We start from the raw sequence: 248554 nt of genomic DNA on the forward strand, positions 1-248554 counted from the left end.
GCCCCTGCACAGAAAGTCTGGGCTCTGTTCCCCACAGGACGGTGGCAGGGGGCCTCAGGGACCCAGGGCAGAGGCTGAAGGAGGGACACCCCCCCATCAGTGCGCTGTCCTCCGCCCTTGGACTGTGCCGGGCCCTGCCCAGAGGCCCCCCTGGACCTGGGTGCTCCTCACCCCAGTCCCGGGGTCGGCGGTGAGAGATGTCTCGCCCAGAGCCATGTGACCGAAGCCCAGGAGAGGCGGCAGAAGCAGCCGGGGGGGGGGGGGGGGGGGTGCGCAGAGCCGGCAGGGCCTACGTGCAGGGAAACTGAGACCAGGGGAGAGCCATGGTGGGTGGGGCCGGGGCAGAGAAGCCCTTCGGATGAGCAGGGGAGCAGGCAGCAGGGGGTGGGGGTTGCCGCGCCGGGTCTGAGCCGCTCTAGAAAGCACTTTAGGAAGATGCCTCATGTAGGCGGGGCTGCTACAGTTACAACTGGCAGTCCTGTTAGCAGTGCGCAACCTGCACCATCACACAGGGCGACCCTGCCAGGTTCGGCGGGGAGAGCAGCACCTGGCCAGCACACCTGGCCCCGGTGTGGAGGGATGGCTCCCCTCCTCCACTGAGCCCACCTGTGGGGACCCTGCCCAGCAGCCCACCCCCCCCCCGCAGGGTTTGGTTATCTCCGGGGGGGAGATAACCAAACCCGCAGGGAGGGGGCCCAGGGTTTGGTTATCTCCGGTCTCCTCTGTTCCTTCTCCATCTGCAAGTGGAGGAAGGAAGGCCCCTGTCAGCGGCCCCACCCGCGATGGACAGGTCTGGAAACAGGAAGCCAGGGGCACCAGGCCGCCTGTCTCTCCGCCCAGGAGGAGCAGGAAGGGGCAGTGAGGCTGGGCCTCTGGTCGGAAAGTCCTGGGGGCTCCTGACTCGCATTCACCCACCCACACCTGCTGCTTCTCCCCAGCTCTGATCTCACCTGTCCTGGAGAAGCCTCCTGGACATGCCCGGGCAGAACCCGATGCACCCGGGGTCCCTCTCCCATGGGCCCCACCTGAAAGCCTGTTCCCAGGAGACAAACGCGTGGGTCCCGAATGTGGGGGGCCAGTGCCGGAGAAGGCAGGGAAGCCACAGGCTGCCCCCCTCACCCGAGGCTGGGGGTGCCCGCCCGAGGCATCTAGATGGCGAAGTTCTTGGGCAGATGTCTGATTCGCAGGTGGTGAGACTGAGGTGTAGGGGTGGGGCTGCTTCAGACCCAGATCCCTTCCTTCACACCCTACCCCCCGGTGGGACCCAGCCTTTGTGGGGCCCGGGGGGCCTCAGGGCAGGGCGTCCGTGCCACCAGTGCCTTTTCCTGGGAGGCAGGTTAGGGCAGTGCGCACTGAGTCTCCCCCGAGAGCGCACGGGTCTCCCTGAGGTCTTGTCCACACCGGCTGCCCTTCCCAGGGAGACGAGCCTGGGACGTCGGGGGGGCATGTTGGGGCCTGGATTCGATTTGGGGGTTTCTGCCACAGCACACATTCCAGGGTAGCGGGAGCAGCAGCGGGGTGGGTGGAGGCGGGGGCCCTGCGGGCCCTCGGCGTGGGAAGAGGGGCTTTCTGGGATCCTCCCCTGGGAGTCGGGCAGGCCCTGCTCCGCTCTCTCGAAGCCCAGGCCAGGCCCCCGGGGCTCCGGGCGGGCGTGTGACAGGTGTCGCCTTCCCCCTCCGCGGGGCACAAGTCCCACGCTGGCCTTGGCACGGACGAGACCCTGCCTCGGGCACCGGCTCGAGCCAGCGGTCCGGGCAGAGCCGCTCGGCGGGAGCGCCCGTGGGGGCGGTGCCGTGGGAGTGCCATGTCCCCAGTCCCCCGCAGCTCCCTCCCAGATGGAGCACCGGCCAGGCCTGCGGACGGTGTGGCCAGCGCAGCGACGGCCCGTGCCAGGGTCCCGGAGGAGGGCTCCCCAGGCAGGCGGCCAGATGCCACGCTCCGGGCTGGGCCCTGCTCTCTGCCCCACAAGCCCTCGCTCTGCTGCCGCCCTGGCTTCCCAGCGCCCTCAGCCCTTCTCGCGGCCCGGCCTCGCCTCTGCGTTCCCAGCCTATCTCTGCTCTGGACGGCTATCTCCGGCCGGGCGCGGCTGCCCTAGATAGCGGGCATCGGGCGGGCCGGGAACGCCTGGGGCACCCCGCCCCAGTGCCCTAAGCTGGGCCGAGTGAGGTCACACAGCGGCCCCTGGTGACCGGCTGGGCTGGGGGCTCTGGGCTCTGTGTCCAGCACCCCGTCAGGGAGCCTGGATAACTAGGTCTCAAACAGCCCCTCCCAACCCCAGGCCCAACCTAGCCTGGGCCCAGGGGGGGCCTCGGGTGCTAGTCCGCAGCCCCTGCACCCCCTCTCCAGGGCTGTCCTCTGGAGGGGCCGTCACTCCTGGGGACACAGGGGGTATCCAGGCAGCAAGGGCAACGTGACCGAGGCAGGCCTCTCTCAGAGGGAGGACGGTGGCCGCACGTGTGGGTGGGGGATGGCCTGGCCCCCGGGAGCCCGGCGCGGGGGGCGCTGAAGCTGGGGCGGGCACAGGCCTCCGCGGCCAGCAGAGCCAAAGACGCTGGGATCCCGTTGGCCGGCCCAGGCCACAGCCGGGTGGGGGGGTGACCCGTGGCCGTGGCTGGCCTCCCGGGTGACCCCTGGGTCTGCTCGTTGCGTGAGGCACCACAGGCAGCCGGTTTTCCGGCCCCCATTCATTTCACAAGCTCCCGAGATCGCAGACACGAAGGACCGGATTGCACCGGGCCCCACTTCCCCTTTGCTCCGCCGTCGCCGTGGGCCTTACGGGAAGTGAGCAGAGACCGGCTCTCCCGGCCGGGGCCTCGTCGGGGTGCAGACCTCTGACGGCCCGGCGTCACGAGCCCTTGGCGAGTCCCCGAAGCTGTCTCCCGGGCTCCGCGAGACAGGCCAGGGGTGGTGCCTGGCTCCAGCCAGCCTTGGCCCGCCCAGGGCTCGGCCTCTAGGTTGCCGGCGGTCACTGGGATACGATGACTCCGGGGTCCGTTTTGCAAATGGCGTAACAGAGGCGCACAGTGGGGAAGAGCCTCTTCTGCCATCTTGTCCAGGGGCACATCTGCTCCTTTCCATAAAAATCGCATGCAGCAAATAAGACAGGCCTCTTTTCTCATCTCACAGGGGAAGAAACTAGGGTCCACAAAGAGACGTCCAGCCTCCAGGGGCCCCGAAATTCTTCCTCCTCCTCCAGGAAGTCCTCTTGGACCACACCACCTAGAAGGGGTCTCGGCCTCCCTAGAAGGGGAGCCCTGCCCTACCTGCTGCTACCCCTCAGCTCACAGCCACGCTGGGCCTCGCCCCACCCAGCAGTAGCCCCTCGGGGGCAGTTTGGGGACAGCAGGCTCTTCCTCGCCTTCCTCCGCTGGACTTGGTGCACATCGGGCCCTCCCTATATACTTGCCGACCCCTCGGTTTCTTCACCCGCAGAAGGGGTGAGGGTGCTCACGTTGTTGGGTCAGCGTGCAGGGGGAGGGCTCTGGCCTGGGAGCTCCCCGAGGGGAGGGTCACCCGGCGAGGACCTGCTGCTGAAGCAGGACAGACGGTACTGTGTGGGGGCTTCCTGCTGGCAGCCCAAGGTGCCTCATTGCAGAACAGCCAGGCTGTGCCTGCTCAGGGTAGACGGACGGGCAGACGCGGAGGCGGGAAGAGGGGAGACAGAGGTCCCGCTGCTGGCACGGCCGCCCCCCGCCCCTGCCCCCCGGCCGCCCGGGATGGTTCCCAGGGAGCCAGGCCGCCCTGGACGCGGCCGCCTTTCTTCCTCCCATTTTACAGCGGGTCCTACGCATCTTGCCCGACAATAAACTTGAGTTCACAGCATCTTTTCCTTTGAAAGAATGAATCCCCGTTCCGACCAGACCCTCTCCCACGCCTCTCCCGCAGTAATTAGCCAGGCAGACAACACCCCACTCTCGCCCTCACCCTCCCCACCCCCGCCCGGGAGTTCCCATCCCGGGCCCCTGGCAGGGGGGCCGGGGCAGCCACAGAAGTGTGTTGCCCCGGGCCGGGCAGGCCTGGGCCCCCGTGTCCTTTCTCCCGTTTCGGCTGGCGGCTGGCGGGGAGTTTATTGCCCTGCAACGCGGTGCTCTACCCAGCCCTTCCTGGCTGGCTCTGCACCTGTCTCCAGCCCTCGCGGGTTCGCTCCCGCTCGGCCCCATCCAGGGAGCAGCCGAGCACCGGGGCCAGGCTCAGACGCCGGCTCTTTTGGGGAGGCCCCTGATAACCCCTAATCCGGCAGATGCTCCTGATAGGGGAGCCTCCTCTTGTCCACAATCCCCTTTATGAACAGCCGCCCCCAGCTCACAGGTGAGGCTCTCAGGACCAGAGAGGCAGACTCGCGGAAGGTCACCCGGCCGCACGGGGCCTCCTCTCCCGAGGTCCCTTTGTCACTCACGGTCTCCGCGAGGCACCGAGACTCACACCAAAGTCCCACGGCTCCAACCAGCCCCCACCCCCCCACCGCGAAGCTCGCCCACAGCCAGCGCCGGGGCCTGGGGCTCGTCCCTGAGCCCCGCAGCTCGTCCACACGGCAGCCCCAGCACAGACCCACCCGGAGCCGGTTCCCCGTGGGCTGACTCCGCAAGTGGGGCTGCCTCTCCCAGCGACCCCGGCCCCGAACCCTGGGCTCGTCGAGTCCTCGAGCCAGCCCTCCCGCCTCCTTCCTCGGGGGCTCAGGAACCAGTGTCCTGGCACCTTCGGCTCCTAAACCCTCCCAGAGGAGACCGGCTCTGGACCCGCTCCGGTCCCCACGCCTGCCTGAGATACTGGCCGTTCCTTCTGCACCAGCAGCTCGCCTGGTGAGGGCCCCGTTCCAGAAGAGCCCGCAGACCCACAGGCACGGGCAGACGCGTCCGCTCTCCGCCTGGGTGCCGTCCTGGGCTCAGAGCCCCACGCCCCTTCACTCTGGCCTCCCTCCTCAGGGACCGTGTCTCCTGGGCCTGCCTGGGTCCGGTGGGGGGGGGGGGGGGGTTGCGCGGGGACACGGCCAGATCCAAACCCTGTCACTCTCCCCGCTCCTCCGCACCCTCGCGGTGGCCCAGAGCTCTCGCCCTCACCCCCCGACGGCCCTGAGGGTCTCCCCATGCCGCCCTCTCTGGCCACCGCTTAAATCCAACCACGGTGACAAATCCCCGTCGGGACAGGGCAGGATGGAGTCCAGGCTACTGCAGGCAGGAGGGGGCCCGAGCCCCCCGCTCCTAATCCCACACCCTGGCCACCGCCCAACAGCCAGGAGTTGGGTCCAGAGCCCCCCCCACTCGTCGCCCTGCGGGGAGCAGTGTTTGCACAGCTGGAAGCACAGAAGCTGGCCTGCGACCTGGCCCCGCTTCAGTCTTAATTGGTCTTTCTGGAGGCAGACGCGGGAGGAGGGCCTGAGCGGAGGAAATCGGCTCCATCGGGAAGGATAACTCAGCTGGGGAGGAAGGGAGGGGGCTCTGGAATTTGCCGTCGGCTGGGGGTCGGGGAGGACTCACTTCCCTGGCCTTCAGGAACCTGGTGGGGGGAGAGCCAAGGCCAGGCATGTGATGGAGAAATTCTTGCCCCGGAGGGTGGGGTTGGGGGGGTGCTGAGCGGATGCAGGGGTTGCCAGGCGCCCCACACCCCAGGCTGGGGCTCTGGAAAGCGGGGTGGGGGGGTGTGCTCCCGGGACACCGGGAGGATGTGCAGACCCCCGCCCTGCGGCCAGGTTCAGGACACGGGGGTGCCCGGGCTGGTGAGGCAAGCAGGGGTCAGCCTTGTGGAGGGACCCCTCGGACCGATGGGCCTCAGTCTCCCCGGGCACGCCGAGGCTGCCCGGAGCCAAAGGACACGTTCCCGGGGGCGGGAGAGACTGGGCAAGGGTCCCGAGGTAGGGCCGGAGGAGGGTGCTCAGGGGAAGCTTGGTCGCAGGGCAGGAGTGGAGGGGCCTCGAGTGCCGGGAAAGCGGGGCCCTGGGCTGCTCTGGTCGCCGGAGCTGAAGAAGGCCTGGGCTCCGCCATGGTGGTCCCCGAATTTCAGCCTGGGAAGCAGTCTAGCTCAGCCACTGGGCCTCTCTTCTGGGCTTTGTCTGCTCTGACCTCAGTGCTCCCCACCAGCTGGTCCCCTTGGGAAGGCCCTTCCTCCCACATCCCCCCAGGGGTCCCCGGGGCCCTCTCCTGCCCCCAGGGCCTGCCGCTCCCGCAGATCAACCCGCTGCTGCCTGGTGAGCCCGCCTACGAGGAGCTCCCGGGTGCAGGAGGCTCTCGGTCAACTCTGAGGTCAAGTGTGAACGGCCTCTCACTCTACGGTCCAAACCGAGGCCTAGTTGTCAGCTGGCTGGACAGGAGGCGGCCACTTCCTGGGCTGGCTGGTGACTCACAGTCCCGTTTCTGGGAAAACTCCCCCCGCCCCCCAACCAGATCCGGATGGCGTGGAGCTCGGCCGAGCCGGGGCTAGCTGTGGGAAGTGTGGTTATAATTAGGGGCCGGGGTCCGGGGGAGCAGAAGGGGGGCCCAGGGGTGTGACGAGATGCCCGCCAGGAGGCCTCCTGCCCTCCTGGGCCGCTGGGCTGTGCTCTCTGAGCCTCCAGGCTCCAAAGGGACCTTTGGAGTCAAGCTCTTAAGCTCAGAGTTTGACTGGAGCCCTGGAAGAAGCTGGTCTCAAGGCCTCAGGCTGAGGCCGCGCTGCCCTGGACCTCCCCAGCTCCGCACACTGGCCCTTCCTACTGAGCCAGGGTCCCAGGCCGTCCCCAGGAGGACCACATGAGGTTCCGCCCGAGCCCCTCCCGGGCCCTTCTAGCGATAAAAACACTCCCACCCGGGGGCTCGGGCCCTGCACGCAGCCTCGCTGACACCCGGGATAGCCCATGGGACCGGCAGCCCTGGGATCCCACGGCTCAGCGGGGCTGAGAAGCAGCAGGGCCAGGCTCCGGCCAGATCTGAGTGTCCAGAGGAAGCAGGCCACTCCCAGATGGGGCGGGGATGCGGGGTCCCTCCCCGCCGAGGCTTCCAGGCCACAGTCCAAATGCCGTTTGCTCAGCAGGTCCCTGGAAAAACATCCTTCTGGGAAGGCTCTGAGAAGGGCAGGAGGGGAGGAGGCCTCTGGCCAGGTCGGGAGCAGGGCCCGGGCCTCCCGCAGCAAACCGGAGCCCGGCCCTGGGCCGACCCCCTCCCCGGCCCATTTGGCCTCCCACGGCCCCCCCCCCCCAGCCCACCGTAGGGACCATGGTGGCGACGAAGAGGACAGACGCCCGCCCCCGTGGGAGGTCCCCGGGACCCTCGCGCGTCTTTGCTGTTGTTGCAACAGCGTTATCGAGATGGAGTTCACGTGGCATACGAGTTCCCCACTTAAAGGGCTCGAGTCAGCGATTGCCGGTGCGTTCGCAAACACCGGCAGGCATCCCCGCAATCAATTTTGGAGCATTTTCTTCAGCTCAAGGAGAACTCCGAGTCCTCTGGCCCCCGCCCTAAGGAACCCCCGAGCTACTTTCCGCCTCTGCGGATCCAACCGTTCTGACAATTCGTGCAGATGCGATCACATGCGCGCGCCGTGCTCTTTGGGAGCGGCTTCCTTCGCTCCGCGCGACGCCCTCCGGGGCCATCCCTTCCCTGGATGAGTAAGACCCCACCACGCGGGCCGAGCGTGTCCGTTTATCCCGCACAGTGGTCCCACCTTTGGGCTGCTGTGACTGGGGCCCCGTGCACGTGTGTCCTCACTTCTCCCGGGCACACGCCAGCCGAGGAGAGGCCGGGCTGGATGCGCCCCGGACCCCCACACTGTGACGGTGCCTTAGCCCCTCTGGTCAGCCCTGGGCGCCAGGAAGGCCAGGGGTCTGTTCCACTGGAGCATAAGGTACCCTGGCCGGCCCTGCTATTATGGGGCAGCTGACAGTCACTGCCCTTGACTGCAACCTGCTGCCTGCCCCCTCCGCTCCCACGATGCTGTGGCCGCCACCCCACACTCAGAGCTCCATGGGGACGGAGTGCTCGGTCCCCCGGATGCCCCAGCTCCTCACAGGGGCCTGAGAAGGCAGAGACCCAGGAGAGATGTGCTGGATGAGGGGCCAAGACACCCAGCTCCCCGGGCCAGGCCACAGTGTGGGCACACAACTCTCAGCGTGGTTGGTGGAAAGCAGCCCCACAAAGAAAGCCCCCTCGAGAGGGGAGAAGGATCCGAGAAAGGACAGGCAGTGGGCATTGGGGGCCACCACTTGCAGAGGAGGGTGACCCGGACGGCAGGTGGCTGGGACAAGCCTGCAGGGTGGGGCCCTGGCGTTCTGGGCATTTCCCTGGAATGCCCTCAAGGGGCAGCTGCAGGGAGAGGCCGGGGCCGGTGCTGGGGAGTCACCAGCCCCCTGGCCCCTCTGCCTGCCTGCTGGTGGCCCCGCCTGGGAGGCCTTGGGTCCCCTCGATGGGGCTGGGAATGGGCTCCATCGGAGGCCGGGAGACCCTGCCCATCCCCAGGACCCCCCCCTCAGAGCAGGGGCGCCTGATTCTTGGTCACCAGCCGCTGTGCACACTGCCCTCTGCAGCCGGGGACGGGGGGGGGGGGGGCGAGGAAGGGCTCCGTGGGGGGCTGGGAGCCGGGGGAGGGGCGGCCGGAGCGGGAGGGAGGCCCCGACCACACGAACCATTTGCCGATTCTGCCCAGCTGTGCGGGGCCTCACCAGGAGAGCCTCGGCCCATTTGGCAGCATCCTCTCACCGAGACCCCGTGGCTTCTGTTTGCTCAGGGGGAGGGGCCGGTGCCACAGAGAGAAGAGAAGAGAATAGGAACATCCAGAGACAGACACAGAGACAGGGGTAAAAGGCACAGAAGAGGAAAAGGAAAGAGACACCGGAGGAGGGACCCGCCAGGCCTTACCTGTTCCTCTACCTCCCGCCCCAGCCTCGGGGCACAGGGGCAGGTGGATCAGGAGAGGGCCAGGCCGCGCTGCAGGCAGCCAGGCTGAGACAAAGGTCCCTTTGGAGTCAAGCTCTTAGGCTCAGAGTTTGACTGGAGCCCTGGAAGAAGCTGGTCTCAAGGCCTCAGGGCACAGTGTGGGGGGAACGGCGAGGCCGGGCCCACTTTCAAGGCCTGAAGGGTCTGGGAGCCCTTTCTTCCTTCCTTCCTTCCTCCTGGAGGAGGATGCCTCACGGGAAGGGTTTGTTTGTCTCAACTGAGCCAACACTGAACATACACCTTGTCGGGCAGCCCCACACACAGAGGCCAGGCCAGCGGGCAGCTCTAAGGTGAGCAGAAAGACGCTGGGAGCAGCAGCCTAGAAGCCGCCGGTGGGGGCGGGGGGATGGCTCCGGGTTGGGGGAGGCCTCCCGGCCAGCGCGCTTGGGACCAAGCCTACAGCACAAGCAGGATTGAGCCTGCACGGTCCGTGCAGCATAAAGAGGAAATCACCTCCTTCATTCTGGACACTAGACCTCTATTAACGCCACCTAGCAGGCCTTCACACCCTGGCGTTCTCCCCACACCCATGCCTGGCATTCTCTTCTTGGCATCCCAGGCCTATGGGCTGGGCCCTGTGTGAACCTTCCAGCTGCACGGTCCACGGGGGACTGTCCAGCTGCCCCCAGGGCAGGGACGTCACCATCTCGGCCCTGCCCACGGAGCCTCCCCAGGTGCGTGTTGGCTCCCTCTATAATTAGCTGCCAGTTCCCCCTGCTTTGATCCCCGGCCTGGGAACCCGGGCTCTCCCTCCCCCCCACACTCCATCAGGAGCAGCTGCCCACATGGGCATCCTCTGGGCACCCCGCCCGGAGCCTGTGACCCGGCCTGCCCCTGTCGCTCGGCCCCTGCCTCCCACTTCCAGGCCGGCTCCGGCCTCGGGCAGCAGGGCCCCCTCCACCGGCCCGAGGCGGCCATGTGGTCTTGGAGGTGCCTGTTCTGTGTGTCTGTGGCCACGGGTCCTGGGGGCAGCCCGGGCTCGTAAGCAAACTCAGAACAGACCTAGACTCAGAAGGGCCACAAGCAGGTAGGGGGCTCGCCGCACCGGGGGCACGGGCTCCAGAGAACAGAGTTTCCGGGGCCTGCGCCTCAGGTGGGGCTGCTCGGGGAGGGGTGCTCAGGGCCGGAGAGAGGCTGGAGCCAGAGACACAGAAGGAGCAGGTGAGGGGACCAGGCTCCCACCCCTGTGTCCCTGGGCCGGAATAGCCCCGCCCCGCCCAGGGCCAGAGGAGCCGGGCTGGGGTCCTGAGGTGAGCGCCCGCCCCACTGGCACCGCTCCGCAGCCCGGTAAGCTGGGGCCTGGGTCAGAGCCCCCAGGCCCCGGAGGCCTGTTCCTGGAAGGGTGAGGGCTCCAGAGACGGGCAGCCAGGGACCGATGCTCCCAGGTGGAGGGGAGGTTCGTGGACACCCAGAAACTTTCCCTCCCTGACTAGGGGCCAATGGCCTTTGAAGTGGGAAGGTCTGCAGAGGCGGGATGAGAAGGTCCAGGGCTATAATTAGAGAGGTTTCACTCTCTCACACACACACGGAGCAAACCCAGCTGCGGACGCCCAGGGCACGGCTGGCCCGGCCCCCCAGAGAGGACCCCGGGCAGGGTCTCTGGGCTCTGCGCCTCCCTGGCTCCCACCCCTGAGGGGGCGGATGGCTGGATCTGCACCCCCAGGGCCGCCCACCCATTTCATGACCGCGTAGCGGGGTCCGGGGGGCCCTTCCCTCACTGCTGTTCGGTGGTCTCGGGGATCCTTGGGGTAACCTCAGGGCCTGGGAGTGCTCCCTTTGTCCCTCAGCAGCACCCTGCCACCCGGCGTCCAGCTCTTGTTTCTGGAGAATGAAGGGTGGGGTGGGGACCCCTGGAGCTTTAGGCCGAATCGTGGCCGAACCCTGGTGAGCTTCCTTCCCCAGGGAACGGGGCACCCACAGGAGGCCAGGGTCCCAGGGCTGTGCCGGTAACCTCCATCCTGGCCCGGGCCCAGCTGCCCCCCACACTGGGCTGCAGCTGGAGGGGGCTGGGCTCAGGCGAGGGTGAGCAGATGTGGGGACCGGATGGGGCTCCCACCCTCACCCCTGCAGGCCAGAACATCCCTGCCCGGACAGATCGGAAGACAGGGCCTGGAGCCCAGCCTCCCATCCAAGGGCTGGCGTGGGGCCAGGACGTACCGACAGCCCCGTCCCCCCTCCTCTGGCGGGCAGGGCCTGTGCCAGGGAAGGAGGCCAACGGCCGAGCCAACAAGGGGATCCTGGGTCGACGAGGAGAACGGGCTGGAAGGTTGGGCTGCGGGCCCGAGCTCCAGCCACTCCTGATTTACCCTTTCTGCCTAAAGCCGGGGTCCTTGCCTGTGCTGAGCCCCCTGCCCCAATACTCCTTACCTCTGCTACCTCTTACCCACCCCTCAGGTCTCAGCCAGGATGGGGGCTTCCGCGGGGCCTTCCTGGACCCCCACCCGAGTGCACGTTGTGCACTCCTCCATCCCTGTACACCCCATCATCGCATTGACCACACTAAGCATAAATCCTAGTGACTGCCCTCCTCTCCCACTGGTCTGTGCAGTCCGGAGGCGAGTATCCACCCATCTGCCCATCCATCCATCCATCCATCCATCTGCCCATCCATCCATCCATCCATCCGTCCATCCATCCGTCCGTCCATCCATCCATCCATCCATCCGTCCATTTCCCTATCCATCCATCCATCCATCCATCCATCCATCCATCCGTCCATCCATCCATCCGTCCATTTCCCCATCCACCCATCCATCCATCCATCCATCCATTTCCCCATCCATCCATCCATTTCCCCATCCATCCATCCATCCATCTGTCCATCCATCCGTCCGTCCATCCATCCATCCATCCATCCGTCCATTTCCCCATCCATCCATCCATCCATCCATTTCCCCATCCATCCATCCATCCATCCATCCATCCATTTCCCCATCCATCCACCCATCTGCCCATCCATCCATCCATCCACCTGTCCATCCGTCCGTCCATCCATCCATCCATCCATCCATCCATCCATCCGTCCATTTCTCCATCCACCCATCCAACCATCCATCCATCCATCCGTCCATCCATTTCCCCATCCATCCATCCATCCATCCATCCATCCATCCATCCATTTCCCCATCCATCCGTCCATTTCCCCATCCATCCATCCATCCATCCATCCATCCATCCATCCATTTCCCCATCCATCCATCCATTTCCCCATCCATCCATCCATCCATCCATCCATCCATCTGCCCATCCATCCATCCATACGCCCATCCATCCATCCATCCATCCATCCATCCATTCATCCGTCCATTTCCCCATCCATCCATCCATCCATCCATCCATCCATCCGTCTGTCCATTTCCCCATCCATCCATCCATCCATCCATCCGTCCGTCCATCCATCTGCCCATCCATCCACCCATCCATCTGTCCATCCATTTCCCCATCCATCCATCCATCCATCCGTCCGTCCATTTCCCCATCCATCCATCCATCATCTGTCCATCCACATCCACCATCCATCCACTTCTCAATTTGCTCAGCACAGGTTCTTGCAGCATCCACACCGGACCGGGCTCTGCTCTGAGGGAGGTGACACCGAGGAGAAAATAGAGGCAGTCCTATGGAGGAGACGCTCTCAGGGGCGTCCTGCAGCCCTTCCTGGAGGGGCCACCTGAGCCGGGTCTCTGCAGGGAATGCTGAAGCCGGGACTGGGGAAGGACTGGGGTGAATTCCCGCCTATTCCTGTAGTGTTCCGGAGTGCGGGGCCTGGCTCCTTGTTTCAGGGACAACGGTGCCTGCCAGCACAGTGTGAGGTCACCTACAATACATCACTTCAGGGAATGACCTGTTATGGGGGTGGGAGGGGAGGTGTGTGCCCGCCCAGCAGTCCCTTGTGGGCACACGCACATATCATTTCTCGCATCTTCCGTTGCCCGGACCCAAGCCCAGCACCCAGAACCGGACATCCAGAGCCCTGGGGAGTGGTCTACCCATGCCGCTGGCGACAGGACGAGGCCCTTCTGACCAGCGTGAAGCCAGGAGGAGGGCCTGGACCGGGGCTCCTGCCCGCTCCAGGCAGCCCTAACTCCCCCACCCCTTGCCATGAGGGGCAAGTCCCAGGCGTGTCCCCTTCCTCTGACAGCAAGTTCCTTCCTGGCCTCCCCAGGCCCGTCCCCGCAGCACTGCCAGGAATGCGGGCCCTCCCCCGTCGGAGCGAGGGCACAGTGGATTGTCCCAGGGACCCCTGGAGCGTTCCCTGCCCACGGCCCCTCCAGCTTCAGCCGCCCAGGGGCAGGAGTGGGGGTGGGCCGCTGGCCGGGACAGGGCCCCGAAAGGGGAAGTCACTCTGGCAGCCAGAACTGCCCCCGGACCCCTCCTTACCTCCGAAGGCAGTCGGCTATTGATCTGCTCAATCTTGCAGGATGGAGCACGGGGAGCTGGTGGATAACACCACGGCCCCCAGGCCCAGGCCCAGCGAGGAGGACCAGGGGAGCAGAGGAGGAGGGCGAGGGACAGAGGGGTGTCGAGTGGGGGCCCTGCACCACCTGCCCTCCCTGGGAAGGAGGTGAATGGAAGACTTTGGGGTGCGTGCGTCGACAGAAGGAGAGACGTTTTTCAGATGGGGGGGCGGGGGCAGGGGGAGGACGGGTTTGCGGGCGGGGCGTCCCCACGCCTTGCAAGGGCCCAGGAGCGCAGCGAGTTTGGGGGTTAAGGACCTCAGGGCGGGGCCGGCCGGGCTGAGGGAGACTGAGGCCCGCTGTGGGCGGGTAGCTGGGAGAGCCGTGTCCTCTGAGGTGGGAGCGGGGCTCTGACCCTCCGCCTGGTCACGGAAGCGCCTGGTCAGCCACTCAGACCGCCAGCCCCGTGGCTTTGCCGGAGCCCTGCCTGGGCCAGTCCTGACTTCTAAGAGCAGACGTGCATCACCCCCTCCGACCCCGGCTCCCCCACACGCCCTGACTCCACGATGCCGGTCACGCCGGGCTCTGGGCAGACACTCACCCCTCCAGAAACGTCCTCAGCCCGCCCGAGGCGGGCCGGGCCGGCTCCGGCCTCTCTGGCACCCACTCGGCCAAGGGACCAGTCCACACGGCGTCTGGTTGGCTCCTTTACGGTGTCTTCCCACCCAGAGGGGGCACGTCCCCGGGTCGGAGGCTTCGGCTCTCTGCGGCTTTCATCCCCAGGAGGGTCAGCGGGTGCATACAGTGGAGCTTAAGAAGTGAATGTTAAGTGAACAGACGGAGAGCTCAAACGTGGAGACAGTCCACAGGATCACAGCTGTGGACAGTCAGAGCTCAGATGGCCTGGGGCAGGTCCCAGCACCGCCACTTAGCCCGGGGGTGGGGGGCAGGTTGGGGGACCGCCCGCGGCCCGGTGCTTGCTGGCTGCCCTGGGTCACGCTTGTGAGGGACGGGGCACCTCGAGATCCTGAGGAAATGGTGGTGTGGCCCTGCAGGCCCTGGGCCGACCAGCCTGCTGAGGCGCCCCCTGCCCCCGCCCCCAGCACCCCCGGGGCCTCAGGGCCGGATGCTCCGGGCCCGTTACCCTACACCGTTGACACGCAGGCGCCTCTCTGAGCCCGTCTGGGACAGCAGAAGCACGTCTCACCGCTCAGCCTAGGTTCTGACTTGCTAGAGACCCTCAGAGCCCAGGCCCCACAAATGGGCGGAAGGACCACTGATGGCTGTGCCCATCAGTGGATGAGCCGTCACTGCTGACTTCCTGAAGGAGGAGGCATTGCCCTGGCCCTTTGGGGGCTGAGGGTACCGGCCGAGATGATGGAGGAGGTGCCTGGAGGTGTGGAAGAGGGAAGCGTGGGGCCTGTCGGGTGCCGTGCGGGACCCTGGGGCCCTGTCCAGAGGGGCTACAGGTGAGGCTGGGGTAGGGGGATTCTCTCCGCAGGGGCACTTGGCTCTTGTGAGCAGAGGGGAGCCCTGTAAGGTTCCTGAGCACGGGAGGGCCTGCAGTTGGAGGCTGATAAGGCTCCCTTCCTCCCTTCCCAGGACCCGCCCAGCGGCTGATCTGGGGGCTTGGGGGAGCCCTAAGTGGTGGGATCGGGGCCCGCAGGGAAAGGATTTCCTGTCCGGGAGCCACGGTGTCGAGGACCCCAGCCAGCCACCAGCACTGATACGCGCTCCGTCAGGAAATCCTGGCCCCGGGGCAGCCCCCAGCTCAGGGAGGCCAGAGCCCGAAGGGATGATCCCGTGGGGGACAGCCCGTGGTCCTTCGAGCAGCTACCGTGGCCCATGCGCCCTACCATGGGCCCAGGCCCCCAGCCCCCCCCCCCCCGAACTGGGGGCACAGCGCCCCCATCCCCCCGGCCCCCAGACCCTGCCAGCTCCTTGGAGTGGTGACAGGGGCAGTTCCAACCCCGACTTTCCTGGCTGCTCCCACGGCCACTGGGGGTGGGCCGCAGACGCCTCAGGAGCTGATGCGCATTAGGGACCCCCTCCCCGGGAGAGTGCACAACAGCACAGAACTTCACGCCCCATCTTCAGAGGGTCAGGGGATTACAGACCAGCTAGGGAGGCGTCCGCGGGCCTCAGGCTAGGCCCTCTCCAGGATAAGGGGCGTCCCTCCCATCTGACAGGTGGGGAAACAGAGGCCCAGAAGGGACGAAGACGTGAAGCGAGTCCCGGGGTTGCTGGCAGCTGGAGAGAGGGGCGGGAGCCCCCCACCGCTCTCCGGGCTCCCACGGGGGTGCTCAGAGGCCGGGACTGCCGCACCACCCTGCCTGGAGATGCGGGGCCAGAGGACAGCCTCCAGCCCGCTGGCCCGGCCACAGCCCCAGGAAGCACAGCCGGCCCGGCCCGGCCCAGGCCCCACCAGGATCCCCAGCACGGATGAGAGCCTGGCCTCAGGACTCGAACCCCAGCTGCGACCCCCAGCTGGCTGTGGGGACTGGCGTCACCTGTGGTCTCCCTTGGCTTCGGTTTCCCCAACTCACAGTAGCCGACCCCAAGTACCTGACAGAGCCCTGGGCCCCGGGGCTTTTACTGGGGACAGGAGAAGTCACGTCTCAAGAACAAACACTGGGAGATGGTATGCCTGGCCGCAAGCCCCGCTCTGCCCCTCGCCGGGTAGGTGCCCTCGGGCAGCCGGCTGGACCCCCCACCCCGGGCCTCAGCACCCCCGGCTACACCAGGGGGATAAAATGCGGGCTTTTCCGGGGTTGGGGAGCTGCTGTGCACAAAGTGGGCAGCGCTCCATAAATGGGGTGACCAGCGGTGCCCAGATCCCCGTCCTCACTGCGCCCTCCCAGGCCTGTGACCCAGCTGGAGTGACGGGACACTCGGCGGGTGCAGGCACTCAGAACCGCCCCTGATGGGGTGTGCGTAGAAACAAACGGAGCAGCTCAACCCAAAGCCGCGGGACGCTGGGGAGGGGGTGGAGGCAAGCCGGGAAGCTGGGGCAGGGGTCCTCCGGTCCCAGTGTCTCCGGACACCTGGGTCTATGCCACCAGGACTCTCCCCAGGACAGATTGAGGAGCGGGCATGGGGCGCGGCTTCCGCCGAGAATGGGACCCACCTGGAGGCCCCTGGGACCACCGGCCCCGCAGATGCTCCCCCCCTCCCGGCCTGCCCCCCTCGCGGCCCGCGGGCTCTGGGGACGCCCCTCCCCCGCCCCTCCAGCTCCAAAAATCGGCGCCCGGAGACACGGGAGACGCAGGAGGCCTGTCCTCTGCCACCATCTGCCAGTCCTCAGAGCGAGTGGACGGCCGGCCAGACGACCTTGCAGCACGCTGAGCCCGCGACTGACTCCCAGGCAGAATCCACCCGAGTCCAGGGGCTCCGGGAGCACTGCTGGGGGTCCCGATGCACCTTTCAAATGCGCCACCCGGAAGCCGCCCTGGGGCCCCCTCATCCAAGGGGACTTCTGGGCCCCGACCCCGCTCGGCCTCGGTCTCTGAGCCACACCAGGCTGCCCGCTCCCGGGGAGAGGCTCTGTCCGCACTCCCCCAGGCTGGATCCCGGAGGGACGGCAGGTGCCCCGCAGCTCCCACCCTGGCCGTGAGTCGGGGAGACCTGGCCAGAGCGGGCCTGTCCCCGCCCCCTCCCCCCGGTCGGTCCTCAGCCTGGAGGCTGCCCTGAGGGTCCCGGGAGCCCCTGGATGCAAAGTAGTGGCGATTCACACCTCCCGGAAGCTGGGGTCAGGCTGCACTGGGGTCTCCTGTCAGCGGAGAGAGCCGTCCGAGGTGCTCAGAGCCCGGACTGGGAGCGGACGGAGTGGCCCAGCGGCACGGGTCGCGACAGGCGGATGCCAGGGCAGGAGGAAGGGGGGTGGGTGGAGGGGAGAGGTGCCAGGCAGGCGTCTCCGCACCAGAGCGTGGGACACATCCTCCCTGGTGTGGATGTGCACACACACACTCGCTAGCACTCCCCTCGCACCCACTCCCCCAGTGCACACGTGCATGCACACACTCGCTTGCACACACACTCCCCTGGGGCACACGCTGCTGCCGGGTGCAGGCAGACACAAACACACACGGTCCCCTTCCACCCTGTCTCCATCTCCCCCCCTCTCCCCCTGCCGCTCCAGCCGCTCCTGGGTTTTGAGGGGTCTCTCACCCTGGGGTCTGGAGGCCGCCCAGGGAAACTGAAGCCCAGTGGGGCCGCCTGAGCGGGCTGGGACACGGGGTACGGAGGGAGGGCGGGGCACCAAGGTGCCAGGAGGCACTGCCCTGCCCCGATGGCCCTGAAATGCGGCTGTGGGCCCCGGCCGCTACCACTGAGGCCGCAGGGCCCGGGACAAAGGGCCCTCTGTGCTGCCATTACACGCGCCTCACTGCCAGGGTTAAGGTGGCTGAACGAGCCCCTCGGAGGTGACCCCCGCCCCACCCCTCTGAATGCCAAGGCCCAGGGAGGGGACAGTGGCCATTACCTTGCCCACCCCCAGCGGAGGCTGGCAGGGAGGGGGGTGGGTGCTGGGCCCCGAACCTCTGCCCCTCCACCCCTCTCCCTCCCTCCCAGGACCACCCTTGGCTCCCACCTTCGCTGCCCCTTCCCGGGGTCCCGGGGTGCCTCCCAGGCGCCGGGCCCCACCATCTGCAGAAACGCCACAGGATGTGCCGAGATCAGGTCTCAGGGCTGGAGGCCGGGGACGCCGGGAGGCCAGTGTCCCAGCAGTCCCATTCTAGGGCCAGGGGCGGCTGGGTCGCCTCCCCTGTGGGGTCTTCCCCGCGAGACCCCAGCAATCGGCTTGCGCGAGGAAGGGGGGGCAAGGGGTGAGGTGGGAGAGTAGCTGAAGGAAGGCGGAGCTGAGAGGAGGGCTGGAAGGGTGGGGCCTGGCTTTGTGCGCTTCCCACCCCCCCCGCCCCCCCCCCCCCCCCCCCCCCCCCCCCGTCACAGGGGCCTCTGGGCTGGGGTGGGGGAGGGGGGAAGACAAGGAAACACCCAGGGAGCGGCACCGAGACCCCCTCTGGTCTGTCCTGCACCCCCCCTCCCCGCTCTCGTCTTGAGGCAGGAGGGCCGGCCTCCCGTGGGGGCCTGCCTGTCCCCGGGACTGACCCCTCACGACCAGATGGGACGGGCTGCTTCTCAGGGTTCGGCGCAGAGCAGGGGAGCTGCCCTGAGGTCACGGTTCCGAAGGAGCCACACCAGGCTCAGCCCCAGGCTCCTATCCGTCAGGGCTTGTTCTGCGGTCCCCACGCACATGGGGAGCCCCTGGCTTGGGGAGAGGGCACCTGCTGCTTACTCCGTCCGATTTGCTCACGGGGCCAGGGCCCCAGGCCACTCTGCCCGGTGGGGCGATGACCCTGCCAGCCCAGGCACCTGTCCACTGCCGGGATTCATCTGTGCCTGGCCGGAGCCTGTCTCTGCTGAGCATTCGGGGTGATGACGGGGACCGGAGAACCCTGCGGGCCCCATAGGCCCGTCCTGGGCCCTAAAGGGCAGGAGGGACTCAGCCTGCACAACCGGGCCCTGCTGACCGAGAGCCCCGCCCGCCTATCGTCATGAGCCTGAAGGTGAGCATTTGGGGCCAGCTCCTCACCCGGACGGTCCCGTGTCCACCCTGAGGCCAGCAGCAGGAACCTGCTCTCACCAGGCACTCCCTCAGCCCGCCTTACTCTGGGCCTCAGTTTCCCCATCTGTAAATGGGCCAGCGGTGGCATCCCAGGATTCAGATGCCCTCCCTGGCCAAACTGGCCCGGGACCCTGCTCTGGAAGTTGCTGGGCCTGGAGGAGAGGACTGTGGGGTGGGGGGAGGGCAAGAGGTGACGGACGACCCGAGAAAGTCCAGGTGGGCAGCCCCAGGCCCAGGGGTAGGTTCACGCTCTCGCAAGAGCCCCACCCCTCCCCTCACGACCCACCCCTACAGTCCTGGAGCACTGATGACCCCCAGGTCCCCACCACCTGGGCCCCCACCTCTTCCCCTCCGAGGGCCTGAGGGCAGCGTGTGCTACCTGCCAGGGGTCGGCAGGGTGCGAGCCAGCCCCCCTCCATGAGCCCCTCCACCGAGTTCAGTGCTGCCCTAGCCCACAAAGACCCCCCCCCAAAGGCCCGCATCCCAGACAGGGGAGCCTCAGCAGAGAGCGGCCAGGGAGCCCTGCACCGGCCTGGCCCCGGTTCCCACTGGTGCTGGAGAGGCTGGCTCGGGGCTGCCCCCTCCCCTGTGAGTGCCCCCTGCCCCCACTGGGCCCGGTCTCTAGAAGCAGCTTTGGGGCTGAGGGTGGTCCAGGCCTGTCCAGACTGGTCCCCACTCCTGGAAACACATTTCCCCAGCGGCCCCGCGGACCTGCCTCACGTGGCAGAGCCCAGCCCCTGGCACCCCTTTCCTGGGAGCGATGGGGGGTGGGTGCTGGGACGGGGCGGGGCCCCCAGCCCCCAGTCTTGGATGCAGTAAAGACTGAAACTGGGAGTTTCAGGTATGAGGCTGGGCGGGGGCCAGGCGGGCAGGTGAGCACAGCAGACCGGTTTCCTGATCCCCTGGAGGGCTCAGCACCTGACGCCGGCCTGGGTGGCCCGAGCCCCTCTCTTTCTGGTATCATCCCTTTTTCCCAAGGCAGGGAGGGCCCCCTCCACCCAGGGACGCCTGACAGAACCAGCCTGGGGGGCATGGGAAGCTGACGGGCTGCCTCAGTTTCCTCATCTGTAACTTGGGGCAATGGCGTCGCGTCGGCAGGGCTGACGACGGTCTCCCTCCTCTGCCCCCAGCTGCGCTGCCTTCCCGGGGTCTCCGAGTCACCCACCGGGATCTGGGCCTGGAGGGGGTCTGTCTCCCCCCCCCCCCCCCAGTCCCCCAGCCTCATGGAAACCAGCCAGCCCGGGCTCGGACGCCTGCTTAATCTTTCGCTGAAAAGATAATTTCTTTCTCTGCCATTGTCGGGCGCTGGGGCGGGTTGGGGGGACAAAGGGGCTTTTGTGGAGACCGCTCTGGTGCGACCCTGCGAGGCCCGGCATTTTCCCTCCAAATGTAAGACCCTGTAACGGGAAGTTTTTCTCATAACCCCGCCTTTTCTCGAGTACAGATCACTTTTGTTCCAGAGGGCCAGCACATGGCGGCAGGGAGGGCCTTGCTCTGTCAATGTCCTGTGCGCCCTGGAAGGAGGGAGGGGCAGGGGGTGGGCGGGAGGGACACTCCGTGAGTGCACGCGGGTGTGGGGAGGGGTTTAAATAAACACAGTCCTCCGCTCCCGCCGCCCTTGGGGTTGGGAACGTCTCTCCTCGCCTGGCAGAAGGGACAGAGGGCACCGAGCTGGGGTGCAGCCGCCATGCCCCGTCAGCCCTCCGCTCCTGCCGCAGGCCCGTTGGCCGCGGCGCTCTGGGGGTGCAAACTCCAGGGGAAATCCCACGCGCACACGAAATAAAAAAAAAATCACCATGGTTTTTTCACTCTCCCTGCCAGAGAGCCTCTGTGTTTTCTCTACGTGTTTGTAACTCTAGCCTTGCTTCACAAAACTGCAGTACTCCCATTCATGCTGTCCTTCCCTCCTTCCTTCCTTCAATCATCCATTCATTCATTCCACAGCAGTTACCATCCAGCTCAGGGCGCCCTACCTTGCAGAGGGTGAGGTCACGGGGCAGACCCCCAGTGACATCTAAGAGCGTCTAACAACACAGCAGAGCGCTCGCTGGACCGTTCGATGTGCTCTGCGCCCCGCGGTGTAGGAGTCGTACCGGCTCCCGTGGACGGACCTGTGCTCAGTGCAGCCTAATGTTAAAGCCACCGCTTGTGTACGAGGCACAGCCCGTGGGCCAAGTGCTGTTGCTAATCCCGCCCTGCAGATGAAGAGACAGAGGGTCAAAGAGACCCCCTGCTCTGCCCACCGGTGAGAGCACTCGGTCCGCTGGCCTGAGCAGCCGATACGGTCTCCCGGCTCCCCGAGCGGGGGGACCTCTCTGTCCCTGGACAGAGTCAGCCCCGTCTGTGGCACCAGTCCCTCGGGAGCTCATCGGGGCCGCGGCCGTGGGACCAGGCAGGCACTTTCTCCAACATCGTTTCGTGTTCTCAGGATCCCCACGCCTGTGAGGGCCCAGGGGACAGAGGATGAAACCCCAGCTCCGGCCGGGCCTCGCCGGGTGAGGCAGCTCCCTCGCTGGCGGCCCCCTGGGCACCTTGCCCCCCCCCCCGGAGGAGACACCCCGGTAAATGGTCTCCACGGCGGCCTCCAGCTTCATCCACGTCGCAGCAGGTGCCGGGATCTCCCTCCTTTGAAGTCTGAGTGATGGTCCACGGTGTGGACGGACCACGCGTGACTTAACCCATTCATAAAGTGACAGGCACTCGGGTCGCCCCCCCCGATTTACTGTTGTGAGCACGGGGTGAGCAAGTCTGCGTGCGCATCCCCGCTTCCCGTTCTGGGTGCGTGCGAGGCGGGGCCTCGCGGGGGCTGTGACGGGCATCCCCTAGTGACTGGTGACGTTCAACAGCTTTTCGTGGGCTTTCGGGCCGTTCGCACGTCTTCTTGCTCGGGCCCTTTGCCCACGTTTGCATCAGTGTTTGGGTTTTGTCGCTGAACGTAGGAGCTCTGCACGAGGTCCGGATGTGGACTCCTTGGCACTCGCGTGGTTTCCGAGCGTCTTCGCCCAGCTGCGTCCTTTCCCCGCGCCCCCGGTGCGCACAGGTTTGCGTTTTGACGCAGTTCCGTTTGTCTGTCTCCTCGCGGCCTGTGCCCCCAGCTTCTTCATCCCCGGGGGAGCTTGGCGTGGCCGGGCCCTTCACCGGACAAACGGCCGTGAGCGAGGCAGCCGGCCACGCAGGCACGGGCGGCAGGCTCGCGGTCCAGCGGGAGGGGCACACGAGGGAGCCCGAGGATGAGTCATGGGCACCGGGAACCGGAGGGAAGGGCTTCCTAGAGAAGGTGTCGAGCTTCTATGCTGAGGCCTCAAGGGCGAGGGACAGTGACCAGGGCCTTTGCTGGGGCTCTCCCAGCGGCACACGTGAGGCCAAGGCCGCGGTGAAAGCAGCGTCTGGGCAGGTGCAGGGGCGCTGAGACGGGAAGAGGCAGCCGCTGGAGGCTCCTGGGCAAACCCGGGGAGCGGGGAGGGGTGGTGAGGCCACACACAGGTCCTCTGGGGTGTGTCCATTCCCGTGGGCCCACCCACCTGCCCCTCCCCAGGCCCCTCAGTACAGATGGGGAAACTGAGGCAGGCCGCTGGGGGGGGGGCAGCCCTGGTCACGGTCGTTTCATGCCCCGTGGGCAGCACTGTGTGAGTCCCCCGAGGCCCAAAGGACCACAAACGGGGCTGCGAGCAACAGAAAGGTCTCTCCCAGCCCTGGGGCCTCAACTCTGAAAGCCGGTGTGGGATGGCCGCTCTCGGCCTCGCCCGGCCTCCGTCCTCATGTGGCCTCCCCTCTGTGCCTCTGTGTCTCCTCTTCTGAGGACACCTGGCCCTGGACGCAGAGACACCCCCCCCCGCCCCCACCCCGATCTAGGATGATTTCACCCTGAGATCCTTGCCTGATTACACTCGCAAAGACCCTATTTCCAAATGCAGTCACTTTCTGAGGTTCCAGGTGGATGTGAACTGGGGGGGACCCCGCTCAGTCCGCGGCAGGCGGCTCACCCCACGGCCTGAACCTGCACACAGCTCTCCCTTGCTCTGGTCCCTGCTTGAGACTGACAGTCCCCTGGGTCCCCAACAACAGGGCCAGGGCGCCCGGGCAGGGTCTCTTAAACCCACAGAGGCCAACAGAGCACCACGCTGCTTTCTCACAGCTACGCGGCTTCAACCCCGACCCCCGGGGCCCCGGCTGGCTCGGCGGGCAGAGGCTGCGACTGACTCTTGACCTCAGGGTTGTGAGTTCGAGTCCCGTGTCGGATGTAGAGAGGACTTGGAAATAAAATCTTTAAAAAAACACACACAAGGAGCGCCTGAGTGTCTCAGCGTGTTGAGAGTCTGACTCTTGATTTCAGCTCAGGTCACGATCTCACGGTTCATGGGTTTGAGCCCCGTGTCAGGCTCTGTGGTGACAGCGTGGAGCCCACTTGGGATTCTGTCTCCCGCTCGCTGCCCCTCCCCCGCTCACTCTTTTTCTCTCAAAATAGGTAAATAAACTTAACAAATATATACATAAAAAAAAGCACAAAAGACAAACCTCCCCCCCCCCCCCCACCGACTCCTGACCGCGGAGGAGTCCTGTGGCTCCCTTAGGCTCCTGGGCCGACCCACGTCTCTGCCATGGCACCCGGGACCACCGGCCCCTGCCAACAACCCCTGACGGAGAGGCCCTTGAACCTTCCCGCAGGGCTTCTCAGCTTATCGCCTGCCACCTCCAGTCGTCCCACCAGATTCACCTGACGTCCTCACCACAGCGAGCTCTGGAATGTTCCATGCCATGTCCTGATGGAGCAGGCGCCTCAGGCCCCCAGTAGTCACGGCAGGGAGCCCTCGTAGCCCGGAGCACCCAGGAAGCGTGGGGGACCTGCCATGTGCCTGTAGAACCTACAGGATCCTTCGAGGGGGCCCGTGCTCCCTTTCGAGTGGTCGTCTCTGGGCCTGGCCCTGAGCAGCCTGGGCCCAGAGCCCAGCAAGAAACGTGCGTGTCCAGGGCCGGGGTCGGCATGTTGCCCTTGCCGTGCTTGGCCACGTGGCTGGCTGGCCTCACCCGCAGGCTAACCAGCATGAGGACTCGGGTCCTCCCCTGGGGCAGGCGCCCTGGCAGGCGTTCCGGCTCTGCTGCCCCTTAGGCCACCGGCCTCGGCCCTCTGATAGTTTCCGTCAGAGGGGCTGGGGTACCGGGAGGCCAGGTTCCCGCCCGCGTCCCCTTCTGTCCCCTCGGCTCCCAGGGAACAGCAGCCACGGTGCGTCTCAGCCGAGCCAGACCTGTTCCTCTGCACCTTCCCGACCTCGTTAGCCAGGGGCCGAGGGGGGACGGCTGCTGGGGAAGCAGAGATGGGCAGACACGGACGGAGGGTCCTCTGGCCTCTTCCGAAGCTCCTCTTGTGACCCGCCCGCCTTGCCTGGCCTCTGCCCCTGGGCCCATGTGAGCTGGGTCCCAGAAGCAGCTCCAGGGTTAAATCCTGAACCACAAGACAGCACCCGTATGTGAAGAGACTCTCCCGATCCAGACTTCCTGGCACAGCCCCTGCCCTCACCCGGCCTCCTCCAGATCCCCAGGTAGATGGGAGCTAGCGGCGGGCCCTGCGGCGTCTCCGTGCCCGGGCCCTTCTCTCCCACTGCGGCCAGTGTAGGGACTGGCGCGGAGATGGGGGAGGCGGGTCCTGTGGGGCACCTGCCCAGACAGCCTCTGCTCAGTGCCCGGGCCAGGGGAAGGGGCCGCTTCTGGGAGTGCCCTCTCCTCAGACACCCCCACTCCAGGTCACACGGTCCCCTCTTTCTGGGTCAGAGCCCTGACTCTTCCCCCAGGGACTTGCTCTGCCTCCCTCCCCTGTAGTGCCTGATTCCCACTCTGATCCTGGAGCCCCGAGCCACCCAGCCCCAGCGCTGGCCGCAGTAGAAAGCGGGGGGCCGGCATGACCCTCATTGCCCGTGGGTGGAGGGGAGGTCAGGCTGAAACCAGACCTGACCCAGCTGTGCCGCGATCCCGCCGTGCCTCCCGGGTGCTGGAGAGACAGATCGCCCCCAAGGCGGGGGCGGGTCTGTCACCCTCCTCTTGACCCTGGCAGTGAGGCCCTTCAGCCATCTGGCAGGACAGCAGCCAGGTTCCAGAACCCGTTCTGAGCACCCCCTCCCGGGGCCAGCGTGGGCCCTCTCAGAGGCCGACCCAAGGCCAGGATGCACACAGCAGGAAGCGCGGACACAGAGGGGACACCGGGACAGGAGGGACAGCCTTAAGGTGGCGGGGCCTCCGTGCACAGGGAGGGGGATCGGAGGGACAGTGCAAAGCACTCACCCCAGGGCTCCCGGGACAGGCCGTGTGTTTCCATCTCCGGCCCCACGACACTGTCACTCCTGGACACTGACGGCCTGTGTGAGGACCAAGTGGGTCAGGATGCAGACACCAGCCACAGAAGTAAGGGGACACAGGTGGAGCCACAGAGTTAGGGCAGGAGAGGAAGGGAGAGGTGGGCACAGTGAAGGGCTGGGATGGGGACCAATCGTGAGTCAGCAGGCAAGAGAAGGCAATCTAGGAGGGCTTCCTGGAGGCTGCCAACCCAGGCCTCACTGGAGGCCCCTTCTACAGGGCGCCTGGAACCCACTAGATGGATACATTGTTGCCTCACTCAGCAGCACAACCCCAGGGAGAGGCGCTGTCACAGTCCCCACTTTCCGGAAGAGGAAACGGAGCCCAGGGTGGCCAGGGCGTACCCAGAGCGCCCGTCTACAGTCTCCCCTTCCTCTCCTCCAGCCCCCCAGGCGGCAGCTTGTCCAGGTCCCCAGGAGGCTCCCTCTCCGGGGGGACTGGCCGCAGGGCCCAGCTCCCGGACCATCCCCCCCCCCCACCAGCTACAAGCTCCCCCAGGGGCCACATCTACTGCCCCGAAGCCACCTGTGTCTCCCTTCCGCCTTCCCACCCCCTCACTGGCTCATCTCAGCAGGTAGAGCCCCAGAAACCGGGGCCCTGCTGACCCCTCGCCTGCCATGACACCTATGATGCCTGCGTCTAACCAGCCACGAGGGTGAGCTCCTAAAAATAACCATAACCCACAGTATCTTCTGCTTAAAGCCCTCCGGATATCCCACACCAACAGGACCAGGGTCCCAGTGCCTCCTTGTGGCCCGGTGGGTCCTGCATGAGAGGCTCTGCCGGCCACCATGATGACCGTCCTGCACCGGCCCCCCTGCTCCCCCACAGCCTTGTTCCCTTTCTTTCTGTTTCTCGGAGGCACCAAGCACCCTCCTGCCCCGGGACCTTTGCACAAGCTGTTGACTCTGACACAGCTCCGCCCCTGCTCTTCTGGTCACTTAAGTCTCAAGGGGCCTTTCCTGGCCACCCCAGGGTGGCCACGTGTGCCGCTCCCAAAGCCTGGGTCTCAGGTGTGTGTGATGAACCCCTCAGAGCAGAGCCTGCCCGCACTCCGTCCTCTTCGAACGAGTGTGTGAGTGAGGATAGGAACTACCTTCACCCCAGGCCGAGAGGCTCTGGCTGGCCCCTCTGCGGGTGGGTGTGCCTTCTGTCCTTCCAGGGATCCTGAGGGACCCCTGCCCAGCTGCAGGTTCTGAGGGGGCCAGACGGCTGGGAGGATGCCGAGGGGCTGCTCGGGGGAGCCCCTCGCCCACCCCAGGGGCTGTTTCTTGCCCTGACCCTCTGGGGTTCAAAGGGACCTTGGGGGGCAGACCAGACCAGCAAGAGAGGAAATCCTTGTATTTGTGTTTATTTCCTGATGGTTCATTGTGAAGCAGCTGGGGGGGGTGGGGGGCTCCTGTTAACTCTTTCTCCCCTGAATTTAATTGTCCCCCTTCCGGCCAGTCTCCTCGGGCTCCCGGCGCCTGGGGAACCGCTTTCCTGAAGCCGACTCCCAGTGGGGGGAGGGACTTAAAAGCACAACAAATCAAAGCCACGGCTATAGATAAGCCCAAGTGTGGAGTCTGAACCCGGAAACGTGCCCCAAGCTGGCTCCTAACAGGGGAGGGGGGCAGACCAGGAGCCAGGGGCTGGGCTGGGACCCTGGGACCCGGAGGGGGGAACCCCTCCCGGTAGCTGGGAGGAGCCACACTAAGCCCGTGGGTGGCTCTGGGGATCCGGGGCCGGGGGAGTGCGTCCGAGCAAGTTTTTCCCATGACCTCACCCGGAAGGGCCGAGCACGGGAGGTGAGCCACCCCCTGGAGCCGCTGTCGGGCCGGGGGTGGGGGGCTGCCAGTGCCCCCGCGTCTTCTTCCAAGGCTCCTGGAGCAGACAGATCCGTGCAGGCGGTCCTGAGCCCCCCACTGCCCTCGTACCCACCTGCCCGCAGCACGCCAGACCACCCGGCGCGGCCTGTGTGGCCCACGGCACGGCTCCCCTGCAGCTGCTCTAGAAATGCGGGCCGGGGCTAAGCAGACACAGGGGCCCCGCCCGGGGGACACGGGCGGCCCCACGGAGGGTCCCACTGGGCCGGGCAGAGGCCGGCAGAGTCATCCCCGTTGGCAAAAAAGGAAACTGAGGCTGGAGGAGGTGGAATGACAGCCACAGGTGGGGGGACAGATCTGGGTCAGGCTTGTGACCGCCAGTGACTGCCTCTCGCCAAGTGCCCTCTGGAGATTGGGGACCTAGGCGGCCGGGGTGGGGGGCGCCCGACACAGCCAGAGAGGTAGCCTCCCTCTCGGGTTGCCCCCACCCTCCCCTGGAGGGACTGGACTCCGCCCCCGAGTCTGTTCTCACAGCCCCGACTCCCACACTGTTCCCGCAGAGGCGACCCCCACCCCCACCTCCTGGAAACACCAACCAGATGTTGGGACTGCGGCCTGTTGGGGGGGGGGGGGCAGGAGGAAGTGGCTGGGCGGGGGGGATGTCGGCCCGGAGCGCAGGCAGGCCTGGCAGGGCTCAGAGCTGCCCCGGGGCCTTCAGAGAGAGAGACAGACCAGAGCCCATGCTGCCCCCCCCCCCCCGTTGTTCAGATGGGGGGGTACTGAGGACCTGGGAGGCCCCAGGGCAGACCCCACCCGGGCTGGGGGAGCACAGGCCTCCTTGGGGTCCCAGCCTTGCTGCGCCTCTGCCCCCTGGAGCCCGCCTGTCCCACAGGGGGGCACCCTGGCGGTCACCGCGGGGTGTGGGTGCTGTGGGCGCGGGCCCCACCCGACCCGTGGGTCATCACGGAGGCACGGAGCGCCTGCCTCTGCCCGGGGACACCGCGGCCTCGCGTCACCACCTGCCCCAGAGCGCCGTGTCCTCCAGACCCAGGCCCCGGAGCCTGACGACAAGCCCGTTCCTTCCCCGCACGTGCAAGCATACGTGTGCAAACACACACGTGCACACACCCACCCACACACGCGTGCACCCGCAGCACACACGTGCCTCAGGACACGCACACTCACACCGGCACATATGCGTGTGGGTCACACACACGTAAACAAGCTGCACACTCACCTCCCCACAAGCCTGTCGCAGGATCTGTACCGGGTGCTGGTCAGGGAGCGGGAGGGACCCAAGAGGCGACCGCGAGGCTGCGTGATGCCCAGGGCGGAGGTGGGGAGACAGGGCACCTGCCCAGAGCTCCCGTGCCCCCCAACCTGCTCCCTGCACAGAAGGGCCAGGGCCAGCTCCCCAGGGACGTCTAGAGACACCTCCTCCCCAGGGTGGGCCCCCGCCTGGGCAGGGTCCTTGAGAACAGGACCCTCAGGTCCCACGCACAAAGTGCATATGTCACCGGATAAATAGTCGCCGGGTATTTCCTGCCTGACCCCGGCCTAAGCGCGTGAGTGTCTACGACCCTGTGCCTGGGAGACCGTGGGAGAGCGCTGTGTGCGCGCGAGCAGGCCCAGCCGGGACCCCGCAGGAGCGCGGGCATGGCCGGCGGCCCACCTCCCCCTTCCCGGCTTGTGGGGCGGGCTGGGGGCCTCCCGCAAGGCTGTGCCCCTTGCTGGTGGGGCTCGGGCCCCTGCCGGCACCTGGGCTCTGGCTGCACGGGGTCTGCTCCTACTCAGCTCCGCCGGCCTCGCCCCCACCGGCCCACCGCCCGGCTGCCTCCCAGCCTGTGTCAGGAGGGGACCTCCCGGGGCCCCACAGGCCTGGCGCGTGGTGCACGCTGGGCAGATACTCGAGGTGCCCTCCCTGTCCGTCTCCCGTCCCGCGGACGCACGCTCCCGGGCCCCCAGAATTGGTAGACTGGCCCGACGCGCCCGGGCCCGAATCTGTAACCACTCAGATGGGGGGGCGGCGTCTGTCGCCCCGTCCAGCGTCCCTGCTTCGCCGCTCCCTGGAGGGGCCGTGGGGGCAGGGCGGAGACGGTGTGACGGGAAGTGAGTCAGGTGCCCAGTGACCAGGCCCGGACGGCCACTCACTAGCTGTGTGACCTTCAGCAAGTTGTTCACTGTCCACGGGCCTGTGAGTAGGGAGACCGTGGCTCCCTGCTGCTCCTGCTGTGCTGGCCTGTGACCCCGTGACCGTGACCCGAGGCATGCAGGGTGGGCCCAAGCGAGCCTCCCGCCCCGTGGGAAGCCCCGGGGGGGTGGAAGGAAGGCCGGCTCCAGCCAGCCCGGGGGAAGGGTGAATGCAGGGACGCCCCGGGAGCTGCTCATTGTGGCCAGGCCCACGGGAAAGAGGGAGGAAGTTGGGGGGTGGGGAGCCCTGCAGACCCCAAGCAGAGAGAGAGAGAGAGACAGGCCGCCGCAGGTGGGGCGGGGGCCCAGCCTCCCGGCCCACCCCCCGGAGACGGGTCAGCGCCCAACAGGCCAGCTAGATAGTGGCAGCCACTGAGGGGAGGCAGAGAAGGGGACATGGCCTTGTGCCTCGGGAGACTGGCGGCTGGGAACCCTGACACACCTGGGTTGGGGTGTGGGAGGCCCCAGGAGGCTCCCTCTAACCTCGTGCCTAGGGGACATCTGACGATTCTCTGTGCGTTTCCTGGGGCCGCCTCAACAAAGCTCCACAAGCGTTGGGGCTTAAAACAATAGAAATGTATTCTCTCCCGTTCTGGGGGCCAGAGTCCGGAGTCCCGGAGTGGGCAGGCCGCGCCCCCTCTGAAGCCTCCCAGGGAGGGTCCAGCTGCCGGTGGTCGCCGGCGATCCCCGGTTTCCTGGGCTCGTGGCCGCGTCCCTGCTCCCCGCCCCCGTGGCCTGCCTCCAGAGAGCCTGTGTCTCTCCTCCTCTGAGGAAGCCCCTCACCGCATTTAGGGCCCACCCTAGTCCAGGAGGAGCTCATCTCGAGGTCTTTACCTTAATTACCTCTGAAAAGACCCTTGTTCCAAATCAGGTTACATCCTGAGGTCTCAGGTGGGCATATTTTGAAGGCCACAACTCCACCGACCACAAATACCACGGACCCTCAGTCCAGCACAAAACATGTCAAGTGCGGCCCCTCGCGGGGCACCTCATCGGGCCCCCAGCAACCCTCAGGGCAGAGTTAGCTGGGGAGGGTGTGGAGAAAGGAAAGGACCCCTGGAGGACGGAAAGGCAGAGACAAAGGCCAGGAGGCAGGGCGGGGGGCGCCGAAGCGGCAGCTGGGCCCTCCCCACCCCGCCCCTCCGGTGACTGTCAGCTGCGTGAGGCTCCTGGCCGCACGTCTGCATCTGTCCCCCTGTCCCCGCAGGTGGTGGCCCTCCTCGCTGAGGAGGTGGGAGGCCCTGGGCCCTGCGGCCCAGGGGCGGGGACGGCGGTGGCCGTGGGCAGGGCCAGGGCACGGAAAGGAGACACCCCCCGTGGGCCCGAGGGCCTGGGAAGCCTGTGGCAGGTGCGTCCCCAGCCCCCGCAGCCCAGTCAGGGCCGGGCTAAGGTTTCCCGAGCTGGTGCCGGGGCTGGGCCGGGGCCTCCCCAGTGCGGGCCGGCCCGCGGCCCGGCTCCCAGGGCGCCGCAGAAATGTCCTTTTGTTGGCTGAACAAAGCAGCTTTGAGCCGGGCCCTTATCTTGGGCTGTGGTGAGATGGGACACCACCGATCGGGGCAGGAGCCAGCGGGCCGGCTTGGACGGGAGCCCCCCAGGCCAGGGGCGGCAGGGAAGGGCCGCGGAAAGGGGGCGAGGACAGGCTGAGCTGCTGGGGTCTCCCACCGTGAGGGGTCTGTGTGGGCTCATGGAGGGCACGGCGGGACCATCGGATAAGGCCCAGGCAGACACAGGTGGGCACAGTGAGCACAGAAACACACAGGCTGGGCCAGGATGGGGATGACGGGGGCCCAATGGGCCCAGAGCTGCTCGCCCCTGATTCATGCCTAGATCCCTCTGCAGACAAAGCCCCTGACCCTGGACACCCTGAGAACAGGGCCAGGAAAAGTGACCTTCCGGAGTCCCCGGTGCCCAGCCTGCGGCCAGCCCAGCAGTGTCCCCGGGAGCTCAGAGGCTGAGCCAGGGGGCAAGGCGAGGTGCCAGCCAGACTGTGAGCTGGAGGGGACAGGAGGTCAGGACCCCTCATTGCGTCCCACGTCTGTGACCGGCTCGGGAGCGGCCGCCCCCGATCTGTGTGGCGAGCTCGAGGGCCCCAGGGAGCCGCAGACTCCCTCCCCTGCTACGTCAGGACCCACCTCTGGCCTCCTCGGTGGACGGGTCACCAGGAGGAACCCCGGTGGCGAGGGGTGGAGGTTGGCCGGAAGCATAGTGACTCGACCCCATTGCCCCAACACGGGGGAGACAGGTCAGGCGGACTGTGTCCGCACAGGCCTGCAGGGCGCTGGACCTGAGCACGCCGTCCGACTCCTCCCCCAGGAAGCCCTCACTGCCTGCCTCTCTCTCTCTCCCTGGTCTCTGTGTCTGGTGCACAGTGAGGGAAACATCTACCGGCTGAGTGAGGGAGGCCGCTGGCCCAGGGAGCGGGGGCTCCAGCAGGAAGCTGTCTCTGTGGGCCCAGACACTGCCCAGCCCCTCCTGAAGGTGGAGACAGGGGAGCCTGGGCCCAAGCTCATCCCCTCCGAAGACGGGTCTGAGGCTGGAGTGGGGGTGCCCTGCCGGGTGAGGGCCACTCCGGGCAGACACCCTCCCTGCCCCCCAGACTCCTCGGTCACGGAAAGCCACCCTGGGGGCTCAGTGGGGCTGGGAACGGGCAAGACCAACGGCCCAGGGTCGGGGCAGGGGCCCCGCCGGCCACGCTCAGCGGCTGTGACTAGGTCTAGTTGGAGACGAGCCCCAGAAGGACCGCTTTGTGCCATACGGAGCACCCCCCAGCCAAGCCCCCGGCGCTGGCCCTCCGCTGGCCTCCCCCAGTGTAGAACCTCCCTGGGGCCCCGAAGAGGGGGTTGGCCTCACGTAGCAAATGGTCCCCTTTCGCCTGTGATTAGGGTCCTTATGTTTTCCTTTCCTCCGCCTCCCCCTGACTTTCCCACAAGCACTTTTGGGCATAAAAACACCTTCACGGGCATGACAGTTGCTGGACGCCTGCCCTGAGCTCCCAGCCCGGAGGGGCCTCGCGCACAGGCTCTGGCCAACACGGGCCCCTGGACTGGAGACGTTTCTCCCCCAAATTCCCAGGCTGGCTTTGTTCCCACGCGGCCCGTGCCCGGCACCCGAGTATGAAGATGACCCCGGCATCTCTGGGGCCGGGTGGGAAACAGCCTCGCTGGGTCGTGTGCTTCGGTGACGGCTGACTTCGACCAGGGGATGCTCGCCGGGTCACGCAGAATCTTGATTTTATTTAGCATGGAAACAGTCTCGCGTGGACGCAGCCCCCGCGTCCTGGGAAATGACGGTCCCCGTGGGGCACTGGGTGTGGTGGCCCGCGTGGCGGTGGGTTCTGTGCGCACTCTGGCTTTCCAGAGAATGTCCTAGCGGAACCACGGAAGGACGGAGGCAGGCGGCCCCAGAGGCAGGGCTGGCAGAGGGCCCCGAGCCCGGCGGGGTGGCCGGGGAAAGCGACCGTGGCGGAAAGGCGACGTCCGGGCGTGCAGCACCTGGGAGGCCGCCAGCCTCCACCTGCTGTCCCGAGACCCCTCACAGAGGCCCCTGTGGGCATCCCCTCGGTTTGCGGGATCCTTTCTTGGGGTGCCCCCCGAACAGTGCGGCTGTTCTGGAAGACTGGGTGTCGTCGAAGGCCTTGAAGCCCCACGGGCCCTTTGCTGCCGAGTGCCCGCGCCCCCAGCCCCACCGGCCCGAGTTGTCGGCCTCCAGCCTGGGGTTTGCTCATCCTGTGTCTCTGTTTTCATCTCCACCCTTCATGAGTTCATCCCTCTGCAAATACGTTCGAGGACAGAGCCTGCTGATCTCGTCACCTGCGCTCTGGGTGACTCGGCCACAAGGGAGAGAAGGGCGCGTGGAAAGTGTCGTGATGGGGGCTAGACCCACAGACAGAAGATCAGCACTTCCAATGGGGGGGGCGAGCAGTCCCGAGGAAGCCGGGGGCATAATGGGAATGTGGGACGAGCTGCAGGCAAAGGCGGTGAGGGGACCGGCCAGCCAGGAAGGGACGTAGGGAAGGGTGTTCTCGTCAGAGGGAACAGCCAGTGCGAAGTGGTAAGGCAGGTTTGGAGCGAAGTGAGGGAGGGGGCTCTGGCCGCTCCACAGAGCACAGTGAGGGCAGGGAGGGGGCCCAGTTAGAGGCCCCCAAATAATCCAGTGGGTGGGGACAGAAAGGGTGCTTTGTGGCTTCATTCTGAAGTCTGAGTTGGTGGGATCTGCCAGCGGTTGAAGAAGGGGGCGGTTGAAGCCAGTGCAGGGGACGGAGGGGGTGCCCCAGACCAAGAGGGATGCTCACCGGGCACAGGGGAGGTGCCCGCTTGGTGCCGGGCGCTCGGACAGGGGCCTCCGTGGGGAGAGGTCCTGGCCAAGACGCGCATGTGGGGTTTAGAGCCCGAGGTCAGTGGTCGTAGCAAAGGAGGCAGGGAAGACACGAGAGGCAGCCGGGGGCGGGGGCCGGGAGGACGGAGACCAGAGGCCACGCTGCCACGGGGGCACCTTGGACAGCACGAGTGTGTTCTCCACCAGCTCTGAGACCACAAGGCAGACCAAGGAGGGCAGGGGCTCACTCCGCCCGGGGGTGGGGGCTCTGGGGTGGGGGGAGTGTCTGGGGCCCCCGGGCGTCCCTGGCTGGGGCCGCCTCGCTCCAGCCTCTGCCCCGTCTCCGTCTCCAAGCGGCTTCTCCTCGGTGTCTGCGTCTCTCCCTTCCTATAAGGACACTTGTCACTGGATTTAGGGCCATGCTGGTCCCGGGGGCTCTCATTTCAAGGTCCCCACCTTGATTACATCTGTAGAGTCCCTTTTCCACATAAAGTCACGTTCGTGGGCCCCAGGCATCAGGAGGTGGATGCGTCTTCCCGAATCCTTGGGACCCCCCCCCCCCAGTACAGCCTTGTCACCCGAGGGGAGGAGGGCAGAGAGGGGACGATTGCCATGTCTCTCAGAGAGGATGGGTAGAGCGCCAAGGAACAGCCCCTGGGCCCAAGACGGGGACCCAAGTCTGGGCTCCTTCCCTGCCCCCCCGCACTTGCCCCGTCCTGCCTGGAGGCGGTGTCCCCCTTCCCCACGTGCTGAGCATGGCCTTGGGTCCAGATGTGCAGGCCCGAGGTAGGAGAGGCCCTGGGGCTGAGGACAGGCTGGACTCTGGTTCCCCATCCTGTGGGGAACAGGCCCAGGCCTCAGGGTCCCCACGGGATCGACTGAGCCCCTTCCCACACCAGCCCAGTGTGGGCACCAGGGTGGGCAGGCTGGTCCGGGACCCGCCCCCACGGGACTGCTTCGTCCTGTAGGACAGCATGGCCATCCTGGGGGCTCTCCCTCACTTGGGGATCTCCCCAGACAAGACCGCATTGTCACCACTGGTCCCACTCCAGAAAGGAGGACACAGAGCCAGGACCTCCGGGGGCCAGGCCAGGACCAGAGTGTGGCCTGCCTTGGAGCACAGGACCTTTCAACAGACCCAATGCACCCACCAGCCCCTCCACTGTGCTCACAGAATAACCCATAGAAAGAACCCCGGGCGGGAGAGGGAGCAGGGAATTGAACAGAGGGGCTGTCTTCTCCTGGCCGCCTCGGGTTCCTGGAGCAAGGAGGCATCTCTCTCTGGCGGGTCGCGGGGACGGGGTGGCGGGGGGGTGGGGGGTGCTCCCAGGCATGGCCCCAGTGGCCCTGGCAGGCCAAGAGGGAATCGGCTTACAAAGCACCCCCGCCACTCTCTTTGAAGCTGTCTGGTGAGGCTGGCAGGAGGCAGGAGGCCACAGTCAGTGGCCTCCCCACTCCAGGGACGGTGGCAGAGAGATGCTGGGGTTGGGGAGGGCCGGGGGTATCCCCCGGGCTCATACGGTGCCCCCGAGGGCCAGACCCCGGGTGCTCTGGGGCTGGGTCACCTCTGACCCCCTGTAGCCTCCCAGCTCCAGCCCTGGGACCCTCACATCGCCCCAGACCCCTCTTGCTCACCTGCCGGGGGGCCTCGGTCACACCCCTGGAATGTACGGGCTCTTCTCTGAGAGCCCAGGCTTCCTGCGACCTCCCCCCACCCCGTGAGCTCCTTGTGGTTCCGGCACCCGCAGACCGTCCCGGAGCCACGCCAGCCGGAGCTCTGGGACCCACATCAACCAATCAAGTCCTCAAAACCCAGATGAGTCCCGGTCTTGGCACTGTGCCTCCCCCTCCTGTGGGCGGCTCCGCCCTCCACCCGGAGCCCAGAGACTGGTTCCCACGCTCTGCTAGTTCTGCCCTCGGGCCTGGGCTCGCTTGGCCCCAGGCTGCACTCTCCCTCGCGGTGTCCCTAATCCCTGCCCACACCTCCGAGAAGAGCACTTTTGCGAAACCTCCTCAAATCACCTGCTCGCACAACCTGCGTGCCTCCTGGCCTCCGGACCGTCGGCTCTCCCCTCCGAGCAGCTCGCACACGCACCCCCGCTGGAGGTCCGAAAGGTGCTGGACAAAACGCAGCAACATCCTTGATTGTAAAAAAAATCACACCAGGGGCGCCTGGGGGGCTCTGTCGGTTAAGCGTCCGACTCTCGATTTCGGCCCAGGTCATGCTCTCGCGGTTCGTGGGTTCGAGCCCCGCATCGGGCTCTGTGCGGACAGCTCAGAGCCTGGAGCCTGCTTCCGATTCTGGGTCTCCCTCTCTCTGTGTTCCTCCCCTGCTCATGCGCTCTCTCTCTCTCTCTCTCTCTCTCTCTCTCAAAAATAAATAAAGTTAAAAATAATCATAATAAAATCTGACTGGACAAATACTCCCTTCACCTGAAACAGACTCGAATACACAGGAGAGTTTGGCGTGGGACCCGGACGGGATTGCAAATCAGTGAGAAAAGATGGGCCGCTCAAGAACCCACCGACGCCCGGGGAGGCAGACAGCCATCTGGAAAGAACGAAGCTGGGTCTGTATTCTCACAAAATAAATTCCAAACGGGCCAGGTTTCAAGGTAAACAGCAAAACCACAAAGCCTGGGAAAAAAAAAACAACGTGGAAGAAATTTCTTGATAAACCTGAGGTGAGACCTTCTTAAACGTGCCACAAAGTACCAAGACCACATCCACAAAAATTTTTCTTAAGGTCAAATACATAAAATAAAATTTCTGCATAACGAAAACCCCCTGAAGTGGTCAAGGTCTGCCGTTTAGCAACACGGAGAAGCTATGCATCCATGGAGGCAGAGGGCTCATTTCCTTCATATGTAAAAAGCTCCAAAAAATCAATAAAGTTAACTCAAGGAGGGAAGAAATGAAAACGCAAAGGGCATGAAGGGAGGGTCCGCATGAGAGGGGAAAGCTCACGGACGTGTGGAAAGACGCTCAGACTCACTGTCGGTGACAGACACGCTCCCAAAGCCTCGACGATCGCGGCGATCGCTGGTTCGCCTGTGTGACCGGCCACGGCTTTGTTACGCACGGTTGCGGGCCGTGAGGACCCAGGCTCGGCCCCATCTGTCAGAGCTACCAATACGACGTCTGACCCCGTGGCCCCGCTTCCGGAGAGGCATCCTGCCCACTGGTGGTCCTGGGCTGGCCAGAAAAAAACCCAAAGTGTCCATCAGCGGACCGTACAAACCACACAGCGGAACATTCCGCGGGCAAAGGAAGGCATCCACGTTTCAAGACGGGGCCATTTGTGCGGCCGGCCCGGTGGGGCACAGAGCGGGCGGGGAGGCGTGTGCTCCACAGACACACGGGGCCCGGCCTCCTGGCTGCCTCCGGTTCAGGAGCTGTGAGCCCCGGACATGCTGGAGAGAAGCTCTCCTCGGCACCGTCCGGGACCCACCGCGATCTGAACTACAGGAAGGCATTTCCGTTGGACACCCAAGGGCAGAGGGAAACAGGCAGCAGCGGGGAGGGGGGTGAAGGCGGGCTGGGGTCTTCTCAAAGCCGGGCCACCTGCTCCAGGTCTGCGGATGCTGAGGGAGGAGGCGGGGGGCGGTGGGGTAGGAAGACGCTGGCCCCCGAGCTCGGCCCCGACCACGTAGGCCCGCAGGACTACGACACCGGGGTCACGCGTAGTGTAGAGGGCCAGACTCCAAGGAGGGGCACCTCCCGGGCCGGGGAGGGGAGGCCCAAGGAGCTGGCTGCCCTGTCCAGCAAAGGAAGTTCCCTTGGTGGCTGGTGACTCAGCCCAGAGATGGGGGCGGGGCGAGGAGACAGCCAGCCCCTCCCTCGGGCCCCCTTTCCGGGGGATCCTGGCCGGGTTCTTCAGTATCTCATTTGCATGTCCGTTCATCCTCTCCCAGCCTTCCCAGCCACCCCCAGACTGGGGCCTGGTCCCCCTGCCAGTCCCCCCTCCACACACACACACCCTGCCCCTCCCCAGAGGGAAGGACAATGGTGGTGGGGAGGAGGCGGGGAGGGGTCTGGCTGGCCCGGGGCCAGGCTGGCGGGAACCATTGTGTGGGAGGCCCTGAGTGTTTGCATTGGAAGTGCCGCTGCTGAATGGGGCACAAGCATCCCAAGAATGCTGCCTGAGCCCATTGAGGGCCGAGCTCTCCGACACTGGGCCAGGCCGGGGCATCCTTGCCAAGCGTCTGAGTCTTCCTGTCACTCACACCTGTCAGGGCAGAAAGCGGAGAGGGATGAGACGGAGGGTTTGGGCGCCAGACAGGAGTGACCAAGGGCTACCGGGCACAGTGGTGTAGGTTGCGCACTGCACGACACCAGGGTGTGCCATTCACCTGGGTAGCCACACCTACCAGTGACCCTGCAGCCTCCCAGCGGTCCCTGAAGTAAAACGGGACAGGAGATCCTTCCCTGAGAGGGTGTCTCTCAGCTCGAGGAGGGAAGGGGCTCAGAGGAGATGGGAAAGGAGACGGGGCAGAAGGAGGAGAAGTGAAGGAAACTTGGTAGCCTGCTGACTGACAGGCTGGGGGCCGCGGGGGGTCCCACACACGGTGGTGAGTCCATCCCGCAGACCAAGGGGTGGCTGCTGGTTGCCCAGAACTTGCACCTGCTTCCTGTCTGTGGATTGGGGGTGGGTACCTGCCCCCCGGGGCATGGGAGGTGAGGGGGCTGGTAAACGTGGCAGTCAGTGCCCCAGAGAGTGCAGCCAGTCTGGTTGGCATTGTCCTCGGGGATACAGGTCCTGGGCTACACTGTTAGGAGCGGGGAGCAGCTGGCAGAGGGAACTGGAAGGGCAAAGGCCAAGAGGCACGACGGGCGTGGGGTGCGATGGCAAGAAAGGGGAGCGCCTCCAGGGCACCGCTGACTGGGGGAGGCTGGCACACAGCGTGGGGAGACCAGGGAAGACACCGGCAGACTTGAGGGGAAAGGGGGCCGGGGGGGCGGCCAGGAGCGGGGCGGGTCTGTCCACCTCCTCTGCCCTGGGGATGTCGCACTATCCTGGAAGCAGATTTTCCATGGAGGCTGTGAAGGGGCTGGGGGCTGCAGGGTCCCGCCCAGCCTTGTCCTGGGTGCACGGCCCCCGCAAGGGGACGTGCCGGCCGGGACAGGGGCTGGGATCAGGCCCGGATCCCTGGGAGGCCTGAGCTGGGGGAGGGCGACTCCTCCTTCCTTTCCGCATGAGCCAGTGGCTGGGCCCCCGGCTGGCTCCCCTGGGGACCACGCGGAGAGGGATGGACATTCTCTGCCGCTCACGGAGACTCTCCCCCGCTCTGAGGGGACAGAGGGGACGTAGCCCTCCCTGTCACACACTTGCTGTGCGATCTTGGGCCAGTGGCTCCCTGCTCCCTGCCTCAGTTTCTCACCTGTGAAGTTGCGATGCCAGCCGTCCTGGCCTCTGCCGGGCCTCAGGCAGGACTCCGGGACTCTGGCTCCATCGAGTTGTCCGAGACGGTTCCCATCGGCGTCGGGACAGGCTCCCTGGCGGAGGTGGCGCCGGGAGTGGAAACGTGGCCACAGGCAAGTGGGCCGGGGCCCCCGGTGGTGCCGGGAAGGCCGCGCGTTCACGGGGAGGAGGGGGACATCGAGGCACAGAGAGCACACGGAGTGAGGGAGGGAGAGAGGGGCAGGGGCCTCAGGAGCCCCAGGGGAGGAGTGAGGGGGGGCTCAGTCCTGGCAGGGGAAGCAGAGGGCAGAGGGCAGGAGGACACGGTGGGGCAGGAAGAGATCACGGGGGCCCTGACCACCAGGCCTGCCCAGTAGTCGTCGAAGCAACAGTCTGGCAGTCTGGGGTCATCCGGGGCACGCAGCCTGGGCTGCGGCTGGGGCTGGGGGGCCTGGCCCCAGTGACGTCTTCAGCAACAGCCTCTCCCTGACCACAGCCCCGACGTGACCCTGACCAGTGGAGCCCGTGCGCCCGCTAACCCACAGGAAGCCGAGCATCGCTGGGCAGGAAGCCCTCTCTCCCCTCCTTCCCTCACCCAGGCCAGGCCCGCCCCAGCAGGGCAGCCCCTCGAAGCCCAGGAGCCAGCAGGGTGCGGCCTGGGCACTGAGCAGGTGGAGGCCAGGGCCCCCCATGCTCTAGGGTTCCCCTGCCTCTCAGGGGTCCGTCTCCCATCCGTGAAGCGATGCCCCCCCCCACCGAAGGGCGGCACTGAGCTTGAGGGGCGCCTGGGGACAGTATCTGGGATGCGACAGGAGCCGCCGCGTCTGGGGGCGACGACTGGGTGGGTGTCCAGCCGCCCCGGGGCGGACAGCCTCCAGCAGGTGTCCAGGACCCCCAGGGCTCAGGACAGACGGAGGCAGAGGCGTCTGAACCACAGGCGCCCTCCGGTGCTGAGGTGGGCCCCACCTTAGGCAGTGCTACCGGGAGCCTGTCCCCAGTTTCGGGCGAGGCCCAAGTGCCAGTTGGGGCCAACCGGAAGCAGGTCTCAGCCCCGGCGTGGGACCCGGCCCAGCTCCTGGGCTGCTGCTGGGCACTGGGTCAGAACAGGGCAAAGGGAGGCCGGGCCCGGGGTGAGGGGTCAGAGGGGCGGGAGGGGTGGGGTCGGGCCCAGATTCAAGCGTCAGCCGCCCCGGATGTGGGTGGGAGGGCTGCCCATCTGGACACAGCCACCGGCGTGGCCCCAACCAAGGCCTGCTCCCCCACCTGTCCCCCCAGGCCTGGTCCAGACTTTGCCCGACTCCAGGGATGCCCTTGGAGAACAGAGACCCTTGGCCTTTTGAGCTGGGCCTCACCTTTCCCCACACCCAGGGCCTGTGTTTCAGAAAAGGGAACTGAGTCAGGGTGTCCGCTTTGCGGTGAGAGACCTGGGTTTGGACCAGGCTGCCCCCTCCCAGAGCCGAGCTCACTCACCTCCAGGGAAGGGGAGCCCCGCCGTTCCCTCCTCGTTTCTTAAGCTGAGGTGAAACTCACATAACGGAGAAGTGGCCGCTTGATTTATGTATTTACATGTTTATGTTTAAGATTTTATTTTTAAGTAATGTCTGCACCCTACACAGGGCTCGAACTCACGACCCTGAGATCAGGAGTCGCACGCGCTTCCGACTAGGCCAGGCAGGTGCCCCAAAAGTGGCCGCTCTCAAGTGAACAATTCCGTGGCGCCTGGTACGTTCTCTCCGTGGTGCAGCCGCCCCCACGACCTGGTTCCGGAACGCCCCCCTCGGCCTGCACCCGTGAACGGGGCTCCCTGTCCCCCAGCCCCTGGCCGCCACCCACGTCCTCGCTCGCCACGCGGACTTACCTCCCGGGACATCTCTTACCCATGGGGTCCGGCTGCACGCGCCCCTCGCGTCTGGGCTTTTCCACGGAGCGCACCGCGCTCACGGTTCTCGGCGCCTCTGCGGCCTTCATTCGTTCCTTCTCGATGCGTCCGTTCGTGCCTCGGGCAGAGCTCAGCCCATCCCCGCGGGGTCAGCCGGGGCACCGGTCAGGCTCCACCCGCACACGGCCCTGTGAGGGGGGCAGCACTGGCCCCATTCCCAGGCGAGAACGCTGAGGCCCAGGGAGGTCAGAGTGGGCTTCCCCGTTGAAGTGAGGCATCGCTGGGGAGGGGCCGAGGGAGCCTGGCCCAGCGCGGACCAGCGGCGGGGAGAAGACGCCCGCGCCCCCCGGCCTGATGATCCCGGGTGTCCCGTGAGGATGCTGACAAGGCCACGGTGCCCTTTCTCCTTGGTCACCCCGGAACGGTCTCCGGCACAAAGAACAGAGAGTGCCTGCGGGACCCTCATGTGGCCCAGCACTGGCCAGGAGGCAGGGAGACTGGGAGGCCCGGCTTCCAGAGAGAACTGAGGCCGCCGAGGGGTTTGGGCAGAATGTCCAGGACCCGGGCCGTGCAAGGGAGAAGCTGGCACGTCCCCCTCGGGAGGCGAGCGGAGAAGCGGCCCTCGGGAGCCAGGCTCCTCCGGGCCAGGGGAGGCCCAGGTCTCCCTGCGGGGCTGGAGAGTCCCCACCCGAGACCGGTCCCTGGGGAAGGCAAGGTCCAGCCACGGCCGCTCTGGGAACGCGGTCAGGAGGGGGGAGCGGCTCCCTGTGGGGACACCAGAGCCTGCTGAGGCTGCCAGAGGGGCTGCTCCCACAGGCCGGGTTCCCGCACCGCCCCCCCATCCCCAGACCCTGTGCTCCTCGGAGGCTCTGGGCCTCGGAGCCGCCCCCACGAGGAGGCCTGTGTCTTACCCCAAGGTCAGCACGTGGTTTTGTCGGGCGCCTGACCACCCAGGCTGGAGCTCCCTCCCCTCCGCGAGCCCGAAGGTAGTACCCAAGGCCACTGACAGTGGGGGCCTGGGATTCGAGTTTCTCCCAGGGGTAGACGCTCCGGGCTCAGTCCCTGCCCGCTCCCTCCCGCTCAGCCCAGCTGTTCTTGAAGAAGCCCTCCCTGGTTCCCCGGGGTGGAGAAGCGATTCCTCCTGGCTGGTCACCGTGCTTGAGCCCCAGGACCTTTCTCGGGGCAGGGACGCCACACCCTGCCCCCATCTTCGTTAAGGCCCCCAGAGGCTCTGGCAGTGGGCGAGGGGGACACGGGTGGCAGGGGCCACAGCGCAGACCCCACAGCTGGTCTTACCGAGGAGAAACTCAGAAACCACTCGCGGTACAGCAGGTGGGAGCCTCGGCCCTGGCAGCGTGGCCCTGGCTGTGAGAAGAGGCCTCTTCCCGCCGGACTCCCTCCCTGAGCCCCTGCTACAGCTGCTGACCCAGGGACCGAGCCTGGAGCCCCAAGCCCCGGGGGCCTGGGTGGACGGCCTCTGAGTCTGGGGTGAGGTTGAGCCCATAAATCACATGATTTGGTAAGACGGTCCCCTCCATGGACCACAGACCGGAGCAGAACCACTGTTTTCCCACCGTTCAGCTCCCACGAGCGCGCACGGTGCGTCCGTGGCTTTGGCCGCTCTGCCCGGCTGCCAGCCGAAACCCTCAGCTGCGGCCCCGCCGTGTTCTGCCCCGTCCACCGCTCATCACAGAAGAAGCATTTCTGACATGGCTGGAACTTTCCACAGACGTGACTTTGAACAGCTGCGCGTTGTTCAGCTCACCAGACGCGCGGCGGCTTTCCTCGCCGGCCTCCCCGTGCACTTGGGTCGTTCCCAGCTTCTCCCAGTTATAAATAATGCAGCCGGAGGGGCCTGGGAGGCAGGTTTTCTGGGTTTCACATTATTCCTTCAGGATAAACTCCCAGAAGGAGAATCACTGGCTCAAAACTATGAACATTTTATACTTGTCACTACACACGGATGTCAGAACAGATCCAGATTCCATCCGGGACGGGGACGACCCTCTGCCAAGCCATCTTCTGCTCACGGGGCCGCCGCCCCCGCCCCACATCCCAGAGGCCCAGGAGAGGTGCGCCCTGGCCGTGCGGGCCTACATTGATGGGCCCCGACTCCACGTGGCTCACCCGATTTCCAAGAATTCTCACAGTATGGGGTGCCAGGGCCCGGTTTCCACTTTGGGGTGATGACTGAGAGGTCCCCAGAATCCGCTGGGGCCTGGGGCGTGCTGAGAAGGCCCTGGGGTTTCTGCACAGGGTCCACAGAAGGAGACGCTCTTGTTAGAGAGAAGCAGTCTGGGGTCAAGGCCAGGCCACCAGACCCAGAAGCAGATACGTGCCACTGGCCCCCCGGGGTCACCTTGGACCAGTCCCTTCCCCACTGGGCCTCAGTTGCCCACGCACAGCTCCAACCGGCCAGCCGGGGCAGGCCGAGCCACACGATTAGGGGTCGGGGAGAGGGGCTCTCGTCCACAGAGGGCCCCACGCCACGGCCAGGCCACAGGGGGCCCCGAGAGCTGGCCGGCGACCTTGGGCTTCATCTGGGGTGTCAAGTGGGAGCCAGTCCCGGCCCGTGCTGTGGGCTCGCAAAAGCCACACACGCCAGGTTCCCGATGTCAGGACCCTGAGCCTGAGAGCTGGCTCAGCAGCGTGGGGGTGGACAGGGACATTAAGAAGCCATCATTTCCCGTTTTAAACATTTTGTGAGACCCTTTGACCCAGCCCTTTCCTTTCTCCCTGGGCCTCCAGCGCCCCGTGGATTTTCCTGTTTACTGCACCCCAGAGGCTGGCCTTGACCTGGCTGTGCTGGAGCTAGTTCCCGAAAGAATTGTCAGATGCCATTTTCGGCCTCAGGCCCCCAGGTCCCAAGCAGCGGGGCCGGCTGGGGCAGGGCCCACACCCCAGGTCCAGGCCACACCGTCCCCTCCTTGGAGGCCCCTGCCGGCTTCTGCAGCCCGCCAACCCCGCTTGGCTGTCCCTCCCGCAGGAAGCCTTCGAACCACAGCAGAGGAGGGGCCCTACCGGGGGCTCAGAGCCCCCGCCTCCTCCTCCTGTGGTCAAGGGCCCCCGGCTGAGCCACAACAGGCTGCCTACCTGTGCGGCTGTGGCTCCTGGAGGCCTAAACCCAGCGCCCAGAGCAAGGTGCAAGGCGTGCCCCAGGGCGTGTTCAGTAAACGCCCTCCAGGTCTGAACGTAAACCAAGGGTCTCAGAGTCTGGGATCCAATCCTGATAAACACATTTTCGAGGGTCAGTTTCGTTTGGGAGGAGGGTGATGACCCCCACCTTCCAAACCCCAGGAAAAGCCCTGACTGGGAGACAGTGTTGCTGAGGGGCCACTTGGTGTCTCAGTGATCAGGGTGCTCCAGGGAAGGGCTCCATGCGACAGCGTGAAGAAACTGTAAAGTGTCTTCCTTCCTTTGTGAATTACCGTATGCTCAATGCAGCTTCAGGCTGAAGCTTCCCAAGGTGGCCTGTGGTCCCGGCAGGGCAGACAGTCAGGCTGAAAGAGCCTAAAGTCCTCGTGGCATCCGGTGCTCTCAGCCCAGGCCTCCTTCTTCGATCCCTGGCCAACCCCAGGGTACGAGTGGGGCAGGAGGGAGTATTCCTATTTTCCAGAGGAGAAACGTAAAGGCTCAGAGAGGTGAGGTGACTCATCCATGGTCACAGAGTCGGCGAGAGCCAGAATGAAGCCTCAAACCCAGGGCCTCTCCTGCCAGGGAGGGAGGGGACAGTCCTAGGGGGACATTTCCCGTTCTGGGAGATCTGGCCTTCCTGGGGGTGGGGCAGGATGCTGGGGACAGGGGCCCGAGGAACCCCCTGTGGAGGGCTGGTGGCTGAAGACCCCAGTGCCAGGCGAGGCTGGGACCTAAGAGTGGGGAACCCCTCCCAGGTGAGGCCCCCAGACGACGTCCCACCCCCTCGGTCCAGCGAGGGCAGGGCTCCTTTTAGGCAGGGGTCCCACCCCCGGGCAGGGTCTGAGCCAGCTTCCACTGCCACCTGCCCCAGCTCTCTGTGGGGGTGTCACTGGCCCACTTTCCAGACCCCTCCGTGGAGGGGCCACGGAGACCCGGCCCGACCGAGGAGCAGCAGGGGGGCGTGGAGTCAGGGGACAGCGCGAGGGCCGGGCTGGTCTGTCCGGCTCCGGGCCAGCTCCCAGGCAGGGCACGGGGCTGGGCGGCGTCCGGGGGGGCCTCGGACACGCTGCAGCCTGGCTGCAAGGTGGGAACTTTCTTCTGAGAGTAAACAAAACCTGTGGCTTGGCTGGGGGCCTGCGGGGGCCTCCAATTCCTGCCGTGAGGCTCTGAGGTCCCCCAAGCCCCTCGTGCGGAAACACCTGCGCGGCCCTGGGACAGAGGCAGCGGGCACGGTTCAGCGTGTGGGAGAACACGGGGGCCGGGTCGCTTCCCAAGCGGAGCCGACACCCGCCCCTCGACCAGCGGCCTGGCCAAACAGCCCCCGCCGGGCCCGGGTTGAGGAAGTGTGCGCGGGGGCGGGTGGAGCGTCCGAGTCTGGAGGGAGGGTGCCCGCCGCGGGGCCTGGGTGGGGAGGGGGCCGGTGGCGCGGCCGCCAGCTGGGCCGAGTGACCCAGCCGGGCCTGGGTGGGGAGGAAGGGGCCGGGTGCGGCGTCTGCCGTGACAGGCTTTGGCCGGGGGTCTGCACCAAGCCTGAGGTTGCTGGCCCCGGGGGCTTTCTCAGGCTCGAGTGGCAGCGGCACAGAATCCGGTGAGGGCAGCGAGCGGGCCACGGCGAGGAGTTGTTGGCTGCTGTCTGACCCGTTCGCGGGCCAGCTCGGGAAGCCCTGAGCGGTCCCTCACACGCCAGCCGGGCGGGCGGGCGGCAACTCGCCCCGGCCGGCGGGCTTCTGGAGAGGTCTGAGGAGGGAGACGGGCTCCCTGTGCCGTGCTGAATGCTGTCCTCTCCTTCGTGGGCTCCGTTTCCCAGTGGGCTTGCAGGTGGGAGAGCTTGCCCAGCCTCTAGCAGGGTCACCGTGAATAAAGGGAGAAGATGAATATTTCATTGCTTTGTAAACAGTATATTCCTGCAAAGATAAGTGCGGTTATGAAGAACAGCGACAGGTGTGGCTGGATCCAGGGGATCCAGTGATGCCATCCGGACTTTGTCTCTGTCTCTGTCTCTGGGCTCCTCGGGCTCCACTCCCCACAGTCTGGCAAGGACACTTGTGTCCCCCCAGCTCAGCCACGCTTGTGGTAATGGACTGTCCTGGCCAGCCTGGGCCACATGCCGACCCTTGGATCCGGAAGTCCAAACACGGGGGCAGGTGACCGGGCCGGTGGTGGGTCTGCAAACCGCAGCTGTCCACGGAAGGTGCTGACCACGAGCCAGACCCAGACTCACTGAAATCCGCTCGGCTCATTCTATCCCCTCCGAGGTCCCGGGAGTGAGCCCATTCTACAGATGAGGGGCCTGAGGCTCAGAGCGGGAAAGTCACCCACCTAAGCCCCCCGGCTTGCTTGATGCGGCCAAGAGGAGGCGTGGATCAGGGGTCCTGACCCCAAAGCCCGAGAGACAACCCTGAGTTCTCCCTCGGGCTTTAGGGATGATTCTGGAAACTGCCAGCTTGGAAGTCCCCCTCACCCCCGCCCAGGGCTTGCTTGCCTGCTGCCCTCCTGTTTGGGGTCGCCATTTGGGGTGAAGCTTCTCGACCTGGGGCATTCGTGGGGTCCTGGCAAGAGCTCAACTCCGTGGGACAAAATTCTGGCTACTCTGGAGACGGGTCTCACCTGGGGGCAAACGGCATTTGTACTCAGAAACAAATTCTGTGTAAATGTGGAGCACACAGACTCAGTTCTGTGGGAACAACTGACTAGCGGGGTAGTTGGGCACAGCTGCTGCGGGCGTCCCTCGAGGGGCAGCCCAGGGCCCCTGGGACGAGGCCCTCCGGAGGCTTCCCTCTCCGCTCCCGGGTGCCAGGCTGCACAGGAGACGCGGGAACAGAGGGCAGGAGCACGTGAGTGTCAGCATTCCCCCACACTGTCGCCCTGACAGGTAAGCGTCCGACTTCGGCTCGGGTCACGATCTCACGGTTCGTGGGTTCGAGCCCCGCGTCGGGCCCTGTGCCGACGGCTCAGAGCCTGGAGCCTGCTTCGGATTCTGCGTCTCCCTCTCTCTCTGCCCCTCCCCTGCTCATGCTCTGTCTCCGTCTCAAAAATAAATAAACGTTAAAAAAAAAAAAAAAAAGATGACCACAATTTCTCCCCACAACGGTGGGGCCAGCAGTCGGATGGCGTGTTTAGGGAAGGCTCATGGAGAGGGGCACTGTGGGGGGGGAGGGCAGGGCTCCTCAGATGCATCTCTACCCCTAACGCAGGCCCGGGGGGGGGGGTCCGAGACTGTCCCCCTGGGGCTCCGACAGCACACAGAAGCGCCTGTTTCATTGAGAACGTGGCCTCCGCTGGGGGTCGTAGGCAACGGAACTTTCTTTATGCTTGTTCGTTTCGTTTGCGTTTTTACAATGGGGGTGAGGGGGATGCCATTTTCTGTTGTGTAAAAACACGTAACGGGGACATACAAATATGTTTATTTCTCCTCATTTGGTGTTGAGGTGAGAAAAAATGTAGCTTCCCACAGAAAGACCAAAGAGTAAAAGCCGGGGAGGCCCGGGCCCTCCAACCCGCGGACAGTGTGGCTGTCCCGGTGTCTCTGCCCGCTGGGTCCCTGGCCTCGGGGGGTCGGGGCCCTCCTGCATTTCCTGAGCAGAGGGTCGGTCCCACTGGGAGGGGTCCTGCATGGGAAGCCACCTCCCAGGCTCCGAGCTCCACGGGGCCTCCTGCTGGGGGAGGGGGGCCCAAGGTGGTGCCGGCCGGGACTGGATGGACCCCCCCACATTGCCCGGCACCTTCCTTCTTCAGGGTCTCGCTCAGGACGGGGCCGCACGGGCCACAGGGGCAAGAGTGTGAGCATCTGTCCAGCAGGAAGCTGGTCTGAGTTTCAGGCCGCCCCTCAGGCTCCTGGGGTCCCCACTGGGTGTCCTTGGGAGCGCCCACAACACAGGAGTCCCGCAGGCCTCGGCCCAGAACCCGCCCCAGATTTGCCCCTCCCCTCCCCTCCCCCACTGTGGCCCTGAGCACAGGCCCGTTTGGACCCCTCGCAGGGACAGGATCTGGGCCACTCCACAGGGACCACCTCCCCCGCCGTCCTCAGTCTCCTTTGTTTTGTTTTGTTTCGTTTTAAATGCTTGTTTATTTTGAGAGAGAGGGAGAAAGGGAACATGAGCAGGCGAGGGGCAGACAGAGAGGGAGACACAGAATCCAAATCAGGCTCCAGGCTCCGAGCCGTCGGCACGGGGCCCGACGCGGGGCTCGAACCCACGAACCGCGAGATCGTGACCTGAAGTCGGACGCATGACCGACTGAGCCCCCCCCCCCCGCCAGGCGCCCCTCTCCTTTGGAACCCCGATTCCACGGCTTTGCATTAGAAGATGAGCCCACTAAGGAAAGGCCAAGACGAGGGTGTGGGGGCTCCGCATACGGTGATGTCCACGTCCCCGCTTGCTGGGCTGGGAGACCCGGCGGCCACAGAGCTAGCTGAGCCCCCCTCGCCTGGCTCTCCCGTGGCTCCTCAAATCCGAGCGGGGGGCCAGCGCAGACACCAACCCCGAGCGGACGGCGGGCACGGCCCAGGCTGGGCTTTCAAGGAGCCGGCTCACCGACATTCCAGAAAACCAACACTTTCCTCCTTCTGCGGAACTGGGAGGCCCGGCTCCTTCGGGGGCCGCTCGGCTGGGCCTCGGACGAGGCACGTCTCCCCGAGGAGAGAGGAACGGTGGGCAGGCCGGGCACCTGTGCCCTCCTGACTTCTACCTGAGTCCCACAGATCGTGAACCCACCCTCGCCGACCGCCGCTCACCTGTTCCTCCGGGCCGCTCTGTCCCCTCCCGGGGAGGGTTGGCCCGGGCTTGGGTGGAGAAGACAGGACAGGGGCGCCAGCTCAGAGGCACAGCTGGCCCCCACGGTTCTTCTGGAAAGCCTGGAGCCCCCGCCCCAGGCAGGGGGTTGGCCCAGTCGGGGCCTGAGTTTGGGGACAAAGCCGGTTCGAGTCCAACAGAGCGTTCGCCCTGGCGGGGGCCGGGCCGCCATCTCTCAGCCCTCCCCGTGGCCCGAAGCGGGGTGATAGGACACTGCGGACCGCGGACACGGAACACAGAGTCCTGCAGCCCCCAGAGAGCCCGGGACCGGAGAGAGGCTCCCCCTGCTCCCTGTGACGACGAGGTGAGTCCCACTTTAAAATGTCCCAGACGTCAGGGATCTGGTTATGCTGCTTCATCTGAAGAGGGACTGGCTTGTCCACGTGGCCACAGCGGTCTTGTAGGCAGGGGACTGAGAACCTCTGCCCTCCCCACCCTCCCGGGACGCCCCCGTGGCCCTCGCCCCCCTTGTGCCCTCGCAGCCTCGGGCCCAGGCCGAGACTCACACACCGTCACCGCTTGTGTTGGTCCTCTGGGGCCACAGTAACAAGTGCCACGAACTTGGAATCTTCAGACATCAGAACTTTATTCTCTCCATTCTGGGGCCAAAAGTCTGAAATTGAGGGGCTCTCTCCGGAGGCTGTGGGGTCCCTCCCACAACGGGCAGGCCGTCCTCTGTGTTCCTGTGCTTTGCCTCCCCGTCAGTGCTCACGTGGTCTCCCTCGTGTCCCGTGTCCAAATGTCCCTCTTCTCAGGACACAAGTCACTGGACGAGGGCCTGGTCTGCTGCAGTCTGACCTCGTCTTGATTGTGTCTGTAGGGACCCTACTTCCAAGTAAGGGCTCAGTCACGGGTTCCGGGGAGAACCCGCCCCACATCTCCTTGGGGACGCATTCCAAGTCCTAACGGTCCAGGAGCCGCAAACGACAAACCAGGACTCGCTTCCCGGCGGGCAGAGCCACGGAGACATGGCACGGGGACACCGCTGAACTCACCCGGATTTTCGTCAAAGGACCCACCGCGAGCCTGCTGCTGCCACGCCCCACAGGCTGAGACACGCGTGAGCCCTGGCAGTCACCGGTCCCTCTTGGCATCCGCGGTGGGTCCCCGTAGAAGCGGAGGGGTAGGGCGAGGGCAGTACAGGAGGGAGGGTAGGGGGCTGCTCTGCCAGAACGTTCTTCCCCACTTACCTCCATAGCCGGCCCCTGGCTTCCTTGGGTCTCTGCTCCCGGGTCACCTCAGAGAAGCCTCGTGCACTGACCCCCCCCCCCCCGCCAGAACGCCCCCCTCCTGCCCCCCAGCCCCGCACACTCGGCCTGTCGTCGTCCTCTCTTCCTCCCCCTGGAGCATGTGCACTGCCCCCCGCCCACTGAGAGCCACCCGGAAGGGATGCTCTGGGTCACGGCCCAGCACAGCGGGAAGGCACCCCACAAATACACTCTGAGGCCATGAAATGCCCTCTCCCCGGCCCAGCCAGGAAACAGCCCGACAGGCTCCCCAACGCCCCTGGCTCAAATCCTTCCGGCAGCTTCCCCGTGGCTGCCCCTCTGCCCGGGCTGCGGTCAGCGGGGTGGGGGCCAGGGGGAGACGCTGGTGCTCAGGGGGCCTCTCAGCGCAGGACCGGGCGTGTGCCCGCTGACCTGCGGGAGGGGCCCAGGTCCATAGACAGACAGATGGACAGATGGACTGTGGGCAGCGCGTCAGTTTCCCCGCGCGGCGGCAGCCTGGGTCAGGGCCGTGGAGGGACACGCGCTCCCAGAGCTCCCGGGCGGCGGGGGCAACTCGGCGTCTCCTTCCCTTGTCCTTCTCCTGAGCGAACTCCAAGGCTTGCCGTGCTAAGTGAGGAGCCGAGGTCAGTACGACCTCACTTGGACCCCCGCCCCCCCCCCCCGACTCTGGGCGAGGAGGTCGGGCAGCCCCCATGCGTGAGGGCCTCCAGGGAGGGAGGGGGCAAGTGAGGGCGCGTCCCTTGCACGGCAGCGGCCCACCTCCCCTGCTACGGAGGGACTTCCCAGCTTGCCTACAGTTGCCTACAGTTGGCACAAAGGGACCCACCACCGTATTGGCACACCCATCCTGCACCAGCAGGGCCCCGGGCCCCTGTCACCCCCACCCGCCTCCAGCCCTGTCCTCCGGGAACCGGCTTTCCCTCCACGCACGGGAACCGATCAGCGACAGAACCACCGAGTCCCTCCCCACCCGGCCTCACGGGGCAGCCGCGGTGCTCAGCCTACACACGGCCCCCACCCCGAGCGGAGCACCGGCCCGAAGGCAAGTTCCCAGTGCCGGGGCTCTGGCCAGGAACCGGCGTCCCAGGCAAGGCAGGGCAGTGGCCCTAGGCTCCCATGTCCGAGTCCTGGCGGCTGTGAGGTCCCCGGGAGCACACAGCCTGGTCCCATCGCGCTTTCACACCCCTGCAAGTATTGTCTCGTTCCTGGGCCCCAGCGAGACTCCCGCTGATTTACGTTGTGCAGAGACCCTCAAGCTGCAGAGGCAGCTTCGGAGACAGGCTCCGGGGGGCGCTGGGGAGCCCTGGCCTTCAGCTGGCCAACGCGCTCCGGGCCACACGAAAGGCTTGACTTTCCCTGCTGATTTTTGAAAATTACTGCACTGAATGTTTACCAGTGAGATGCTGATTGTGATAAGGAGGCTGGAGAAGCCGAGGGAAAGGGGGCGGGGAGAGGAGAGGGAGGTCACAAAACCCCCTTTCTGGGCACAGAGCTCCAATCCCAGGCACGGCCCACTGGCATTTGCCACCAAAGTGCCTGTTTTTATTTAAACGGCCCAGAGCAAGTCTCTGACTAAACCAACATTCCCACGCCAACACTCAGCAGCGCCTCTGGTTTTTGGCGATTTTTTTTCCTGAGCTGTCAAGGCAGAAATATAGAAGAATCCTGGTCTTACTTAAGGATGGTTGGGGGTTTTCCCCTTCCCCTTGGAGACGTGGAAATAACTCACAGATGTACTGTACCTGCTGATGTCTGGGCTCAGTGTTACTTCAGGAACACGACTCCCAGGGCACCCTGTAACCCAAACCCCGATTTCCAGCCCCGTTTTCTTTTTAACAGGGGGCCGTGGGGGAAGTGTGGGGGAGGACGGAAGTTCTAAACATGTTTAAATGTGTCGGGAGCAAATGGGAGGGAGCCCAGCAGCCCTGAGAAACTGGCTGAGGCCCACGGCGGAGCCCCACCTGGGCCGGGCGGGTCTTCGGGGCTCCTCTTGAGGGTTTCCTGCTGGGCCGGGGGGTGGGGGGGACCCTCTCTCTTCCCTGTAAAAATAAAAATGGACTTACTTTGAAAGGGATATTTCCAGCTATTTTTAACCCCAGAAAGGAAGAAAGGGAAGGAGGAGGAGACGGAGGGAGGGAGGGAGGGACGGAGGGAGAGGGGGAGGGAGGAAGCGCCCCCCCCCCCCCCACTCTGGAGGCAGGGGAGAGGGAGGAGGGACTCTGCAAGGCCGGCTTTTCCTTGAGTGACTCAGGCCCGTGCAGGCTCCGTTTCTACCAGAGCCTGAGGGGTGGGGCCAAGCAGTTTCGTCTCCCGGGGCCCTTTCTTTTTGGAGAAAGTTCTGGGCTGCAGCCAAGAGGGCCAGGCAGGGTGGAAGGTGCCCAGAGCAGATCTTCCTTGCAGCCCCCCTGCCCCACAGGTCCTGCAGGGTCCCGGGACGCATGGGCTGAGGGCTGGTGCGGGCAGACCTGGGTGCCAGGCTGGGAGCCACGACCACCCTCAGAGCATCGGTGCCTGGTCTGTGAGATGGGCGTGGTGACGGCCTCCCCGTTGGGACCCAGTCCCCTAGCCAGCCCCTGCCTGGTGTCACCTGTGAGCTCCAAAGCCTTCTCAGAACCCACGTCCACAGTGTCCCTCCTGCACGAAGCTCCCAGATTTTCTCAGCATCTCAACGGGGCCCTAGAGTCCCCACAGGGCCTTTCCTCCTTGAGGCCTCAGCCGCCCTGGGGCACCCAGAGGTGAGCCACTGGGTGACCCAACACCAGGCCCGGCTCGGCCCTTTCCAGCTCTGTGGCCAGCTGAGGGAATCCGGGGACCTGGAGAAGTCCGAGTGGGGCTCCTCCTTCGCGGGGCTTGGGACGCCATGCAGTTAGGGCTTATGCCCTGAGCAGTGCAAGGGCTCCCGGAGGGAGGCAGGGTCTCTGTGTGGGTCTGTACTGTTCTGGCCACCCTGAAGCCCACTTCTCACATGACAAGCTCTGTGGCCCTCGGAGGCCACGCCAGTCAGTCTGCACTGGCTCACCTGCTCCGGGAGGCAGGCTACCTGTTGGGGGACTTGCCCGGGCAACACGGGCTCCCCAGGCTCTGGGCCTGCCTCTGGGATGCTGGCCCTCCTTCCCGGGCCTTGTAGGGAGGAGGGAGCTGGCTCTGGCCCTGCACTGACAAGAGGCCTTGGGGTCCCAAGTAGTGACCACTGTGTGTGACAGGCGGACAAGACTGCCAGCAGGGCCCTGTGCAGAGGCCCCCGCAGAATGAGCCCTCTGTTAGTCACAGGTCAGCCTGAATCTGTGGGGGGCCAGGACCGCAGGGCCAGGGCCGGGACCGCAGACCCCCTGGAACAACAGGTGAGCGGTGCGGGGACCATCCCGGGGGCTCTGGGATGGCTTCCTGGAGGAGGCAAAGCTAAGGAGGGAGGAGTCATGCCCGCGGAAGACAAGACGTGCAGACTGGCCCAGGGCAGATGCCCGGCACCTGCAGGCGGCCCCGGCCAGCCCGCTCCTCATGCGGACGGCGGGGCGCACACCGGAGCCTGGTGACAGGAGCCCCCTTGTGAGGCGCAAGGGCAACGAGGGACGCGAACTCAAGGCTCTAGCCTCCGCCCTCCCTCCTCAGAACAAGGGGGAGCCCTTGAACGGCTCTGCCTGAACCCGTCCCGGGGCACGCGCAGCAGGAAACAAGTGGAGCCCCACACGCGTGCCCCTGCCTGGCCGAGCGTCCAGCTCAGGGGACTGGGGACCTGGCCCTGGCCTGTCCACCTGCAGCAACGCCACAAAGCCACCAGATCCACATCCTGGAAAACACTCAGACCTCTGGGAAGTGTTCCTGGCTGGTCTCGAGCAGAAAAATGTAGAAAGGACTTGGTAAAGGGGAAACTGAGGCCCAGGAGGCAGTGCTGGTCCCTTGGTGGGCCAGCGGTCAGAGTCCAGCGCTGGGCCTGCGCCTGGCGGTGGCTCTTAATGGGTGGGGTAAGAGTCTGGACACTTCTCAGGCCCCCGGGCTCTCTTTGCAAGCGGGTCAGATATGTTTTACAATCCACTTCAGAAGGTAGTGAGTGAGGCCCTTCCCCTGTGTTCTGGAATCTTCCCACAGCTGCTCTGGAAGGCACCCCCCTCCCAGCTCAGGCCGGCGCACTTGTCAAAGGCCGCACCCTCGGCCCAACTCCTGAGCCCTTGCTCCCCCCGCCAACACCCTCCCCTCTGCTTTGGGGCCACTGCAATCCACACCGGGCACACCTGGGCCGGCACCCTAAGTCCGACCTGCGGCCCCCGACCTTGGGAACCCGCGTATGAGGCCGGGGGGGGGGGGGGAGGGTGGGCACACGCGGCCCCCGGCAGCCCTCCCCTGTGACCCCCGCAGCCCGTCTGCTGCTGCGGACCGAGGCCCAGACCTGGCCTGCCCGGAGCTGGTCTCGGCCTAGCTCCTCAGAACTGAGGGGCGGACCCTTACCTTCTCCCAACCCCCCCCCCCGCCCCCCGCCGCACCTCGGAACCCTGGGGAACTTTCACCACACTGACCACCGCCAAGCAGACCGAGCCGCTGCCGACTCCCCTTATCCAAGAGGGGGCTGGGACGGGCTTTCCTTTTGGGGACAGGAATGGGCCAAAGGGCGGCTCAGCCTCCGCCGCCCACCCTGATGACGGCACCGCGGTATCTCTGGAGGCAACAGAGAGGGGGGACCGACCCGGGTCAGTCTGCCTAAGGTGCGGAGGGTGACGGCCTCCTTCAGGGAGACCCCGCTGGCCCAGGGGAGATGCCGGGTCCCCGAGGTGGCGGCCAGACGCTTTCAGCAACCGCTCTGGAAGCCAGGCCTGCAGCCCCACCCCTACTGGTTGCCGGCCGCCCAGCCAGCCTGGGGCCTCCTCACCAGCGGCCTCGTCTCAGCCCCCACCTTGAGCCAGGCGCCCCCCCCCCCCCATCCAGCTCCGCGCCACCCCAGCCCCCGCCCTCCGGCCAGGTCCCTGCCGTGGCCATTCACATGCCCTTCCCGGCCACTCTGGCTTTCCTGGGGTCTCCTTGGCCCCTGTCGCCCATGGGGTACCCAAGGTGGCAGGTGGCGCAGGGGCTGGAAGCCTGGGAAACCCATCTGCCCCGTCTACCATGGGCTAATGAGAGCACCCGGCTCCTGCGTGAGGCCCAGAGTAGAGCTGGCACAGCTGGGCAGACCCAGGTGAGACTCCCCTCCTCCCGTGCTCCCTCCTCTCCCTCCTCCAGTGTCCCCTCCTCCCCTCCTCCAGTGCTCCCTCCTTCTTCCTCCCCTTCCTCTAGAGCTGTTCCCAAGCCAGGGCTGAACTTGCAGCCTGGAGCCACAGGCAGAAAGCAGGCCCCAGCGTGGGGCATATAGGCAGTGGCTCCCAGAGGAGCACCCACTGGCCTGAGGCCTCTAGTCCTCCCCCAAGAGTAGAAGGGGATATGGGGGGCAGAGCCCCGAGTCTGTGAGCTGAGGAGGGGGGGACAGGGAGGGACTCTGCGGCCACCCTCTTCCTTGTACGGACAATCTGCTTCTCCAAGCTGCTGGGCAGCTGTTATATAAACATCTCTGCTGCCTCAGGCGCCTCAGCTCCCGGGCACTGGCCCCGAGAGAAGTTACCCCTACCCCAGGTTCCGGGAAGCAGGAAGCGAAGCACAGCCGGCTTCTGGAAGGAGGCAGGAGAGGGAGGCCCCCCGGCAGCTGCCTCGGCCCGGACTGGCCGTCCGTCCAGCGCTCACAGCATCCCAGCTGCCGCCCAGTGCCCGACAACAGGTGTGCCAAGAAGAGTGGGCAGGAGTCAGGAATGCACTCTGCCGACCCCGTAGGCCCTCCCTGCACTGGTGGCTGCCAGCCTCCAGGGTTTCTGCCGCCTTGCTGGATCTCCTCGCCCACTGTCCTTCACTCAGTGGGGTCCTTCTCAGCCTTTACAGCTCCCCTCTGGCATCACCTACTCCAGAGGGCTGCCAGGATGCCCGGCTCACCATCCTGGGTGGGGATGGGGGGAGGGCAGTCTGTCCCCAGCGCCAAGCCACGAACTTCGGTTTCATGAAGGGACTATGGCAGGCATTCTGAACGCCCAGCGCTTACCCGGGCTTGGCACAGGATGCCCAAATCTGGCACTGCGGCGGAGAAATAAATCATGCGGAAGGAGCACGTGGGAGGCGCCCGGGACGCTTGCAGTGGGTCTGCTGGACTCCCGTGCGCTTTTGCGGGCCGTCTTAGGCGGGAGGCGACAGGAGAAAGGGCTGGATAGTGATCAAGGAGCGTCTAGAGGCGGCTCCCTCCTGGGGGAGCGGGTGCGCAACCCGTCTGGCCAGGCATTAGCCCCGGGTTGGTCCGTTGGGGCACCCGGAGCCCCCACCGCTTTCCGAAAAGCAGCAGCAGCCGCGGCGCCACCATCCCTCGAGGTCAAGTGCCCCGACCGGCAGAGCCAGGGTGTCCGGCCTGTCTCCTGGAGGCTTACAACTGCGACCTCAGGGCTCCTGGGACTGGAGCCCCTGGGTCAGGGGCTTCCGTACGGCCGCCAAGGGCACGACTTCTTCCTGAGCTCTCGTCCCGCGCTCGGGGACCCCCAAACTGCCTCGGGCGCTCCTCCCCACCTCCCCGAGCCCAGCTCCCCACGGCGCAAGGTCCCCCTAAGGCTCCTCTCCCCCAACTCCGCCCGCGCCTCCGCCGCTATTGAGATGCAAATCTTTGCGAATTGTCGCCCGGCTAAGCGACTGTCAGAGCCGGATCCTTCCGCGGCCCTGACCCAAACTTTTTGCCGCTGAAAACTTTCGAACAAGAAGTAGTCCCTAGGGCCGGCCCCCGACGCCTCTTCTCCCCGCCGGGGCCCCGAACCCCGGGGGACCCAGGCTCCGGATGCGCGCCCCGCCGGAGGAGACGCGGGGCCGGCGCGGTGCGCGCAGGGGCGCGGCCAGCGAGGGCGAGGGGTGCGGAGGGATCGGCGGGGCGGGCCCGAGGGGCGGGGCCGGCGGGCGGGGGCGGAGCGCGCGGCCGCCTGCGCCTCACTAGTGCCTCGGCCGCGGGAGGGAGCGCAGGGGCGCGGGGCGCGGGCGCGGGCGCGAGCGCAGCGGAGGAACGAGCCGGGGCGCCGAGCCGGGCCCGGAGGCCGTGGGGGCCCAGCGCCGCCCGCCCACCCGCCACGAAGCGGAGAGCCGCCGCGGGCCGCCGCCGCCCGTGGGACCGTCCGGCGCGCGCGTGTGCGCCAGATCCCCGCCGTCCCGGCGCAGGAGGCCGCCACCGGGCGCAGCGGGCAGCCGGCGGGCAGGCATGCCGCCGCTCCTGGCGCCCCTGCTCTGCCTGGCGCTGCTGCCCGCGCTCGCCGCACGAGGTAGGCGCCCGTCCGCGAGCCCGAAACTTTCCGCTCCCTTCGGAAACTTTGGCGGCGCCCTGCGCGCGCGCCCCGGGCGGCTGGGAACGGGCGGCCGGGGCGGTGGGGGGCGGGGGGGGGGGAGAGAACCGGGCGATCCGGGGCGCGGGGAGGACAGACCCTCCCCCGCGCCGCCTGCCCAGTCGGGCTGGACTCGCGCCGCCCGCGCCTGGACCCGGGTTTGAAGCCGGGCGTGGGGGCGCTAGGGGCCCCCGGAGGCCCAGCCCCGGGCTCGTCCTTCATCAGCCACGCGTGGGGCTTGCCGCCGGGGCAGGCGGGCGAGCTGCCTACTTTTCGATTTGAATCGAGTCGGTTTTGGTTTCCTGTTGCTCTGGGGGCCATTTCTCTCTCTCCTCGCCTCTGGCCCGCGCCGGGGGCGGATGTTGGGGCGCGGAGTGTGGGGTCCCGGACGTCGCGTTGCCTTTACGGAGCTCTGCGGGGCGCGGTGGGCAGTGGGGCGCCGGGCGGACCGGCCTTCTCCCCATTTAGGAGAGTTCGCGAAGGGCCAGGCGGGAGGCGCGGACCGAGGGGTCTCCTTCCCACGCCTGATCGCTGCCCCCATGCGGGCTCATAGACAGTTTGGCGTGGGCGGGGGGGGGGGGGGCGGTGTGCGGAACACCCCGCCGCGACTGACTGGTGGGACTTTGACTTTTCGGAGTTCAAGTTTGGAAATCTTGCGAGAGTGGAGAGGGACCCGGAGAAGGAGCGCTTACCCCTCTCTCCACTTCGCATGGAGGAATCTAGTGGTGATTCCTTTCTATCTTCTCCTAAAAGCTGGAGGGGAGAATTAGATCCCCACTTCCAGAAGGTGGGGTTCCAAGTCACACCCCCTCCGCGCCCCCAGGAGGGGCTTCCTTTACACAGCGCTGGTAACATGGGGAGGGGGCCACCTTATTAATGCCTTCTTGGGAATGGGGCCAAATTCCTTCCAAATGGGGCTCCTTCACCCCCCTCCCCTGGATGTAGCTGAGGATGCCTGCCCGAGGGCGCAGGTATTGGGTGTCCTGGAGGCGGGGCCAGGTCCCTGAGGTGCAGCCCCGGTGCCCCAGGAGGCGGCCCTGGTGACAATGGGCTGCTCTGATTCCGTAGCTGGCGCTTTGTTGGCGGGCGGGGCGTTGGGCTTTGCAGCTGTCGCTTTTTCCCACGAGCTGGGGGGGGTGGGGGGTGGGGAGTGTGCCCCCCCAGCACCGCCCCCTCACAGAACATGTTTGAACAGCCAGACAATCTTGGTGGCTGGATAGGGGCCGTGGCCCCGTTGGGCTCCCCATTGAAGATAGGTGGGGGGGGGTGCAGAGTTTGGGAGAGCCGCCCAGGGTCACCTCAGCTTTCCTCTACTGTTGTCCAGATGTCATTTCAGGCCACCCTTACCCACTTTGAGCGTGACCTGTCCACCTGCCGGCCAGCCAACCTGTTGTCCCTCCCCCCATTTGTGACTGCCAGAACTCTGGGCAGAACGTCGAAGCCCCTTGGGGTTCACGTTTGGGAGGGTTCGCGAGGTCTCCTGTCCCCAGCAACCCCATGACAAGGCAGAGCCTTCTGGGTGAGGGGTGGCTGTGTCCCTTGGGGGGATGGGTCCTTCCCTGGGCTCAGGGCCCCAGTGCCACCTGGGCTGACCTCTTGTCTTACCCCCCCCCCACCAGGACTGCGATGTTCCCAGCCCAGCGAGAGCTGCATGAATGGCGGGAACTGTGAAGTATCCCCCAACGGCACCGAAGCCTGTGTGTGAGTACGCGCCCCTGAGCCCCTGTAGGGACCTGGTGCTTTTGTCGGGAGCAGAGCCCCTGCCTTCTGCAGCGGGGGCCCGCGGGGACAGAACACTGGGCCATTGTCTTCTGGAGATGGCCCAGAAGGCTGGGCGCGGTCACGTGTTACTTTTATTGGACAAAGTCTGGCAATTACTTAATCACCAGCAATTATGCTGCGTGTGGAGCTGGTCTGGCCGCTGGAGGTTCGAGCACGCCTTTGTGGGCCACCTTGGGCTCCTGGGGTGCTAGTCGGGAATTCCCGGTACCCTGCTTCTTGCTAAAATCCCTAAGAAACAATGACCCGCCGGGGAGGCTGTGGACCTTCTGGAGCGGCCCAGCCCCCGCGCCACCCTGCCCACGGGGAGTGCCTCCTCCAGGCAGGTGAGTGCAGTGCCTCAGGCAGAAGTGGCTATTTTAATGCCAAACCCACCCCCCCTGGGCCTTCGGTCTCGCCCAGCTCACCTTCTCTGACCTCAGGTGAGGTTGGGGGACCCATCTCCCAGGTTGGGGGGTGGCTTGTCTTCTGTCACGGCATCTACAGCTCCGACTCCCGAACCCTCCATCCAGTCCATCGCCCACCCAGCGTTGGGTCCTTGGCTGGGAAACCAGCGTGTCGTGTGTGTGTGTGTGTGTGTGTGTGTGTGTGTGTGTGTGTGTGTGTGTGTGGTACAGCCCGCAACCCACCCTGATGGGGCAGGGGGCGTGTTAGAGTCCGCGCCCTCCCTGTGCGCTCTGGCCCTGGGAAGTTTTTCTCTCGTGGTTGATGCCCTTCAGCTTGACTTTGTCCCTGGTGGGAAATATGAGGAGGTGCTTGGTGGCTGGAGAAAGGACCCCCCCCCCCCACATGGAGGGGGGGCTAGAGGGAGAAGTGGCTCCCCAGCCGTCCTCCGTCCCGGTCCTCGGCGTGCCGCATTCCCACTGCTCAGGGCCCCTTCCCTTGACAACCCTTGGCCCGTGGGCTAGCAGCCCCCCCTTCACTGCCCCCACCCTCCCCGAACTGAAACCAATTAAGCAGGTCTGTGAGCAGTTTCATAGACAAAGAGGATTGTGTCTTTGTCAGATGCTAATGAATGCACACTACTTTTTTTTTTTTTTTTTTTTTTTGCTTTTTTGGGGCCTTTTTCTTCTCCTGCAGAAGCCTCACCGACGCCTGATGCCCTAAATCTTGCTTCCTTCCATTCAGAGACCGACAGCTGGGATTCAGGGGAAGCGCAGCGGCTATTGTCGGGAGGAGGATTAATGCTGTGTGATTAATTATGCGTGGCTTCCCAGAATGCACGACTCCCTTCCCGCCTGCCCCACGCCCGCTCTGGCCCTGTGCTCACCCATGGGGCCTGGGGGGTCTCCGGACCTGTGCGGAGGGCTTTGGGAAGGCAGGAGGGGTCTCTTTGTGCCACCGGGGAGCAGGGACAGACTGGCCCAGGGGACCCTGGAGTCTCTCTGGGCTGGAGCCTGGGCCACAAGGGGGCTACTGCAGCCCCCTGCTTGCGTTGGGGTGAGACGCTTCTAGGGGACAGGGCGACAGTGTGCGTGCTCCCCACCCCTCCGACCAAGCCAGGCCACTGATCAGGGCTTGGGCGCCGGCCTTGTCTCCTCCCTGGGGCCTGGGGCCCCCTCCTTGGCGGGAAGCCTGCCTCAGTCTGGCCTGGCACTCGGCCGAGCTTGGCCCACAGAGACCCCATTGTGCACACCCCACAGATCCACTTGGAAGACGGAACGGAAGTGCCATTCTCAGAGGCCCCACCTCTGGGTGGCACTGTGCTGGAGCCTGGGGGACCAGAGCGGGGACGGGGCGACAGCCGGGTCCAGCTGCGGAGGGGCACAGGTCTGGACCCATGGTGCGGTTTGGGGACGTTGTGGCCGCTCCCGTGAGGGGCCCTGGCTCCCTCTGCCCCTGGGGCCTGTGCCTCTGGCTGGGCTCTTCTGTTCCCGTGAAGCCCCAGAGGGTCTGCTATATGGGTGGCCTGGCCCTTGCAGCTGAGCGGGGAAGACACCTTCCTTCCTCAAAGGTGTTGGGGTACGGGCTTCTGGTGCCAGCCTGGGTGGAAACTCCGACTCTGTAGCATTCACCCCGGCCTCTCGGAAGGTTCTTTGACTTTCCGAGCTGGTCTGCTGGCTCCCCTAGGGATAGGGTGTGGGAAACGGTCGTGTCACAGTGCCCGGCGCATTAGTACCTGGTGAATCATCTGTTTCCACCCCAAAAGAGAAGGAACCTTCCCCAGAAGCCGCTAGTCAGGTGGCTGCAGGGCTCAGCATCGGAAAAAGAGGTTTCTGTCGGCGTGAAAGCCCTCCCAGGGCGTCACCAAGTAGCAGAGGTGTAGCGGGCCCGTGGCTGCGGAGGAAAGACCCGCCGCCTGTCCCTGTGGGCAGAGCGCCATCCCTGCAGGGCTGCTGTGCGGGGTGGCCCTGCAGGCAGGCCCGGGGGGGCGGTGGGGGGGTGGTCATCGAAAGGCTTCTGGGGCCTGCCTGGTCCTGGACTGGGAGCGGAGGCTCCAGGGTTGCTGGGACAGTCTCCCTGCCCGCGGGAAGGTCTGTTCCACTGGGCGCCTTCCAGGTGATCGCAGAAGCGGAGTGAGCCATCGCGCTCAGAGGGCAAGTCCAGCTGGCTGGCCGGTGGCGGGCTTTAGCTTTGGACCGTCCGGTATTTGAGGCCTGGCTGCGCCACCTGCTAGCTCTGTGACCCCAGGTCGTCGGGCCGCCGGAACTCAGGTTCCCCGTCGGTAGTGTGGGGCTGACACGATCGATCTCTCCGCGGCACGAGGATTGCGTAAGAGTGGCAGGCTTTAGAGACAGGCTGAGCGTCCGTTTCTTCCCTGCCTTCTCCTTTTGAGCTGACAGAGCTGGTTTCGGGATCCTCCTTCTCGAATGTTTAGTTGGCTAATGAGTGAATTCGGAGAAGCCAAAAGGTGCTGCCTGGTGGGCCCAGGCCGGGTGCTGCGTGGGGAGGGGCTCCTGAGGGTTTTATCACCTGCGGGGACTCTGATCAGCAGTCCTGTCTGCTTTTTCCCCAAAGACACCTTTGAGCACCTGCCGTGTGCTGGGTTTTCTGCTCATGGCAGGCTCAGGTCAGACACAGCCCCTGCCCCCACGGAGGTGACTTTCTAGTGTGGGGACAGGAGAGGTGACAACAGTGCACGTGACCTGTCAGGCGGAGGGGAGCTCAGAGTGGCTTGAGCCTGGCCTGACGTGGCTCCCAGCAAGCCCGCGGCACCATGTGGGGTCAGGCCTGGGGTGGGGGTGGGGTTGGGGGGTAAGTGAGCGCAAAGACCTCGGCGACTGCCGGGATCGAAGAGTGCGGAGTGGCGCCTGGCCCGGCCTCTCTCTTTCGCTCCGAAGCGAGTGTTCTAACCACTGCCCTGTCTTGCCTGCACCGCCCGAGGCCTCCGTGGCCAGTCTCCGAGGAAGCGGGGCCGGACGACAACTTCCCTTTAGAAGAGGAGGTTCAGAGGCTCCGGCGGGAAGTGCCTTGGCCCTCCGCTTCCGGGGGACCTAACGTTTCGCGTCTCCTGCCACCCAGTTTGGATGTTTCCATTGAGTCACCTGGGAGTCTTGGGCGAGGCTGGGGGACGAACAGGTGAATTCTCAGGTCTGCTCCAGGGCTTCCTCTGTTTATGCGGCTTCAGCTTTGGGGCCAGGTAGGAAAACACATGTCAGACACCCACTGTGAACCAGAACGTTCTCCCCTGCCGGGAGACGCGGCAGGGAACGTGCCTTCTTTACAGGAAGGTGCCTCTTTGGACGGGGCCCTGCCTCTGAACGGCGGCTAACGTTTTTTCCACTGAAAAGAAATACGTATTTTTTTTAAAGAGAAAGGAAACTATGCCCTTAGCAGGAAGAGGGTGGGGCGGGCCGAACCCTTGGCTGGCAGAGGAGAAGCCCTTCATCAGGCCGTCGGGGGGCACGGTCCGGGTGCTGGGACTCCCCAGACGATGGCAGCGGGAGAGGGCCCGTGGGACACCTCTGCTCCACCCCGCTAAGTGCCAGAGTGCAGCGTGAGGCCCCCCGCAGGCCGGACCCCAGCACCGACTCCCCTCCTCATTCTCTGTGCCTTCGATGGGGCTGGGCGGCGGGGCCCCCTGGGCAGTGCCTGGCTGAGGGGTTGCACCCTCCCGGGGTGGGGAGGGCACCTTTCCTGTTTCGTGTCTTGTCTATAAATAGTGAAAGGATGTGGCTTTGTCGAGTTGATTGAGCAGCTAGATTGCTTTCCTCAATAACGTAACACTAACAACTCCACGCACAGACAGCTGCTGTTATCCGGCCTCATAAAACCCCTGGCAGACGGTTTACTCCACTGGCTCACACCCCCTCCAGGTGGTGGCCAGCTCTGCTCCGCTCGGCTGCTTTTTCTTTTCATCGCCAGTTTACAGGTGGGAAAAACTGAGGCTGAAGGGAAGAGGCGGGGCAGGAGGGGGGGCGGATCTGAAGCTGGCTTACGTCAGCTCTCACCTTCGTGTGCAGGCTCGTCCAGAGTCCCAGAGGCTTTTACGAGCAGCTGGCTTCGGGGCATCGTGACCGTGGGTCAGGATGTGTTTGATGATCCTGAAGTTTCCCAGTGCCGCCGGGACCTGACCGTCTCTGGTTGGGTACGCGGACCCGGGCCTCGGTTTCCCCCTCTGTACGTGAGGGAGCTGGGTTTGGGGGCTCCTGGAGTTCTCCTGCAGGTGCGGCCCAGCAGGACCCCGGCACAGGCCTGTAAACGCCTGGGTGGTGGCCACAGGTGGTGGGGGCGGGGGTGCCCGGGAGTCAGGCCTCCTGCCTGGCAGGTTCCACAGGTCTGGGGCCAGGGCCAGGGCTAGGCTCCGGTGTTCTCACCACCTGGCCCACCCGCCAGGAGGGGGCGGGTCCCTGCAGAGGGGGCCGCGGTTGACAGGTGTTCTGGAGGAAGGCCCTTCTCTGAAGCAGCCTGGGCGGGCTTCTCCTGGAGACCTCGCCCCGCCCCACCCTGCTCCTGGGACGCGGGTTGACAAATAGATTTGGGGGGCAGTGGATACCCGTATGGGGGTTTCGCTGGCCGATCACACGCACCATAAATTCTGTTATTTTAGCCACTTGAAGTGTACGATTCGGGAGCATTTAATACGTTCACGAGGTTCAACTCCCACCGTTATCTGCTTCCAAAGCTTTGCCGCCGCCCCCTCCCCCCCCCCCCCCGCTGGTCCTACTCTCATGGCCTGTCTGGGGCCTGCACCTGTCCTCTCCCGCACTTGGGGCCTGCGTCCACCTTGCTGCCCCTGGCGCGAGTAAAAACGCTCCTCCCGCCGCATCCCTACAGTGCCTGCGTGCTCCCCCTCCGGGCCCGGCCCATGAAGTAGTCATCCCGTTTTCCCAGCCCCGCCCCCCCCACCGGCCCTGGCAAGCCCCGGTCTGCTCTCCGTTTCTGGATTGGCCTGTCCTGGACGTTTCACACGAGTAGAGCTCCCCCCGCCCCAAGCGGGGCTTGGCATGTCCCCGGGGGAGTCGCCCGGGAAAGCCTGGCACGCCTGCGGCCCCGGCCTGCTCAGGCTCCAGGTTCCCTCGCAGCCTGTGCTCTTGCCAGCCCCCACTCGGTGGCGGCCTGAGGAGCCCGGGGGGGGGGGGGGGGCCGCAGAGCTGAAGCCCTGCAGGGGTGCGGTGGGAGGAGGGTTTTGACTGAGCACTTACTGCGTGCCAGGGGCAGGCAAGGTGGACGCAGGCCCTAAGTGCAGGAGAGGAGAAGGGACGTTTGAGAACCAGACTGTGGGACAGGCAGCAGCCAGCGAGAGAAGAGTAGCTGTGCCATCGTCACCTACCGTGTGCGGGGCCGGGTGCTCTGGGGACAGCCCAGCTGGGTGCACCAGGCCTGCTGCAGCCTCGGGGTGAGTCCTCTGGGGGGGGGGGGCGGCAGGCACGGGGGCCGGGCCAGGTCCCAGGCGGCACAGCCCCAGCAGAGGGTGTATGGTGGGAGCGGGCGGGCCCCCGGCCCCACCATCTGCCTGCTTGGGGGTCTTCCCGTGGGGTGAGAGCGCATCTTTCCCTGGGTTCTCAGTGTCAGCCCAGACTTCTGTCCCTTGGTGTGTGTGTGGTGGGGGGGGCACTGTGCATCTCCGAGACCCCGGGGAACTCTCGGACAGAAACACCCCGTATTTCACCATCAGGCGGTCCCTTCTGACCCCGCACCCACCTTAGGTGGCCCCCAAACAACTTTCCCCACTTTCCCCTAAGCTCAGGGGCAGGGATCAGCAGGGATCAGGATGTCTGTCATTAACACCTTAGAGTGAATTAGGCTAAGCATTGTCCTCTCTCTGATGCAAAGCTGCTGCTTTGAGCGGGTTGTGGACACCTCTGAGAGGCCTGGCCTCTCCCACCAGGCGGCCTGCCCCTTCTGCTGCCCTTTGTTGGGCTGGGGGCTTTCTCTGGAGGTCAGCCCTGGGGCTTCCCTCGCCCGAGCAGGAGGGCTGTCTGGGGCTCCCAGCTTCCTGGAAGGAGTCCTGCTTTCCAGTAGGCCTTGGTCAGGGGGGAGGCGTGCACTGGGGAGCCTGGCCTCCGACGGCCACCCCTGCGGTTCCCAAACCCGAGCGTCCCTCAGGTACAGCTGCCAGCCCCTGCCGGGTCTCGGTCTGGCCGCCCAGTGCAGCGCTGGGGTGTCTCGGGATCAGGCCAGGCCCAGATGCTGCTTTTGTGGTCTCTTGACCCAGACGGCTCACCCCGCCAAGGAGGGGTCCCTCAGCCACAGGACACTTGCAGCTCATCTGGCCCCACTCCACAGGCTGCTCAGAGATGGGTGGGTGGCGGGCGGGAGCCGGTCTGATCAGTGGGAAGTCAGGCCGAATGCTAGGCGGTGGTCTCTGAGATTTTCACCAGAGACGTGGCCCCGTTACCACCTGTGCTGTGCGGTCTGGGGCTGGGACTCATCCTGGCCACGCTCTGAGCGGGTGAGAGGATTTGTCCCCAGCTGTCCCAGCTGACCCCTCAGTGGGCTGGCTGGCAGTCGCGTGCTCTCAGCGTTCCAGTTGGTTCGGTTGAGCTGGGAAAGCGGTCCCCTAGGCACTGTCCCTTCGTCACTGTCCCCTCATCGCTCTGTCCCCTCGTCACTCTGTTGATGCTGGTGATTTGCTGAGCAAACCGCTCCCCCCACGGGGGAGCCGAGGCCGGATGGTCATGTCCATCCCACTGTGAGGGGTGGGGTCTGAGAGGTGGCCACAGGACATCCGAGACGCCTGCCCACCCACCCTGAGAGTTCTGGGACCCACACGGGTCACTGGGTTGGGCTGGGAAGAAGCTGTTGCTGTCCCTGGGGACCCTTCCGGGCCAGCCTCCTGCCGTCTTCACCCCACGGTGGCGGCCCGGCCTGGGTCACAGTTTGAGCCACAGGCATCTGCCCAGGGGGCCACCACTGTTGACCCTGTGCTGATGGGCCCGGGTTACGAGCCTCCTCCAGGCCCCTGGGGAGGAGTTTGCCCCCACTTACGCCTAGCTGGGCAGGCAGACCCAGGCCACAGCAGGCCTCCCACCAGCCCGGCCAGGCCGGGGGGCACCAGAGGATAGGGTGGGCGGGGAGAGCGGTAGCTGGAGGCCTCTGGAAGGGTCAGCCATGCCTTCACAGCAGGGCCTTGTCGCCGGGCTGGGGACCTGCCTCCCACCATTTCCTCCGCGTTGGTTTGTTGATGAGCGGAAACTATACAGTTACTGGAAATGAGACGTTTGGGGAAGAAGCCAAAGTTTTGAGTGTGTGTATTTTTCCCAGCAGCTTTTTAGTAAGAGAGATGCTGAGTTCAGGCTGGGGGGTGGGGAGGGTCCTGCCCCTCGGGGCCCCGGTCTCCCCACCCTCCCGAGAGGGCCTGGGTGAGGTCACTGCAGCGTGGCCCTTCCGGGTCAACCTGAGGGACTCCTCCACCTGTCGGCCTGGCTGGTCCTGGCTGGTCCTGGCTCCCCCGGGGCAGCCCACGGGGCGGGGCTTCCCCCCCTCTCCTCCCTCCAGTGGTCAGAATGAGGGCGGCCTCGGCCCTGTCTGGTTGAGCGCCAGATCGGGGAGCCAGGCGTGGCCGTGAGCCTCAGCATCCGTGTGTGGCTGGGGCTCAGAGTGTGGTGGCACCCTGCCCGGTGGTCCGGGGCCCCGGGTCCGGGCTCGGCCGGCCCCTGCGCTATGCTCACTCGGGCCTGGGCCAGCGATGGGGGTGGGCGCAGAGCCGGAAGTGGAGGCCCGAGCAGGTGGGCGGCTCCAGGTTCTGGAAGACCTGGCTTCCAGCCTACAGGGAGATGCCATCTACACTGGTAGCCGTGTACTGGGCTTTCTCCCATCGTAGCGCAGGGCTCCCACAGGGCTGGGGTAGTGGCCCCACCACCAGCACCGGCTTCCTTCTACCTACCATGTGGGTTCTGTGACCTTGGCCTGCCCACCCCCCTCTCTGAGGTCCTTTCCTTCAGGAGCTTGAGCCGGGCGGAGCATCCCACAGAGTTGCTGGCCGGTGAAGGTGCCGTCCTTGGGGTGTCCCCTTTGTGTTCGTGTGACTGACTGGCCCCGTGTGCCACCCTCCCCCTTGTCCCGACAGAACGCATTGGTTGAGGTTTACTCTGTCCTGGAGCCCTTGCCTCATGCTGCAAGGTCTCGTCCAGAAAGCTGTCCCAGAGACCAGCCCTGCTTCAGCATTTGGGCAAGGTCATGCTGGGACAGAAGGTCAAGTCCAGCCCAAGAACTTCCCAGTATCCCTGCAGGGGAAGAAACCCCTCCAGAGGGCCCTGGACCCATGCCAACGGTCCCAGGACACCCGGGTGTCCCCAGAGGGTGACAGTGCAGGCCCCACCCTCACCCCACCTCCACCCCGGGCCTGGTGCAACTGTCTGGATTCTGTCTCTGGTATTCGCCGTGCCCCAGGGCACCTTGGAGGCGGTGCTGGGCCCAGGGTGATAGCCAGGTGTGCAAGCGTGGGGGGTGTGTGGGGCCTGGTGGCCCGTGGGGCCGGCCGTGCTCGGTGGGTGTGAGTGAGGAGAGGAGGCCAGATAGAACGGGGCTGGTGACTGGTGCGGGATGGCAGTGACCTTTGGGACCACTGCTGAGCGAATGCCTGTGCCTCGGCTTAGCCAGAGGCAGCCCACGGCTGGCCCTGACAGGGTCCGGGGCTGTCCCAGGGTCCTCGGCGGAGTGCAGCAGGGGCAGGCTGGGTGTGACCTCCGTCCCTGTCGTCTCAGTGCCTCCACTGCTTTCCAGGTAGGAAAACCACAGGGGTGCTCCGGGCGAGGGTGGTGGTAGGTGCCCAGCACAGGTGTGACCAGCCCTCCTGCTGGACAGGGACCCGGAGAAGTCCCACCTGCCAGCTGGCTGGGAGGAGGCTTCCTGAGTCCCAGAGCTCTCCCCCATGCCCCACCCCCAGCCGGGGTTTTGGGTTTCGGCTGAGCTTGTGGGATGTAAGAATGCATTGTGTGCCCCAGCCCTCCAGGTGTGGGAGGGTCAGGTGGTCAGGTGAGGAGCCCAGGCCTCCCGGGCAGGGCATCTGGGGTCCAGGGGCACACACCCTCCCTCCTCCATGCTCGGAGCTCCTGCTGGACCCTTAGCTGCCTCTAGGGGGGCGGCCCTGCTCTGCCTGCCTGGGTGGCTGGCTCCTGGCCACCGCCAGTGACAGCAGAAGTTAGGAGTTGCACTCACATCCAGGTGGTGCTGTGGGCATAATGCGCCCGAGCCCTGGTTTTCTCATCTGTGAAATGGGCCCAGCGTGTAGCTTCAGGGCCGTTGCGGGAACCCCATGAGCTGAAGCTGGCGGTCTAATTACGGGTCGTCTTTCATATCCTGGGGTCCATGTGAGGGGGTCTTTGGTGTCCTTGCAAGGCGCGGGGCACAGAACTGAGGTGCCCCTTGCGTGCTTGCCCTGGTCAGCCGCTGGGGTTGGGCGTACAGCCTTCTCCGCTCCCCACGTCCCCTGAGATGGCATCTGCTTCTGGGAGCAGAGGCGGGAAGTTGCCAGAATCATTTCTGGCTTTGGTGTGGAGCTTGGTCTGCAGTTGCTGACTTCATTAATCGAGTTTTGGATTAAGCCCTCCCTGTGGCCTCGTGAGCCTGTCGATTCCTTCATTGCATCCGAGCGACTGGGGTGCGGGTGTGGGTGCCGCCCTGCTGGGGAGCAGAGGCCCCGAGGCTGTGGGGGAGGGGCCCGCAGGCGTTCTGGGGACACAGTCGAGGGAGGACACACGTCCCAACCTTGTCTCTAGTTTGCAGCTCTGTCTTCTGGGAGACTGGGGGGGGGGGGGGTGCAGCAGGTTTTTCTGACGTGCCTCACAGCCCTGGCGCTCTCGTGACCCTGGGGGACCCCGTGTTTGCTGTCCCTGCAAGCGCGCGACCCCACACCATGGCTGGGCCTGGGTGCCTGCTGCCGGGCCAGCTCAGGAAGCCGCCCCTGCTTCCCACGTTGAGGGTGGGGCGGCTCTGAGTGACATGGGGACAATGAGCCATTTGGGGGCATTGTTTTCCCTGCGGTGGGAAAGGTGGCTTCCCGGGAGGGCAGGTGGTTCGTCCTCCCACAAAGGGCTTCCCCCAGAGCCGAGGAAGGAAGCCCGAGCTGTTCCTGCGCTTCCTGTTCCCAGCAGATTTTAGACCGTCCAGAGATGCAACCTGGGGAGAAGATTGGAGACAAAGCCGGGAGCGCTGTCAGCAGCTGTTGGGGCCGGAAGGCCTGGGCCCTCGGGGGAAGGCTGCACCCCCCCACCCCACCCCAGCCCGCTGGGCTGCTCTTTTGGGCTGTGGGTCTGTCAGGAAGAGCCCTCGCTGCCCCAAGGCCCTGGGAGCAGCCCCAGCCCACCAGGGGCCCGATCCCGCTGTAGTCGCCCCTGCGCACCTGCCCCACCCTCACCCTGTGCCCCCTGAATGCAGGTCAGGTGGGGGAGGGAGCTGGAGCAGAAAGGGATAGAAGCCGGGAGACAGCCCAGGGCTGGGGGGGTGGGGGCGGGAGGGGCTTGAGTGCAGCGGAGGTGCTGGCAGGGTCCTAGCCCGCCCCGCGGACAGGTGTCCGGACAAAGGCTTCTGCGGGTCTGAAAGGAAGCCGGGGACTTTGGGGGTGAGGGCAGCGGGCCAGTGCCCACTTGCCCCAAGCCTCACCTCTCCTGGGGGCTTTGTTTCCCCAGAGCTGAGCTGTTCCCGCTGTCCCCAGTGGGAAAGGCCCCCAGCTCCACCCCCCTCCCGGGTAGGGCACAGGCCGGGGAGGCCCCTGAGCTCCCGCCTACCTACAGGCAGTGAGCAAATCACCACCGCCTGGCAGCCAGTCCCTCCTGGAAGACAGGGGTTCCCTGCTGGGGTAGGGGGCGGGACTTGGACTGGCCTTGGCCCAAGGAGGGGCTGAGGTCCCAGGAGCGCCCCCAAGCCCTGCCCAGAGAAAGACCCGGCTACTTGACCCCCGTCTCATGGCTCCACCTGTAGGGGACTGAGGTCCTGGCCTCAGTCTGCCCCTGTAGCAAGGGGCCAGAGCTTTCCCCACCCAGGCCACGGGTGGTCCCGGGTAGGGGGGCTGGGACGTGGGTGGTTCTCTTCTTCCCAGGCCGGGGGTCTCAGAAACTCCTGGCCCAGCCGCGCAGGGGTGGGTGGGCCTGGCTTCGCGGCAGCGGCCCCCAGTGTTGTGGTTTGGGTGGAAGGCAGCGGCCTTGGCGGGCCTCTGCTTGGCACATCAGGGCTGGGCTCTGGGAGGCGCTTCAGCCTCCCGTCCGTGCCCACCCCTTGTCACCAGGGGACTCCGGTGATGTGGCGTGGGCTGCCCCGTACAGCAGGAGCCCGAGGGCCCCAGACTCCGCTTCCCGGGCAGAAAGCTCGAGGAGGGGCAGCAGTGGCCATTCGGGGAGGGGGCTCCTAGGCCCGCATTCTGCTCGGCAGAGGTGGACTTGGTTAAGGAGGGGATGGCTCCTTGCATCCAGGTGGCTTCTTGCTGTAAGGACGCGGGGCTGCCCGGTGGCGGGGGCAGGGCGGTGCTGTGCTGCCTGGAGGTCCTGGTGGGTCAGCTCTGTGCAGGGGAAGTCCTGTGTCCCCACAGATCCCCTCAGACACAGCAGCTCAGCTGGGCCGGTAAATCTGTTCCCAGGAACGCGGTAGGAAATGCACACATCAAGCCCAGCGCTGCCTGGAGTGAGTGCCCTCTGCCCAAACGGCCAGGGCACCAGATGAGGGGCACGTGCGGTCCCCTTGCCCCCCCCACCCCCGCTGCACTCCTGGGAAACTGAGGTCCCGGCAGGCAGAGTGGGGCGGGGAGCCCCTCCTGCACCCCCCCCCCCACCCCCCGAAGTTCCTCTGATCGAACTGCATTTCAGCTGTGCCCCCAGGAGGCACCTGTCCTGGAGAATCTCGGGTTCCTCCTGAGCACACAAGGAGGGGTGCCACCTCACTGCCCCCCACCGGCTGGCGGGGCGGGGGGGGGGGGGCGCGCAGGGCCCCACCCCCGGACCACAAACTCCTTGAGGGCAGAACTGAGTACAGCACTTCTCACTGCTTAGTCCTTCCGTCTCTTCCTAGTTTGGGGCAGAGGGAGCTGTCATCTGTCCCCTGGGGGTGGCAGATGGCCGCTTAGCTTAGAAAAGAAAACAGCGCAATTTAGAATTAGTCCCGGGTGAAAGGTCGAGGCAACGTCTGCCTCCGGATGCCTCCCCGGACTTGCATTTCTATGGAGCGGCGCTGGCGGGCGGGGAGGGCGGGAGCCAGCACAGTGGAAATATTGAGGCGGGGAACAAAGCGTCCTCGTCCTCGGCTGTGGGACCACAGGCCCGGCAGCCATTTGGCGCTCCTCGCGGGGCAGGGGGACGGGGACAGGGTGTCTGCCGGGAGCCCGGCCCCCTGGTGGTCCCTCCACAGCCCTTCCCCTGGAACCCCCCCCCCCCCCCCCCCCGCCGGCCCCACCTGTCACTCACCTGCTGCTTGGGCTGCCTGGGGGTTCCAGGACAGGACAGGACCACAGGCAGGGGGAGGAGCAGACACCGGGTGGCCTCCTCCAGGAGGGGCGCGGGGCCGACAGGAGGGCTTGCTTAGGTCACTCGAGGCCCTGAGCTGGGCCCGCTGTAGGAAGCCTCTCCATTTCGAGGCAGGTGTGGGGTACGGTTTTCCTCGTCAAGCCCAGTGCCATCCCCGCCAGGGGCCTGCACTGACCCCCCCAGGGCCAGCGTGGAGGACAGACTGGCCACGTCCAAGCAGGGGCCTTATGGTCCCTCCTGCCCCCGCAGGGAAGTCTGGGTGGCGTGGGCAGAGGGGGCCCCAGGGGGGGCGTCCCCGCAAAGCTCCAGCGTATGGCCAGGTCGGGGGAGAGGCGCTCGCAGGTGCAGAGGAGAAAGCAACGGCCCGGCCGCGGGCGGCCCGGAGCTGGAGCACCCCAGAGTGGGGGTGGCGGGGAGGGTGGCCTCGGGACTGGCCCAGACGTCCGCGCTCGCCTCGAGGCCCAGACGCTGTGCCGGGCTTGGTGCTTCCTCTTGGCTCAGGCTCCCGGCCCAGCCCCGGTCGTACCTCGGACCCCACACACCACACAAAACACCTGCCTCTACTGTTCCGTCTCCAGGGGCCGCCCCTCCTGTAGCTGGGGCGCTGACGGTGCACGGCAGCCGTGGGGCTGGGCGGCGTGCCTTCGCGGCGGTGTCCGCCTGGCCTGGGCAGGAGCAGGGGAGACAATGGGCCCTGTCAGCTGCCGCCTTCCCCCGCGGAGGAGCCTCCTTGGCTCCTGCCCCGCCCGCCCTGGTTGGCGGCCCGCCGCGCCCCGGCTGGGAGCAGCTGCCGCCCGCGTCCCCGGCCACAGGCGCACCTGCTCCCCGGCCAGCCTTTGTCCGCACTACCGACGCCTGATTTATTGGCATGTTTTCCCTTGCTGGCCCGGCGTAACCCAGCCTCGTTGGCTAGGATGTGACCCGTCCAGGTGGGCTCTCCCGCAGTCTTCCCACGGGGGTCCGCACTCAGGGGGGTGGGGGCGGGGGGCTGGAGAGCAGGGGCCTGTTCACAGGGATATTGTCCCGTGGCTGGAGGGTCTGGGGTGTGCGTCCGGGCAGAGCCTTCTGGTGCCTCTGGGGACGCCCAGCGTCCTGACGAGTTAGGGATTGGTCTGGTGGCAGGGGAGCCCCAGGGACACCCTCTGGGACCACGAAGGCCTCCCTCCCCTCAAGCCAGCAGGGCTCAGAGAGGAAGAGGGTGGTGTGGATGAGGCGGGCTCCCACCCTGCTCTGATGACCAAGCGCCCTCTCTCCAGTACCCACCACCCGCCCGCTCCGTCAGTGGCTGGGAAAGAAAAAAGAGCCTTTTCTCCAAGCGGTGAGCGGTGGCCAGCTCCCGCCTGACAATGGAGGGCATTGATAGGTTGGGGGAGGCGCTGCCTTGCCCCCCCCATCCCCCATCGCTGCACTCCGAGCCCACAGTGCCACTCGGGCCGGGACCAGGCGGTCTGTAACTGGATCCGAGCACCCCCTTCCCCAGCCTCCTGGAGTGTGGCCGTGCCGGGGTGAGGGGACCTGCTCCTGGGGTCTGTCCTTCTCACAGGAGCCGGCCGGCCCCACTGCGCCCTTCTGACCAGGCTGGGCAGGAGCCTCACTCCGCCTGAGTTCCCTCCCTGGGGCCCCGGAGGCGACTTGTTTTCTTTAAGCCAGTTGGTTTGGGACTTTTGGCTTCTGACAACAGATGGTGAGCCCCAGTGGCCATTTCGTGTTGTCCTTGTCCGCCGCACCCAAGCCGTAGCCGCAGAGAAAAGCCCTCAGGGAGACAGATGCCTCCCAGGCATGCAGAGTCCCCAGCCCCTCCGACGGCCACCCGACCCATGCAGGCTTGATTCCAGCTCCTGGGTCAGGCAGGGCGGGGGGAAGGCAGTGAGGACGAACAGGCTGCCCTCTGCTGAGGGTGGAGGTCCCCGTGTGACGGGTGGGCTCTGAAAGCGGGGGTGTTTTCATGTTTGGGAGAGCCCCCTCTTCACCCAGGGACCCGAGGTTCCCCGCCAGCCCCCACCTCTGCCAGGGGGAGGAGGCCCCGCCCACCCAGGGCCCAGGACTGTGGGTGCAGCGTCCCGGCTGCCTTCCCAGGCCATGGCGGCCCGGGGGCGGGCCGGGGGCACGTTATGCCTCAGAGGCTTTGCCCCTGGGAAGAACAATGCCTGGCTGGTCCCAGAGCCTTTCCTGAGCTTTTCCCTCGAGTACAAGGCCACAAGGTGACCTCGGTGGGCAATTTGTGGCCCAGGCTCCAGAAGCCGGACCAACAGGTGGCCAAGGGAGGCCCTGTGGTGGGGTGACATGTGCTGAGCCCTGTCCCTGCAAAGAAGCCGTGTGAACCCCCCCTCCCCCCCGTTCATCTGCTCCTGTTGGAGACTGAGCAGTGTGCTGAGAGGCACAGCATAGACCCAGCAGACATGGTGGCCTTCACCCCCATGCTCCCCCTGCACCCCCCGCTCCCCAGCCCGGCCGGCTCGCCAAGAGCTCAGGAAGGATGCTCCTCCTGGCGCACCTTGATTTCTCCTGCTGGGAAATGGGTTTGTCTGCTCCCAGCTGATGTTGCCTGGACATCGTGCAGACTTGATGCCAAAGGGGGAGACCGTGTCTGGGCGCTAAGCGTGGGTGGGGGATGGGCTGCCAGCTGTGGTGCTCCCGGCAGGTGAGACCCCGGCGGGAGCCACTCTGCTGTGTCTACAGCCTTATGTCTGTTGATCACGTGGGTATTGAAAGAAGAGAAGCTGGGGGGCGCCTGGGTGACCCAGTCAGTTACCCGTCCGACTTGGGCTCAGGTCACGATCTCACGGTTCGTGGGTTCGAGCCCTGCGTCGGGCTCCGTGCTGACAGCTCAGGGCCTGGAGCCTGCTTCCGACTCTGTGTCTCTCTCTCTCTCTCTCTCTCTCTCTCTCTCTCTCTCTCTCTCTCAAAAATAAACAAACATTTAAAATTAAAAAAAAAAAAAAAAAGAAAAAAAGTGAAGCTGGGGACTGTTTTTTTACCCAAATAAGGCACGTTGGTTACAGAACAGCTTGAGGTAGGAAGAGGAGACCAGCCCCCCACACCAAAGGGTCTCGGGGCACCCCCTCCCCGGGAGCGGCTGTGGGCCCGTGTGTCCCCTTCTCTGTGGCCACGCAGACGCTCACGAGGGTTTTGCGATCAGGTCCGGCCTCGCGGGCCTCCAGCCCGTTGCCCCAGTTAACACGAGGTGAAATTCACTTAACGTACGGTTCGCCGCTTGAAGGCGCACGGCGCCACGGCGCTTGGCCCACGCGTGAGGTCGTGCGGGCCCCAGCGCTGTCTGGTCCCGGGACGTGCCGCCCGCGGCAGGGCCCGACAGCGGCTGGCGCTCCCCGGGGACGGTGCGGGGAGCCAGTGGGAGTAACCGCTCCGGCCTGTCTGCTGCAGCTGTAGCGGCGCCTTCGCGGGCCGGCGATGCCAGGCGCCCAACCCCTGCCTCAGCGCCCCCTGCAAGAACGCGGGGACGTGCCACGCGGTGGACCACGGCGGCACGGTGGACTACGCCTGCTCCTGCCGCCTGGGCTTCTCCGGGCCCCTCTGCCTGACGCCCCGGGACAACGCCTGCCTCGCCAAGCCCTGCCGCAACGGCGGCACCTGTGACCTGCTCACGCTGACCGAGTACAAGTGCCGCTGCCCCCCGGGCTGGTCAGGTGAGGGCCGCGCCGCCCCCCCCCCCGGCCCTGGCCCTCCCCCCACTGCCCGTGTACCGTGACGTGCTGGGAGAAGGCCAGGGCTTTCTGCAGTCTGTGACCCCCGCCCTCGAGTCCCCGGGCCCCTCTCCAGCCCCGACATCCGCTCCGGGAACCCCGGGGCTCCCTGCCTCTGCGAGGAGGGGGCCCTCCGTCTAGTGAGGTCCCCAGGGCCCGCTGGCCCTGCATCAGGAGCCCCGACGGCGAGCTCTCCGGAGAACACGAACTCTGGAGGGGACGGTCTGGGTCCGGTCTCGGGGGCCCCCTGCCCCCGCTGGCCGTGTGTCCCGGGAACCTCGGTCCCCGTCTCCAGGAAGATGGCCGTGTCCTGTCGTGGGGTCCCGGCAATTAAAGAGACCGTGCTGACAGGTTTGCGCCAGGCTGGCACCTCCACGGTGGCCTGGAAGTTGTCCCTGGACACCGGCGTGACCCCTCCCCCCCCCCCCGCCCCCCAGGGAAGACGTGCCAGCAGGCCGACCCGTGCGCCTCCAACCCATGTGCCAACGGCGGCCGGTGCCTGCCCTTCGAGGCCTCGTACATCTGCCGCTGCCCGCCCGGCTTCCACGGCCCCACCTGCAGGCAGGACGTCAACGAGTGCAGCCAGAGCCCCGGGCTCTGTCGCAACGGAGGCACCTGTCACAACGAGGTCGGCTCCTACCGCTGCACCTGCCGCGCCACCCACACCGGCCCCCACTGCGAGCTGCCCTACGTGCCCTGCAGCCCCTCGCCCTGCCAGAACGGGGGCACCTGCCGCCCCACGGGGGACGCCACCCACGAGTGCGCCTGCCTGCCAGGTACTCGCCCCGGGGAGGCCCCGGGGGTGCGGGCCGGGCCGGGGCTCGGGGGACGGTGTCCCAGCGCACACACAGGACGGCGGGCGGGTCTGGAAAGGGGGTACCAGTCAGGGGAGCCTGGCACAGGGTCCGGGCATCTCCCTGCTCTCCCACCTTCTCACTTCTGCCTGGGGGTGGCGTCCGCTGCAGCCGCCCAGCACTTGTCCCCCGTGCCAGGGACCCGGGGTCCCTGCAGCCCCCGGGGCGGGCTCCTGGCTGAGCCTGGCTGGCCGGGCGTGTCCTCCCCAGTGCTCCCTCTGCCCTGCGGGTGCCGCTGCCCTCGTGGCCCCTGACTCTTCGCCCTGCTCTGAGCCCCTCACCTTGAATTCCCCAGAGCCATGTGCAAGTTAGGGAACGAGGCGCGGCTGCAGGGACATCCTTGTTTGTGCCTCCCCGGGTCTCTTGTTTCCACGTGGTCGGAACTCACGTCACTGCCCCCCTACTCCGGTGGCCTGGCTGTGGGGGCTGGTGTGGGACATCTGCCCCTGCTGGTCCCCCAGCAGCTCCACTGTCCCTGCTGTAGGGGCTGGTCTTCCCGCTGTAGCTTTTGAGTCAGTTTTGCGGCTGGTGATCTAAAAATAAGAACGTTGGCGAGAGGCTTAAAAACCTCCTGGGTCGGTGGGGTTTGGGTCCTGGGCGCGACGGGAGGATTGACCCAGCGGCCCCTGCAAAGGGGAAGCGTTCTGCCTGCCTGTCCGCCACCAAGCCCGGGGCCTCGTCACCGCACCAGCCAGCTTTGTGTGCGTTTCCCGAGTGTCGCTGGGTGTTCCCCTTGCCCCCTGACCACCCCAGGGCTGCTGGCTGGTCAGCTGTCCCTGGGGGCCAAGAGATAAGCCCACTCGCCAGGCCCGCCCCTGGGTTCTGGGTTCAGATGCCTTTTTGCTGGCCTGGTGACCTCGGGCCTGGGACCTCACATCCAGCCATGTGTCTCAAGAGAAGCCTGCCCTCCAGGGGCCACAGTGAGGGCTGGAGGACGTGGGCTGTGGGGCGACCCGCCAGGGGACACCCTGTTCATGGAGCTGGTGCTGGCTCCCGCTGGGGCCAGCGGGGCGAGATTCTCCCGGTGAGGGCTCGCCAGGCTTGTGTGCCACACGGCCCTGTAGGAGACCCTCAGAGGTATTGGGGTGGGGGGCGAGGAGGCGTGCTCAGGCCCCTACAACATACGTGGGAGCCAGAACTCGGGCTCCGGGCTCTGATTTGGGGCACTCCCTCTAAAACACTGTCCACTTCAGCTCTTCTAGACCACCTGCTTTACCCCCCAGGGCACCGGTGGGGTGGGCGGCCCGAGGGAGGGGATCGGCTCTCCTCGGGCAGGAGACAGGTTCAAAGGCGCCCCGGGAGGGGCATTAATTAGTAACTGGCTGTAGGTTTGGGCTCTTGCCAGGCGCACCTTTGTGGGTTGATGATTGAACCGGCGGGAGTTGAGCGGGTTAATAGGTGACTGGTGTGGAGGCGACGTTGACAGAGGTTGGCCCGGCTTGGTGGGGAGGGGGGAGCGGGCATCACACCTCTGTTCCGGGGAAACTGAGGGCCGCGTGTCCACCCTGCCTCCTCTGGGCTTCTGCCTGGAGCCCTCCCCGGTCCCAGCACAGCGCCTCACCTGCAGGCAGCACCCGCTTACAAGCCGCCCGTGGTTAACTCTGCTACACGGGATTTTTACGACGCCACGTCCAGGATCCCGTGTTCCCAAGTCCCCGTCTGTTCAGCGGGCCCTTTGCACAATGATTCCTCAGAGAGGAACGTGTCACACGTGGGCCCTGGAGTGTGGGGCCTGGTCACACGGGGAACAGGGGGACCAGGGGATGGGGCTTGGACCCCGAGGGCCCCAAGGTGGTGGGCGTCCCGGGGCAGGCCCTGAGTGGGGGGCGGCAGCTGGTCCAGAGCAGGGTGTCGTGGGTCCAGCCAGGAAGATGCTGGGGCGAGCACAGATGGGCAGGGCCTGACCGGGCTCCTGGCTCCCCCCTGCCGCAGGCTTCACCGGCCAGAACTGCGAGGAGAATATCGACGACTGTCCCGGAAACAGCTGCAAGAACGGAGGCACCTGCGTGGACGGCGTGAACACTTACAACTGCCGCTGCCCGCCCGAGTGGACAGGTGCACACGCAGGGGAGCGCCCCCCGCCCGACACAGTGCCCGCACGGGGAGCGCGGTCCGGGAAGGGCGGCGTGACCCGGGGCAGCCCCTGCCCGCGACCGGGGGGCCGAGGCCCCCGCCCTACCATCAGCTCCTCTGTGCGGGTCGCGTGCGGCCCCCCAGGCAGGGCCGCGCCACAGTCGGGTCCCCTGGGCTTCGGCCAAGCTGGGGATGGCAGACAAGTGTGGGCCCCCCCGGAGCACCGGTGCCCGCAGCAGAGCGACGGGGCCACGGCCCGGCCGGGCCGGGGGGCCGGGGGCGGTGGGGATACAGCGGTCCAGGCTGCAGTGGGTGGAGGAGTCTGCCTGGGAAGGCTTCCCGGGGGCGATGGCCCCCGGGCCCGGCGGTCGAGGCGTGACAGGCTGGGCCCCCGCAGGCCAGTACTGCACCGAGGACGTAGACGAGTGCCAGCTGATGCCCAACGCCTGCCAGAACGGCGGGACCTGCCACAACACCCACGGCGGCTACAACTGCGTGTGCGTCAACGGCTGGACGGGGGAAGACTGCAGCGAGAACATCGATGACTGTGCCAGCGCCGCCTGCTTCCACGGGGCCACCTGCCACGACCGAGTGGCCTCCTTCTACTGCGAGTGTCCTCATGGCCGCACCGGTGAGCGCCCCGGCCACGGGGGGCGGGGCTGCCCCCGAGGCGGGTCTGGGGGGTAGGGGGTGGGCACGGGGGACGTGGCACCACCTCCCTGGGCTCCCCGGCCCTGCCTGGCGTGTGCAGCCTCGCTCAGGCGCACGGCTGATGGCTTTTGCCGAAGGGGCCTTTCTGGAGGGAAGGAGGCCGGGGGTGCCCGGGGCAGGCCTGCTGGTGACGAGCCCCCCAGGGTAGCCTGAGGGTCGTGGGCCCGACAGGGCCGCCGGGCAGCATGGCCGTGGGAGGCCCGTCCCTGTGGAGCCGGGCGGCAGACCCAGGCCAGGAGAGGCAGTGCCCCGCTGACCGCGGCCGCCCCGCCCAGGTCTGCTTTGCCATCTCAACGACGCCTGCATCAGCAACCCTTGCAACGAGGGCTCCAACTGCGACACCAACCCCGTCAACGGCAAGGCCATCTGCACCTGCCCCTCCGGGTACACGGGCCCGGCCTGCAGCCAGGACGTGGACGAGTGCTCGCTGGGTGCGCCGGGCAAGTCGTGCGGCGGGGGGAGGGGGACTGGGGAGTCTGGGACATCGACTCTGCCCTCAGAGGGTTCCTGGTCTGACGGGGGAGGCGTGACACACACACACACACACACACACACACACACACACACACACCCGCCTCCAACAGAGAGGACTGCCAGTCTGATGGGGGAGGCGGGCATGCCCCAGAATGGTCCGGTGGCCGGGGTGCCTGAAGCAGGCTCTCACCGGTGCTGCCCCACCCCGGCCCCTACCAGGCGCCAACCCCTGTGAGCACGCGGGCAAGTGCATCAACACGCTGGGCTCCTTCGAGTGCCAGTGTCTGCAGGGCTACACGGGCCCGCGCTGCGAGATTGACGTCAACGAGTGCATCTCGAACCCGTGTCAGAATGACGCCACCTGTCTGGACCAGATCGGGGAGTTCCAGTGCATCTGCATGCCGGGTACGTGGAGCCAGCCTCCTGCCTGTCGGGGTGACCCCGCTGCGGCGCCCCTGGCGACCGCTCTGTGCCCCCGGCCTCCGCGCTCGCCCGGGCCAGCCCGCGGGGCACCAGCCCAGAGGGCAGCGCCAGGGCTTGGGGGGCGGGGGGCCCGGGGGGCCAGGTGAGCCGCAGGAGAACAGGTACGGAGGGTGCCGGCCAGTCGCCTCTGCCGGCAGCTGGCGTGGGCGTCAGTCTCTCTGCCCTGAGCTGCGGTGGGGGTTGGCCGCGGCTATTCACGGACCCCTGTGCCCCCTCCCCGCCCCCCGCCCCAGGCTACGAGGGCGTGCACTGTGAGGTCAACACGGACGAGTGCGCCAGCAGCCCCTGCCTGCAGAACGGCCGCTGCCTGGACAAAATCAACGAGTTTCTGTGCGAGTGCCCCACAGGTGAGGCCCGTCCCCAGCAGGGCTGCTGCCCAGCCCCCACCCTCCCTCTGGGGGAGGCGGGCCGGGAGCTCCGACGACCCACTAGGAGGCCTAGCTCAGGTGTGGGCCTGGTCCTACGGGAGCCCCTTGTCCTGTCCTGAGGGGCACCGGGCGGGTCCCCCAGGGACTGGCCTGCAAGGACTTCACCTCGGGAGTGGTCAGGCCAGGCCAGGTCAGGCTGGGCTTAGGGGGAGCCCGGGACCCAGAAATCCTCCCTGCCGCTGGGGCTCCCCGGGAGCGGGATTATAGTCCCCAGGTCCCCGGGGAGCTTAGGTGGCGAAGAGATGCCAGCCCGGCTCTCTGAGGGCTCGCAGCTGGGAGGGAGTCGGCCTGCCCCGCCCTCCCCACCTCTGCTGGCCTGCAGTAGACACAACAGGAGGGCTCCAGGAGCCGGCGGCCGGAGGGTCTGTAGGTGCAGGACGCCGACACTCGGGAGGCCTGGCAGGTCAGAGCCGTGGGCCTGCAAGGTGTCAGTCAGCCGTCCCAGACGCTGAGTGGGGGACCTCGTTCACCGCGGGATGGCTGGGACCATAGTAGCCGGAGTCTGTATGAGAAAAGCCCCTCCTGCAGGGGCACGGGCAGGAGCTGAGAGGGGGCAAGAGGAGAGGTCAGGAGGGCTACTGAGCCCTGGCCGGAGCGTGGCCTGGAGAGGGACTCCCTGCTGTGGCCCGGCGGGGGCTCGGCCACGGGGCCCCCGGCACCCATTGCGTCCGACTGCCTCCCTGTCCTCGCCGCAGGCTTCACCGGGCACCTGTGTCAGTATGACGTGGACGAGTGTGCAAGCACGCCTTGCAGGAACGGCGCCAAGTGCCTGGACGGGCCCAACACCTACACCTGCGTGTGCACGGAAGGTGCGGGGCCGGTGGACAGAGGGTGGGCAGGCTCCCGGGTCTGGGGAAGGGGCGGGGAGTCCCGTGATGAACAGCACGCTCCCCCCTCTGCTCCGGGAGAGCCCGGGCGTGGTTGGGTCCTTTCCGGGAGCAGGCGCCCTGAGTGCCCTTGGCCTTGCCCGGCAGGCTACACGGGGCCGCACTGCGAGGTGGACATTGACGAGTGTGACCCCGATCCTTGCCACTACGGGTCGTGCAAAGACGGCGTTGCCACCTTCACCTGCCTGTGCCGGCCGGGCTACACGGGCCACCACTGCGAGACCAACGTCAACGAGTGTCACAGCCAGCCCTGCCGCCACGGCGGCACCTGCCAGGACCGCGACAACGCCTACCTGTGCCTCTGCCTCAAGGGGACCACAGGTGCCTGGGGGGGGGCGGGGGGGTGTGTGTTGGGGGGATGGTGGGGGGGCCCAGGAGCTGACCTCCGGCGCTGCCCACCGCCAGGACCCAACTGTGAGACCAACCTGGATGACTGTGCCAGCAGCCCCTGTGACTCAGGCACGTGTCTGGACAAGATAGGCGGCTACGAGTGCTCGTGCGAGCCGGGCTACACAGGTGAGTGGCCTGGGGCCTAGGGACCGCTGGGGCTCTGCCCCTCCCAGGCCCCTCAAGCCCTTGCTGCAGGGGCCGAGGTCGAGGCCAGCGACTCAGCCGGGTCCCCAGGTGGGCAGGACGGGGCAGGCCTCCACCCAGGGCCCAGCTCTCCGGCTGCCAGCCTCGGCCCATTGGGGCAGAGACCACGGGAGGCCTGGGGCTCTGACCAGGACGGGGACGGGCACCCTCGAGCCCTTCATCCCTGGTCAGGGCAGACTCCTCTGGGCGTGCGTCCCGTGTCTTCCCCGAAGGCGTCTCTGGGCGGTTGGGCTGACGCCGGCCTTGTCCTCTGGGCCCCGCCGGCTGGCGCTGTGCTCCCATGCGAAGCCCCCGCTTACCCAGGTTACGCCTCGGGAGGACCCGGGGAGAGGGGTTGGGTGTCGTCCCTGGTTCAACAGGGGCGAACTGAGGCTCCGAGGGGCCAGAACTTGCTCACGAAGACCCCCCTGCCCCTTCTTCCGGGGGGGCCCGGCTGTGGGTATCTGAGCCCCCCTCCCCGCTTCCAGGGAGCATGTGCAACGTCAACATCGACGAGTGTGCGGGCAACCCCTGCCACCACGGGGGCACCTGCGAGGACGGCACCAACAGCTTCACCTGCCGCTGCCCCGAGGGCTACCACGGCCCCACGTGCCTGTCCGAGGTCAACGAGTGCAGCAGCAACCCCTGCATCCACGGGGCCTGCCGGGACAGCCTCAACGGGTAGGTGCGGGCGGGAGCTCTGTCCCCGGAGGCTGGCGGGCGAGGGAGAGGCCTGCGCGGAGCCTCAGACAGGCCGGGAGCGGGTGCCCCTCATGGGCAAGGGCTCGCAGGGCCCTCGCCGGCTCCTGGTGTGTGCTCAGCACGGCCACGTGTGGTCACGGGGCCCCGGACGCGCTTGTGGCTCAGCGGCAGCCAGCACGCATGTGTGTGACACCGGGGTCTACCTTGTTCTCCGTCCTGGCTGCTGAAACGGCTCCCATCCCGCGGAGGTGAAAGGGGCACACCTGGGTCCGTGTTGAGGAGGTGGCCAAGGTCGCCTAAGGATGGGGGTCTGGGGGCCAGCAGCGTGGTCACAGTCCCACCCCCACCTCCAAGCAGGAGAGGGGCTGCAGGTGGAGTTCACCAGCCGTGCCTGTGTAACAGAAGAGCGCGAACCGGTGGGGTTCAGAGAGCTCCTGGCTGAGGGCAGCTGGAGGTGCCGGGAGGGTGGCGCCCAGAGCACAGGAGCCCATGCCTCCCCCACACCTTGTCCCGTGCGTCTCAACCCGTGCGGGTCGTTCTAAGGTTGGGCTTGTGTAGCAAACCACCGGCCTAGCGAGCGAAGCCCTTTTCTGACTTCCGGGAGCCGTTCTAGCCAATCTCCGTCCCGAGGAGAGGGTCTTGGGAAACCGGGTATGTGGCTGGTCGGTCAGAAGTACAGGTGACAGCCCGGCCCCCATGATGGGCGTCTGGCGTGGGTGCTGTGTGTGGGCCCGAGCCCTTCTCCCGGGGCGTCCCTCCCAGGAGCGAGTTGTAGGACACCCGGCTGGCGTGGCCCCCGCACGCGTGGCGTCGGCAGGGCGAGGGTGTGGAGCGGAGGCAGAGCTCATCTGGTTCCTGACACCTGCTCCGCACCCGGCGCTGGCCGCGTGGATGGGGCTGTTGGTGCGGGCGGGGACCCCGTACTCTGTGTCCAAGGCCACGTGGTGGGTGAGTGGCAGGTGGCCTTCTGACGACTGCCCGGATGTGGCACGGCCACACCCATGCCGCCCTCTTGGGCGGGGTGGGGGCTGGGGTCCCCCCGCGAAAGGACTCTCGGGTGGGGGTGCCCCCCCCCCCCCGCGTGCCATGAGGCCTGGGGACGGCAGCTTGGGCGCGCTTGAATGGCGCCGTGGTCACCCCTGCAGGTACACGTGTGACTGTGACCCCGGGTGGAGCGGGGCTCACTGCGACATCAACACCAACGAGTGTGAGTCCAACCCCTGCGCCAACGGGGGCGCCTGTAGAGACATGACCAGCGGCTACGTGTGCACCTGCCGCGAGGGCTTCAGTGGTGAGTGGGGCCGGGCAGGGGTGCTGGCACAGAGCGGGCCCTAGGGGGGGCGGTGGGACCGCGGCGCCTCGCTCCTCTCTCCCGCCACAGGCACCCGCTGCCCTCAGGGCAGACCCGCCGGGGTAGGCTCGGCGCGGGGCTCTCCCTCCACCCTAGGGGGCCCCTTCAGAACCTCTGGGGTGATGGGCGCACTCACCACCGGCCCTCTGTCTCCAGGACCCAATTGCCAAACCAACATCAACGAGTGTGCGTCTAACCCGTGCCTGAACCAGGGCTCGTGCATCGATGATGTGGCCGGCTACACGTGCAACTGCCCCCTGCCCTACACAGGTGAGGGCAGGGCCCGTGGGTGCGGGCCTGCGTGGCACAGTGCGTGCCCGGTGGCTTTCCTGGGGCCGGCCGGGCCTCCTGACTCAGTAGGTACACCCAGAGTTCCGCTCGCCACGTGGAGGCTGAGGGCTGGCCGCATCCGGGCCTCATTCCGCAAGTTTCGTTGCCAAAGTCACACACGACTGTATAGGACACTGGACAGCGATCTTAATACGAGCGTGTCCCAAGTACTTGGTTTGGCCAGCCTGCCTGGGAGGGGAGGAGATGGGGTGCTCCACAGCAGAGCCACGAGCTAGGCCTGGGCTGCTGGCCTCCACGGCCCAGCGTCCACACTGCGTGGGCCCCTGGGGGCCGGACTGCCCCCCCCCCCCCACCTTGCTGGCCGGGCCTGAGGGATTCCTTTGACGGCGGGCCCTCTTTGTGTCGGGGAAACAAGGAGCCCTCTGTTAGCGCCGAGCAGAGGCGGGAGGCGTTTCCCTGGGCGTCCCAGCGTCTGCCGTTGGCCCGGCCAACGGGATCGCAGGAAATGGTCCCCTCCGTGGAAGAGATTTGCGAAGTGTTAAAAAACAAAAGTCCACAACCACTACTGCCCCTGGGTCCCACTGGGAGTGGGCCGAGGGCGCTGCCGCTGGGGACAGCTTCGGGCCTCCCTGCTGACGAGCCTGGAGGTCCCGAGAGAGCCCTGTCCCTCCAGGCTGGGGGGTGGGGGGGGGGGTGGGGAGGAGGGGGCCTGTCTCCGTGCTGGTGGCTCCCACCACACGAGGCAGCCTGTGGCCAGAGCTGGGGACCTGGATTTTCTCTCCTGCATTGGTGAGGCAGCTTGTGGCCGGTAGCCGCCCAGGGGCCCCTTGCCTGGGACGCACGAGTCCCTTGCAGACACAGCATCGGAGGCTGGCGGGCCTGGTGGGGAGGAGCCGGCCTGTGCTGACCTGCTTCCCGTCTGCCCACTTCCTGCTTCCCTCTGCACAATTGTCGGAAACTCTGGCGAATTTCCTGCCTGCCTAGGTCACCGTGGAAACAGATAGAAAGAAAGGCCTTGGAAACTCGCACCAGCAGGCCAGGGAGATAATGGGCTACGGGGAAGATAGTGCTTCCTTTCTTCCCCGGGAATCAGCCCCCACGGCCGTAAACAGGAAGGCTGTCCGCTGGGTTTCCATGGAGGAAAGTCGCCCCAGTGTGACCCGCTTCTGGCGAGACTCCCTTCCCTGCACCGGGGTCCTGTACCACAGGTGCTCCCTGACGGGGAGGGGTGCTCGGGGCCGGGGCTCCTCCCCTGCTGTCCGGCCTCTGCTCAGTGGCCTCCGTGACCGGCTGCGGGCTGCCTGTGGCCCCAGAGCCCTTGGGAGGAGCTCTAAGGCCTCCAGGAGACCAGGAGAGGGCGTGAGGCCGGGAGCAGGCACTCCCGAGGGGTTGAGGCCCAGGCCATGTCCTGCGGGGACAGTTTTGGAGCCAAGTATCCCCCCGGTTTGGGTTCTCACTCCGCCAGGAGCTCGCCCATGGTCCCAAGGGCAGCACCACCCTCCGCCCCCCTTCTTGCCCCATGGGGCTGTCAGAGGACTCTGGCGGCTCAGGGGCCATCAGGGCCTCTGTCGGGAGATGCCATGGGGCATTGGTCCTCTGGGCCAGGCCCCCTGGGTCTCAACGCTGTCCCCCTTGCCCTCAGGAGCCACGTGTGAGGTGGTGCTGGCCCCGTGCGCCCCTGGTCCCTGCAGGAACGGTGGCGAGTGCCAGGAGTCCGAGGACTTCGAGAGCTTCTCGTGCGTCTGTCCTGCAGGCTGGCAAGGTGAGGCCTCCTGGCCCTGCAGCCCTGCCTGGGTTCGCTCCCCTGGGGCGGGAGGTCTGGGGGGCTCCCCATCTCTGCAGGCTGCAGAGCCACCTGTAGGGGCTCTGGAAGCAGAGATGGGCCTGGCAGGGCCCTTCCCACCCCCAGTTTCTGTCTGCTTGGCCCCAAACTGGGGGAACGCAAGTCAGAGAGCCCCCTTCCTTCCTGGGGTGTCCCCAGGGGACGGTCCCGGGGCAGAGAAGGCTGCCGGAGAGGCCTGGAGGGCGGGGGCTGAACTGTCGGCCCCCTCCTCCTCCCCCAGGACAGACGTGCGAGGTCGACATCAACGAGTGTGTTAAGAACCCTTGTCGCCACGGCGCCTCCTGCCAGAACACCAACGGCGGCTACCGTTGTCGCTGCCGCGCCGGCTACACGGGGCACAACTGCGAGACGGACGTGGATGACTGCCGACCCAGTGAGTGGCGGGGCCCGCTCGGCCACCTGTTAACGCGCGTGGCCCTGCGGTTTTCTGGGCAGGCGTGGGGCAGGGAGCGGGCTGGCACCAGGAGGGAGGACCCACGACGCAGTGCCCGGGGATGTGCCCAGGGCACTGAGCTCAACTAGACGAAATGCTGGGGGGCACGGGTGGGGGGAGTGGCTGCTGCTGGCAGAGCTGTGGGCCTCGTGTGGACCAGGGGCGGTTCTGGGTGGTTCCAGAAGCCTCCCGAGCCACCGCCCCTCCCCGCGGGCTGGGGTAGCTCCTCCCATCGTGCAGCCTTATTGGTCCTTGTCATGACCCAGCAGGGAGCAGGGCTCTCCGCCCCCCCCCCCCCCCAGACCCTGGGTCGTAGGACACTGAGGCCCAGACAGGTGTCACCAAGCGGGCAGGGGACACGATGGCGCCAACCTCGTCAGCCTGACTGTTGAGCTTACACATTCTGCCCCTGCCCTGGGGCCTAGGAGTGGGGGGCCGTGGGCCCCCAGCTTCGGGGGGATGCCGCAGCCCACCCTCAGGCCTGCCTTCTCTCCCCCCCCCCCCCCCCCCCGCCCAGACCCGTGCCACAACGGCGGCTCCTGCACGGACGGCGTTAACACGGCTTTCTGCGACTGCCTGCCTGGCTTCCGGGGGGCTTTCTGCGAGGAGGACATCAACGAGTGCGCTAGCAACCCCTGCCACCATGGAGCCAACTGCACCGACTGCGTGGACAGCTACACCTGCACCTGCCCCACGGGCTTCAGCGGCATCCACTGCGAGAACAACACTCCCGACTGCACAGAGAGGCAAGGGCGCCGCACAGGGCAGCAGGCCGCGGGGGCCGGGCACGGCACCTGGCGGCCGGGCGCACCCAGCGGGTGTCCACCTGGCCGGCTCTCCCCACCCACCGCGGCAGACGTCGTGTTCTAAACGAGCCTTTGTCTGCCGACCAGTGTGAGACCCGGGAGCCCGGGGGGTTTCTCCTGGACAACTGGTGTGCCCCCTTCTGTCAGCCTCAACTCTGTGGCCCGTCTTGTTTCGCTTTTTCCCTTGGCTGCCGGGAAGCTCAGCGTTCTCGCACCCTCCGACACGCTCCTCTACGTTGTCCATGCAGATTCTGGTTCCTTCCTCATTTTTATGTTAACTACCACATACCCGTGTGTTTAAAGCTCTTCCCGGCGTGGCTCGTAAAGGAGGCAGAGGAAGCGGGCGTAAGGTGCCGTGAGAGCCTGCGGTCGGTCCCCGGCCCCGTGCTGGGACCTCCCGGGGCTTCCGTCGACCTCCCTGAGGCCGTCCGGGCTGCCCGCCACCTGTTGTAGCTGTCGGGCCCCTTCCGCCGCAGTCTGAGTCCAGGGGAAGCTTCTCGGGCAGGGCCGCACGCCCCCCTCACCCTTCTCCCCTGCTGTTTGCTCGCCTCCAGCTCCTGTTTCAACGGCGGCACCTGCGTGGACGGCATCAGCTCCTTCACCTGTCTCTGTCCGCCTGGCTTCACGGGCAGCTACTGCCAGCACGACGTCAACGAGTGTGATTCTCGGCCCTGCCTGCACGGCGGCACCTGCCAGGACACCTACGGGACCTACAAGTGCACCTGCCCACAGGGCTACACGGGCCTCAACTGCCAGGTGAGCGACGGGCCGCAGGGGCGCCCACGGCGCGTCGTCACGGCCACCCTGCCCGGCCCCGCCCGTCGGCCTCCCCGCGCCGCTGGTGGACCGGTGCGGCGAGAGCCGGGCCGGGAGGGCGGGGGTGGCCTTGGTCGCACGGCTCCTGGGACCCGGCCGGCCGGCCTGAGGCCACGTGCCACCTAGGGAATCGGGTGGGGAACGGGGCCGCGCTCAGCTCGGGAGCAAGGGTTTACGAAGCAAGAGTAAGAAAGAAGCGGGGCAGGAACATAGCTGAAAGCCAGCGTCTTTCCGGAAAACACGGAAAAGTCCCGAAGCCTCGTCTTTGTTAAAGAGTCTCCCGTGAGATGTGTTACAAGGCTTCCGACAGTAGCTTGCTTACAGAGAGGAATCTTTCGACGACAGGCTGCTGGTGTTCGGGATTTGCCGAGGCCCCGAGCACGAGAGCCCCAGCCCCAGGCCGCTCCCGATGGCGGGGGGGCGGGGGGGGGCGGCCCAGGGGCCTCAAGTTCCCGTGTCTGTAGGATGGGCTCACAAGCCCGCGTGGGCGCGAGGTTCTGCGTGTTCCGCACGGCCTCGCGGGGTCAGCCCCGGGAGGGAGCGTAAACACAGGCGACCCCCGCTGTCCCCAGAACCTCGTGCGCTGGTGCGACTCCTCACCGTGTAAGAACGGCGGCAAGTGTTGGCAGACCAACACCCTGTACCGCTGCGAGTGCCACAGCGGCTGGACCGGCCTCTACTGCGACGTGCCCAACGTGTCCTGCGAGGTGGCCGCACGGCGCCGAGGTAACCCGGCGGCCCAGCCCGGCGCCCCCCGGGTGTCCACCCCCTGACGCCAGGAGGTCTGAGGCCCCCTCCCTCTGCTTCCCCCGCCCCCCAGACATCAATGTCACCCACCTGTGCCGGAACGGGGGGCTCTGCATGGACGCGGGCAACACGCACCACTGTCGCTGCCAGGCCGGCTACACGGGCAGCTACTGCGAGGACCAGGTGGACGAGTGCTCGCCCAGCCCCTGCCAGAATGGGGCCACCTGCACCGACTACCCTGGCGGCTACTCCTGCGAGGTGGGGACCCGTCCCGGGGGGCAAGGGGTGCCGGCTGTGAGTGACATTGTGTGGCAGGCCCCGGGCCGCGAGCAGGCCCCGTGGGGAGGACTAAACCCGACTATGCAGTCCCAGTAAGGAAGGGCGGTGATAATCAGGGAAGACTGCCTGGTGGAGGCGTCCCGTGGCGGGGAGAGCCGGGAAGAATACCCGGGAATATGGGATGGGGTTTCCGTCTGGGTCCCCTCCCCCCAGAGCTCTGTCTCCGGGCTCAGCTGACACCTGCCCCGGGGCCTCCACCTCATGGCCACAGGACACGCTCTGGCCTGAGCTCCAGGCAGTGACTCTCAGCTTATCAGAGTCGGCTGGGCAAGGGTCTCCCTCTGGGCCGACCGGGTGTGAGGGACTCAAGCCTTCACGGATCAAGAGAGTGGCCTGTGGTGTGGCCCCATCAGCCTGCACAGCGGGTAGAGGGCCACATCTCAGCCGCCCACCAAGCCACAGGCCCCCACCCCTCGTTTGTTTCCCTGCACAGTGCGTGGCCGGGTACCACGGGGTGAACTGCTCTGAGGAGATCAACGAGTGTCTGTCCCACCCATGCCAAAACGGGGGCACCTGCATCGACCTCATCAACACCTACAAGTGTTCCTGTCCCCGGGGCACACAGGGTAAGGAACAGCCACGCCCCAGGGCTGGGCCCCAGGGGAAAGTGGGCAGGCCGGGCCCTGCCCGGAAGCACCCTAGGCCCAGCGCAAGCTTCCGCTCTGCCTTGTGGGGGCAGAAGGCAGGTGCAGGGCTGACCGAGCGAGCGGGGGGGGGGCCCAGCCGGGCTGCTGGCACGGGGCCGCGAGTCCGGGGTGCGGCCCTGTCGCCAGCGTCCTCTCTCCTGAGCGTCTGTGTGGTCCCATCCTGACCGTTTGCCGAGGGGAGCGCCCCGAGGAGGGAGCCGGGCCGGCCCGTGGCCCGCTCAGGCCCCCGACGGCGTCCGCACTTCTGTAGGTGTGCACTGTGAGGTCAACGTGGACGACTGCAATCCCCTCATCGACCCCGTCTCCCGGGGCCCCAAGTGCTTTAACAACGGCACCTGCGTGGACCAGGTGGGCGGCTACAGCTGCACCTGCCCACCCGGCTTCGTGGGCGAGCGCTGTGAGGGAGACGTGAACGAGTGCCTGTCCAACCCCTGTGACGCCCGTGGCACCCAGAACTGCGTGCAGCGCGTCAACGACTTCTACTGCGAGTGCCGTGCGGGCCATACTGGTGGGTGCCGCGGCAAGGTGGGGCGGAGGCCGCGGGGGCCGGGCAGGCCCCTCACGCCTGCTCTCGTCCCCAGGACGCCGCTGTGAGTCGGTCATCAACGGCTGTAAGGGCAGGCCCTGCCAGAACGGGGGCACTTGCGCCGTGGCCTCCAACACTGCCCGCGGGTTCATCTGCAAGTGCCCGGCGGTAGGTGCAGCCGTGGGGGCTCCTTGGTCCGAGCGTGGCGGGAGGGCACCCCCTCGATGCCTCCACACACCATGCTCCAGAGGGCGGGGCTTGGTTGGAGCCGGGCTTAGCCTCCCTCCTTACCGAGAGCGAGCGTTTTCAGAGTAGTGTCAGCTTTACACAAAGACTGTGCAGGGACTGGCCACGCCCCTTTGCACACACCCAACTTCCTGTTTTAGCATCTTGACTTCTCCTGGTAGGGGTTACGGTGGAGGAGCCAACACCGGGAGGAGCCGGAGCTGAACCTTCAGGGTCGCTCCTGGCGCGGGCATGCTTTGGGCTCTGACATGCAGTGTCACACCCCCGCCGGTGCGGAGCCCCGCTGGGTTCCTCAGCGCCCCGCGCATCCTCTCCCCTCCCGGGACGGGTCGTCGTGGGCCCTCTCCCAGGCGAGGGGGGCGCGGAGAGGCAGCGGCATCGCCGGGCCGGGCAGGGGCCCCCCTGACGCGTGCCCGCGGCTGCCTGTCCCCGCAGGGCTTCGAGGGCGCCACGTGCGAGAACGACGCGCGTGCCTGCGGGAGCCTGCGCTGCCTCAACGGCGGCACGTGCATCTCGGGCCCGCGCAGCCCCACCTGCCTGTGCCTGGGCCCCTTCACGGGCCCCGAGTGCCAGTTCCCGGCCGGCAGCCCCTGCGTGGGCGGCAACCCCTGCTACAACCAGGGCAGCTGCGAGCCGGTGCCCGAGAGCCCCTTCTACCGCTGCCTGTGCCCCGCCAAGTTCAACGGGCTCCTGTGCCACATCCTGGACTACAGCTTCGGGGGCGGCCTGGGCGTCGACATCCCCCCGCCGCAGATCGAGGAGGCGTGCGAGCTGCCCGAGTGCCGCGAGGAGGCGGGCAACAAGGTGTGCAGCCTGGGCTGCAACAACCACGCGTGCGGCTGGGACGGCGGCGACTGCTCCCTCAACTTCAACGACCCCTGGCAGAACTGCTCGCAGTCGCTGCAGTGCTGGAAGTACTTCAGCGACGGCCGCTGCGACAGCCAGTGCAACTCGGCCGGCTGCCTGTTCGACGGCTTCGACTGCCAGCGCGCGGACGGCCAGTGCAAGTGAGGCAGCGTGGGGGGCGGGGCGCCCGGGGGGAGGGGCCTGGGGCGTGGGCGGGACTCAGGCAGGGCGCCGGAGGCGGGGCAGTGGGGGGCGGGGTTCAGGCGGGACGTGGCGGGGAGGGGGGGCAGGTAGGGAGCCGGTGGGGCTCAGGCAGGGAGCCAAGGGGCGGGAGGCCCGGCCAGGGGCGCGTGGGCGGGGCCCGGCGGCGGCGGCGGCCGCCTGAGCGCCCCTGCGCCTGCAGCCCCCTGTACGACCAGTACTGCAAGGACCACTTCGGTGACGGGCACTGCGACCAGGGCTGCAACAGCGCGGAGTGCGAGTGGGACGGGCTGGACTGCGCGGAGCACGTGCCCGAGCGGCTGGCGGCCGGCGCGCTGGTGCTGGTGGTGCTGACGCCGCCCGCGCAGCTGCGCAACAACTCCCTGCATTTCCTGCGGGAGCTCAGCCGCCTGCTGCACACCAACGTGGTCTTCAAGCGCGACGCGCACGGCCAGGCCATGGTCTTCCCCTACTACGGCCGCGAGGAGGAGCTGCGCAAACACCCCATCAAGCGCGCCGTGGACGGCTGGGCCGCGCCCGGGGCCCTGCTCGACCGGGTGGAGGCCGCCCTGCTCCCGGGCGGCGGGGCCGGCCGCCGGCGCCGGGAGCTGGACCCCATGGACATCCGCGGGTGAGTGCGCGCGTGCGGGGGAGTGTGCCGCCTCCCGGCCTGCGGGTGAAGGAGACCGAGGGTCCCGCGAGTCCAGGACTGATAGGGCCCCGCGCAGGCGGCGTTCCTGCCGGAGCTGCTGACCCCCCCCCCCCCCCCCCCCAGCCGGTGTTCCAGCGCTGGGGTCAGCTCCCAGAGGGGAACCAGACCCCTGAGGCCTCTGTCCTTCTGGGATGGGGGAGAGGGTGCTTGTGGCTCCCAAGGGGACAGCGGAGGGTTGCAGGGCCAGGTGGGAGAGCGCTTTGAGGGGTGTCTGGGGAGCACCTGCCGTGGGCTGGGCTTGCTGGGCTGGAGACAGAGCACACTGCCCCCACCCCCCACCCCCCAGGTCATTCTGTACAGACCTGGCTCCCTGCAACCCCAGACCGCCCTCCCATTCTGGGAGCACCTCCCCCCTTCGGGACCACGCCTGAGCCAGAGGGGTAAACTGGGCGGCTGCAGGGCATACACCTGCGGTCTGAGCCCCCTGACCTGCGTGTCCCCCCAGATCCATCGTCTACCTGGAGATTGACAACCGGCAGTGTGTCCAGTCGTCCTCACAATGCTTCCAGAGCGCCACGGACGTGGCCGCCTTCCTGGGCGCCCTCGCCTCGCTGGGCAGCCTTAACATCCCCTACAAGATCGAGGCCGTGCAGAGTGAGTGGCCCACCCCAGCCGTGCTCCCTTGGGGACAGTTTGCTGGCTTCTAGGAAGAGCCTGCCGGGGAGGGGTCAAGTCTCCTAGTCCCCCCCTCCAAAAACGTTCTTGTTCTTTGTGCCATTTGCCGCCTGTGGGTGTGTGTGTGTGTGTGTGATGCCATCCAGAGCTAGGGAACCACTTTTTCTGGGACTTTCTGCCTGGTGCGCCCTCTCTCCCCGTAATGACAGCTGGCGGTGTGGCTGGCCCAGGGGGACGGACAGACACATCTGCCGGAAAGTAGGAGCCCGTTCCTCCCCCCTCTCATCCCCCTGATTTTTCTTTGTTGGGTATTATTTCAAAATCATTACAGCTTTTTAAAAAAGAGGGAGAGAGAGAAGAATTGATCGGTGTCGTGTGAAGTGTTGAAGTTTGTATCTTGAAAATCCTCCTAAATCCTTTGTCTTAACAGCTTCATGCGAGTGCAGTGATTTGAAGTTGGCTAATCCTCCCTTAAAGGAGAAAAAAGTAAAAGCCGTCTCCAGATAGTCGGCTGGTGCAGGAGAGAATTTAGCGATAGTTTGCAATTCTGATTAATCGCGTAGAAAATGACCTTATTTTGGGGGGCGGGTTGGAGGAGGGTGGGTGAGGAGGCGCCCAGCTGTGGAGCCAGTCCGCTGCCCCCCGGCTGCCGGCCTGCCGCGTAGCCACCGCCTGATGTCCCGGCGCCCGCAGGTGAGACCGTGGAGCCGCCCCCGCCCCCGCAGCTGCACTTCATGTACGTGGCCGTGGCCGCCTTCGTGCTCCTCTTCTTTGTGGGCTGCGGGGTGCTGCTGTCCCGCAAGCGTCGGCGGCAGCATGGACAGCTCTGGTTCCCGGAGGGCTTCAAGGTGTCAGAGGCCAGCAAGAAGAAACGGCGGGAGCCCCTCGGCGAGGACTCCGTGGGCCTCAAGTTAGTGGATGCCGCTGCGGCCCGTGGGGGGCGTGGGGAAGACGGGAGCCGCCCCCAGCGCGCCCACGGGCCTCGCTTTGCGCGGTCCGAGGGCGTCGGGCGGCCGCCCGAGCCGTGGCCTCGGGGGGAGCCCCGCTCAGCGTCGCTTTCCCGACCCCTTGCCCCCAGGCCCCTGAAGAACGCGTCGGATGGTGCCCTCATGGACGACAGCCAGCACGAGTGGGGTGACGAGGATCTGGAGGCCAAGAAGTTCCGGGTGAGTCGGGGGGGCTCCAGGGCCTCCCCGGGCGGCCCCAGCCCGCCCCGGGCCCCAACCCCGCCGTGACAGGGCCCTCTGCTCACCCCTTCCTCAGTTCGAGGAGCCAGTGGTTCTCCCCGACCTGGATGACCAGGCAGATCACCGGCAGTGGACCCAGCAGCACCTGGACGCTGCCGACCTGCGTGTGTCCGCCATGGCCCCCACGCCACCCCAGGGCGAGGCCGACGCCGACAGCATGGATGTGAACGTCCGAGGGCCGGGTAGGTGCACAGCCGGCCGCCCGCACCGTCCCCTCCCCCGCCCCCCCCAGAGGCTCTAGGGGTCCCCCTTGTCCAGCCGCCTGCCTGGGGTCAGTATTCTGGAAGCTGAGCACGGGGGCAAGGTGTGCTCTCTCCTTGGAGCGGGACAAGACGTCCCAGGAGACGCCGTGGCTCTGTCCTGGGGGTGGCTGTCTGCCCGCCAAGTTAATTTCTTGTCTCGAAGGGCCCAAGCTGTGGGTTTCCCAACCACGCGACTCTTACGTCGCTTGTTCTCGGGTGGGTTATTGCTGAAGGTCCCGGGCGGGTCAGGAGGCCAAGCTGCAGGGTCCTCATTGCCTCCGGCCAGTTGGCGGCTGAACCTGGCTCTGCCCCTTGGGAAGTTCAGGTTGATTGTGGTGGCTCCGGGCGGCATGGCCGTGGGTGCCCAGCCCCGCGGGACCGGCAGCACCGCCCTGGGGCCGCTGCCGGGGGCCAGCCTTCCTGACGGAGCGCTTGTCCCCGCCTTCACACAGACGGCTTCACGCCCCTCATGATCGCCTCCTGCAGTGGAGGGGGCCTGGAGACGGGCAACAGCGAGGAGGAGGAGGACGCGCCCGCCGTCATCTCCGACTTCATCTATCAGGGCGCCAGTCTGCACAACCAGACGGACCGCACTGGCGAGACCGCCCTGCACCTGGCTGCCCGCTACTCGCGCTCCGACGCGGCCAAGCGCCTGCTGGAAGCCAGCGCCGACGCCAACATCCAGGACAACATGGGACGCACCCCGCTGCACGCAGCCGTGTCTGCCGACGCGCAGGGCGTCTTCCAGGTGGGCAGCTGCGGCCACGCGAGCCCTTCTGCCAGCTCGTGGCCTGCCTTCCTCCCTCCCGGTCAGGGCTGTCGACCAGGCTCACGGAGACCCAGAGCCCCGATACCAAGTGCAACCTCGGCGGGGCTCGTGCTGAACGGGCGCTCTGAGTCGCGCACTCGCGGGGGAGGCGGGCCAGCAGGAGGCGGCAGAGCTTCCTCACCCCCACCCGAGACAGGCTCCTGGTCCCGCTGTGGCGGCCCATCACGGCCTCCCGCCTCCCGATCAGCCTTGGCTGGAGGCGTAGCTGGCGGCGGCAGTGAAAAGAAGGGTTTAGGGGCTGCGGCTTGCTGCTGGGAGCCCGGGGCAAGGGTGGGTCCGGGGAATTGGACGTCTGGGTTTTTGGGGAGCATCCCCACACAGGCTCCTTTTGCAAGCCTCCAACTGGTCCCCTGCTGCACGTCCGCGGGCTCTGAGCAGCCGTGCCCTCAGCAGACAGGCAAGATGGGGCATAAACTGGGGGGGGGGGGGGGGAGGGGGAGAAGGGGGTCATCACAGAGCTGTAATTTAGGGAGTTTTTAGCACGTTATTTTGCTGCAGATGTAGGCTAGTCAGAGAGGAGAGGAGCATTGAAGCGAGCCCCCTGGAGCAGGCTCTGTTTGCTCCCACGGCCTTGGTGGCATAGAGACGCGTGAATTCCCGTGGGCATCTCGTGGGCGTGAGGCCAGCCCTTTTCACCCACCGGTGGGCAGGGACTGTCCTCGCCTGTGGCCCCGGGCACAGCAGCACGTGAGGGAGGGCCTGCCCATCTTCTGTGTGTCTGCAGGGACACCGCGGGTCTCAGCGGTCTGAGTCCGTGACTCAGACGTGGTTCTGCCCGCTGTGGCTGGGCGGGGACTTCACCCCTGTGGGTCCTGGCTGGTGGTGGCAGGATTAGATGAGCACGTCGGCCCCTGGCTCCTCCAGCGGTGGCCGGCGGAGCTCCGCCCTTCCTGCTCCCCCCACCCCCCCGTCCGGGCTGGTCCAAGAGGGGGCTTTGTCGCCGGCGGCCCTCGATGCCCGTTTGCCAAGCCTGCCCCCTCTTCTGTTGCGTAGATCCTGATCCGGAACCGAGCCACGGACCTGGACGCGCGCATGCACGATGGCACGACGCCGCTGATCCTGGCCGCCCGCCTGGCGGTGGAGGGCATGCTGGAAGATCTCGTCAACTCGCATGCCGACGTCAACGCCGTGGATGACCTGGGTGAGCTGGGCCGCGCGGTCCAGCCCACGGAGGGTGGGCCCGGCGCCGCCTGGCCTGCCCCAACTTCCTCTCTGCCCCGCCCACAGGTAAGTCCGCGCTGCACTGGGCCGCCGCCGTGAACAACGTGGAGGCTGCTGTCGTGCTCCTGAAGAACGGGGCCAACAAGGACATGCAAAACAACAAGGTGGGCTCGCGGGCCGGCGGCACGGGGCCCGGGCGAGGCTGGTGGGTCCGTTCACCCGGCGCCACCCCTTTCTGGCCACGGGACCACCGAGCCATGGGCACAAACTCCAGACGTGGGCCGTCCCGGTGAGGGCCCCTGAGCTCGTGTGTGGGTGGCACCAGCTCTTTTCCCTCGTTCACAACGTTTGTCAACACCTTCCGAGCGAGTGTGTGCGTCTCAGCTCAGTAAAGGGTGCGACCGCAGCTGTCCCGTGTCCCCACGACCTGCGCCGTGCTTTCTGTCCCCGGCCGTCACCGGGCGGGTGGTGCACGTAGAGCCCTGTCGCTGGTGGTGCGGGGGCGTGGCACATGGCGAGGCCCCCGGTTAAGCGTGAGCGGCCACTTGCCTGCACACGGAACTTGCCCGTTACTGCTGTGGTCTGTCCCCGAAGCGAGGGAAACGCTCTGCTCCCCGGCTCCTTGGCGGCCGAGCCCTGTCCACGTCTCCCTGACCCCACCTGGGTCTCCCTCCTTCATTCCTGGGGGACACAGCAGCTGTTGGGACCCGGGCACCCCTGATTCCCCTGTGGGCCCGGCTTTATTGCCGCTTCCCACTGGGGAGACTGAGCCTCAGAGACACGGCGGCCGCCGGAAGGGCATTGGGCCGTGGCCAAAGCCTTGTGTGAGCCAGAGAGGCCCGTCAGGCCACGCGACAGCCTCACTGGGAATGTGTGGCACGCCCACCGTACAGATGAGAACACCGAGACTCGGAAGGAGCCGAGACGTCAGGGTTACTTGGGGACTGTGTGGATGGGGAACCCACCCCGGGGTGCCCAAGGACGCCCCTCAGGGATCCCCAGGTCCCTGAAATTGCTGCACTGTTTGTGGCTACGGCGTTCTGGAGGAGAGAGAGGCCACAGGCGTAGATTTCCAGTGGTGTCTGTGCCCCTCGCAAAGGTAAAGTCCTAGCGATTCAGAATCTAGAACCCGACGGGCTGCCTGGGAGCAGGTCTCAGAAGACGTATTTAGGGCTGTTTCCTCTTTAAGACTTCACGAGGCCACGTCACGGTGCGGTTAAGGGATAGGGTCGACGTGAGCCTTCCGTCTCCCGCGGTGGGTCCTCTGACGACCCCCCCACCTCCCCTTTGCCCGTTCCCAGGAGGAGACGCCCCTGTTCCTGGCCGCTCGGGAGGGCAGCTACGAGACCGCCAAGGTGCTGCTGGACCACTTCGCCAACCGGGACATCACGGACCACATGGACCGCCTGCCTCGTGACATCGCGCAGGAGCGCATGCATCACGACATCGTGCGGCTGTTGGACGAGTACAGCCTGGCGCGCAGCCCCCAGCTGCACGGCACGGCCCTGGGTGGCGCGCCCACGCTGTCCCCGCCGCTCTGCTCCCCCGGCAGCTACCTGGGCAACCTCAAGCCCGCCGTTCAGGGCAAGAAGGCCCGCAAGCCCAGCACCAAGGGCCTGGCCTGCGGCGGCAAGGAGGCCAAAGACCTCAAGGCACGCAGGAAGAAGCCCCAGGACGGCAAGGGCTGCCTGCTGGACAGCTCGGGTGTGCTGTCGCCCGTGGACTCCCTCGAGTCGCCGCACGGCTACCTGTCGGACGTGGCCTCGCCGCCGCTCCTCTCTTCTCCGTTCCAGCAGTCCCCGGCCGTGCCCCTCAACCACCTGCCCGGCATGCCTGACGCCCACCTGGGCGTCGGCCACCTGAGCGTGGCCGCCAAGCCCGAGATGGCAGGGCTGGGCGGGGGCGGCCGGCTGGCCTTCGAGGCGGGACCCCCGAGGCTCTCCCACCTGCCCGTGGCCTCCAGCACCAGCACGGTCCTGGGCACTGGCGGCGGCGTGAATTTCACCGTGGGTGGGGCCGCGGGCTTGAACGGCCAGTGCGAGTGGCTCTCCCGGCTGCAGAACGGCCTGGTGCCCAACCAGTACAACCCGCTGCGAGGGAACGTGGCGCCGGGCACCCTGAGCACGCAGGCCCCGGCCCTCCAGCACAGCATGATGGGCCCGCTGCACGCCGGCCTGTCCACAGCCGCCCTGTCCCAGATGATGAGCTACCAGGCCCTGCCCAGCACGCGCCTGGCCGGCCAGCCTCACCTGGTGCAGACCCAGCAGCTTCCGCAGGTACAGCCGCCGCAGCAGAACTTACAGATGCAGCCGCCCAACCTGCAGCCCCAGCCGCCCCAGCCGCACCTCGGCGTGGCCTCGGCCGCCGGTGGCCACGTGGGCCGGAGCTTCCTGGGCGGGGAGCCGAGCCAGGCAGACGTGCAGCCGCTGGGCCCCGGCGGCGGCGGCGGCCTGGCCGTGCACACCATCCTGCCGCAGGACAGCCAGGCCCTGCCCGCCACGCTGGCCCCGCCCATGACCACCGCGCAGTTCCTGACCCCGCCCTCGCAGCATAGCTACTCCTCCTCGCCCGCGGACAACACCCCCAGCCACCAGCTGCAGGTGCCTGAGCACCCCTTCCTCACCCCGTCCCCCGAGTCCCCCGACCAGTGGTCCAGCTCGTCACCGCATTCCCACGTCTCTGACTGGTCCGAGGGCATCTCCAGCCCGCCCACCAGCACGCAGTCCCACATCGCCCACATTCCAGAGGCGCTCAAGTAAACAGCCGGCGCCCCAGCGGGACCCTGTGCTTCCTTTCCCAAGCCCCGCTGGGGCGCCTGCGTGCGCTCGGCAGACACCGGGACTGACCAAAGGGGCTTTTTCTTAAGAATCGTGTTTTTATACAAAATAAAAGGACGAGGATTTTAATTTTTTTTTTTTTTTTAGTATTTATTTATGTACTTTTATTTTACGAGGAAACACTGCCTTTTTATTTATGCGAAATGTTTTCTATGTCTCCAGGTAACAAGTTTTGTCTGTTCCGAGAAAATAAACTAGGTCTCAGTCACGAATTTCCTACTTATGACATTGTGACGTGTTTGTAAAATGCAAACAAAGATTCATGATTTATAAATGCCACTTATTTATTGACTTTTTTTTTCTTCTTCAAAACCCAAAAAGAAAGGATACTGGACAAGGGAGGTTTGGACCAGCATTGTCCAGAAGGGGGTGTGGGCCTGCTGCCGTGGCCCCAGATGCCCCCGCCCCGCGCCCAGCCCCCTCCCACCTGCCCAGGTCCCCTGCCTTGTGTGAGAAGCTGCATCTCGAGGCAAACGACAGGCAAAACCCCCACACCTTTGGCGTGTGGATTAAGTTGCATTTAACAGAGGAATGTTGTAAAATGTAAATGGTGGTTTCTATGTTTCGGTGGGTTTTTTTTGTAATGATCGCTTTGGAAACATGCTTTGAAAGATGTGTCCTTGGGGGGCACCAAGAGCACATTTCATGGTACCGATCGTGAATCTTTGTTTCGGGTTCAGTATTACATAGCTGTTCATTGGTCTTGTGAGTTCCTGTTCCTTCTAGAAGCTCCTCTGCCCCTGGCCTTGATACTTAAGCCTTGCGTAAGCGAGGAGCCCGCTGGCCGTGGGGTACGCGTCTTGGATGCCACGTGGAGGAATCCCACCCTTTTCTGGGGAAAGACACTGCCCGGGCCACCCCAGCAGCTCAGCGCGGACACTTTCTTCCAGGACAGGTGGAAACGGACTAGCAGCACCTGGGGCCCAGACCCAGCTCGCGGGGCCAGACCCCTCACGGCCCCAGATTGACGAGACCCCAGAACAGTCTCTCAAGACTTTGGAGAAACATGGCTGTGTCCGGCCTCAGTTCCCAGAGACAGATCATCCCACGGCCTGGTGTGTGCGGCTGAGGCGGTGCCCTTGGGGGGGGGGGGGGGGGGCGATCCTGCCTGAGGGCCACCCCCACCCCCGATCTGGGGGTGGGGGGGGGAGCACGTGCCCAGGGAAGGAGCAGACACTTGCGATATCAAGTATAAGCCTGTGGCAAACTAAATGTCTGTAAATACATTTTTAAAGGTGGATTTTGTTTAAAAAATCTGAATGAACAAGTCTGTCCAGGGTGTCCGGGGTCGTGCTGACAGGGACGTCAGAGCGTGGCTGGGCTCACGACCCGGGCCTTGCCACCTGACCCGCGGCTGCCAGGCCCGTAGCTCATGAGAGCAAACCTGGGGAGGGCACCCCGCTGCCCGCCTTGCCCGGCGGGCGTCGGCCTCCTCCAGGCAGCCCCTCCGGCCTCCCCGGGGGCAGTGTTGTGCGTCCCTAGCGGGCATGACCAGACTCGCCCTAGGATGTTGATTCTTGCGGGGTTTGGGAAAAAATAGAGTGTAGTTTACAGCAAAAGGAAACTTTTTAAAAAAGTGATCTACGTGCAAAACTGTAGGTGACGAAAAGGATGTATTTTTTTCTTTCATCTTCTTTTGTTAACCAATTTGCAATAAAAGGAATGCTGACAGTCATCCGGATTTTGCCAAACCCGGCTGTGGCACTGGCTCGCTTTCTCGGGGATGGGGGGCAGAGGGCGGGGCCGGCCTACTCAGAGGGAGGCGGCAATGCCGCTCCCTCCGACGGCCAGGGACGAAGACCGCCCAGCCCTGGCCCTTGGGGTGCTGGGACTACGCCGTGTTCAGAAGTTCAGCAGCTGTCTCTGCACCCGTCTGGTCCAGGCCCCCGTGCAGGGAGCCGGGGACACGAGTGAGCAGGGCATGAGCAGCCCGTCTCAGGGGACTCCCAAATCTGGGGTGACGCGGCCGCTGGGGCACCAGGCTGGAGGCGGTCCCTTCTGCCTCGGTTAGGGGGCAGGGCACCACTTCGACCCAGGAAGCCCACTACACGCGGCAGGTGCACAGGGAGGGGCCCGGAGGCGGAGGTGAGGAATCCAGAGCCCAGCAGGAGGGCAAAGGGAGCCACCGCCGAAGTGCCCGAGCAGGGACACCACGGGGGTGACACAGGGAGTGGGGGAGGTTCCACGAAGCCGAGGGAGCCCTGCTGAACAGGGATGTCAGACTGGCCCCTGCCGGGCCCCCACACACAGGCCCCCTCCCCGGCCCTCCCACCTAGGCTGCTATCTCCACCGGCCCCACCCCAGCCGGTGGACTGGAGCCACATTAACAAAGGGTTAGGGTTAGGGTCTGCTGGGCTCCTTCTGCCTCAAAAGTGTCACCCGCCCCCGCGGGCCTGGCCTACCCCAGTACAAGCGTCATCCCCAGATTTCCTCGCCGACTCCGGATGCTTCATTCCAGCCCCCCACCCAGATGGGACGAGGGGTCCCGGCGAAAGGACTGTGGGAAGCGACCCAACTTCTGTGTGCCAAGGAAGCAGGCCCAGCCTGAAGTGTGCCCAAAGAACTCCCAGCACCCGGAGATGCCACTCCTAGGCGTGCACGCGAAAGAAATTAAAGTTGGCCAAACAAGTCCAGACATGCACATGTTCCCAGCAGCACTGCTCACAGCTGCCAAGAGGTGGGAGCAGCCCGAACGCCGGTCAGCTGGTGCGCGGATGAACAAAATATCGATGACACTGTGACGGTTCATGTCACGTGTCACCTTGGCTGGGCCGTGTGGCCAAACGCGAGAGGGTTTCTGGACGAGATTAACATTCGAATCAGTGGATGGAATAAAGCGGAGCCGTCCCCAGTGTGGGTGGGCCTCGTCCAATCAGTTGACAGCCCGAATGGAACAAAAAGTTTCAGTGAGGGAAGGCCTCCGGCTTCACACTTGACGGGGAACATGGGTCTTTTCTTGCCTTTGCACTTGCACTGACACATCCCTTCTCCTTGGGTCTCAAGCCTGCTGACTCTCAGACTAGAGGGTAACCGGCCCCTCTCCCGGTTCTCAGGCCTTCAGACTCAGGCTGGAACTCTAGCATAGACCCTCCCGGGCTCCAGCTTGCTGACCACAGACCTGGGGATAATCTTGTGAGCCAGCTCCCCACCGTAAACCTCTTTATACATATATGCACCCCATTGGTTCCGTTTCTCTCGAGGACCCAGACTAATTCCATCCAGTGGGATACGATGTAGCCCTAAAACCCCGTGAAGCCCTGAGACGCCCCACAGCGTGGCCAGACCTCAAAACCATGTCGCTGAGTAAAAGAAGCCTGACACGCAGGCCACACGGCGTGGGCCTCCATCTGTGGGCAGCGGTCAGAGCAGGTGAGCCCCGAGACGGTGGGAGGGCACAGCGTGGCCCCAGGGCCGGGGCGGGAGGGCAGGGACCGTCACTGGGGCAGGAGAGGTGGGAGCAGACGGCGGTGCTGGGCGCACAGCTAAATGTCACTGAGCTGTTCGCTCCAGCAACGTTCCCTTTCCCGTTGTACCTCAGTTACTTGTTCAGCAGAAAGGAAGGCCTAGCCGCCTCTGAACTTCCGAGAAGTTTGTTCAGGTTGTGGGACCCACTGGCGTGGCAGGATGGGCCTCAGAGGGGGTCCTGCTGGTCTCTGGGGGATCTCTCTGCTCCTCAAAGACCCTGGAGCTCCCGGCGGCGAGAAGGAGGCCCGCAGAGGAGCACGGTGGTGCCCCCTCGAGCCTCACCCTGCTGGAGCTCACGCTGGGCGTGGGGCAGCAGACAAGGTCCTGGGGGAGGCTCGTCCCCCGCCACAGGCTGCTCCGTCCTGTCCCCCGCCCGCCCTGCGTCCCCACTCGTCCTGCATCCGCCTGACTCGTCCCCACCCCCCACCCCCCCCCCCCCCGACTCCAAAGCGCTGGCTGAGAGTCGCTCCCATTTCCCCCCTGGAGCTCCACCCTCTCCTGCTCTCCTGGCTCCAGAGCCCCCACCGCCAACGGGCCCTCCCTCCACCCCGTGGTCCCCATTCCTGGCCGTACGACCTGAGCCGGCCTGATCCGCCAGTCCCTACCGTCAGAAGGACCCCCGCCTGGACACCACAGGCCCCCCCAGGGAGGACGCAGGCCCCGACTTAGATCTGTTATGGCTCAGTAGCGTGTCCCCACCCCCCACAATTTCTACGTTGAAACCGCAGCTCCCGGGACCTCGGGACGTGGCTGCATTTAGAGACGTGGTCCTCGCAGAGGTAATCAAGGTAAAACAAGCTTGTTAGAGTGCACTCTAATCCGATCTGACGGGCGACCTTATGAGACCAGGACCCAGACACGCACATGGGGACCAGCAGGTGAGGACACAGGAGGAGAAGGCCGGCCGCGAGCCCAGGAGGGAGAACCTCAAGAGGACCAGCCCGGCCCGCACCTGGATCTCAGACATCCAGCCTCTAGAACTATGGGGGAGTTCGTTTCCGCGAAGCCACTCAGTCTGCGGGGCTCTGCTACGGCAGCCCTAGCGGGCAACACAGGGTCCCAGGTCATACCTCTCAGGGCCCGAATGTGTGTCCCGGGGGCCACAAACGCCAGCAGTAGCCATCAGCTAGGGGGCGTCTGCTCTGGGTCCCTGTGCCTCCCCGGGGTGTCACTCCCCAGGGATCCGAGGCTTGCGCTTTTCAGCATCCCAAACACATGAACCCGCCACGGCGGCTGCCCTACCTGCCCTCCTGACGCTTCCTCAAGGATGGGTCTCCTTCACGACTGCCTGTTTGAGAGCGGGGGCGGGGAGCACTTTTCCAGGGTCTCAAGGATGATCCAGAGTTGCACCTTCCACGTGCAATTCAAATATTTTCGCAGCCACATTAACGTGAAAATAAACAAATGAAGTTTACTCATACATCATAATAATCCGATACGTCCAACCAATTGTCATCTCAACGTGTGATTGACGCAAAGTTAATGAGATATTTTACATTATTTTCCTCTCTCTCTCTCCTCCTCTCTCGAACTAGGTCTTTGAAATCCAGTGCGTGTTTCGGGCTATCAGTGCTCCTCAGTGTGGACCGGCCACGTGTTCAGCTGCTGCACGTGGCTGCACCCTGCCACACTGGAAGGCACAGATTTAGACCATGCGGGCACCCGTGGGCACCTGGGAAACCCGAGGCACATCACTGGCGTGGGGTCTTGCTTCACACTGTTCCAGGGTGAGCCCCAAATGTGGCTCCGCACCCCTCTGGCCAGAGCAAAGAGAGGACCGCGGCGGCGCCCACAGATGAGACTGGCAGGGTAGGGCGACACCCAGCCACTCACTGGGCCACTGAGCCACGCTTCCGGAGCACGGCGGCCGCCAGAGACTGGGCTCGGTGGGGGAGCCGATCTTCCGGCTGGTGCCGCCCTGGTCTCACTGCGGCCCAGTCTTCCGTGGGCCGGTCCCATCCAGAATCCACACCCAGGAGCCCTGTGGGAGGGGACAGCGCCGTGGACCCAGACAGGCGCTGGAGAGCTTCCTGCGGCCGCTCCTGGAGGGGAGAGACCCGCAGCCGGGGGCCCTGGCACGATGACAAAGTGCTTCAAGCAGGAGCCTGAGCAATGCCGTCCGGCTGGGTGCCCGGGCAAACGGAGACCAGAAGCGCCGTGTCCCCAAGCACCCGGTGGGGGTCGATGCGTTTGGGGAGCCCTGGGTCAGGGCTCGTTTGGGCTCTGGATGCTCGTGTGTACCGTGGGCCTCGATGAGGGCAACCGTGCGCGGTGGCTCCCAGACGGACACACCCTGAGGGCCGAGGGCACAGCGCCCTTCGAGCTCAGGCTGGAAATGCTGCTCCCCCAGCACCTCACGCACCCGGCTGTGCCCCCCGCCCCGGTTTGTGTCATCTTGTTTTCACCTTCCTCGCAGCTGCTGTTTACCCGAGGCGGGTGACTTGGCTCCTCTGAGCCTCAGGGTCCCCAGGGGAAAAGTGGGAGCTGCTCAGAGCTGACCCCAGAGGCCGCGGGTAGTCAGGACGCAGGGACGGCATGGCCGCTGTGGTGACAAACTCTGAAGCTGGTCTCCCCCAAACCGGGCAGGAGCCCCGCCCAGAGGTCTGCAGGGCAAATGCGACAGGGGCTGAGCGTGAAGCGTCTCGGGTTGGACTCGCCATGTCCACACGGTGCCGGACTCGGGCTCGTTCCTGCACCAGAGCCCGTGACGCACCAGCAGAAGCTCCGTGGGTCTGCGACACCGAGGGCCGTGACCGTCCTGGTCTCGCGTTTCTCCCTTTTAAAACCGGAGCCCTAGGAAAGCATGTAGCCTTAAGTTACTTATTGTCTACCTCATTTCCCTGTCTGAACAGCGGAAAGCGGGAGGTGCAAACCTGGCCGAGGCCCTCACCAGGTACCAGCGCCCCTCGTGGGGACAGGACGGTGAGGAATACGGGCGTTCTTGACGGAGAACAACGCCTTCCGGCCCCCGTAGCTGCGGATTAGATCACTGAGCGCAGAGCTCGAAAAATACACGTTTTCTGTTGTCCCATTAAATTCGACTCGCGGAGGATTTACGGAACACCTGCTGTGTTCGGGAGACCAACCCCAGTCCTGGAGGGGTGGGTGGGGCAGGGGGAGTCAGAGATGAAGAAGCCCCTGGAGAGGGCTGCAGTCTAGGGGCGATGTGCAGAGCCAAACCTTTCATCCTGCTGCACCCAGGCCGGATGCTACAGGAGCCCGGCCGGCGGGTCCCAGATGCCAGCACCCGGAAACCCTAGGACTGGAAGGCGGCTCTCTGCCTCCCCCTGCTGGCAGCATCCTGCCAGTGCCCGCCGTGGCAAGCAGTTGGCCCCCATGGGGATTTCCACCAGTGATGTCTGCAATGCACATGCCGCCCAGTCATCCCGCCACTGCGCTATCCCATTTTACAGATGAGAAAGCTGAGGTCCAAAGAGGCAGGTGATTTCCCCAGGTGTCACCTCTCTGAGCCAGGGCCGCGTGATTCTCCTGGTCCACGTTCTCCTAACCATTTGTGGCCCGGGAGGGCCCACAGAGCCCACGTCGCTCAGCCGCATCACTTCTCGGGCAGGAACGCGGCTGCTCAGGACCGGCCGCAGCCAGCCTGCACTCGGCAATGGGCATTTCGGGCCTCTTCCACGCTCCACCCTTCTGTCTTCCCCCAGGCCTCCAAGTCCATCCCTGTAATCGCCACCAATGCTCGGGACTCTCGCCTTCCTGTCTTATTTGATCCTTTGTCTGACGCAGCTGGCAGCGAGAGAACCGGGTCCTGCCCTTGGGAGTCGCCTGACGTTCAGCTCTCCCCACCAGTCCGGCCCAGCAGCCTCACTGCTCCCCCAGGGGCCCAAGGCTGTCTCCTGGGCTCCTGACTCTCCTTAGCACCTTGCCAGAGCCAGGGCAGGGGAAGCTGAGTGGACGATGGCATTCTTGCTGGGGAGTCCCTGAGAGCTTCCGTGCTTCCAGAGATCACGTGCAGGGCCCGAAGAGCCCCCGGCAATGCGCAGCCGGCAGCCCCCCCCCCATCTCCCCCTTCCCAGGTTTCTGCCCCTTGCCACTACAGAAGCTTCTGTTTGCCTCAGCCACAAGTGCTTTTTTCCTCCATCCCTAGCTCTAGCGGGTCAGCAGCAGGTGGGACCAGGCCTTGTCAGGTGCCCTCACGGTGCCCCCCCAGCCCCGGGGGCACATTTGCAGCTGTCCAGAGTCTGTGCCCCCTAAGAGCGGAGGCCTGGCCTGCTGGTCCGCGGCCACACTCCCAGCTCCTCGCAGTGCGGGGCACGCGGTAGGGGCTCAGCCAACGAGTGCGTGGTTTTGTGAGAGAGGTCTCTCGGGTTTTTCCAGGGCCCTGCTGCAGCTAACAGAATACTACTCACTTAGTCCCGTGGCTCTGATTCTCTGTGGCCCGACTGGTGTGGAATCCGTGCCCTTCTGGTGCTTTCTACGACCCTCCTGTCACTTACAGTGTCACCTTATATGTTTAGTACTTGGCTCAGCGATAAAGGGAACAAAAGATCTCTGAGGCCTGCCGGGTGCCGGGCACGTCTGCAGACACTGGAGACGAGGGATGAGACAGTGCCGTGCTCGTGCTAATGACGACGCCGATGGTGGGGACATTCATCAAGCTCAGCCTGGATGTGGATTTTCTCTTGCAAGGCCTCCTGGGAGTCTGGGAGGATCTAATGGGTCTGGCTTTGTACCCCAGCTGCACCCTCCTGGAGCTGCCTCCCTCTCCTCGTACCAGGCCTGGCCACAGCCCGCCAGCCGACTTACACGCACACTGACAGGTGCCACAGAACATGCTCAAACACCAGCTATTTCCGCCCCCAGATCTGCTGTCTCCTGAAGGAACTGATGTCCCCTTCCTCTCCACGCAGACCTCCTCAGCTGCATGGCTGCCTCTTCCGAAGTCCCGTCTGCCAACTCTTTCCACTTCCGAGGCCCTCACGTGCTTTCGGCCTGGACCATTCAGCCAGACCTGTCTCACGGAGGCAGCCCCTTCCTATCTCCAGGCAGAGTCGAGCAGACCCCCTGCCAAGCCCCCAGCCTCGGTGCCCAGGACTGAGGACTAGAGTCGGGGGCTGAGCAGAGCACCTGGTGTGGAGCAGGACCGTCTTACAAACGTCCACTTACAAACCACACCTACTACAGCGACTTTATGCCCTGGAGGAGGGAGGGGCAGAGGCTTACGGCCCTGGACCACCAGCCTTTGTCTATGGGGACACCGTGGCTACCCTCCACCAAGGGCTCCTTCCACAATCACCTAAGCGGCTGGGTGTCAGCTCCACAATCTAGGAAGCTCCAGCTCCAGGGTGGGCATGCGTGGGCAGCGGGGGGGGGGGGGGGGAGCCCCTGATCCCCTCTCACAATGTGCTCACTGTCTAGACCAGTGCCGTCCAGTGGAAATATGCCAGGTACAGACGCGATTTTAAAGTTCCTACTAGCTACGTTAAAGAGGGAAACAGATTAAATAAGTTTTAACAGTACACTTAACTCACTATATCCAAAATATTATCGTTTCAACACGTGATGAAGAGCTGCCAGTGGGCTATTTTACCTTGTTGGCATCTGGCCTCTCATAAGGACTTAGGTCCCAGCTCAGCTCAGCCCAGCCCCCTCTGGGCGCTCGGTGCCAGTCCTCCCCGGACAACGCAGGCTCCTGGGAGGGGCTGACTCTCGTGATCCTGAAAACGCAGTGTGACAGGGTGCTACAATGACAGAGAGGACAGCCGGGTTCTCTGGCATAGGCTCTGCCCATCGTCCTGGCAAGCCTGCAGCCCCGTGTCCTGTGTGCCCGGGGTCGCGTGACTACAGCTCCGGTCATGAGGAGGAACTAACAACCTTGCCCTCTGGAAAGAGCAGCCGACGCCAGCCCCCACGGTGGGGCTTCAGAGAGGCGGTGGCATGTGTATCCAGCCTCTGGGAGCCTGGGGGGATAAGGAGGAAGGAGTGAATGAGTGACACTGCAGGCAAAGGGAGGGACGCTTCCTCAGAAACAGCAACAGCTGTCATGGCAGTACGCCCCCCACGGCTCGGGCCCCTGCCCGTTCTGCAGCCAGAATCACCCTACACCCAGGACAGTGCGGTTCGTGCCCGTTGCTCTGGTTTAAGCATCAACAGCATCTCCTTTTGGCCCCCAAGCTGTCTAGGTGCTCCCCCGCCTGGACTCCAGGTTGCCGAGGACGTGATGGTCAGGGAGGTCAAGGAAGCTGACAGAAGGCACACGGCATCAGGTAGCAGGCTGGGCCTTGAGGCCGAGGGCCTGTGACTCAGAGCCCCAGCCTCCACGATCGATGGTGGGCCCAGAGCCCTCTCCTCCACACCGGGCCCCACATGGCCAAGAACCGGAAGGCCTCCACTCAAGAGGCTTAGCAGGAGGGGGAGGGGACGGACCCCAGCACCTTTGCCTCTGCGTGCCCATGGCGGGGCGGGGGGGGGGGGGGGGGTGACAGTGCCATGTCTCTGTGGAGTGGTTTGTTGGGACAAAGTGACTGCAGGAAGTGGGTCAGGGGCAGTGGGGTGGATCCAGGGAGTCCCAGCACCTATTCTCTGTGTTGACATAGGTTAGGATCTCCATTTCTGCAAGGCAAATGTTAGCTTAGCAGAGTGGCCACGTCAGAGGGACTGAAACTCTCCCCGCACCCGCTGGGGCCCTGACAGCGTGGCTGCTCCCTGCCAACGTCACAGCAAACAAAGAGCTGAACAGCGCTCCTTCCTTCTTCCCAGGCTTCTGAGTCCCACGGGTGACCAGGGAGTCCTCCCACCCCGGCCAGGCCTCAGCCGCTGCGGCACTGGCAGCAGCAGCCGCTGGGAGCTCGACCACCGGCGGATGCAAGCGTGTGGGCACACCTGCCACCCTTCCTGCCCTCTGGAAGAAGCTGGGGTGAGCGGGGGCAGGCTGCTACTTTGCCCTCTCCCTGCCAGGCAGGTGTGCGGGTGAGCGGGCCGCGGTCTGGGTGGCTGCTTCCTCGCCTACCGAACCTCTCTATTCTCACTGGGAAAATGAGGATACAAATGGCAGCACCCCCTCGTCCCTAAGATCCACCGTGGGAGGGCTCTGATGGTGCCATCCTCGGGGCGGAGCAGGGGGCTAGCAGGGCAGCCCGGCCTGACACTCGCTGCCTGGGGGAGGCGCTCCAACGCAAACGCCTGCTCAACGGCTGCGGAATACAGAACGGAGTCCTGGTCTCCGTCCACGCGGTGTCGGGGACCAGACCGGGCGCCTAGGGAGCCAGGCCTCCATGGGGGCAGGGCGGGGCAGGAAGAGGAGCAGGAGCGGACGGCGCGAGCCGCGGGGCGGCGTGGCTGCGGCCGGGGGCCGAGCAAGCAGGGGGCCGAGCAGGCAGGGGGCCTCGAAGGGCGCCTGCGGACCCTCCCGGGGCTCCGCGCGGGGCAGACGGGCACAGCTTTCTGAGCGCCGGACGCGGACGGAAACGAACTTCGCGGGCAGAACTGGAACCCGGAGCCGCGAGTGGCCGTAACCAGGCAACCGGCGAGCCGCCGCGAGGTGCGCACGCGTAGCCCGCCGCGGAGGCCGGCGCATGCGCAGCCGTCTTCCGCCCGTCTCGCCTTGGAGGAAGTCCAACGGCCAAATGGGAGGGTCGCGCCTGCGCCAGGGCGCCGCTCGGGTTCTCGGCGCTGCCGAGTAGCCGTTCTCGGTGGGTGCTCCTGCTGGCCTCGGTCGTTCAGGACTGGTCCTTCACTTGGGTATGACTGAAGAACCCTTACTCTTCTCACACCCTAAGACGAGAAAGACTGGGAGAAAGAGCTGGCATAATCAGGGTGACGTCTCTGAGCCGTGCCCCGCGCACCCGGCCCAGCAGGTGGGCGAAGGGCGGGTCGCAGGGGGCGGGGCTAAGGTGCGAGGCCGAGGGGGCGGGACGAACGGATGGGCGGTGAATGACGGGGACGCGAGGGGCGGGGCGGGGGGGGGGGCGGGACGAAGGGAGGAACGGTGAAAGATTGGTCGCAGGCGAGGGGCGGGCCAACGGGGCGGACGAATAGATGGCCGGCGAAGGACCAAACGCCGGAGGGAGGCCGGGCTAACGTGCCGGGCGCCGCGTCACGGGAGCAGCTGCGGTGGGCGGGGCTGGTGGGCGTGGTCGGCAGGCGTGGCGCGCACTGACGTCGCGGTCGGACACGTCGGCGGCGCGGCGGCCGGAGCCGGATGTGCCAAGATGGCTGCTGCGGCTTTCGTGTCTTCTCTTGTCGCCGCAGCCCGGCCGGCTTCCGCCGGCGGCTCTTGAGGGGTTGGCCCAGGGGTCGCGGAGGGGCGGGGCACGAGCCGGGGTGGGCCTCGGCCGCCCTGTGGCGCGCCGGTGAGGGCCGGGGTCGGGCGGAGGGAAGTGGCCGGGCCGGGCCCAGCCCTGAGCGGACTTCGCGTCTCCGGGTGCCGCCAGGGGTCGGGCAGGGGCCCCGGGGGCGAGCAGGGGGACCTGCGGGGCCGGGGCGGGTCAGGGGCGGCCGAGCAAGCGACCCTCCTGCTGCCTTCCTCTGTCGGCCGCCTCGTCAGACTGACGTGGACCCCGCAGGTATGGCCGGCTCTGTGGCAAGTGCCTGTCCGGCCCCGCTGTGTTGACACTTGTCTTCGCCCTGGTGGCCTCGACGGAGGGAGGGTTGTGTTGGAATGGTGAAGATAGACCAGACCTGCGACTTCTCAAGGAGTACGAACATTGAGGAAATTTCTTCTAACAGTTTTGCGTGTCCTTTGCTTTGAGGGTTCTTAAGTTGTTTTGTCCTCAGCGGCTGGGAGATTTTTCCCGAGCCATGCCGGTGATGAGACAGATTTGCATTTCGTGGCAAAGTGACCGAGACGCTGCAGCGGAGGTCGGGCACTTGTGTCTCGCGTGAAGGGTTACAGGAAAGTGTGATGAAGTTAGTACCGGTTTGGGGGCGAAAGTATCGTGCGGAGCGTCTGGTCGCGTCCCGGCCATTTAAAATCGGTATTTGCAGGTTCACCTAAGAACTTCCGAGTGGCTGGAGGTGGGGCACGAGCTGCTTAAGGCTGTGTTTTAAATACAGACGACGTTAACCGGGGAGGGCAGCGAGGGCAGGAAGCAAACTGAGTCACACACAGTTGCTCCAGAGCCATACTTCGGCAAGTTTCAGCACAACCGGTCTCCCTGCAGGTCCCCCCCAGCCCCCAGCCCCCCGCCCCGTGCCTCTTCGTAGGGTTCCGGTGGCTGGTATCTTAACAGAGGTCAAAGGGGAGGCCAGAGGCAGGAGAATGCTTTCTTGTCCCTGTGATTCGTTCGGCCTAAGTAGCAGTGAGTCTCCAAACCGTACTGACCGTTTTTTCGGGGTAGCGTGCACGTTGTAGTGCTTCTTCCCTGAACGTCAGTGCGTCCTTTGGGATCTTTGCCATTTTTAGCAGTGTTTCGACTCCCCCTTCGTGTTGGTTACCGTCTAAACGTGTTTGGGGCCGTACTTGGAAAAGTTGGAGTTTGCGGTGTCTCTGTGTCAAGCGCCCCACAGCCTGACAGGGACGTGACACTCACAGCCTCCAAGAGGGACATTGTGGGCAAAGGGCAGCGTCTCCGGGGCCCTCTGGCGCTCCTGTTGGCGCAGCCTCAGTTTGTGGCGGCCGCTCCAAAGGTGCTCTGAGCATCTCAGTGCCTTAGCCAGGAATTGGATCGAAGGTCGGAGGCGGTTGTGCTTAAGTATTTCTCGTAGACACAGGGTGGTCTGACGAAGGGCTAGGTTTGTGAGTGATGCGTTTTTAAGAAAAACAGCCAGTGTCTTTTTAAAGGTAGATGACTTGGTACCGAATGACTTACTGGCTGGAGGTAAGTTCCCTGGGGCCAGCAGAGAAGTGATAGGCGGCGTTGCGGTTGGTGAGTAGAGAAGGTCCAAGAGGATCACGTTCATGTTCAGGATCGTTTCACACGCAGCTGCCTTATTGTTGAAAAGCTGTCAGTTGTGGGTGGGGGGTGGGGGAGATTCCGTTTTGTAGGAAGGGGGTAGCGTTTGCTATAAAACGGTTCTTAGTTCAGGAGTCGGGGAAGTTTCTTGAAGGAGAACATTTAAGTCTCTACGCTGTCCGCGTGTTGATGACATTTCTGTATTGAACAGCAGCAGGGGTCAGGGCATCCCAGAACCCACTGTGAGTAGGGTTTTGTAAGATGCAGCTGAGAAGGAACCTTAGATTCTCTCGCTTTACAGACAAAGGGTCTGGGTCGCAGGAAGAGAAGTGGTGTGCTTGGGGCCGGTCAGTTGGACTCCCGGCCCTGCCCTCACAGCCACGCCTCTGCGGTGTGATGCTCTGGGCCTCTGCCGTTTGGTGTTTCTTTTTTACAGCTGCTTAGAGCGGTTGAGGTCCTCTACTGGAGCCTTACAAGGAGGAAGTCGTGTTTCGGAAGACGTGCTGGGCGCCTCTGTCCCACAGATAAGAGGAAGAGGCCGGGCTTGTTGTACGATCAGTCCTTGTAAAGCTGAGCTGTACACATTCTTTGTTCTAAAATGACAGCTTAGAACCAAACGAAGCCTCCAGTGCTGTGCCTAATACAGTCCGTCGAATTTAAGTGAGTTTCAGAGTGCTCGTCAGTCCAAAGGGCTTCCCTGTTGGCCTAGGACACACGTGGGCGAGCCGTAATGGTAGTGAGCTAATAGACCCATAGGACTCGTTTCCAGAGAGGGGTGGGAACCTTCACCGTAAGTAGCTTTACTTGAGATACATTCACAGATGTCTCCTTTTATCGACTCTGAGAAAGATTGCCAGGAGCAAAAGTGGCGTACACCTGCAGAAACGTGTGGGTTAAACCCTGGCGCCCTCCCACTTCTCCCTCTGGTGTTGACTTTCCTCCGTGATCGGTTACACGTCATCTGTTTGTTTGTGAGGGTGGCCCTAGGGGGGAGGACTTGTGCCCAGAGAAAGACAGCAAAGAGACAGTACCTGGGTTTGTGTCTTAAAAGTACCGGTTAACCGTTCGAGGTTACGTTTAACGTATTTTCTAAAAAAGCAGAAACCACCGCTAGTTCTGGCAACAAAACACACTGGAAAGACGATTTTGTTTTCTGTGAGAGGTTTGTTGGCACTCTGGTTGAAAATGTTTGAATCGAGTTAGTGGGTCAGTTTTAAAGCTGCTTCACGTTTCGTCGGGGCTTTCGTTCCGGACTCACTTCTTGACAGCCCTCGTGGTCAGAGGCGGCTTGTTCCGCTCACGGTGGCAACCAGGCACAGCGCGGGAAATGAGGCATTCTGCACGGTGGCATAAAGGGCATGTCTGTATATTTCAGATTCCGCCTGCAGCTTGTATCGCTCTGTACTTTATAATGCTTTTTCATTAAAACGGAAGCGCGCATCTTAAACTTCCATTTTCATTTCAAGATGTAACATTAACCTGCGCGAAAAGTATGATGTGCCATCTTGATACAGGAGTTGGCTCTTTGAGGACCCGGTGATAATTTACGGGAAGGTGTCCGGGTACCGGGTAGTAAATCAGACCGGCAGTTAGGTTGCGCTTCGTTCATCGCTGCCCACTTGGTGAGGGCATCGCGGAGGCATCAGGCGCGCCGTGTGGGTGCCCAGCGGGGCTGTGAAACTGAACCCCAGAGAAGGCAGTGACTTGTCTGAAGTCAGTCAGTGAGCTCAGGGCACAGCCGGCATTTGCATCCATGTCCGGTGTTCTTGTGTGTGCGCTCAGCTGCACCGGCCGGCCGCAGCTCCCCACCCGGGATGCAGTTCTGGGTGGGCGCGGGGGTAGGAGCGACGTGTCTCGGGACCGAGGACACAGACTCTCAAGTTGTTTCCAGCCTTTCTCTGTTTTCTTCGTTCTCCTGATTCCAACTGGGAGTTTGAATACATGGATTTTATGCTAATTTCTTCTTTTTCTTTTTCGGTTCAGGTTGAGGAAAGCCTATATCCTGCTTTCTGTGAGCAGCACCTAGTTGTGCAACCGATCGGTCATGCAGCCGCCGCCTCAGGCAGCCCCATCAGGCGTGGTCGGGCCACCTCCGGCCGGGACTCCTCAGAGCATGTTCTGGTCCAACAGATCTTACAGGAGACAGGCAAATAGTAATGCACCGGTGACCCCGATAACTTGCCCATTGCAGCCGGTAACAGATCCGTTTGCTTTCAGTAGACAAGCGCTACAAACTACATCGTCGGGCAGTTCGTCCAAAAGCAGCACGCCCGTTCTGCAGGGCCCGGCCCCGCCAGCGTTCCTTCAGCGCCCTGGTCTGCCTGTGCCTCACGCAAATGCTGGGGATACCTCGCAAGGACCTGTGTTGCAGGCCACAGCGGACGCCGGTCTATTTGCCAGCGTGTTGCCACCTTCGGCGCCGCCGGAGCCAGAGTTGCACAGGAGTGCCGAGCTTGCTTCCAGCTCGGAACCCGAAGTTCAGACTCTGCCATGTCCTCACATTCCAGGAGCGGGTGCCGACAGTCCCCACGGGGGCCATCCGCACGCGAACGTGCTTGGGCCTGAGAGACCCCTGAGTCGGCAGAACCCGCACGACAGTGCTGTGGCGCCGTCCCCTTTCTTCCCTCAGCCTCGTCAGCAAATGCCAGGGCAGTGGGGGCCAGGGCAGGGAGGCCCACAGCCCTCAGGTCAACATTATTGGCCCCGCCCAGAAGGACCTGTTCAGCACCCGGTGCCCCACGCCTCCAGCGTTTCCCTCTTCCCCGCTCCGTCCAGCCCGTATCACGGTCCCGGCCACGAACAGCTCAACCCACTGGTGTCTTTGCCAGGACCCTTGGCCGGTGACGGAAGCAATGAGCCAGCCTACCTGCAGAGTGGTAACCAGTCAGCAAATAACTTTGATCCTGACAACGCGTTCAGGCAAAATTCTAGAGCTGGGAATCCTCGGGCAAGCCAGGAGCTCAGGCCAAATCCAGGAGTGAATAAAGAGCAGTTGCCAGACTTCGCTCTTGTGAATCCCCTCGCTCAGGGAAACAGCCCAGAAATCCATTTGCACTACCCCCCAGGGGCCGAGACCAGCCGGGTCCTGCCGGAAGTGGACTCGGGAGCTCTCTCCATGTTCTTCCACGGCGGAGAGACGGAAAATGAGGAGAACCTCTCATCTGAAAACACAAGCTTCGCTAGTCGGTCTGACTTGGATGGCTCCTCCCCCGGCCCGGGACTTGGTCATGCTCCCGCACGTGTGGGAGCGGGTGGCGTTTACCACGCCTTTCCCAGAGGTTCCAGCAATGAGGCCACGCAGCAGGGAGGCCACCCGCAGCCTTATTTCTCTCAGTCTGCAGGCGCCCAGCCTGATAGACCGGCCACGGCAAGCGCTGCCGTCACTGTGTGGGGCGGCCCAGCAGGCGCAGGGGCTCACGCCAGCAGCCCACAGTACGAGAACGTGGAGGACTTAGAGTTCATTCAGAATCAGGAAGTTTTGCCAAGTGAGCCCCTAAGTTTGGACCCTTCTGCCCCCGGCGATCCGCTCAGATACGGCCCCAGGCTCGGTGTTGGGGGCCACGCTGGAGGCGGGGGCCCAAATCTCGAGGCCCCGGATTCAGTGCCACACCCCGTGCGATCCGACAGCGTGTCGTCCAGTTACAGCAGCAAGAGCCACAGGAATCTTCCAGGTGCGGCCAGGCCTCAAGACCTGGGGGGCACTTTCATTCAGCAAGAAGTCGGAAAACCTGAAGATGAGTCTTCGGGGAGCTTTTTTAAGCAAATTGATTCTTCTCCTGTAGGAGGCGAGACAAACGAGACCACCGTGAGCCAGAATCACCGCAGCAGCCTGTCCCAGCCCTCAACCCCAAGCCCCCCGAAACCCACTGGAATATTCCAGACAAGCGCGAATAGTTCTTTTGAACCGGTGAAGTCCCACTTAGTTGGAGTAAAACCAGTTGAGGCCGATCGGGCCAAGGTGGTGGGCGAGGTGAGGGGGGCCGGACCCCACCAGAAGCAGCACCGGCCAGCTGCCGCACCGCCTGACACCTGCCCTGGCAACTTGGAGCAGCCCCCAGACAACATGGAGACCCTGTTCACACTCCAGGCCGGTTCTCTGCCCTTTACCGTACCCGTGGAGGCTGAGCACGGGCTCGGGCACGCTGGGGGGCCGCCCTCGGAGACCGTGCTTCCGGCAGCTGAGAAGAGGCCCTTGGCCAGGGCCCAGGGAGCTGTGAAGTGCGAGAGCCCAGTGACGACCTTGTGGGCACAGAACGAGCTCCCGGATTTCGGGGGCAGCGTGCTCCTGGCCCCAGCTGCCCCGGCACTGCACGCGCCCGTGAGGCCTCAGCCCTCTGAAGTGATCCAGCCTCCCGACGAGGGAGTGTCCGGTCAGCAGCCCCGGCAGCCAGGCCCTGGCCTCCCTCTGCAGAGCAGGGACGGCGTCGGAGCTTCCGAGAACCTCGAGAACCCTCCCAAGATGGGAGAAGAGGAGGCCCTTCCCTCGCAGGCGAGCTCGGGCTATGCCAGCCTGTTATCCTCACCGCCCACTGAGTCTTTGCAGAATCAGCCAGTCTTGATTGCCCAGCCTGATCAAAGCTATAATTTGGCTCAGCCCATTAATTTTGCTGTGTCCTTATCGAGTCCTAATGAGAAGAGTCTGCCCTGGAGAGATGCTTTGGTGGGGGATAAACCGACAGCAAGCAGCCGGACTGTCGGGGGGGACTCCGGAGAAAGCGCTCCTGCGTCTGGGATCGCAGCCGCCTCTGTCACCCGCTCGCCTCTGCCCAAGAATCTCCCGCAAGGTAGCTTTCCACAAGTTCCTGGCACTTCAGAGACCGTTTGTAACCAACCTGCTAATTTGCTGGTTCAGCCGCCACCTCATCCGGTTCCAAAGAACTTGCTTCCAGAAGGCCAAAAGGTTCATAATGCAGAGAACGTTCTTCCCGAGCTGATTGGTAGCCCTGCTGGAAGCACAGGCGTGATGTTGGTGCCGCCTGCAAACGCTACCTCGGTCCCTGCTGGTAGTAAAGCGGATCCCTCCAGTAATCGGGAAGAAACTTCTGGAGCCCTAGACTTCACGCTGAATAGGACTTTGGAAAATTCTCTGAGGATGTATGGCCCGTCCCGTTCTGACAGCCCAGCTTGTCCGCAAACCGTCACCGGTCAGCCTAGACAACCTGGGCCAGGGGCACATAACCCAGACCGTTTCTACCAGCAGGTGACAAAAGACGCTCAGGACCCATGTGGCCTAGGGAGGGCCCAGCAGGAGCCGTCGCCGGCCCCCCAGCAAGGGCCCAGAGCAACATGTTCAGAACCTTCGAACCCAGGAAGCCCGCCGGTGCAGGGGCAGTCCCAAAACTCGGTCCCGCCACCGGCAAGTCCCGCTCCAGCTGACACGGGTCAGCAGCTGCTGCCTCGGCCGCCTCGGTCCTCCAGCGCGTCCATCGTGTCCACCAGCTCCAGCCAGGCAGCCGCGCGGTCGGACCAGCAGTGGCTGCAGCCGCCGCCTCCCTCGGACTTGGCAGCTTACTACTATTACAGATCCCTGTACGATGGCTACCAGTCGCAGTACCCCTCGCCATACCCGCCGGATCCCGGCACAGCCTCCCTCTATTACCAGGTATGGTCAGGCTCTCGGACGGTTGAACCCCGGGACCGGTGGTCTCTTTCTCCCGAGTCGTGCTCCTTGGCAGGCTTTTGTTGCTCAGTTCGGAAGCGGCCTGTAGGCCCTGTGGTCTGCACCGTCGTGCAGAGTGCCCGTTCCTGCACCACTGCTTGGGGAGCGTGCCCGGCTCCCAGAACCCTTGCAGGTTCACACTGCACACCTGTGTGTTGCGTGGTGCAGAATCCCTGGTTAATTTTTAGCACGCGTGCCCCGGCGTATGTGGCTGAGGTGCCCTCTGTTTCCTGTCCCTCCGGTGGGCTCTCTGCGGGACCAGAGCTGAGTTGCGCAGCTTGGGAAACTGGGATATCCTCTCGAAGCTCCGGTGTGGTTTTGACGGGAAAAATCTACCCAGAGAGGAACAGGACAGCGCAGTGTTTTAAATCCCTCCAGGAGAGTAGAAACATTAAGGGAAAAAAGTTAGGTTCGGAACGAATCCAAGCAAAACGGCCAAGGGGGATGAGATCCCGTAAACGTCCCTCGGGCGCATGGCGGTCCCAGCAGTGGGGCGGGGGCGGTGTTGCGCCCCACAGAAGACTTGCCGTTCACAGTGGCCTAAGCATGTGAGTGTTGTGAAACACAACTGGTTCTGTCCAGTTCTCTGGTACTTTGAAACAGTGGGGTTCAAATGCACACGTTGGATCACGATTTGCTTCTCATTATCTCTAGTCCCAGCCCCGCATCATGTGAGGTCGGCAGAGTGTCAGAGGGCCAAGGAGTGTAGACCAGAAGTTTGGAAAGCACGGTCCTACAGTGGGCAGGTGGCCATCCTGGGGACCTCTTAGAGGCGGCTCGGGGGTACAGGGCTGGTGGGGGTGGGTCGGGCAGTAGCCCCCACTAGGAGGAGGCTTGTGCCTCCTTTGCAGGCTTTGAGCATCTTTGGGATTATATGAATACTGTGCATCTAACCACTGAGATTAGCAAATTTGAGATTCTGGAAGGAGCCCCAAGGACTCCTGTTTCCATACAGGGAAACTGATTTCAGATCCATCCAGCGCCCAGGAAGGGCTGGCAGAGCACGAGGGGAGCAGTGTCCCCGCTTTGGGTTCTTTGTGCGGCAGCCACACATACATCTAGGAAACTCCAGCCAGAGCCCAGCACCACTCCTGTGGGAGCCCGCTTCCTTCCGCCCTCCCACCTTGTGGCCACAGTCTCCGGTGGTGTCAGGAATAAGTCCGTTGGACGTGATTTCTCCACTTCGGCCAGGCGATGGTGGAGAGTCAGGCTCGTAGACCAGAGGGCTGCTTCAGGTCCCCACGTGGCAGCTCCTTAGAGACCGTCGTGGCCAGTCATGAGCCTGCGAGGGGTTGAAAGCCTCATGAGAATAGAGTATGAGCCTCTCTTTGAGGCTGTGTGTAGCTCCGGGACCCATTCAAATGGAACCCTGGATATTTTGCATACCTGAGATGATGTGTGAAACAAGGACACGAACCCAGGGAGTCCTAGCACCTCCGCGGCAGAGCCGTCTGGAGTCTCCACGGCCCCTCGGGGGCTGCCTGCTGACACGGCGGCCATCTCCTGAGCAGGACCAGGGCAGTCCCTTTAGGAAGATCCTGCTGCCCGTCTGTGGCTGTGGATGTCAATTTGTAGGTTTTCTCTTCTGCACGAGGGAAGCCCCACGTCCGGTGCTCCTGGAGGGCCGTCACCAGCGCCATTTAGAGCTAGCGCCAGTTGCTTGACGGGTGGCTCTTCACCGATGTCTAACGTTGCGCAAACCCTTCTTCCAGCAGGACGTCTATGGCCTGTATGAGCCCAGATACAGGTCCTACGACAGCGCGGTGTCCGCCTACGCTGAGAGCTACCGCTGCCCCGAGCCCGAGCGGCCCAGCTCCCGGGCAAGTCACTGCTCGGACCGGCCACCTGCCAGGTGATTGACGTTCGTGTTGCTGGCTGTGGTGGTAACTTCCCGATCTGAAAACATGAGACAAACCTGTCTTCTCCTGTGCTTATGTTTAATCAGCACGGGCAGAGCACAGGAGCACTTTGAAACGGAACAAAGCCCTCCCTTGCAGCCATGCTGTGCTGTCAGCCAGCACTGGGTCGGGCCAGACCCTCTGCGGGGTCCTCCCCGGGCCAGGGGATCATCCAGCCACCACCGAGGCGCACACGCGGCTCAGGCATTTTGCTGACCGGGTGTTCAGGGCCCTAAGGCTGTTCCCTGCTACTGACCACAGTGGTGTGGAGTCGTAGGCCAGGCAGGCTGGGGCCAGGACCCCTGCCCACCTCCTTTTCCTAACATTGCATCTGTGCTGGAAGGCCCCACACACGTCTATCACGCTACCCTCCTCCGCTGAGCGAGCGCGTCTCAGCTCTGTGATTACAGATGAGGGATTTTGAAAGAGCCTTGGCATCATGCCTTCCTGCCAAGTAGGAATGGAAGCAGGTCACAGCCTCCCGCTCAGAGACATAGGGAGAGCTGGGACGGTGCGGCGGGCGCACCGCCTGCGTTCCAGCACCTTCCCCTGCACCTGCTTGTCAGGTGGAGGAGTGACATGTTACAGGTGTAGGTTTTGTTACAAGGCCACACGGCTTCTTGAACCCTAATAGAGGAAGTCTGATCCCCATGAATTTGCATGTGCGCTGCTTTCCAAAGTCGCGGGATCCAATCTCTGGCACTTTGTCTTTGTTGGCTCGTCTGGAGACAGGGCTGTGTCTCTGTGAGCCTCTGCCTGTTCGGCCGGCCGCTGTCAGTCCATTGCTGGCCTGCACGTAGCCCAGACTTCCGGGGGCTTTGTGGGGGAAAGCTCCCGAGGTTACAGCTCCTGTGCAGCACCTGGGAAGTAAGGCTCGAAGTGAAAATAAGGGAAAGTGTCCGGTAGGTGTTTCTAGAACCCTCTAGGGGACCAGGGAGGGTGGAGGAGGGTGCAGCCAGGGCGCATCTCGCCGTTCCACTATCCTGTCCTTTTGGCCACCTGCGAGTTAACGTGCGTTCCAAGAGGCCAAAGGTGGCTCCGTGCTGTTGAGAAGTGCCCCAGCCAGGAGCGAGGCCAGGCCGCACGTCAGTGGCTCTGTCCCCTGTCTGGCAGTGTTTCTGTGCTCTTAAGTGTCGTCACCACTCATGTGACCGCTCTGGAGAGCAGCCCGGCCTTTCTGCCCTGCTTTGGTTGGGGGTGTGTGTCCACGTCCGCACGTGTGTGTTCTTGACGACGTGGGTCCGTGTCTGCACTTGCGGACGTGTGTCTGTGTCTGTGTCCGTGCTTGTGTGCGTCAGTCTCATGCCTGGTGTGATCACGTACCTGCAGGAACTGCTTGAGGTGGGAACAAGTCCTTCGTTTTTTTGACTGTGTCTTTGCTGATGGGCGAACGGGCTCGGTTGGCGAGAGCAGCCAGGAGGTGGCGTGGTCGTGGCTCTGCGCCATGTCACATCTCTGTTCCGAGCCCACCGCTGGCGTGTGCAGCGGCCCCCCGCTCTGCAGATGGGTGGGGTCTAGAGGGCTGTCCTCCAAGGCCCTCGGAAGGGGCCTTGTTCCCACAGCTGAGCCGTGAGAGCGGGTTCCGGACTGGAGGACCGAGTGCGGCTCACTGGCAGTCTCTGTCCCAGGAGCTGTGCCGGCCAAGCCCCCCGGCTCAGCTGAGTGAGACGTTCCTGAAGGGGCATGGGAAGAGTCACATTTCAAAAATCAAATATCGTCTAAGGCTCGTTAGTAAGAGACGAAACCGCTAATGGGCCGTTCTAAGAACCTTACTGCCCAGAAGGTCTGACGCGTGACCTCGCCAAGTTCTGCTTATCTGGCCACAAGAGACTCGTGGCGGGGTCTGTGAGGCTAGCCTCCATCAGACACAATTCAGGCGTCTTGCGGTCAGGTTTAAGAGCAGACTCGAGGGGCTGAGGCAGCCGCAGCCCTGCGCCTGGGCGCAGACCCTCACCCGTCCCGAGCACACGGCACGCGGTCTGCGCCGAGGGTACTGAAGTTGGCGTTAGGTTGGTTTTGACAGCTCAGTGCTCTCTGCTTCCGCTCGGGGTTGATGACTGGAAACTTGAGAGCCTGTTTGAGTGTCGGCGTGTGGGATGTGGCACTGAGCAGGCAGAAGGCGGTCAGTTCTCTTACGTTTGTGGCACTTAAGTAGTTACTTGGGGAGGTGAATTGTGGCTGCGTGGCAGGGAATCTTACCCCATCGTCGTTACTGATTTTCTCATTACGATTTTTTCGCAATGTGTCTTGCCGCACGCCTGACGCTCTGGGGGTAACGTGTGCTGACTGACGTCTTGTCGTATCCTGAGGAGGAAGTGGGAAAATTGTTTTGTAACGACATCGTGTGTGTTTTCAGGCAAGGCTATCCTGAAGGTTACTACAACTCCAAAAGCGGATGGAGCAGCCACAGTGATTACTATGCAGGTTACTACTCCAGCCAGTATGACTACGGAGGTAGGTTCACAAGTGCAGATGGCCGGCCGCTGGCGGAACCGCGTCCAGACCACTAGTGCGGCCGGTGCGAGGCAGTGTCCTCTGGCCATTTCTTACGAGGCCCTCCATTCCATTGCTCTCTTTAGGTTTCTAATCCAAGAGCCAAAGTGGTGGAAGATAAGCCGCACTTGGGAATAATCATGCTGCTGTATTTGTTTAGAAATTACATCTTAATTATAGCGGTTACAGCAGTAACGTATCTTTATCACGTTAGTAGTTTCCTATGATTTTCTAGCAAAGCATGATTGTGAGTAGTTCCAGGATGGCCTTGGTCCTGCGTATTTATTTAAGTTGATGAAAAGAAATAAATGGGAAACCAGCTTCTGGGGTCACACTGGCCCCGTGTGGCATACTGGTGGCCTCCTGTGGCCGCCCTCCCGCCACGGTGCAGGCATCAGATGTCCTCACTGCATACGCCCGGAGCTGCCTTCCCATCTTGACACTCTGCCATTGGGTGGGGTGCTCATCTCAGCGACACGTCCCCCTGGCGGTCCTGCTGGTCACTGCTGCCTGGCTGTGACCTGTGCTTAGCTGCAGGGGAGGGTCCCGGGCCCACTGTCCCTTGGTTGTCCCGCTTCCCTCAGGCCTCTTTCCCATTTACGTTTGTGTCATTTTACATACAAATTTTGCTCGTAGCTGCCAAAAATGGTACATCTAGGTTATAATGTTAATGTATTTTTTAAAAAGTGTTTATTTATTTTGAGAGAGAGGAAGAGAGAGCACGAGTGGGCAGGGGCAGAGAGAGGGGGAGAGAGAGAGAGAGAGAGAGAGAGAGAGAGAGAGAGAGAGAGAGAGAATCCCAAGCAGGCTCCACATTGTCAGTGCAGGGCCCCATGTGGAGCTCGATCTCATGAACCAAGAGATCATGCCTTGAGCTGAAATCAAGAGTTGGATGCTCAACCGACTGAGCCACCCAGGTGCTTTAAGTAATCTTTTAGTTTTGGATTATTTCTTAAAACTTTAATCTTTTAGTTTTGGATTATTTCTTAAAACTTTCTAAACTACGTCAGAAGCCACATAAGGAAAATGTATGGTCGCAGAATTAAGTACCAAAAGATAGTAACTACGAACAAGGTTTTTTTAGGTTTTTATTTTTTTAAATCACCCGTGTTGAGAGAAACCCGGTGAGTGTTACGTGTTGTCGGTACAGGCAAGACGCGCCCGGGTCCTCGGCCTAACAGCTAACACTCTCCTAGGTCATGCTGATTTGGGGGAGGAAAGTTCGGTTCCTCTGAGATCCTCGAGGCGTCCTTCAGTCTGGGGTGGTGTGGTTTCTCTAGCCAGGGCGGGAGGCGTGTCTTGCTTTGCCTGTTGTAATAAACTGTTAATGCCCCGCTCACAGATGCGGGCCGCTGGGACCGATACCACTATGGCTCCAGATTCAGGGACCCCCGCGCCTGTGACCGGAGGTATTGGTATGATGCGGAATACGATCCGTACCGGAAAGAAAACTACACTTACGGGGACAGGTTGGTACGACGCGCGTCGGTAAAGAGGGTTGCTCGACTCTGCCCTCACGTCTGTCGTATTCATCGGAAAGCTACGCTTGTGCTTGGGACCCTGAGCAGCAGCTGACGTTGGGGTCCCTGTCTGAAGGACAAAGATGAACAGGCCCTCCTGGCAGTTCCCGCTTGCGTTGTTGGGTGGGGGGGCGTTGAGAACTGGCCTGGGGGCGGCGCCGGGAGTCGGCCCCTCCTCTTCCTGGTCCGGGAGAGGCATGGCCGCACGCAGGTGCGCTTGTGGCCTGTTTCTCCAAATCTGAAGGCGAAGGTGGGGTCTGAATTTGGGCTTGGGATGTGGCCACTCCGCCCAAGGGTAGGCTCCCACTGGTCGTCTGAGGGTCAAGACCCCGGATGGTGAGCCGGCACCCAGCAACAGGGTGGCGACGACACGGCGGGACCTCGCTGCCGTGTAGCAGAGGGCCGTTGTCCTGGAGCCCCCTCCCCACACTTCCCTCTCCTCGCCTCTGCTCCCGCTCTCTCCAGGCCCGAGAGGTACGATGACCCCTGGAGGTACGACCCTCGCTTCACTGGCAGCTTTGACGACGACCCTGAGCCCCACAGGGACCCTTACGGGGAGGAGGCGGACAGACGCAGCGTGCACAGCGAGCGCTCCGCACAGAGTCTGCGCAGCAGCCTCAGCTCCCGCTCGCGCCAGGTGGGCCCCCCCCTTCCCGTATTCGACCGCGCGTCTGAGTCTCCCGAGCTCCCAGGAGCTGATTGGTCCCGTCTGCTCTGTTTCCTCAGAGTCAGGTTTACAGAAATCACGGCATGACTGCTGCTTCCTACGAGGCCCCGCCTCCCCCAGACTCCTTGCCCGGAGATTATGCCTACGGCAACAATTTTGGCAGCGTCCAGGGCTTCCCGGAGTACGGTTACCCTGCCGAAGCCGGCTGGCCCGCGACGGAGCAAGGTATGTATGTGGTCAGGGCCGAGGCGCTCCTGGCCGTGGAGGGATGTCCGGTCACTCTGCCGGGGCGGCCTCACGAGCCCGGGGTGACAGAGGGAGTGAATTTCAGCTCTGATGGGAACTGGCGGTGCCTGGCCTGGTTGTCTCTGCAGGGTAAGGACTGCCGTGAGTCACAGAGCTTGTCACGGGGGCTGGTGCCATCCCTCGGACTCAGACCTGAGAGCAGCCCAGTCTGTCCGTGGTGCCCACGCCGGTGTGGCTCTGAGTACAGGCTCCCCGCCAGGTTCTCAGGCGCGGCCGCCCTGTGCTCCCCGGTGCTGGCTGCTTGGGTGTGGGAAACTCCTAACTCCCCTTGAAAACCTGCGTGGACTTGTCACCTGTGCCACAGTCTCGACTCCTCCCTGAGACACTGGATCAAATGCTCTCCCCTGGAGAAGTGCAGACATGGGCGTCGGACCCTACAGGGCGATGCTCCAGTGAAGATCTCTGTCCTCAGTCCCCTTGTCGACCCCTGCGCCACTCACCGTCAGGGTTAGGGTTAGGTGTGGAGGCTCTGGGGGCGTCCGAGCAGCTGGAAGCCCGACGCTCCTCGCGAGTGACACTGGCTCCACGCACGCGGCTGTTTCAAAGGAGTTCTCTTTTCAGAAGAGAGTAGCCGTCGTGTCTAATGACTGAAACGCTTTTCTGACACACACCTAAGTTCTCCTTTCTGGGAGGACGTCTAACCAAAATACCTTTCGGTTGGAAGCCAGGTCGCCACGACCAGTCTGACCTGTGACTCCAGCCACGTGGGTGTCGTGAAACTCTGTGCTGTTGGTCTAGTTCAGAAGCACCACAGGGTGACAAGCTGTTTCTTTTTCACTTTATTGAAACGTAGCTCCGTCAAGACCAACCTCTCCTGAGAAATTCTCAGTGCCTCATGTCTGTGCCAGGTTTGGTCCTGGGGGTCAGCTCATTAAAGTGATTCCAAATCTGCCTTCAGAAGGACAGCCCGCACTGGTCGAGATCCACAGCATGGAGGTAATTCCGTGAGTAGAAATTGCACCTCGCAGGACTGCCCTTGAAGAAGTGACCTTGCAAAGCGTTTCTCTGCACACGTCTTCGATCCGCAGATGTTTCTGTTGCGTTGGGTCATGTCAGTTTCCTCTCAGAGATCAGCATTTCAAGCGTCTGCGTTGAGGGTCACGTCAGACTTGGTTTTAAGGCATATTCACTTTCTGTCTTCATTGGCATTTCTGGTTCAGCAGGGAGGCCTCTTACTGGTGAATGTGGGTTACGGGGAGAGGCGCTGGGGTGCAGGAGGCTGGTGGGGGGGCGCCCTCTTCTGCGGCCCTGGCAGGCCTCTTCTGTGCACGTTAGGGCCCCACTTCAGAGTTTGAGGGGAGGCGCGGTTCCCGCTCCTTCAAGTAGAGCTTGAAAGTCACTGTTGTAAACCAAATGTGCCCGCGCCCTGTGACGGAGGGGCAGCCACCCCCCAGGTGGCGTCGACCGCTTGGTGCTCCTGTGCGGCGGGCAGACGCTGCCCCTGAGCTGCTGTCTCTCTCCACCCCCGCCCCGCCCCGCCCCGCCCCGCCCCGCTTCCACCAGACCTTGCTGCAGCACACGCCGGACCAGGAGGAGATGCGCTCGTTCCCGGGACCGCTCGGCAAGTACGTCCCCGTCGGAGCGCCCCGCGATGTCTGTCCGGAGGCGGCTGCTGTGCTCGGCCTCGCGGATGCAAGGTGTTGCTGTTCATCGAGCGTGTGTTCTTTTTTCAGAGGTGACACCCATAAAGTGGATGTTATTAATTTTGCACAGAACAAAGCTACGAAATGTTTGCAGAATGAAAATTTAATTGACAAGGAGTCTGCCAGTCTCCTTTGGAATTTCATTGTTCTCTTGTGCAGGCAGAACGGGGTAAGTTTCTCGTTGGCCCCTGCCTCGGTCCCCCTGCACCCCGAGGAGTTGGGCGGGATTTCTTTTCGGGCTGTGCTCGGCGAAGCGGGGTCACCGTCCAGGGGCTCACGCAGGAAGAGCTTCCTAGCAGCGATTTGGGGAAGTGGAAGTCAGGGCCGTGTGGTTTGGGGCGAAGGGAGGTGTGGGTCCACCTTTTTGTCGGCCTATCAGGCAGTCTGTGGTCTGCCCACCCTGCTCCTGGCCGTGTCACGGGCGGTGCTCTGTGCCCCCGGGAGTAGAGCATGCACGCCTGAGGAGTCCTGCTCGGGGCCTCGCCTGATGACGAGCGGGAGTGTCCTGTCGCCCCGGCAGTGAATTCTGTTTGTGGTAAACCCTTCTGTTCTTCTTGCCCCCGTGGCCCTCGCAGACCGTGGTGGGAACAGACATCGCGGAACTTCTGTTACGAGACCACCGAACGGCATGGCTTCCTGGGAAGTCACCCAACGAGGCCAACCTGATTGATTTTACTAACGAGGCGGTGGGACAAGTGGAGGAGGAGGAGTCCGGGGAGGCCCAGCTCTCGTTCCTCACCGACAGCCATGCGGCCACCACCAGCACTCTCGAGAAGGAAACAGAGAGGTTCCGAGAGCTGCTGCTCTACGGACGCAAGAAGGTGAGCGGGAGCGGGGAGGGGGAGGGTGTCCCGGGGCACAGGGCACAGCCGAGGGGTGCGGTCCCGCTCTTGGGCGCGCCAGAGACGCCGTCCCGTGTGGTGTTGGTACGTCCTCTCGCGTCAGTGGGGATTTTCTTCCGAGGGTTGTGGGGTCGGAGACCTGCGAGTGCGCTTTTCAGTCATTGGGCAAATAGATGAATTTCCCATGCTCAGGCTGCACCCCTGTCGTGTGCGGGTCTCGGGGCCAAGCCGAGCACGAGACAGAAATTACACCATCCTCCCCGGTGAGGTGGGAGCCGGGGGCCGGTGGGGAGCCGATCACAATATGCAGAGCCGTTGGAGGCTCGCCGGGACCAGGCAGACTGCGGGGAGGGTCCTAGGGGGCCCGTGGGGGCCGCGTGGGCGCCCTGGTGGCGGGGGTCTCCCAGGCCGGCAGTTCGGGGCACTCCGACGTCGTGATCCGCTCCAAAAGCTCGTGTGTGATAACTAAACGGTCTTCACGTGGACATCTTCCAACCGGTTGAAATTTTAAAGTCTGTCCGGTTTGCCTCCCGTTTACCTGTACCGCAACGTGTTTGTCGCCCGAAGGTGTCCTCTGAGTCGTGCCCCGGGTGACTTTGGGTAAGGGAAAGTCTGCCTTAGGAAAGGCTCTGTGCGCGTCGAGATGACGTTCGTGGAGGCCTCGTGCCGCATTCTGGAACGGGGATGCGATCCCTGTGGTGTGTCCCACGGGGGAAGCAATGGTTTGGGGGTGGCGGTACCCCGTCTCGGTTGCCCTGGTTGCTGATCGGCGTGTGTGTTCTTCATGCTGCTAGTAGATGACAAAGCGAGATGTGTATTCGCCAGCCTGCTACCACAGGGACTTTGCAGCTGGGGCACATGTGAAAAGTGGACTTCGTTTCTGAACCGGAGCTGTGTCGGCAGACCTTTGAGTCACGCGTTCCTTGGTGTGCCCTCTGCTCTGCCCGCCCCCAGCGGTGCCTGACGACACGCGGGCCGCCGCGCCCGCTTGCTTGTGTCGGGGAGATTGTTCTGATAACTCAGGTAACCCCGAAAACACTTTGCAGGATGCTTTGGAATCCGCGATGAAAAATGCCTTGTGGGGACATGCTCTGTTGCTGGCAAGCAAGATGGACAGCCGGACACACGCCCGGGTCATGACCAGGTAGAACATCTTGCCCTGTAGACTGTCTCTGGGCGCTTCCAACTGGCCTGGTCGTGTTGCCCGGCCAGCTCTTGGAAGCACAGTGGCCTATAGATTTCGTCCCAGAAAGCAGGTGCCGCTGGCCCGGGCTTGCTTGGCCTTCGTCCATGGGTTGTACCGCGAAGGGGGTTTTAGAAGTTTTTATTGGCCGTGTAGTTCTTGTACTTTATGTGAAACCACCACGAGATCCTGGGGCCTTGTGTTTGTTTTCAGCTCCTTAATCGAAATACTGGGACCTGTGCACTTCGCCCGGCTTAAGTGCCAGACGGCCATTAGATGGCCAAGATGAGACCAGACTTGTTTTTGTCTTTTTGTCCTCGACACAGGGCCAACTCGGGTCTTCGTCTCTTTGTATTTGCCCAGGTTCGCCAACAGTCTTCCAATCAACGACCCTCTTCAGACGGTGTACCAGCTGATGTCGGGCCGGATGCCCGCTGCGTCCACGGTCAGTGTTCAGGGGCTCGTGGGCATCTCCGCGGTCCGGCTGTCTGTCCGGGCTCGCTCGTCTGACAGATTGCGTCACGGGCCGCGAGGCCTGCGACCCCCTGTTGGTCTCGCTCCCTCGCTGTGCTCTTTGAGCTCACCCGTGAGAGATGAAAATGACGCTGTCTTCTGAGGAGGAGGGTTTATCTGGGTTTGCGTTTTTCTGACCTCAGTGTTGCGGAGACGAGAAGTGGGGAGATTGGAGGCCGCATCTTGCTATGATTTTGTCCAACCTGAGCAGCAGCGTGGATGTGGAGTCCAGGGCGATGACCACCATGGGCGACACGCTAGGTAGGTCAGGTGCGGGCACGGGCCCGGAGGTGGGAGAGCGCAGGACGCTCGTGTGTGGAAGCCGCTGCCGGGGTACTGAGGGCCGTTCGCGTTGTCTCTGTGGTGTTTTCCATCCACGTGTTTTGATTCCTGGGAGAACTCGGCGTCACTGGCCGCGGCCTGCTTTGTGTCTCCTCAGCTTCGAAAGGTCTCTTAGATGCTGCGCACTTCTGCTACCTCATGGCCCAGGTCGGGTTAGGGGTCTATACGAAGAAAACCGCAAAACTGGTTTTAATTGGATCGAATCACAGGTGAGGAACATAGCGGTCTCTGTTTTCCCGCAGAAGGAAAGCACCCTCCTTCAGCCCACCCAGAGACGGCGGGCGGCCCGGCGGCGGCTGCCGGCTTTGTCCTGTGGTGTGACGGGCTTCTGGGTGACCTGCTCAAGGACTAAGGTTCCCTGTTTCCTCGACAGTTTGCCGTTTTTCCAGTTTGCGACCAATGAAGCCATTCAGAGGACGGAGGCCTATGAGTATGCCCAGTCCCTCGGGGCACAGACCTGCTCCTTCCCCAACTTCCAGGTCAGCGGGGGTGGGCGGGCGGTCCGTGCTGACAACTCTCCGACCATCGCGGGTTCGAGTCCTTGCGCAGAAAGCGATAAAGTGTTTTTGGAGATCTCGAGACACTCAAGCGTCCGTAATGCTTGAGAAGAAAGCCCTGTTGAGTTGAGGATTTTGTTTGCCTTTAAGATGTTTGTTGAGCGTTTGGGCCCCAGTACTTTGTCTGTCGGAAGCTCTTAGCGTCGTGGGGAGAGTATTATCTGACCGGGGACCGTGTGGGCATAAATGTCTGTGGGGCAGAGCGAGTGGGGACGGCTGTCCCGACCAGCCTCGTAAGCGTGTTGAAGAGAAAGAGTTGCCAAGAAGCTTAGTTGTCGACTTTCATCTGAGATACCTTGGGGGGCACCTGGCTGGCTTCTCGATATCGGGGTCGGGAGCTGGAGCCCCACGTTGGATGTAAGGGTAACTTAAAAAGTGAAATCTTTAAAAAATAAATAAGCGAAAGGTGAGATCCCTCCGGGAGCAGGGTTGGTGCTGCTGGGCAGCCGCCGGGGGCGTGTGTGAGGCGCGCGAGGTGAAGCGTGAGCCTGGGGTGGGGTCTGGCGGGGGCGAGGGGTGGTGCCTCAGACCGCTCTGGTCGTTCACCTGCTCCAGGTGTTCAAGTTCATCTACTCCTGCCGCCTGGCGGAGATGGGGCTGGCCACGCAAGCCTTCCACTACTGCGAGGTGATCGCCAAGACCATCCTGACGCAGCCCCACGCGCACTCTCCGGTGCTCATCAGCCAGCTGGCTCAGGTGACGTCCCCTGAGCGTCCTCCCGGCGACACCGGGCTGACGGGACTCGGGAACCGAGCTGGGACCGCCGGGACTTCCTTCTTGAACGGCTTTAGCGATTTTCGTGTTCTTGGACGGGCATCCGGTGTTTTTGCGTTAGCGTAAGAACTCATCAGCTCTCTCACCCCAGTGCAGAAACGGGACGGTAGCTTCTAAGGAAGTTTCCCCGGGAGACTCACCGTGGGGCCCTTGAATCTAGCAGTTCACAGCATGAGCTACCAGAGTCCAGCAGCCTGGCTTTGGGGCCTGGCTGCTCCAGGGCCGGCCCCAGTTTCTTGCTCTGTAAAACAGAGACCGCGTGACCGGCCTCCGGGAGCAGGCGAGGCTCAAAGGAGACGGGGTTGCGCGTGGGGACGCGCAGCACAAGCTGCCCGCTGCGCCAGTGTTCCCCTCTCCCCGGGAGTTTCGTTCAGGAGAATGCACTCGCGTGATAACTTGGGAAAGTGTTTCATCACGAGAAGTTTTAGACGTTTACGAAAACAGAATAACGAATCCTTCTTCCGCCAGCTTCAGCAGTGAATCCACGGCCGCCTTGTTTCATCTGTCCCCGCCTCCCTCACCGTCCCTCTCCCCCTACCGCCCGTCAGGGTGTGTGCATTTCTGGGTCCATTCAGTGTTTTGATCGGTGAAGCCAAGTCCGTGGGATCCGATGGGAGGGGAAGCAGACTCGCTCCGGGGGGCGTGCGGACTGCTGGCCCCCACGCACACAGGCTGACGGGTCTGCTAGGGCGCATTCGAGGCTCCCGGGCCCCCTTGCTGATGTCTCGGCCTCGCCAGCTGCTCCGGGGCAGGTCACGGCGCGCCTCAGAAAACCTTCCCGGTGATTCAGCCGCCCGGTTGGGTGACGAAGATGCTTTTGTCTCTGGGTCACCCGGGTGGGCCTGTCCTCCCCGGTGGTAACGGGCTCTTCCCCCCACCCCGTGTGCGTCTAGATCGCCTCGCAGTTGCGGCTCTTCGACCCTCAGCTGAGAGAGAAGCCGGAGGAGGAGTCCTTCGTGGAGCCCGCCTGGTTGGTCCAGCTGCAGCGCGTCGAGAAGCAGGTCAAGGTGTGAGGTTTGCTTTCGGTCTCGGGAGACGCGATGTCAGAGACGGGCTGACAGGCGCGGTCCGTGTCCCCGTTTTCACATCGAGTGCGGGTGTTCGGTGTAAACGGTAGGATTTCAGAGGCGCGTGGATTCCCGGGACGGGGCCGGGAGGCGCTCCTGAAGCACAGACGCGGGGAGCGGGTCCCCCGGGGTTGGTGCCGCAGCGCGGGGCTGTGGGAAATGCCTGCGGTGTCTCTCCTGTAGGAGGGCGCCGCGCCGTGGAGCCTGGACGGGGCCCTCTCCCAGCGCTGCCCCAGCACGCCGGGCCCTGAGGCCGGGCAGCACGACGGCCCGGGACCCGCCCAGCCGGGCAACCCGCTGCTGGCACTGCCTGTGCCCAGCGCTGAGCGCTTCGGTCAGGGCGTGCGGCTGCTGCCTTCAGGTGAGCCCCGTGCCGCACGCGGAACATTCTCGCCCTGCCTCTCTGGGAGAGCGGAGGGGACATGTCTCAGCTTCGCGTCAGCCTTCTCCTCTCCCTCCGCGAGGCTGTCCGTTCTCTCGGCTGTAAACATCGGCTGAGTGGGCGGGCGCCCCTTTGTCCCCCGGCGGCCGAGGCCAGGAGGACTCCGTGAACGCAGCCGCTCTCTGGGTTGTGTTGGGTCTCACTATGGCTTAGAGCCCTTGCCCATCATCTTTAACGACGTCCTCCCTTTGGTCCTCAAAGGGTCCCCGCGTGCTGTTCTTCCCCCAACCGCAGAGGCCCTCGCATCCCCCGCACTTTCTGTTTGGGCGCCGGGTTCTCTTAGCACATAACGAAAGAAACGTGGCCGCGCAGAATGCCGCGTGCTAAACTGTTCGGCGACCGCCCGTTCGCTTCTGCAAGTGACTGGAGTTAGCGCCAGTGATCTCAGGCTGCTGTTCGCTCTTGCAGCTCCGCCGACGCTCCCCGACAGCCGGCCGGCCCTCCCCGCCAGGGTGCCTTTGTTCCCCGTGCCACCACCCCCCGGCCCTGCGGAGCTGGGGCCTGGCTGCGGACCCCCCGGGTCTGCGCTTGGCTTTCCAGAGCCCTCTGTGCCTGAGCCTGCAGCTCTGTACCCGGGACCTGGCCTGCCAGCGGGCGCACCGTCTCTGCAGGAAAGCGAGCACCTGCCCCAGGAGGCCGGAAGCCAGGACCCAGGTGGGTCTCTGCCGCGACGCCATCCCCAGAGGCCTAGACTGGGTTTGGTGTTCAAGGAGGTGATTGGCAGAGGGGCCTTAAGTCATTTGCGCTTGAAACGAGTTGTATCGCTTACTGTCTGCTAAGGGTTCTGGAAGTTCTAGGCGGAACGGCTGATCGAGATCCACGCTAGTCTCCCTTGTGACTTGGCTGTTGGTTAGGACGCAGAGTGTAAGCGGGTGTCCCGGTGTGGCGAGCCGGCCTTGAGGTGCGCCCGGGCTGGGACCTGCTCTGCGCTCCGATGTGGTTCTCGTGCTGTGTACTCGGGCACAGTACGGCGTGGACCCGTCTTTGAAGATGAAGCCATTTCGAGACCATTTCCGGTCTCGGGCTCTGAGGCGCGTCGCGAAGCTGCCAGCGTGGCTCTCTCTTCCGTTGACAGGGGTGATGCCACAGGAGGCGCTTGGGAGAAACTCGCTTCCGGAACGGAGAGAAGATGGTTTTGGCGGAAAATTTGCTCATCTGGTACTCTCCCGCTTCTTGTTTTTAAGCTATTCGTTTTCCGTAAGCTGCGCTGATTAGGAGCCCAGACTTGTCGCTCTTTAGCCTTAAGTAGAAGGATAGTCGTGAAACTTAGGAAATTATCCTTTAAATTGCTTCTCAGTGGGAAAGCTCCTCTGAAATAACTTGGATCCTCACCATACGGAGTTGGGGAAAAGCGTTACGGAGGAAAACGCTCGTTCACCAGTGTGGTGTGGGGATCGTTACTTCATGGAGAGAAAGTGCTCGCTTGTGATGAAACTGCATTGCTGACTTTGAGTTTTCTAAACCGGAGAGCCCTACCCACTCTCTGCACCTCACTTTCTGCAGTAGAATCCCTAAAAATCTCACTGGTTTCTTGAAATCAAGATATCGCTTTATCAGACGCGTCTGGTGTAAACACCACCTCTGTTTGCGTCTCAGCGCGGGGGTTGAGGGGGGAACAAACGCTTTTCTACACGCTGTTCTACAGCCTTCTGTACGGAGAGCAGGCCTCTGTGGGCATGCGGTCGTCGTCTAAACTTTTGTTACACGTTCCTCCACAAGAATACTCTGTTTTCGTGTAAAATGACAGTCACTAATTGTGAAAATGGGGTCTTCGCTCAGCGAGAAGTATTTTCTAAACAGATAAGCCTATCTTTCCCAACGCCCCCTGCTCCGCTGTGCCCAGTCCCTTCCCTCTTCCTTGCAGCCCGCCAGTGCCCCCTGAGCTCCCGAACCCCCTTCCTGCTCCTGCAGCGCACCTCGACAGACTGGCTGGCTAACTGCAGGCTGGGGGGTGGGGGGCAGCTGTGTCCCCCCCCCACTCTGCCCTCCTCACGAGTCATAAGGCCTCTGCTGTGGTGCCCCGGGTGAACCTCCTCCCCTGTTGCCTCGGAACAGGGCCCCTCCAGGACGTCCCAGGACTCCGAGGTCCCTCCGGCGTGGGAGCGTGCTGGCCCCGGAGCCCTGCAGCCGCCTCTCGCGTCCACGCCCGAAGGGAAGAGGCCTGCACAGGCGGCCGGGAAAGAGGTCAAGGAGCCTAAGAAGGTAGCACACGGCGCACCTCCGGCGGGGCGGGGGCTCCCACAGGCCCTTCCTCACGCCTCGGCGCTGGGCGCCGGGCCCCAGGCCACCGTTCTTTCATCACTTGGGCCGCACGGTTTGGGAAGTGTCCTAGGGGCGTGTGAAACGTGAAGCTTCGTGAACATTCGTGCATCTGGGTCCCCAAACGGGCACGGCCCGAGTGGGGTTGGAGCAGCGCAGCCCTCCCAGAGGCCCCCTGTGTTCACGGCCTGTCACAGCCCAGCCCCCGAGGGTGGCCTCTTCTGACTTCTGTCACCATTGGCTGGTGCCTCCTGTTCTGGGACTTCTTATGAAGGAGACTGATGTTTAAACACCCTTGTATGGGAACATCGAGGGAGGGTCCGCAGATGCTACAGTTGTATTTATCTTTCATCCTGGGTAATGGACACAGACAGGCTGGTTATGGAAAAGCCACACGAGCGGTTCTGGTGTGTCTGCTGTTGGCGAAAGTGCTCGTTTCTCTTGGGGGTCCAGCCTGGGAAGGGGCCGCCGGGCAGCTTGGACCGGCGACCCTCCCCGCAGCACAGCCAGGGGGGTGGCGCTCCTTCTGCGCGCTGGGCCGTCCCGCCCACCGAAGCCTCTGCCGGGCTCCGTGCTGCCCCCTGGTGCTTTCAGTTCGCGTCCCTGGGGGGCAAGGGTGCTGAGCACCTTCTTCACACACCCGTTACCACCTCCGTCGTCGGCTTCGTGGTGCTGGCCTGTGTCTTCTGCTTTTAATCGGGTCCTTTTCCACTGTGGCCACCAGTCCCCTGTTAGATACACGTGCCCCACATCCTCTTCTACACTGTGGGTCGGCTCCTTTCGCTTCGTGTTAGTTAGCTTATGAGGAACGTGTTCTTTTCTCTTTTTTAAAGTAATCACACCCACCGTGGGGCTCGAACTCACAGCTCTGAGACCAAGAGAGTGAGAGTCATGCGCTCCACCAACTGACCCAGCCAGGTGCCCTTCCCCGCCTTTTTTTAAGTAGGTTATCGGTTCTTAACATGGTTCAGTTTATCGGTTTTTTTAAATGGCTGGTATCTTACTGAAACGCAAGTGTGATCCCAGAGTGTGCCGGAACCGTGAGCTGGAACGTGATGCTTCAGCGAGGTGGGAGCGTGCAGACCCGTGTCGCCCAGAGCGACGGGTTTGAGAGCACACACAGCCACTGCGGCTCCTTCCCTGTTTGCTTGCTCTAGAAGAAGCGAAGTACGGTACGCGAGGAGTGAAGTCAGCATTCCTGACACCTAAATTCTCTCAGGGCGGGACACGGGGGACTGTTTTGAGGGGATCCCACAAGGACTTTCCCAGCCTTCTAGCCACTGCTCAGTCAGGGAGGGAGGATGCCGGAGGCTGCCATCCGTTGGCATTAGACAGGAAAAGTTCCAAAAGGCACATTGTTCAGGTTTTTAAATTGTGGTAAGATACACGCAGTGTAAAAGTGACCATTTTAACCCTGTTTTGAGGGCATAGTTTGGGGGCGTCAGGCTCATTCACGCTGTTGTGCCGCCGTTCCCCCCCCATCCGTCCCCAGAACGTGTCCGTCTTTCCAGACTGTACTCTGTCCCATTGCACACGGACCCCCCCCCCCTCCTTCCCCCGCCCTTGTCCGCGGATCCGACTCTGCTCAGACCTCCTGTGAGCGGACCCTTCAGGACTGGGCCTTCCGTGTGGGGCTCCCCTCACCCAGCACCACGTCCTCCAGGGTGTTGTGGTTGTTTCTGTATTTAGAGCAGCGAGTCCTGGTTATTTCGTTGGCTGCCCGGGAAGAAAAGGACGGAGGCTTATCTGCCCGACGACAAGAACAAGTCGGTGAGTGCTGTAGGACGTGGGGCCGGCGGGGCCTGTGACTTCACGTGACGTGGCCGGCAGTGGTTCGCACAGTGCTACCCCGGCTACGGGCACAGCTGGGTGGGCGTCTCCTGGGTGTGCAGTGTCACACGGGGCCGCGCTCCAGGTCTGTTCCGCTGAGAGTCCGGACTTCTCTCTTTATTTTCATGATGGTGGCAGATCGTCTGGGATGAAAAGAAGAACCGATGGGTAGATGTAAACGAGCCAGAGGAGGAGGTGAGTTGGAATTCCTCGCGTCTGCTTGGCGGGAGGAGTGCTCCCTGCCACCTGGCCGTGGGCGCCTGCGAGGCCTCCGTCCGCGCCCGGTGGCCGCGGGTCCACGGGCAGGTCTCTGAAGCGTCTTTCCCTCCGCAGAAGAAGGCTCCGCCCCCACCACCAACCTCCCTCCCCAAGGCTGCACAGGCTGGGCCCCCTGGTCCCGGAGGACCCCCGAGAGCCTCCGTGAACATGTTTTCCAGGAAAGCAGGTAACAGTCGAGGCAGAAATTAGACTCGGAGAACTCGTCTGTGGTACGGGCTCAGGAAAGTTGAGGGGAGGTGGCGGAGCGCTCAGGAGGGACGGCGGCGTCACGGGGTGACCCCGCAGAGAGAGACGCCCGTCTCGGGAGCACGAGGGCCCCGCTCAGAGGCGGCGCGGCGCTGGCGGCTTCGGGGTGTGTGCGAGACGGGGGGCGTCACCCCGGGGGAAGCCAGCCCTGCGCCACGTGGGGAGCCGCGTCCGGGAGGGGGGGGGGCCCGGGGGAGCGGGGCCCTGCGGCGCGCTGACCTGGATTTGCCACTCGCCCTGACGCAGCCGGAGCCCGAGCGCGCTACGTGGACGTCTTAAACCCGGGGGGCCCCCAGCGGAGTGAACCGGCTCTCGCCCCGGCGGAGTTTTTTGCTCCTCTGGCCCCGATGCCGATTCCCACCCACTTGTTCGGACCAAGCGCAGGTAGGGGGGATGGGGCCTCCTGACCTGTGACCTCCTTTCTGAGAGCCCCTGGCCCTCACCTCCCTTTAAGGAAAATGACCCGGCTGACGTGCGGGGAGCCTGCGGTCCATCCGTGTTTGTTCACGGATCCCGTTCCGGGTCCCCCACAAGTGCGCTGTGGGAAACCTTTCCCCTGGAGACTGTTCTAAATGAAACCCCGACGGCGTTGTGGACGGACTGACAGCCTCCCGCACTGTCCCCTTCACAGATGCGGAGGAAGCCCCACCCGCAGAGGGGGCCGGCAGGGAAGGGCGTGCGCCTGCGGGGGGGGCCGTCGATCCAGAGCCTGCCTCAGAGCCCCAGGTGAGCCCCCCGCGTGAGCCCTCAGGCGAGTGGGGCCGCGGGGACGGGCGGCGGGGGCGGGGGGGACTTGGCCCGTGCCGCTGCCTCGGAAGGTCGGCCTGCTGTTTGCATCATTCCCGTCATGCACCCAGAGAAGACAGTTTCCACGGAAGTCTCTCCTCTGAGCGCCTCTAGAGATGGAGATCGTAACCGTGTGGTGCACGTCGTATGGTGGCCTTGGCTTCCTGAACCCACAGTCAGAAAGAGACTTTTTTTCTAATTTTTACAACTTGCATGTGAAATAGGATGGTGGGAGGTGGACAGAGTGGGTTTCAACCCTGGTTCCCTGTTAATTAGCTACTTAACATTTATTTTTAAAAGAGAAATTGAAAAAACAGGTTTTTTTTCTAACGTTTGTTCAGTTTTGAGAGACAGAGTGTGAGCAAGGGAGGGATAGAGAGAGGGAGACACAGAATCCAAAGAGGCTCCAGGCTCTGAGCTGTCAGCACGGAGCCCGATGCGGGTCTGGAACCCACAAACCGCAAGATCGCGACCTAAGCTGAAGTCGGACGCTTCACCGGCTGAGCCACCCGGGCGCCCCAGCTACTTAACGTTTAAAGGATCACGTGACATCTCAAAGCCTCTGTTTCCTGTTCTGTGAAACGGAATAACGAGGGCGCTTGCACACGAGGCCATCAAGGGGCCCACGGCCCGAGTTCCCCAGAGATAGGCTGTCGTGGGACCCGCAGCCGTTCGGAGGGGCGCTTACTCGGAGTGGAGCTGCGTGGGCCGGGGCCAGAGGGGGGTGTCGCGTCGGTCTGCCCCATGTGAGGGCTTCACGGGAGTGATGGCCACTGTGTTTCTTCTTTCCTGACAGGTGTTAGGTTTGCCAGCATCGCTCCCTGGCCCTGAGCTCCTACCCGCCCACGAGGACGGTTCCAAGGGAGGAGAGGTAAGCCGTCGGCACAGGACATATCTGCCCAGACACTGGGCTGGGGACATCGCCCATTTGTACCGTCCAAGTGGCTTCTTCTTTAAATGAGAATGTTGACGAGTAGGAAGAGGCAATTTAGCAGCTCTCTGGAACTTTAAAAGTGTTGTGGTCCCACAGCACAAGCAGCGACCCTTATGTCTGCAGGTTGTGTGGGAGCCGCGTGCAGAGCAGGGTGTGAGCTCACACACCCCGGGCTCCCCTCACTCGGCACAGCAGCGCCGCGCTCACGCTTCTCTGGCAGCATGAGGGCAGGCCCCCTCGCCCCCCAACTGATGCTTTTCCTTCAAAACATGTTTTTAACGTTTCTTATTTATTTTTGAGGGAGAGAGAGTGTGCAGACGGGGGGCAGAGAGGGAAACAATCCGAAGTGGGCTCCAGACTCCGAGCCGTCGGCACAGAGCCCGATGCGGGGCTCGAACCCACGAGCTGTGAGATCACGACCCGAGCCGAAGTCGGACGCTCAGCCGGCCGAGCCGCCCAGGTGCCCCCGTCTTAATAAAAGCTGTACGTTAGGGGCGCCTGGATGGCTCAGTCGGTTAAACGGCCGACTCTTGATTTCGGTTCAGGTCACGATCTCGCGGTTCGGGAGTCCCAGCCCCGTGTCGGGCCCTGCGCTGACAGAGCCTGCTTGAGATTCTCTCTTCATCTGCCTCCGCCCCTCCCTGCGCGCGCTCTCTCTCTCTCTCTCTCTCAAAACCAGCAAATAAACGTAAACGTTTTTTTAATTAAAAAAAACCCAACTGTCCCTCACAGCAGGAGTTTTAAACTAACTCTGGTGTTTTGCCCACTTGGCCCGTGTTGATTCTCACTGCATCACAAGGCTCTGTGGGGTGGAACTGGCCGCGTGGAGCAGACGCATGTCGATTTCTCATCTGTCTGTGTTGTGTGTGTTCTTGCTGTTTCGCAGCTTTCACGCTGTAGTTCACTGAGTTCATTATCGCGTGAAGTAAGCCAGCATTTTTATCAGGTACCTGTGGCTGGCAGTTCTCACTGAACACGAGTTGAACCGGGTCGCCTCTGTGGTTCCCTTAAGAGCGCCGTGCCGGCCTGCGTCGTGCCCCCGTCACTAACGCAGCCCGCCGCCTCCCCGCCCGCCGCGCGCCACAGGATGCAGTGTTCCTTCCTTCCTTCCGGTGTCCTCGGGGGCGGTCTCGGGCCATCCGCTTACACTGGCGACCGAGCCGACCCCAAAACGTTCCTAGGGGACGGATGACTTTTGTGATTTCGTTCTTTCCGGATCGGTTTTTCCAAACGGCCGGCCGCAGGTGTAGCCTCCCCGCGTGTGAGGGTGTCTCAGAAGCCCGCCTGGGTCCGGAGAATTTCTGGTTTCTGATCGAGCGCGGGACGTTTCTGGGCGGCCGGGCAGAGTGAGGCAGCGAGGCTGTCCTCGGCCGGGCGGGCTGGGACACGGGAATACTTAATCTCGTGTGTGGGTCGCACGACGGAGCTTTCCCGTTGCCTCGACGAAGGCTTCGTGTGACTTTATTTGCTTATTAAAACACTGGATTCTGTAGCTGGACACCGGAGGTCTGAGGTGGTCAGAAACCTCTACTAACTGCTTCAAGGTGCCACTCCCGGGGGCCCCCCGGGGCCGGGCACTCCCCGCTGCCGCATGTTCTGCCTCGGAAGCATCTCGCGCTGCATGCCGCTCTAATTTTTACGTGTGTTCTGTGAACCACTCAGTAACGCAATCCGGTGTCACGACAAGCGTCTCCGACTTGCTTCTGTGGCTTCCTTAGAAGTACTGTGAGTGGTCGCCCAGCAGTGGCGTCTGTCCACAAGGGAGCGCACACCGCTGTGTGACGTTGCCGCGTTGAGATGAACTCTCTGTGCTTCTCAGGCTCCCGGTGACCACCCCGCAGCAGGGGGCGCCTCCGGGGCAGCCGTGCCCTTCTACAGCCCTGCTCACTTTGCACAGGTAAGTGCCCTGCTGTCTCCTGGGGCACAGGGATCCCCAGCCCGGCGCCCCGCTGTGTCCGCCCACCCTTCTCTCCCTGCCGCTGCTCCTGGCGTGAACGCCCCCACCGTGCTGGGGCCCGCGGTCTCCCGCCGGGTCTCCCGCCGCCACACCTCACCGTGGGTCTGACTCCCTCCGCCAGGCCGGCCTTGGCCGCCCTTCACCTGCAGCCCACGGCCCGCGGTTGGGGAATGCTCTGGAATGTTTCTTTCTGTTTCTGTCTCTCTGCCTTCTCGCTCCTCCTTTTCCAGTCTCTTGCCCGTAGGGTGCAGACCGGCTGCCAGCTCGGGGGGAGCTGAGCAGGGAGGGGCCGGGGCCGTGTCTCGACATTCAGAGTATAAAGCCTCCCACGACCCTGGTCGCCCTCACCGCCTGGGGTGGCCGGGCCTGCTCACTGTCAGCCGGGCGCTCGGCCAGCCTGCCGCTCTCTGCCTCGACGTGCCCGCAGACGAGGCCGCCTCTCGGCCTCCTGCCCTGACCTCCAGGACTCCCGTGTCCCAGGTTACCCCCTGGCCGTGCGTCTGCTTTTCCGTTTCAAGATCTGGTGGCGGTTTCCTCTCGTTACCTCCGTCTCGTAGCGTGCGCTTTACAAGAGTTTTTCGATGGCTCGCTTCAGCGCGAGTAAATGCCTGCGCTCCGTCCGCTGTCTGTCCCTGGGCGCTGCCCGCAACGCTGCAGTCGCGGGCTGGGCCGCCCCCCTCCCCGGGTGCTCTTGCCGTGGGGGCCAGCCTCCCTTCTCACCACCTGACGAAAGTGCGGACCCCTTCAAAGCGGACGTCTAGGCCTGGTCCCCACTTGGCCGGTCGTCGGGGCTTCCGGAGAACCCGCAGCCTGCCTGTTCTGTCGGTGGAGATGGTTCCGCAGACCCGTCTGCCCGGCGCTGCCGGGGCGTCCCCGGCCTCGGAGGCTGGCGGGTGGAAGTCCGCACTCTTCCTTGTCTTTCCAGGCCTCTGCCGCCTCGGGGGGCTCCAGGATGGGGAGGATCGGCCAGAGGAAGTACCCGGCGTTGAGCTAGAAGGGTCCCCGTCCTGCAGTGGCATCTGGAACCCTCAAATTCTGCTCCACCGTGACCTCGGACGGATCGATGGCCCGCACCTCCCTTCTGTTCCCGCCCGGATGGGGACGCCAGTGTCTCCGCACGGTCGTGCTCGGACTCCTTCACGGCCCGTCTCCGCGGCGTCGCCGGGGCTGGGTCCGCGGCCCCTCTGCCGTGCTGGGGGAAGCGAGGGGAGCTTTGGCTCCGTCTCTAGCCGACAGTGACCCGAGGGTAAAACGCTCTTAGTCGTTCGGGAGCGGTGCGCCGAGGGAGGCCGGAGCCATCTTTGCTGCACGAAAAAACTCAGCCCTTCGGTAACTGGGGTGTCTCGGAAAACCTAACCGTGCTTTACTGCTGCGTCGGGCCCCCCTGGGCCCGGGAGGGCGCCCTGGGGCCTGGCACCGCATCACGGGCTTCAAGGAAACGTGGACTCAGCTGAGTTTTCCGGGGAGGCCCTGGTCGCCCAAGTGCATTTGAGTCTGGCGGCAAAGATGTTCCCAGCTTCGCTTCCTTCTCTGTCCGGGAGGGAGGCTCTGCTCTCCACTCCCCGGGCCGGGCCGTGTTCCACGTGGGACCCGCCCTCCTAACCCACCAGTGCTAAAAACTGGCTGTGACGAATTCCATTCGGGTTTTCTTAGTATGTGAGTAGCCTGGTTAGACTCGTCCCCAGAGAAACTTCTGGACTGCCATGCCCTTTGTAAAATAGTCGATGTACTTCCTCATGACTGGTCCTCAGGGCGCAGAGTTGACACGCGCCCTGACTCTGAGGCTGCTGCCTCCGCTTTTCCCACACCGGGATCTTCAGTGGGGGGGGGGGGGCTGAACCCACAGAGGGAGGCCCCGCCCCCTGGACTCAAAGCTTTAAGGCTTCATCGACTGTTCTTAGAATTATCCACGTTCTTGTCAAGTCTGAAGAGACCGCAGAAAAACATTAAATATTTATAAGAATCATTAGGAAATTTCTGTAGGTTCTGCTGGGGACATAGTTGGGTGTTGTGAATCTAAGTGCAGAAAGGGCGTAAATGAGTTAGCGCGGGCCTCGGTTTCCCTCGCGGCTCACTGGGTCCTGGAGGAAGGGCGCGGAGTGTTTTCCCGTGCGTCACCCAGGGCGCGCCCGGATGCGTTGGTTCTGGTCACTTGGAGAGAGGTGGGGCGTGGCACCCGGGGCAATGGGGGCCCTGGGACCCGAGACCTCCCTGGCGCCCTCGGTCTGGCCTGCCCACCCGACCGTTCCCTGCGCGGGCTGCCGGCGACTTTTGATTCAAGAAGCTCCCTCCCAGGCCAGGCGGGAGCTGCTATTTTTACTAAATGCAAATTGGTAAATAAAGTATTTTGCGCTCGCAAAACACTGTCACTTGTTTCCTTTTGTTGGTCGGTTACAGTCAGGGGAACCAGGCCCCTAGGTGGCGGGGTATGGGTGGGGGGCGGAGAGCTCCTCGGTGTTGGGTGGGGGGTGGGACTGCCGGGAAGCCCCTCCCCCTGGAGCAGCAAGTGAGGCGCGACCCTTGGGCGGGGCGGGGCGGGGCGGGGCGGGGCCGATGCGGCCCCAGGGGCTGGGGAGCCGCGCGGGTGGAGGGGCCACCGGACTCGGGCGCGCGCGCGCGCGCTGGGTCCTCCGGCCGCCAGGGGCCGCTGCGGGGACTGCTACGGGGACTGCGCCCGGGACGCCTGTGCGCCCGCTCCCGGGGAGCAGCCGCCGGGCCCGCCCGCCGGGGAGCAGGCGGCGCCGAGAGGTGGGCGCGGGGCGACCCCTGGGCAGGGGCGCGGGGCGACCTCGGGCAGGGCGACACCCGGGCGGGGGCGCTCTGGGGCGGGGTGGCCCTCGGGCGTGGGGGGCGCGGGTCCGGAGCGCGGGGCAGTCCCTGGGCAGGGCCTCCGACGCGAGTCTGGGGCACCGGGGCGACCTCGGGCCGGGTGACCCCCCAGACGGGGGCGCGGGTTCAGGGCGCGGGGTGACCCCCGGGCGGGGCCTGCGACGCGAGTCTGGGGCACCGGGCGACCTCGGGCGGGGTGACCCCCAGGCGGGGGCGCGGGGCGCGGCGCGGGGCGACCCCAGGCGGGAAGCGGGGGCGGGGTCAGGCTGAGCGGCTGTCGTTGCCCTGGGGACCCCGCGGCGGCGGCCACGCCCGCAGACTCAAGTCCTGAGTCAGGGGCCTTTGGCAGCGGCCGGGCCGCAGACCTGCGGAGGGGCCCCTGCCCGGGCGGGGTGTGCCCGCCGAGCGATAGAGTGGGCACCCGGGTGAGCCAGGGCCCAGGGACTCCCATCCGAGGCCGGGCCTGTGAACTGGCCTTGACCTTGGGGCTGCCGTTCTGTGCGGGTCATGTCCCCAGCACCCCACGGAGGACAGCCTCCCCCCCGCCCCCCGCCGCAGTATGGTGGCTTCCCGTGGTCCGAGGGGCCAGCCTTCACCCACCTCCTAGGAGGAAGCGGCAGTGTAACTTGTGGCTCAGCTTCTGCTGGCCTCTCCCCCTCTGGCCCTGCGGCAGAGCCGGCCTTGGCTGCGGGAGGCTGACGGCACGGTTTTCCTCTAGGCTCCTCCGGGGGACTCCGGGGCTCTGGGGGTCCCCGTCATGCGGCAACTGGCCCTGCCCCTGCCGGACCACCCCAGGCCGCCGCGCGCTCTCTCCTCCGTGCCTGCTGGGCGACGTCTGACCACGCATCCCTGACCCTGGACTCCACCGGCAGCCCCAGCAGGAGCCCTCTCCTGGGTCGGCTGGGTCGCCATCACCCTTGAGAGCCGGCCCCTGGACTATGCCGTCCAAGTTGGCGTGCCTGGGGCATTCAGAGGCATCTCCCCCGCAGCCCACCGCCCAGGGGCATCTGCAGCCCGAAGGCAGAATGCTGAAGGGACAGCTTCCCAACGCAGGCCAAGACCTCGTGCCCCACCCAGGGTCCCTGCCCACCAACGGCTGTCAGGGCCCCGAGAAGAGCCCCATGCCCCCTCTGAGCCTTCCAGCGGGTATCGGCAATGAGGACCCACAAGCCAAGGCAAAACCCTTCACCCCAAAGCCACCGACGAGGCCCAGGCTGGAGCGAGCTCTGTCGCTGGACGAGAAGGCGTGGAGGAGGCGGCGCTTTCGAACCAGCCACGAGGACCTGGCCACGCGCGGTGGGACCAGCCCCTCCAGGGGCTCTTTGCAGGACGAGGCCCCCCAGCCCCCCACCCACACCGGCTCCCCACCCTGCCTGAGCACCTCCTTGCAGGAGATCCCCACGTCCCGCAGGGCCCAGGGCAGTACGGGAGGGGGCCCCTCCTCGTGGGGTCACTGTATCTCCGGAATGATCAGCACCTCCCTGGACCTCCTGCACCGGGACGGGGCCTCGGCGGGGAGCACCACCAGGCTGCCCGCCGTGGACCAGAAGGCGGCCTCCAACCCGCCGTGGACCGCAAACTCCACCGGCAAGTCCCGCCTGCAGAGCAGACTGTTCCGGGCCCACAGCAGCCTGGGCCCCGGCCGGCCCCCGAGCCCCCTGGCCTGTGATGCCAAACCCTCCTTCAGCCTCCTGGCACCCATCCGCGCCAAGGACGTCCGAAGCAGGTAGGGCCTCTGGGGGCAGGGGTGGGGGTCATCCGCGGCCTTCGTTGCAGCGCTAGAAAGCACCGCAGGAAGGTATTCTCGTAAAACTGAGGCTAGCCCCCTCACCCCTGCCTCCCGGCTCCTTCCCGGAAGGACACCCCTTCTGGAACTTTCCCTGTGTGTTTTAGCACCACCCAGGGGCACGTGTGCCTGTAAAGCAGACGGTTCAGATACACAGATCGCCCTCCGCACTGCGCGCCGTATCCTGTTTTCTTTCTCGTTCTCGTTCTCGTTCTGTCCCGGACGGCCTTCTTTGTGAGCACGTGGGGCGGCCCTGTCGTCTGGGCCGCTGCGGGGTTCCAAGACGTAGCCCTGAGCAGTGCTCTCCCTTAACCGCTCTGCTGAGGAGGAACGTTCCGGGGCCCCAGTCAGTGCTGGCCGGAGCGCAGCCGCGAGCCCCCGTGGCCGTGCTCTGGGCTCACGCTGGCCCAGGGGCCACCGCTCAGGGACCGCACTGACCTCAGACGGAGGGTCCCCAGGGCCCCGCTCACTGGCGGCAGGGAGGGTCCCCCGGGCCTGATCGGCTGCGCTTTGCTTCCAGGATTGACCCGATTTCTCTGAGGCTCTGGGATCGTTTGCTGAGCGCCCCGCTGTCGGTCAGCTCCCACCTGCCCCTCCCCCCCCACCCCCCCACCACGGGGGATGCTAGGTTTCTAGGCTTTGTGGGGCTTTAATAATTAATCTCTGTTGACTTCCCTGTAGCTTCAAAAGAACCTAACTAGGCGTTTCCCCCAATGTCCTCTCTGCTCAGGACTCTCCCCTGCGTGCCTCTGGCTCCGTTCACCAGACCGGGGGCGCCTGTCCAAACCCGCGAGTCTGGTCTTCTCCCGCGGGCTCGTCACGGGGCCCACGCTGCGGTGCCCAGGCCGCAACTTGAAAAGGCTTTCCCTGCCCCGTCCTGTGGGCTGGGCCAGGCCTCTGCCCCCTACCAGGGCCCGGCAGGTTGTTCGAGGCACACACGGGGCCATGGCCCCCGCACCACCCACTCCCCAACGTGGCGCCCAAGGCCCCCGGTGCGGCTCCGGCCCTACTTCCCTCGCCAGACGCCTTCCCTCCCAACAGGGCCAGTCCTGCTGCACAAGGGCGGGGGGAAGGGGCAGTTGGGAGGGTCACTGTAGTGGCGTCCTGGAGTGGCCGTAAGAAATGGCCACAAGCCCGAAGCCTTAAAACAACGGAAGTGGAGTTCTGGAGGCCATGCGTCGGAAATGAAGGTGTCACGGGGCCGAGCTCCCTCCGGAGGCTCCCGGGGAGGGTCCTTCCTGCCTCTTCCAGCTCCTGGTGGCCCAGGAGTTTTTCGGCTTGTGGCCGCGTCCCTCCAGCCTCTGCCTCCGTCCTCACACGGTACTCCTCCGTGTCTGCGTCTCTCCTCCTGTGGGGCGCTGGTCTAAATCCGGGATGAGCTCACGTTGCCATCCTTAAACCGACGGCATGTGCAGAGACGGTTGCCACATAAGGTCCCACTCGAAGGTTCTGTGGGTCGGGAGGGAGACGGGGCTGTGGCGAGCCCAGCTGTACAGGATAGAATCTGTACGGGTTTCTGGCGGGCAGCGAGGTGTCTTAGTGCCTTCGCGGTGTCACCGCCCTGTGTCGGCTGCTTGTGACTTACGCGGGCGCGCTTGTGACCTAAAATGACAATCACGTCGTGAAATCGGGTCCTCAATTCAGTGTTTTCGGGCGAGCAGCAAACAGGTTGATGGGGACCCCTCACCCCAGTTCTGCCGCCTAAAGGCCCCGTTTCCGGTGGGTTCTAGAACAGGCGTCGGCACACTTTTTCTGTAAGTCTCTCCATCCTGCAGCCGTGCTCACCTCTGCCGTTTAGCAGGGAAACAGACACAGACCACATGTGCACCAGCAGCCGCAGCCGTGTGGCAGTAACACTTTGCATAGGGACACGAGATTGGAATTCTGTGTGGTCTGCCCACGTCGCAAAATGACAGGGTTTCTTCCTCTTTTGACAACGTGGAAATGGTTCTTAGCTCGTGGGCTGTCCGTAAACAGGCAGAACCTGGCTGAGGTCGGAGCGTGGCCCGTGTTGGACGGGCCGGGCGATGTGGACGGTGTGGGACGCAGGGCACCCGGGCCACAGGAGCAGCCGAGTGCAGCGGCCGACCCCGGACCCGGGAGGGGACCAGAGCACAGGGCCCCTGGCGTGGCGGCCTTCTGGTCACCCTGCAGACGGGGCCGCTCCGGAGGACATCACGCCCTGTGGCAGGGGAGCGGGGGCCCGGCTGCGGGTGTGAGGGAGGTGGTCCACCCAGTGGGGTGAGCCAGCGGGGGCCTCCCTCCAGGCCTGATCGAATTCCTGTTCTCAGGGCCTGGGGAGGAGGACGTGGGAATCGCTCGTGGGAGCTCCTGAGAACCGCGTTCTGGTTTCAGCGGCCAGCGTGGCTTGGGAGCCCTGCTCTTGACTTGATGCCCTCCAGAGGAACGGGCTCCCGTTTGCAAGACTGAGACGGGAGCTCTTCTCAGCGAGTTGGAGCGAGGGGTCCTCGGGAGCCTGGAAAGTGCTAGTGGTCTGTTACACAGCCAGGCTGGGCTGGGTTCTCAAGGACTCTGCTGAACGGCAGCGTTAAGCCTCGGTGGCGGTGGCGGGGCCCGGGCGGCACGGCCACACGCCTTCCCTGTGCCCGAAGGCGGAGGCAGGCGGGGACAGCGTGCCAGGCAGCCTGGAGGGGCGCGTGGGGGCAAGGGGGAGAAGGGCGGAAGCCGGGCTCGGTCTGCCGAACAGGTGGGGCACCCCGGTGTCCGGAGCGCACCCCCCCTGCTGCCGGGTGCCCCCTGTCCTCCCGCACCGCAGCGCCCGGCTGCCGGGCCTTGGCACGTCACCGAACCCCTCGGCCTCCGTTCGCTCCTGACAGACGGGACCGGGACGGCCCCGCCCGCCGAGACACGAGGAGGGACCGTGGAAGGAACAGCCAGCCGCACCCGAGTGCTGGAAAGAGCACCCTAAAAGAGCCGTCACTCGCACACGGTCATCGGGGCGACAGCTGACGACGAGTGACGTTCCGGTGGACTGATCTTGGGGTCACTGGGGTGCCCGTGGAGCTTATTGGGATGTGTCTGCCGGGAAACGGGGGTGGAATCTAACCAGCCTCCAAATGACCAATACTCAGGAGTCGATGGAGCCGCCCCGGCCCTGGGCGCGCACGGGGGCCAGTGACCGGCTTCTGCAGCGGCTGGATGGCGAGGGGGGGTGACCGGTGACCAGTGTCTGTGGCGGCTGGAGCATTAGAAGACCTAGGGGACAAAATGGCCAAACATGGCATGGCCATCGCCTGGGTGCTCATTCTGGGAGCAGTCTGATCTTGAGTTGGGTTGGAAGAAGGTTCTGGAAGGACTCCCAGACAGCTGGAAGGAAGGCGGAGGCAGCAAGAAGAGAAGGGACGCCCTGGTGCCCCTGCAAGGGGCCCGGGGTGGGGGTGGGGGGCCGGCCCCCCCGCACCTGCACAGGGGAGAGCCGCCGGGCCGCTGGGCAAGCGCACGAACGAGTCTCGGGACCTGTTTTGGTGCGGCCTGCCGGCCGGGTGTCCTCACAGCTAAAAAACAAGACCGTGCGGACGTTTCATCTCGTGAGGAAGTCGCGCGACGCTCGGACTCCGACGCTCGTGAGGTTCTGTTGCCGCGCGGCCTGGTCCCCGGGGTCGCTATGCTAGGTGGCACTTTGCAGCCGAGGCAAAGTGCCGTGGGGTCTCCGCACGTGCTGTGCCGGTCAGCTCTTGAAACGGATCCTAACCGTCGGTTGTCGTGAGACTGGACGTGCCCCCTGCGGCTTTCGGGGCCTCCGGGGCCGCGCCGAGGCGGAGGCGAGCCCCTGGTCTGGGACGCGTGTCTCCCCAGGCCGCCCACGGCCCAGGGCCGAGCCGTAAGGGGCCCCGGCGGAAGAGCCCAGACATCACCTTCAAGTCCTTCGTGTCTGGAAGTGGCAGAAACGTTGAACACGTGCTGCTGTTTATAGAGTCGTGAACGGGGGGTTTTCCAAGAGGGCGGTGGACCACAGCGGGGCGCCTGTGCCCACCCGCGGGGTCTCCAGGAGCCCCAGCTCTGGGACAGCCTCCCGCAAACGGGTTCCGTGTTACGGGGGGCCCGAGGCCGGCAGCGTCCCCGGGAGGGGTGTCCCTGGGCCTGCCCGCTCCGACCCTCGACTTCTTGGTTGCCCTGTCTCCGCAGGAGCTACCTGGAGGGGAGTCTCCTGGCGAGCGGGGCCCTGATGGGGGCGGACGAGCTGGCCCGGTACTTCCCGGACCGCAGCATGGCCCTCTTCGTGGCCACCTGGAACATGCAGGGCCAGAAGGTAAGGGGCCAGCCCGCCCCCACTGTGCTCTTTCCCGGGGCCTCTGAGCTGCACGCCGTCTGCCTGGCCTCTCCCCAGCACCTGGGTCAAGAGGCCTCTTGCCCGAACACCCCTGCCTCCCCCACCTCCCCGCTGCCCGATGGGGGAAAATGCGCTTTTCTTATACATACACGTGTTAAGAATAGTTTTAGATTCACAGCAGCTTTGGAGAAGGGAACAGAGCCCCTGTCCCCACACGCAGCCTCCCCACTGCCGACACCCCACCGTGGGCCACTGTGACCGTCGGTGAGCCTGTGTGACCTGATCACAGTCACCTTGGGGTCACTCTGGGTTAGGCCCACTCGGCGATTCCTGTGTCGAGATGGCGGCAGAGGCCCTCCCGCCACTCTGGTGGGACAGGCGCTCTGTGTCCTGAGTGCCAGTCGGCCCAGGGCCGGACCGCATGGGCCAGAGGTTTGCACGCTGATCTCTGGGCTTTTGCTTTGGGGACAGCCTCGGACACAGTGCCGGTGGCTTTCTCTCCAGCTCACACCTGCACCCGGGACTCGTTCGCTCGGTGAGAGCCGTCCTCGGGTTGACAGTCTCCATTCCCCGCATGTGGGGTGCTCTGATGTCTGGGGGCGGGGTGTGGACTTCCTGCACTGTGGATGGTCCTAACACCCGGTGAGGTGAAGGGGATAGTGGTTGCCACCATGGGGCTTTGAGTGCTTTCTGCTGCCCACGTGTGCCACGGTGTTCGTGATGACAGCACAGAAGGCCCTGCCCACCCCCCCCACCCCCCCACCCCCCCCACGCAGTGGAACCCGGGCGGACCCTGGGGGCACAGGCACTGGAGAGGAAACCAGGCAGAGCCGCCACCAGGATGAGGTTTGGCTGAGTGACCAAGAGCCCTGGCAACACAGCGCCCCGCATGAGAAGCGGTTCTCCCTCCAGTTGGAGGAGGCGGGTGCCCAGGCTGGTGGCCCTGCTGTCCACGGGGAGCCACCTGGCCCCTCTGTGGGACAGTGCCCTCGTCCAGGGCCCCAAGGGCTTGAGAGCCGGCCTTCGGGACCACAGCACCTGGCCGGGCTGCACCACATCCCCACCAGTGTGTTTGGGGACAGGGGCCCCATGGTGAGGGAGGGGCGCAGACATGGGCGTGGTGGTGACCAGCTGGGGTGGAGGGCGGCCTGCCAGGCCCTTCGGGAGAGGCTGGGTCTCTGTCCCGCAGGAGCCCTCACGAGGTGCTGCTGCTCTGTAGGAGCTGCCCCCGAACCTGGACGAGCTCCTGCTGCCTGCCGAGGCCGACTACGCCCAGGACCTGTATGTCATCGGGGTCCAGGAGGGCTGTTCCGACAGGTAGGGCGCAGCCGGCTGGGGTGAGGCCCTGGTTGCACGAGAGCCACTTCCTTCTCTGTCGGGGGCGCAAGGAACCAGGAGTCGATGAGCTTGCGTTCTTGTTGACATGCAGCTGATCTGGGAGAACGTACGGCCCCCGCTGCGGGACCCCAGGCCCCAGGCCTGACCCCCGAACTGGGTCCTAGGTCTGCAGCGCCCCTCCAGCACCGCCAGAGACCGCCTGGCCAGGGGCGTGCGTGGGCATCCCACCCCTCAGGCAACTGCGGGAGGCCCGCCTGGCAGGTGCCCCGACCCAGGGGAAGGGGCAGGCGCCGGGTTCCCCGGGACCTGGAGCCTTGGTGAGGGACCCGGAGCGAGGGCCTGGGTCTCTGCCGCCCTTCCCTTGGGCAGGAGCCAGGAGGCGGGGCTCTCTGGGCTGTGGGGGAGGGGTGGCGGGGCTGGGAGGCCCCAGCCCCCTTCCCAGGCTGTCCCGGCTCACCCTCCCCCTCCCCCCACCGCAGGCGGGAGTGGGAGGTGCGCCTGCAGGAGACGCTGGGCCCCCGCTACGTGACGCTGTACTCCACGGCCCACGGGGCGCTCTACATGTCCGTGCTCATCCGCAGGGACCTCATCTGGTTCTGCTCAGGTAGGCGGGCCGCTCCGCTTTGCGCCAGCGCCCTGGGACCCCCGCCCGGCCTCTGTGAGGGCGGTGGACGGGCGTGAGCAGGGGCAGCCGCGTCAGCCCCCCCACCCCTGTCCCGCAGAGGTGGAGAGCTCCACGGTGACCACGCGCATCGTGTCTCACATCAAGACCAAGGGGGCCCTGGGCGTCAGCTTCACCTTCTTCGGCACCTCCTTCCTCTTCATCACGTCTCACTTCACCTGTAAGTCCCAGGAGTTAGGACACGCCCCCCCGCATGCCCGCCAGGAGCGCCATCTGTGACGGTGCCCTCCCGTCGGGCCCCCGCCGGGGATACCCAGGGGACCGGGTTGCGCAGACGCTGTGTGTTAGAGCCTGCTGGGGGGCGGTGAGCACACAGCTGTCCTCTGGGTCCAGAAGGCCCGCTGGAGAGGCCCCCGCGCTCTGTTCTTACAGCCGGAGACGGGAAGGTGAGCGAGAGGCTGCTGGACTACAGCAGAACCGTCCAGGGCCTGGCGCTGCCCAGGAGCGTGCCCGACACCAGCCCCTACCGCTCCGACGCTGGTGAGCCCGGGTGGATGCGCTCCTACCTTGTTCTCTGGGTGGTTTACTCAAAGTAAACTTGGGGAGCTTCCGAGAATCAAGGTTGAAACAGTCTAGAGAGTCGGCAGCCCGCGGAAACGGCGCTCTGCACAAGGCCTGGCGCTGGGCTCCTCCTGAGCCGTGACCCACCCACCGGTTTGGTGCGGCTGTGCTTCCAGGCGGAGCCCCGTGGTGGCCGTGCCTCCCTGGGCCGACAGGCCCTCCTCCTGCCCCCTGGCTGTCTGTCCCTCCGGGATGGAGCCCTGGCGGAGTGGTGAGCGTGAGCAGTGTGGGCTCCTGTGAGCGTGAGGGCGCCCACGCTGTCCCCAGAAGTCTGTCACTGTTTGAAATGAAAGATGCAACCGTGAACGTGAACCCGAATGTCGGCCCAGAAGCTGCGGGGCACAACCCCCACAGCCAGGGCCGTGTCTGGGGTGTCCCTGCCCGTGGCTGCAGGAGCGGGGACAGAGACCACACCCGTCACTGTCGCCAGAGGGAGGCCAGCACAGGGAGGGCCGGGCTCACGCACTTTCCCCTTTTGGCTAGCGGACGTCACCACCCGGTTCGATGGGGTGTTCTGGTTTGGAGACTTCAACTTCCGTCTGAACGGAGGGCGCGTGGCCGTGGAGGCCATCCTGAAGCAGGACCTGGGGGAGAAGGTATCTGCCCTGCTCCAGCATGACCAGCTCACCCAGGAGATGAAGAAAGGTGAGGTCCCCGGGAGGAGGCGCGGACACCCGGCCCCCGAGAGGGTGCGGCCCGCCAGGGCTGACGAGAGCCAGGGCCTGTGGCTGTTCCAGGGTCCATCTTCAAAGGCTTCCAGGAGCCAGACATCCATTTCCTCCCCTCATACAAGTTTGACATTGGAAAGGACTCCTACGACACCACCTCCAAGCAAAGGACCCCCTCCTACACGGTGAGCACCCCTGGTGTCCCGCCTGACCTCCGGTGCGGCTCTGCCCAGCTCTGCGGCCCAGGTTTGGGCCTGCTTGCGCTTCAGAACCACAAGCTAAGGACTGAGGCCGGGTGTGACAGCAGCCCCCACGAGCTGCGGTCAGACGCCTCAATGCGGCACCCGTGCCGGGCTAGCGACCGCATCTCTGGGACCTGGCGTTGGGGGCAGCGCCCTCTGAGAAGGGCCCTTCTGAAGGCTAGTCGGTCGGCCCGGGGCTGGGGTACACGCCCCGTGCTGTCACAGATGCAAGCCATTTGCGGCACAGGCGGAGGGAGCAGCCTGCACCGGACCCAAGGGCTCCAGGCTCGGCCTCCACGGCTGCAGCACTGCCAGCCCCCCCACCCCCTGTCTGGGGCCCAGACACCCGCCAGCGCAGCGGGCTTGGGCGAGGGGCTCTGGGAACAGGCTCTGCGGGTGGGATCGGACACGGAGACGGGCACGCGGGCCAAGCCCTGCAAAAAAGCCACGCAGTCTCGGGGCTAACCTTCACGCGGGATCTTTTCTGCAGGATCGGGTCGTGTACAGGAGCCGCCACAAGGGCGATATCTGTCCGGTCAAGTATTCCTCCTGCCCTGGCATCAAGACGTCCGACCACCGCCCCGTGTACGGTCTGTTCCGGGTGAAAGTGAGGCCAGGGAGAGACAAGTCAGTACCCTGCTCACGTGTCCTCGCCCTGGGGGCTGCGGGTGGGTGGGGCTCCTGCCCACTCGGGGGGTGGGGGCGGCATCCCCGCCCCTGGGTGCCCGCCGTCGTCCCATCGTGTCCTGACCTCCAGCCGCGGTCAGGGTGGCCGCGGGTCTCTTCCTGATGCACCGCAGGGCCCAGCAGGGGCCCGAGGGAGCTCCGTGTTCATGGCGGCTGCACTCCGGTGGCCAGAGGGGACAGGCATCCGAGACGGCCTCCCAGGAGGCTACTGGCCAGTGCCCTCCTGACGACGCCCCTTTCTTCCGCAGCATCCCCCTTGCTGCTGGCAAGTTTGACCGCGAACTGTACTTGATAGGAATTAAAAGACGCATTTCCAAAGAAATTCAGCAGCAGCAGGCACCAAAGGATCAGCATTCCAGCACAATCTGTACAGTCTCTTGAGGCTTGCCCGAGGACATTTGCACCCACAACATGGGAGGTCACGTGGCCACAGCCCCCTGGAGAAGTTGGAAGAGACTGCGGAATGAAAGATTTCTGGGACGCCGGCTAACCGTTTCTCGAGGCCAACACGCTTCGTCACCAAGAACCTAACAGGAGGCCAGTGAGGCGGTGCTGAGGCACCCGTGTCCCCTGCCCGGCACGAAGCCGGCTGCACTCATTTACAGCATGTCCCCAAGCGCAGGCCCCCAGATGGCCACGGCACACCCACGGTCCCTTAGGCCAGCGTGGGTCGGGCAGTTCTGCCTGCTGGCACAGACACGCCCTTCCGGTGTCCTTGTCCGCTCGCCCAGAGCCGACGTTGGCAGCGCTCCAGCAGCCCCTCAAATGCAGACCAGGAGGTGCCTTCCCCATCTGAGTCCAGGGGGCCCGTTAGCGAATCGGGGGGAGCACTCTGGGTCAGGCAGCTGGGAGCTTCGGTCCCACCAGTGTGCACGAGGACCGAGCCCAGGCCTGGCCGGTCAGGTCAAAGCCAGCCGACTTCCAGGGAGAACGCCGGTCCTGCTGCAACAGGCCAGGGAGGGACGAGGCAGCCTGGCCTGTTGAGGGTCGCCTCTGACCTCAGGCAGCTGGCCTCGCCGTTCCAGCCACGAAACCATCTCCCTCTCCTCTCCTGGTTTTTGGTGACTTGAGAGCATTTGCTTTCGTATTGCCGGCTACAAACAGCATTGACGTAAGTAGTGCGTCTCCTGGCCTGAGAAACTGGAAGTTTAGGGTGCCACCACCTTGCCAGCCCGGGCCGGCCCCCTTCCATGTTCCCGCCTGTGTTAGAGGGCTCAGAGCCCAGTGTCGCCCATGATCACTCTTAAAAACCATAGGCTTTGACTGTGGGAAAACCTAGGGGCATTCACTCTAGTCTTTAAAGTTATTTATTTTTCCGTATTTATATTTTTAAATAAATCCATATATTAAATCTGAAACTCTTTCTGGCCAAAGATTGAGTCCTAGAAAGAGATCCTCCATGTGCTCACACCCCATGCTTACGACATTCCCAGAAAACAAGGTTTCAAGTCCAGTTCAAAGGCAGGAAGTTCGGTGTCGACTGTGGCTGTACCGGCATCACCCGCCTCCCTCTGCCCTCTGCCCCCCCCCCCCCCGGCCGCCGCCCCATCAGACGGGCTGGCTGGAAAGGGGCTTTTCCGGGAGAAAGGAACACCTCAGCCCTGCGTGAACCACGATGAAGCGAAGCCACTTCCAAAGTAGAGTGTATCAGCTTTATTAGCACCGGCTTCCAGACTCGTCGTGCGGGACACCCACTTCTGGTTACCGAGGAGGCCCGTCCACCCTATCTGACTTCACGAAACTTCACTGTCGATAAAATTTTGCTCAAAGAAATGTGCCGTTGAGTTTTGAGTCAATAAACTGAAAACCTCCGACAGATTTTTGCGGTGAGGGGTCCTGAAAATGAGGCAAGTGTGACGCATCATCTCAGGCGTCGTCTCCGACCGATATGATGGATGTCAGCAAACGTCCGGGTCCCAAGTCAGGACATTCACTTAGGAGCAGCCGGGAGAGTTTAGATGCTCGGGTTTCACTTGGGAGCCAGGTTAAAATTCAGATAGATTCAAATGACACGGCCAGTCTCTGCAAAGCAAGCTTCAGATAGAATTGAGAAATCTGGTGTGAGGATAGTTTGACCCACACGCGCTCTGCTGGCGCGGGCCAGAGGACGGGGCTGCGGCTGCGCGGTGCCAAGGAGCCCTCGGGGGCGAGGGGCGGTTGGCGCCAGCTTCCGAGCAGACCCCTGGGTCTGGGCGCAGCGGTCTGTGGTTGGAGGCTGAGTGCGGCCCGTGGGGGCTCCGGCCGGCCCCTTGAGGGCTCTGGGTGAGCCCTGCCCCCAGCTAAGCCCAGCTGACCTCGCCCGCCACCCCTGCCCCCCTGTGCTTCCCCTTCAGGGTGGTAACCACAGGAATGTCTGCAAGGCAAGGACCTCGGCCCACCGGGCTCCACCCCAGCGGATAAACACACCCTCCCTGATGCCGCTAAGTGCGCAGGGAAGGCATCAAAAGCGGAGGATGGGCTCCAGCAAAAATAAGCAGGTTAAATGACCAAAGAACATTTGAGGGTTGATTTCCTGGAAGCGTCCCTCCCTCCCCTCTGTGCCCCAGAGGCTGGGAGGGCGGTGCCCCAAGGGGCCCAGGGGCTCCGTGTGCGTACCCATCGGGGAAGCACAACGCCACCCTGTATCACCAGGGTCACCTGGCCGGGCGACTCCTGACGCGTCCACGCGCATCCGCGGAACCGAACGCTCCCTGGCCTCGCAGCTCTGGCTCTTCACACGGGCCGGCGATGCGAGGAAACCCCACCTCCCTCCAGGGCGCCGACACTCGTGCCGTGCAGTCGGGAATCGGGACGCTCTTCCGGTTACCGGACGCCGCCGGTTGAGCCCGGCCTCTCGCCACCCCATGCTTACCGCCACCCCATCCTTACCGAGGGTGAAGGAAAGCGCCGCGCCGAGGAGCACGCCCCTCGGCAGACCCCGGAGTCGCTCTGACGCGGACTCGAGGCCGCTCGCCTCTGGGAACGCGGGACGGGGCAGGGTGCCCACCTGGCCTCCCCGCGGCAGCCGGCCCCCGGCGGTCTTTCGCTTCGCCTGGTTCCCAGCCGCGGCGACACAGACAGACCTTTATTCCGCTGCCTGATCTACCCGTCCTGAAGAAACGGACGCAGAGCTGTGCTCGGCGACATTAAATCTGATCGAGTTTAAGAGAAGAGTCCCCCGGTTTGCACCTTTTATGAATCTTTGCACTAAATTCACACCCAAAACCCACGGACGAACACGGGCTCCGTCCACAGCCCACGTCGGGCCGCACCGCGACGGCCTCTAGCGGAACAGCCGGTACGTCCTGGGCAGGCGCCCGTCCCTGCTGGCCAGCGCCGCCTGGATGTGCTCGTAGGCCGGCAGGTTGCTCAGGTCGCCCAGGGCGGCCACCGCGGGCTTCCTGCGGAGCATCTGGGAGGCAACTCTCCGGATGTCTTCTGGCTTCACGCTGCCTAGCACGGGGGACAGGGAGACCTCAGGGGAACGCCCGAGCCCTGCACAGACTCTCTCCACGCGTGGCCGTGGCCACTACCCTGACTGAGGGGTCCGAGGCCAGGCTGCGGACTCCAGAGAGTCCAGATTCAGGCGTGTGTAGAATTCAGAGTGACTCAGGGTGAAGTGACAAATTTTCCCAGTAAATGGGGATATACCAGTGGTTATGAGTTATTTTCAAATACGGGAATGCACACCTGCCCAGATGCATCTCAATGGAAAAGCTCACCTGCAGAGTTACCCACATGGAGAGCCTGCAGGGAAGGAAAAAACAAAAAATCCCTAGGGCTTGGGGGGGGAGGGGAGCGGCCACACACACGGGCCCACCTTCTGAGGCCCAGAAGCTCAGCCTGCCTGGGAACACCCGGCATGGGCAGCTGGACTTTGCGCCAGAGGATGAGGCCTAGGGGAGACTGGGTACTGCGCGCCCCAGGGTCTGAGGGGGCCCCCAGGGAGGGTGCGAGTGCCAGAGCAGCGAGGTAACAAACGTCACCACAGGACAGCACGGGGGGGGGGGGGGGTCACGATACTCTGAGGACCTGCTACAGAGAAAATAAGCTTGTCCCCCAAAGGGCCACAAACAAGTAACACTCTGACACTTAGAGGAAATTCCAGGACTTCCTGAAGGTCACTCACGGGAGGCCACGGAAACCTGCGGCCAAGACACCTGCCACAACACCATGAAGGGCAACACCGTTCGAGCCCCGAGCGGAGCATTTCCGTCCATTATCTCAGCGAATCCGCTTAAAAACCCAGAGCGGTAGGGAAAATGGTGAAAACTTGGGGGCACAGGGGTCAGTACTCAGGGACACGAAGTAGGGCTGGCACAGACGAAAGCCCGCAGGCATCACACCTCCTCCGGCTGGCCGGCCTCTGGGAGGGAAGGGAGGGAGCCGGGTCTGGGCCCGCCCGCCAGCACGGTACTCACGGATGAGCGCGCACAGCTCATGGGGCAGCTTTCTGGAACGGGTCGCCAGCACCTGCCTCCCCACGTCCTCGAAGATCACAGGCCTGGACTCCAGGTTCATCATGAGCATGGACATCAGCTGGGTCTTGGCCCGCTCCAGCTCCACCTGGGGGTCCGACCACCAAGCCACACGGTTCAGTTCCCGGCAACTCACACGCTGTTGCCCAGCCACGTCCACGTCACCAGGAAGACAGATTCGACAGTCTGGGGCTCCACCCAGACGCCAGGTGCAGGGCCTAGGCAACCGGGCTCCCCACGCTCCCCGAGGAACTCGGAGGGAACCAGCTCCGTGTGCCAAGTCTGTGCCATGAGCCTCTCTGACCAGGCATGAAATTTGCAACTATGGGACTCCCACGAGTTGCGTTCAGAAACGGGGGGCACGGAGAGCGGCCGGGTGAGAGACGGCACCCGACCGACACGAAGCTGCCGGACGCCGAACAGCGTGCACGCCTGCCGGACGACACTGGCCGCTGAGAGTCCGCATCGTTGCCGGAGGAAAATAATCTCCGATCTGAGATGAGCGCTTTCTATCTTTGCAACTCCAGGCAGATAAAACCCACCTCAGTTTGCTTCACGTTAGCGGGAAGTACTTCCTAGCAGACCGCTAACAGAGCCACCGACGCGGACTTTTAATATGTTATTTATAAAAACTTTTTTTAAGTTTGTTTATTTTGAGAGAGCACAAGCAGGAGAGGGGCAGAGAGAGAATCCCAAGCAGGCTCTGTGCTGACAGCACATGTCCCAGTGTGGGGCTCAAACCCACAACTGTGGGATCGTGAACTGGGCCAAAACCGAGAATCAGACACCTAACTGAGCCACCCAGGTGCCACAAATATGGTATTTTTATTTTCGTTTGATGTTTATTTTTGAAAGGGAAAGAACACGCACGCAAGCAGGGGAGGGTCAGAGAGAGGGAGACACAGAATCTGAAGCAGGCTCCAGGCTCCGAGCTGTCAGCACAGAGCCAGATGGGGGCTCAAACTCACAAACCATGAGATCATGACCTGAGCCAAAGTCGGATGCTTAGCCGACTGAGCCACACAGGCACCCCTATTTTTATTTTTATTTTTTAATATTTATTTTTGAAAGAGAGAGAGAATAAGCCAGGGAGGGCCAGAGGCTGAGGGAGAGAGAAAATCCTAAGCAGGTTCTGAGCTGTCAGCACAGAGCCCGATGTGGGGCTTGAACCCACGAGCCTGAGGGCATGACCGGAGCCGAAGTCAGAGCTCAACCAACTGAGCCACCCAGGCATCCCAATATATTATTTTTAAAATAATATTCCTTTTCCTGGAGCACCTGGGAGCCTCCATCAGTTAAGTGTCCGACTCTTGGTTTTGGCTCAGGTTGTGATCTCGCGGTTCGTGAGTTCAAGCCCTGTGTTGGGCCCCATGCTAACAGCGTGGATCCTGCTTGGGATTCTCTCTCTCCCTCTCTGCCCCTCCCATCTTGCACGCTTTCTCCCTCAAGATGAATAAACGTTAAAAGGAAAAGAGTGCTCTGTGCTATTCTTTCCGGTAGAGCTTAAAAAGGACCGGGGCCCGTCAGATGCAAACGGACTGGGTGCTGAGGGCAGCGGCTGTTCTGTGCGCTGAGACCCGGGAGGAGGGGAGGAGCTCAGCTGCAGACCCGGCCCACTCCGGGGCTCTGCACTGCTCTGGCTGGGATGTCGGGGGCACAGAGGATGGGCCCACCGCCAGCCCCCCCACACTGTGTTCTCTAACCCGCCAACACCGCGGGGACGTTTGCAGGTGGCTCTGTGCCACACTTACCACATCCACGGTTCCAGCCATTAAAATGAACTCCTTCGTGATGATCTCCACCATTTCTCGAACCTTTAAGAGAGAGCATGGAGACGAAGAAGAGCGTGATCAGGACGTGACAGCCCGTTTCTTCTGACTAGGTGGTGACATCTGTGCTTCCAGAGACCAGCTCTGTATGCGGGGACGTGACCTGCACAGGAAGCAGAGGCCACCGCGTTCGGGGCTGGCCCTCACCTGTCTGGGGTCGGCGCTGGCGTGGACGCACAGGAGGCCCGTGTCCTCGTAGCTGTGGTGGTACGAGGTTGCGTTGTACATCCAGTGGTGCCTGTAAGGAGCACGGACGAGGGGACACCTGGAAGGCGGCGTCACGGTCCAGAAGCACCCTCAGCTGGGCCTGCCAACCTTGGGGACAGCCAGGTGAAAGGGACCCAACCCACCTGTTGAGCACGTGGAGGTAGAGCCTGGTAAACATACCCTTGCCGGGCCCGCCAGCCGAAAAGGAGCCGCCGCCCCCCATCATCATGTTCAGCACGGCGAAGGGGATGAAATCGTCCTCCTGCGAGAGACGTGAGGGCCGAGCTCAGCCGCGAGGGGACGCCCAACTCCACGCCGCACAGGCCCCCGCTGGCACTTACCAAGAAGGAACAGCTCTCCAGTCCTATCATGATGTGCGTGAGCTCGGGGAACGGGGCAGGGCCCAGACTGACGTTGGACATATCTCTCTCCAGCTGTAACCAAGAAGGGTGAGCAGTGTACCCACGTGGAAAACAAGGAGGCCTCAGCCACCCCAGGCCGGAGCGGCTTAAAAACAGTCACAGAAATCCCACACGAGCACCAGAAAACTCTCTAGAGACAAGAACTATCCTTCGCCTCCCGTTTGTACCAAACTCTCAGCTTTCACCAAGGAACACACGTCACGCTCAGGCCCCAGAATGCGTATTAAAGGCAAAGCCACGGGCTTACGGCTGACTGTAACACCCACAGGCTCCAGCCGACAACGTGCCAAAACCCAAGTCAAAAAAGGCATACACGACCCAAGGTCACGGGCTCTTTTCCATCACGGCTTTACCTTGACAACCCCCCCCGTGTACTGTGCCACCGATCTGTCGACGTCCACAGCCTTCTCACATCCCCAGGCCGGCTGGGTTCCCAGCAGGTACTTTCTGGCACATTCCACCAGGTGCTCGTGCTCCACCCCAACCCCAGCCAGCACCATGCGGTCAGGGGTGTAATAGTTTCTCAGGTAGGAGTGAAGCACTTCTCGGTCCATCTTTGCTATGTTTTCTGTGGGGCAGAAACGGTGGAGGCCAACTGTGTTTTCCCGATAAGCAGCCTAACAAAGGAGGGGAGAAACACAGGTGACCAAGAAGGCCACGGCCAGGTGTCCCCCCCTTGCGCTGGGCCTGCCGTGACCCCAGCTGTGGCAGGAAGAGCCCGTGGGCGCTTTGCTTAGTTTGGCAGGAATAGCTCTGTGTGTTTCTAAAAAACACAAAATCTACCTCTCCAGGATGAAAACTCAAAAAACCCATATGAAATAAAAGCCTCGCTCTAGAAACAGAGCGATAAAAATCTTGTTACTGTAGGAATTACAAAACGAGGGGCGCCTGGGTGGCTCAGCTGCTTGAGCGTCCAATTTCGGCTCAGGTCATGATCTCGCAGTTCGTGGGATCGAGCCCCACATCAGGCTCTGCGCTGACAGCACGGAGCTAGCTTGGGATTCTCTCTCTCCCTCTCTGCCCCTTCCCCGCTCACACTTTCTCAAAAACAAGGGATAAAATGCTAAAAAAAAAAAAAATTACAAAATGAAAAACTCGCATGAGTGGCAGGTTTGGGAATTAAGAGTGTTCTGACCACACCTAGAGCCTGTAGGAATGACCTCAGGAAGGCAGACGGCCCCTCCCAACCGCCCTGGTGGCAGGAGGGCCACTGATACGGAGGAGGGCACGTTGCGAGTTTTGTATCTCACCTCGTGAATCATCTCTGTGAGAAGCGGTTCTGGGTCAGGCCGCATATTGAGGTCCTCCAGCTCAAACTGGACAGCCATCCGTGCCATCTCGATTTCCTCATCTGCAAAGCACCCAGGCGAGGCTCAGACCGCACCAGCCAGGAGGGAGATGGCCCTGGGCCTGTGCCACCAGACTGGCCAAAAGACATGCTGGCGACCTCCTCTGCCTTCACCTGGGGCAGACCGGGGGGGCAGCGGTGGGAGTGAGGGGGACGGCGCCGGGCGGGCAGGGCCTAGAGGCGTCGGGCCTCGCCAGGCTCGGCCATGAGGTGGTCACCCGGGCCTGCTCTGAGCCCCAGCTTCCTCCCCATGAGAGGCCCTCAGGCCCCTAACCGCTCCGTCCCAAAGGGCTGCCGTGAGGGTGAAGCTGCGCTGGATGTGAAGGCACTGGAAAAAGAGGCACGGGCCTACATCGTGGCTGCTGTTTCATCAGCTAGCTGGAGCAAGTACCGGAAAGTTCTTAACTCAGCACTGCAGTCCTGGACCACGAGGCCAGGCCGATGTGACCAGAGCCCAGCCAGGGCAGCTGGAATGGTCAGCACGGCCCACTCTAGCCCCCTTCGGGCCCGGAATCAGAGTCTGGTTACTACCAGGCCAAGGAAGGGGATGGAGACCAGGACGTGGAAACTTCCGGCAGCGTACCAGCCAGAGTTTTCAAAGACTGTCTGAAATGCCTTTGAGAAACGAAAGACCCAGGGGTGCCCCGCTGGCTCCATCAGAGGGGCGAGCGACTCTTGATCACGGCGTCGAGAGTCTCAGCCTCACGCTGGGCTTAAGAGTTACTTAAACGAGTAAATCGATAAAAACTTAAGAAAAAAAAGAAATTAAAAATCCAACTTCGCTAAAAGCGTCCAAAGGCATAAAGGGGTGTCAAAGTGTTAGACGCGAAGAACCTCCCTGACCACCAGCGTCACTTCCTAGGAAATCGTGACAACCCACTGGTAGCTGAGCCCACGGGGGCGCCACGGTGCTCTTCCTCGGGGGCCGGGCTTCCGCCTGCCCCCCTCCGCGTCCAACCCCCTAGACACCGCACACAGCCCAGGGCACACCTGTGAGCCTGGGGTGCAGGACCACGTCAGCCAGCAAACCAACCACCGTGTCCAGGCCCTTGGAATCCGCAGACACGGCGTACATGGTAGTGTCCCTGGAAAGAAGAAACGACACCAGGTGTCAGGGTCGTGACAGGTGCACACCAAACGGGGGCCATTCCCCACTGGCACCGAGGACCAGCACCACACTCAGTACGCCCCATCTTCCAGCGCAACTTCCCACACGTGTTGGAGCGAAAGCGGCTGCCCAGCCCGGACGGAGGAGGACCAGTTCTCGGACCTTTTCACGAGCACGGACTCCCCACCACCTGCACCACGGGGGTGCGCTTCGTCACGCGCTTCCTGAGGGTCTGCCGCCCGGACCGACGGGTCGGCATGGGGGACGCACAGCCTTACGCAGCTGGGGACCAGAGCCACGTCTGGCAGACCAACTCCGCCTGCCCTCGTCCACAGCCCCTGCACCCCATCCGCGTGCTGGCTACACACCAGACCTCTCCCGGTCCCCCAAAAGACCGCTGCCTCTTCCGGGCTGGGCCTCTCCCCCTGCTGTTCCCAGAGTCTGGGCCACCTCCACCCCTCGTTCAGTCTGGCAAACTCTTTCAAGACCAGCCAATGTCAAGTTTGCTATCGTTCCTTTCCGGACTCCAGACCAGGTCACCTGCTTGTCCCCACGCCCCCACCTCTAGTCTTGGTTCCTGGCTCTCGTTTCCATTACCTGTGGTGCAGCCCTCTGGTGGCTCTGGGAGCACACCGGGGATGGGGCCTGCTCTGTGTCCCCAGGGCCCAGCCAGCAACCTCCGGGGACCGCCTGGCTCTCCAGTGTGCTCTCTGCTGTAAGTGTTGCCGCCTGTGTCCTTCCTCCACCAAATCCCTCACCCAACCCTGCCCAGGCCAGGCTCCTTCTCGACGCCAACGTCCCCAGCTTCTCCAGGAGGTGGGTTTCAGTGGGACTCTGACAGAGAATAACAACCACAGTTCGTGGCTGCAAAATAAGCTGGCGTACCTTGACGTCTGGCAGTCACAGATACCCCCGTGCTTTTCCAACGTGAGCAGAATTTCATCTTTGCTGTCAAATCGATCTGTCGACTAGTGAAAACAAACAAGCGAACCTAAGTAAGAAAATCTAAAGCAACTTCTAACATATGGTTTTAGAAAAGAAAACCTGTTTTGGCTCTTAAAACGTGAAACCAAATCGTCTTCCAGTCTAAACATCTTTTAGCAGCAACACCTTATCAACTCAGTCACTTGTTAAAATAACCGTTCTAAAAAAAAAACCAAAACGTGGTAGATCCTTCCCAAACAAAGTCTCAAAAATTACAAATCGTACACTGACCGAAAATGCCAATTTTTCCAAAAAGTGAGCAATTCCACTAAGATATTTGGCTTCGTATCTTGATCCTGAATTAATAAGAACTGGCAACAAAAAGAAAAATGACAAGTTAACTCAAATGCTGAGAAGGGGGGATTCGATCAAGAGAAACCTTTACAACTGAGCGTGATCAAACAGGCCGGCGCCACCATGTGAAGGCGACAGCGTGTCCACTCCCCGGGCTACGTACCCACAGCTGCACGCGTGCTGATGCTCACGGAGTCGTACGCTTGGTATTGGTGGTGGAGACGGTTTAGAGTTCTTGCAAGGTACAAAGGGGAAAGCCCGGCACCGACATGGCGGCTCACGCTCAGAGTACTCGGTTTCCAGATTCTAGAGCGTACTTTCCCCTCCGGATCCAGCGCACGAACCCCGAACCAAGCACAGCGGTCAGTGAAGCACCCACGACATTACCGACAGTACTTACTTCCCACCGTACAAAACTGTCCGAACTTGTTCTGGGACGCCACGCGAAGCCCGTTATCCAGCGTGGTCACTTTGGTTTCAAACTTTTCCTGTCCACCAGCTGTAGCGAAAACAGGCTGCGGCACGCCAGGGAAGGGGGAGGAGAGCGGGGTGCCGGGGTAGGCCCCGCCACTACTGAAGCATCTGTGTGCGGGAGCTCCGGACCTACAAAGAGAGAGTGGCCAGTTACAGACCTGAGACCGCGGAGCCCGTGGTGACCGGCCCTCGCGTCCCGTCTACGTGAGCACTTAGAGACGACACGTGGGAGCAGGCAGGAACACCACTGCTGGGGACAAATCCTGGCTCAGCCCAGGGGGCCGTGGCCAGTTGGGTCAGTTCTTTGGGCCGTAACCGCTCTCTCTTATAAACATCTCTTACAGAGCAGACGATTAACCACCGCACCTCACCCTGACGGCCCGGGTTAAATCTCTCTTACAGCACCGAGCTCCGCTCTGGCCCTCAACTGCCCCACCGTAGTCTAAATAGAAGCCACCCCCACCCCCTGCCATGGGGCCCCAGGTGGTCTGGACTCCAACTCTCTCCAAACTCCTCTCTTAAAGCCCTCTCCACCACCGCCCCCCAGGACCCAGTCACACTGGCCTGCGGGTGCTGCCCTGAGCACACACACACCTGGCTCCTTAACCCCAACGCCTCTGTTCCTCCTGCTCCCGCCTGGCCGGGGCCTGACCCTCCTCCCGTGCCTCCCCTCTTGGCTTCAATGCCGCGTCCTCCCAAGGCGACCCCTCCGCACTCTACGGGAAGTCAGATCCCACTGCTTGACTTCTTTTAAGCGTTCACACCGCGGCTCCTACGCGGCCCGCGCTCCTGCCTGCGCCCGCTATCTCCGCCCGGCACGGTGCGGCGTACAGCCAGGGGCCGCCACCGACTGTGGCCCGAGTGGACGTGCTGGCGGCCAGGAAGGCGGGAAGGCTGCGGGGACGGAAAAAGCGCGCTGTCTGCAGGCGAGGGGACACAGCACAGCGGTCTGGGGCACGGAGGCCCCGCGGGCTCGGCCTCACAAGGGGGGGGCCCCCCCGCGACAGGACGGGGGCCGGGGCGGAGATGACACGTGGCCTCCGACAGGCCCCGTCGGCCCGGGAGAAGGCGGGAGAGGACCCAGCGGCCCGGGGGAGGGCAGGCGGATGGGTCTCGGGGCCAGGAGCTGGGGCCCCAGGCAGGGAAGGGCCCTCGGAGACGAAGCCAGGGTCCCGAAGCCCGAGCCCGAACCCCCGGCGCGGCGCCTGGGCGTGGGGAAGCCAGAGGCAGAGCGTCCGGACAGACGCGAGCCGCCCCGGGTCCCCCGCTGACCCCCGGCGCGTCCCCGGCTCACCTCAGCCGCGAGCGGCGCCACGAGCCCGAGCCGCGCACCAGCAGCAGCCGCGCCGCCGCCAGCGCCATAGCCGCCATCTTAAGTCTCCGCCCCCGGCTTCTGTCGTCACTTCCGACCCCGCCCCCGCCGCCCCGCCCCTGCGGCGCCGGCCCCCGGCGTTCGGGAGCGCGCTTCCGGTGCGGGGAGCGGAAGCCGCTGCGGGAGGCTGGGAGCGGCGGCCGGGCGGCGGGCGACGGGGGCGGGGGACTCGGGCCGCGGCCGGGGCGGAGCCGGGGCCATGGAGCCCCCGCTGCCGGGTTAGGGAGGGCCGGCGCCGCCGGCCCCGCGACGATGGCCGGCTACGCGCGCCGCCCTGGCGTCCCCCCGCTGTCGCGAGCCCGGAGCCTCGTCACTCCGGACGGTGAGCGGCCGGGCGGGACGGCGGGGCCGAGCCCGCCGGGCCCCGGGGCCGCCCCCGACCCGCCGGGACGGGCTCCAGGTGAGGCGGGCGGCGCAGAGCGCGCGGCCAATCGGTCTTGTTGATGTTATTGCAGCTCCTGCGTTCTGTGAGCGCCGGTCTTGTCTCCCCCAGCTAGACTGTGAGCGCCCCCATGGCAGGGACCTGGACTCCCACTTCTTCGGCATTCGGCCGACGTTTATGTGCTATGTGCCCAGTCCGGTGCTAGCTTCCGTGGGAGACACAGGTGAGAGACAAGCCTCAGGGACCCCGAGCCGGCGCCACGTTAGCATTAGCTCTGCCCTCGACCCAGCAAGGGGCACTCAGTGCCACCGTGCGCTGGCCCCTGGGACACGCAAGTGCTGAGCGCCCCCCGCCAGCTAGGAGCTTGCAGTCTGGCCTTGGGGAGCCCCCCCACCCCCCCAACACAGACACTTCCAATGTAGGATGGTGGTAAGTGCTGAAAGAGAGGTATGCCTAGCGGGGGCACCGCAAGCCATCTCCTCCTTCCAGGTGGTGGGGCGCAAGGCCAGGGTGCCTATGTCCAGTAAGGGCAGTGGCCTCGTTCTCCCCCAAGCAGTTCCGCTGCCTGTTGGCTGCGGTGAGTGGTGAGAGTTCAGGTGCTTCCATCGGGGTCTCAGAGAGGAGTGGCCACCCACGAGAGGATTCAGAAGACCCCGCGGACGGTGGACGTGCGCAGCCACACTGCTCATCAGAGCCTACTGGAAGCTTTTTCTGAGTCACAGATGCCAGGGCCCACAGAGGTTCTACTGCCGCGGGCAGGAGCCTGGGGGCTTGTGTTTCAAACGTTACCCACGCTGTGAGAATCACTGTGGTAGAGACCCCGTGTTGAAAAAAAAAAGCTGTCACAAAGGTGACCACAGTAGGGTGATGACGTCTCTTTGCAGATTTTGGCTACGGAAAGGGGAAATGCACTAAGCAAGGTCCGCCAGGAGCCCAGGAGACACATTTTGGAGGTAGGGTAGTTAGACAAGATCCTTTCTTCTTCTCTCTGCCCGACACGAAATGCCAAGCACGCGGCCAATGATGAGTTGTCCACTTGACAGCATATAACTTTGTGCCTGGAGTCTGAAAGACCAGGTGGGGGTGGAGACCTACAGAGTCCGTCGTGATCCTAGGGTAGAAGGAAGGAGGGTACGAGGACAGGGGAAGCCGGGACATGCAGGATGACAGACGTGGGGAGTCACGCTAAAGGGGTCTGAAGAGGCAGCAAGCGTCAGCATCACACAAAGTTGGCACCTGGGCTCTGATGATCGTGGACTGAAAGGGTCACAGGGTGGCCGGTTAGGGGCCAGGAGAGCGAGAGGGAGGCCGAGAAGAGAGCAGGGAAGAGGGGATGAGTGAGCAGGGGAAGGGGTGGGGGGCAGTGACCCCCAGTTTGGCTGCACCTTTGGAACTGATGGCCCCCGGCGCAGGTCGTGCCCCAGGCCAACTAAGTCAGCTGTGTGGGGGTGGAGGTGAGTTGTCCTTGTAAAGACCCCCAGGTGATTGCCGTGGGCAGTAAGGTGCAGGGACCAGGGGGGAAGAGAACTCAGAATGTGGACGCAGGTCTGCTTTATTGGCTAGGTTTCTCATTTCTTAGCATTCGCTGAGTTCTGGTGGGGTGATGAGGGTGGCAGTCCTGATTTTAGCTGTGGCCGTGTTCTGGAAAGAAACTAACAGGGAAGCTCCCTTTTAACGAGCCTTGGGAGACTTTCTGGATTTGTGACGTGCGTTACCGTTGCAGATGATAAGCTTGAAGATCTTGCAGAGGCCAATCCGTTCTCCTTCAAAGAGTTTCTGAAAACCAAGAACCTCGGCCTGTCGGGAGAAGACACCGCCAACAACAGGGTTTATTCGAAGGTAAATCGAGGCGTCGTTTGCGACGACCGTACACAGAGAAACGTCTGGAGGACATCTCTCTCCCGATGTGGGGGACACTGCAGGATCCGGGGGCGGGGGGCGGCGCAAAGGGAGCCCACAGCCAACGCCGGTGGGACCCTTTCTGGCTCTCCTCTCTCCTGGGAGGCGGGTGGGCCTCTCGTTCCACTGTCAGGCGCCCCCCGGAAGACCGGCCTCCAGTGGCTTCTGAGTCTGAGCTGTGCGTCTGGCCATCTTCCTTAGGAACCCACGAGGCACCCACTGGGACTCGGCCGCAACTCCCCAACCCCCCAGACCGTGGGGTATGGCCTGGAATATCAGCAGCCATTTTTCGAAGACCCTACCGGGGCTGGCGACCTTCTGGACGAGGACGAGGACGAGGACGAGGGGTGGAACGGGGCCTACTTGCCGTCCAGCGTGGAGCAGACCCGCTCCTTGGGAGGCGCCACCAGCACGTCGCCCTGCAGCACATACGTCTCCTTCTTCTCCACCCCATCGGAGCTGGTGGGGCCCGAGACCCTGCCCCCGTGGACGCTGAGTGACTCGGACTCCCGCGCCTCTCCGGCGGGGAGCCCCAGCGCAGATTTCGTGGCTCCCGGAGAGTCTCTGGGAGACAGGCACCTGCGGACGCTGCAGATAAGCTACGAAGCAGTAAGTGAGGGGGCCCCACGGCGGCCCCCTGGCTGGCACCCGTGCGTGAGCAGCACGCTCGCAGAGGACCCCGAGGCTCCTGGTGTCCACGGTGGCCTGGGGTTTGGGCTCCGAGGACAAGACAGTCTGTGGTGTGGCCGTCTGCTAGAGTCCCTGTGCACCGGTCCCCCGTGTTGACTGATCCCGTGTGTGATGTGCCACCTGAAGAGCACTGTGGAGGGCGGTGCGGTGTGGTCTGGCTCAGGCTCTCCGAGGGCCTCCCGTCAGGAAAGGGTCCCCTCCCGGCGGCAGCTCAGGGACACCTCGCCGTGCTCTGACTAGAGGAGATTTCTTAAAGAGGATCATCCCCTAAAAAAGAGTCGCGAGTGCAGTCGGCGTCCGTAACCGGAGGCCTTCCGGAGGAGACACTTCCGTCTGTGTTTTTCCTTCGTGAGCGGACGGGAGGCTGACTGCCTAGAACGTTTCTGTTCATCAGGGAGTTCTAGAACCAAATTACAGAGACGCAGATCCCTTTTGAGTGAGACACCGAGACTCAGAATTTCTAATGAGCGTTTTCTTTCTCTGCAGCTGAAAGATGAAAATTCTAAGCTGAGAAGAAAGCTGACTGAGGTTCAGAGCTTCTCTGAAACTCAAACAGAAATGTATGTAAGCTCTCAGTTAGGACCGCAATTCAAAATGCCTGCTAACACCCGAATCCATTGTAAATCGGTAACGAAGCGATCAGAGTTGAACCGAGTCTAGCCTTCGTCACGTGCAGGTCCTCCGCCTCAGACACGTGTCTGGTTCTGCACGAAAGTTTATTTTGAACGTTAGACCCAAACCGAGCACACTTGATAAGAACAGCCGAACTGGTGATCGAGAGCCAGCTCGGGACGCTCTCTGGGGCTCCCGCCGAGGCAGCGGGCTCTCGGGGTTTTCAGCTAACCCGCCCGACCTAACTGCCTCTCGGACGCATTCCGAGAGCCGGATGCGTGAGTTGGCAGTGACTTGGTCTTCTGTCTCACAAGGGTGAGGACGCTGGAGCGGAAGCTGGAAGCAAAAATGATAAAGGAGGAGAGTGACTACCGAGATCTGGAGTCAGTGGTCCAGCAGGTGGAGCAGAACCTGGAGCTGATGACAGTACGAGGGGCCGGGGGGCATTGTGACGCGCCGGGCGTGACCCTCTGTTGTCAGCCCACAGAGGCGCAGAGTGAGCGGGGGTCCCTCACAGTGGGCCCACCTGCTGGGCAGAGCGAGCTGGAGCTCCCACCCCCACCCCCGCCCCGTGAGGGCATCTCACCACATTGCTTATTAGCGATGCCTCCTCGTTTTTGTTTTTGTAACAGAAACGAGCTGTAAAGGCGGAAAATCACATCCTGAAACTGAAGCAGGAGATAAGCTTGCTGCAGGTGATTGAATGGCAGGGATACAAATCCGGGGGACCTCCCCTCCCCAGCAGCGGGAACCCCTGTATTCCGGATGTGCAGGCTTTCCCCACCCCCCCCCCCCACCTCAAGTGAAAGAAGCAGCCCGGTCGTTCTGGCCCCGTGTTTTCTGCTCACCGAGAGGGTCGTGGGCATTTGCTGTGTCATCTGGGACAGCACGGATGCTGACCCGAATTTCTCATTCCTGTGGAGGAGCGCTGAGGACAGACTGAAGGACACGACAGGCCCGTGTCCTCTAAGAGCCCCCTCAGCAGAGAGTGGCTTTTGCGGGGGCTAGCCCTGTCCCCCCACCCCCACCCCCACCTCCTCTGCTGAGGGTGCCGTGGTCAGTTTTAGTTGGACTGCCTGTCAGATGCTCTCTTCTGCAGCCGCAAAAGCCCTTTCCCGCTCTCGCCCACCCTCCAGGCGCAGGTCTCTAACTTCAAGCGCGAGAACGAGGCCTTGCGGTCCGGCCAGGGTGCCAGCCTGACAATAGTGAAGCACAACACCGACGTGGCCTTGCAGAACCTTCGCGTCGTCATGAACAACGCCCACTCCTCCATAAAGTGAGCGCTGGGGAGCTGAGGGCGCCTCGGCACGGGCGGGGGTGAGGCGGTGACCCCGGGGAGGCGGAGTCCTTTAGCGCAGGGCTTCAAGCCATGACCGCACCCCGAGCAGTGGACGGGGCTCTGGGAACAGAAGTGCGCCTGATGGTCCTATTAACCCCGAGGCCACTCGATGCGTACCCGACCGGCGGGCTCTGGAATGTCTGCATGGCAATAGCTGTGTTCACCTGAGCACTGACGTCAGACGGGAGTCCTGCCTCCCTCACCTACGAAATGTCACGAAATGTCGCAGTTCTGAATGGGGACGAGTCACAGCGTTTCCCTCTTGTCCTAAGAAGCAAAGAGGTTCTTGGGAGGCCCCTGGGAAGGGTCCGCTGTGGTGGCTCCCACTGCGCGTCCCCGTCTGTGTGCCACGGGCCGAGTTCCACAAGGGTGGTGGCGGCCAGGCCCCCCGCGGGCGCCTCTGGGGCAGAGGGTCCCCCACCCAAAGCCTGCTTTTCACTCTGGAACTTTGCTTTGTTGCTTCTGACGTTGCCCAGCCGTGGTAGCGGACGGTAACATCCACGTTTCCGTTTCAGGCAGCTGGTTTCTGGAGCTGAAACGTTGAATCTTGTGGCCGAAATCCTTAAATCCATAGACAGAATTTCCGAAATTCAAGATGAGGAAGAGGAGTCTTGAGAACTCTGAGGTGCTTCCAGGTCGCAGCCCTGCTTACGTCCGGACGCCGCCGCTCGCCGGGTTGGAAAATGCCGTTGTGTCTTTAAGTACGTCGTCCTCGGCCGTAGTAAAAATACTCACCGTGCCGCTAATTTCGTGACCTAAACAGCCCTAACAGCCAGCTGCAGTGAGGAGCCCCCCACGTGGGAGAGCTGCACCTGGCTTCTACGCGACCCTTCCTGGCGAGCTCCTGCTACTTGGTGGACTGATGCTCTATCGGAAGACGTTTCTGTGAAAGCCAGTGATCTTTTGAAGTTACTAAACATGAAAACGGCAGTTCTGTAATACGTGTTTTCCGTCGTCATTCCAGAACGTCGATCGTAAGATAAGTTCAATCGATCGTCCTCGATTCCGTAAGGAGAGGGAGTAGGTGAGCCGCGGCTCCGTGCTCGCCTCCCAAGGCCCTAATGCCTCTGTGACCTCACTTGGTGCCCCGGCTGGCTCAGAGTCCCCTCCTGGGGCCTCACGGGCGGCTCGTACAGTTGGAGACCCGAGCCTGGCTGCTGTCCTTCTGCGGGGTCCCGGGTCACACAGGCGCGCCACTGGGTGCGACCATCTAAACGCATCTGTGGGCCTTCGGATTTGAAAAGCTGCTTTGGCTGGAGTGTTTTGATACACGTTTCGAGTGGCATCTTGTACAACGAAGTTTGGAATTCAGGGATTAAGACTGTGTGCGCAGCCTTCCTGGGTCAGCACAAGGTCTCCCGGGGTGCTTTTCCAGCTGCTTTCCAATGTAGGGGGGGCACCATACGCCTTTTTGGCCATTTTTCTCTAGATGTTATTTTTTAAAATAAATTTCCTTTTCTTCTGTTCAGATGGACCGCTTTCCTATTTAATAAACCGTAAAACTCACACGAACTGTCCCTTTTTTTTTTTCCAATGTAACCGCTTCTTTACGCTTAAGAAACCTAGTACCGTTCTCTGACTTCAGGGCATGCGTCTTGTCGTAATGGGTGATGTGTGCTGACAAATTAAGCATTAGTCCCGTGGCCTGTGGGGTCAAGGGTAGACCCTGATCACTGCTGCCGGGCCTGACCAAGGTGGCCGGCCCGCTAGATGTGCGTCACGGCCGGGTGTTTCGGAGTTGGACACGCTGGATTCTAGTGTTGGGGCATTCTTCGGTCACATGGTTGAATTTTTGGATAACGTTTGAACTGCTAGACCCTCCGATCTGGGCTATGGGTAAGAGCTTTGCAGAAGTCCCTGCCGAAGACACCCTGCTCCTCCTCACCCGTCACCTCCTGTTCCTCCCTGTTGGTGAGAAGTGGGTACCGGGCTCTGTGGTCGGAGCAGACTTTAGACAGGCCGGTCTAGCGGGCAAGTGCTAGGACCCCATTTTCTTCCGGGTGTGCCCACGACAGCCTGGGAAAGCTACGGAGAGCAGGAATGGGGCCCGGCGGGAGGATGCTTGCAGGCTCCGTGTTTTAAGGGGGTGGGGGATGTGGGTGGCAGATCACCACCAGCCTGGTGTACTTTCCCTCCGCCCGCAGGCCAGGCTGGGCCCGAGCACGCCGCCAGGAGTGACCCTCAGGTGCGCTCCACCTACTCCTGATCCTGCCCTTCATCCCGAGCAGACCTGTACCACCTCCGCAAGGTCGGGCGAAGGGACTGGGGGCGGGTGGCCAGGAGGAGGGTCTGGATAAAGGAGCGTGGCGCACAGACAGGCTCCTACAGTACGTTTGGGGCATTCCCTGGTGAAGGGCTTAAATTTGTTGGGCATCCAGCTCTGCGTCTGGAGTTCCAGCGCCAGGCGGCCCCGGGTCCTGGCGGGTGGGTTCCCGGGACGCTGGCTGTCCCGTCGGTTCCTTCCCCCTGTGCCGGGGCCGGAAGCTCTGCCTGCTCCGTCCACCAGGGGAAGGTACGCTCCTCCGTTCCCGCGGACTCCTCCTCATCTTCCGAGACGCCCCGCACTCCGAGGGTGGCGCCCCCATCCCCGCTCTGCCGCAGGCGGGCCCAACCCGGCCTGGGCGGCGCCCCGAGGTCCCCCGAGGTACTCTCAGGGCGCGGGGTCAGAGCGCCGGGGCTGTCTACCCACTGGCCCGGCCGCGCGGCAGCACTGAGCACTCGGCAAGTTTGCCCACTGGCTGCAAACCAACAGCCCCGAATACAGTTAGCAGAGGCGGAAGCAAGCAAGCGGGACTCGGCGATACCGGAGGTCACACGCTCCGGCGAGAAGCAGCGGTCCGGCGCCGCGAACCCCACACGGCGGCGCCCGGTTGCTGGCAGTCCCAAGGGCGGCCGCGCGGTGGCAGCACCCGCCCGCCAGCCCCGTCCCGGCGTGCCCCGCGCTGCGGCCGCGGCCGCGGAGGAGGGACTTCCGGTGCGCGGCGCTCTCGTCGTTCTGCCACTGAAGTGTGGGGGGCGGTGGCGCTGGCGGCGGCGGTGCGGGAGCGTGAGTGTGAGGGTGCGGGCGGCGGGTCCGGAGAGAGGCGGCGGTAGGAGGAGCGGGGCTGGGGCGGGGACAGGCCGCGGGCCGGGGCCCAGGAAAGGCGGTGGGAGGAACAGGGCCGGGGCCCGGGCTGGCCGCAGGGTTGGCGGCCTGATGCCCCGGTAGCCGCTGCCGGCTCTGCAGAGCTGCGTGGCTCTTGGCTGGTTGGGGTTACACACGGTTAGAGTGTACACGGCGCTCCGTGCTGCGGATCGGGCTGAAGCGTGCTCCCGCTTGGTGGCTGCCGTTGTCCGATTTCAGCGGGAATGTTTCTGGGCTTGGTCGTTGGCTCCTAGGTCTGTGCTGTGTTCCTTTGCTCTTTTTTCTGCCGCAGCTTTATTCTCCTAGCTCTTTTTCCAGCTTTCTGTGCCTTTTAGGCTTCCCAGACTGGTATCATTAAGAAAGAAGGTTCTGTTCGTTCAATAGGTGCCGTTGTAGGTGCTGGAGACAGAGCAGGGAACCTCAGGGGACCCTGCCCTCAGGGGGCTTCGTTCCTGCTGCCCCCCCCCCCCCGTAGTGCCTGCCACCTGCATTTCCTGCACATTTGCCAAATGCTCTCTGGGCGTCTCCTGGCAGGGGAGCAGGCTGCGCAGCTGAGGTCCTGACTGCCTGGGTCTCGTTCTTGTCCTCTGGTGACTTTGCTGCCACAACCTGCTGTTTCTGCACTGGGTGACCAGCTCTCTTGTGGCTTGGCTCTGGGAAGACAGGCCAGGCTCTTGGGCCATGTTGGTGTCCAGGTGTCCATTGCCCTGCCCCCCCCCCTCCCCCACCGCTGGTCACAGCCTTAGATCAGAGTGGGCAGGTCACACTCACATGGTTTCCTCACCTGCTAGAACAAACAGCGGGTGTTCATGGGGACACGGGGGGGGGGGGGCTGTCATATCACAGTCCCAGGGCAGGCTTCTGTCATCCCCTACGGGTGTGTGTCTGCAGACTCTTGGTTCCTGAAATCTCGTGATGCGCTCTGGTGGCAGGTAGGAGTCATGGACGTGGACGCCGAAAGAGAGAAAATAGCAAAGGAGATTGAAGAATTAGAAAGGATCTTGGATCCCAGCTCCTCGAGTATCAGCGTGGAGGTCTCGGAGTCTGGTCTTGCACTGGATTCCGAAGCAGGTGAGCTTTCATAGGCCGTGGCTAGACCGATCCATCTGCCCTCTGGCCCCTGGCAGCCACAGCAGGCTGCGGACCAGCCGTTTCTCGCGCAAGCCGGCCTCTGCCTTTACTCCCCGCGATGGTTTCTCTCCGCCCCTCCTCCACGTGCCCTGGACCTGCCGGCTGCGCACGAGTGCCCTTCGGGGGCATCTGTGTCACTCTGTCCCAGGTGGGTGGCCGGCTGCCCTTCCCAGGAATCAGATGGTTCCAGAGCTCAGCTTGTCGGCCACCTCCGTGCCGGACAGCCACCATGCTGGACAGCTGAGAGTCACCCCACAGGCTCCCCTGGGCCCCCAGGCCTGCCCACCTCTCCCCAGCCCCAGGTGCAGCTCTAAGTCTCAGTTTCTCAGAGTTTCTGACCACACTGGGGCCTTTCTCTCACCTACGATCAGGGCCTCTGCACCTGCTCCCCACCCCCCAGTAGCTCCAGCTCCCCCGAACGGGTCTGTTCCTGCAAGGCTTCCCCTCATTGCCCTGGTGGACCCTGTTCTCTGTGTCTTCCCTTCCTGGCTGCCCCTGCCCTTGGCTCAGGGCCTGTCCTGCCTGGTTAGTGGGTGAGAGCCACCAGCCCTCAGGGAGGGAGGGTCCAGGCAATACAGTCTTGTCCTGAGGCCTTTCGGCCCTTCCCTCGCCTGTGGCTATCAGGAAACAACCCTGTGCTGCACCTGCCGGTCGTTTCTTTGGCGGGTATTGCATCCCATCACATCCCCAACTTGCGTCCCCTGTGCTTGTGTTCCCACAGACTCGCTGCCTGAAGAGGACTCGGACGCTGCTGGCTCCCTGGCCTCGGTAAGTACCGGCCTGAGCTGGTGGAGCCCGCCCAGGCAGTTGCCACCCTGCCAGTGGACCCAGGAGGGCAGTGCTCTGAGTTCGTCTTGATTTTTCTGCGTGCTCGTCACTGAAGATGACGTATCCCAAAGTATTTGTCACCAAAACGGAAATTGTCCCAAGAAACGACTCTTGTTAGTAGCTGGGGATTTACGCCTGCCGGCTTTCTGAGCTCTCCGTAACGTGTGTGGCTCGATCTGACGTCACGTGCGGAAGGGTCCGAGCAGGCGAGGCTGGCCCCTCGTAGCTCCCTCTCTCTGCCTCAGTCCTTGCAGGCACGGTCCTGGGCGGTCACACACGTGGGCCCGCTGTAGACTGAGGCACAGAGAGGAGCTCTCTCTCTGTGGGGGGAGAGAGAGAGAGAGAGATCATGATCTCACAGTTCAGGAGATTGAGCCTGCAGGGGTGGGGGGGGAGAGAGAGAGCGAGTGAGTGAGCGAGAGAGCTACGAGGGGCCAGCCTCACCTGCTCGGATCCTTCCACACACGACGTCAGGTCGACCCACGCACGTTACGGGGATCTCAGAAAGTCGAGAGGCGTAAATCCCCAACTAGGCCACTCCAGTTTTTGTTGCCACTTCTGGTTTGTCTTAGAATTTCACGTCAACCTGGAGAATTTTTACAATCCGCTTTTCAGTTTTTCACTGAGGCAGGAGGTACAGCTTCGCTTCCTGGTTTCAATGAGCGGTGGTCCCCGTGGCATAGGCTTCCCGTAGTTCCTCACCTGCTGGGCAGCGAGCAGCCTCTTCCCGGTTCTTAGCTTTGCCGGCCCTGTGATGGCCTTCCTCACTCGTGTTCTTGCTCACTGTCCCCTGCCGGGGGCGGAGGCCTGTGGGCCCGTTCTGAACTTCAGGTTCACCAGAAACATTTATCGTGGAAGGTGAAAAGCGCTCACCTCCTCACACCTTCCCACCTGAGACGTTCCTCCAGACATTGATTTTCTCGTGTCCTTGATTGTGGCCTATGCACACACTGTACGTGGCCCCAACCCTTGTTGGCCCAGTGATGGGCATGAGCTCAGAGGCTGCTTGTGCTGCCCGGGTCACGGGGGGGGCGGGTCTGCAGGCCCCCCCGCCTCACCCGTAGTTCCCCACTTGTGATCAGGAAGAGGAGAGGTGGGGAGAGGCCAGCAATGGCGAGGACGACCCCAAGAAGACCCTCCCTGAAGACCCAGAGACCTGCCTGCAGTTGAACATGGTCTACCAGGAGGTCATCCAGGAGAGGCTGGCAGAGGTCAGCCTCCTGCTGGCCCAGAACCGGGAGCAGCAGGTAGGACGGGCCCTCGGCACCCCCGTGGCCAGGCGCCCCAGGACTAGTGCTTCTGGTTACGTCTGCTCCCTGGCTGCCCCGGTCGCCTTCTCCACAAGGGCATCGCTGCTGCCTGGCCCCAGATGGGCTCCCTGTGTCTGTCACAGGAGGAGATCATGTGTGACCTGGCAGGGTCCAAAGGCCCCAAGGTGAAAGACGGCAAGAGTCTGCCCCCGAATCTGTACATAGGGCACTTCATGAAGCCCTACTTCAAGGACAGGGTCACCGGAGTGGTGAGTAGCCGGGGCTCCACTGTCACCCATGAGGGAGGGGCAGGCTGCGTGGGAAGGGGCTCTTCTCCCAGCACCTGCTGTGGGTGTTGTCTGTTCCTTCGTGTTCTTCGGGACAACGTTCTCCGATCTTCCTAAAACCTTTTGGTGTCTAGTGGTGGAAGTCAAGGTCTGTGGCCCTGGAATGTGGTCTCTGGGCCTGGAACGTGGTCTCTGGGCCTGGAATGTGGCACGCTGACCCCGGCTCCACGGATAAGCCCCAGAGACATTTCCTTAAGGAGGGGCACCTTGGGTGGGGCTCATTGGCCGGATCGGAGAGGCCTGGCAGCGAGGGCTGGAGCTGCTGAGCCCGCCCGTGCCGGCCGGGTCATGCTCACGGCCGCTCGGAGTCCAGCGCTGGGCCCAGGTGTCCACTGCCAGGCCTCACACATGGCCAGGCTGCTCGAGGAGGCCGAGGGGAAGCGCGGGCCGTGGGGCGAGAGCACTCGGCGTCCGTCCGCGTCGTGACACTGCCCTGTCTGGCAGGGGCCTCCAGCCAACGAAGACACGCGGGAGAAGGCCGCCCAGGGCATCAAGGCTTTCGAGGAGCTCCTGGTGACTAAGTGTAAGCCCCTGCGCCAGGCCCTCGGCGCCACAGCCGTGCCTTTCCACAGGCACCCTCCTCTGGTTCCGTGGGCTCCTTCGGGCCTTGACCGCTGGGACCGGCCACTCAAAGCCCCAGCCTGTCCCACGCGCCATGTGGGGACCACCATCCCCACGGCTCACTGTGTAGTCTCACGTGTCTTATTCCTGAACACACAGCCCCAGGGGCCCTTCCGTGAGCTTGGGCCAGGGCGTCGTGCTCGCTCAACAGCCGGGCTGGGGTACCCGGCCGGCGCTGTGGTTTTGGAACAGTCACGTGCCCACCACTTGGTCGAGGGGAAGTCGGGAAGGCTCTGCTGATGCCGTCGTTTCTTCTCAGGGAAAAACTGGGAGAAGGCCTTGCTCAGAAGGTCAGTGGTGAGCGACCGCCTACAGCGCCTGCTTCAGCCCAAGTTACTGAAGTGAGTGTGAGAACAGCCGCGGGCGCCAGCCTCGCCGGGAGCGCGAGGGGTCCAGGCCGGAGGCTTGGTGACAGGCAGACGCTTGGTGTGGCCGTGTCCCCCTGCTCCCGTAGGAGAGGCGCTGGCCCCTGAAACTTTTCCCCAGGGAGGCAGCCGAGCTCGAGGCCAGGCGTGCAAGAACCGGGAAGGCCAAGTGGCCGCGTTCAGTCAGGCGCAGCTCGGGTAGTTTCTCTGGTCTCGGGCTCAGTTTCCACTTGTGAAAATCGGCACTGCTCACGAGACCCGCTTTTTGTGTGCCGAAGGGGTGATGTCGTGTGAACGGATCGCAGCGCCTGTGGCCGGGCCGGGAGTCTTGGGGGCTGCCCGCAGTCTCGTGGCTCCACGCGTGGGTCAGGACTCGCCTCAGTGATGGGTCCTCTCCGCTGGCCTCCGGAAGGGGTTCCTGCAGGCTTTGTCGCCAGGCTGCCCTCGGAGCACGTCCCTGCACGCCTTGCCCAGGGCTGGTGGCTGGGCCGCTGAGCTGGTGGCGGTTATCGTCTGCGTCGGCAGACTTGTCGCGCTAGTCACTGACGTGACCGTGGTGACAGCCCAGAGAGGGGTGTCGCTGGCTGCTTCCTCTGGGCATGGAGCTCGGACAGCCTTCTGCCTGCAAGGGGCAGGCTCAGAGCCGGGACCAGGCTCCTGTGTGTGCTCCCTGCCACCGGGCCTCATCGTGTGGAGCGGTGCACGTGCCCCGGTGCCCGGGGAGGCCGAGCTGGCCCCGGAGACACCGCCCCCCTCCCCCCGGGACACGGCCCTGATGCGAGTAACCCCAGTGCCTCTGCTCTGCCCCGTAGGCTTGAATACTTGCACCAGAAACGGAGTAGGGTGACCAGTGAGGCAGAGAGGCAGGTCCTGGAGAAGCAGAGCAGAGAGGCGGAGAAGGAGGTCCAGGACATCCGGTGAGCTGGGTCTTCTGGGGAGGGTGTGACCTGGGGAGAGGCGAGGAAAGCCAGGCGTGACCCTGGCGACCTGTTCCTTCCTCCAGGGAGCTCCCAGAGGAGACCTTGCTGGGGAACAGGCTGGATGGCCACGACTGGGAGAAGATCTCCAACGTTAACGTAAGTTGGGGCGGTGCTGAGGCGACAGCGGCCTACGGCCGTCCCGGCAGCCGGGGGCGTGGGTCAGCTCTAGGCGGTCAGGCCCCATCCCTGTGGCCACTAGACCTGCCTTGAAGCCTCCGGTCGGGTGCGTGTCCAGCAGTGTGGGGTGGCCTCACGGGCTCGCCCCGCTGGGGCGACGTGGCTCTTCTGAAATGGGAGGGTGTGAAGGTTCAGGCTTTGCGCTGGGAGCCCGACCCCCACTCTTGGTTGTGCAAGTCCTGGCGACCTGGACGAGGACCCCACTTGTCCCGGGTGCTGAGCCATCACGGCCAGCCATCAGAGGGACGGCCCCCCGCAGGCTGGCTCTCTCTCTGTCGGTGCAGTTCGAGGGCGGCCGCAGCGCAGAGGAGATCCGGAAGTTCTGGCAGAACTGTGAGCACCCGAGCATCAACAAGCAGGAGTGGAGCGGGCCGGAGGTCGAGCAGCTCAAGGCCATCGCAGCCAAGCACGGCCACCTGCAGTGGCAGAAGATCGCCAAGGAGCTGGGGGTGAGGGCCGGAGGGGCCTCCGAGAGGCTGGGAGGGGCCGGGCGGGTTTGGGGTCTCCGCGGGCCGCGTAGCACATCTCACCCTGGGAGCCATCAGGTTCTTCTTGGTGCCACTTTGGGGGGTGTGGCCCCGGGGGCAGCAGCCCCTCCCCCCTCCCATGGCAGAGTCTCCAGGAGCTTCTAGCTCCTTGGCCCCCATCCCGTCTCTGAGTGCTCACTCGCCCTCCCCCGCCCCTCCAGGCCTGTCTTTGGCTTCCTTCCAGATCCTCCTTCCTTGTCCCCGTCAAGCCCAGGGGTTCGTTCTGATGGGGCTTAAGGGGAACGCTCCTGGTTTCTTCCGGGGTCTCGCGTTGGTTTTCTCGTTTCTGAGGTGAAGGCTAAAAGGGATTCGTTCAGTCTGTCTTTACTCACGAAGGCGTTTAAGGCCTGCTTTTCTGAGAACAGCTTGCTGTGAGCTCTCCTCTTTGTAGGTTTCTAGGACGGGTCTGATTGTGGGCGTTTTTCATCACGTCTTTGGATCTTAGTTTACGTAAGAATGTGCTCTGTCACTCTCTATGTGGTTCGGTTTCTTGAGATATCTTGTATTATTCCCCGGTTTGAGTTTTGCTGGTTCACGACCTGGGAACGTGATCCGTGCAATCTCCGTGGTATAACTTACTGCTTTCGTAGACCAGCACGTGACTGCAGGGAACCACAGTGACGTTAACCAAGGCCGCGCGGAACGTGCGTTTAAGGGTCCTCTGTGTCTTCTCCTGGCTCGACCGCTTCTTTCTCCTTAGCGCTGACGTCCCCTTGTCTGGATAAAGCGTGGTCCGCCCACCTGCTGAAGGGCATCCTGGTCGCTCCAGGGTCCCGCGATTGTGAATGAGGCGGCTGGTAACATCTGTGCGCAGGTGTCTGGGTGGACGTGAGTCTTGCACTCGTTTGGGTCAACACCAGGGAGCAGTCGTGTGCCAAGAGGGTGTTTGGTTCTGTAGGAAGCCACCAAACAGTCCTACGGACTGGCTGCCCCACGCCGCGTAGCCCTCGCCACGAACGAGAGTCCCGCCACCCCACGTCCTCACCGGCGTGTGGCCGTGTCAGGGCTCCAGGCTCCAGCCGTCCTTGCAGGGGTGCGAGGGTGGCTGCTTTGCTTTTGCGTTTCCCTGACGATAAACGGCGCTTTATTGCTCGTTTGTGTGTCTTCGGCAAAGGGTCTGTTGAGGTTTTCGGTGTTTTTTTTTTTAAGTGTTTGAGAGAAAGAAGGAGCGCGTGCACAAGAGAGCACACGTACACGGGGGAGGGGCAGAGAGAAGGAGAGAGGGGGTCCCAAGCAGGCTCCGCACTGTCAGCGCAGAGCCTGATGCAGGGCTCCATCTCGTGAAGTGTGACGGCACGACCCGAGCAGAAATCAAGTCGGACACTCAAATGACTGAGCCTCCAGGCCCCCCAACGTTTGCTCTGTTTTGTAGTCAGATTGTTTTCTTATTGAGCTTCAAGGACTGTTCTGCGTGTTGAGAGTAACGGTCCTTTATCGGATGGACGTGTTCTGCAGATGTTTTCTTCCGTCTGTGGCTCCCGGTCTCACTTTCCTAGCGTTGTCTAAGCAGGGGTCCTCTGTTTTCACGAGGGTCAGCGGCTGCGTTCTTTCAAGGATCGTGAGAGAATCACGCATGGTGTCGTGTCTAAAAAGGCATCGTCACACCCAGTCCCCGTAGCTGAGCAGACTGCGTGTCTGTCCGTGTGCGTCGCGTCTTCTGTGGCTCAGGAGTCTTCTTTAGGAAAAAAGAGGGTTCAGGTAACGTCAATTAGCTCTTGGGAAGCTCCCTCCCCATAAGGAAACGAGTGAGGGGACAGGTCTGAGCAAGCCCGTCGGCGGTGTAGACTGGTGGTGTAGTTGCTGAGCCGCAGCGTGTGTGGAAGCGGGGGTCCGGTCGCCCCGGAGCCCCCCTGGGAGGGCGCCTCCAGAGACATGGGCGCCACGCTGCGCCTGTCCCCGCACCCCGACACGCGTCCAGCCCCCGCTGCCCCGTCGTCTGGGTGGACCACGGAGGCTTCAGAGAGACCAGCCCTTTGGGGGCCCCAGGACTGGGCAGCAGGCAGGCCCCCGGCCCACAGAGCGCGCGCTCTGCGGGGCGGCGCCTCCCCCGGATCGTCGTGCTGGCGCCCCCGTGAGCACTCCGGGGCAGCTCTGGTGTCACGTGAGGGAGTGTCATGGATGTTTCTGGACTCATGCTCTCGTCGTCCGTGTCCCATCTGGTGCTTCGCAGCCGTCTCCCGCCACGGGGACGCCCTGCGCCGTCCCTCCAGGGCTCTGGTGCGAGTGAGCGGGTGGTGGCATTCGCGACCTGTACCCTGGCGGGCCCTCCGCGGGGGCGCTCGCCGGGTAACACCCACTGTGCTTTGCCCCGGCCCCGGAAGACCGGCCGCAGCGCCTTCCAGTGCCTACAGAAGTACCAGCAGCACAACAGGGCTCTGAAGCGCAGGGAGTGGACCCCAGAGGAGGACCACCTGCTCACCCAGCTCGTGCGGGAGATGCGCGTCGGCAGCCACATCCCCTACCGGAGAAGTGAGTCCGCCCACATGCGCCCCTGCCGCTGGGCGCCCTGGCGCCCCCGGGCCCGAAGCCCCCCACGTATGGAGGCAGCTCGGTCCCCGCAGGCACGCGGGGTCGCGCAGTCCCGGGTGCCCACACCGCCCCTCCGTCCCCAGTTGTCTACTACATGGAAGGGAGAGACTCCATGCAGCTCATCTATCGGTGGACCAAGAGCTTGGACCCCAACCTGAAGAAGGGGCTCTGGGCCCCGGAGGAGGATGCGGTGAGTCCGCTGCCGCGGAGGCCGAGGCTGAGGAGAGCCGTCCTTGGACCTTCCTTCCTTGGGACTGAGCGGAGGGTGCAGGGGTCACGGCTGCCCGCAGACGCATCGCTGGTTTGCCGTCCTTTCCCGCAGAAGTTGCTTCGAGCCGTCGCCAAGTACGGGGAGCAGGATTGGTTTAAAATCCGGGAAGAGGTGCCAGGTAGGAGCGATGCCCAGTGCCGAGATCGGTGAGTTGGACCCCGCTGGGTGAGGGGGGCCTCGCCGGGGCCGCTTCCGGGGGGGCCGGCGGGTGGGCTGCTGGTGGGGGGTGGGCCGGGGGGGTGGTGACCGGTAGGGAAGCAGGATGGCTGCGGTTTTTCCAAGCGTGAGGTGGCCCCTGGTTGGCAGTGCCTCTGAGCCTGTCGTCCAGGTTCCTCCGCCAGAGCCCTGACGGGCCAGGGCCCTGGAGGCAGCCTCGGCCGCCTCGTGTCAGCTCGGGTGTCCTCATAACGTTTCATCAGAACGTAATCTGTGCAGCGTCCGGCGCCTTCACTCAAAGGGTCCCGTCCTGTGGGTTTTGGTGCATCGACTGAGCGGTGCGGCCCGACACCCGCATCAACCTAGGACATTTGACCCCCCTACAAAGAAACCCTATGTCCCAACAACAACAAAACGGATGAGGACGGGGCCTCACGCAGACCTTTCTCCAGAGAGGAAATGGAAAGATGCTTGGCGTCACCGGTCATCGGTCGTGGGGGAGATAACAGGTCACGGCAGCAGCGAGAGACCACTTCACACGTGGCGGGACGATTGTCTTAGGACAGTTCTGGAAAAGAGGAGGTGCCGACACGCGTGTGGAGAAAGCACGGCCCTCGTGTGTCCGCGGAGCGCAGCGTGATGCAGGCGCCGTGGAAGACAGTGGAGGGTCCTCAGGAAATGGAGCGAGTGCTTGTGTCATCCTGAGAGCAGGGCCCCAAACGGGCACACGTACACTCGTGTCCACAGCCACGCCGGTCGGTCACTGGCCACGGGGCGGAAACAGCCGATGTCCGGCGGGAAGAACAGGGAAGCCACAGGTGTGGTTCTAAAATCGGATGGACGTCACGATGTCATTCAGCTGTAAAACAAACGAAATCCAGGGGCGCCCGGCTGGCTGGGACGGTGCCGCGTGGACTCTCCATCTTGGGGTCGTGAGTTTGAGCCCCCGTTGGGGGTGGAGATTCCTTCACAAGATAAACAGACGCAGTTTTGACACGGCAGCGCGGATGACCTCGGAGACGTGAACGTGTGTGCGGAAGTACGCGTGCGGACGGACAGTCGCTGCTCTCAGTGCGCGCCCAGGAGCGGGGTTTTCGGTCACGCGGTGACTTTTTCCTTGGCGGCGGCAGTCGTGGGGCCGCGGTGTCTGCACACCCTCGCCGGCTCCTGTGCGTCTTCCGGATTGCAGGCGGCTCAGTGGGTGTGCCGTGGCATCTCGGGTGGTTTCACCTTGCATCTCCTGGACGGCCCGCGATGCGGGGCGTCCGCGTGCTAACCGGCTGTTTGCGGATCCTGTCTGCAGGAATATCCACTCGTGTCGTAAAGCTTGTTTGTTTTGAGAGAGCGGGAAAGCCTGAGCGGGGGAGGGGCAGAGAGAGGGGGAGACAGAGCAGCCCAAGCAGGATCCATCCTGTCGGCGTGGAGCCCGATGCGGGACTGGAACCCACAAACTGTGAGGTCTTGACCTGAGCCGGTCAGACAATCAACCAGCTGAGCGGCCCAGGCGCCCCTCATTGGCCCCTTCAAGAACTGGAGCTGTGTTTGTGGCGTTGGCTTGTTAGCGTTCTGGCCAGGGGTCCCTTAGCGGACACGACGCTTGCCTGGCAAATTCTCGCTGCCAGCGTGTGGGTTGTGTTGTCACTTTCTCCATGGCGTCCTGTGAGTCGCCTTGAAAGCTTTTACTTTTGATGACGCCCAGTGTCTTAGCTAGCCTAGGGGATGAGACCCGCTGACGGTCAGGACGGTCAGAGGGAGCCTGCTACCTCAGGGTCAACAAGGCACCTTTCCCTTGCTAATTAGCTCCCTCTGGGCAACTTCACCCGGCAGGGATCTCTGGCCCCGTTGACCTGTTTGCCTAACTTGGTCCTTGCTTCCTGTGAAAGCAGCTTTCTGCTGTGGCACTAAGTTGGGGCTTGTCCCCAAGCTGAATATTGAATCTCGTTTACCTCATATACCTTTGTATGGGGGCCTGGGCCCCGCCCTCCCCATATCTATTTACCTAATGCTGTTCACCTCCCCTTGGACATTTTCGTCCCGAGAGCCCCTCTTCCTGTGCCTTTGTCCTACACTGGGACCTTTGTCCCACTTTGCCTAATCTCCTTTACCCAAACTTGGGTGCGAACATCCTGTGGCTTTCTAGTTTCTCACGCCTTGTTAACCCGTCCTGCAGGCTCAGGGAACTCCGAAGCTTATTCCCCCACAGTCTAGCTTACAGTTTTCGTTTCGTTTGTCACCGAGCTTCTGGTGCCGGGACAGCGCGGGACAGTGCGGGAGGGCGTTCTGGCGCCTGACGCTGCCTGTGTCCCTGCTGCTCTCAGGTACCTCAGAAGGCTGCACTTCGGCCTGAAGAAGGGGCGATGGAGCGCAAAAGAGGAGGAGAAGTTGATGGAACTGATAGAAAAGTACGGCGTCGGTGAGTCCTTGGCCCGTTTGCTCCCCGGGTCTCTGCTGCCCCCGGGTCCTCAGCCGGCAGCGGCGGCTTTTCCTTCTCACAGACCGATGCACGGTCAGCGTCGAGTCGAGAGCGCCACGGGCACCAGGGGGAGAGCTGTGCTGCCGGCCGCGCGCCCCTGCCCCATCCTCTCTGGGCCCGTTTCTAGGGCGGCTTTTGAAAGTTGCATCGTTCGGCACGATGTAACCGCATTGGCTGTTTTGTGCCCTTTTGTCGTCCGTGGCGAATGTTTTCTGCCTTTACGCGTCCCCGTGGCTTTCAACGACCGTGTCGTATGTCCCGAGTGACGACACACGAGTCTCCCAGCCCGCCATCCGCTGGCGGACAGCTGTCTCCCGTCTCGGCCGCGGCCAGAAAGAGCTGAGGGTTCAGTAGCCGCGTCCTCACTCCTGTTGGCAGCGTCTCCTTAGGAAAAGTCCCAGACGCGGTGGTGCTGAGTGCGGGTGCATGCCGAAACCTGACCTCCGTCCCACAGGGTCACGCTGTCCGTGAAACCAGGGCACCCGTGCTCTCCCACCAGCGCTGTCCGGAAGGAAAGAAGAGACCGTTTTAAATGTCGGGTTTGAAGCCTGAGCGTGGCGGACACGCGAGGGCCGTTTTTACATGAGCGTGGACGGCTTTTTCTCTCTGGGATGTGCATTCTCTAGAATTTTGTTAAAGGGCTGATTGTCCTTGGAGAACCGGATGCCCTGCGTGTCATTGAGCTGCTCAGATGTGGGGCGCGGTGTGCAGGTGACCGGGAGACCCCGTGCTGACGGAATACGACGCAGGTCCTCTGTGGGAGACAGCGCGTCTCCTGGAAGGGCGCTTTTCAAGCTTGTAGACGCGTTGTCGAGCATCGCGTGAAACGGCTTCTGTGTCGTTTTGCCTCCATAGGTCACTGGGCAAAGATAGCTTCGGAGCTACCCCATCGGACGGGCTCCCAGTGTCTGAGCAAGTGGAAAATCATGGTCAGGGTAAGGCTCGCCCAAAAGTCGGTCCGAAGGCCGTATCGCTAGGGGAGCCGGCATCCCGCGGGGGGGGTGGGGGGTGCGTGGTGGCGGGGAGAGGAGGGACGTCTGGTTTCTGGCCCTGGCACGTGTCTTCTTCCTGGAGGACAAGGGCACGGAGGCCTGGGCTGGTCGGCAGCCGCTGCTGCCTCAGAGCCGTGCGGGTGCCGTGCTCTCGGCGCACCGTGTCCAAGCCTGCCCGTGGTCTCTCGCCAAAGGGTTGGCTCGCGTGCCCGTTGTCCCCGGTCCGTGAGCCCCGGGTCGCCAAGGCCTCCAAGTAGCCCTTTCCCCCCAGAAGAAGCAGAGTCGGGGGAGGAGGCGGCGGCGGCAGCCCCTTCGCAGCGTGCGCTGGAGCTCCAGCAGCGAGGACAGCAGCGATGGGGACAGCAGCAGCAGCAGCAGCAGCAGCAGGGACAGTGAGGGGTCGGAGCCAGAGGAAGCCCCAGAGGCCCGGGCGGGGGGCCAGGTGCTGCCCTCAGCACAGCACGCCGTGCCAGACATGGACCTGTGGGTGCCTGCCAGGCAGAGCGCCAGTGGGCCGTGCGCGGGGAGCGCCTGGGGCCTGCCGGGACGCCCTGCTGCCTCCCCCAGCCCTCCCAGGGGCACCAGCGGGGCGGAGGCTGGCCCAGCAGCTTGGCCCGCGGCCTCGGCTCCCGCACAGGAGGCAGGCCGGGCGCACGCCCCGTCGGGGACCCGCAGCTCCAGTGCGAGCGCCGTCGGCTGCCCGGGCTCAGCGGATGCTCCCCCCTCGGGCTCAGAGGCGCCGGCGGACGAGGTAGGCCACAGACCCCAGCGCACCCTGGATCGGATGCTCTCCTGCTTGGGGGTCACGAGGCTGGTGCTGGGCTTGCGTCCGCTGTGTTCCTGGGCGTTTGGGAGCAACACCCTGTCCTCGCTCAGTAGAACGTTCGCTCCCAACCTGTTTCGGGGGGGCTGTGTTCAGGCCGGCAGCCGTCTTTATCAAGACCACCAGCTGTCTGCATCTCCCTGCCGGTTTCCTTTAAAAGCCGTGCGTGCGCTGTCGAGGGCGCTCCGTGGGGAGGCAGCAAGAAGGCGGGGTGCCCTCCCAGCTCTTGTAAGTCCAGAGGTCCCTGACGGGTCCCCTTGCCGGGTCACGTGCACACCTGCCCGGTCGACATTAGAGGTGTCAGGGCCCTGGCTGCGGGCAGAGTTGCAGTCAGGATCAAACAGGTCGGTCTGTGCTGGGAGAGGTTGGAGGCTGCGCTCTGGCCCCTGAGGGACAGCAGGCAGGGCTCGCGGCAGCCCCCGTGCCGCGTGGTTTCCCTCCCGCGTCTGTAACCGCAGGCTGCTGCCCGTGGCATTTGGTGCCCTCAGCTCAGGGAGCTGGCTGCAGGGAGCGGGGACTCTGTCAGCACTGGGTGCGGCCAAACCGGGCAGGCGTGTCGGTGCCAGCCTTAGGGACCTGCCTGAGGCCGCCTCACTTCAGGGCGTCCCACCACCCCGCCGTGGATCTGGGCCCCTGCAGGCCGTGAGCCAGGACCGCACGTGTCCAGCTCGCGTCGTCTTCTTGTCAGAGCGGGAGTCGTCTGCTCAGGGTGCCCCTGGAGACCGTGCTGCAGGTGCTGAGGACCAACACGGCCCACCGGTGCCGGACCCTGGTAGGGCTGGCCCACGGCCCCCGCTGCCCCTGCCCCTCGGTCTGGGCCCCCTGCGCCCTCGGTCTGGGCCCCCTGCCCCTCCAGAACAGGGAAGGGCCGGGAACCCCAGATGCCTTTCTTCCTCACACAGAAGAAACTGAGGCAGCCAGGCCTGCTCGGCCCATCCGTGGGGGCCGGCCCCAGTGACCGCGCCGTAGCCGAGCCCTGCGTCCGGCAGCTGTGGCACAGGACGATCGGGAACAGGCAGCGATGGCGGGGACACTCCCTGCAGAGGAGGCTCCTTGAGCGCCAGCTCCTGATGGCTGTGAGCCCGTGGGTGGGCGACATCGTCCTGCCCTGCACTCCCCGAAGGCCTGCCGCGGCACACACCCGAGGTACTGCCCTGGGGCCCCTTCGAGAGCCTCCTTCGAGGCTGGGGCCCCTTCGAGAGCCTCCTGTGGGGTCCGGGGTTGCGGAGACACAGGGCAATGAGGGGTGACCCTGCTGGGGGCGGTGCGTGGTGCACAGGAGGGGACCTACGTGCCCCCCTCAGAGGGCTGCTTGCGTTTTGTCTCTGACCTGATTGGCACCCAGGGGATGGTTTTGGAAGCGACCAGCCATTCAGGCCTTAGCAAGGGTCTCCTCAGACCTCAGAAGCTGGTCGTTCTCCAGGAGCGGGGGTGCTCGGCTCAGGAGGGCCAATCAGGCTCAGCCCGCCCTCTGGTCCCCGCCCTTCCTTGTGGCTGAGAGCGGCGGCAGAGGGACGTGGGGTCCTGGGGGGCCTCAAGGAGAGGGGCCTCGGTAGCCAGAGCCACTTTGTCTCCTCAGCCGATGGCATCAGGAAGCAGCTTCAGGACGCCCACCTGGCCAGCACCCCGGTGTTCACCCTCTTTATCCAGGTGAGCCCCTCGCGTAGAGCTTTCTTAGCTCGTGCTCAGTTTTCATCGGGCGAAGTTGTGAAGTTTGTGGATTTGCTTCTTAAAGTCCGGCTTCCTGAACTTGACCCTTGGAAAGGGTTTTTCGTGGCCTGCAGCTTTCAGCAGGCAAGTCAACGTGGAAGAGGCGGCCACGATACAGTGCCGCCCCACCCCCAGGAAGGGACGGAGGTGCTGGGAGCCCCAGGGTGTAAATGGAGGCTCGAGGAGCAGAGACCTGGACGTGGCGGGAGCGTGGCACTGAGGCAGCCGGGGCGCCTGGGCCCGAGTGAGGGGGTCGCAGCCTCGTGGGGCCATGCCTGGCTCTGGAGCTGCCCTACGTTCGTCACGGGCACCCTTGTCATCTCGGTTCTCGTTTGGGAAAGGAGACGGGCTCTTGTCACATGTATGTCACGCACGTGTCCCACGTGTCCCTCAGCTGTTCCAGATTGACACTGCTGGCTGCATGGAGGTCGTTCGAGAGAGGAAGGCCCAGCCCCCTGCCCTGCTGCAGACTGGCACCCGGGACCCAGTGCCTGGGCTCCTACCGGTGAGAAGTAGGGGTGAGCGCTGGACGCGGGCTCAACTGGCTTTTGCCACCCGTCCCTCCCCTCTGTGAGGCGGCAGGGCTGGTGCCTGGGGGATGGGCAGCACTCGTCCAGCCAGGGAGTAAGTGACACCGGTCCTTCCCGGGACGGAAGGCCTTCCCGGGTGGCCTAGAGGCTAGGCCAGTGCCCGGGAGCAGCCTTGCTCGCCCTTGGCCCCCTCGCTCAGGGGTCTCTCCTAGAAGGTGTCTGCCCACCTGCCCGGAGCCCTGGGGGAACTTCGCTTCAAGTCCGGCGGGGGGAGGGGCGGGGGGGGGGCAGAGCCAGACCCGGCACCCAGGCCTGCCTGCTTCCCCTGCACAATGTGCTCCCTCTGCCACACCACCCCACTCCTGCAAGGGGGTCTCTGAGCCCTCTGGCATGTGTTGCTCTGGGTATTGCCCTGCTGGGGTAGGATGCCAGGCGTGGGGTCCGTCCGGGAGCGGTCGTGTCCCTGAGCCTAGTCACAACTGGAGGGAGTGACAGAATGACCAGATCAGCCCTGTGGTGCTCCGTCGCAGCCCTGGAACCCTTCTGCCCGGATGGCCAGGCTCCTGTCTCCCTCAAACCCCGACGTGATGAACTCACCCAAGGTGCCCTGGGGACTTCTCTGAGGTGCTCGCCTTTCTTTTTCAGATGCCTTCAAGTACCCGGAACGCTACAGGTACCGTCTGTCTCTGCCCCTGTCTTGCTGTTGTGTCCAGTGGGAAAGGGGCAAACCTGTCGTAGGCGTTGAACGTCGGGCTCTGAGCAGCACAGCTGTGGCTCCGTTGACGGGTCTTGTCTGAACGCCACGGCAGGGACGAGAGCGTGGCTGGCGGGAGGCGGCAGAGACAGCCCCTGGGCTCCTACCCCCCCCCCCCCCGCCCCCAGTGCACCAGCCACCCTGGGGCTTCCCCAGTGCAGACCCAGGAGGTGTGGGGGCTCCTCCAGCCCCGGGCATCCGGCAGGGACCTCTGCTGCTGGCCGCTACCCGTCTCCCCACGCCAGCAGCACCGCGCGAAGGTCCGGTGTCCTGGGAGACTGTGAGAGGCGGGCAGGGGTGCCTGACGGTCCTCGTTTTGAGGACAAGGCACGGTGCTGTCCCGTACTTGATGGGCTGCCCCGCACCTAGCACCCCGGCCACGGGAGGAGCTCGGACGCCACGGCTCCTGCTCCACACTCCCGGCAGCAGCCTGCCCTCCGCGAGGGCCCTCCTGACAGGAGGGCTATTTTGTCCCGCGTGCACGGCGCTCGTCAGCACGTGTTCTGTCTGCCCTGCAGGCCACAGCTTCCGGAGCGCGCCAGCCCGAGAGGCTGCGAAGCAGAGCGCCAGCCTCAAAGGGAGCAGGGGGCTGCGGCCCTGCCATGCCGAGTCCGGCCCGCAGGCGCCCCCACCAGTTCCGTGTGGTCCCCGGCCCAAGCCCAAGACTGTCTCCGAGCTGCTCCGGGAGAAGCGGCTGCGGGAGGCCCGGGCCAGGAAGGCCACCCCGGGCGCCGCGGTCCTCCCACCCCAGCTGCTGCTCTCCTCCCCGCTGATTCTCCAGCCCCGTCTCCCGGTGGCCCCCCACGGCCCCTTGGCTTCGGGCCTGGCTGTCACAGCCTCGGGGCTCTCCCGGCCTAGCGCCCCTGCCGCGACAGAGCCGTGCACTTGGGGTTCTCGGGCCTCCGTCGAGGACGGAAGGCCCTCCACCCTGCCAGTCTTGGCCGGCGCCCTGGCCTCCACAGAGGCTGCCCCTGCTGCCTCCGTGGTGCCGGTTCTGGGCCCCAGCCAGGTCCCCGTGAACTGCCGTCGAGGTGGCCCGGGCCAGTCTCCGGCCCCTGCCACCACCCAGAAGCAGGGCTTGCCAGAGGCACCACCCTTTCTCCCTGCAGTCCCCAGCCCCTCTCAGCTGCCCGTCCAGCCCATCTGCCCGACGCCAGCCGTGGGCACACACGAGCGGGGGCCACGGGTGGTGGCCAGCACCCCTCTGCCTGTCACCTGGGTGCTCACAGCCCAGGGGCTACTCCCCGTGTCCACCGTGGTGGGCCTTCCTGGGCCAGCAGGGACCTCTGACTCCAAGGGACTGTCAGTGGCTCTGTCGTCCTCCCTGCCTGGGACACAGATAGGCCAGGGTCCCGGGCTCCCCGGGCCGACCCACCCCTGGCAGACCCCCACCAGCCGGGACACAGACTCAGATCCCCCCTCCAAGACAGACCCACCGGGCCTTCCGATGCCCCACCAGTCTCAAGGTTCCATGGAGGTGGACAGAGACGGGGCCCACGGCCCGGCGGGGGGCTCCTTCCCTGGAGAGGCCCAAGTGGCCGGGGACACAGCCGTGTCTGGGGCACCCTCCCAAGCCACGCTCCTGGCTGACCACCCTGAAGCAAAGTCCCCCAGGCCCAGCCAGCCGCCTCTTCAAGGTGGCACCGGCCCTGGGAGTGGCCCAGGAGGGACAGCAGGGTCCGCCTTGAGACCAGAGAGACTCGGGAAGCCTCTGGGCCTGGAGAGGCCACCCCCACCCCGGCCTGGGCCTGAGAGGGGTGCCCTGGACTTGGACCTCGTGTCTCAGGAGGGTGAGGCGGTCGTGCGGGAATGGCTGAGGGGACGGCGTGGGGTGAGCGTGCCCCCGCTGGGGGGAGGGCTGCCTTACCAGCCCCCCGCCCTGTGCAGCCTGCGGGCCCTGTCTGCACTCTTGCTCCAGAAGGCGGCCTTGGAGCGCAGAGCCGCCTCCCTCGTGCCGGGGGGCGCCGGAGCCCTGCACGCCTCGCTGGGACAGGTACGGAGGTGGCTCCGGGACAGCCCGGCCTACCTGCTGCTCAAGGCGCGGTTCCTGGCGGCCTTCACCCTCCCCGCGCTCCTGGCCACCCTGTCCCCCGATGGCGTTCCCACCACCCTGTCCGTAGCCACGAGGGCTGACCCCGAGAGCGAGGACGACCTGGGCCTGGAGGAGTCGGAGCTCACTGATGGCTGCTCCACGACCGGTCCTCGGGCAGGGCCGGCGGCCGCCACCCCCATTCAGGTAGGTGGCCGTGGGCACGTAGCACCCACCCAGCCTCCCCGTGGCCGCTGTGGGTGCCCAGCCCACCCAGAACAGCGTGGGCAGGAGTGGGTGGGAGCCATGGCCGACTGGTTGCTGAGGAGGAAGCTGGCTCTGGGCTCCGTCTGTGCGGACGTGGCCTCCCTTGAGGCCAGTGTGGAAAACGGGAGGGGAAGGAACCTCTCCACTCACGAAACCCCTCGGCCACCCCTGGGGCCACTGGCCTGGTCACACAGCCCTGCCGGAGGGCTGAGCAGACGGGCTCAGGCTCCACGCACCGCGCACACCCACACGCGGACTCCTGCTGGCAGCCCTGCACGTCCGGGACCCCGAGGTCCTTCTCGCGGTCTGCTCTGGCGGCCTCGGCCTCAGAAGAGTCTTCCGAGCCGTGGAGGCAAAACCCCTTTTCCTGTTGCCTGACAAGAAGCCCGGTCTAAACACGCGGAGAGGTGTCTCCGCATCTTCTGTGGCAGAGCAGGAGAGCTGGGCCGCCTCGTTTGGTGCCGGATCAGGAAGACTGTGGGGTCCCTGCAGGTCGCGGGCCTCCCCAGCTGGAGCTCGCCTTTGCGCCGTCCAGACGGTGGGAGGCGGGGCTTGTGACTGGGGGCCGTGCGGGGAAGGACTCCTCGTTCCCCCGTCCTGCTTGCCGGCTCTCCAGGGCCGCTACCGTGACGCGGGGCTGGCTCCGTGGCATCGTTGGGAGGTTGGAGACGCCAAGGGGTGCGGGGTGGGAAGCCAGAGCCCCCGTGTGGCCCCTGCGCGTGGCCGTGTCCCCAGGCCCAGCCTGTAGCGTCTCACCGTCTGCAGGGACCGGTCTGGGGAGCTGCCTGTCCCTGGCGTCCAGAGTGTCAGGACCCCGCTTCTGCCCTGGCATACCCCTTGCTGCTGTCCCGGCTGGGGGTCACTCTTGTCCCCATCTGCCTGGGTTTTGTTTCAGGGAGCCCCAGACCCTGGGGAGAGCTCTGCCTCTTCCTGCCTAGACAGTTCTGACAACCTGGATGTGCTCAGAACCCGGCACTCCCGGCATGCCCGGAAGAGGAGGAGGCTGGTGTGAGCGGCAGGGTAAGTGCGTGGGGGTGGGGTGGGGTACGGGTAGCCCTGCGCCCTGGAAGAGACAGGCCTTCCCCGCGGCCCTGCTCTGGGCGGGTGGAGCCAACGGCTTTCCAAAGGCAGGAAGGCTGGCCCTTAGGAGCTCACCTCCCAAGTGTGACGATGTTAGGTAAGTTTGGGGGGTGGGTGTGTTCAGGCATCTGGCGGCAGACCCAGGGTCGTAGAGGCCATCTTGGGAGGGGGCCATCTAATTCCCCTCCCCTGGCGACACCCCTCTCCCACTGGGTTCCACATGCTGGGCTCTGGTGCTTCCTTCTTGCCAGCTCACATGTGCCTCTGGGCCTTTGCACTGCTCTCCTTTCTGTATGTAAGCTTTGTTCCCTTCTTCCAATAGCGTCTGTTTAGTGGAGATGCCCTCCCTGCCTGTTGTCCTGGTGTCCCCACATTCTTATGTCTTGATGGCACAGCCTGCTACATCTGATGTGGCCTATGCACGTATTTGCATAGCCTTACGAGCCCGTAAGGCTAGTAATGTGATTTTTGCGGGTGGGTCCCGAGTGCCCAGACGGCAGGTACCAAGTAGGCCCTCGGCACAGCTTAGTTGGGTTCGTGATGTGAACGCGTGATATGGGGGAGGATGTCCGGGTCAGCAGATCCCCAGAGGTAGGAGCCAGCTCCTCTGAGCACAGTGGGGGCTGTGCCCTGAGGTTCTGGGTCCTGGGGCAGGGCCTTCGGGTGCACAGAGGGGCTGCTGGCGGGGGCTGTCCCAGCCGAAGCCCACCCAGGCTCCAGGGCCTGCCCGCAGCATGCACCCCCACCCCAACCCCAGGGGACCGCAGGTGGGCGGCCGGCCTCACTCTGCCGTGCCCTCAAGGGAGGCGATGCTGTCACTTCCCCGTCCTACAGTGCCATCCCCGGGGTCTGGCTGCGGTCAGGGCATCCCCCCGATCAGGGCATTTTTGTGTTCCAGGAGGCGGGAGCCGTGCCGGACCCTGGTGAGCCCTCCTGCCTGGAGAGCCCACCGCTGACCCTACGGGAGAGAGCAGCCAGAAGCAGCTGGAGGTTGGGGAAGGCTCTGCCAGCCGTGACCGTGAGGCCCCCGGGGGCTTGGCTGGTCCTGATCCACAGATCGGGATGTTTGAAGGAATAAAGTCAATGGCCTATTTTTTTTTATTAAAAACCAGCCCCGGGCTCTTGTGGTCTTGCCCCGAGACTGGGCGTTATGCGGAAGGATGGGGCCTCCCTTGGCCGTGTGGGGAGCCGGCCGGCTGGGCCTGGGGTCTGAGGAGCCCTCAGTGTGTGTGTTGGGGTGGGGGGGGTGGGGACTGCCATTTCCATGAGATGCGATCGTGGCCGTCGGGCAAGGGGCCTGCCACGAGCTCCCAGGCGGCTGCCGGCCCTGGTGCCGCCACGGGTCCTGATGTGGACCTGCTCCTCTGCCAGATGGGTGCCCAGGAGCAGCGGCAGCCTGGCTGCCCGCAGGTCACGCAGCGCCCCGGCCCAGTGCCACCTTCCTCCCAGGTGGCCGCTTCCTGGCAGGAGTCTAGGCCCCGGCACCGTCCCCATCTCTGAAGGACACGCAGCTTCTCCGGGGGCTCTGTTCCCCTTACACGTTGTGTCCCATGTCCGCGTGCACACCTCCCCCCGGGGCGTCCCTGGTGCCCTGCCGGCGGCTGTCCCCCCGCGGGGCTCTGTGTGGCTGCTTTCAGTTTTTGGTTTGTGCCCAGTACTGTCTCAGCTGATTTCTACTTCTCCTTGGGACTTCTTTGACCTGGGGACTATCTAGAGGGTTCTTATTCAATTTTCACACACTTAGGGATTTTCCAGTTAGCTTTTTGTTACTGACGTCTAACTTAACTCGGATACAGAGAACGTGACATTTTTATTACTTAATTCTCACAAACCCCCGCCGTACAGGAAACGCCTTCCTCAGCCTCATGTTACAAAGTAGGGGAACGGGACCCATTCCCCGGGACCCAGGGCTGGCTGCTCCTGGAGGCCTCCCAGAGACCTGCAAGGAGAGGCCAGCTGCCTCGGTGCCCCACCCGCACCCCGCTCAGCAGCGTTGACTTGTGCCCGGACCCCTGAGGCTCGAGACAGGACAGGCAGGGAGCCGGTCGGGCGAGAGGCAGCTGCCTGGAGGAGGTGGGGCGGGAGCGCTGGTCAGGACCTGCCTTGCCTGTCCCGCCTCTCCTTAGCTGTTGCCTCAACCCGGCAGCCGGCATCTGGGTTCAACCAGTACGGCTGCACCGGTGAGGCGTTGGCCTGGGGGTTCCCGGCACAGCTGAGGGGTGGAGGCCACGGAGGGCCGGTGGCCCTGGCCACCGGCCCGGGCTCTGCTGGCTGGTCAACACCCCTTCTGACACCGGTTTGTGGGGTCATGGGGCGTGGCCTCGGGGTCCCGGAAGCCTGCTGTCAGTGCCACGTGTCGTGGCAGAAGTTGTGGAGTGGGGACACCCAGGAGGGGACTAGCTATAGCGCGGGCTGGCGGCCGTGTGGGGCAGGCAAGGCCCCCTCTTTGGACACTATGCTTCGGCCCTCCGGTGACGGAGACGCGTGCTGGCCCAGCACCCGGCTGAGATCCCAAGAGTCGGGCCCAGTACCCTCGGGTCTCCACCTGCACCTGGCCAGCCGCCCACACCGGTTTCCAGCCGGCCCCTTCTGGAGAAACCTCTGGAAGCTTGCATCCAGGCCAGATCAGCCCAGCTGGCGAACCGGCCTCCTACAGCCTCGAGAGGGCCCTTGCCCACGCTTGGGTTTAGTGGTGCCAGGGCTGGGCCTCAGGCCCCAGCGGGACTTCCACTTCCCTGCGCCCCGCCTCCCGGGCCCTGCCAGGCGGGCGAATCAGAAGGCAGCCCCAGAGACCGGCTCCCTCGGGGAGGACCTGCTCGGGCTCCGTGGAGCTAACCAGCACCAGCAGGAAGTGCACGGCTTTCCTCCCGGGCTGCTGACGGCACCTCCTCCTGTCCGTCGATCAGGGTGGCCTGGGCTGGCCAGCGTCCCACTGCACAGGTGCCCCTCAAGGACCCTGAGGTAGGTGGGTCTGCCCCCCTTTCTGAAGGAGGCCGGGAAGATGCCCGGCTCTGCTCAGGGTTCCTGGGGCAGGGAGCAGGGTCCTCAGACAAGGACCCCAGAAGGGCACCAAGTGCCCTGTCCCCCTTCAGAGCCGCCCGGAACCTGTTTGCTCATCACAGGGGGGCTCGCAGCAGGGGGCCAGGTGTGGCACCTGTGGATTTTAGGCAGGAAAGGCAGGGAGCGCTCAATGTCACAAGGGCCATCCCAAGTCGCCGTCTGTTTCTGGCTGGATAGGGTGACTGAGGGCCGCAGGAAATCAGAGAAGCTCCTCCAAAGACTCTGCCTGTTGCCACCTGCGTCTGGGGGCGGGATTCCCACACTGGCTGAGGGCTGCCTGGCGGCAGGTCAGGGCCTCTCTGAACCCACCACCCACCCAGAGGAGAGCACGACCACACGGCCGCCTCTGGTGTGGCCCAGGCCCGAAGGGAGTGGTTCCCGCCTGCCAACGGAAGGGAGCAGCGGTGGACGGTCCCAATGTGGATGGCCCCCTTGTCAGGCATGGCCAGGAGCGGGCCTCCGCCTCAGAGAGAGGAGCCCACAGGTGGCAGGTGCCCGGGACCTGGGAGCCTGCAGAGCGTGCCAGAGTGGCCTTGGGGCTGGCCCCTCTCCCGTGGGCGGTCCACACTCACCCTTCCCGTGCCCGCTGTTGCATCACCAGCCGGCCACCGGAAGGAGAGGAGGCGGTGGGGCTAGGCCTGAGCGGGCGCCACGTCTGGGAAGGAGGAAGTCCCGCACAGCACGGCCTGGCCCCGGCGCCTCCCTCCCCACATCTGCCCGTGGGCGGGGGTCACAGAGGCCAGAGCAGGGCATGGGGGTTGTGGGCCACCACCAGCCCCCAGAGCACCTCCACATCTCCCCCGACGATCGTCAGCACACTGTTGACAGAAAGCCCAGGAGGGGGGGGGCGGGGGGCGGCGGGGGGGGGGGGGGTGGTGGTAGCCGGGCCCAGGGGAGGCTGAGAGCACTGCCCTGGGTGAGCTAGCATCCCGGACACGCCCTCCAGACAGCCGTCCAGAGCGCAGCCGAGCCACTGCCATGTCGGACTACGAGAACGAGGACGAGTGTTGGAGCGCCCTGGAGAGCTTCCGCGTGAAGCTCATCTCCGTCATAGACCCCTCACGCATCACGCCCTACCTGCGGCAGTGCAAGGTGCTGAACCCTGATGACGAGGAGCAGGTGCTCAGTGACCCCAACCTGGTCATCCGCAAGCGGAAAGTGGGTCAGTGCCGCCTCAGCCGGGAGCGCGCCCCTCCCCCGCACCCCCCTCCCCCCGCCCCACGGCCCGTCTGCCGGGGGCTGTGGCACTTGCGGGCCAGCCGGGCCGGGTGGGCGGCAGGCGGGCCCGATGGGACCCGGCCCACGGCAGCTCAGCGCCCAGGGCACGTGCTTTCAGGCGTGCTCCTGGACATCCTGCAGCGGACCGGCCACAAGGGCTACGTGGCCTTCCTAGAGAGCCTGGAGCTCTACTACCCGCAGCTGTACAAGAAGGTCACCGGCAAGGAGCCCACCCGCGTCTTCTCCATGATTATCGGTGAGGCCTGGGGCCCTCGCCGACAGGCCCGATGGCTCGTCTCCCGAGGGATGAACTGGGGACAAAAGGAAGCGTGAGGGGCACACGGGAGTGCCGGCATCGGGGCTCTGTGCCGCTGCTTCTCACTCTGGTGGAGGAAAGACAGACCCGTGCTGACCCTGCCCGAGCCCAGCGCCTGCCTGCCCGGGGGCGAGTCAGGATCTCAGCCTGCTTCCTCGAAGGGGAACACCAGCGCCTTGGGGTGGTGTGCGTCCCCCGAGGGGGCGGCGGGGGGGGGGCTGGTCCTCAAGCCCCGGGGCCAGGTTGCGGTGCGGCGGGGGACCAGGCGGGCCCTCTGATGCGGCCGCCCGCAGACGCATCCGGGGAGTCGGGCCTGACGCAGCTGCTGATGAGCGAGGTGCTGAAGCTGCAGAGGAAGGCTCAGGACCTGACGCAGCTGCTGAGCTCCAAGGACGACCTCATCAAGGAGCTGCGGGTGAAGGACAGCCTGCTGCGCAAGCACCAGGAGCGCGTGCAGCGGCTCAAGGAGGAGCTGGAGGCGGGCAGCCGCGAGCTCAAGCGCTGCAAGGACGAGAACTACGAGCTGGCCATGCGCCTGGCCCGCCAGAGCGAGGAGAAGGGCGCCGCGCTCATGCGGACCCGCGACCTGCAGCTGGAGGTGCCCGGGCTCCCCGCGGCTGCGGAGCTGCGGGGCTGGGGGGCGGGGGGGTGCCGGGCACGGTGCGGCCGGAGGGCTGACAGGGTCTCCCGCAGATCGAGCGGCTCAAGCACAGCCTCATGAAGGCGGAGGACGACTGCAGGGTGGAGCGCAGACACACGCTGAAGCTCCGCCACGCCATGGAGCAGCGGCCCAGCCAGGAGCTGCTGTGGGAGCTGCAGCAGGAGAAGGCCTTGCTGCACGCGCGCGTGCAGGAGCTGGAGGCCGCGGCGCAGGTGTGGGCGGGGCAGGCGCGGGACTGGAGGCCAATGCGCGGGTGTGGGCGGGGCAGGCGCGGGACTGGAGGCCAATGCGCGGGTGTGGGCGGGGCAGGCGCGGGACTGGAGGCCAATGCGCGGGTGTGGGCGGGGCAGGCGCGGGACTGGAGGCCAATGCGCGGGTGTGGGCGGGGCAGGCGCGGGACTGGAGGCCAATGCGCGGGCGTGGGCGGGGCAGGCGCGGGACTGGAGGCCAATGTGCGGGTGTGGGCGGGGCAGGCGCGGGACTGGAGGCCAATGTGCGGGTGTGGGCGGGGCAGGCGCGGGACTGGAGGCCATAGCGCGGGTGTGGGCGGGGCAGGCGCGGGACTGGAGGCCAAAGCGCGGGTGTGGGCGGGGCAGGCGCGGGACTGGGGGCCCCCCTGCGGGTGTGGGTGAGACATACGCGGGACTAGGGGGCCCCGGGTGGGGGTGGCATGCGCGGGACTGGGGGCCCCTTGCGGGTGGGGGGTGCAAGCAGGAGCTGGGGGCCCCGGGTGGAGGGCGCCTGGCAGGACGCCGGTGCGGTGCGGAGAGTAGGGCCCCCCTGAAGCCCGGCCGCTTCCCTGCCGCTCTCTCCCCTTCGCCGCCCGCAGGAAGGAACGCCGGACAAGAGCAGCCCGTACATCCAGGTGCTGGAGGCGGACTGGAGGCAGGCGCTGCGGGAGCACCAGGAGAAAGCCAACACCATCCTGTCCCTGCGCAAGGATCTGCGACAGGGCGAGGCTCTGCGCGCCCGGGTACACAGCTGGGGCCGGCTGGGTGGGCTTGGGGGGCTGCCCCGTGCGCACTCAGCTGCACAGCCCCCCTACCTCACTCCTTCCCTGGGGCGGAGGCGCGGGGGCCTGGCCTCCTCTCCCCCCACTGCCCCAGGCCAGTCTGGAAGCTGAGGGCCTGCAGGGACCCAGCTGGGCCTGACCAGGGGCGGGGCGGGCACAGGCGGTGGGGGCTAGCGGCTGGCTCCCGTAGTGCGTGGAGGAGAAGGAGGTGTTCGAGCTGCAGTGTCTGGCCCTACGGAAGGACTGCGAGATGTACAAGGACCGCATCGCGGCCGTCCTGCACCAGATGGAAGAGGTCGCCTCCGAGAGGGACCAGGTAGGTGCCGCCTCCCACCTGCCAGGACGCCTGCGGGTGAGGTCGCGGCAGGGGTCGCTCCCGGGTCGTGTGGCCTCCAGGACAGGAGGTTTTAGGGGAGGGCAGTTGTCAGAGTGCCTTTTCTTTCTTTTTATTAAGTTTAGTTACTTATTTTGAGAGAGCACGAGTGGGGGAGGGACAGACAGGGGGAGAGAGAGTCCCAAGCAGGCTCCACGCTGTCAGCACAGAGCCCCATGTGGGGCTTGAACCCACGAACTGTGAGATCAGGACCTGAGCCAAAATCAAGAGTTGGATGCTTAACCGACTGAGCCCCCCAGGCGCCCCGATATCAGAGTGCTTTTAAATAACAAAACCAATATGTGCTTTTGAGAGACGTGGGTGATAGCGAGGTGACCCCCTTCCCCCACCGCCACCCCCGCCTGTTGCCGGGAACCCCATACCCCACAGCGGGTTGTACTTTCAGATTTTGTTTGGTGTGCATATAGTTTCGTTTTTGTGTTAACAAAAACGCAAACTATTGTAATTGGCAACTAGTTTTTTAAATTAAAAAACCGTGGACACCTTGGCTGGCCGCACTCCTGGGAACAGGAGCTGCGCAAGTCCGTCTGGGGCTGCGTCCACTCACTGCTTCCCACCACCTTCCCATCACGTCACCTGGGTCTTTTCTAATCAGCTACACTCAGTGCCCCGGTGACATTCTGGAGGGTAACCGGCCACCTCTATTAGGAGCCCCTAACTGTGCAGTTACACGTCTGAAGACGTTTCCCACAGGGAGGACGGTAACGCGGAGAGAGCTCGGTGCCCCGGTGCTGGACACAGTGGGAAGTGGGGCAGCCCAGCTCACAGCGGGGCTGCTGGAGCAGGGCTCAGGAGGGGACAGCTCGTAGCCACCAGAGGCAGGCCGTCAGCCAGGGACACTAGGGCCAGGCAGCCGAGGGGAGTGGGTAGGGTTGTCTCAGGTTGGTCCTAAGTGGGAAGCAGGCACAGAAATGGCAGTTCTCGGTGACCCATCAAGTCCTGGCTGTTGGGGGCCGACCGTTCCAGGGGACGTGGTTTAGCTTCCTGGATTGTTGGTACGGACAGAAGACCGGTTGTGACTCCGGTAGGGCCCGCCCCCGCGCCGGGCTGGTCACCGTGGGCGTCGGGCAGGCTGGTGGCTGCTGCTGCAGGTGGGTCAGAGCTGCGTCCTCAGGTGCGGTCCGGCTGTCCCGCGTTTGTACGTGCGGCACGTCCTCCCGGAGGGACGGGCGCGATACAGCACGTTAACACAGCCGCTAACAACCACGTTCCGGACATCAAGCCACGCGAACCCAGTGAAAGCCGTGCAAGGGGCGGAAGCGTGTGCTGGATGCGCGCACGGGGAGGAGTCTCGGGGGGCACGGGGGTCGGCAGGGACTGCTCTGAGACGAGGCTGCAGGTTTCAGCTTCACCTTTTCTGAGCCCTCCGCTTCCCATCATGAGCCCCTATTACCTGCGCCAGCCCTCAAGCACCACCCTAGGCCGGCAGAGAGGCGGGGGCGGGACTGGGGCCTCCAGGCACCCGCCTCGCCATCCCCGCGCCTGCCCCCTGCCATCCCCGCAGGCCATTGCCACGCGGGAGGAGCTGCACACACAGCACTCTCGGAGCCTGCAGGAGAAGGACGCGCTGCGAAAGCAGGTCCGCGAGCTGGCCGAGAAGGCCGACGAGTTGCAGCTACAGCTGTTCCAGTGTGAGGGCCAGCGGCTGGCCCTGGAGGGCAGGCTCAAGCGGCAGCAGCTGGAGACGCTCGTCCTGGTGGGTCTCCTGGGGGCTGGGGACCTGTGTAGCGCCCGCTGGGCATAGCTGCAGCCACCGTAGGACAGCGGGCAGTGGCCCTCAGGGGCAAGTGTGTCTCCAGAGACCCCAGGCCCACAGGAAGGGCCGCCGGGCGGCCCCGGCCCTGGTCCTGGCCCGGATACTGCTCTGCCGGTGATCAGGGCGCATCCCCGGCCTTCCCGAGCCCCCTCCGTCAATGCAAAGGGCCCTCCTCCTGGTGGGGTACAGGGTGTGGCACAGCTCAGGTTCTGGCAGGCCATTCTGGGTGGCACGAGAGGGAGGGAGAGACGTTCTGGCCAGGGGCCCGAGCCAGTCGTGGCCTGGAGAGGAGGACCTCCCTGGAGCACAGCGGCTGGCCTGGGGCCCCTCACCATGCCCCACACTACCCCATGCCTGGGGTGACTGCGTTTCCCCACGTCCTGCTGATGGCCTCCTCCTCTGTGACCACAGAGCTCTGACCTGGAGGACAGCTCACCCAGGAACTCCCAGGATGTGAGTGTGAACCTCGGGGTAGGCTCTGGGCCACAGCCTCTGCCAGACCGCAGTCCCCTGTGGGAGCTGGGCCAGGCGCTCTTCTCCCAGGCGTTAGGAGGGCAGAGAGGCCTTCCTGCCCAGTTGCCAAAGAGCAGCACGGCAGGGGAGGTGGGTCTCGGGAGGGTGGCCACCTAACTGGATGCCTGTCTCTCCCTGGAAGCTCTCGCTACCCCCGGACCTGGAGGCCACCCGGCTGTCAGACAAAGGTGAGGAGGGGAGCGGCCTCTCATGGACGAGTCTGGCCAAGGCCTACTCGTCGCCCTGACTTGGCACCAGCCCTGACCCTGGGCGTGCACGGCCCCATCCACTGATCCTTCACAACCTGACCTTACGGTTGGGGACATTGAGGCTCAGAGGCACGAGAAATCCTCCAGGCTCCCCAGCGAGCAGACAAGAGCCCATGTGCAGGGCCCATGCCCCATCTCCAATGTTGAGAGCGCATCCCTCCATCGGAGCCCACTCTGGGTCCGGAAAGCAGAGTGTGGCCTTCTGCTCTCCCCCGGCGTCTTCCTGGGTAGGGGGCAGGGCAAGTCCAGTGTAGGAGATGCAGACAGCGGGGAAGGTGGGCCATCTCAGGGCCAGGCACAGGGGCAGCAGGGAGACGGCCTGGAGGAGTGAGGAGGGCTCAAGGGGTTCTCTCTGAACGTGGCTGTCAGAGGGGAGGTGGGGAGGGGCCGCCTCAGGGGTGGTGCGGGAGGCCAGACAGACGTCCTCAGCATCAGGCCTCGCCACCGGCCTCCAAAGAAGGCAAAAGGAGGAGCAGCCAGTGCAGAAGTGAGGGAGCTGGGAAGCCTGCTGCTGCCCGGAGACCTGAGCTACAGGCCTTGGAGCCAGTCCCAACATGGGGGCAGGCGGTCAGGACCCAGCAGACAGTGTTAGGGGGAGGTCTGCGAGCCCCAACCCAGGGGTGGCAATGGCCCCTCGAAAGAGTCAGGACGGGCTTCAGGGTCAGAAGCCTGGCCTTCACAGGGTCTGGCCTCTTCCCCTGTGATGTTGCTGAGACTGGATGTCCAGTCTCCCATCACGGCCAGTTAGGGGAGCCAGCCCATCAGAGCACCTTCTGTTCGAGGGTCCTGAGCCCTGGGCCCGTGCAGGCCCTGACAAATTCTGAGAGGACCTGGCAGCCTGGAACGTTCTGTTCCCAACTGGTGCAGTGCCCCGGCCCCAACCCGGAGGAGCAGGGTTGGATGCTGGGGCACTGCTTGGTGGGCTTCCAGCAGCCTCTGCCTGCCTAGAGGGAGTCAGGAGTGGGGAGTGACATCTCTGAGCCCCAGTCCCCTCATCTACACAATGGGAGACCTCTAGGGGTCCGAGTGAGGACCCAGGAGATGATGCAGGACTGACCCAGAAGCAGCGGGGGTGGGCAGGTGGCCGGGTGTTGACTATGCTAAGCGTGGTCCCAGCTGCTGGGTAGGACCCACAGGCCTAACTCTCCATTCCAGGTGGCCCCGCCAACAGGGACAGCCCACAGCAGCCCCCTGAGGCTCTGCAGGAGGAACCGCTTCCACTGATCCCCAAGGTAAGGCTTCCTGGGGGGGCAGGGGTCCCTGCAGCCCTAGGATGCCCCCGACACGGGCTTCCGTGTGACGGAGCCCAGGGAGGGTGACTGTTCAACCTGGATGCCTGGGGGTGGTTGCAAGGGACTCTGCCCAGTGCGGTCTTGGGGTGCGCTGTTGGAAACAGGAAGCCTAGTCCTCCCTTCCCGGACGAAGCAGCCTGGTCGGGCCAGGGCGTGGCAGCCGCGGAAAGCCAGTCTCCTGTGCGGCTCTGGGTGGGAGCAGGCGGCCCCGCGCGCTGTCGTAGAAGGGACGCCGGCTTGGAGCCCGCGCCAAGCTGGCTCTGTGTCCCAGGGGCGGGGGGGGGGGGGGGTCCCCTGGGAGCCTGAGCCGCTCTCCTCCCCCAGAACGCCGGCCTGAGCGGCGGCGAGCCCCCGGAGAAGGAGCGGCGGCGCCTCAAGGAGAGCTTCGAGAACTACCGCAGGTGCGCCGCGCGGGCGGTTGGCTGCCCCAGGCGGGCTTCGAGAGAGCCGGCCGAGGAGGGGCGCTGCGGCCTTGCTGACACCCGCTCGCCTCTGCAGGAAGCGCGCCCTCAGAAAGCTGCAGCACGGCTCGAGGCAGGGGGAGGCGGACTGGGAGAACACCACGGGCAGCGACAACACCGACACGGAGGGCTCCTAGCCAGCCCGGCATGCGAGGAGGACGGGGCGCCGAGCCCGAGGGGCGCAGGCACGCCGGCGCCCACGCACCGTGATTTGCACAGGCGTGCTCTGTCTGTGCGACGCAGATGCGTGCAGCAGTGTCAGAAATGCAGTTTCATAAATAAAGGACTGCCGTCCCAGCACCGTCGCCTCTGGTGGCTTCGCTCCCGCGTGTACCTCCCAGCCGCGCGTGCACCTCCCGCCTCCAGGGGGCAGTAGAGCACAGCCTGCCCGTCGGCGGACGGAAGCCGGAAAGGGCCGCTTCCGTCGCGTGCCCGCTTCCAAGATGGCGGCTGCGCGGCCTCCAGCGAGGCGGGGCGAGGTGGAGCGAGGTGGAGCGAGGCGGGGCGAGGTGGAGCGAGGCGGGGCGAGGTGGAGCGAGGCGGGGCAAGGCGGGAGACCGAGGTCGGAGGGCGCGATGCTGCGGGCCGCGCTGGGGCGCGTTGGGCCGCTGCTAAGCCGCACGCGGCCCCGGGGGCCCGGCCTGAGGTGGCTGTGGGGACGCGGGGCAGGCCCAGGGGCCGCGGGGAGAAGGCGGGCCGGGGTCTGGGGCTGGCGGCGCTTGAGCTCGGCTCCGCGGCCCGGGTCCGCGCACTACCAGCTTGTCTACACTTGCAAGGTGAGCGCGCAACGGGTGCAAGGCTGGGTCTGCATCTGGTGCTGCCTGGCGCGGCGGGATAGAGGTGCCCTGTGCCGGCGGCAGGACAGCATGAAGGGACAGGGCTATCCGGGGGGGGCGGGTTCTTTCCTGGAGAGAGGTGAGGCTACATTCGGGGGCGGGCCTTTCCAGGAGAGGGGCGGGCCTTTCCAGGAGAGGGGTGGGCCTGCGCGGAGGGGTGGAGTTGTCTCCCAGGGGCGGGGCCTTTCCGGGATCGGGGTGGGCTGTCTCAGAAAGGGCCGGCCCTTCCGGAGAGGGCAGGCCCTGCCCAGGGATGGAGTTCATCCTCAGAGGGGGCGGGGTCTTCCTTGAGGGGCGGGGCCAAGTACTTGGACTCACCTGGGCTGCGGGTCTCCCCCAGGTCTGTGGGACTCGGTCCTCCAAGCGCATCTCCAAGCTGGCCTATCACCAGGGCGTGGTCATCGTGACCTGCCCCGGCTGCCAGAATCACCACATCATCGCCGACAACCTGGGCTGGTTCTCGGACCTGGATGGGAAGAGGTGAGGCTGCCTGGACAGGGGTGGGGGGACAGAGGCCTGTGTGCCAGGGCTGGCCTGGTGGGTCAGGAGCCCCGCCCCACCTTTCCCTGGGGCGCCCTTCCAGTCCACTTCCCCAGCCTTGTCAATGCAGGAGGAGCCGTTAAGTTTAAGTTTCAGGTGAACAAGGAACTTCGGCATAAGTCCCCAGGAGAGACTTGTTTTTCTTTGCTAAACTTTTCCACCCTAGACCAGCCCACTTTGGTCCCGCTTTACTGCCTGACCTCTGCCCTCACCGGTGTGGCCTTTGGGGTCTGCAAGACCCAGTTACGTGTCAGGGCTCTGGGCCCCCGCTAAAGTGAGGGGTCAGACTAGGCGACTCTTGCAGCCGTGACTCCCTTTCATTCTGTGGCTCCTTCCTTCCCCTGCAAAGTTTTGTGCAGTGCCCGCTCCCGAGCAGGGTCCTAGCTCCTCTTCTGCCGGTGCTGGCTGGTCGGTCACACCAGACCTGGGGCGTGTGTGAGGCGGTGTGGATCCCTCCTGTGGAGAGCAGTGGGGGGCAGTGGTCGGGATCCTCCTGGCCGGTGGCCCCGGGCACTTCAGTTCGGCTTCTGAGCGAGTGTCCGTCCTACTTGTGAACGGGATGGTAACAGCACCTTCCTCTGGGGGCTCTGGAGGTCCCTCAGGTCAGCATGCAGGGCCCTTGATGGCACACCAGTGTGGGGACCCACATTCCTGGCTCGAGCCCGGCCTTGGGGTTCCCCTGAAGGACCAAGGTACGGGATGGGCTCTGGGCCTGGAGTGTCACGGTGCCTCCTCGTCTCTCAGGAATATCGAAGAAATCCTGGCGGCCAAAGGGGAGAAGGTGTGCCGAGTGGCTGGTGATGGGGCCCTAGAGCTGGTTTTAGAGGCTGCAGGGAACCCCAAATCCACCTCTGCTTCAGAAGCGAGTGAGGACCAGGATCCCACTCACCCTGGCAAGACGGAGCCTAGCTGACCCTGCCTCTGCCTTCAAGAAGATGCTTCAGCCCTGGGCCCTTCCGGACTTGCCTGTTTTCTGTCAATAAACAAACATCACTCAGACACGATGGGCCCTGGGGCCTTCTTGTTGTCCCTGGTTCCAGAGTCCGAAACGACTCCCAGGAGCCCCGCCAGGTGCTGCTGGCCAGGGCCTTCTGCAGCAGCAAGACCCTGGCCCTCCCCTGTCCCCCTGCACAGAGGACTCGCCTTCCAGCTGTGTCCGTGTGGGAAGCGGCTGGATGGGGAGCCTGAGCCCCTCCAGGCCGTGGCCGGGTGGCCCTGGGCAGGTCCCTTTGCCCCTCTGAACCTCTGCCTTCCCAGCAGAAGATGAAGACGCTAACGGTGATGCCCTGTCAGGTGAAAGGACAGGAAGACAAGATTTGGGACAGGCATGGGGTGGCTCAGACTCGTGGCTCCAGCCTTGCTGGGTCTGGGGGAGGCCTAGAAGGGATGGCTGATCAGCCACTGGTCTTCCTGGGGAGGATCAGCACCCCACCCCCCATGGGTCCTGTCCCTCTGGCCAGACACAGGGCGGCTCTCCAGACCTTCCTTCCTCCCCCCGACACCTGGACAGCGCTCAGGAGCCAGCGCCGACCTCAGCCCTGACCCTTGGCTGCCGGCCAAACGAAGTCAGCAAATCAGGCCGCCCGCTGTGGCCACAGCTGAGCTGGGTGGCCGTGGGGGCGAGGGGGTGGGAGTGTCGGCTGCTGTCTGACGGGCGGGGGGGCCGTGTGCCCCACGTTCGGGATCGAAGCGTGTTTATTTCCAGAAGCGTGACCTTCACCACTATCACCAGCCGCAGTCTCGCAGATCCTGGCAGGATCTGGGCTCCTGACTCTGCGCCCCCATCAGCGCCCGGAGCTTTGTCATTGTTCTGCGGGGCGTTGACAGTTTGTGCTTTGACTCGATTACCCCCTGTCTTTCCCCTGGAAGACAACCATCTATTATTCCCCCTCAGTGCCTCCTGTGCCGTTTGTGGAGACTGCCGGCCTGGGTGCTCAGCCAGCCCCCGGGCAGGGGAGGGGGGCTGCTCCCCGACGTGGGCACAGGAGGCAGGGCTGGGCCTGGGCCTAGCCGCTCACTGTCCCCAGAGGGTTGAGACCAAAGTTCAGCGGCGGGAGGGGGGGGTGGCAGGCAGGGAGCCTGCTGGACTGACAGTGCAGAGCCGGGCACAGGAGGGTGGCCCAGGCCAGTCCCTCCCTTCACAGATGAGGAAACTGAGACCTGTGGTCTGGAGATAGGTATAGACCATACGTTCCACCTCCTGTATTCTAATGCTTGATGGCTGGGCCCTGCCGACCCTGGGGGCACTGCCCCTCCCAGGGTTAGTGCCTGGAGATGGGAAAAGACTTGCCCCTGAGTGCACCCCATGGCCAGGTACCAGCCAACCTGGGGCGGCCCCCACTCCCAGAGCCACTCAAGCTTCCTGCGCTGTCGCTTCCTGTGGAAACCACAGCCCTTGGAGCCTTTAGCATGTGAGCCACTGAGAGACAGCATGGCACCGCGTGCTATTGGACTGCAGAGGCTGGTCAGGGCACCGGGAGCACCAGAACTACTGGTTCAGGGGGCTCTAGTGACAGCTCCCCGGGGCCCCTGCAGGTGCAGATCCTGATGGCATCCTGCAGCTCCAATCAGCTTTTGCCCTCCCAGTGCCCCCTCGCCCTCAAGGGTCTCCTGACCCCCCACTCCTGCCCCCACCGTCAGGCCTCCTGTGGTCACGGGGGGGCCCCATGCCGAGCGGGTCACTGGGAGTTTGGTGAGCGAGGCGTCTCCCGAACCCAGCACCTCTCCGCCTGGGGACACAGCGCCTTATGACAGCCGTTGGGTGGGGGTGTCACCCCCAAGCCAGCTCCTCGGTTGCACCCCCACAGACCGCGGCCCGGCACGCATCCGCCGGTGGTGCCTGGGGTCCCGGGCGCCCCACACCTCCCTTGCTCCGTGGCCCCAGCAGGTCCTGGGCGGGTGAGCCGCAGCCCTGCATCGGTGGGGACTCAGGACTGGAAAGGTGCTTGTGCTTCGTGTGACGTGGTCCACTTAGGACCGAGACGGCCCCTCCCAGAGCAGAGGACGGCGGGGTCAACCTGTCGCCAAGTGGCTGGCCGCCACTGGCTGGTCACCCCGCCGTGGGCTTGCTTCCCCAGGTAAGGTCGGCCACCTGGGGCCTCCCAAAGGACCAGCGTCCCCGCACCCTTAGCACTAACCCTGAGGCGACAGCATTCACTTGGCAGACTTTATTTTTTTGGGAAAAACAAAAAACCATGTACCTCTTGGGTTGGAAAGGACCCACTGACAACAGGGCAAACACGTGTGAGCAATAAATATGCTTGTACATTCAAGTATGTGGGGGCCCGAGGGGGGCCCGTGTTCTGGCATCTGACCCCCCCACCCCGGGCTCCCACCCACACCTTTCAGAGCATCAGAGTCCAGGGCCCCCAGGCCGTACTGCAGGGTGGGGGTCCGGCCGCCTCCCCTGCCAGGAGGGCCTCTGAGAAAGATGGAGGGAGCTCAGCTGGGGCACCGCCTGAGGAGGACGTGGCCACCTCACGCCCTGGGGGCCGCGGGGCTGTGGGGGGGGGGGGGGTGCGCTCTCCAGAAGGGCTGGTGGCGGGCCAAGGCAGGGGCCTTTCCTGCGCAATCCCGTGGGTGGGCTTGGCTGTGTGGGGGCTGGACCCTCCCCATAGAAGGCAGTGATGTCACCTTCCCAGCTTGGGGCGCAGCGAGGGCTGGGTGCCCAGGGTTGGGCCGAGCTGAACCCCCCAGCTTTCACTGCCAGCCCCCGGCCCTGCCGCGGTCCCTGTCCTGGGCCTCTGTCCTGTCCTGCTCTGTCCCTGGGCCTCGGAGCTTGGAGTTGAGGGGTGTCACAGCCCATCGCACCCATCCACTGCCCCTGCCTGGTCAAGACTGGGTGCCGGCTGGGGCTGGGGGGCTGAAATGCCAGGACCTGGCGGCTCTGTGTGGGGGCACCTGGCCTGCCTCCGCTGCTGTGTCAGGTTCCAGGCTGAGACCACCTCGCACCTTCTCTAGCCTGGGGGAGGTGGGAGGGCCGAAGGGCTGGGAGGGACCCCTCCCTGTGGGAGAGAGGCTGGGACTGGGGCAAACAGGTTCCATCATCCCAGGACCACCTCTGGGAGGACGGAAATGTCCGTGTCACTGGTAAGCCCCACAGAAAAGCCGTCAGAGGGGCCTTTGGGGATTTAAGGGAGGCAACAGCATCTTCACATTTGCCAGGCAGGATGGAGCTGGGCAGGGCAGGGGGGCGCCACAGAGGGTTTGGACCCAACAAGCTGCAGACCTGGGGCAGGGGGAGAGCTGGGCCTGGGGCAGGGAGAGAGCTGGGCCTGGGGCAGGAAGAGGGCTAGACCTGGGGCAGGGGGAGGGCTGGGCCTGGGGCAGGGGGAAGGCTGGGCCTGGGGCAGGGGGAGGGCTGGGCCTGAGGCAGGGAGAGAGCTGGGCCTGGGGCAGGAAGAGGGCTAGACCTGGGGCAGGGGGAGGGCCGGGCCTGGGGCAGGGGGAAGGCTGGCCTGGGGCAGGGAGAGAGCTAGACCTGGGGCAGGGGGAAGGCCTGGCAGGCCTGTGGGAGGCCCGTGTACCACCCGGGGGCTGCTCTAGGACAGGAGCACAGCCACCCTCCAGGGCAGCCCTGACCTGAGCCTGCCACCCTGGGAGGGAGCCGATGTGGGGGCTGTGTGCCCAGCGTCTGCCACAGTGGAAAGGGCCAGAGGGCTCGGAGCCTGTGCTCAGCTGTGGCCTCCAGAGGAACGGGCTTCTGGGCAGATGACCGTGAGCCCTCCGCCCCCCACCCCCCCACCCCGGCCCCGAGTCCAGGAGCGGGGGTGGGGCCGGCCTGGCTTCAGTCACAAGGCCTTAGGTGGCGCCAGGCTGGCACTGCTGCCGGGGCTCGGGTCTCCCGCTGACCTCCTGCTCCGGGCTCCCGGCGAGGTCAACCCGCTGTTCGTCCATCCGCTTGGCCTGCACCCTCTGGATGAGGCTGAAGAAGTCCTCGTCAGGCATGGTGGGGCCTCGGGGCAGCACGTCGGGAGGCGGGCAGCGCTGGTCGTCGATCCTGGCGGACTGGGCAGACACAGACACGGGGGTTGGCCTCGGAGGGCCCCCCCTAGCAGCTGGGCCAGTGCTCGGCGGCCTCGGGCACCACTCCACCACTCCCCGGCGGGGGCCACTGTCCAGCTGCAGGGCCGGCTCGGGAGGGCCTCCCTCCGTGCACCTGTACCATCAGCTCCGCGGGCACACCAGCAGCCCTGGCCCCGGGGGCGAGGGGCCTCCCCCAGGCTGCCCAGGGGCAGAGGACCGAACGATGCCCGCCAGACACGGGGTGAGGGGGCCGCCGGGCGGCCTTCCCGTGCCGCTCCCAAGGCCCCCCGATGGTGGTGCATTCAGGAGCCCCGCGGACAGGACCGGGGGCTCCCGGTGCCCGATGTGCGGAGGGGCTGGGGCTGGCGTGGGGCCGACGAGGCATTTGGGCTTCTCTGCAGGGTCTGGAGCAGAAAGGCCGGCAGCCGGTGCGGCCATCGGAGCCGGTGCGGCCGGGGGCTGGGGGCTCTCTGTAGGGCCGGCTTTGAGGCTCGTCGGACTCGCCCGGGGCCGCGCCTTGCTCGGCTCTGCGGAACGAACGGCACGTCCGGAAACTGCAGCGGCCCACACAGGCCACGCGGCTGCCCTTCCTGCAGCCGTTGCACGGGCTTCCTGACACCGTTGCCTGCCGTCTGGCCTTGCCCCAGCCGGGGCGGGTGGGGGACAGCGGCAGGTGGCCAGACCCCACAATGGTGAGAGCCCTCCCCGCTCGGGGCTGACGCCTGGCCCGAGGCCACCACATTGGGGACCCGGTGCTCCCCCCCCAGCTAGAGCTCCTGTACTGTGAGGGGCGGCTGAGGACGTCCGGGGTGACCTCTGGGGGGTCCCGGGAGGGGCCTCAGGTCGGAGCACTCACAGGCACTCAGTTCCCATCCGGCCCGAGACGGAAGGACCAGAGCCAGCTCCGGGCGGGAGGAGCCCCCACCCAAGACGAGGGCATAGGGGCGCCGGGCCACCTCGGGGCTGGGGTGGGGGCAGGCGGGCGAGCGCCCCCAGCCTCCCCCGACCGCAGGCCCACCTGGCACTTGATGAGCATGTTGAAGAACTCGTCCCCAGGCTCCTGCGGGTCCCCGTCGGCACGCAGGTGTCCCAGGTTGTTGTGGGTGATACGGAGCCCAGGCAAGCTGCCTACACTGGCACGCTGGTCGTCCAGCCGGCGGCTCTGCGAGCTGGCGATCAGGTCGAAGAACTCTTCGGTCTGCGGGGAGGCCGTCAGCGAGGGCCGGGCTGTGGGGGACAAGGTGCAGGGAAGGGGACCCCACGAGGCAGGTCAGGCTGGAGCCCAGTCCAGCCCACCACACTCCTGGGCACACGGGGCTCCCGGCGGTGGCTCCGCGGCCCCCGGCCCCCGGCTGCTCTCAGCTTCCTCTGCCATTTGCCCCACACCTGCTCTGGGGGCTTCTAGAAGGTGCCGGAGGAAAGCCTTGCTTCCCACGCCCGCTCCGAGACGGAGATGCCCTGACACGGTGTTCCGGAGGGCGGACATGATTACACACTTCCCGGGACGCAGCCTTGGGCGGGCGGGGGACGAGGAGCTCACAGTGACAGGGGGCACTTTTGCAGCTGGTGCGCCCGCCCTTCGGGAGCAAAGGCTCAGGGGGGCACGACGGTGGAGGGAGGGGGCTGAGCCTGGCCCAGCCCCCCTCAAGGACAAGAGGAGCTCTCTGGGTGGAGGCGGGGGCACTCACCGACCCTCTCCTCCAGGCTGGGGGCGGCGGTGGCCTCGGCGGCCCCGGGCTGACCCTCCTCCAGGGTACAGCGCTGGTCATCCATGCGGCTGCTCTGGAACTTGCTCAGCAGGTCAAAGAAGCACTCCTCGTCGGAGGACGGGGCCCGAGGGATGCTCTGGGGGGCAGGGGCAGTCAGCGCCGGCTCTGGCCCAGCCCCTCAGACCCCTGCACACCCCTGAGGGAGCCGCGCGGCCCGGGACAAGGTTGGGACCCTCACCCCACCTGCCCCGCCTCCGCCATCCTCCCAGACGTGACGTTGCCACCCGCCCCCTACCTGCCCCAACGCGGTTCAGCAGCCGCCACCGCCCCCGGCCCCGCCCCTGGACACTATCACACACCGTGGCAGCCCCCGCAGTGAGCTCCCCTCTGCCCACGCCTCTGGGGCTCTGGCACCCAGCACAGCACTCCCCAGCGGCTGCTGAATGAACAAATGAAGGAGCGAGTGAGTGACGGGGCCCTCGGCAGGCAGCCTCACGGGCCATTTTGTGTATCACACTGGTCTGTACCAGGGTCCTGGCAGCAGTGATGGCGGACCCAGAGGTGCCAGCGACATCAGGTCAGATCTCCAAAAGCAAGGAGCCAGAGCTGGGGGAGGTGAGGCCTGCTGTGTTCCACCCTAGTCCCATCCCTTCTGGGGTTTGGGTCCTAGACCAGCGGACAGGCCCAGAGGATGCAGATGTGCGGGGTGTTCAGGCTAAAGCACCCTCCGCGTACTGGCCAAGGTGGCCAGGATCTGCTCTGGATGGCTGGGAGGCAGAGTCAGGACATGCTGGGAGCACAGGGACTCTGGCAGGCACTGTCAGTGTTCGGTGACACTGGGTGGCAGGAGGGCTGACCCTGGGGGACCTGCTAGGTCCAGGCAAGCCCCGCCGATGGGACCAGGGAGGGGCAGTGAGAAGCGGGAGACCGGGCCACCGGGCCTGCCTGCATCCCAGTTGGCAGGGGGGCCCTGGACAAGCCCCCTCCCACGCTGAGCCTCGGTTTACACATCCATAGGAGAGCAAGCTGGAAGCACCGGTCTCTTGGCCCCCCCAAGGGCAGGCGCCCCCGCTAGCCTCCCCACGTCTGATCCAGAGCCCTGAGTGCTGACTGACGGATGGGGTGGCTTCCGGAGATCACCTTGGCTGCAGACCGGTGCCTGCCCCACGTCCTCCCTGCCTCCAGTGTCCCCTGCCCGGCCCTGTCCTTCCCCCTCCCAGCTGGCTGGTGGCCTCCTGGGGGCCCCTCAAAGCTGGGCTCCTGGAGACACCGCACAGCAGAAATGTCACCTAGCGGGGCCTGGCTCGGTCCTCGAATTCCCGACAACCCCTCGCCAGCCCGCTGCAGACACTGAGGAAGGCGAGCTTGCACACCTCCAACCAGGGGCAGCCCCGGGGACCCCACGAGCAGGCCCAGCCTGGGCTCCCAGGTTCAGAGCCGGGCTCAGGCTGCAGGGCCACAGGGGCAGGGAGGGACAGAGGAGTGGGTGGTTCTGTGCGTGAGACCTGCCAGCAGGTGGCAGCTCGGAGGACAGAGACCCCGGCAGGGCTCTCAGGTCCCCCTCCCCCCCCCCCCCCCACCTCCTGTCCCAGCAAGGCAGGCCTAGAGCCAAGGCTGGGGGTGGTTCAAGATCCCCCCCGACTCACGACTCTGCTCTGCTGCGCCCCGGCCTAAGACCCCACAGATCCCAGGGCACAAGGCACCGGAGGCTCAGGGGGCGCCCCGGCCAGGGGGCTGCACTTGGTCAAGGCCTCCTGGGGGAGCTGCAGGCAGGATGGCCAGGGCCCAGCATCAAGCTCCGCACTGGTGGGGGCCGCACAGGTGCCTCCCCCGGGGTGGTCGCTTGGGGCCCCAGACTCAGCCAGGTGTGGGGGTAAGCACAGCACCACCCCACCACAGGGGACAGTCTCTGCTCCTGGCCCCCGACACTGGCATCTGGCCCCAGCTGGGGCCCCCCCAGGTGGACTGGTGGGCCGGGCGAACAGAGCCAGGCCCCTCCCGGGAAAGAGGTAGCCCTGGGACCCCTCTTCTCTAGACACACGGGCCCCCAGCACTCCTCCAACCCCCCGTGGGCTGACCTCGGGGCTCAGGGGCACCCCTGAAGTAGGGCGGTGTCTACCCAGAGGCTTCTCGGGGACCCCAGCAGCACAGCAGGGGGCTGGGCCGAGAAGGCCCTGTGGGGCCATCCAGAGACAACCCCACAGCAGAGCCATCCTGGGCCACCTGTGAAGGGCTGGCGCTCCCCTTGTTGGGGGGGTTTGGGGCTGAGGCCGCAGGTGCACAGGGTGAGGCTCCAGACAGCAAGGAGGCCCCGCCCCCCCTCGATTAGCACAGCACCCCAGGTCCTAACAGGACACGCCCCCACCTCTCCTCTGCCCCTGCCTCTGGCTCCTTCTGTCTCAGGGGGTCTCCGAGCCCCTCCTGCTGGAGTGCCAGCCCGGGTCTTGCAAACCCCCCGCGCCCCCCAGGCCCAGGGCTGCCCCCCTCCAGCCCCCCAACCTGCTGGCCGGGGTTCCTGAGGCCCCAGGCCCCGAGGGGCGGGGGAGGTGGCTGGACTGGTGCACCAGCCCAGGAGGAGAGCTCCGCTCTGCCCCCATCCTGCTTCCCACCGGCCCCTGTGCTCCCTGAGCCTCCCCCTGTAGGGGACCCCACACTCACGCTGGGCACGCGGCTCCCTCCAGCAGCAGCGACCGGGCGCTAAGCGCTGTCTACTGTGGGGTGCTCCACCATGCGGTGCCCTGCCGCCTCGCTGCCCCTGTTGGCTCAGCGCTTAAATAGGACCCGGGGGAGGGCCGTCCCCGCCCCGGCCCCCCCACTGCACTCACTCGCTCCCGCGGCCGCGCACGAACACGCGCACGCACACACATGCACACGCATGCTCTGCAAACACGGAGGGCTCCTGCTGGGGCCTACGGGAGGGGGGTGGTCATGCCAGAGGGGCGAGGAGGACGGAGCCTATCTGGAAAGCGGTCGCCCTGCTGACGGAGGGGCCCGGCTTCCTTCCAAAGCCGAGTCAGCCCAGGAGAAGCCGCCTCGTTCTTCAGCCTGACTCCCCAGGCCGCTGAGGGAGCCAGAGGGATGCTTTCCCAGGGGCAGGGGCAGGGGCAGGGGCAGGGGCAGGGGCCGGGCGGCCACCACAGCCCCCGCCACTGGCCACGGGATCCCCTCCCTCCACTGGGAGGTCTGTGGAGTCTTGGCCTCTGGCCTGCCGGGGGCCCAGTGGGGGCCGGCCCTGGGGTGTGTGGGGAAGCTGGCTGGGGGCGAGGGCAGAAGGGGGAAAGGTGGAGCCCCCTGGGGCCCTCTCGGTCCCGCTCCTTCTACAGGGAGCTCAGAGCCCCAGGAGGAGGGCCGGCCCGCAGTTGTGTCTGCAGGGCAGGGGGAGGTCTGGGTCCAGGCCTCCAACTGGGGCCAGGCTTAGCGCTCATAAAAATTTCCTCCAAAGGCGCCCGCATTGCCCAAAGCCCTGCTGCCTTCTCAGAGGAGCTGAGCGGGGGTTCTAGGAACTGACCTTGGAACCCCAGTTCCACCATTGCTAGCTGTGCGCCCTCAGGCTAACTTCTTTGCTGCCCCGTGCCTCAACCTCCCCTCTTATGGCTGTTGAGCCCTGGCTATTGTTTCTGTTTGGTAGACGCACCCCCCTGCCCCCCGCCAGCGGCAACAGGGACACGGCTAGGGCCAGGTTACCACGTGGAAAAGGCTGTCCTGTTCCAAAGCCCCCTGTGGCTCCCTGGTAGCTGGGGGTCCTCCCCTGCCAGGCCCTTTCTGGATGGACCCCCAACCTTTGAGTCTAGCCCAGCCCTCGACCACACCCAGTCACACCTCCCAAGACCCCCAAGTCCCCATGCGCTGGTGGCAAGGCCCCTGCACCGCTCGGCTGGGGGTCCCCAAACGCACAGTGCGGGCAATAGCCCCACCGTCTGGGGCCTCCATGGTGGCTCCGTCTCCTCACCTCTCACTCTACGGACACGGGCTGGCAGGTAGTGCTGAGAGAAGATGGGGTTGGCGGAGGCCCCCCAGGCTCGTGGGAAAGATGGGTGCAAAGCAGCCATCGGGGGGCTAAGAATACCAGCGCGGCGCCCACGCCCCTCAAAGGCTGGGAAGGTGCTGATTAAGCCCTCAGAGGCAATTATTTTTAGATCGAGTCCCAGATATTTGGACCCAGGCGTTCTGCACACGGGGAGGGGGGATGGTCCAGGCTGACCTCTGAACCTGGACTCACTGGGCACGTAGGTTTGCAGCCTGTACCTCCCAGACCCTGACCCGCTTCCAGCAGCCCAGACAGGCCAGCCCAGCCTCCTGGACACAGTGGGACACCTGCCAGGCAGCAGGAGGCCCCCTTCCCTCTGTCCCCCATCTGTCTGACCACCCGCCCGCCCATCCCTCACCCAACCGTCCCCCCAGGCCCCGTCCGTCCGTCCACCCGTGTGCTGCACACCCAGGACAGGGCTGCTCCCCGCAAGCCCCCCCTCCGGAGCCCCATCCACAAGGCCTCCTGTCCTCAGTGGCCGGGGGCCTTGCGGAGGCCGGACGCAACCGGCAGAACGCTGTCTGCGCTAAGTGTCCTGCACCGTCCATAGGTGCCATGTCCGCCAGGCCCCGAGGCAGCACAGGGCCGTGGCCTCTGACCCCGGGGGCGGCCCAGGTCGGCCGCTCGGCAGGGCACCCGAAGAGACGTCACCTACCGTGCGAGGCACCTGCACCCGGACGTCCGCGCTGTCCAGCGGGGAGTGGCCGCCCTCGCGGGGCCTCTCAGCGGTCTCCAGCCCCTCCTGGTACTTCCTGCTCCTCACGGGGAGCGGGAGCATGTCCCTGCCCGGCCCCCGCCACTCCCCCAGCTGGTGGCTGTCTCCATTCTGCTCCTGGGGAGAGGGAGGAGGCCAGGCATCGGTGGGGGCTGCAGCAATCCCCAACCAGTGCTCCCATCCCAGGACCCTGAGCGGGGGCTGGCGGATACAGTGGCCCTGACTCTCAGACGCACCCAGGCCCTGAGGTGCCTCAGGGAGGAGGAAGAGAGCCTGAGGCCCGGAGGCTGGGAGGCTGACCCCACACTGAGCAGCCCTGGGCCTTGTCCCGCCACAGACCGCCCCAGGGGCACCCGCAACAAAGCCCAGCACACGCCTGAGGAACCAGAGGCTCGGAGAAGGGAGCTCACTCCCCCGGGGCTACACAGCACCCACCTCCGACGGGTACAGAGTGGGCCCAGAGCCTCCCCCTGCCCAGCTTCTGACTGGTCTGCTCTGCCCAGAACAGCTCTGCTTCCCCCGGGGCAGAGTCTCGGCCGACAGGGAGCAGGCGGGCACGGGGAACGGCTGGGACACTGGGGACTGTGGCCGGGTGGGGGCTTGGGGGCCTGCAGGTTGCGAGGACCGTGGCTTGTCCCCCGGGGGGGCATGGCTGGCGGGCCCCTGGGGTGAGTGGGAGGAAGTGGGGCCTCGTGCGGGCCTCTCTGGGGGCGGATGGCTGCTCCAGGGTCTCGGGCTGCAGAGAGGGCGCTCGCCCCCCACGGCGGGGACGGGGGACAGATGGGAGCTGGGCTGGGAGGCGGACGTTCGGCACCCATCACACCTGCCTCGTCAGCCCGCTGCCCACGCCCCGGCCGCCCAGCCTGAGCCCCACTCACCCGTTCCAGGGGGAGCCTCAGCAGGCCCCAGGTCTCTGCACTCAGCCTCTGTGTCCTCTTGGGCCTGGCACCTGGAAGACAGGGGGCCCAGTCAGCCTGGCACTGACCCTCGGCCAAGAGGCGGGCCGGCCCAGGCCAGGGCCCTCCGGAGGGCCTGCACCCTGGGGCCCGCAGATGAACCGCCCACGTCACCGTCTCCACGGAAGCAAACGCAGTGTCTGCACGACCTCGCACGCCCCACCCGGCAAGCAGCCGAGCGTGGAGATGGGCTGACCCTGCAGGGGCCTGGCAGGGGGTCTGGCTGTGCTGCCCCCGTGCCCGCCCTTAAGGGACTCCGTTCACCCCCCACCCTGCACGCACATGGGCAGCCCAGATCCTCCCAGGAGCTGAGCACCCCTCTACCTGCAGACACGTGCTGGGCACCAACCGGGTGCCCCAGGGGCCCTTGTCCAAGCGTGGGGCCGCATGAGGCAAGGAGGCACTGTGGGTAGGGCGAGCAAGGCAGATGCCCCAGGAGTCATGTCTGGGCAGCACTGGACCTGGGACCCATTACCCTCCCTCAAGCTCAGTACCCCCGTCAGACTGAGCCTGCACCACACAGGGAGCTCGTGGGAAGCATCTCATGGCGCCTGGCATGTTGTGGACACCCACAGTCCACGTCGCGGTGAAGCCTTGCCCTCTGGCTACCCCAGCACTGAGCTCACTGGTGACGCCGTGCCACGGACAGCACGGGGCACGTGCCCCACCAGCGGCAGCGAGGCCAGGCAGGGAGCCCTCAGCTCGGCCCCCGACCCCACCTCGGGCCCCCGGCTCTGAGCCCACACCCACTGCCCAAGACACGGTCCCCAGAGAGGGGCCGTCCAGGAGGTCAGGCATTCAGACCAGCCCGAACCAAATGCCCAGGGAGTCCTAGGAACGGAGGAGATGGTGTGGGCGGCTGGCCTCCGGGCTCTGAGGAAGCTATGCCCTGTTCTCTACCCTCCAGAGGCCGGGTAGAAAAGCAGAGATCTTGGAGGAGGGGCTTCTGTGGCTGCTGTCCAGGGAGGGGACAGCAGGCAGCCGCGTGGGTCCAGGACTTGGGGCTGCCTGCCGCCCCTCCTGCCCCCCCCCAGCAGGGCCCCATCCCCCCAACTTTGGCCACGTGGTCAGCACCGGGTCTGCCTCTGCCCCCTGAGAACGGCCCCTGGCCACCGGGCCTTGCCCAGCTGTGCAGCCGGAGCCTGACCCCGTGTTGTGAGGCCCAAGGAGATGGGGCAGGGTCCCCACTGCCCATCCCTCCCCGGATCAGACAAGCAGCTCTGAAGGAACAATGTGATCATTCCAACACCAAACTGTCTGGGGGCATCGCCTGGCCCGGGGAGTGATGGGGGGACAGCCGAGCGGTCCTGTGCATGGCCCTGTACTCACCACAGCCAGCGAAAACCCGGCCCCTTTCTCGGCCGCCCCCTGACACCCGGGGGGTCTGACTCGCCTTCCCCACTTTGTCTGCTGGGGCCCGCCTGGCTGGACCGTCAGGCCCAGGCCGTGGCGGAGGCTGAAATGTTCCTCTGAGACACAGCTTGTGTCCGGCTCCAGGGCGGGTCCCCTCATGGCCCTCGGGGCCCGGCTAAATGCACCCTCTGTGCGGGCTGCGCGCGCACTGGGGCATTCAGGCCAGAGCCACGCTGGCGGGCTTCCCGCTCCACCCACCCCAGAGGGGAAGGTCTGGAAACTTCCCTGAGCACCACCCCACTCCCGCCTGAGTCTGACCAGAATCATTTCTGTCCCCACCAGGCTGGCCAGGCCCCATCCCGCCCCTCCCGCATGCAGCCGGCCCGCTTAGGCGCACAACTCAGCTTCTAGCTGCTGGGCTGTGTCCCTCCAACTCCTTCCTGCCTTCAGTCTCAACTTCCAAAATCCTGGCAGGTCCTCCTTCAAAACAGATCCAGAATCCGACCCCTCCTCACCTTGCCGGGACCTGAGTGTCACGTCCCTCACCCGCCTCTCTGCTCTCTTTGTCCCTTATACATGCTGGGGGCCCCGGGGATGCCCATAGGGCCTGGGTGAGATCTTCTTCCTCTGCTCACCCTGCAGGGCCCCTGGCACGGGGAGGGGCTTGCACAGGGCAGAGGTTCTCCCGCTCCCTGCTGCTCCTCTTAGCCAGCCTTACCCAGGCCTCAGGGCCTTTGCATGGCTGTCCTCCGTTCAGGCTCACTCCCTTCTCCCCTTTCAGCCTCTGCTCAGAAGTCACTACTATGGGGCAAACGTTTGCGTCCCCCAAATTCCACACTGAAGACCCCACCCCCAACGCGATGACATCAGCGAGCGGGGTCTTGGGGGTGATTAGGGTTAGCTGAGGTCATGAGGGTGGCTCCGGGGATGGGGCTGGTGCCCTTATGAGAAGACACTGGGGAGCTCCCTCCAGCCCCACACCACCCCTGCAAACCGGGAAGAGGGCCGTCACTGGGACCGGCCGTGCGGGCACCCTGCTCCCAGACCCGCAGCCTCCAGAGCCGCAGGAAGTGGACATTCATCTTTGCAAGCCGCCTGGTGTGTGGTGTTCTGTTCCTCGGCCGAGCTGAGGGCGACAGCGGCCTCCACGCGGCCCACGCGGCACGCCCACCCGGCCGCTCGGCTTTTTTCGTCCCCAAGCGCTTGCTCATTCCCAGGCACGCCTTGTTTTTTTGTTTATCGCTGTTTGCCACATACTGGTCGTTTCTGGCTACCTTTGCCGGTTACGCTCCCCGGTGTGTCCCAAGCCTGGCTTCAACGGGGCTTGGCACACCAGGGGACCTGGGAGGCCTGACCCAGTCAGGCAGCAGTGTCAGGACTCGTCCTGGGGCCTCTGCTGGGATGGGGGCTGCAAGGCTGCTGAGGTCAACCTGTAAATTGGGTCCCCCAGCTGCATAAAGGGCCCTTGTTTTATCAGGAAAGAAAACCCCTTGGGTCCCGGCCTCCAGGACCAGCCACGGGCCCCGCCCACCGCGGTCCCCGCCCACCGGCCCCAGGCTTCTTCCCTCCCAGAAGCAGCCTGAGGCATCTTCCCTGGGCTCCAGGTCGCGGGCTGGGTCAACACCCTTCCCTGGCGCTCACCTGGTCCCCCCTTCATCCCCCCCCCCGCTGCCAAACGGCCAGGCTCGACACAGGCCAGTGCAGCATCCCCGCCCCGAGGGGCAGTTTCCAGGCCAGTGCCCACGTTCAGTGTGCACTGGACAAATGAGTGGGTGAGTAATGCCACCCCCGTAGGAGACTCCTGGGGCACTCCGTCCACAAGGCCCCGGCCCCGCCGGGCTCACCTGAGTGGGGGGGGGGGGGGCTCCTCCACGGCGGCCCAGACTCAGCAGCCGCATCCCCGGGCCTGGGGCCCCCACACCTGCCTCCGTGGCCCGGAGCAGGCTGCTCTGGAGAAGGGCCTCTGCCCGGCCTCGGCCGGTGGCCCAGCGCTGGCAGCCTGGCAGGGAGGGGGCTTCCGGGGGCCCCGGCTGGGAAGGGTCTGGGCACAGGGCAGAGCAGCAGGGCTGGCGTGGGAAGGACAGAAGCTGCCTTGTTCCCGGCACAGCCCAGCCCTCCACCCGTGATGCGCCCCCCTTTCCTCAGCTCAGAGAAGAGGGAAAGTTGCCGGAGAACCTGGAGCTGGCCGAAGCCCGGGGGAGCCTTTCCAGAAGCCCTCCGGGCCGGGCCCTGCCCCCACCCACTGCTGGGTGTCGCAGAGGGCGGCCTCACAGGGCCAGGGGCTCCAAACAGAGTTGCCCACCCTCAGAAAACCCCTGCCCAAAGGGAGCCACGGTCTTGTACATCCTGGGGCAGGGTGGGGGGCAGAGGGGGGCCCTCTCCCATCCCATCCCTTGCAGCCACATCACCCCAAAACAAGGGTGGCCGGGGGTCCCAGAAACCTTCGCACCCTCCCTTCCGTCTCAGCCCCTGAGGCGGGGTGGGGACACGTGCCTCCCCTTGCCCAGGACAGGCATCATTAGAAACCCTGGAGCCTCTCCACCGCGGCCAGGTGCCACTTCCCGGGGCCTCATTCTCTGCAGGCCTGATGGGCTCCAGGTTGGGGCAGGTGGGTACCCCTAGGGAACACAGCCACGAGGGGATTGGGGCCAGACTCCCCACAGCCTGGGGTCGGTGCAGGCAGGGAGGGGGCAGCTAGCGCCCTGTGCAGAGCCCCACACCCGCCTGCAGCCACGGGGGAAGCCAGCTCGGGGTGGCCCCCCCCCAGCCCCCTATTTACCCATTTGCTCTGCAAGGAACATCCCGCCCTGCGTGCCTAGCAATGTTCACCCACATGGGGCTACAGCAGCCCGGGACTGAGATCAACATAGCTGTCTTGGCTGGTCTTGGCTGGTCCCGGGGCTCACCTGAGTAGCGCCCCGCCCGGAGGGAGGCTCTACATCTCTGGCTGACTCAGCCTCCCCCTCTGGCCCCCAGGCCCAGCTCTGAGCCCGAGGTTGGGGGGGGTCCTCAGCCCTTAAGGGGATGGAGCGCGGAGGGAGGGGCAGTGAGTGCCCCTCCCTCCTCCTCCTAGCCAAGGGATCAACCTGGGGGGCTCAGAGTGACTTCAGGCCCTCGCTGGCCCAGAGACCGTGAAGCACCAGCCCGAAGGCCTCCCGTTCAGGACACACCTTCGCCCACACCGCCCCTGCCCCCGAACACCCCTTTCCACCCCGTGCTTCCCAATCTCGGATTCCTAACCTGACCTGGGGAAACAGGGCCCCTCGTCTGTGCCCCGAGCACCCTGGACACCCGGTCACCCCCCGCGCCCCCGGGAGCTCCAGAGCAGGGCGGAGAAGTGGTGTGGACAGACACCCCCAGCGACGGGGGCTTGCCACCCTCACTGGGCAGTTCTGTCACAAGGGCTCCTGTGGGCAGAGGCCACCTCCCCGTAGACCTGCACCCGGAAGCCCAGCACCGTCCCGAGGCCCAAGCCTTGAGCTCTCCGGGCGGTCCTCCCGCCACACCCCTGCCCACCCAGCCCAGGACTCACCTTGGGCCTCGTAGCCGGCCAGGTCGGGCTTCTCCGTGGCCGCGGGGCTGCTCAGCCGGCCCAGCACCAGCTGCAACTGTGCCACGTTCATGCGGGCCGTGAGCTCCCCGTTTCGGTCCCCGATCTGTAGCCAAGCGGGGCCAGATTGGGGGGCAGGTGGGCTCGGGGACTCCTATAGACAATCATGAGCCCTGCGCCTCCCAGGGAACCAGGCCTCCCTGTGCCCCAGGGGCGCCCCTCACACCCCAGAACGCTGGGGGCGCCGCGTGAGGCCCTCCTTCCCGAGCGCCCTCCCGAGGACAGGTGGTCTGGTCCAGACTCCAGCTTTCTCGGCCCCTTGGAGCCTCACGTGCACCCTTCAGGCACCCCCAGCTCAGAGCAGAGGCTCAGCACGGGCCGAGAAGTGCAGAGAAGTGAGGTGGGCCCGGGCCGGGCCTCGACTGAAGCTCTGGGGCCGCTGGCGTGCCCCCACCCGTGCTCAGGGGGCTGTGGGGCTGGCCCTGCTGGTGGCCCCGGTTGGCAGGGGGGTGGGGGACTCTCCTGGCCCCAGCTTCCCTGCTCCTCCCCACCGCCTGGGCTCCGGTGGGTCTCACCCACAACAGACACGGGGCCGTGATGGGTCTGGGCAGGTGCTGGGCATGTGCTGGAGGGAGGTGGCCGTGCCGCTGGGGCCAAGGAGAAGGATGGGGCGGAGGTAAGAGGGCCAACCAGAAACCAGGGAGCCGGAGGTCACCCGTGATGCCCTGTGGCACCCGGCCGTGGACCACCCAGACCTCAGTAGGAGGGTCCTGCGTGCAGACAGGCTCTCAAAGACCCTGTCTACCGTCCCCAAGGTGTCCAGCTGGAAGGTTCCAGGGGAAGAGCCCCAAGGGCAGCCTGCGGTAGGTCATGCCCACCTTGCCCTGCCCGCAGGGAATGCCAACACTTCAGGTGGAAAGCAGGCCACTGCTCCCCTCCCCCCACCCCCTGGCTACACCAGATAAGCTGCCATCAGGCGTCTGCAGGCAGGGGGTGGCGCCCCCCCCCCCCCCCGCCTCCAGTGCACAACGGCAGCCTGGAAAGGACGGAGGAGCAGGCTGGGCGAGAGGCGCCCTGCCTGGTCCAAAGGGAGCTGAGCAGCACCGGGGGAGTCTCCAGCAGGGGGGCAGGCCTGGCTTACCTCCTGGGAGATCTCCAGGTGCTTCTTGGCGAAGGTCAGGGCCTGTGCCGGGCTCCCCATGGACACGTAGGCATTCCCCAAGCTCCAGCACGCCCGGCCCTCTCCCACTCTGCCAGGGAGGGAAACCGAGTCCACTTCTGCAGCCCCCAGGCCGTCAGGCCGGTCCTGACGGGAGCGCAGCAGGCCCGGCCTGAAGTGCCCGCCTCGGCCTCCCTCGCCCCCTAGTGGCCGGCGAGGATCTCACCCCTGCGGCTCCCTCCACCCTTGGGTGCGGGGCAGTCCCTCGGGTCATTAATCTTTCAATTCAGGTGGAAATCACAAAGCCTAAATCTAACGGATTAAGCGCGCCTCGGCGCGTGGCACTGTGCGTGCTTACAACCCACGGCCATTGCCCGCGATCCGCTTCCGAAACACCGCCCGCCCCCACCGCGCGCGCACCTGTCGGCCAGCTCCTGGGCGATGAGCAGGTGCCGAAGGTGGTACTCGGCCGAGCGCTCGTAGTCCTGCAGCAGAGTGTAGGTGTTGCCCAGGCTGTAGCAGGCCTGTGCCTCCACCGCCTGGTCCTTGAGCTGCCGGGACAGCTGCAGCGTCTTCCTGCGAGAGGGGGAGGCTCAGCCCCAGCAAGGAGGGCTCCGGGAGCCCTCTCTGGGGACGCGGCGCCGCTCACAGCCCCCAGCCGAGGGGTGGACGGAGGGCGGGGGGGGGGGGGGAGCAGCGGTCCACCAGCCCCGGGATCCCACCGGGGTGTCTCTGGAGCCCCGTCACTGCTGGACCCGCACTGGCCAGTCACCTCCCCACCCCGAGCCTCCGCCCTGCATGGGGGACGGGGGACAGCACACCCCAGCCCGGGCTCCGGACGCCCGGGACCTGGTGCTGACAACCCGGCCTGTGCCCGGTGGTCACCACTCTGCTCCTCAAGCCACAGGGCGGCTGGCAGAGCATCCTCCCAGGAGCCCGTGTGATCTCCACCCTCTGGGTCCACACACGGAGGATTATACCCGCACTCCAGAGGTATCGTGGGGCGCAAACACAGCTCTGGGGTTCCCCCAGTAACTGGCACTGGGAGGCCCTCAGCCGCGGTTAGCTGTGTCCCTGGCACAGAGCGGCTTCTGCCCGCACTTACCGAGTGAAGGGCACCATAGTCCTTCCTGTCCCCGGCAGCCCCAGGACCCCGGCTTTGTCAGTCTGCCCTTCCAGGCTGTGGCCCAGAACCCCCCCCCCGTCTGGCCCCTAGAGAGGCTGGGAGGTCAGACCCACCTCCCGACCTTGGGCTGGTGTCCAGGGGCCCCCTCCCCCGAGCCGGGCGGGTGGGGTTGGGCAGGGGTGGGGGCGGGCGGGCAGGCCTGCCTACTTGTAGTACTCGGCGGCCACGTCAAAGCGCCCCAGGAAGATGTGGGCGTTCCCCAGGTTGCTGTACGCCCTCCTCTCAGCCGCCTTGTCTCCAAATTCCTTAGCAATGGCCAGGCGCTAGGGACACAGACCCGAGGCCCGGGTGGTCACGGAGCAGCCCCGGGACCCGATGTGGATGGCGGGGGTGGCCTCCCCGCCCAGCGTGGCCAGCCCGAAGTCTGCACGTCTGGCGAGAGCAGCCTGGGACCCTGAGCCAAGCCCAGACGAAGCGAGGCAGCTGGCCCCCTACCCCCGCCCCGCAGGGGACTCACCTCCTTGTGGAAGGTCGTGGCCTCCACGAAGCTCCCCAGCAGGTAGTGTGTGTTGCCCAGGTTGCCATACGCCCTGCCCTGGGCCGCCCGGTCGCCCAGCTCCTTCACGAGGGACAGGTTCCTCCTGGGGGTTGCATCTGTCTGAGCCGTGGCCCTCTTGGTGCGAGGGAAGCAGGGGCTCATGACCCACCCGCCCGGCCAGAGGGGATGAGCAGGCAGCCTCCGCTCAGCTCCTGCTGGGAGCGTGCCCCAGAAAGAGGGCAGCTTGGGGCTCTAGAAGAGTGGCTCTAGGGAGCCACTAGAAGAGGGTGCTGTCTGAGCTCCGAGGCTCAGGTCAGGGGCTCCCCGGCCCCAGACTTTGGTTTTCGGGTGCAGCCTCTGTCCTCTTGCACCAGCGTCCTTCCCAGCACAGAGGCTCAGCCCAACATCCCCGCCCTATTTCCAGCCAAACGTTTTCTAAATGCCACGTGTGGCTTTTGCTCGGCCGTTTCCCTGCCTCTCCGCGCTACTGTGCGTGAGTTATGTGCGGGAAGCCTAGGAGGCCTGAGGGTGGGTGGGGCTGGGGAAGGAGAGCCGGCCTGGCTGTCACCATGCGGGGGTCTGCAGAGAGGTGATGGGGCCAGATATGGGTGCTCCGTGCCTGGGATCCCGCGCCCACCGCAGCGGCTCGGGAAGCGCTACGGCCAGACCCCGGCCCGTGGTGCCCCCGCCTGCCCCACTCACTCATAGAACTCGGAGGCTCTGCGCAGTGGCTCCCGGACATGGGGCGGCAGGTGCCCGGGGTCCTGTGCGGCGTTCCAGGAGAGCTGCTTGCCCTTGGCGTGGTACACGTTGCCGATGTTGTACAATGCCCTGGCCTCCCCGACCTGAAGGTGGCACCGAGGTTGGCCCTCTGCAGACATGGCCCCCAAGGAACCCCCTGGCCCCAGACCACTGTGCCTGCAGTCCCCCAAAAGCAAGGACTTGGAGGGGGGCCGTCATCAGGTGCAGATGTGGGAGTAGGGCCGGGACCCCAAGAAGGGGTGAGGTGTGTTTGCACGTGGTCGCCACCCTCTGGGCACGGGGCAAGCGAACACTGCCTCCTGGTGGATGGGCCTGGCACCTGCCCCCTTGTCATCTACACCATCAGGGCGACCAGGTCCCTCTCGGAAGCCCGGGGGAAGGAAGGCGCGCTTGGCCCATACGCCTTGAGCTATGACCTGGGGCCGGCCGTCTTGTTCCCCTGCCCGGGGTCACGGCGGGGGGGGGGGGGGGGGGTGTCACAGAGTAGGTCAAGGGTCCGGCACCGGGCGGGGCCCACGGCTGTTCTACCCTGGCTGCCGCGCCACCCTGTGTTCCTCTGGAACCGGAAGGAGGGACGAGGGGTGCTGGCAGGTCTGGGGGAGCTCACATGGAAGACGGGGGGCCGGGCCTCAGCCCTGCAGGTGGGGGCTCGGCAGGCAGCCTGGGAGCTGCCGACCTACCTTGTCCCCCTGCTCCCGGGCGACGTCCAGGTGCCGCTGGCAGCACACAATGGCCTCGTCAAAGCGGCCGAGCACCTTGAGTGTGTTGCCCAGGTTCCCGCTGGCCTTGGCTTCCCCCATGCGGTCGCCGATGGTCCTGGAGGGCAGGAGGCAGTGAGGAGCCAGACTGAGGGCCGGCCGGGACCCTGAGCCCAGCAAGGAGCCCGGGCAGGGGCGGGCGAGGCCTGGCAGGACCAACCCGGGGGCGACTGGGGGCGATGCCGGGCAGGGGTCTCGCCGACGGCAGGCGAGGTCCCCTCGGGCAGCCCCGGGCAGGGAGCCCAGCTGGGGATCGCTTCTCGGCTGGGCCCAGCCTGTGGCCGTCGGGGCTCAGAGAGGCGCCCCGATGGAGACCAGCAGAGTCGGGGGGGCCTGACAGTGGGAGTAACTTTTGACACACCCGCCAGGTGCTGAGGACACCGCGTGCGGCTCATTGGCCAGGGAGGGGCCCGTGGGCAGGGCTGGTGGGAGCCCTGAGAAGCTCCGCTCCCACCCGGGTTTGGGGGGGTCTGGCTGCCGACGGGTGGGGAACAAGCAAGGAAGGGTGTTCAGGGACGAGAGCAGCTCGGGGAAGGTCTGGAGGCCAGAGGGGAGTGGAGACGCTCAGAAACACAAGTGGTCGCGCACCCCCCCCCCCCCAGTCCCAGGGACAGGCACCCACGTGAGGACACACTCAGGACACCAAGGGACACCCATGTGCACACACATGCACACACACACGCCTCCCCTGAAACACAGCCCCTGGGGGCACTTGCCAGGCGCCGCCCCGCCCCCTCCCCCTCTCCCAGGTCGCGGCACTGCCTGTGCCGTGACGGCCCCTCCCTGAGGCGGGCCGCGTGCTCACCGGGCCAGCAGCAGGTCGTGCCTGTGGTACTCCAGCGCCCGGGAGTACTCCTTCAGGTAGAAGTAGGCATTGCCCAGCTGGCTGTAGATGGCGCTGAGAGTCTTCAGGTCCTCGGTGCCCACCTGCACTGCTGCCTCGAAGAAGGCCGCGCCCGCCTTGAAGTCCCCGGCCTTGCAGAGACGCTCGCCCTCCAGGGCCAGCTCCAGGCACGAGGTCTCCATCCTGGGCAGAGAGAAGGAGTCACAGCCTGCCCCTCACGCAGTCACGCAGGGGCCCCGTGCTCCCCCGTCATCGCTGGGACCACGGGGCCCTCGGGTGAGGCCACGCCTGTGCGCACAGACGTCGACGTCTCTGGAGAAATGCCCAGAAGCACGTGCAGGGTCCAACAGCGTGCCCATCGCCAGGCTGGCACCTGTGCGGCTCACCCGTGCCCGAACCTCACTGCACGCCCCTCACGACCAGGGCTCAGGGGCCCCCGGGCAAACGTATGAGTCCGTGACTACGGCCAGACCCTCAGCCCACGACGGCCAAGCTCCAAACACAGCCTCCCCTCAAGGCTCAGCCGCCCGGGGCGAGGGGCCTCCCTCCGCCCCCGCTCCGGGACCTGGTGCCGCGTCAGTCCTCCAGAGTAGCTACGGTGGCCCGCGACAGCCCTCGATCCTCACCAAGGACAACCAAGGCTCAGAGAGGTTCAGGACACCAGTCAAGGCCACATGGGCAGGACCCGACCCTAGCCCCTCCCCCGTCCCACATCCTCTGCCGTCACCTCTCCGGGGTCACGGCTCTATCTGAGCCGTGGGTCAGCCCGCCCCCAGAGCCGAGAAGCGTTCAGCTGCTGGCCACAGCTGCCCGACGAGACAGCCGCCCCCCCACGCCCAGGGTGCTACTGTGGGAGGGCATGACAGGACCGTGTGCCAGGGTAGACCCAACCCCTGGGACACTGCTCCAGACTCCTGCCCATGAACCCAGCCCAAGTCCACGGGCCCAGGGCCCCACACCACCGCCAACGCCTTGACCAGAGGCCGGGCCAGCCCTTCATGCCTCCACCTTCCGGCAGGGGCTGCAGAGAAGCTGTCCCTTGCCCTTGGGCTCTGCCAGCCCATGGGGTGGGGCCGGGGCCCCCCAGCTGCTACCCCGGGCTCTGTTCACTGGGGCCCCGTGGCCCTTGGGCCTTGGGCGAGCTGCCCTCAGGACATGGCTGTCAGGGGAGCCTCGTGTCTGGGGGTCACTCGATCAGGCTGGCCCTGGTTCCGGCCCTCCCTGCAAGGGGGCCCGGGGTAGGACACTTCATCACTCAGAACCTCGGCCTCCTCCTCTGGCCTGTCGTGGCTGGTCCTGTGAGTTCCACGCTCAAGGCCTGACCCGCTGCCTTCTAGGGCAGGAGAGCGGTCAGCGGAGGACACAGCACACAGATACCATGGGGGCGGGGAGCGGGGCCCCAAGCTGCAGGGGGTCCCCGGCAGGTGGGGGAGGAGCCCAGTGACCATACACGCGCATGCACGCAGCCCTGGAAAAGTGGGAGGCGTGTTCTGCGTGGCCGAGGGCCAACCCAGATCACCGGAGTCCGTGGAAAGCCCACGGGTAAGGGAAAGCGCCCACGGCAAAATAGCGCACGCACCCCCGGGCACTCGCCCCCTCTCTGCGTTGTTAGAGTCCGCGGTGATCAGCCGTTCCTGGGGGACAACACGCAGGGCCCCTCGACAAATCCACGAGCTTTGTCTACGGCACTGCTTCTCAGCCGCTCTAACCAAACACGCCTTTGATGCAAAGCCCCCCCTTGCCCAGCCTCGACCCCCCCCACGTTGGGGCCACGCCTCCTGGGGAGAGTGGGCTCCGGGACCCCAGCAGCGTCCTGCCGCCCCCAGATTCAGGCAGAGCCTGTGTGGCCTGTCAGAGAGCAGGGTGCCGGAAGCTCGGGCCTCCTACCCATGACGCCCCGGGAAGGGCTGTCTGGAGCCTACCAGCCGCCCCCTCCCACAGCCAGGGCCGCGCACCGCGTTGTCTGATCCGGGAATGGACCCCTCCGCCTGGGTGACTTGGGAGGACCCGGGGCTTGGGTGTGAGACGTTGGTCTCAGAGACGAACACGCCCTGCTGGCTCTGACAGATAGGACGCGGGGAGTGGCCTCCCCACCCTGCTGTCCCTGCCTAGCTAGAGACAGGCATTGCCACCGCCGCGAAGGAGGTTTCTGGTGTGCGAAGGGCCTGGAGATGGGGGTACACTGATGAGGTGTCCAGCGTGGCCATCCCGAATCACAGATTGAGGGGGGGGTCTGACCCGGGCCCCGGTGACGTGAGGAGGCCCCCTGGAGAGACACCGGCCAGCGTCCAGGGCTGGAAGCCCCCGCCCCCTCCACTGACCCCAAGAACCTCCCACCGCACCTTGACCCCCCGGCCGCCCCCCCGGCCCCCCGCACCTCTTCCTCTGCAGGTGACGACGCATCTTCTCCACATACAGCCATAGCTCCAGGCCCACGGGCAGCAGCAGGGGGCGGGGGCGGGGGGCACCGTATACCACTTTGCACACGGCCTTCTCTGCCAAGCTCAGGGCCACCGGCTGGCCCTCCGCGGGGGCGGCCGGCATCGCGGGGCGCCAGGCCTCCCGCCTGGCCGGCCAACTCCCACCCCGCCCTGGCCGTTGGTCCTGGGGACGCGCCGGCCTCGTGGTTCCCCTGCCTCCCCCCCACCCCAGAGTGGTGGGCTAAAGGCTCTGGCGTCCCAGGCTCCAGGAGACCCCAGGTCCTTGGGCAGGTCGTCTGGGGCCTCCCGGGGGCTGAGACGGATCAAGGGATCAGGGCGGCTCAGAGCCAGGGATCAGCATCGTCAGCAAGGAGGGCAGGGCCTGGGGTGGGCAGGCGGGCGGGGACGAGACTCTCGCCGCCTGGCCACTCGCCCAGCTCAGCAACGGGCTTTGGGGTGGCAGAGGGCTCCAAGGCCGTGCAGCTCTAGCCCCTGGGAAGAGGACGGGGCACAGCTCCAGGGTCAGAGGGAACTGGAGAGCCAGGATGGGCCCTGCTCTCCAAAGCCACCCGAAGTCGAGGAGACGGAGGAACCTGAGAACCAGAGGAGGGTGGGGGGGGCCAGCCCGGTGTAGGGTCTCAAGGCCAGCATCAGCCTGTGGGCCCTGCAGGCCCTGCCCACTCTGGCAGGTGGGGTCTTGGGAGGGGCTGGGCAGGTGAATATGGAGGTGGGATATCCCAGCTACCTGCCCGCACACATGAGCGTCCAGACCGGGCACCCTCCTCCCTGCCCTGAGGCTTCTGCCAATGCCACCCGTCTACACCTCAGGACAGCTCAGCCAAGGGGCACAGGGCAGGGCCCAGATCACCTCCTCCTTACCCAGCTCCTATTAACAAACTGGACCCCCAAACCCCACACCCTCAGAACCACCCCAGGGCCCTATTCCACCTGAATGCAGGCCACCCTGTCTTGTCTCCCCTGAGGCCTGCCCAGCCTGGCCAGGTGCACCTCCCTGCTCATCGAAGAAGACTCCAGAGCCTTTGTCCCCCCAACACCACCTGCCAAGCCAAGGGCCACCGACAGCCCCACTCTCAGGGGCTCTGGGCGGGGCCGGCTGGAGTCCTCAGGGCCCCGGGGCCTTGGTCTCAGCTCCCCACCAGCCTCATCGCCCCGACCCTGGGAAGGGCAGCGCTCCCACCTGGGAATAGATGCCTCATGGTCAACCTGTAATCTTCCAGCCCCCAAGGAGGTCACACCCACACCTCTGGGACCAGGCTGTGGGGGTCCTGCCCACCCAGACGGGGCCACAGCCCCCTGCACAGACCCACTCGGATGCGGTGGCTGCCCTTCCTTGCAGGGCCGACCAGGCCAACTCTCCCAGTGGCCAGACCACAGTGGCCGGGAGGCGGGATACTGTCTGCCAAGCTCCCGCCGCCTGCCCACAGGCTTACCGGTTAATAAAATGGTATCGACTCCCCAGGGGCCAGTCTTACTGTTCCAGCCACCGCATCATGACCACACCCCTCAGCCTCGCCTGGGCATCCGAGACAGCATCCCAGGAGAAGCCATCAGCCCAGCCACACCCGGACCAAACTGCCCTGCTCTCCATCAGGGCTCCCGTCCCGGCCTATGTGCCCCACAGACTCTGTGGGGTCCTCCGGTGCTGACCACCACGGCCGGTCTGCAAGCCAGGCCCCCAGCTCCTGCTACACATGACTAACTGGGGGCTGTGTCCCCTTAGCTCCACTCGCTGCTAAACATAGTCACCGTCCTTCTTCCCTAGAGATGTCACCCACAGGCTGGGCCACTGGGCAGATGCCCCAGGGCCCCTGCCCACCCCCTCCCGTTGCCCCCAAAGCAAAGCCACACTGACTCCCTTTCACGTGGGGATTTTGGGACAGCGCGGGGCAGGCAGCGCGGCGGGAACAGGAATTGCGGGTGGAGGGGCACCTAGCTCGGGAAAGCACCTGAGGTTGTGTTCCGAGGAAACCATGGGGCCAGGCCATTATTCCCCAGAGGCCCTGCCAGGGCCAGTGCCCGGGGGCACCCGTGGAAGGAGCCCATGGGGACGGGTGGGCAGCGGGGCGGAGCAGCCTGGGTGCCCGACCCACTCCTGAGGATGCCCCTGTCTGGGTGCCTCATGCCTGGGGCACACCTCTAGCGGGTCACCCCACAGTGGGGGTGCTCACCGCCTGCTGTCCCCTTCCCAGTTCCTGGGACCCTCAGCTGCTGGCCTGAAAGGGACAGGGAGAGGGCCACCCATAGCTTCCCCATTTTCAGGGGCCTCTCAGCCACCAGCCCTCCCCCCATCCCTCCCCGAGGCCCCTTCCCCCCAAACCCCTCTCCAGGCACGAGGACCCAGGTGCGGTAGACCAGGGTTGAGCGTTATCTGCCCCAATCTCCTCTGCCTCCCTGACCGGCTCCCCTCCCGGAGCCCCGCGTGGGGACGTGCTGGGCCCGCAGGCACACTCACGCTCAGGCCCTCTCAGTGTGCGTCCCAAGCCCACGTTCCCCCAGACCCCCACTTTATAAGAACTGAACTCTGGCGGGGCCCGGGTGGCTCAGTCGGTTGAGCGTCCGACTTCGGCTCAGGTCATGATCTCGTGGTCCGTGGGTTCGAGCCCGTCAGGCTCTGTGTTGCCAGCACGGAGCCCGGAGCTGCTTCGGATTCTGTGTCTCCCTCTCTCTGCCCCTCCCCTGCTCATGCTCTGTCTGTCTGTCTCTCTGTCTCCCTCTCTCAAGAACGAACGAACATGTAAAGAAAAGAAAAACACTGAACTCTTGTCACCGGGAGGACTGGCATGGGAAGGGAAGCCACTGGGGGTGGGCCGGGCCTGGCCTGGAGGCCCCCCCAAACACCGTCTGCCGAGTGCCCAGAGCTGTCACGGGGCACCCACGCGCTGGGTGCCACAGGGGGGCTTCCCCGGCCCGAATCAAGGAGGTAGACAACCTTCTGCCTGCCCCAAGGTGCCGCCGTCAGTCTGTCCCCCCCAGCTAGCAGCCCCCACCTGTCAGAGGCCCCCGCACACGGCTCCCCAGCTCCCACCCTTCCTGCCAGCCTCTGAGAGCCCGCTCCGAGCACGAACAGCCCTGCCCACACCTGGCCGCGGCTGCACAGACTCCCCAAGGGCCTCCTCGCGGGCGCTGCGGGAGCGCCGGTGGCTGTGCACCCCAAATCTGTGCTGGGCCTGCTCGCTGGAGCTCAACGCAGGCCTCGGCCTGCCAGGATGCCAGGCTGGGCTCGGGGCCTCCCCCAACATCCCCTCTGAGCTCGGTCCCTGCCGCGCTCCCCTGGGCCAGGGTCCTGTCCGGCATGTCCCCGCCGGGCCCCAGCACCAGCCCGCACCCCAGACTCCCAGCGAGGCTGCAGACGTGGACGCGCCCCATGAGGACCCCACGCTCGGCGGTGCAGGGGCCCCAGGGCTAAAGCTCCCCGCTCCACACGCGCGTGCACTCACACACGCAGACACACACATACGCACGCTGGGAGCTGCCGAACCAACTCGGCCGTCCCCACAGGGGTGCTACGGGGGGGATCCCCCGGGTCAGGCCTCCAGCGGCAGCTGCCAGCAAACCCACCCGCGCACCCCTCCCCCTGCGCGGGGCCCAGGAGCCGGGTCGGGGGCCCAGCACTCAATGCTGGGACCACACAATGGGGGCTGTGTCTCTGACCAGTGGCACAGAGACGGAGGTGGGAGGAGCCGCAAGGCCCCCTACCCACCACCGGGGCCTCGTTCTACACGTGGGGGGGTGGCACCCAACAGAGGCTGGCTGCTGATTCGCTGCCCGGCCGGGGCTGGACGGTCCTCTCGGGCAAGGCTAGGCCCCTTGAAGGCCCAGCAGCTGGGGACGCCGCCAGGTCCCGGGGATGACGCTGTCCGGCCAAGTGGGGGACCTGTCGGGGCCCCTGGAGGCAGCCGGGCCTGCCTCTGGGGGTCGAGGTCAATGAGTGGCCCCTGCCCGGCACCCGTGCCAACTGCTCTCCTGGCCACCTGCACTCACTGGCAGAGTCCATTCCCCTCGGAGGACCCTGTGCCCACCAGGGCCGGGCACATGGCATCACGTGTGGATCACCCTCGACAGGCCCGGAGTCACCCAGCAGGCACGCAAGGCAGGTGGGCAGGGCCACCCTGTCATCCCTGACGAGAGCGTGAAGTACCGAGCACAGGGCGCTGGCATCATCCGCGAATCTGCCCAGAGGAAGGTGCCTTTTCAGGCGGGCACACGCCCACCCGGCTGGCTGGCTGCGCAGCCCGGGTTCGGGCCTGCCATCCATGAACGCAGACTCGCGCCGGGTCCTCGGGGAACAGGGCCCCGCCCAAGACAAAGCCTGGTCCCTCCAGCCACGCTGCCTCCCAGCCAGCCCCGGGCAGAGGGGAGGTGGTGCCAGGCTTGCGAGGCAAGCTCCACACACCTGCTGTGCCAGGCGGCCCAGCTGTCGGGAGAGCACAGCTGGTGAAGAGGGAGCTCTCCCGGCCGGCCGGGCCGTGGGGGCGGGGGTCCAGCAAGCTCAGCCCAACACCCTGACCACCCGCTAATCCTAGACTCAGATGGGCGCAGCCTGGGCTCCCCCCTACCCCCCCCACGCCCTCCCTTACCCCGTGGTGCCCCCTTCCCCCTCCCCACGCGCACTCGCCACGGGGTGGGGGGGCGCCCCCTACCTCTGCATCCCCTCCCCCACCCCGGGCGGCCCCCCCCAACCCCGTACCCCCTCCTTCCTCGCACCCCCCACCCCGGGCGCCCCCCATCCCAGCACCCCTTCCTTCTCCCCCGCCCCGCGCCTCCACGACCGCCAGCCCGCAGGGAGGGCGCGTCCCCGCCACGTCGCGCGCCCGCCGCAGCCTTTGTTCCGGGCCTCCCGCCTCCGGCCGCCCGTCCCCGCCCGTCCCGCCGGTCCCCGCACGTCAGGACCCCGCCGGCCCAGCCTACCTGGAGTAGAGGCGCCGGGCCGGGCCGGGCAGCTCGTCGGCGGAGGGCGGGGCCGGGCCGGCCATGGGGCCGGGGTCGCCGAGGGCCGGGGCCGCACAGCCCGCGCTCGCGCCGCCCTGCGCCTGTCCCCTGCGCGCGGTCCGCCGCCCACCGTCCACCGTCAGTCCGTCCGTCCGTCAGTCCGCCCGCCCGGGGGAGGCGCCGAGGAAGTGATGCGCGCGGGGCGCCGCCCCTCCCGCCGTGGCCGTGATGTCACCGCCGCCCGCGCGCGGGGAGGGGGGCGCCGACGAAGGAGCCGCGGGTCCCTCCCCCCTGCGCAAGGGGCCGGGGAGGGGGTGGCGCCTCCGAGCGCGCGTCCCCAGCGCCGCCCCCCACCCCCACCAGGGGGCACGCGGGGCAAGGGCCTGGCGCTGGCCGGGCTGCTGGGCCCCGGGTTCTCGCCGGACCTGCGAGGCGCCTGGGTGGCAGTGGCCCTGCTAGCCCCCCCATCCCCGCGACAGGGGCTGTTTGAGGCCTCCCTCCCTTTGTCTGGCAAATGGCCAGCCCCCCTTGGTGGTCCCCTGCCGTTCCCACCCCCTTCTCTGAACTGGCAGTGGGGTGCCCGCCATGGGGGATGACTCCCTACTTTAGAGACACCTGGCGAGCTGAGGACTGACCTGTGCCCCAGGGGAATTCCCTGGTCTGGGAGGAGTGAACAGCCAGGAGAGCCGCACTTACCAGGACCTGCGTGGCCTGGCCCCGGGGAGCCCCCGAGCCTGCTTTGCTCAGCCCTGAAACCCTGGGTCACCATGTCACCCTCCCAACCTTGTGAAATCCAAGGACTCTGAAAACGGAAGCTCACTGTGCCCACACTCCCCACCCCCCCACCCCCATCGTGGCCCCGACCACCTCCTCCCCTGTGAGTTCCTAGGAGCCCTGGTAGATGAGACCTGTGGTGTGGCCTCTTCGCCACCCACCCTGGGCTCTGTGCCTCCTTGGGCCTTCTCCCAGGGCCGAGGTGCCTGTCCGGCTCGTCAGCACCGGGCCCACAGCAGGCCCTCCCGTGGATCTCACCTGCCTCTGTCCTGCTGGCCTCAATCCCAGCCCTGCTGGTGCCTCCAGAAGACTCCAAACCTGGGAAAAGTCACTGTGCCCCACGGGACAGGGACTAGTCTGGGAGCAGGAAGTGGACTACTGTCCTCAGGAGCCCGGCCGCCCCTCCTGGGAGAGCTGCCCTCACTAAGGTCAGGGAAATGCCAGGGCCTTCTCGCTGGACCCTCTGCGGAACTGCAGCCCACAGGGCCGCTGGCTTCAGGCAAAGGCAAATGGCAACAAAAATAAACACAAGATAAAACAGAGCCTGTTGGCCCCGGGCTAGTTTGTTTTTCCTGCGGAAGAGAGGCAGCGGGAATGAGAACCATCTGTGCCCAGAGCGCTGGCGGCCTGGCAGCTCATCCTGCTTGCCCTCCCCCGTGACCACAGGAGCTGGGCAAGGCCTTGCTGCCTGCTTCGGGGGTGCTGCCGGCTGGGCCGGGCGGGGGGCGGGGCTACCACGCTCCTCCAGGCCCGCCTCCTTGGGGTGCCCCCTGAGCTGGCATCGTTGTAAGGGCAGGGGCCGCCTTGGGCCCCACCTCTGCCGGGCCTGAGCTCAACATCCCCGTGAGGCCACTGCCGCTAGCCCCTATGGTCCCCGGGGCTGCGGCCAGGGGCCCGGTGCCCAGAAAGCCCTCACGGGGTTATTGACGTGAATGGCGGAACAGGGGAGCAACGTAGCGTCACCACAGGGAAAGCATCTCGTCTTCCTTCCTTGAAGCAGGGGGACCAGGGAGCCAGGGTCCCTGGGCTAGAAGAGTCTCAGCTTTATATCAGAACTTCGCCGGGGGTGCTGGAGCCCTCTGGGGTGCTGTGCCGCGAGCCGGCCAGGCTCCTGCCTCCGGGTTACCCGCCATAAGGTGCTCTCCCGCTCTGAGCCTCGGTTCGGCCACCCGCGAATAGGGGTCCCTGGTCCGTCCTACAGGGAGCGCGAAGGGTCATGGGGTCCTGACGGTGCTGGTCACCATTCCCGGCGCACAGCAGGAGCTTGTGGAACGCCAGCGTTGGGACCACGCTGCCTGTCCAATCGTGCCCTGATGACGGTCCTGGGTCCTGGCTGGCACCAGGCGACAGGCCCAACACGCGTTGCCCACGTGGCCCCCCACCTGCGGGGAATGAGTGCATCACTGGTCCCCGGAGGGCAGGGGGCTCCTGGGCCACGGGTCTGGGCAGGAGGAGCTCCTGGAGGGCACCACCCGTCCCTCACCACCGGCCACACACCTGCCTCGCTCTTGCCCGAGTCCCCTCTGCGCACGTCCCCAGCTCTGCCTCCCTCTTCCCGGCCTCCCCGGGGGCAGCCCCTCGTTACGTTCTGCCTTGTAACCACCTCCCCACTCGGTGAGGCCTGGTGCACCAGCGGGACAGAGTGCTCCCATGGGGGGCCGTAGGCACTCCCCCCATCCCTTTGGGTCCCATTCCCAAAGGAGCATTAGAGGGAGAAAAACACTTTCCCGTCGGGACACATCCTCGGACGGAATACAGAGGGCAGAGGAGCAGTGACGCCGGCTGGTCGTGGAGGCACCGCCGCTCGAGAGCCGACACCCAGGATTTGGTGTCAGCACGCCCGGGGCTCTGCCCTCGCCAGTAGCCAACAGTGCCGCCTCCACCCGAGGCACCTGCCACGCGCCTGCCCTTCACCGCTCAGCCTTCCCTGGCGTCCTGCCTGTCGTACCAGTGAGCGGGCAGAACGGCCAGGTGCCGGTCCCCAGGCCGGGCTTCAGGGGGGCTGACTTCCCCGTCCCGGATCCGTCCCCTGGACAGGCCTGGCGGGAGATGACGGTGGACGGTTTCTGAGTGCCTGGCGGTGGGGAGGCCTGGTGGACTCTCAGGGCTGCGAGGGCCTTGGATGAAGGCCGGGCCGGCTGAAGGCGGCCGCTTCCTGGAGCCATCCCAGGGACAAAGAATGGGCACACACGCGTCAGCGGGGTGTGCAGCCTGAGGCCCACGGGGGTGTTTGCTGGGGCCAGGGGTAGATCGGGACATCCCTGCTGCTGGCGTGGTAGCTCCTCGCCCGTGGCCTCCCGGACCCCGCTGCCCCCCGTCCCCCAGCCTCCCCACCTACAGCAAGTTTGCTCTTGCGGGGCCCAGAGGGGACACAGAGGAGCTGAGCCCAACCCGGGACCTAAATGCTTCTGACCAGTCTCTACTGTGGATTCCAGACTGAAGAAGGAAAAGGTAGACAGGGAGAAAAAGAGAGAGAGAGAGAGAGAGAGAGAGAGGCACATGCACGCTCACATACATAGTCATGTAAGACCACTCGGGTTGACCGCGTTCCCAATAGTGTCATTACCCTGAGAAACAACTTACTGTCCTGCAAAGTCGTGGGGCAAGTGCCCCCCACCCCATTGCCCTGAGGACCCCGGGGGTCGCCCATAGCCATCTCCTCTCCTCAGGGCCTCAAAACTCCCTGGAGAGTGGGGCCTGCAGGGCGGGTGAACGGGTCCCCAGGCAGGTGCCGCAGGGAGCCGGAAGGAAACAGTCTACCGCCCACGGGGCCCAGTGCCTCCCTGGGAGATGACAGGCGCCCAGGAAATAGCTGGAGGTGCGAGGGAGGCTATGCACCACCCGTGTCATCGAGCGACACCTGGCCACGCAGCATTCCTGGGGCCCTGGCTGGCAGCTGCGGGCTCTGTCACCCGGGGCCACGTGAAGCGGGCACACCCGCCCTTGTCCGTGGCAGGTCGGTCTGTGGGAGCCCATCCCCGGCTCGTATGACTGAACCCCCTGCCCCCTGCCTGTCTAAGCCCCCCAGGCCTGGCAGATGGGTGACACTGAGAGCCGGAGACAGGCAGAGAGAGAGACACAGAGACAGAGGCAGAGAGATGGAGAGTCTGGGGGCTCTGGGTTCCCACGGTGCCGTGTGGTGGGAGGGGGAGTCTTCACGTGAGCGTAAGCCAGACAGAATTAGGGGAGCAAATAAATCCGAGGAAGCCCCCCCAGGCAAACAAGACACAGTGGATTTTCCCCTTTCGGGGGCTCTCTGCCCACAGCTCCCCACTCCAGGAGAGCCGCTGGGGATAGAATCCACTCCCCACTCCCGCCGGCTGGCCTTGGCCAAGCTCCCTGACCCTTGGGGTGCGGAGCGGTGAATGAGGCACTCGTCAGAGACCACTGAGATGGTGTGTCCTCTGTGTCCGTCCCCTGGGGCCGCTCCCTCCAGAGGCTCCCAGGGAGGGTCGTCCCTGCCTCTCTCAGCTCCTGGGGCTCCAGGCGCCCCTTGGCTGGTGACTGCCTCCCTCCACCTCTGCTCCGTCCTCCACAGGCCCCCCCGCCCTTCTCCTCTGGGAGGACTGGCCATCGGATCCAGGACGGTCTCATCCTGAGATGCTTAATGACATCTGCATAGACCTTCCCTCCCAAACAGAAGCACATTTACTCCTATTTACTCTAGGTGGACGTCTTCCGGGGACTCCGTTCACCCCACTACGCCCACGTCCCAGTATTTACTTACGATGGTTGCTACATGACTTGGGTCATAGAACACGCAGAGCTTTGCGGCCTCGTTGTCACGTCGCGTTACATCGTGAGCATGACCCGGGCATCACAGAGAGGTTCTCACAGGCACCACTGGGGGCGGGGCTATGTGGCCTGCATCCAGACCCTCGCTGGGGGACCCTCCGCTGCCCCGTCCTTTCCCGGCTGTGCGCTGTCCGGCGAAAGGCACCAGAGCCTGTGCCCCCAGGGCTCAGGGAGCAGCCGCCCTCCCGGCAGCTCAGGGAGCGGGGTCACCACACAGCCGCTCACAGGTCCATGAGGAAACCTCTCTCCGTGGGGACTCTGTCTAGAACATAGGGACAGCGTGGAGCTTGGGACACTGCAGACCCACGCAGATGTGGCCGCTAGAGCAGGGGCCCTACCCTGGGCCTCTCTCCTCTGTCAGACGGAAGCCTGGGAAATAAAGTCCTGCCAGTGAAGCCCCTGGCATGGGCCTAGAACGTGTCGTCCACTGTGCAAGGGACAGCTGTCGCCATGAAACTTGCTCCTGGGCTGACCTCCTCCAGCCTCCCCGGGGCTGAGCCCCTCAGGCTGCCGGCCCAGAGGCGTGGGCGGACGCGGGGACCTCCTCAGGCACAGACCTCGTGCGCGGGCCCAACGAGTCGGGGTTTGCCTGCCTCCGTGGCACACGTGCTCCATTTGACAGGAGCACGGGTGCCTCTGAGGCCGCCGGGCTGGCCGGCTAGCTGGGGACCTGGAAACTTGGTGGGAAGGGAGGAACCCCCAGGGCCAGGGCTTACAGGAGGGGCCCCCACCCTTGGTACCCGCCTCCCTCCCCTTCCCCATCCCCCAGGGCTTTGCCCCCCCCCCCCCCGAGTGCTGGGTCTCACGGCCTGAGTGCCTCCTGCCGCGCCTGGGGTGTGGTCACAGAGCCAGGACGAAGCCTGGCCCCACGGACCCACTCTCCTGCGGGAGCCCCCCGCACACACTCGCACCTGCCTCTCTGTGGAGGCCAGACACCTTGAAGGCCCTGCCTCCTGCCAGGTGTCCAGGAAGAAGGACACCCCCACCTCCGCTGTGGGCAGCCAGGCCAGCCAGAGAGGCCCAGGGCTGGGGCAGCAGGGGTGCACGGTGGCACGGTTGGCGGGGGGAGAATGGAGGGGTGCTTGGGGGACCCGTGGCCACCTCGCGGTGAGGATGCGGGTTCAGGGGGGGCAGCGGGCAGAGTTGCCCCACCAGGTTTACCCGGCGCGAGGAAGCAGTGGCGGGAACCCGTGTTGGGCACGGGACTCGGGGCAGAGCAAGAGGCAGCCAGCTCTCCAGGGCACAGCAGGACCTGGGGCCACCCCCACGGGTGACCTCAGGAAGCACAAAGAACCCTCACCTGGGCCGGCCAGACGGTACCTGGACTTGCTGCGGGCTGCCTGCCTCCGTGGGCCTCCTGGGCAATGTCCGTCACCTGTCCAGCGACAGGCGCGGAAAGCCAGGGAGAACAGGAGAGGGGGCCACCCTCCTGCCGGTCCCCGCATGGGGTCCGTTCCCAGAGTCTCTGCCCATCTTTTCTGGGGCACTCGCGGTTGCCATGGAAACCCCGCATCCTCCTCAGGGGGCCCTTGCTCTGCTCTTAGGGGAAAGTCAGCCAGGCGGCCTCCTCTCCCAGCCCTCTGTGGCCTCAGGGTGGGGCTGTTTTCACAGCTTGATTCTTCCCAGTGGGTCGGTCCCTAACTCCCAAATCGTCTGGTCAGGTCTGTGGGAGACTCCCCTTGGTGTGGGCCCCACCCCGCCTCTGTGGCCGGAATCAACCTGGGGCAATGACTGACCTGCAGGGGGCAGCAGACTCAGGGCAGCGCGGCAGCAGTCTGGGCCGGGCCCCGGGGAGTCCCCCGTCTGAAAAGCACCTGGAACCCTACCACCCTGGTTCTCCGAACTGCAAACCTTCCAGGATGGGAGCACGGACATTTCCTGAGCATCTGGCACCCGGGAAGGGAAGCAGCCAGCAGGAAGGAGGGACACAGGACCCCAGGCCTCCGGGGCCCCTCCCTCTCCCTGCAGGACTGATCGAAGCTCAGAGCCAGGCGGATCGGGGAAATTAGAAAGACCCGCAGGGACAAACCCATCGCATGCATTTACTTTTGATCCCCTCGGAAGCCCCATTAAAATGACAGCGATCAGTTTCTTCGTTTGCTTTTTAAATTATGAGCTCATAAAGACAAAGAGGACAGGAGAGGGGAGGGAAGGGGGGGAGGGGGGCGGCCCTCAGGTGCCATGGAGAACAGGGGCTGAACTTGGGAGGTGACCCCCCCATAGCTGGAGGTCTGGACTGAGAGCTCCCCACCCCGCAGAGGCAGAAAGCCAGGGAATGAAGGTCCTTACAGATCCCCTGCCTCCCGCCTCCACCCCGAGCAGGACAGTGGAAGGGTCTTCTCAGGGTCTGGCCAGCCCTACATGTTTGGAGTCCACAGCTCACCCCTCCCTCAGAGCCACCAGGTTGCTCTTGGCCCCACTTGTCATAGGTCTGGTTCTCCGGAAGCGGATGCCAAGGCGGAGTCTGGGGCGCACGATGTGCCCCAGGGAGCAGCTGCCGTCGGATGGTGGGGAGGAAGCGGGGCCGCCCTGCGGGGCTCTGGCCGACTGATGCCTTGCCGCACCCCTCGGTCCCCAGGCCCCGGTGCTCTTCCCGTGGGGGACACAGCCCCGCGAGGAGGTCCTGGGCAAGGCACCCTCTTGCGGGGTGCTGTCCGGGTGACGCTTCTGGCGAGGCCCTCCTCGGCTGTGCCAGGTGGCAGCCCGTGGACGTTGCCCCTCTGCACCTGCCCTGACGAAGCGGGGATGCAGTGGGGTAGGGGGTCCCGTGCTGGAGGGTCAGACGTTCCTACAACCGGGGTGGTGCCGGCCGAGGCCTCGCAGACAGCACAGGCCAGCTGCGCCCCGGACGCCCTCCTGAGGAGGAGCAGCGGCCCTTCCAGAACGAGGGGGAGGCCCAGGGGAGCCGCCGGGCCGTCCAAGCTCAGGGCCGCCTCTGATGCCGGCAGGCTGGGCATTTGGAGGCAGCTTGACCGACCTTGGTCCCTAAGCGCTCACGCTGCTGCCCGGGCCCGCACGCGGCCCCCGTCTTCGCCGCCGGGGCCCCTGCCTGTGAGGCCAGCACTGAGGCGGCCGGGGCCCCCAGCTGGCAGGGCGGTGCTGGGTCCTGAGCGGCTCGGTGTTGCTTCTGGGCAGGTGCTCCTGGTGGGCAGGAAAGCGAGGGAGAGAGAGAGCTTCGCGGTTTGCACCCACACACACGGGCCTCCTTCCCTGCACGGTCCGTTCCTTTCCGTATTAGGTTCCTAACCAGCCAGGAGGTCACTTGTCCCCACCCCTCAGGCCATTTCTCCTCCCACACAATGGGGAACCCGGCGCAAAGCTCTTCTTCCCCTGGGACGCCTTTCGGCCCTGTCCCCCCTGGAATGAGAGTGGCCCTCAGTCAGTAGCTTCTTCCGCTCGCCCCCCAGCGGCACCCCCCCAGCCACCAAGCTCGGCGCGCCCTACCCCCGCGGCTGGCGGTGGCGGAGGGCCAGGCTGAGGGGTGCATGCAACGGCGGAGTGTGCCATGGGGCCCCGACCGCTTGCTCAAGCACGATTCTGCCTGTGCAGAGTGTTGGGTGTTCCCCCTTCCCTCCTACTGGGCCAGGTGGGGACACTTGGCTTTGGGACTGAGAGGCCCGGCCACACGCAGCTCATGATGGCTGTTCCGCCACACTGTGCCCAGCACCAGGCCAGGCATCGGTCTCAGGGCCCAGTTGCACACGTTTCAAAAGGCACGTCTGTCTCTTAGTCAGCTTGGGCTGTGTGACAAGACTCCAAAACCTCAGGCTGGGTGGACGTCCCTTGTTCCTCTGGTGCCAACGGACAAAGTCAACCTGTGGGCCAGAGCTGATGCAACCCTGAGCCCATCCAATTCAGGTGCCAGACGGCTCTGGGCCGGTGGTGGCTGAGGCAGCCCAGCCAGTGTGCCGAGTTCCAGCATCACGCCTGCCGACTGCAGGGTCATATGCCTCTCGACCCTCTGGCCCTGGGATGCAGACGCCTCCCACGTGGTCTGGCCTGGCAGGCCCAGCTCTGGTCTAAGGTGGCCTCGCCAGGCATCTGGCTCCCTTAGGACAGTGCCAAGCAGCTCCCCAGGGGCCGAGGGACTGCTGTCTCCATGCCCCTTCCAGGGGGGGCAGGCGTACCCATGAGTATTTAAGAGATCAGGCTGCTCCAAGTTTCTCTGCCTCCAAATTCAAATTTCCTGAACACCAAGGGGAATCTCCTGGCAAGATACTTTTATTAGAGTTTGGCTTTTTTTGGGGGGGGGGGAGGAGGGAGGGAAAGACCTACCTTCTGGGGGTAGGGTGGTTGCAGGAACAGGAAGACTTGGGGGGCCCACCCCAGGACCTCCACGGTGGGGGGGGGGGGTTTCCCCTGGCCGTGACAAGGAGATGGAACTCCCTGCTGCCTCACCTCCTTAGCTGCCCGCCTCCAGGACTCCTAGGCTCCCCAGACCCCTGCAGGTGCAAGTTTGAAGCTGGGCAGGGGTGGAGGCAGCACACGCTGACCAGGACCTAGGGTTGAAAATGGACTTTGGGTGAGTGTGCAGATCTTAGCCAAGTGACCGAGACCCCGGGAACCCACACGCGGGACCAGGCGCTGCCCGGACCCCTCAAGAGCCCCTGCCCTCCTTTGCCTGGGCTGCCACACTGACTCCAAGGAGGCGGGAGACCTTGTGGGTTTTGCATTTGGTAACCGGACCCCCCCATGTCCACCCACCGGCACCTTCCCACTGTCTGGAAGCCCTGAGAACTGCTCTCTAGACGAGGCTGTGAACTGTCTCAGGTGTCTCCCCCGCCCCCCCTCCCCGCCCCCGACACCATGCTTCAGAAGGGCTGGGGTGACCCTATTGGCCTCCGGCTCCCTGGCTGCTGGCTGCCAGGCTGTGCTTCCAGAGACCCGGGTGGCTGCTGGAGGTCCCTGGGGGGTGGGGAGAAAGCAGGGGTGGAGGGTCGAGAGGGGGCAGCTGTGGACCGCACTGGAGATGCCCGCCTCCCTGCCGGTGCAGACCTGCCTCCCGCGCTGCCCCCACTGTCTGGGGCCCAGTAGGAGCGCCCCAGGTGTGTGTCCCCTGCCCGTGGGGGCTGGATGTGCCGGTGAGGCTCCTGGCGCCTGGCGCTCTTCCCTCGGGGCTCCGGGAAGCCAGCCTGGAGGAGGAGCCTGCCTGGATGGACGCTTGGGTTTCTCCGGCAACGTCGGGGCGGACCTCCCGCACACCCAGAGGTGCCGGTGTCCCGGTGCCTGGGCTCCGCCGGCGGCTGGCCTTTGAGCCACGGCTGCTGCCTGGCGCCCTCCCACAGCTGGTGAGTTCCCTGGGGGGCCCTGCCTGAGCCGAGCCGGCCTGCCCCGGGCACTTGGGGGAGGCGCGGGTGGGAGCACAGGCAGGTTGGGGAGGGCGTTAGCCTTTCCTCCTGGCCTGGAACGTGGCTGGGTGCTGGGAGCCACCTTCCTTCCGTCCTGCTTTCCTGGGGAGGGGTCTTCCGGCGTGGGGGCTCCCTCTGAGGGCTTGGGGCCTCCTCAGGGGCAAAGCCAGGCTGCCCCTGGGAGCGTGATGCCCACCCGCCCTACCCACTGGGCAGCCCTGCCTCTGGCTTCAGGTGCTGCTGTGAGGCCAGCACTAGACTCTTTCCTAATGAACTGTCCCTCAGTCTCCCCGTCTGTATAATAGGAATAAATACGCCACCAGCCCCTGAGTGGGGCTGGCGGGCGGTTCTGCATTTGGTCCCACCCGGCAAGCCCAGCTGACAACGAGGCCAGCTCAGCCTGGATCCTGTCCAGCTAACTCCTCGGGCAAAGGGGGCCCCTCAGGCCGTCCTGTCCTGCTGGAAGGCCCCCATCAAGGAGTTGAGTCAGCGGGCAGGAGACCCACAGCCATGCCCCCCAAAAGCCATGGTCCCCAGTTGACCATTCTGAGCCGTTTGAGGGTGGCTCTCGCTCCCTGGGGGGTGTCTGTGTCCACGGGCTCCTTTCCCCGGGGTCGCTGGTGTTCCAGCTCCCTCCCTGTTTGCGGGGGGTGGCCCGGAGGACAGGTCTCCGCTCTGTGTTGTGTGACTGTGGGCAGGGTGACAACGCCTTGCTCTTGGGTTGTGGGGAGGTGCCCCAGGTCGCCTGGGGAACGCGCTGGGGGCAGGGCCCGGCCGCTGGCAGGGTGCCCCCAGCGGAGCCGGCTCAGGAGCCGCTGTACTGAGCGCTGGGTGCTGGCCGGGCTGACTCTGGCCTTGGACGAGGCCGCCCAGGCCTGAGGGTGGGGGTGGGGGGCGGGGGGGGGGAGCTCCCTGCTGACCTGTCTGTGGGTGTGGCCGTGAGTCCCTCTTGGCGAGTGGGCGGTGGCGCCAGGGTCCCCTGGGGGTGGGTTAAATGGCTTCTGGGCTGTGCAGCGGAGAGGGAGGTCGGAGAGGTCGCGGGGTGAGGCAGCCTCGCCTTGGTTTTATCTCCTCGACCCTGTGTGGAATTTCCCTCTGCCCCGCCTCACCCACCGGCCCTTGCATCCCGCTTACCCACTGGCGCACCCCTCCGGACCTCCAACCTTGGCCTTGTGTTACCTTGTTCGGCCCTGTCGTCTGCCACCCTGGGGCCTGGTGCTCTCCTCTGGGGAGCGGCTGGTAGAGACGCCGTGGCTGAGAATGGAGAGGCTGGGGGACACCGCCCTGGCCAGACTCCCATGCAAGAAAGTCTTTGGCAGCCCAGGCCGGCCTGCCTTCTCTGCAGCCCGGGGCAGCGAGCACGCGTGCTGTGTGTCGGGGTCCAGGGTCACGGGGCTGGGGGGTGCCCGTGCAGCTGACGCTCTTGTGGCCTGCATATCACTTCCCCAGATGTGACCCGAGCCCAGGTCAGCCGCCGGAGCGCTTCTGTCTGGACCTCTAAGGCCCTGCACCCCACCCTCTCTGGGCCCCTGCTTGGTGGCTTCTGGGCAGGGCCTGGTGCGCCGGGGGACTCTAATCGGGGGACAGGGCCAGTTCGGGTGTGTTCGCTGCCGGGACCAGTCTGAGCCGGTGGCTGGAGGGCCCGATGCCCGAGTCCAGGCGGGGCCGGCTGCTGCCGCTGGTGAAACCAATGTGGTCTGAAACCCTGGGGCCCAGGGACCGTGGGCGCCTGGGCCTTTCTCCTTCATGGTCCACCGACTCTGTCCCCGAGCCCGCTCGGGGTGCTTTGGGCTGGGTTCCCTGGGGATGAGCTGGGGAGACGTGAACAGCGTGG

The 248554-nt window shown here is 64.9% G+C and overlaps 9 protein-coding genes and 3 long non-coding RNA genes across 37 annotated transcripts; 7 read left to right on the plus strand and 5 right to left on the minus strand.

Moving 5' to 3' along the window:
* Positions 1-23209: 23209 nt before the first annotated feature.
* Positions 23210-28808, minus strand: LOC147575157 (uncharacterized). The gene is made up of 2 exons (XR_015243225.1): positions 28305-28808; positions 23210-25264 (listed from the first exon to the last, which is right to left on the minus strand). It is a non-coding gene; the product is annotated as an uncharacterized LOC147575157 (long non-coding RNA).
* Positions 28809-32470: 3662 nt separating this feature from the next.
* LOC147575158 (uncharacterized) lies at positions 32471-36898 on the minus strand. The gene is made up of 4 exons (XR_015243226.1): positions 36567-36898; positions 36097-36208; positions 35207-35711; positions 32471-33958 (listed from the first exon to the last, which is right to left on the minus strand). It is a non-coding gene; the product is annotated as an uncharacterized LOC147575158 (long non-coding RNA).
* Positions 36899-56972: 20074 nt separating this feature from the next.
* On the plus strand, positions 56973-101293 carry NOTCH1 (notch receptor 1). Of its 2 annotated transcripts, XM_086684486.1 has the most exons (34): positions 56973-57303; positions 58983-59064; positions 75363-75625; positions 76120-76458; positions 78469-78591; positions 79007-79240; positions 79596-79751; positions 80014-80199; positions 80511-80624; positions 81401-81514; positions 81680-81913; positions 81998-82108; positions 82654-82846; positions 84013-84158; positions 84375-84488; positions 86152-86271; positions 86573-86725; positions 87303-87531; positions 88146-88347; positions 88980-89133; positions 89228-89412; positions 89927-90059; positions 90391-90648; positions 90722-90834; positions 91348-91919; positions 92162-92590; positions 93117-93265; positions 93980-94196; positions 94365-94452; positions 94550-94715; positions 95228-95523; positions 96598-96745; positions 96832-96929; positions 98067-101293. In XM_086684486.1, the coding sequence occupies exons 1-34, from the start codon at positions 57243-57245 to the stop codon at positions 99522-99524; spliced, it is 7638 nt and encodes a 2545-aa protein (XP_086540612.1). In that variant the 5' UTR covers positions 56973-57242; the 3' UTR covers positions 99525-101293. The 2 variants fall into 2 exon arrangements, with proteins under 2 accessions (XP_086540612.1, XP_086540611.1); XM_086684485.1 differs by lacking the exons at positions 56973-57303; positions 58983-59064 and adding an exon at positions 69979-72907.
* A 2559-nt stretch (positions 101294-103852) lies between these two features.
* On the minus strand, positions 103853-110214 carry LOC147575160 (uncharacterized). Of its 4 annotated transcripts, none has more exons than XR_015243231.1 (3): positions 108619-110214; positions 108440-108505; positions 103853-104417 (listed from the first exon to the last, which is right to left on the minus strand). It is a non-coding gene; the product is annotated as an uncharacterized LOC147575160 (long non-coding RNA). The 4 variants fall into 4 exon arrangements; XR_015243229.1 differs by having other exon boundaries at positions 103853-104106; positions 104310-104417; positions 108440-110214; XR_015243230.1 differs by lacking the exon at positions 108440-108505.
* Positions 110215-111199: 985 nt separating this feature from the next.
* On the plus strand, positions 111200-143479 carry SEC16A (SEC16 homolog A, endoplasmic reticulum export factor). 8 transcript variants are annotated; one of them, XM_086684488.1, is made up of 30 exons: positions 111200-111310; positions 114905-118523; positions 120293-120432; positions 122835-122932; positions 124314-124440; positions 124957-125128; positions 125218-125383; positions 126258-126400; positions 126968-127029; positions 127138-127276; positions 127683-127928; positions 128996-129093; positions 129496-129577; positions 129789-129906; positions 130085-130196; positions 130361-130466; positions 131100-131240; positions 132212-132325; positions 132569-132746; positions 133236-133481; positions 133903-133985; positions 134883-135029; positions 136776-136856; positions 137055-137111; positions 137250-137361; positions 137688-137825; positions 138073-138167; positions 139024-139098; positions 140048-140107; positions 140981-142027. In XM_086684488.1, exons 2-30 carry the CDS (start codon positions 114966-114968, stop codon positions 141224-141226), a joined length of 7140 nt encoding a protein of 2379 aa, XP_086540614.1. In that variant the 5' UTR covers positions 111200-111310; positions 114905-114965; the 3' UTR covers positions 141227-142027. The 8 variants fall into 8 exon arrangements, with proteins under 8 accessions (XP_086540614.1, XP_086540617.1, XP_086540618.1 ...); XM_086684491.1 differs by lacking the exon at positions 111200-111310 and adding an exon at positions 142044-143479 and having other exon boundaries at positions 114005-118523; positions 140981-141058; XM_086684492.1 differs by lacking the exon at positions 111200-111310 and adding an exon at positions 142044-143479 and having other exon boundaries at positions 114005-118523; positions 120296-120432; positions 140981-141058.
* A 297-nt stretch (positions 143480-143776) lies between these two features.
* INPP5E (inositol polyphosphate-5-phosphatase E) lies at positions 143777-154900 on the plus strand. 3 transcript variants are annotated; one of them, XM_086684495.1, is made up of 11 exons: positions 143777-143866; positions 144666-145673; positions 149880-150003; positions 151244-151341; positions 151842-151966; positions 152085-152204; positions 152417-152524; positions 153089-153250; positions 153343-153458; positions 154006-154142; positions 154451-154900. In XM_086684495.1, the coding sequence occupies exons 2-11, from the start codon at positions 144886-144888 to the stop codon at positions 154581-154583; spliced, it is 1911 nt and encodes a 636-aa protein (XP_086540621.1). In that variant the 5' UTR covers positions 143777-143866; positions 144666-144885; the 3' UTR covers positions 154584-154900. The 3 variants fall into 3 exon arrangements, with proteins under 3 accessions (XP_086540621.1, XP_086540623.1, XP_086540622.1); XM_086684497.1 differs by having other exon boundaries at positions 143795-143866; positions 144937-145673; XM_086684496.1 differs by lacking the exon at positions 143777-143866 and adding an exon at positions 144252-144372.
* A 2418-nt stretch (positions 154901-157318) lies between these two features.
* On the minus strand, positions 157319-166771 carry PMPCA (peptidase, mitochondrial processing subunit alpha). The gene is made up of 13 exons (XM_086684511.1): positions 166620-166771; positions 165252-165454; positions 164789-164868; positions 164459-164541; positions 163456-163550; positions 162368-162468; positions 161471-161734; positions 161037-161129; positions 160839-160957; positions 160636-160726; positions 160411-160473; positions 158603-158747; positions 157319-157634 (listed from the first exon to the last, which is right to left on the minus strand). Exons 1-13 carry the CDS (start codon positions 166694-166696, stop codon positions 157465-157467), a joined length of 1584 nt encoding a protein of 527 aa, XP_086540637.1. The 5' UTR covers positions 166697-166771; the 3' UTR covers positions 157319-157464.
* Positions 166772-166795: 24 nt separating this feature from the next.
* On the plus strand, positions 166796-173125 carry ENTR1 (endosome associated trafficking regulator 1). Of its 2 annotated transcripts, XM_086684513.1 has the most exons (10): positions 166796-167019; positions 167153-167302; positions 167964-168032; positions 168803-168918; positions 169180-169587; positions 170155-170228; positions 170595-170706; positions 170913-170975; positions 171417-171556; positions 172135-173125. In XM_086684513.1, the coding sequence occupies exons 1-10, from the start codon at positions 166950-166952 to the stop codon at positions 172232-172234; spliced, it is 1302 nt and encodes a 433-aa protein (XP_086540639.1). In that variant the 5' UTR covers positions 166796-166949; the 3' UTR covers positions 172235-173125. The 2 variants fall into 2 exon arrangements, with proteins under 2 accessions (XP_086540639.1, XP_086540638.1); XM_086684512.1 differs by lacking the exon at positions 167153-167302 and having other exon boundaries at positions 166807-167097.
* Positions 173126-174520: 1395 nt separating this feature from the next.
* SNAPC4 (small nuclear RNA activating complex polypeptide 4) lies at positions 174521-195694 on the plus strand. 6 transcript variants are annotated; one of them, XR_015243232.1, is made up of 24 exons: positions 174521-174665; positions 175676-175814; positions 176596-176642; positions 177785-177949; positions 178096-178221; positions 178744-178822; positions 179180-179261; positions 180098-180202; positions 180289-180361; positions 180727-180891; positions 183291-183438; positions 183582-183688; positions 183821-183915; positions 186244-186338; positions 187254-187333; positions 187662-188141; positions 188902-188985; positions 189116-189359; positions 189793-189863; positions 190318-190428; positions 191099-191126; positions 191726-192997; positions 193126-193443; positions 194399-194520. XR_015243232.1 is itself a non-coding variant. In XM_086684498.1 (24 exons), exons 2-23 carry the CDS (start codon positions 175685-175687, stop codon positions 194513-194515), a joined length of 4350 nt encoding a protein of 1449 aa, XP_086540624.1. In that variant the 5' UTR covers positions 174521-174665; positions 175676-175684; the 3' UTR covers positions 194516-194523; positions 195482-195694. The 6 variants fall into 6 exon arrangements, 5 of the variants coding, with proteins under 5 accessions (XP_086540624.1, XP_086540626.1, XP_086540625.1 ...); XM_086684498.1 differs by adding an exon at positions 195482-195694 and having other exon boundaries at positions 191726-193443; positions 194399-194523; XM_086684500.1 differs by adding an exon at positions 195482-195694 and having other exon boundaries at positions 174583-174671; positions 175683-175814; positions 191726-193443; positions 194399-194523.
* Positions 195695-196525: 831 nt separating this feature from the next.
* CARD9 (caspase recruitment domain family member 9) lies at positions 196526-205835 on the plus strand. Of its 3 annotated transcripts, none has more exons than XM_086684508.1 (13): positions 196526-197544; positions 198590-198805; positions 198980-199117; positions 199471-199775; positions 199871-200050; positions 200668-200811; positions 201041-201166; positions 202749-202940; positions 203412-203471; positions 203656-203701; positions 204938-205014; positions 205399-205475; positions 205573-205835. In XM_086684508.1, exons 2-13 carry the CDS (start codon positions 198622-198624, stop codon positions 205670-205672), a joined length of 1629 nt encoding a protein of 542 aa, XP_086540634.1. In that variant the 5' UTR covers positions 196526-197544; positions 198590-198621; the 3' UTR covers positions 205673-205835. The 3 variants fall into 3 exon arrangements, with proteins under 3 accessions (XP_086540634.1, XP_086540635.1, XP_086540636.1); XM_086684509.1 differs by having other exon boundaries at positions 203412-203453; XM_086684510.1 differs by lacking the exon at positions 203412-203471.
* A 230-nt stretch (positions 205836-206065) lies between these two features.
* On the plus strand, positions 206066-207910 carry DNLZ (DNL-type zinc finger). Its single transcript, XM_086684514.1, has 3 exons — positions 206066-206311; positions 206712-206851; positions 207656-207910. The coding sequence occupies exons 1-3, from the start codon at positions 206111-206113 to the stop codon at positions 207822-207824; spliced, it is 510 nt and encodes a 169-aa protein (XP_086540640.1). The 5' UTR covers positions 206066-206110; the 3' UTR covers positions 207825-207910.
* Positions 207911-210063: 2153 nt separating this feature from the next.
* Positions 210064-238174, minus strand: GPSM1 (G protein signaling modulator 1). 5 transcript variants are annotated; one of them, XM_086684506.1, is made up of 15 exons: positions 236783-236993; positions 229395-229616; positions 228512-228647; positions 227772-227914; positions 227049-227172; positions 226739-226854; positions 225826-225981; positions 225388-225496; positions 224229-224352; positions 219266-219336; positions 218328-218504; positions 213625-213781; positions 212955-213163; positions 211392-211918; positions 210064-211346 (listed from the first exon to the last, which is right to left on the minus strand). In XM_086684506.1, the coding sequence occupies exons 1-14, from the start codon at positions 236845-236847 to the stop codon at positions 211712-211714; spliced, it is 2016 nt and encodes a 671-aa protein (XP_086540632.1). In that variant the 5' UTR covers positions 236848-236993; the 3' UTR covers positions 210064-211346; positions 211392-211711. The 5 variants fall into 5 exon arrangements, with proteins under 5 accessions (XP_086540632.1, XP_086540630.1, XP_086540629.1 ...); XM_086684504.1 differs by lacking the exon at positions 236783-236993 and adding an exon at positions 231811-232726; XM_086684503.1 differs by lacking the exons at positions 210064-211346; positions 211392-211918; positions 236783-236993 and adding exons at positions 211943-212463; positions 231811-232735.
* Between the last annotated feature and the right edge of the window lie 10380 nt (positions 238175-248554).

This window comes from Puma concolor, chromosome D4, assembly GCF_028749965.1.
Source record: "Puma concolor isolate L17-30 chromosome D4, mPumCon1.1.hap2, whole genome shotgun sequence".
NCBI lineage: Eukaryota > Metazoa > Chordata > Mammalia > Carnivora > Felidae > Puma > Puma concolor.

What these genes read in the sequence shown, in the direction of transcription:
- PMPCA (XM_086684511.1), bottom strand. Translation starts at nt 166,696, where the DNA reads ATGGCGGCTATGGCGCTGGCGGCGGCGCGGCTGCTGCTGGTGCGCGGC. An exon ending in TCACAGAGATGATTCACGAG is followed by an intron (nt 161,735 to 162,367) that starts GTGAGATACAAA and finishes CTCCTTTGTTAG; the next exon opens with GCTGCTTATCGGGAAAACAC. An exon ending in TACCTCCACGTGCTCAACAG is followed by an intron (nt 160,727 to 160,838) that starts GTGGGTTGGGTC and finishes TGCTCCTTACAG; the next exon opens with GCACCACTGGATGTACAACG.
- SEC16A (XM_086684488.1), top strand. Translation starts at nt 114,966, where the DNA reads ATGCAGCCGCCGCCTCAGGCAGCCCCATCAGGCGTGGTCGGGCCACCT. An exon ending in TTAATTGGATCGAATCACAG is followed by an intron (nt 130,197 to 130,360) that starts GTGAGGAACATA and finishes TTTCCTCGACAG; the next exon opens with TTTGCCGTTTTTCCAGTTTG. An exon ending in ACGGTTCCAAGGGAGGAGAG is followed by an intron (nt 139,099 to 140,047) that starts GTAAGCCGTCGG and finishes GCTGTTTCGCAG; the next exon opens with CTTTCACGCTGTAGTTCACT.
- INPP5E (XM_086684495.1), top strand. Translation starts at nt 144,886, where the DNA reads ATGCCGTCCAAGTTGGCGTGCCTGGGGCATTCAGAGGCATCTCCCCCG. An exon ending in CCTCATCTGGTTCTGCTCAG is followed by an intron (nt 151,967 to 152,084) that starts GTAGGCGGGCCG and finishes CCTGTCCCGCAG; the next exon opens with AGGTGGAGAGCTCCACGGTG. An exon ending in AAAGGACCCCCTCCTACACG is followed by an intron (nt 153,459 to 154,005) that starts GTGAGCACCCCT and finishes TCTTTTCTGCAG; the next exon opens with GATCGGGTCGTGTACAGGAG.
- GPSM1 (XM_086684503.1), bottom strand. Translation starts at nt 231,977, where the DNA reads ATGCCGGCCGCCCCCGCGGAGGGCCAGCCGGTGGCCCTGAGCTTGGCA. An exon ending in ACCTGGAGATCTCCCAGGAG is followed by an intron (nt 224,353 to 225,387) that starts GTAAGCCAGGCC and finishes GCTTGGCTACAG; the next exon opens with ATCGGGGACCGAAACGGGGA. An exon ending in GGCCGGCTACGAGGCCCAAG is followed by an intron (nt 219,337 to 224,228) that starts GTGAGTCCTGGG and finishes CCTGTCTTCCAG; the next exon opens with GTGCCAGGCCCAAGAGGACA.
- DNLZ (XM_086684514.1), top strand. Translation starts at nt 206,111, where the DNA reads ATGCTGCGGGCCGCGCTGGGGCGCGTTGGGCCGCTGCTAAGCCGCACG. An exon ending in AGCTTGTCTACACTTGCAAG is followed by an intron (nt 206,312 to 206,711) that starts GTGAGCGCGCAA and finishes GGTCTCCCCCAG; the next exon opens with GTCTGTGGGACTCGGTCCTC. An exon ending in TCGGACCTGGATGGGAAGAG is followed by an intron (nt 206,852 to 207,655) that starts GTGAGGCTGCCT and finishes CTCGTCTCTCAG; the next exon opens with GAATATCGAAGAAATCCTGG.
- CARD9 (XM_086684508.1), top strand. Translation starts at nt 198,622, where the DNA reads ATGTCGGACTACGAGAACGAGGACGAGTGTTGGAGCGCCCTGGAGAGC. An exon ending in GCGAGGCTCTGCGCGCCCGG is followed by an intron (nt 200,812 to 201,040) that starts GTACACAGCTGG and finishes TGGCTCCCGTAG; the next exon opens with TGCGTGGAGGAGAAGGAGGT. An exon ending in CACCCGGCTGTCAGACAAAG is followed by an intron (nt 203,702 to 204,937) that starts GTGAGGAGGGGA and finishes TCTCCATTCCAG; the next exon opens with GTGGCCCCGCCAACAGGGAC.
- ENTR1 (XM_086684513.1), top strand. Translation starts at nt 166,950, where the DNA reads ATGGCCGGCTACGCGCGCCGCCCTGGCGTCCCCCCGCTGTCGCGAGCC. An exon ending in AGCTTCCGTGGGAGACACAG is followed by an intron (nt 167,303 to 167,963) that starts GTGAGAGACAAG and finishes GTCTCTTTGCAG; the next exon opens with ATTTTGGCTACGGAAAGGGG. An exon ending in TCTGAAACTCAAACAGAAAT is followed by an intron (nt 170,229 to 170,594) that starts GTATGTAAGCTC and finishes CTGTCTCACAAG; the next exon opens with GGTGAGGACGCTGGAGCGGA.
- NOTCH1 (XM_086684485.1), top strand. Translation starts at nt 72,291, where the DNA reads ATGGCCAGGTCGGGGGAGAGGCGCTCGCAGGTGCAGAGGAGAAAGCAA. An exon ending in CTGCCCCCCGGGCTGGTCAG is followed by an intron (nt 75,626 to 76,119) that starts GTGAGGGCCGCG and finishes CCCGCCCCCCAG; the next exon opens with GGAAGACGTGCCAGCAGGCC. An exon ending in ACTCCCGACTGCACAGAGAG is followed by an intron (nt 87,532 to 88,145) that starts GCAAGGGCGCCG and finishes GCTCGCCTCCAG; the next exon opens with CTCCTGTTTCAACGGCGGCA.
- SNAPC4 (XM_086684498.1), top strand. Translation starts at nt 175,685, where the DNA reads ATGGACGTGGACGCCGAAAGAGAGAAAATAGCAAAGGAGATTGAAGAA. An exon ending in AGTGGAAAATCATGGTCAGG is followed by an intron (nt 187,334 to 187,661) that starts GTAAGGCTCGCC and finishes CTTTCCCCCCAG; the next exon opens with AAGAAGCAGAGTCGGGGGAG. An exon ending in TGTTCACCCTCTTTATCCAG is followed by an intron (nt 189,864 to 190,317) that starts GTGAGCCCCTCG and finishes CGTGTCCCTCAG; the next exon opens with CTGTTCCAGATTGACACTGC.